The following is a 276,544-nucleotide window of genomic DNA, read 5'->3' as shown; positions in this document are numbered from 1 at the left end:
CTGTCTTGTATACCTGATCTAAGCCCCAATTCACCACTTTATTTCTTAGCCAGTATCAGATAATATTGATGATGATGGCTTGGTAATAGAGTTTGAGATCTGGGCTAGGTCGCCTTCCTTTGTACTTATTTTCATGAATTCCCTTGGTATTCTTGACCTTTTCTTCTTACAGGTGAATTCTGTTATATATTATTCTTTCTAGCTCCAGAAAATAAATTTTCAGTCATTTGGTTTGGCACTGAATTAGGACATTAATTTAAGTAGAATTGCCATTTTTACTATATTGGCTTGGCTTACTGGGAGCTATGAATGTTTTTCTAATTGTTTAGATCTGACTTGATTCTTCATTGTGGTCTTATATACCCATATATACCCATATACCCCTATATCTAATGTATAGACTGTATACATTGTACATTGTCCCTTTATTTTCAAATACATTCTTCCCCAGCTTTTGTGACAAAGATTTTCAGAGTTCTGCCAAACCAATGATGCTAGCTGCCTTATTAGACATGTTCTCTAGTATTCCACATCCTGGAACTTGTCAGGGATGAAGCCTCCATAGCCAGCTTTATCTTCCAGGGATGGGGAATGGTGATAAGGTTGGAGAGCCCCACCCCCCCTCCCCCGAAGGGGCAGGTCCTTAGGTAATCCAGAGAATGATAGTGAACTGGGCTGGGGCCAGGGTCAGAAAGGAAAATTAATCTTGTTCACCCCACAGATCCTTTCTCTGCTGGGGCTTAACTAGGGCTGTTAGAAACCTGTTACAGACAGAAGGGGATATTCATAAGACCCCCTCACAGTCCCTCAAGGGAATGCTGGGTAAATCCATGGAATGGGATTTGTTGAAGCAACAAAGATAGGCCTATGTGAAGGGATGCTGGGGACTCAGGCAGGATCAGAAAGTAGAGTCAGTTGTCACTAGGCCAGGAGCCTGAAAGACCAAGAGTGAAGATGGGGATAGGAAGGGGCTGAAAAGGAAGGACACTGGGTGAGTTGAGATTTATTTCTTTGATTTTTTTTTTTTTTTTAGGTTTTTGCAAGGCAAACGGGGTTAAGTGGCTTGCCCAAGGCCACACAGCTAGGTAATTATTGAGTGTCTGAGACCGGATTTGAACCCAGGTACTCCTGACTCCAGGGCCGGTGCTCTATCCACTACGCCACCTAGCAGCCCCGAGATTTATTTCTTTGACTGTAACTCTTGGAGGGAAGGTGTCAGTCCATACAAAGGCATCTTATTAGTTTTTGAGATTCTGTTTGAGACACTGAGCCTCTGAGTGAGGGGGAGAGGCCCACTGGATTGTTCCCAATTGGTCTCAGAAGAGTCCTATGACAGGGGTCATTCAGGCATCCTGAGGACTGGAGTTCCAGGGGATGCTCTGTGCTCTGGGAAAAGGGGTTGGCATCTCCACTGGCAGGACATTGGACATGTTTTGAACACTAAGGAAGGGAAGGCTTGATGATTTAAAGTAAACACAAAATCTAAACTTGTGAATACTTTGAAGTAACTTCAAAGATTTATTGAATCTTTCAGCAAGAAAGGAAAATTGGAACTCATGAATCAGTAGCATCAAAAAGTGAACAAATGCAGCCTGGCCTGGGCAGTGACAGAGTCTTGGGGGATGCAACATCCCTGGTGACTCCCACATTCTCTCCTCCCCACAGTATTGTCACAAAGATTGACCATGAGAATGTGGACTCTGCCTCTGATGGAGGTAGATATGTTCTTTGGAACCCACTTGTCTCCCCTGCCAATGCTTCCTCAACCCCTCTTGGAGACTCTTGCCTTTGTCTACAATAGTAGACATCAGAGAACCCACATCCTTGGAGGCCCAACGCACTGAGTAATGGTGTCTCTCAAAAGGCTTTGCTCCCCCCCTTCTTTCATATAAGGGGGTGAGGGTTGAAGCTCATGCTGCTGATAACACAAATATTAGTAAAGCTTTAAAGATAAGGACCCCAGAGGTGTCTGGTCTGAAAGCTGGGGGAGAAGACTTTTGTTCAGCTGGGGGCTCCAATGGAGGTGGGTGGTGGCATCCACCACTCATTACTGGCACAAGTCTCAGGGACTTCCCTGGGCAGGAAGAGGGGGGCATTTCCAAAGCAGCTGTCCAGTTGGATGGTGTCCTCTGGAAGGCAAAGGAGGCAGAGAAGAGAAGGCACCTCCCAGATCAATGTTTGGCTTCAACAGCTTAAGGGCCACGGTGAAGTCAAGACTGGGAAGGGGTGAGGGCATATCCCCAGGAGGGATCCACAGCCCCTAACCCTAACCCTAACCCTTACCCTAACTCTCCAGACCATCTCCTCTGACTGTTCCTGTGGGGAGTGAGGAGCAGCAGGAGGGGCACAACACTAGATCAATCCAACAAGTCAGATCTTTGGATCCCAGACACATCAGCAAGGTAGAGGCAGAATCTTGAGTTCCATGGGTCAGCCACAGCTCGGCTGCCAGGCTTCCTGTTACCCTCTGGAGGAGTCATTGGCCACAGGGATGGGGCTGGACCCCTGAGAATCTCCTTTGACCTCCCCACGTTCTGTTTATCAGTTGGTCACCCGATTGAATCTGAGAAATGTGGCAATTTCTTCGTTTAAGGCAAAACCTATAGCCATGTCCAGGCAGAATCTGTTAAGAAGGGGAAAGGTTTCCTTGTAAAACCTGTGAATTGGGAAATGAGTGAAAAAATGTCTTCCAGAAAACAGAGTCTCTCTCTCCTGCAGCCAGGTAGCATCACCTGACTGGAGTCAGAGATTTGGATTCAAATCTAGTACCAGACACTTCAGGACTTTAGGACTGAACTGAGCCCTCTGCTTGCCTCAGTTCCCTTATCTGTAAATGAGGAAATAAACACCCCACCCTCCCAGGAGGGAATCACTGGATAAAAATGATTAGCCCAAGGCTTATTAAGCAGAGGCTTAATAAATCCTCTTTTCCCTTCTCCATTCCCTTTCTTCTCCCTCTCCTCCTCTCTTCCCTCCCTCCTTTCTCCCTCCCTCCTTCCCCTCTTTTTTACTCCCTTTCTTCCTTTCCCTCCCTCTCTCCCTTCTCCTTTTCTTCTTTCTTCCCTCCCTCCTTCTCCCTCCTTCCTTCCTTCCTTATTCCCTTCCTCCCTCCCTCCCTTCCCTCCCTCCCTCCCTCCCTCCCTCCCTCCCTCCCTCCTTCCTTCCTTCCTTCCTTCCTTCCTTCCTTCCTTCCTTCCTTCCTTCCTTCCTTCCTTCCTTCCTTCCTTCCTCCCTCCCTCTCTTCTTCCCTTCCTCTTCTTCCCTCCCTCTCCTTTCTCCTTCCTCACACAGGACTGATCCAGGGCAGCTTTCTGCCTCCTATGGAGGCTGGCCCTCAATTTTTGGGGAGCTCCAGTTACTTCTAAGAAACAGCTATGGATCAGGTTCAGTCCTTTTTTGGCTATTACCACTGATGCAAGTTAGTCATAGCTAACATTTGCATAGCATTTCCTATGTGTTGACGCTTCCATTTGATTATCTTGAGGTCTCTGGATGTGGTTCAGAGGATAGGACCTGGGAATCAGAGGCAGGAAGCCCTGGCTCTGTGATCCTGGGAGAGGTTTTTCACCTCCTCATCTCTAGTCCTAGGATTGTCCTAAAGACCCTGACCTTAAGGAAGCACCATTGAACTCATTGGATGCTCACCTCTTATGGCCCTCATTTCATGGAAGAGGTGGGGGAAAGTTTGTGGGGACATTCAAACCCCAAATCTCAAGTTGGCCTACAGTACAGCCCCTTTGTCATCACCAAAGCATCTGCCCCTGGGCTATTGGGCTTAGTCAGCCCACAGAAGTTCCCTCCCTCCTTCATGGCTCATCTCTTCCTCTGTGGCACAGCCCTTCAGGTGTGTGAACTCAGCTCCCACAACCCCACACCCTCTTGAGCTGCTCTCCTCCCCCTTTGAACATGTTATGCAGAAGCTGGAGGAATAAAGTGAAGCTAAGAAAGGAAACTAAAAATTGATGAGGTGAGCCAAGGAGAAATCAAAGTGAGCAATGGGCTCCCCTCCTCATCTCAGAGGGACCTGAGGGACCTCTCCTTTCTCCTTCTTCACTCAGGACTGACCCAGGGAAGCTTTCTGCCTCCCATGTCTGCCACAGAAGACCCAGCTTCAGACGATCTCTGATAAGGATATCTATTCTGGGTAAATCTCCCAGTAGGGAGAAATAAAGATTTGTACTCATCTATTTAGGAAAGCCACAGGTCCTGAGGCCCTCATTTTTATAGATCTGGGTTACACAATCAATTGTGCTTTTAAGTTTGGAAGCTTCCAGGCTCTGAAACAAAAGATGTAGCTCAATGAAGACCATGTGGAAGACAAAGCAAAGGCAGCTTTTATGTGAACTAGCTAGTTCAGTCAACCAGCCAATACTCCTGGGGTGTGTGCTGTTTGTCTTTCCGTCTATTTGACTGGTTATCTGGCTTTCCGTTTCTCTCTCTCTCTCTCTCTCTCTCTCTCTCTCTCTCTCTCACTCACTCACACACACACACACACACAGATACACACTCTGCCTCTCTACCTGTTCCTCTTTCTGTCTGTTATCTATCCATCTACCAATCTATCTATTTATCCATCATCCCTCCATCCCTCCATCCATCTATCTCCTTTGCTAGTCTGGTGTATCTCCTGCTCTAGAGGCCAGGCTGCATTGCAGACAACTTTTTCCCTCTCATAGCTTTGAAACCCTGAGTTCAAGAGCTGAATGAGCCTCAATCTCTCCAGGGTGTCTTAGCATACTCCCTCCCCCAGAGAGCCAGAGAAGTCTGCCGTTATAAGAATGGCATTTGCCTTTGGCAGGCACACCTCTCATCCCTCATCCTTTTTAGGGACGTGAGGAATGAAAGGGACAGAGACCCTTTAGTTGTTCCACCCATCTGACTCTCCTTTCTTTGTAGACAGGGAAAAGTCTGGGGTTTCCCATGGACCTGCATCCTCATTTTTACCCCATTGGGTAACACCATTGGGATGTTGCCCAAGACTCTAACTGCTCCTTTGGCTATTATAATGGTGGCTGGGATCAAAGGGCTTATTTTTTTCTGTGGATTGTCACCTGATGGAGGAATTCAGGCAAAAATGCTGGAGACATGCCAGTCAGCCACTAAGTTCACTATCTCACCCTGGACCAAAGTCCTCTCTGGCCTGAGATGTGTCCTTTCCCCCAGCAGAAGGGTAGCTCCTCCAGGAGAGGCAGGGTCTGTCTTTGGACTCACTACTTTTCCAGTCACTGAATCTGCCCAGTGTGAGCCCCTGGCTTTCTGCCCTTGGAAAAAGCCCAACTTTCTCTTTGGGGAGCCTGACTAACTTTCTCATCTCAGCCAAGACTGAGACTAGTGGCAGAGAGAGCAATTGCATCCTGAGGCATCTCAGTCTCATTTCAGGGACTAGGGCTCCTGGACAGAGAGAAAAATGTCCTGAGCCCTCTGGCATCCAAGGCCAGGATCTGGATCCTAGAGGGGCTTCCTCAAGACTGGGGTAGGTCTGGGTCTTGGATTGTTCCCTCTTATGTGGCAGACTAGAAAACTGTCAGATGCCTCTCTTTAAAATCAGGTTATTTAGAGGAAATGAAATCCATGGTTACCAAGAAAAGCAGTTAGGTGGAAATCCCTTTCACCAAATGTTTGTCCCATCCAAGTTCTCAGACCCCCAGAAATGCCTCCCTGACCCCTTTTGGGGGGTATCTACAGAGCTGGGAGCACTCTCTGACCTCTGAGAACATCCTCTGAGGGAATGTGAGACCTGAACGTGGCAAGGCAGGTCCAGGTCTAGGATTCTGTCAGGGGATGACCCCCCTCCCCCCCAGGGAGGCTAGGCCTCTGAGAAACAGAAACAAATCTGGGCCTGAACACCTGCAGTGTACTGGGAGCCAGGCATTGTCCTAAGAGTTGGGGTTACTAAGAAAGGGAAAAGCAGTCCCTGCCCTTAAGGTACTTACACTCTAATGAGGGAAAACCATGTAGAGAGCTATGTGAACAAAGTCATGGAGGGGAGTGTAACAGCAGGGGGTGGGGAAAGGCCTCCTGGCCTGGGTAAGATCTTGGTAAGCCAACAGAGACCCCAGGGAGCCATTGGGAAGAGGAGATTAAGTTGATAATGGCCCCTGCTTAGGCATGGTCAGGAGAGAGTGGGAGGGGTTCCTGACCTTCAGGAGGTCAGTCCCTGAGCAAGGGCTCCTAGAAAGTGGGGCTCTGGGTCACCTCAGGTCTAGTGTCCAATCAAGAGTGGTCATGAGAGGGTCTGGCCAATGGGAGTGGGAGGGGTCAAAGATAGACAGAGGATTCAGAAGAGAGGTGGGCAGAGGACCTGAAGCCAGAGAATGCTGCTCTTCAAAGCAGGGAGAGGAGGCAGAGGGCACTGGGCCCTGTTGACATCACCAGTCAGGATGCAGCAAGGGCCTCCCCACACTTGGAGCCTGGCAGAGATGTCTGGGTCATCTAGGTAATTTACCACAGCACTGGTGTCCTTGGCCATCCCTGTCTTTCACCACAAGACCATTAGAACTGCAAGATCTGGGTCACCACCAGCCAATGGACCTTGGGCCTCTCTTGTGGAGCAGGCTCTTTCCCAAGGTTCCTCTGGTCATGCTGAGGAAGGGGGTCCCCAAATTCTGCAGCACACACTAGGACCAACCCATGACCATGGAGGGCCCACAACAAACCGTTACCTGGTTGATAGCAAAACGCATCTGGAAGCCCTTGGTTTTGTGGGAACAAAGAAATGGAAATAGCAGATGCCCACTGAGTGGGAGCCCCCACCACGAAGAAAGAGGGTGGCACCATGGAGAGCACTTCATATACTCACATAGGCACATGGAGTCCCACAGATGGGAGAATGGATAGACACTCACGCTCACAGAGGTCCCACACTCATTCACACCCAACCAGAGTCCCAGACAAACCCAGAAGCCCCCCAGAACATCCTCAGTCACAATCACAGGCGCACGCTCAGAAACACACCGTGTGTTTTCAGACTTTTCCCAAGAGACCGCACCGATTCCCCCTCCTCCCCAATTTAGAACTGTTCTCTGGTAAGGGGGGGGGGACGAGTGTGTCCCGGGGCGCGGGCCAGGCTGAAGCAGCCCCTGGACCCTCAGGCCCTCCGCGTGCTCCCCCCCACACACCGCACCCGCATCTGACCTGCCAATCAGTTTGCCCCCCACCATCTACGCTTTGATCCCGCCCTTGGACCCGCGTCTCAGCCTCGGACCCACCCTCTCCTGCTCAGCTCCGCCCTGCTGCCAATCCCCACAGATGACAGGGAGGGAGACTGAGGCTCTAGAGCGTGACAAACGTCTGAGGGCCATTCTCCCGGCCCGGGGCGCCTTCCGGGGACGGGGAGCTCACCACCGACCTCTCGGCTTGATTAGTACCCTCTCTCGCCCAGTGCAGAGGCCCGCCACTTGCCCTTTTCCGGATCGGCAAACTGAGGCTCCGAGAGTCTGGGGACGTGCCTAAATCAGGGCTTGCCCTCCCTTCTCCCTGCGCTGCCTCAGTTTCCCCCTCCACTCCACGGCGGCGCGGGAGGCTGCCGCTGAGACGTGGGCAGCTCGTTCGGACTGGGTCCGGGCTGGGCACCGACGTCTGCTGGCGCCCGGGTTGGAACCCAGCCAGGTCTCCCGGGAGACGCGTTCCTGGCTGCCAAGGGAACCCAAGTGTTTGCAGCTCGCAGTCTTGGTGTGGCCGAGGTCCGGGAGCAGCTCTCGACGGGGCGCTCTCCAGTGCGCGGGGCTGAGGCTTCGGGGGGCTCTGCTGAGGCAACCAGATAAGGCTGCGGGGGTACGCCTGAGTGGGGAGGGCCGTTGGGGCGCCCGAGTAAGGCTGCGGGGGCAGCTTTGCTGGGGAAAGAGGATAAGGCTATTGGGGTAAGCGGGTAAGTCTGGGGGGAGGGCCATTGGGGCGCCGGGGCCAGGCTGCGCCGAGGGGGGCGACTCTACTCAGGTAGAGGCATAAGGGTGCGGTGAGGGAGGAGGCTCTCTGCTGGGGTAACAGGATAAGGCTGCGGGGGCTTCAATGGGCCACCCGGGTAAGGCTGCAGGAGGGCTCTGCTCCCCACTTCCTAGGCTCCTGGAAACAGGGCTGCTGCTAGTGGCTCTGGGACCCAGAGGGCTTGGCTCCAACCCTCCCTGAGCTGAGCGCTGAGCCCCAGTCTCTCTCTCTCTCTCTCTCTCTCTCTCTCTCTCTCTCTCTCTCTCTCTCCCCCCCCCTTCCTCTCCCCCTCTTTCTCCTTGGCCTTCCCTCCTCCTTCCCCCCTTTCCTCCTCATCCCTTCACCTATCCGTTTCCTCCTTCCCTATTCCTTCCTTCCCTTTGCCCCGTTATGGATTAGGAAGATGCCTACTAAAGCCATCCGAATCCAGCCTTGCCACATCTCCCGAAAGGCAGAGCTAAGTTAGAGGAACGCTGGGTGGGGGGTGCAGTAGGCAACTAGCCAGATAGGGTGGGCCTAGCCTCTGGACTGCAGCCTAGCCTCTGGACTCCAGCCTAGCCTCTGGACTGCAGCCCACCTGTTTCTCTTCAGGATTCTGGGCAGGCTCATTGTCATAGTCAGTGTCCTGAACAAATATGGCCCCCCAGCATGAACATGTTTCCTTTAACATGTCTTCTGTGGTTGCGACATCCATCAGCCACTCAACAAACATTAAGAAGCCCCATGGAGCTTGTAGCACCCTCTGACCCTCATCTTCTGCTCAAATGAACACTTGTGTCCTGGTCACGTGTCCTCACGGGATTGGCACTGCCCCACCTGGTCTGCTGAGCTCCTCTGCATGCTCCTGCGGCCACTTCTTTATTCTGTACTTACCAGCTGATTTCAGACCAATGCAGAAACATTTTAGCATCCCTCATCCAGCTGTGATGGGGAACTCGCTACCTATCTTTAGGACATTATAGCAGTTCAAGTCAAAGCTAATCACTGAAATTCCCCCTTTATTCTCTATTCATATTTACCCCCCTTAGGCCTGACCCATTCCCCACTTCTTCTGGCCATGAGGAAACCTTTTGGGGTTCAAAATGTGCCCCCCATTCACAATAGCTCTCCCTCCTTGATCCCACTGAAGAGGAGATGAGTTTGCCCCATCCATGGGTCCTGATTCTTGCTGGATTGTAAAATAGAGCAAGGCTAGAGCCCCAGGGCCCTTGACTGGAGACCTTTCTTCAGGCTTTCATTAACCTAGGAGTTGCCAGACCATGGGACCCAGCCACCTTTTTCCATTTTGACCCCAAGCCTGATGTAAGTTTAGGGGAGGTGTGTGCAGTCAGGGTCTGGCCCATCCTCTGGAAAGCAACACTTCTTCTGGGGGCAGAGCACTGATCTGGGGGGGGAGAGGGTCCAAAAGTGAGAAAGGAACTCATGAGGGCTCCAGGGCACAGGAATAAAGCCATGCCTCTCCTATATATAGTGTATTAAATGTGTCCACGAGGGAGGGGCCTGCAAAGCCACTCTCAGGACTCAGAGGAGGAATGCTCTTTTCTGACGGAGGGAATCTGGGAGGGCTTCACAGAGGAGGCCTGCACAGAGGAGGCCATGCTGGGAGTTCATTTGTGCTGAGTCTCCCAGGGAGCCTAGGATTTCAGTCTCAGAGATGGGGGCAGGGCAGGATCCCAAGCAGAGGCAGCAAAGTCCCGACATTCCCGCGTGGTGGTGGTGAGTAGTGGAGTGTGTTCGGCGGCTAGGGAACCAGCCAGGCTGTGGTTGGAAGGACCAGGGCAGAGGAAAGGCGCTCAGGGCAGGCTCGTGGAAGCCCTGGGCAGGGGCCTGGGCAATGAACCGCCGGCTAGCCCTGGGGGGCTAGGCGGGGAGATGGGCTGACTGGCTGCCTCCGGGCTGCTCTTCCCCAGGACCTAGGAGAGTGACCATGGCCAAACTGATCCAAGTCCCTCCCAAATTCCTGCTGCCGGAATGGCACACTGCCAACAAGAACCAGTACAACAGTGCCGAATCGCAGCTCTCCAAGTCTGAGCGCCTGGTAGCGGAGAGCCAGAGGCTGGTGGACGAGATCAACAAGACTACGCAGAGGACGCAGAGCGCTGGCAACCAGAAGATCGGTGAGGGGTCAGCCGGTGGGGAGAGGGGCCCTGCCCATGCCCTTTGTAGATTGGGGGGCATCCCTAACGTCCCACCCTGCTGAGACTGTCTGAGGTGATGGGGTGGGGGGAGGGGCAGGGATCCATAGGGTTGGAGCACTCCTGAAAGCCAAGGATGTTGGGAGTCCAGAGATTGTGGAGATGGATGGTTGGGGAAGAGACGTTTGTGGAGAGCCAAAGGAGTAGAGAATGGGAGCCTGGGGAAGGTTGCAAGATGTGAACCGTGTCTCTCAGCAATGGATCTGCCCCAAGGTGAGAGGAAGGCTTGGCAGCACATTGAGGTTCATTTGGCAAACTTGGAGGGCCTGCTTGTACACTGTCATGAGTGGCTGTGGGGATCCAAGATGGCTCTTGAGCAGAACCTTCAGGCAGATTAGATACAGTCAATGTGGAAGGGAGAGAGTGTCAGCCAGATGCACAGTCACTGGGGATGATGTCAGTTTCTGCAGTTGTAAAATGACAAGATTTTGTAGAAGAGACTTTGGGGCTTTATTCTCCCCCCCCCATTTTTACCATTAATCTGCTGAGCTTTTCATCTCCCAACTCTGACAATCTATTGCATGTGCTACTCTAGGGAGGCACCAGAAGTCATTTGCTCTCTTTGGTCCTTTCATCAGTCAATCACCAAAATTGGTTAGTTATTCCTTTGGTTCCTGGCTGCACCACAATCAGATCTAGGGACCCAAAGCTTCAAGAGAAGCCAGGCTTGCCCTCAGAGAGCTGACATTCTATCACGATAAGCGCCAAATTCCACTGGGGAGTGAGCCTTGGCAGGGGTTCAAGTTGACCTTGAAAGGGCCATGAGGTCCCCACAAAGGCTTGAGGTTGAGGAGAGAGGATCACAGAAGAAAGGCAACCTGCAGAAGGAGGAGATGGTCTGTGATTAGCCCTTGACAGGATTCATTTCAGCTGGGTCCATTTAGGGGGAGGGAGGGCATGCCAGGAGTGGGGAATGCTCTGGAGATGGGGAAGCATGGAGAATAGTGGTTCAGTGGGAGCATGAGTATGAGAAGGAGTCTGAAAAAAGTCTGAGCCAGGTTGGGGCTGGGAGGGGCTTGAAAGTCAGATTGGTTTCTCTCCTGTTGGCAGCGGGGAATGCTATTACAGAACTTCTGTAGAGATACTGTAGTGAATTGGGACCTGGAGACAGGCCCTTTACAGTCTGCTCCTTGCTGCTGTCCAAGTTTAGACATATCATCTGAGAAAGTGCAGGCCAGAACCTGAGAATCAACTTCAAAGGGCGAAGTCGTCTTAGAGGTTTCCCTGTTTCAGAAGTCAAAGAGATGTGTTTTTGCTCCCACACTTTTTAGCATGATGCTTTCAGCCATTTTATAAAATTTCTTCACTGAGGATGAACAGGCCATTAAGGTCAGCCACTGCACTGATGGTAAAGTCTTCAACTTGAAAAGGCTACAAGCCAAGACCAAAGTGGAGGGAGGGCTGGTGCATGATCTTCCTTTTGCAGATGATGGTGCCCTCAGTGCAGCCTCTGAAACTGAGATGCAATAAAGTATGGATCAACTCTTTGCTGCTTGTGCTCATTTTGGCCTAACAATGAACACCAAGAAAACCCAGGGGCTCCAACAGCCAGCACCACCCCATCCATCTGTGGAACCATCAATGACAGCAATAGGGAAGTTTTGAGCACTGTGGACAAGTTCACTTCCCCTGGCAGTGTCCTTTCCAGGGTGGTACACATTGATAGTGAGGTTGACCCACACATTGCCAGAGCTAATTCAAGTGTTTGGAGCCTGTGAAAGAACATGTGGGAGAAGCGTGGTATTAGATTGACTACTGAATTGAAGATCGACAGAGCCATTGTGTTGATCTCATCGCTTTGTGCCTGTGAGACCTGGACAGGCTACCAGCGCCAGGCCAGGAAATGGAATCATCTCTATCTAAATTGTCTTAAGAAGACTCTGAAGGTCACCTGGCAAGAGAAGATCCCAGACCCTGAGGGCCTTTCTCAGCTAAACTGCCGAGCATTCCAACATGACTACAGAGCGCATAACTACGATGGGCTGGACATGTTAGAATGGCAGACATACGCTTGCCAAAAAACTATTTTAGGGAGAACTCCCACAGGCAAGCACTCAGAAGGTGGTCAGGAGAAGTGATACTGGGACCCCCCAGAGGCCTCATTGAAGAACTTTAGAATTAAATGTACAGCATGGGAGACCCTGGCACAGGATTGCCCAGCATGGCGTGCCCTCATCAGTGAGGGGGCTGCACTTTAGTAAGAAGATTTGAAGCACCACAAAGGAAACATGAGATATGCAAGCTTAAAGTCACCATGGACCATGTGTGCCCAACCTGTGGCAGAGCATTCCAAGCTCATATCGTTCTGATCAGCCACAGTCAAACACATTGTCACTTGTCTCTAACATAGTGATGTCATTTTGGTCGTCTTTGATAATGAAGGACAAGAACCAGCCAGTCCAGGCAGAAGGTGGAGGAGGCCTATTTTGTCCTCAGAAGAGCAGGAAATGTTCCTTGAAAAAACAGCTTCCCACTGGGTCCTGGTATTGGCAGTATGAAGGAAGGAGGGGGATCCATGTCACTCTCATGGGCAAGCCTGCCTTGGGAGCCCTGAGTAAGGCCGCAGTGGAGGGTAAACAGTGCTCAGCCCAGGCTTTGGTCTGGAGGAGAGATCACTCAATAATGGAGGCCCTCTCTTAGAAGAGGGCTGAGGCTTTTCAATGGACATCTGTCCAACCTCTTAGAAGAGGGCTGAGGCTTTTCAACCTGACCCAAAGGACAGAACCTGGGCCTGGGGGTGGGGAGACTGGGGGTCAGGACACAGCACGGAAGGGGCTGCATCTTATTCAGTTGAAAGCCAGATCAGGCAGGGTCTCATGTGCCTCCTGTTTACAGACACTTAAGATGCTGCCCTTGTCAGGGTGCTTCTCAGGAGATGCAGAGATACAGGCCATCAGTCATGACCATGGACCCATGGCTCAGAGAAGAGGACTCATAACAACAGCATCCCAGGTTCAAGAAAGATGGATGGGTCCTGGGCAACTGATGTGACAGAAGTGGAGGCAGCTAGAGCGCCAAGGCACGGTGTCAAGGACTGTCTTTGACCTTCATGTCCAAAGGACTGGGACACCCAACGATTGAGAGGGGAGCTAGCTTTCCTAAGATGGCCTAGTGGGGTTTGAATGGCAGTTGCTGATTTCCTGACCCTCTGTGTGTTCCCTACAGAGCAGAGAATGGATGAAGTAAAGTTCTGGAAGCAGGAATTGAGTGAGAAACTCGATCAACTTGTGAAGGAGAATGAAGTGCTGTTCACTTTCAAGACAAGATTGGAGAAGGCACTGCAGAGCTGCCAAGAGCCTCTGTACATTGCTCAGAAATGTCTGGTGTATAGGTGGGTTGGGGGTGAGAAGGGAGAAAGAGGGATGCAGGGATGGAGGGAGGGAGAGAAGAGAAGAGAGGAGAGTCAGAGAGAGAGGGAGAGAAGGATCAAGAAAGAGAGATTGAAACAGAGACAGACAGACAGAGAGAAGGATAGAGGGAGGGAATTAGAGACAGATTTAGATACAGACAGAGAGACAGAGAGAGGGAGGAGGGAGATAGAGCAGAAGAGAAGGATGGAGGGAAAGACACAGGACACAGACAGGGAGAGAGAGAGAGAGAGAGAGAGAGAGAGAGAGAGAGAGAGAGAGAGAGAGAGAGAGAGAGAGAAGGAGAAAGAGGGAGAGAAGGATCAATGGAGGGAGAAAGATAAAAGTATGGATGGAGACAGACAGGCAGAGAGGCAGAGACAGACACAGACACAGAACCTGAGGGAGATAGAGAGGTAGCAGAGTCAGATGCCCTGTGGAACCCTCCTAAGCTCTTCCAGGGTTGGGAGACCCTTGATAGGGAACTTTGGCTTAGCTTGACTGACCCCAGGGCCTCATTCATATGCCTGGGTCCTGCTTAATTTCCCTTGGCAGTCAACCTTGAGTATGCTTGGATTCTAAGCATGATACTGGATACTGGGAAGTAGTCCCTGCCTCCCCCCCCCCATGCTCATGGGGAAGACATCATATCCTCAAGAAAGTAGAGAAAATATGAGCAGACTGAACACAAGGCTGGGGTGGCTGTTCTCTTGACTCTTTGCCAGCTCTATGGCACCTACCCAGGGGTTCCTGAAGTTGGGGTAGGATGAGGGGTGAGAGGGGCAGAAGGGGTGAGAGCTGAGTCACCAAAGGCAACCAAGAGATCCAGAAATGGGGAGGGTCAGGAGTGAGGACAGAACGCTTCAGGGGAGTGGCAGAGAGGTTAGTGTTGTCAAAGAGTGCCCTGCCAGGACCTGGGCTCTTCAGTCCTGGACTGCCAGTTGCTTCCCCAGTTGAGCCTCTACCTTTCTCTTGGCCAGGGAGCAGCGAGTGGGGATTGACCTTGTACATGATGATGCAGATCGAGAATTGACCAAGGAGATGAAGGTCTTGCAGGGGGTCATCTCCCTGCTTCAGCGTACCTTGGAAGAGACCTTGGAGCAGCTCAGGTATGGGTGGGGCTCCTTGGGTCCCTCCTTGAGTCAGAGGCAGTTTTGATGTTCTGCGGGCTCATCCCAGGAGGGAAGGGGGCCACCCCCCAGATCCAAGTTTGAAGCTGAGGTTGGAGATGGGCCCTTGCCTCAGGAAGTAAATGTGTGAGGGGGAGGGAGAGGAAAGGAACCCTGCCTGTGCCATGCATGTGCCATATATATGTTGTGTGTGTGTGTGAACATGCATGTGGTTGGTTCTGGGCTTTTCTAGGTTGAACCGAGCCACTAAATACAACCTTGAGAAGGATCTGAAGGACAAATTTGTTGCTCTGTCCATCGACGACTTCTGCTCCTCACTAACCAACAACCACCCAGATATCTGCTATGTCAATAATGCTGTCAGAATCGAGCCCAAGTATGTCTGTGTGTGGGTGCTCCAAGGAGGAGGTATGGTGCTGGAGGGAGGGAGCTTAAATTTCCTTCTGGACTCATTCCTAATGCTGGCTTAGTTGAATCTGGCAGGGATGGCCGGCCACTTAGTAAGACCCAGGTAAGACCCTGGATTAATCTTCTTAGGATGCCAGTGTAGGGGGTGAACATTAGAGAGAAACTTTGGGAATGGCAGTGATGCCCTATAAGAAGCCCCTGGCTGGTAAGCTCTAGGGGTACTGCTGCCTCCTGGACCTACCTAGTACCTTCTTTCAAACAGTGGGTGCAGTCCCAGCATCTTCCTGGCATCCTACTTGAGCCCACAGGATTTTGGTGACTGTTTTGAGGGCCAGGTCTCACTGAAAGATGACCTTCTTGCCTCCCAAGGCCTCAAACTTGTCACGCTCTTCTCAGCCCCATCTGTGCCAGACAGAATGTCTGTGGCAGTCCATGATGTCCTTCATGGACATCAAGTTCAAAGGCCTGCTGTGATTCCCTCCCCTATGGGGTCTAAGTGAAAGAAATGTGATTTGTCAAAAGACCACCCTCAGCCCAAGGTCCTCAGCAGATGAGCCACCCCCCCTTTGTGGCCAGGCAGGTGAGCTAGGAGGGGAGAAGCTCTTCTGCTCCAGGACCTGGGGACATTGCCTTCAAAAACCAGATCAAAGAAAAACCTTGATCCACCAGCAAAGGGGCTTGCAAGAAAGGAGGGAGGGATACAGGCAGTGGAGTGAGATGCAGAAAGGCCTGGGGAACTAGCCCATTTGGACTTCTGGTCCAAGCTAAGGGCTTGGGAGGGACAGTCTGGGATGGCAGGGGAGGTTGACTCCTCTGAAGCCAGGCCTGAGCTCGGGTCCAGCAGGGAGGTGGATGGTGTCAAAGGTAGGCACAGGTAGGGTGAGAAGGCAGTTGCTCTGGGGCGTGCAAACAAGCTAAGCAATGTATGTATGCGTTGGGGCTCAGTTCAGCCTGGTTCGAACATGCTGCTTGTTGACTTCCCTTCCGGAAGGCCTTTCTTCTCCCCTGGGCTGCCAAAAGCCACAGAAAAAGCCAGGTCAATATTACTTGACCAGTAAGGCTCTTGTTGGACCACTGCAATTGAAATTCTGATGATGTCCAAGAAAGGAGCTGCTGAAGTGGGCCAGGGCTCATTGCCATTGCCTCTCATTGACTCAGCCCTGTTCTGGGCCTAGAGCCTCATGGAACCCTGGCACATCAGTTTGGTGAGTGAGCGAGGTCCTGCCCTCAGGGAGCTGGCAGATGATGAGGAGGAAGAGGCCAGGCCCATCCTCAGCCCTTCCATCTCCATGGGATGCACAGGGGGCTTATCCATTCCCAGTTGGAGGGCCAGATCTCCTCTGGGACCAGGTCTGGGCCTTGCCAAAAGATCCTCTATGTTCTGGCAGTGGTCTGGGCACCATGGATCAGACCATTGGACTCTGGCCTCCCCAGCAGTGACCCCATTCTACTTTCTCTTCCAGCTCTGTGAGTATTAATGACTGGGTGGATTTCTCCAACCTTAATGTGGAGAAGGCAGATAAACAGAGGAACAATACGCTGACATTGGAGGCCTTGATCGACAGAATTCTATCCCAGACAGCCAATGACCTGCGCAAACAGTTTGAGGCAGTGAACATTGCTTTTGAAAACCGGATCAAAGAAACGAAAGATGCTAAGGACAAATTGACCATGCATCTTGCCAGGGTGATACTTGGGTGGCAATGTCAGGGGAGGTGGCAGTGGGAGCTGGGGTGGGGTGGGGCTGCAGCCTGCCAAAGACCCAGTTGCTATCTGGGGAAGGGGGCTTGCCAGCCACTTTCTCCTTGGCTTTTGTTGGAAGCTGGGATGGGATCCCATCTAAGTCTGGCCAAGGTCCACTTTCCTAACTTTGAGCTGGAAGGGCCCTTGGACATTTTTTCCTTCCATCCTCATGGGCTCTTAGTGGAGGAGCAGGTCCAGAAAAGCCTGGGCATTTGTCCAAAGCCAAGTCGGCCCCTGCAATCCCTGCCCCCCCCCCCACTTCATGGCCTTAAACCTCTAAACCCATCTTGGTTTAACATGAATTTAACTCAAGAATTCCTCCTGTGCTAGAATTGAGCAACCTGGCCAGTGGTCAGCTGCACAGCCTCCTTGGCCTTTGTCCTCAGAGGTTGCCTGGCCAATGGTCAACCTTCTGCCTTCTTCCTCTAGCACCCATTCCATGGCTCAGCTGAAAACCCCTCTGAGCTCTCCAGCCCATGTGAGCCCCTGGTCCCTGAGGTTGATGCTCCCAAGTCACACCAAGAGCATACAACCAAAGCCAAGGGTATACCCCTCTCCTCTCATTTCATTTTATTGGTCCTACAATGTTGGGACCATCGCAGGGGGGAGGCCCTGGAGAAAGAGAGAAATGGGATTATGATGGTTCTGCCAGGTCCCATGGGCAGGGACTCTACTGGAGGCTTTGGAGAAAGAGCAAGTAGGCCTAGAGGGGAGACTTGGCTGAGGCTGAAAGATTGAGGAAAGTGCTGCTTACCTAAAACATGGGGTTGGGACTCTGGGGAAATGCAGCATCGTTAGAACCAAGGATCTCTTTGGTGGGTGGGAGTAGTGGAAGACAAGGTCAGAGATGGGTGGGTCAGGAGATAGGCTGTAGAGTGCTCCAAGTTGACCTATTCCTCTTGTGAGACTCATGATACCTTCTGATCCTGTCCATTTGTAGACAAGCCTGCAGAAGTGAGCATTCCAGCTAAGAGGATGAGAGGATGTGGCTTGGGAGAGGGGTTCAGAGGTCTGCTTGGACCCTGAGCCTTGGAGCTCCCCTGTCAGGAGGATGAAAGGGTGTGATGTGGGGAGAGGGGTTGATGGTCTGCTTGGACCTTGGGCCAAGGGACCATCAGGAAGATGAGGGTGGAAGGAGGAGGAGGAGCCAGAGATCTGTTTGGACCTGGCCTTTGTGGGTCCAAAGGGGAGGACCCTTTGGTCCTAGACCTACTGGTGCAGACCTTGGACAGGGCCTCATGCACTCCCTTGTCTTGGCTCAGGTCATGGATGAGATCTCCTCCCAGGAAAAAAACATTGACACTTTAAACAAAGCCCTCATTGACAAAGAAGGCCCCACAAAAATGGCCCAGACACGCCTGGAGTCGCGGAACCATCGGCCCAATGTGGAGCTGTGCCGGGATGCGGTACAGTTTCAACTGATAAAGGAGGTTAAGGAGCTTTCCAGCAACACTGGAAGGTTAGTAGCGCCCCAAGAGAGGCTATTCCTGGATTCCTGGGCATTCCTCTGTCCCCCTAGGTAAAGATCCTTGTGGAGATTTCCCCCAACTCCTATTCCTTCATCCCCTACACCTCCACTCCAAGCTCCTGGAACTTCTGGGCTCCAGAGAGCCCAGACTCTTCTTATGGTGGCCCATGCCAGACAAGAGTCTGTTTGGATGACTTCTCAATGTGCAAAGACAAAGGGATTTTGGTGGTGGTGGGAGATCTAGGTGGCACAGTGGATACAGCACTGACCTTGGAGTCAGAACAACCCAAGTTAAAGTCCAGCCTCAATACTTAATACTTACTTTGCTGTGTGACCTTGGGCAAGTCACTTAAACCTATTGCCTTGTGAAAAACAAAAAGACAAAGGGAAAGGTTCCATGGCAGCAGATTCTGAAGGATCACTGGTTTAGATCTGCCTTAGATCTGAGAATCGGGGTCTGCATTAACTTTGGCACTGCTGTGGGGTTAGAGATTCTGGGTCAGTTGTCTGGAGGGCACTCGGTGTGAGCCCCAGCACCATTTCTGATGGCTCTCCCTCTCTCAGACTCAAGGACGCATTGACTCAAGCAGACATTGAGTTGAAAGGATTGAGTCGCTTGCAGCTGGCTCTGCAGGAGGAGATCCAGGTGAAGGAGAACACTCTCTACATCGACGATGTCCTCTGCATGCAGATGAGGAAAAGCATCCTCCATAGCAACTTCTGAGCCCTGCAGCCTGGGATCTGGGCCTGGGGCCCCTACCCCAACTAATTTTCATGATAGATTTCAGATTTTCATTAAACTCAGTAGCCATAGGCCCAGGCCTTGCAGCATATGTGCTTTGGGAGTAAGACAAGTCCTGGGGTTCATCAGTGTCCCCCAGGGTCCAGCATGAAACTCTGGGTGCACATGGACACTGGTCAGACTTGGGGGCTCCTCAGTCAGAGATAGACAAGAGTCAACTCTGATCCAGAAACCATTAGCTTTGGTGCTGGGCCCCAGGGGGAGGGTTGGGCTTTCTTGGGGATGATTCTGACATAGGCTGCAGGTGCGACCTCTCTCCCAGGGCCCCACAGGGTGTATGCGATGACATTGAACTGGAGCTCTTTCCAGGGCTTTTGGATTTAATTAGGCAGAAGATTGGGTGGGGCCACCAAGAGTGGCCAAGCTTGGCCCTTGTATGCACAACCTTGGGAATGCTTGGCCATTGTGTCCAGAAGAGGGACTGCTGGCCTTGGTCACCCGATCATATCATGTAAGCCTGTTGTTCTGGAAAGAACCTTGGGACCCACAAGGTGGCTTAGGCAGGACCTGCCCCTGAAGGATTCTCTTGGAGGGGACTGCCAAAGCCAGGGCAGGTGCGCCACTTGGGAAGGGAGCCGGACCCAGCATCTAAATGGGTCCTTCTGGAAAGAAATTAGTCCCTCAAATGGTTCAGTATTGAGACTTCTCCCCAGTCACAGGCTATTTACCAGAGATTTTCTCTGAGAATCTCTGGATTTGACCTGTGACTAGGTGGTCCCAACAAAAAAAAGGACCCTCAGTTCCAGCAAACAAAATGGAGACCTCTGATCTAGGGCTGAACTGAGTGGTTACTAGGAACCCCACTGTCTTGTGCAAATTCATTTGGGGAGGGTTCTCTGCTCCAAGGGAGGGATCCCAGGTTTCCAATGGGAGGATAGGTACCACCCAAGTCCTGGGCAGGTGGTCTATCACAGGTCCCTGGGATAATCTACCACCATCATGTGCAGTTGGACTGTGGGGAGAGGGTGACTTGATTCTCATTATGGTGAGTCCGATGACCCATATTTCATGCCCAGAAGAGGAGGTGGGCAGGAAGAGGTAAGTCTCAGCCAGGAGAGAAGTGGCATGGTGGGTGAGAGCCAGTCAGTATACAGATGGCAGCTCAGGGCTGGGCCCTGTAGAGCCAAATTAGTGGTTTGGAAGAGGAGCACATCTTTCTAGATATGGGCACCCTGCCAGTCAAAGCCTTGCTCAGCCCACCCTAGTGAAGAGTTCTGCTATTCCATCCTCAGAATTTAGGTAGTCAAAAAAGGAAAGAACTGGTGGCCCAGGTGGCATCCAGAGATAACTTCCCTCAGGTGAAGCAAGTCCTCCAGTCTTATACTTGGGGGGTCATCAAGACTAGATCTTTCCTGACCCCACAGAGGTCCCACAATCCACAGTACCAGTTAAGGGCCAAGTTTGGCTTTGCTCCCATGCCCACTTGGCAAAGATGTCCTGGAACTTCTGCCAGTCACGGCTCTTTCCTGGCTGCTGGCTTGTGTCTCAGCAGTTCTCAACTCAGCCTAGGAATTCAATCATGGCTTGGCCATCACCTCCCATTATTGTAGTCCCTGAGGTTGCTTGTCTAATTAGACCAGTATACATAAGGCTCCCCAGGTGTGTGGGTGGGGTTCACCCTGAGGGAACAGAGTTCACCTGTGTTCCTGACCCTCCTGTCTTTTGTATTCTCATAAAGACCCAGTCCAATCCTCCAAAGCTATTAAACTCGCATGCCTTTTTTAAAAAAGAATTTATTTTGAGTTTTATAATTTTTCCCCTATTCTTGCTTCCCTCCCCCCACCCCCACAGAAAGCAATTTGTCAGTCTTTACATCATTTCCATGGTATACATTGATCCAAATTAAGTGTGATGAGAGAGAAATCATATCCTTAAGGAAGAAACAAAGTATAAGAGATAAGATCAGACAATAAGATATCAGATTTTTCTCCCTAAATTTAAGGTAATAGTCCTTGGTCTTTGTTCAAACTCCTCAGTTCTTTCTCTGGATACAGATGGCATTCTCCATCACAGATACCCCCAAGTTGTGCCTGATTGTTGCACTGATGGAGTAAGTCCATCAAGGTTGATCATCACCCCTATGTTGCTGTTAGGGTGTACAATGTTCTGCTGGTTCTGTTCATCTCAGTCAGCATCAGTTCATGCAAATCCCTCCAGGCTTCCCTGAATTCCCATCCCTCCTGGTTTCTAATAGAACAATAGTGTTCCATAATGTATATATACCACAATTTGCCCCAATTGATGGACATTCACTCAATTTCCAATTCTTTGCCACCACAAACAGGGCTGCTATGAATATATTAGTGATGTTTTTACCCTTTTTCATCATCTCTTCAGGGTATAGACCCAGTAGTGGTATTGCTGGATCAAAGGGCACACACATTTTTGTTGCTCTTTGGGTGTAGTTCCAGACTGCTCTCCAGAAAGGTTGGATGAGTTCACATCTGCATGCCTTTTGTCTCAGTGATTTAAGTCTGTATCCCAAAGGGCACTGTAAACTTTCAGGCTTTGGTCAAGAATTCATATGGCCCTAATTGTAGTATGTGGTGGAAGTTGCAGGTCAAAGTCCATTTTCCACCATGCTGCTTTCCAGATTTTCCAGTATTTCTGGTCATCTGTTCTTCAAACTGGGTTTATTTTTTAAAAAATCGTTTTTGTTAAAGGCTCATTGACCTCCATTCCTTTAGTTAATAGTCCAATCTAGAATGACACTGGGGATTTCTGGAAATGAAGTTACCTGATCTAGAGCTTGGAAAGACTTTTGCCATTTTTCTTGAAGACAACACCACTCCACCAGAAACAGAGATTCAGTGTCTAAAGTGCCTGGCATTCTGCCAGCTAGGTGCCAGGGATGAAAAGACAAACCAAAAATCTGTCCCTGCCCCCAGGGAGCTTACATGCTAACAAGGGAAAGAGCACATCCATAGGAAATGAAATCTAAAATCATGCCTGGAGGGAGGGCCCTAGTCACTGGGGAGGGAAGAAGAAGGCAGGCTTTCTAGAAGAGGTAGGACCCAAGCAAGTGTTAGACATAGACAATGGCAGTAAAGGTGGGGGTATTTCAGTATGAAGAAGAACCTGTGACAAAGTGTGGTGATGGGAATTAGCATAGTGTGTACCAATGAGGAAGCCGGACCACAGAGCATGAGAAAGTGATGGACAATTGACCTGGAAGGTTAGGTGTGTAGTTGAAAGGCCTTTAATGGCAACAGAGAACCTGGGAGCCAAGAAGCAGGAAATCTGAGGACAGGAAGGGACCTTGGAAGCTTCTGGGCTAACCGACCATGTTCTTGGGGAATTTCTAAACTACTATATCCAATGGTGATCAGCCAGGCTCTGCTCCTGTCCTCTTTAAACAACCCTCCAGGCTGAGGAGGGCAGAGAACAATGGTGCACTGATCCCTGTCAGCTTTTTGGACCGTCCCATCACTCACTGATTCTTCCTCACACAGACTGCTGCTGGCTTTTCATGAGAACTTGATTTCAGCCAATGCTAAGTTGAAATCGAGGTAAACTCTCCCCAGCACAGGAGAGGAGGAGTCTGCCAGGTAAAGCAAGAGAAGGAGGTGAGTCTGTTCAGAATGGACCCAGGCTGGCTCCCTGGTGATCTAGTGTTGCTTTCCTTTCTAGCCAAACATGTTGACCAAACATCTCTTTAAGGACACATTTTACAGGTGAGGAAACCAAGGCGATCAGGCGATTTGCCCAGGTCCTCCAAACTCGATTTGGTTACCATGTTTGCGTTCAACCTTGAGCTCGATCTCTGTGTGCTGCCTCTCTCAGTCTTTCAGGATGTAGTTCATCTGGACTCGAAGGCATCTAAATTCAGCAAGGGCTCAAGCTGTCTTACCAGACCCTTACTTAACTTGGGTATCTACTGTGCATTGTGATTTTTCTTCCATCAGAAAGGTCATTATCCTCATCAGAGAAAACACAGCAATAATCGGTCAGCTCTGCCTTCTTTCTGTCTCGTCAGTTATTTTTGTCTCATTTAGCCCAAGCAAGAGTCTTATCCCTCCTTTGAGCCTCCTTTGCTTACTCCAGTGGTGTAATTATTAGTTTCTCTTGTCCTATCTCATTCGTTCATTGACTCAGCAATCACAACTCTGAGTGTTTCTTTAAAAAAATTTGAGATATGTTTTTATTTCTTTACATCACTGAATTTATCCAATGATCCATGATTCTCTACCTCCAGAGAACCAGCCCTACAACAAAAAGCATTGTTTAAAATAAAAAGTGAATATCATTGATCAATAATTTAAAAAGTCTGAACTGTGTGCAGTAGACTATTTGTGGTCCTCCCACCTCTGCAAAGGAATGAGGTGGAGTGTCTCCTCACATCTCTCCCTTCATTCTCCATTGTCTTTTTTTTTTTGGCAAGGCAATGGAGTTAAGTGACTTGTCCAAGGTCACACAGCTAGGTAGCTATTAAGTGTTTGAGGCCAACTTTGAACTCAGGTCCTCCTGATTCCTGGGCCACTGCTCTATCGACTGTGCCATCTAGCTGCCCCATATCTCTCCCTTCAAGCCTCACTTGTCCTATGTAATTCTGAAACTGACTTTTATGATGGTTGTTCTTTCCATGAACAGCATTAGAGTCACTGGGTTTTCTTGGTCCTGTTGATTATCTAGAATGATTGGACCAATTATGCACCAATTTTTATAACCCCTCCAATATTTATCAATGTCCTTTTTAAATACCAAAGAAGTATTCAGAGAGATTTGGCACAAAGATCTTTTCCCTATTTGACTGCTTTTCTTCATATCATATGTTCATTAATTTTGTTTGAGAAGACGCTTTTCAGTTGTATGCAGTCAAAATGATCTATTTTATCTTTCGTAATGATTTCTATCCCTTGAAGGGTTGAGTATATTTCTTACCTATAGCTGTGAGGGGTATCTAGTCTTGCTTCTCTTCCAAAATTTTTTTATAATATGGTTTTTTAAAAATTTATTTATTTATTATTATTTTTGTACAAATGATTTTTATACATTATTAAAATATTCTTGTTTAAGAGTAAACATAATACCCCTACCCCCATGATATGGTTTTGATATTAAAGTAACATATCCATTTACAATGTATAGTAAAATATGTTCCTCTAAAAGGGAAGCAAGGCGGCACATGGATAGAATGCTGGGCTTAGAGTCAGGAAGACTCATCTTCATGAGTTCAAATCTGCCCTCAGGCACTTACTAGCTGTGTGACCCTGGGTGAGTCACTTCACCCTATTTGCCTCTGTTTCCTCACCTGTAAAATGAGCTGGAGAAGGAAATGTCAAACTACTCTATTATCTTTGCCAATGACAAACCACTCTAATTTCAAATGGGGTAAGAAAGGCTCGGATACAACTAAAATAATTCAATGTGTACCAAGCCTGATTTTTGCCAGGCTAGTTGCTAGTTTTCCAACAGATGGTTGTGATAATTGCTGCCTTTATCCTGCCATATCTGACGCCTGGGAGGATTATTCTCCATTTATCCGGATTTCCTTTCTTCACTTCCCTTGATTTTTTTTTTTCAAATGAATGTTGATATTTCAACTCTGAAGTCTTATATGTAGGACGTCAGTTTTCTGTAATTTGCTGTGCTGACAACTTGGACTCATCAAGGGTATCTAAATGCTTTTTTAGTCACTGTTTTACTTATTTTACCTTTCTATTAGCACATCTTGTTTAGTCCCTTTCCAGACCAAATATTTTTCCTGTTGTCAATGAAGCAGAAGTAAAATGAAACTGCCCCACATCTGCTTTCTTTCTGCTATCACACACAAGTCCAATCTATTGTGACATTTCTCAGAAGGGCTAGGACCAAGTTTGACCACTCTTCAGGATTCCTGTGAGCCAATATGTTTGGTGTGCATGTCAAGGAGATGAAGAAGAAGCAGCAGCTGCTCCTGGTAAGCTGACCTTCAGGAGAGAAAGATCCATCAGTGGGACCTGACTGTGTGGCCAAGAGCACTCCACTGGAGTAGACTTAGTAGAGGGCCCATTCCAAATCTTCTGCCTGCCCCCATTCAAAGTTGTGAGTCTTCAAGAGAGCCATTTCCCATGCAACTCTTTGAGGAGAGAACAGGAACATACTTTGAATACACTTTCCTGGTGGATAGGGATATGTGAGGGATCGGATTTCAGTCCCATTTAAGAGGATGACTGATTCTATGTCTGCTGCCTGACTTTCTATTAGTGAAGGGGGCTATAATTGAATGATTTTGGAAGTTTAACATTGGATGGGGATACCAAGCCTCATTGACCCCTCCGCCTCCTCAACACTACAATTTGGTTCTTAAATTTATTGGATTCAGAGAGGAGAGGACTACAGAGACCTCTGATACTTTCCAGTTGGTGCACCCCCAAGCCAGACTCTCCCAATGAAATGGAACCTTCCTTGAAAACCACCTGTTGCTGAAAACCTCTCATATTTCCTTTTTCCCTTTTAGGCACCCACTTTTCTATAGCACAAGGCATTTCAGACTCACTGCCAATACTTCTATGAGAGGTCGGGTAGGCATTCTCAACACCTGCACCCCGTCTTTATAGATGATACTCAGAAATTTGCCAAGGTACTATACCTGGTAAGTAGCAGAGACCTCTTGCTTATGAGTTCAGGCCTCAATAGCTCTGGAGGTCTATATGTGTGTGTGTGTGTGTCCATATAAGAAGCATATAAGTCTTAGTAATATGTTAAAAATTGTAACCATTGAAAGATCAAAATGAATATTACCTCTGATTTCTACTGTGTTCATTTCACAGTGTAATGGCTTTTGTACTGTATTGGTTTTTAGTTTGTATCAATCCTCTTTTCTGTGCCCTTGAGGATCCTCAGCAATATACTGTTCCCTCGGAGTTAGTTTAAAGGTATAATGAAAAGTTGTTATATAGTTATAGTGGGGTCCAACAATGTCCAATATGCAATAAAAGACACTGAGTCAGAGCTCTGAGCCAATAACCATCGATTAAAGAGACTAGGCCCCCTTTAATGAAAGGGATCTCAGACATTCCTCACAATCTGAGATGTCCCCTTTCTCCTGGGCCTTGGTTTTATAATGTTTGAAGGTACAGATGATGCACACTGAAACAGACAATCTCAGAGCTGGGCTCTCTCCACAGTAATGGTGGCTGCCATCAGTGATTCTTGGACTCTCCTGGCACCTAGCAAGCTACAGGGCTGTGCTTGGCCCCATAGAAGAGAAAATCTCTCTCTCTCTCTCTCTCTCTCTCTCTCTCTCTCTCTCTCACTCACACACACACACACACACACACACACACACACACAAACACACAGCAGATGTTCACACCATGGGAAGTCTCTAAGCAGAAACCGAATAAACATTTGGAAGGGACAATGGTGGTATGGGGTAGGCTCCAATGGAACTTAAAGCCCTTGAATACCCCTCCAAACTCAGAGATTCTGTAAAGCTGATTTTTAGCTACAGAAATGAAGATACAACTTCTTGGCTTCTGCTGACACCAGCCCCAAGACAACTTGTCCAGAAGATATTTTAAGCCTGGATCTAAGAGGCTCAAAGCCTCTCCTGCAACTCCCATCCCAGGAGGAACAATCTATCCACCAACCAACAGGAACTGAGTCAAACCCAATCCAGAGCCAAGACTGTAGGCTTCAAGTCAGAGAGATGGAAAGCAGAGGAGGAAGACCAGGAAAAAGGAGAAAAGGAGGAGTAGGAAAAATGAGGGGAGGAGGAGAAGGAAGAAGAGGAAAAGCAGGGTTTTTTAATGGGTAATGCTGACCCACCTGATGAAGATAGGACAGAGATAATTTAAAGGCATCCAGGAATTCTCTTCTTCAGGAGTTGGGAGCTCCTAGCAGAGACCTCCTGAGACGGCAGATCCCTAAGAGGAAATTCAGCTCAAGCCATACCTGGACTAGAAATCCCTCCATAACACCTAGCCCCTGTACAAAGTCTTCCAATGAGAGACACCTCAATTTCCACCCCAAATATCAGGCAGCCTATTTCACTTTAGATAATTGCTATGATAATTAGGAAGGTCTTCTTGGCATCAAGGCCAGACTTTTTTCTGCCTGTTTTTTGCCCCTCTTGCTTCTTCTAGAACAGAACCTTTTCCATTACAAGATGTCCTCCATCTAGTAGCTCCTCTTGGGAGAGGGGAAGGTGATTGACTTGAAAGAAAGGAGACTAGGGGCCGCTAGGTGGCGCAGTGGATAGAGCACCGGCCACGGAGTCAGGAGTACCTGAGTTCAAATCCGACCTCAGACACTTAATAATTACCTAGCTGTGTGGCCTTGGGCAAGTCACTTAACCCCATTGCCCTACAAAACTTTAGAAAGAAAGAAAGAAAAAGAAAGAAAGAAAGAAAGAAAGAAAGAAAGAAAGAAAGAAAGAAAGAAAGAAAAGAGACTGTGAACTTGAACTTAAAGAAATTCTCTGCTAGGATGTTGAGACCCAATCAGAAGTCAGTCCAAGGTGGACCAGGTCCAGGCCAACCTGGGTTAACTGAATTAAAGGGTGAGGGGATTAAAAAAACCAGACAACCTGACAAGCAGAGGAGTCAGCAGCCCAGGGTGGTTGTAAAGACAGCATTTAAAAGGACTTGGGAGGCTGGGAGAGGATTCTCTCTGGCCCCGAGGAAGGGTCCAGGGGCATCTCTGCTCAGGAGCTGAAAGGCAGCGAGGCCACTCTCCTCCTGGGTGTGTGCCTCACATCATGGGGTAGGCGATGACAAAATAGTTAAACTCTGTATCGATCAGGTCTCTGTACTTTCGGTAAATGTCCCGCAACATTCTGTCCTCTTCATTAGTCTCATATCTGTTTGTATAAATTCTCACCTGGACCAATACACAAAGTCCCCCCCGCCCCACATCCACAGGTAATCAGTGAGATAAAGTCCAGTTCGTAAGAGTAACAACTCTCCCCCCGGACTAAGTGGAAAGCTCAGTAACAGACTCAAAGTTTCAGGGCCTGAAAGGACAGAGTAAGGAAGGAATTGAAAAAAAGCATTGGGGGGGGGCGGCTAGGTGGTGTAGTGGATAAAGCACCGGCCTTGGAGTCAGGAGTACCTGGGTTCAAATCCGGTCTTGGACACTTAATAATTACCTAGCCGTGTGGCCTTGGGCGAGCCACTTAACCCCATTTGCCCTGCAAAAAAAAAAAAAAGCATAAAGGAACAGGAGCTGGGGCAAAGACAGCCAGTTAGTTAGAGGCAACATTGCAACTGGGACTCAGGGTCTTTCCTTCACTCATTCATCCATCCATCCATTCATCTATCCATCCATCCATCTCAGTAGCCACTGGCACAAGGGGAAGGAGCACTGCCACTCAGATGACAGCTGAACTGAGAAATGGAGTAAGTTATTGTGGGATATGGAGTCCTGGGAGGATAACCAAAGTCTGTGGGACTATCTACCTTGAGTGTGCGAAGCATGCACTTGCCCTCTTCCTGACTCTGCAGGATTCTCTCCACAAACTTGACATCCAGGAAGGCCCAGATTTTGAAATAAAATAACTTCTCACAGGACAAGATGAGGTGGAGAAGCTCATCATCCAAAGACTCATGGTTGTTGTTGAATTCAAAAGTTAATTTCTGGGAAAGAATCAGAGAGAAAAGGAGCCAAGGCTTATATGGAAGAAGAAGAGATTCTGGGAGTCTTCTGCTACCTCCCTCAGGACTACCTGAGATTGTGGAGGAGAAATGACCCAGACACCAAGACCAGCTTATTCTTGGGTAAGGTTCCCTGGAGGCAACTGGCAGGGAGACTGCCTCCCATTTGTCCAAAAGCAACATGCCTGGAAACAATAAGGAACCAGAGATAAATGGGATGAGATGGTAGAGGGAGTTGCTGCTGGGCCTGAGCCACAGGCCGCAAAGACCCTGGGGCAGAACTAAACAGAACTTGGTGTGGAGAGGAAGGCACTAAGCTTGGGGAATCTTAGTCACCAAGATTAAGTCAGAGCTCAAAGCAGCAAGGGAGCTGGAACATCTGGAAGAAGGCAGTCTGACTATCCAGCTCCTGGTTGCCATTAACAGGACTCACAGCCTCTCTCTCTCTCTCTTTCAATTGCTGCTCTCCACTAGGAAACTGGAACATACATATTGATGCTCCTATTAGTTCTCTGATTTTCCAGTTCCTCAGTCTCCTTAGCTTGAATGACCTCCTGGACTTCCACTTAGAAATGGCCATACATTCCCCACAAGGGTTCCATGTCCTTGTTCTTGAACTCTGAAATCCCTAGATGGACCTTTTATCTCTCTGTCTTTTATTATGCCTAATAACCTTTAACTCCACCTTTTTTTTTTTTTTTGTTCTCCTCATGACCTCCATTCTCTACATTTTCTCTCAGACCACCACTGGATATGTACTGACTATACTCTCCTGCCCACTCTCCCCTGACCCCTGGTGAACCAACTCAACCCTACACTCTCCTCTATTCTTGGATCTCTGATGCTCCTTTCCTGTCTTCAGTCATGACTGAATTCTTGCCACTATCCACCCCCTTTCTCCCTGATTCATAAGCTGCCTAATAGAATTAGGGAAAATTGGGGAACCTTATTAAGTTACCTATACAATCTAATCCCAAAGCTGAGCCTTCATGGCAGCAAGTTCAAGTCTCTTGTATCTCCCTAATCAGTTCCCTATCCCACACAACACAGTATCTGTTGCAAATCTCTTCTGTCCTCAAACCTCCCAAGGTATTTCCTTTCCCCACCCTCTCAGCTGAAAACTTAATTTCATAGATCACAGAAAACTTGGCAGCTAGTCTCTGAAATCTTCCTTTTCTTTCCTCCTCATTTCACATAAACTCAAAAGTCTTCGACCACCCTTGAATTTGTAGTGATGAGAGATGATTTCTAGCGAAAGCCTGAATCCTTAATCTTATTCCATCTTGTCTTCCAGCAGATCGGCCTTTCCCTCTTCTTCCTCCCTACTTTCCCCCCTCTGGGTCTGTCTCCCCCTCTCCCCCCCCCACTCTGTCTCCTCTGTCTATGTCCCTTCCCCCATTCTCTCTCAGTCTCTCCCTCCCTTCCCTCCTTAACCTCCCCTTTTATTTACTGAGTCCTTCCCTATCCTTTCCAAACAAGCCAATGTATCCCACCCCATTATTGAAAATCGTTCATAGTAAGTCTTCCCTTGCTGCAGCCATTCTACTAGCGCTCTCTCTCTCTCTCTCTCTCTCTCTCTCTCTCTCCTTCTTCTTCTTCTTCTTCTTCTTCTTCTTCTTCTTCTTCTTCTTCTTCTTCTTCTTCTTCTTCTTCTTCTTCTTTCCCTGCCCACTGCCTTGCCTTCCCCCTCCCACCAGATCAGAGTCTCTTCACCTACCTGTAGTGTGTGGCGGTAAGTGGGCAGCAGGTCAGTGAGGGTCCGCCGCATAGACCAGTCCGGATCGCTGAAGTAGCAGCTTCTCAGGCTGACGCTTCGGACTGGAATCTCCTGCAGCAGGATGCGGGTCAGACGCTCATGCTTCATGACCCGTTCAAAGAAGAAGTTGACCTTGAGGTTGGCAGCGTGCTTGGCCAGCTTGGCCCACGACATGCCCCAGATGACCTGGCCGTGGGGGTCGTGGATGTGGCATTTGATGTTGATGGTCCAGAGGGAGCTGGCGTTGTTCTCGCCCAGGGTCTCCAGCAGCTCGTCGGAGATGCAGTTGTAGTTGAGGGTCAGGACCACCAGGCTCCGGAACATGGACATGGTCTGGTTGAACTGGGGGCTGCTGTAGACAGCCAGGTGGTGGCTGAAGTAGTCTTCCAGGTTGAGCTCGGAGGCGAAGCTCTCGCTGCGCAGGTGGCTGAGGGAGCTGAGCACGTGGCAGCCCTGCTCCACGGCCAGGCGCGCCCCCTTCAGGTTCAGGTAGTCCAGGTGCTTACTCACCTTCTTCAGGAAGAAGCTCAGGCTCTTGATGAAGGACGTGCGGATGCTGCTCCTCCACACCAGGCGGTCCAGCTCCAGGTGCTGGATGGACAGGGACTTGAGGCGGTTGTTGCTCTTGCCCAGGCACGACAGCAGGCCCCGCATGGTCACCTGGAACTTCTTGGTCAGGACGGCGTTGTACGGGTTCAGGAACTTGATTTCCAGGTGCTCCAAGTAGCGGCCAAATTTCTTCACGTACCAGAGCGCCGACTCGAACTCGGACGCGTGGGACCGGGAGGGTCTCCCGCTGAAGGTGATGGTTCGGCAGCGCCACAGGTCGGCTGAGTACATGGTCTGGTTCCATTTTCGGCAGACCAGCACGGCCCGGGACCTGTCCCTGTCTCCTAGCCACCAGAATACCCGGCGCAGGCACACGTCGGGCAGGCTGGCCCAGCAGCTCTGCTCCAGACACTGGGCCAGCTCGCTCTCTTCATCCATGGGGAAATCCGGAGGGGTGTTCCAGGGAGGCGGTGCTAGAGGCAGCTCACCGAGTGGGGACGAGGAGTCGCTTGGTTCCTGGAAGAGGAGAAACAAGGGGAAAGGGAGCTTCCGTTTGTCTGCCTGCCCGACTTGTTCGGCCGTCTGTCCTCTTAGCTGTTGGTCGGCCTGGCCACCTGCTTCCCTGGTCCTGGCCGTCTACCCACTGTCACCTGCCTGTCCGTCTGCGGCCTGTCTGGTTTCCTCTCTACCTGGCCCTACTTTGTCTAGTTTTATGTGTCTGGCCATTTCGGCACGTCTTCCCCATCATCTGTCGGCTACCGGTGTATCCCCTGTCCATCCCTGTCCATCCGTCCTTCTGTCTGCCGGTCTACCTACCTGACTCTCTTGACCTGCTTTTACTATCTGCCTGCCTGTCTTCCTGTCCATCTCCTGACCAGTCTGTCTCCATGTCTTGTCTGTTTTTCTACTAGTCTGCTTGTCTCTCCCTACTTCTGCCTATCTCTATGTTTACCCACCTTACTTTTCTTTGAATGTCTGCTTGAATGTCTCCGTCTGCTTGCCTTTTTTTTTTTTTAATTTTGCAAGGCAACGGGTTAAGAAGGTCACACAGTTAAATATTAAGTGTCTGAGGTAGGATTTGAATTCAGGTCCTCCTGACTCCAGAGACTGTGCTCTATCCACTGTGCTACCTAGCTCCCCAGCTTGCCTTCTAAAAATAATTTCTAAGAGTATTTCCTTGAGTTCAATTTGCTTGTTCTCATCAGAAGAGCCTGCCTGCCCCCCCTTCTATGCTTGTACATTTGATTTGTCTCCTTGCCACTCTATCTGCCAGGCTCCCTGCCTGGTGGCCCATTTGCTTGCTTAATTCTCCACATCCATTCATTTATCCATCCAGCCATCTATCTAATCTGCCTGCCTTCCTGTTGGTCTGTCTCCTCTTTTTCTGTGTATCTATCTATCTGCCTGCTTTCAAGGAGTTCATGGGAGACAACCAGCAAACAAATATGGACAAACTAAAGACAAGAGCAAGAGGAAGAAAGAGGAGGAAGGTGTGAGCACTGAGGGACATGAGGAAAGGCCTCTTTGCTGAAGAAGATGGGATTTTAACTGGGACCTGAAACAAGCCAGGGAAGATAGGAGGTGGAGATGCGGGAGGAGAGCTTTCCGGTGGGGGCATGGCCTAAGAAAATGGCTGGAGTTTGGAGATGGAGACTCTTGTTCAAGAATGAGCGAGACGTCCAGGGTCACTGTGAACATGGAGCCGAGCCTTACACCTGCCCTTCACCTGCTCCCCTGAACCTCCCTCGACCTCCTACCTCAAGTCCCAGTGACACCCTTCCTCCCTGGACACCTCCCATACCCCAGCCTGCAAGGGTAAGTTCCAAGTTCTACTTCCTTTAAAAACCATCCATTCCACCCCCACCCCACCCGCCAGCCTGTGGAGGAGTCTGAGCCTGAGAACAAGCAGGGAACCACTGCAGCCATAGACTGTCCTCCAACAGAGGGGAATCCAGTTAAAATAGATGGCCATTCCAATCCCTGCCACCCCTCAGTCTGGGATTCTGTGACTGAGCCTCTCTGAGGGCAGGCACCCTATGGTGGAGTCTCCTTTACATCCTGTGTGTGATAGCAAGCAAGGGAGGCAGGGGGAGAGGGGAGCTGAGGGACAGAGACAGAGCTGGTCCAGAGGCAGAGTTAAATTTGCCTGCAGCCTTGTGTGGGGGAGGACAACTTGGGAAATTTAGATGTTGTTTTCAGTTTTTTGGGTTTTTTTTTGCAAGGTAATGGGGTTAAGTGGCCTGCCCAAGGCCACAGAGCTAGGTCATGATTAAGTGTCTGAGGCTGGATTTGAACTCAGGGCCTCCTGACTCCAGGGCGGGTGCTCTATCCACTGCGCCACCTAGCCGCCCCTAGATTTTGTTTCCTAAAGTTCCAAAAGAGCCACAGTATGCTGAGCCGCTCACTGTTTCCTCTCCACATCAAAGAAGCAAGTAGCCAGTGTCTGAGAAGGAAGAAAGGGAGAGAGGGAGGAAGAGAGGAGACAAGGAAGGAAGAGGAGGAGAAGGGGAAGCGGTGCAGATGGAGCCGTTACTCCTGGTTTGCTTTCAACCCCCAAGGGAAAGGTTCTTCCTCATTTCTTTCTTCTGGTCTGAGAACTGACCACTGGTGGTCCCCTCGCCTGGGCCGGGGAGAGCCGGATTAGGCCACGAGATGCCAGGGCCAGTGGCACGTTCTTGGCTCGGTTCCAGAAGGCGAGACGGTGCTGAGCCTCTCGTGGGACACTGCGGTTGGGAGCCGTGACATGTGGGTTGGGGTGGGTTGGTTTAAGGTCTAAGGACTGGGCAGGGGCGGGGGTCTTGCAGTCCTGAGTGGAGCAGCGCCAGTGGGACAGAGTTCCCCGGGCCCGGGCTGGGCTCCTGCATCGCCCGACCCCCTCCCCGTTCTCTCCCCCCACCCCAACCCCGGGGCGGCCACCACCCACCCGCTGCGCTCTGGGTCCGGCTGCTGCCACCGCTGCAGACTGGAGCGCGCCCGCCCCCTCCCGTGCGAGGCCCTAGTCCGTCGGGGGCCGCCGCCGCCGTCTGCCGCTTGGTCAAGTGCGCCGGGGCCGCGTGGGCACGCAGGCAGCAGCTGGCTGGCAGGGAAGTGCCCCGCGGCTAACTCGGGGGGAGAGGGGCCTTTATGACGCTGCCAGGCCCGGCCGAGGTGGGGATACTGGCCTCCCGCCCGAGTCCTGGGGCTGCAGCCCAAGGAAGGGATGGCTGGCCGCCCCCAGCCCTGCTGCAAGCCCCTTCCTGCCCCTTCACTGTCCTTGCTTCTCCGGCACAGACGTTGGAGGAGGCAGACCTTCCTGCCTGGGTGCTTCCAGGGGGCTTAGGACCACTGTTTTCATGGGAGTATGGCGTCTTTGACATAGCTCAAGGTTCCTGGAAAGTGGCTGGCTGTCAGATGGTAAAGGGACTGCCTGCCTCTCTTGTCAAGGGTCTAGTTCAGCGTTTTTTGTTTTAGGTTTTTGCAAGGCAATGGGGTTAAGTGGCTTGCCCAAGGCCACACAGCTAGGTCATTATGAAGTGCATGAGGGCGGATTGGAACTCAGGTCCTCCTGACTCCAGGACCGGTGCTCTATCCACTGCGCTACCTAGCTGCTCTTTTTTTAAAAAAAAATTTTTTTTTTTTAGTTCAAGGTTTTTAAAAGAGGTTAAGAGGACAAGGAAATCATTCCTGTTTTACTGATGGGGAAACTGAGGCACAAAGATGCCTTGCTTAAAGTTAGCCAGTTAACCAGGTCTATAATTCAATGCCCCTGCCTCCAGAACACTGGCCTGGCCAGTAGGCTCAAGTCTGCCCCGTCCTCACCCCCCCCCCCCCCCCCCCGACCTGGGTGGACTCATCCTTTCCAGCAGAAGGGTGAAATGTCACACACCTGTTCCCCAACCATTTGTATCTGGCTAGGCTGTCATGCTTAATTGCTGGGGGTGACTAGGGAACAGAAGAAGGAAAGATAGATTCTTCCTGGAAAAGCTAAAACCAGTCAAAACTGTCTTCCTTCCCCCCCTCCTTTCCTCCTACCCCCCCCCCCCATTCATATATCAAGCAGCTCTGGAGAAGCCCAGAGGGGACGAAGAGAGAGGGGCAAGGACACCTTGACTTCTCCAAGTCAGGGAACAGTCCAAGCAGGTTCATGGAGGCTGGGTGGATAACCCCAAATTGTCCCAGGAGCCACACATTCCAGCCTTGTTCAACAGCTGAGAAGCTGGTGGCATACTTCATTCTTTGGGAATAAATAGATCTATTTTTTACAGGAGGCACTCACAGACAAAAGTTCAAGAACTCTTTTTTTTAAATACAAAGTTTATTAAAAATAGAATGCAAGTGAATTACAGTTGAAATGGGAAACTACAGCAGTTTTGATGCTTTTTCCATCATAATGAATAAACAATTATGAAAAGCGCTTTTACATATATATATATATTCACATTTTTATTTGAATGCTCAGGGATGGTCAAATCAACTTATGATCAACCACTGATGCTTTCTCGATTCATACATACTTACATATTATCTTAAATATTCTAGTATATATAAATACTGATATGATGGCTGTGTTGCTGTTTTCATTAATCTTTTTAAGGTATTGGATGCCAATTCATTCATAGCATTTAATCTTTCCTTAAAGAAAGTTCTGAATTTTTAGTCACTGCCTGTGTTCTCAAGATATTTGGGAGGGTTTTACTTTTCTATTTTTCAGACAGGATAAGTATGAAAATCCTTTCTAAACACTTTCAAACCAGTTTACTTTCTTACTTCATTATTGAACAGTAGAAATGGCAAAAGCAATTGTTACAGTAAGAAACTGAAAGATGTAAAACACATTTACACCTGCATTTTTCATTAAAAGTGTTCTATGTTCTAAGGCAGTAAAAATCTCTACCCTTTAAATATGGATCAAGAGCTTTTTTTGAACCTCAGACTTCCATGAGTGGGGAGGGGAAGGAATAAGGATTCCCTAAGCCTCCCCTAGAGCCATTTTAGGGTCCAAGTCTTCTAGCCAGAACAAATGAGTGAAAATTCAAATTCTTTTCCGCAGGTTTTTTTTTTTCTCTCTCTCTTTCTCTCATAGTACTTAATTTTTCCAATTAGAAATTTTCAACATTCATTTTTATAAGATTTTGCATTTCAATTTTTTTCTCCTCTCTCCCTCCCCTCCCTAAAACAGCAAACATAATATAGGTTATACATTTGCAGTCTTGGGAGCATATTTCCACATTAGTCATGTTGTGAAATAAAAACAAAAGGGGGAAGCCACAAAAAATCAAATTAAAACAGTGTGCTTTATCTGTATTTGTACTCCACAGTTCTTTCTCTGAATTTTGATGACATTTTCCATCACAAATCTGGAATTGTCCACTGTCTTGCTGAAGCTGTCTATCACAATTGCTCATCACAGTGTTGCTGTTAAAATATTCAATGTTCTCCTGGTTCTGCTCACTTCACTTGGCAAACAGTTCATGTAAATCTTTGCAGGTGTTTCTGAAATCCATTCACCCATCATTTCTCATAGCACAATGCATTCACATACCACAACTCGTTCAGGCATTCTTCAGTTAATGGACATTCTTTCAAAGAACTTCCGATTCTTCACTACCACAAAAAGAGCTGTTATAAGTATTTTTGTACATTTTCGATCCCCCCGTTTTATGATCTCTTTGGAATGTTGACCTCGAAGTAGTTTTGCCTGGATCAGAGGATATTTACTTCTATCTCATGTAGCTAACTATTCCACTCAGCCATTCCTCTATTTCTTAGCCAGAACCAGAGTAATTTTGATGATTGCCTATTTATAATAGCTTTTAAATGTGGTACAGCTAGGCCAACTTTTTGCATTTGTTTTTCATTAATTTCCTTTACATTCTCGATCTTTTATTCTTCCAGATTAATTTTGTTCTTACTTTTTCTAGCTTTATAAAATAATTTTTGGTAGGTTGATTGATATGGCACTGAATAAGTAAAGTAATTTAGGTAGAATTGTCATTTTTTATTAGGTTAGCTTGGCCTATTGTCTAGCCTGAAAACCCCCCCGTAGGATATTCATCATCCCAAACAAGCAGTTCAGTATGATACCTAAGAAAGCGGTGGGGAAGCTCTGGATTGATTATGTACGTATTTTAATAACTAAAGTGGGATGCTTAGATGGGACAATCTAGGGTATTTGTCCCAGAGCTATTGAAAACAATAACATGTTGATTCCCATCAAGATCTTCCCCAAATCCCCATGAGAATTGGTTTTTTTTTTTTAATTTAAGGCAATGGGATTAAATGACTTCCTCAGGGTCACACAGCTAGAGAATTATGAAGTGTCTGAGGCTGGATTTGAACTCAGGTCCTCCTGACTCCAGGACCAGTGCTATATCCACTGTCACCAAGCTGCTTATCCTCATGATGAATATAGAAATTAGACAAAGGGAGGAGTTATAAAATATGTTAGTGCAAACATTTTGGGATTCGCTGTTCTCAGCGTTGATTTTGGATTCCAAATACCTGAGTACTTTATCATTACTATTTGGGTTGGAGTCCTGGGCCTGAAATACCATGGAATGAACAAATAAGGGTTATATCCTGGTTGGGTCCTGGCTCATGTGCTTTCTTTTGTAATCTTGGTTTACATTATTCTTGGATTTCATGATAAGGACTCTGTATTATTCTTGTTATGGCTTTCATTGATAGAACTTGCTCGGAAATCTGCATTATTCATGGCTTTTTCTCCTTCAGGGGTCCACATTGAGGCTTTCCCCAATAGGGACCCCCATATCTACCCATGATCAATTGATATTTTTTCAGTCGTTTACATTTGACTTTACTTGGGTGAAGTGTTTTGTAATTGTTTTTCTGTGTTATAGTTCCTGGCCTTTTCTCTTAAAGACAAAAGCCCAATGGAAAATACATAGCAAAGCCCAGAAAGATATCTCCTTTGGTCCTCATAACAAAATGACAGAGGTACTCCCCATTTCATAGACAGCTAAAAGGACTGAGGATCTTCAGAGTACCTCCGCTCTCCCAGTCTGAGATTTTCCAGCTCCATCAGGAATCCTCTGCTTCAGAATCTTCCATGGCTCCATTGTCAAGCGCTGACATTTCTCCTAAGGGAAGAGATGCTTAAGACAGATAGCAGATGACCCAGACAGAGGTTTGGGGTTTGGTGGTTACACCAAGGTTGACCTGTCCATGATGGGGGTACTGATGGGCTGAGTGCTCTCTCTCTCTCTCTCTCTCTCTCTCTCTCTCTCTCTCTCTTTCCTCTGACCTACTCCCCCTTTGATCCATCTTCTTCACTGTGAAAGAGGCAGAAGCAAAAGAAGGGAAAAGGTTCAATTCCTGCCTCTATGACCTGTGTCCTCTTGGACAGTTTCCTCTTTTTGGCTGCCTCAGTTCCCTCTTTTGTAAAATGAGGGACTCTCTCCTGGCTCCAAAGCTGAAATCCTATGTCATTCTTCTAGTCCAAACTGCCCAGTCCCCTCCAAGACCTCCAAGCTCCACAGCAAGGAGCCTGTTCTCTGTCTCCTGCCCTTGTCCTACATCCTCACACTAGGCTCTGCCCCTTCACCTGTCTCTGGGCAATCCTGCCTGGATGTCCCCAGGCTCTCATTGGTTCTTAGAATTGGTGGCAGGTATGTGAGTGTGGGAGGGGGCTGCTTCTGTACTCAGTCCTTCTCTTGTTTGTACATGACTTGGAAACACCTCCCTTTATGGGGGGGGGGGCTTGGACAGGGCTTTGCTCTCCTCTGCTGGGGAAGAAGCTGCTTTCCAGGGCGGAGGAGGTGATCTGCTTTCTGCTGCTTCTGAGCCTACCTTATGCTGCCTCAGTACAGGCAGGGGAAGCAGGATGTGACAATGGGAGCAGCCCTCTAGGACATCATACTCTTCCTCCTTCTGGCCCCTGAGAGGCTGAGATCTGGTGACCTGGGAGTTTTGAAACATTTTAAGGACATGATTTTCTTGCTTCTTTTTTGGACGGACAACCCTCTGTCCCATGGATGCCTGAGCTGGATCCCTTCGGGCTGGCGTAGCCTGGTCTAGCCTCTTTAGCAGGCAGGCACCAAAGGATCTGGTCAGACCTGTGAACCGGCGGCATTCCTCCTGCAGATGGGCATGAAAAAGCAACTGCCTATGAACACCTTTGAGGGACTCTGTGGACCAGAGACTTCATTTCCCAATCCTCCTTCCATCCCCACCCCCATAAGGCCCTCCCCAAACTTCTAGTTCATTTTCCCATATTTTCTCCTCTATTTGAGGGCATGAGCTGTTTGCTTTTCTTTGACCCTGACAGGCTCTTCAGGAATTATGATTAGAAATGAACTGAGCTTGGCTTAAGTCAAGAGTCCTGCTAGACCTGGACCCAAGAATCCTTCTGCCTCTAGGCCCAGCCCCAGTCTCAAGGGAGGAAGAAGAAGGAAGAAGAAGGGGAGGAAGGTCTAATGTGTCTCCCATCCCCTCATCCTAAGTGGAAGGTCCCCTGAGACCACTTGTCAGAAGCACCTGAGCCCCCAGGGCTGACAGCTTGGCTAGAAAGGAAGCTGGGAGCCCCTGGAAGGAGTCCCAAGATGGAAGGTGGCCCCAACAGCTCTTAGAGATCCTGAGGACTTTCCACCATCATATCAGAAATCAGGTTTCATGGACCTGATGCCAGCACCAGAATAACTCTGGGCCCCTCCACTGCTTTGATACCAGCCCCAGCCATGACATTGGCCCTGAGCAGCATCCTGTATTTCTATAACACTTTATCGATATCTCCTTTGGTCCTCATAACAAAATGACAGAGGCACTCCCCATTTCATAGATAAGGACTCAGAGGCAGACAGAGGTCAAGTGACTTGTCTAGGGTCATACAGCTAGTAAGTGAAAGGTGAGATTTGAATCCAGATCTTCCCAATAGGCTTCACACTAGTACCAGTCACCGAACCCCACAGTGTTCTAGAGCATCCCCAATAGCTTCCCACTAGTGTGAATCACTGATACCCTTAAATGCTCTGAGGGTTCCTACTGCTTCCACCTCTACCCTGTGGCAGTTACTCACCTGATGCTGAGGAAACTTTGCTTCTGAAATGTCTTTCCAGCACTCTGGGCAGCTAACTTTCTTTCTGGGAGCTTTGAAAAACACACAATTCCAACAATAAGATAACTATGTCTCTTTTCCAGTTCTATTTGGCTGCTACTATAACAACAGAGATCTGCACCCCCACCTCCCTGCAGCAGGGACATCAATCTTAGTGACTGAGCCCCTCCACACCTCCTTAGACAGCAGTGAGCTGAGCCTGCCTCAATGGGTCCAGAGGGCAGCTCCAGACATCCTCCTGCAGCCACATCTGGGTCCAAGGGACAGGGAGTACCCTGCCTGGGGGCAGTCCTCAGGGACCAGTCCAACTAAGATGGGAATCCATCTGACTCTCCCACTGGTCTTTCAAATCCAGGTTTGATGGAACAAAGGGAAAGAGAAGGCCAGGTTTCCACCTTGGTTTCATCACGTACTCTGCCTGGGCTGTTTGGGATGGCAGTGAGGCTGCTTAGGGACACAGCAATGCCAAGACCACCAGACAGGGCGGTGCTCGGAGCCTGGCCCTGATCCAGGGACTGAGTGAAGGAGCGAAGCTGGAAGCTCTCCTATGGGCAGTGAGCTACCAATGGAGTGCTTCCCCAAGCAAGCTCTTGGTGTTCACCCATTGGGGAGGGACAGGGCCAAGGACTTCAGAGCACAGGGTGAGGATGGATAAGGTCATAGAGAGTACATCTATGTACATTTCAAAAATTGGGAAACTGAGAGCTGGTGCTAGGGTTCAGTAAATGAAAGGAGCTGCAAGTGGGCGAGTTGGGCAGCTGCTTGCCTGATATCTCACTCTTCTCCAAAGCCCTTGCCCTGGATTTTTCAGGCCTGGACCTGATGATGTTTTCTGGGTTGGCCTGCTGGGCCTGCTGGACAGGCTGTTTGCAGGTGATGCGGGTCTTGGTCTGTCCACTACAACTGCTCTCATGCTCTTCCAGGTGGCTGAGTGGCACTGCTAGGTCACAGAATTCACATCTGATGGGACGCTCAGGACACCCAGCCTGAGGGGAAGGAAGAAATGTCTGGTCCTTTCTCCTCTCCATCCCTCCCAGGAGGCTTCAGTAAACCCTTTTGGGGCAGCAATCAGACTCAACAGTGTACCCCAGGCTGTCAGCTAGAGCCGGAGGGTCCCAGCTACTGGCCCAGTCACTCAGCAGGCATAGCAGAGAAGGAGTGGGTGGGACTCAGGGATTCTTCCCACCTCCTGACCCAGGCCTCCTAATATAAAGAGTTCGAACCTCATGAGCTTCCAGCAGATACTTCTTCATGGTTTGTTGGCAGAGTTTGCACTGGACCTAAGTGAGGGAGGAAAGCTTGAGGGTTAGTGAGTGGAGGAACCTCTGGGGGAGAGACCCCAGGCAGCCAACCATTTGGGTCAAGCTGAGAGGAATTCATTGGAGAGGGTTGGGGGGACTTCCTGAAGGAAGGGCTGTCCACAGAGCCGAGCTCTGAAGAAAGGGAAGGGACAGGAAGCAGCAGTTGGTTCCATTTGGCAAATGGGGCAAGTGAGGCATCACATGCCTAGCTCCTGGTTCCAGGGGAATTAATCTATCTAGAAGTGAATCTCCTACTCTGGGATCATAGTAGCTGGATTGGTGATTGAATGTAAACTTGGCTCCTGCACTCCAGGTCAGACAAGGTTAATTATCCTATCCAGCTCCTCCCTGCCAGGGTCATCTTGCTATTGGATTTGCAACTTGGTCATCTGCTCTCCCAAGCCCCACCTCTTGTTCTAGCTTGTTCTAGCTTGGTATTGCTATCTAATTCTGGAGAGGGATGTCACCTGTCTTCTCATTACTCCCAACCCAGCAGCCCTGGGACCCCTTACTAGCCTATATGTGTGGTCCCTATCCAGGGCTCCTGGAGGGATCTATAGGACTGTCTTTAGTAGAGTATTTGTGGTCCCACAGCTGTCACAGTCCCTGGCTCCTAGCTCTTCCTACATGTTTTCATTCATTCATTCATGCATTATTGAATGATGTGGGATAGAGCTCATGTTAGGTTCTGGGTCACCCAGGCAGCAGGCCAGGGTGCCTGGACTGATTTCCTCACCTGTTTGTGCCCATTCTCTTGATGGTCCTTCAACTCCTTCTTCAGAATGACCTCCTTGCATTCTGGACAGATCGTCCGAAACTTCAGACAGTGGGCCTCGTGGAGGTGGAAATAGGTAGAGGGTACTTTTTTTTCACTAAATAGGAGAAATTCAGGGTGGCTTCATGTCCTCCAACATGAGCCAGCAACAGGCAGGGACTCAGATACAAGTTTGTGATGGGAGTCCAATGGGGGGATGGAGAATGATACAGTCTGGCATTTCCTTCCATGTATATCACCAAGGATACCCTTGGGAACTGAATCCCCCCCTCCTTCCTCAGACCTGCAGTCTCTCTGGGAAGTTTCAGTCCATCTACCCTATTTGGACATCACTTCCCCTCTGACATAGCTCTAACCTTTTGGGGTAGCCATTTCTATGATGCCCCCTTTGGTCCCTGATTCCCAGCCCCCTACAACTTTCATTGTGCCTGTCACCCCTCCAGCCTCGCCCACCTAGACCACCTGGACCACCCACCTTTTTTGTCTCCTCTCCCAGGCTTTTGTGTTGAAGGCCCCCATGACCCCCCTCCTTCCACCAGTGAATTCAATAAGGGAATGATCAGCAGGAAATAAGAATTAAGAGTAGGGGAGATGTTAGAACCCCCCTCAACAAACTGCCTCTTAAATTAACTAAGATCCACTCAGAGTCCCTATTAGATTGGGAGAAGGCAACCAGGTACCAGGAGAGGAATGCTGTATTGTTGAGGCATCCCTAAAGTGGAATAGATAAAACCCTATAGCAACAGGACCTCAAAACCCTGCCCCCAAGCCCTCCTTCAGCTGCTATGGGTCCATGCCAACACTGATCCACAATTCTGTGAGTTCTTGGGTCCTCTCCCTCCCCTGTCTCTTTCCTGTGCTGCTTCCCTGTCCCACCACAGTCCTTAAGCTACTATTGCCATGCCAAGTGCCTCTGTACTCTTTAAGCCCTATTAAAATATGATTGTCCATTATTCCTTACTTGCTTGCCAGTATGGTCTTCCTATAAAGCTGTTCAACCTGACCCAACTGGAAGAGACCCTAGGGAGGATAGGGAACCATTGGTGAGTGATCTGATGCCTGGAACCCTCTGGTGAAAGCAAGAACTGACAAAGTAATCTCGCTTCACTTGGGCCAGGGACCTCTGAGCACTGGACTTAAAAGAAAACACTGCCAGGAGTAGCCAGAGGAAGCCACCTTGCACATGGAGAAGTTCCTCAGTGACTTTCCCATCCCATCCCTTGCCCCACAAGAGAGAGTCCACATCTTCTCTTCCTTCAATCTTCATGCTCTTCTGGGCTCCCTCACTTCCTTTCCCCCAGATTCCAGAATCTCTGTCTTTCCTCATCTTCCCCCTCCCCTTCCAAGACTCCTTTCCCAGAATCCCCCATTTTCCATCCCTCAGTCTTCATGCCAAATATACTCAGGGTGTCCCCAGGGTGTTCTTCTGATCTGTGAGGAGTGGTCGAATCCAAGATCTCAGGGGAAGTCTAAGGTGGGCACAGCAGTCCCTCACCCTACTGTATTCTGCCACCCTGAGTCCTGATGTCTCTTGTCCACTCCCTCTCTGCCAGACTTCCATCGTGCTTCCTTCCCTCCCTCCTCTAATCCCCAGGCCTTTGCAAAATAAAACCAAATGTACTGCTGCTCCCCTGAGGTTCTCCTCACTTTCTTGTCACCTTCCCCTGTGTTAGTTCTCTTCCCTTTGGAGATGTTGAAGACAAGGCAATGTCTTTCCCTGACAAAATTTTCCCAAAAGTTTATCCCTCTCTCTATCCAACTGCCTCTACATACTGCACATTCTTCAGCCTCAGTTTGCCTTCACCCATCCCTTACACACCATTCATCATCTGTAGGCAGAGTATTACATGGCTGTCCACACGTTTTAGGACATCTTGAAGATTTAAGAAAGTAAGACTACACTAAGCAGTCCGACACTCCCTGTCCATCCCAACCCAGTCTTTCTCCTTTCTCCTGTCAATCTTCTCCCAGCCACTGCAGATGTCATCCTGCCAAGTTCCTGTCATGTTCTTCCCTTCAGGTAACCGATCAGATGCCAAATCTCTCCTGCATGCATACCCGGCTCTACAGAGCAACCCCTCAGTTCCAGTTCTTGTGACTGGGACCCCTGCCACCTCCAACTTCCCTTGGCATCAGCCCATCTCCCACACTGCTGCCACCAAAATGATCTTCTGCAAGTGTCCATCTGACTAGGTCACTCCCTACACCATCTGCTCCTGGGATCTCTGGAGCCTTCAAAATCAAATACAACTTTGGCTGTGGCTGTGCCTCCTGCTGAGCACACTCTTCCCTCATTTCCTCTGCATAAAGTAGATATCTTGGGTCCCTGGCCACCCCAGCACCTGCTCAGCTGCTCCCGAGATGATCTCACCTGGTATTTCATCACTACTTAGTAAAGATTTACATTCCTGTTGCCCATACAGGCCACATTTATGCCCTTGTTATCTTCCTCCTTCAAATGGAAACCCCTTGAGACTCAGGGTCTCGGGTTCCCAGCACTCAGGCCAGTTATTTCCTGCTTATCCATACAACTTGGAAAGACTTGGGAACTCTGACCAGCACCATGATCCTCCACAGCACCCGAGGACTTGGGACAAAGCTGGCTGTCCTCTGTAAGGATGAGGGAGTCAGAGAGCAGAGGTAGCAGATTTCTTTGGACTTGACCAAGCAAATAATTTGTTTTGCTTGGTTAAACATGTCTATAATGGGGGGGGGGTTGTTTTCATTGCTTTCAGGAGGAGGGGAGGTGGGAGGAAAGAGACTACGGATCAGAAAATAAACTCAAATTTAAATAAATAAATGTGTTGACTGATTGATTCCAGTTCCTATCAGAGCCTATCAGATAGGCCTAACTTGGCTCTGCTCCCGTCTGGTCTCCAATCAGCCAGGCCTGCATCTGGCACCTTGGAAGTTCCCCATTTTGATTTCTCCATTGGGACATCTCCTTAAACATCTCTACCTCTCTTCTCTCCTGTTGGCCTTATATCTACCAGAACTTACAAGGAATCAAATGTTAGCATTGTTCTAGCAAAGCCTGGACTTGCTGCCTGGTGAGATAGATAGCCTCGCTCACTTAGGAACCTGAAAATTGAGGATTCTGGGATCCTACATATGCACATATATATGTGGGGGGGGCTGTGTCTATATAGTCTTACAGAAGAGCATGTGGAGAGAATAGTGGAGGAAGAGACAGAGGAGACAGAGGGAGAAGAATGAGAGAGAAGGAGTCAGGCAGAGTAAAAGAGCAGAGAAGAAGGGGAGAAGAAGAAGAAGAGAAGAAGAAAAGAAGAAGAAGAAGAAGAAGAAGAAGAAGAAGAAGAAGAAAAGAAGGAAAGAAGGAAAGGGGGCAGCTAGGTGGCCCAGTGGATAGAGCACCAGCCCTAGAGGACCTAAGTTCATACCAATCTCAGACTTTCTGTATTTTCCAGAAAATAAGCCCTAGAATGGTTTTTTTCAGATGCTCCTAATATAAACCCTAATCCAAAAATAAGCCCCAGTTAAGAGGCTGCATTTAGTATATCTATTGTATTAAAGTCTAAAACAATAATATTACTATATAATTAAATATCAATAAATAATATTTTGGACATTAATATTTGAAATAGATCTTACATGAATAATTAAATAAATGTAGAGAGTTGTACATGAAAAAATAAGACATTCCCTAAAATAAGCCCTAATATGTCTTTTGGAGCAAAAATTAACATCAGACCCAGTCTTCTTTTGGGGAAAATATGGTACTAGCTGTGTGATCTTAGGCAAGTCACTTAACCCCCTTGCCCATACCCCCCCAAAAGAGGAGGAGGAGGAGAAAGAGGAGGAGGAGAAAGAAAAGAAAAAGAAGAAAGAAAAGAAGAGAGGAGAGAGAGACAAAGACAGCAGAAATTGAGAGTAAAGGGGAGAGAAAGGCAGAATAAAGGAAAAAAGAAGAGTCAGAAAAAGAAAGAAGACAGGTAAAGGGGAGAGAGGCAGACAGAGGCCAAAGACAAAGGGAGAGAATAATGGTTGGGAATGGTCCCCAGGAGCTGGACAGTGTCCACTCTAGGAGACTGACCTTCAGCCTTATAGTCCCTGGGGGTTTTGATCCTCTTTTGACTAAAAGAGGTCATCAAGAAGTGGTTGGATTTCATCTTCTCCTAGATGAATTTAACCTCCTGTTTCTCTCTTCTGTTTTATTGCCAAATGCAATAGGCAGGATGGTTCCTGGCTTAGTAAATTCTCTAATATTCTGAATTTTTGATCAAAGGCTATTTGCATTTAAGAAAACAATCATTTACTAGGCAAAGTAAATTTCTCTTGCTCTGAGTTTTGCTAGAGAGGGTGCTAAGGGAGGAGAGTTCCTCCAAAACTGAACCCACTCCTTTCTCAGCTGAAAAACAGCTAGCAGGCTTTACAAAGAAAGAGAAGCTTGCAGAGCACTTTGCTCCTTACAAATATGACCTCATGTTATGCTCACAATCCCTAGGAAAGAGGTGCACTCCCTTCTTTGAGTTGTGTGACCCCTCTTTTTTCCCTCTACCTCCCTTCCACCCCCCCCCCCCCCCCGACTTCTCTCCATTTCCCTCTCCCTGGGCCAGGGAGGCTACCAAGAAAGGACTTCTAAAAGCTAGACAAATTGAAAAGAAGTGGAATTCTATAATCGACCTCAGTGGGGCTCTAAATCATTGCAGTTCCTCCTCCTCTTCCTCTCCTAGGGGGTGGCCTATCTTACCTGTTGGGTTCACTGGGCCAGTGGCCAGGCTCCCTCCCAGCCCATCCTTCAGCAGCCCCCGATGGCACACTTTTGGTCAATGGTTAGAGGCACAGAGTCGCCCTCTTACCAGTTTGTGCAGAGTTGAAGGTCCTCCTCCATGGTTCTTCAAGGACTCAGAGCCTTTCTGTTCTCTTTAACAGCCAAACCAGGAAACGAAACTGAAAGAAGCCAGGCTGCAGTTACTGAACTGCAAGGGGGCGGGAGGAGGCAGCACAGTTCTGCCTCGCTGGAATCCAAAAAATCCAGGATCTGGGGTGACTAGGAAAGGGCCTCAGTATTTGTGAGGGAGTGGGGGCAGTTGGAGGATGAGAAGAAAAGAAAAGAGGGGAGGACATCCCGGGGGGACAGTCTGGCAGGCTCCACACTGGACCTGGAGATGTTGAGGGGACATCTGGAGCGATTGAGGAGGCTGTGCTGTTCTGGAGTCCCCTTCAAGGGGCCTGGGACACCCGCCTTGAGTCCAAGAAGATTCAAAAAGTACACTTGTAATGGCAGGGGAGGGCTCCCCATTAGAACCTGACTTTGAGAGCCCCATGGCCGCTTCCATAAGCTGTATCCTCTGTCTAGAGGAGAGAGAGACAGAATGCTAGAGCCTGAGAGGACAGAGAGCTGGAACTTGGGGAAGGGAAGGAAAGAGGGTTACAGGGAGCAGCTTTTTAAAAATATTTATTTATTTATTTTGAATTTTACAATTTTCCCCCTAATCTTGCTTCCCTCCCCCCACCCCCCACAGAAGATAGTCTGTTAATCTTCACATTGTTTCCATGGTCTACATTGATCTAAGTTGGATGTGAGGAGAGAGAAATCAGATCCTTAAGGAAGAAAACATAAAGTATAAGAGATAGCAGAATTACATAAAAAGATAACAGTTTTGTTTTTCTAAGTTAAAGGTAATAGTCCTTGGTCTTTGTTCAGACTCCCCAGCTCTTTCTCTGGATACAGATGGCATTCTCCATCGCAGACAGCCCCAAATTGTCCCTGATGGTTGCCCTGATGGAATGAGCGAGTCCATCAGGGTTGATCATCGCCCCCATGTTGCTGCTAGGGTGGACAATATTCTTCTGGTTCTGCTCATCTCACTCAGCATCCGTTCATGGAAATCAAGGGAGCACATTTAAGCCCCTTCTCCATTATCCCCAGCCCCTTTTCTAACCTAATACATGTCCTACACTTAAGGAGTTTTACCTCATCATGCCTCTCCCTCACTCCCCTCCCTTCTCATTACCTGGATTTCAGTATTTCTGGACAGTCTGAAGCAAGGGACTGTCTTGGGACTTTCTTTGCACCCTTCTTCCCCACTTAACTCAGTATCTGGCATATTGTAGGCATTTAACAGATTCTGACACTTCCCTCTTTGTGCTCTCCCTGACTCTTTCTGAGTCCCAATTTCCTCCTCAGCAAGATGAGGATCCTTGAAGATCTCTGAAGACCCCTATGTACTGTGAGCTTTCTAACACCAAGCCTCAGCCCCCCTCTTGGTCTCTGCCCTCCCCCCCCTTCCCATGCCCCTCCCCTCCCATGCCCCTCCTCTAGTGCTGGACTAGATAGATCCAGTTTAACTCTCCTGCCCTGGGTTCCCTTGACCAGTTTGTGCCAGAGAAGACAGAGGAGGGTCCAGGATGTCCAACTTTTTGTGGTAGAAGAGAGGAGGGTGTTGACTCCCTGCAGGCAGGGGATGTCAGGGGTACCTCTGTGTCCCGGACTTTAAACCCAGTGGCCAACACAGCAGGTGCTTCACAAATATTGATTGGACTGAATTATGTTCTTGGGAGGATGTCTCTAGATTAGGCCCAGAAGAAATGGACAGTTAAAGAGCCAAGATTTTCTGGCCATTGCCTCTTTTCACCTCACCAAAGAACAGCAGTTAAGAAGAAACCTAGGACCTGGGAAGGGGGAGCCACCCATATCTGCCTCTAGGCAGAGGGGAAGAAGAGGGTGGGGGGGTGAGGGCGAGTGGGAGGTGGGGGGGGAAATAGGGGGGATGGGGTAAGTGAACGGAAGTGGGTAAATGATGCTTTCACTTATGTGGTCTAAGGGGAGAGTCCCTAGGTTCCACTTGATCTGAGGAAAAAGCCTCAACAAGGAAAGAGGCAGAGACAGAGTAAAAGACAGGCATAGAGAGACAGTTGACAGAGACAAAGACACAGAGAAACAGAGACATAGATTGAAGGACAGAAACAGAGGCATGAGACAGACAGAGAGATGCAGAGGAGACAGAGAAGGAGAATTGTCTGGGGGGTGGGGTAGGATAGGTAACATGCTTGGATTTGCTTCTCGAGCTTGGAATCTGAGGATTCCAAGTAGCTTGTCTCTTGAGTAGAAGGGGGGAATCTTAGGCAGTGCCAAGATCTTGGAAAGAAGAGACACTATCACCAAGGGATTGGTGGTGGTGGCAAAAGACTGGGATTTTTGTCATTCAAATGATTTTGTTCTGATAGAGGAGTCTTAGATCTACTTCTATTAGGCCTAAGTTTATTTTTTCAGGAGACCCAGGACTTAGAGTGTAGGGAATAAGTGATACCACTGTGTGCCAGGCATTGTGGGATAAGCACTTTTTACAAAGAAGAGCTCAACAATCCTGAGAGGTGGGTGCTATTATCACTCCCATTTTACAGTAGAGGAAACTGAGACCACCTGAGGTGAAGTGACTCACCCAGAGTCACACAGCTAGAAAGTGACTGAGGCTGGATTGGAACAGAAATTTCCTGGCTCTGGGCCCAGGACTCCAGGCATTTGCCTCACCTCGTCTCATGGAATTTCCAGAATTTAGGGATCAAACCAAAAGACTGGAGCTCTGAAATGAAAGGGTGACTGCCTGGAATGTTTCTCTATTGAGTCCAAGTTTTTTCTTTTCTGAGGTTAGGAAGGGCTGCATAAAAGGAAGAGAACTGTATTCTTAATGGGTTATTACATATTCTTTATGTACTCTCTGGATGCTGCACTCTGTGGGGTGACAGCTAACCTATCCATAAAGACCATTGTTCCCATGAATGCTTATCATGGGGACCCTTTTGTGCACATCAATGCAGATCTAAACACAATCTGTATTTGAGTGATATTGGGTGGGGCAAACTAAGCCAAAGACATATGATGAGGGAAGTGGGGGAGGGACTCAGATCAAATCTTTCCTGAGTATAGAGGAGAGGTCCTGGGCCGTCAGTTACACCCGAACAAGACTTTTATGTTTTCAGGCTAAACATCCCCCATTTCCTAAAATGAAATCACATGAAATCCATAAGCATTTATTAAACCTTGAACTCTAAATACTGGGGATCCCAATATATTCAACAAAGAAGCCAATCCCTGCCCTTAAGGGACTTTCTAAATGGGGAATTTCTAAATTTCTAAATGGGGGAAGACAACATCTTGGAGGAGGAGAGGGAAGGAGAGTCTATAGTGGAGTCTGGAAAGAAAGGAAGACACAACTGGCCTGGCCATGCTGGTCTTTACAGGCTCCAAATCCTTCAGCACCCTGGTCAGCTCCTACGGACACAGACGTTTATCAATACTCTTCCCAGAAGTGGGGGTGTGTGTGTGTGTGTGTGTGTATCAAAATATGGTCTAAGAAAGAGGCCAGACCACTGGGACCTACCTGAAAGATAATCAGTTTCCTTGGCTCTGAGGTCACCCAGCCCCAAACTTACAGCTCTTTCCTCAACTTCTCTCAACTAAGTCTCCCCCCCCTCTCCTTGAACACATGACTCCAAATAGAAAGATTAGATTGACACTATATTACCATCAGTCCTGTATTTGACCTTTTAGGCCCCTAATTCTATCTGCAAGCTTGTGAGCTATTTCAATAACTTTTATCAAATAAGATAATATTTGCACCACTTGAGAGAGGCTGCTGAGATAGCTGACAAACCTGCTAGGAGGCAGCTTGGTGGCCCAATGGATAGAGTACTGAGCCTGGAATCAGGAAGACACTTCCTAGATGTGCGACCCTGGGTAAGTTCCTGTGTGCCTCAGTTTTCTCATCTATCAAATGTACTGGAGAGATAAATGGCAAACTACTCCAGAGTCTTTGCCAAGAAAACCCCAGATGGAATTACAAAGAGTTGAACATTCCTGAACTAGACAATGAACATTTATTAAGATCCAAGGAGTCCCTTATTAGATTGGATAAAGAGAAGGTTCAATGAGTTTGCTTTTGTAATCATAAAGTGATAAGGAAAGGAGTGTACTGAGGGAGACATTCAATACATTGGTGTCATACAGAAGAAGAAAGAAATAGAATAATAGCACACAATCATGCCAGTTCTATACCCCTCAAATCCATTTAAAAATATTTACTTATTTTTCAAACCACATATAACAGTAGTTTTTTTTTTTTGTAAAGCAGTGGGGTTGAGTGAATTGCCAAAGGTCACACAGCTAGATGATTATTAAGTGTCTGAGATCAAATTTGAACTCAGGTCCTCCTGACTCCAGGACCAGTGCTCTGTTCACTGCACCACCTAGCTGCCCTTACAACCATAGTTTTTGATGAACATTTTTTACAGTTTTGAGTTCCCTATTTTTCTTCCTCCCTCCCTTCCTTCTCCCCTTCCCTTCCAACATAGGCTATGCATTTATAACCAGGTTAAACAGAAATCCATATGAATCATGTTGTAAAATAAGAATCAAATTGAAATAGGGAAAAACATTGGTGAGGAAAAAACACAATACATAAGACAACTTTTATAAATTGAAGATAATAAGTTTTGGTCTGCATTTAAACTCCATTGTTAGTCCTCTGGATATGGATGGTATTTTCCATCACAAACCTGCAAGGCAATGGGGTTAAGTGGCTTGCTCAAGACTACACAGCTAGGTAATTATTAAGTGTCTGAGGTCAGATTTGAACTCAAGTACTCTTGACACCAGGGCCGGTGCTCTATCCACTGTGCCACCTAGCCGCCCTTGGAATTGCCTTTGATTATTGTACTGCTGAAATGAACAAGTCTATCATGGTTGACCTTCACCTCGTATTGCTGTTAATGTGTACAGTGTTCTTCTGGTTCTGCTTACTTCACTCAGCATCAGTTCATGAAAGTCTTTTGAAGCTATTCTGAAGTCGAGTCCCTCATGACTTCTTATAGAACAATAGTTTCCATCACCTTCATATACCACAATTTGTTCAGTTAGATCTCAATTGGAGGGCATCTCATCTATTTCCAATTCCTTGATACTTTGAAAAGAACTGCTATAAATATTTTTTTGTACATATGGGTTTTTTATCCTTTTTGTGATCTCTTCAGGATACAGAACCAGTAGTGGTATGGTTGAATAAAAGGGTATGTACAATTTTATTGCTCTTTGGGGGGTAATTCCAAATTGTTCTTCAGAAAGGTTGGACAAGTTCACAACTCCACCAAAGATGTGATAGGTCCAAGTTTTTCCACATCCCCTCCAATATTGATCATTTTCCATTTCAGTCATATTGACCCATCTGATAGGCAAGAGATGCTACCTCAGAGTTGCTTTAATTTGTATTTCTTTAATCAATAATGACTTAGAACATTTTTTCATATGGCTATAGATTTAATTTTTTCATCTGACAACTGCTTTTTCATATTCTTTAATCATTTATCAATTGGAGAATGACTTGCATTCTTATAAATTTGACTCTGTTTTCTATATATTTTAGAAATGAATCCTTTGTCATGAGTACCGGCTGTAAAAATTGTTTTCTAACTTCCTTCCTTCCTTTTTATCTTGATTTCATTGGTTTTATTTGTGCAAATTTTTTTCAATTTAATGTAATCAAAATTATCCATTTGTATAACGTACTCTATCTCTTCTTTGGTCATAAATGGCTCCATTCTCCATATATCTGACAGAGCAACTATTCCTTGTTCTCCAAATTAGCTTATGATATCCTTTATGTCTAAATCCTGCACCCATTTCAACCTTACCTTGGTGGAGGGTGTGAGATGTTGGTCTAGTCTTAGTTTCTGTCTTCTAGTTTTCCCACCAGTATTTACCAGAGGTGAAGCTGGAATCATTGGGTTTATCAAAGAGCAGATCATGATAATCATTTACTACTATTCCTTTTGCCCCTATTCTATTCTACTGATGCACTACTCTGTTTCTTAGCCAGTACCAAATGATTTTGACATCTGCTGCTTTATAACATAGTTTTAGAGCTGGTATGGCTAGGTCACCTTCGTTTGCATTTTCCCCCATTAATTTCCTTGATATTCTTGACCTTTTGTTCCTCTATCTGAATTTACTTTTCTTAGTTCAATAAAGTAATTTTGGTTGTTTGATTGAAATAGTGTGAATAAATCATTTAATTTAGGCAGATTTGTCATTTTTATTCTATGTGCAATGGACATTTGCCCAGTTGGTTAGATTTGATTTTATGTGAAAGTGTTTTATAGTTGTTTTCGTAAGGTTTCTGAGTTTGCCTTAACAGATAGACTCCCAAGTCTTTTGTGTTGTCTACAGTTATTTTAAATGAAATTTCTCTGTCTCTGTCTCTATTCTCTTGTTAGTAATATATACGAAATGCTGATGATTCATGGGGTTTATTTTACATAGGCCAATCCATCTATAAAGAGTGGGTATTTTGTTTTTGTTCCCTATTCTAATTCCTTCAATTTCTTTTTCTTCTCTTATTATTAAAGCTAATCTTTCTAATATCATATTGAATAATAATGGTGATAATGGGCATCCTTGTTTCACCCCTGATCTTACTGGGAAGGCTTCTAGCTTTTCCTCATTACATATAGTGTTTGTAGGTGGCTTTAGATCTGCTAATCATTTTAAGGAACACTTCATTTATTCCTACGCTCTGTAGTGTTTTTTAATAGAAATAACTTATTCGGCATCTGTTTAAATAATAATATTTCTGTTACTGATATTCAAACCTGCTTTTGACAAATCTGTGGCATTGGCCAGGGATCTGCCTACACCCCTGCCTGACCCCCAAGAGCTTAGTTTTCCTTAGAAACAATTGGTGGCTCCTCTGGATACGGAGAAAGCATTGGCAGCTAGGGGCAGCAAAGGTTTGCTGTAGGAGATGTTGCAACCCAGAGGAACCTCCAGAGGTCTGGCCCCAGCTGTCCAGTCTCTGGGCAATATTTCTGGGTCCTTTGAGGCTTGTGCCATCCCTCTAGAAGGGGTAACTCCTTTTCCCTCACTGAGCTCGGTTTCTGAGGGGAGCCTGGGGAATAGTTAGGACCACAAAGTTCGTATTGAAACCCACCACAGACTATTCTGAATACCTAACATTCTCCTTCCTGGCCAGAGAAACTCAAAGAATGGTCTGCTTTTGGCTCAGGACAACTGGGGGCTCCCTGGACAGGGTGCCCTTGATCCATCTCTCCTGGACCTGGGCCTAGGATTGTCTTTTGTCATGACACAACAGCCTTCTTCATTTAAGAAGGAATTGGCATGTTCGAAGGGGAAAATCTTCAGAATTGATGGAAATAAGGGGCAGCAGTCTCTCCATGTGTTGAGCAAAAGGAGGAAGAGGAAAAAAGGAAAAGAGGAGAGGAGGGGAAAAGAGGGAGAGGAGGAAGGAAAGGAAGTGAGGAGGAGGAAGGAGGAGAAAGAAAGAAAGAATCGAGAAGATTTGAGATGAATGAGAAGAAGGGGGGCTAAAGAGGAAGAGGGAAAAGAAAGGAAGAGGGAGAGAGAAGAGTTATTTCCCCCTAGGAAAGTGATAGCAGAGATGTCTCTGAGATGGCATTGCCCGGATCTTCCAGGCAAGCTTATAATCACCCTTGTTTCATCCTCCTATTGGAGCAGCTAGGTGGTGCAGCTGATACAGCACCAGTCCTGAAATCAGGAGGACCCGAGTTCAGATCTGACCTCAGATACTTGCCAACTTACCAGCTGTGTGATACTGGAAAAGTCACTTAATCCTGATTACCTTACATCCAGGGCCATCACCAGCCATCCTGATCCATATCTGGCCACTGAACTCAAATAACTCCAGAGGATAAAGTGAGGCTGGTGACTTAGCACAGCTCCACCTCACTCAAATCCAAGCATGTTATGGTATCACCTTTTATTTTTTTTTTGCAAGGCAAATGGGGTTAAGTGGCTTGCCCAAGGCCACATAGCTAGGTAATTATTAAGTGTCTGAGACCGGATTTGAACCCAGGTACTCCTGACTCCAAAGCTGGTGCTTTACCCCCTGCGCCACCTAGCCACCCCAGTATCACCTTTCTGATGTCATAATCTTGGAGAATGAGTGACAATCCTCTTCCTCTCCCATCTATCTGACCTGCCTACCAAAAGGAGTCTTCCTAAAGTTGGAGCTGGATGTAACTGGGGAGTGTATATGGACCTGTGCATGTGTGTATACTTCTGCATTTAGGTTCACGTATAGGCATATGCATGGTTTTGTCTGTCAGCCAGTCAATGACCATTTATTAAGTACCTACTATGTTCTGGGGCTGAAGGACATATAAAAGGGCAAAAGTTGGACCCTGTCCTCAAGAAGATGTTGGTCTAGTGTTCAGCTAGGGGAGAGAGTACACACAAGCCATGGGGGCCAGTCCCAGAGAGTAGAGCCCCAGCATTGTCAGGGAGGCAGCTGTTTTTAGGGAGCTGAGATGCATTTGGCCCAGATGAGTGCCAGGACTCTGAATCAGACTCTTCCCATACTGACTGTCTCAGCAGTACTATCGTGCTGCCAAGGAAACCTCGGGGCCTCTTGGGACTGGAGCTGTAGCCGGATGTGCCTATGCCCACTCCCACTTGGTTGGCAGGCAGAGGACAAGGAGCTTTTCATTCAAGCTATGGGAAAGCTAGGCATTCTGAGCCAGGGGGAAGAAGGAGTAGGAAGGGCAGGGGCCCAGAAGCCCTTGGCTGTCTCAAGCCCTTGGCCCTTTTCCCTGTAGTGGGCGAGGGGCTTTCATCCTCCCAGGATAATTTTCACAATCATGAGCTGCTGCTCCCTCATCAGGTCAGGGGCCCCATGCCACATCTTCAGATGAGTCCAATCTTCCCATCCTTTCACCTTGGCCTTGGCAGAGTGTCAACCCCCCCACCCCCACCCCCCAGTTGTTGAGGAAGTGAAAGGATGTGGGGGATTTGCTGTTTAAAAGGCTCATAGCTCATGGGACAAATGCCCATTTGTTTGCAGCCTGTTACTTAATGATGTGAAGCAAAAAAACATCGCAAGCTGAGATTTCTTTTTGTTCTTTGCTCTTGAAAGTAATGATGATCTCCCTAAATTTCAAAGAGTTTATGTGAAGGACTCAGAGAATCCCTGAACCCTTGCCAGAATCTCAGCTTTAGAAGAGACTTCAGAAACACCTTGAACACTATCAAGTGATGTGGAACTCACTGCCTCTCAAAGCAACTCATTCTGAGTTGGGACACTTGTGATTCTTAGAAAGGACTTGGTGACTTTCATAGGGCAATCCTCAGAGCATTCTCAAAATCTAAGTAGATATATTTCTGCCCAGTATTCTTTGTCAGTGGATTCACACAGAGGGACTCTATTCATTCTCTGAGATCTCCTGCAGATCACTGTCAACAGTGGTTCACACATGTTGAGTTCAGCAAATATCATGTCTGTGTGCATTTTGTTTTGACTTTGAAGCCTTGAATTCAATGGAAGGTAACCTGATAGTGATGCTGCCCTCCAATGCCCTGCCAAGGGTGGGGTCATGGGGAAGAGCCTCCTATCTGAGCAGGAAGGAGTGTCATCACCGTCTAATTTAGACAATGCTGGCAGTATTAATAAAGGAGGGATAGCACTAAACAGGCAGTTATGAGTAGAGAGTGAGCAGGGTGGAGGCCAGAGGCAGGAAAAATAACCAAGGTCCCCATTCCACTAGTCCATCCTTACACTTCTTAGGCAAAAATTCCCTGAAGAAAATGCCTTCTTAAAAATTGGAATTCGTCAAATGGAAAAGGAAGTTTAAAAAAAAGCTAACTTAAGAAGCTCCATCCAATTGAGAATTGAGCATGTGGAAGTCAATGACTTCATGAGATATCAAGAATCAAAGAAAACAATAAAAAATAGAATAAAATGTGAAATATCTCATTGAAAAAATAAGTGACTGCTAAAATAGATCCAAGAGATAATTGTTTTGCTTTGAAAAAATTATTCCAACTATATGCTAAGATACTTTTCAACATTGATTTTTTTGGGAGTAAGATTCTAAGTTCTACATTTTTCTTCCTCCTTCTCTCCCCTCTCCTGATGTTTTTGGTTCTTCTTGATTTAGGAATTAGCACCCTATTTGTGACATACAAGGAATTTGGTGAATTCACTCTTCATTTTTGAACTGGTAATTTGTTTTTCTTCTTGCTTTTAATCAAGTTAAGCAATGGTTTATCTATCTCATTTTTCTCAAGAGAAACCCAAGTTCATAGTTTAATTCAGCGATTTCCTTTCAATTTTATTAATTCTCCTTTGATATTCAGGATTTCCATTTTGGTATTAAATTGGAGAATTTTAATTTGGTCTTTTTTTTAGTTTTTTTAGTTGCAAGTTCAATTAGCAGATTTGCTTTTTCTCTATTTTATTGAAGTGTCTAGTGATATAATTTCCCCCTAAGTACTATTTTGACTGCGTTTCATAAATTTCAGTTTGTCTCTTTGTTGACATTCTTTTTAATGAAATTGTTTCTGTGATTTGTTCTTTGATCCTTTCATTCTTTAGGATTAGATTGCTTAGTTAAACTAAATTTAATTTATCTTTCCATGGTCCTTTATTCAATGTAATTTTTATTGCAATATGATCTGAAAAAAGATGTACATAGTATTCTGACCTTTCTACATTCAATTTTGAGTTTTTATACTCTAGGACAAGGCCAATTTCTGTGTAGTTGTCATGTATCATCACTGAGAAAAAGGAATATTCCTCTTTATCCCAATTCATTTTTCTCCAGAAGCATATCATATCTAATTTTTCTAAAATTCTATTCACCTCCTTAATTTTATTTTGTAATCAGATTTATCTAGCTCTAAGAGGGGGGATGTTGGAAGTCTCCCATTAGTAATATTTTACTTTCTATTTCCTCCTGAAACCCACTTAACTTCTCCTTTATATATGTAGATACTATACTGTTTGGTGCATATATTTAGTTTTGATATCACTTCATTGTTGAGGGAAGCTTTTTAGCAAAATGTAATTTCCTTTCTTATCTCTTTTAATTAGATTGATTTTTGCTTTTGTTTTGAGATCATGATTATACCCCTTGCTTTCTTTACCTCAACTGAAGCATGATATATTCTCCAGCCTTTTGATTTTATTGTGTGTGTGTGTGTGTGTATGTATGAGTTTCAAATGTGTTTCTTTTAAAAGACATGTCATATGATTCTGGTTTGTAATCTACTCTGCCTATCCACTTTTATTTTACTGATGAGTTCCTTCCATTCACAAGTCACTGTATATTTCTCTCCATCCTATTTATGCTTCCTTTTTTCCTTTCACCTTATCCTTTCTCATCAGTGTTTTGTTTCTGACCATCATTCCCTTGATTTGCCCCTACCTTCTATTAGATTCCCCACTTTTGTCACCCCCTCCTCTCCTCTTTCCCTATATTGTAAGACAAATTTCTATATCCACCTGAGTTTGTATGTTATTTCCTCTTTGAGCCAAATCCAATAAGAGTAAGGTTTAAGGAAAGCTCATCACCCTCCCTTCTTTCCCCTTCACTGTAATAGGTGAGCCTCTTCATGTGAGCTAATTTCTACAACTCCCTTCTCTCTTCTCCCAGTGCAATCCTCTTTCTTACCCCTTAATTTTTTATCATCCCATCAAAGTCAATTTATATTTTCACTGTGTGTAATCCTTCAAACTGCCCTAATAGCTATACAGTTCTTAAGAATTACAAGTACTTCTACCTTATTGAATAACTTCTGTCTTCTTTCTTTTGTCATCTTTCATGCTTGAATCTTGAATTTGAAAATCAAAGTTTCTGTTTAGCTCTGGTCTTTTCATTAGGAGTGTTCAAAAAAGCTCTTTTCATTGAATATTCATTTTCTTCTGAAGCATTATGATCAAATATTGCTGGATAGGTGATCCTTGGTTAGCTCCTTTGTCTTCCGGAATATTGTATTTAAAATCCTCTGATCCTTTAATGTAGAAGCTGATAGATCCTCTTTTTGACTGCTTGCATCCTGGGATTTGGCTGCAATATTCCCTGGCTTTTTATTTGGAATCTCTTTCAGGAGGTGATTAGTGGATTCTTCAGAACAGTTTCCCCTTGATAATTTCTTGAAATATATTGTCCAGGCTCTTTTTTGATCACATTTAGATAGTCCAATAATTCTTAAATTATCTCTCCTGAACACTGTACAAATTGATAGCAACTTTGTGTGATGATCAACAATGGACTTAGCTCGCCTCAGCCAGTACAAAATTCTAAAGGACTTGTGATGGAAAATACCATCCACATTCAGAGAAAGAATTATGACATCTGAACAAAGACCAAAGCATACTATTTTCCATTTTAAGATTTTGTTTAATACTTCAATGGCTTTTTTATCCTCTCATGGTTTTTCATTGCTTTTTGTTTTGATTCTTCTTTTACAACATGACTAATATGGAAATATTAATATAGTTACAGTATAACCTATATCAGATTATTCACTGCTAAGGAGAGGGGAGAAGGAAAGGAGAGAGAAAAATGTAGAAGCCAAAATATTACCAAAAATGAATGTTGAAAACTATCTTTGCAAAGAGTTATATTTTTTTTAAAGCAAAAAAAAATTCTCTCCTGGATTTATTTTTCAGGCCAGCTATTTTTCCAATGAGATATTTTACATTTTATTCTGTTTTTCATTCTTTTGATTTTGATTTTTTTTTTTAGGTTTTTGCAAGGCAATGGGGTTAAGTGGCTTGCCCAAGGCCACACAGCTAGGTAATTATTAAGTGTCTGAGACTGGATTTGAAACCAGGTACTCCTGACTCCAGGGCCGGTGCCTTATCCACTGCGCCACCTAGCTGCCCCTTGATTTTGATTCTTGATGTCTCATAAAATCATTAGCTTCCACTTGCTCAATTCTAATTTATTTTTAGGTTTTTGTAAGGCAAATGGGGTTAAGTGGCTTGCTCAAGGCCACACAGCTAGGTAATTATTAAGTGTCTGAGACCGGATTTGAACCCAGGTACTCCTGACTCCAGGGCTGGTGCTTTATCCACTGGGCCACTTGGCAGCCACTTCAATTCTAATTTTTAAGAAATTATTTTCTTCAGTTAACTTTTTTTTAAACCTCCTTTTCCTTTGGCTAATTCTAATTTTTAAGGAGTTGTTTTCTTCAGGGAATTTTGTACATTTTCCCTTGATTCTCTTGCATAAGTCATTTCTTTTCCCAATTTTCTTCTACCTTTCTTATTTTATTTTTAAAATCTTTCCTTGATCTCTCCCAAGAAGAACATGAAGATGGGAACTGATTAAGGCACACCAATTTTCAGATAAGACATATGGATTCCTTGAGATGTATAACTGTGAGAAAAGACCTTGCATTAATCTTTGTATATGACCAGATTTCTGATCAGCATAATGGAGGAGCTTGATTAAGGGTCTTGAAAGGGTCTAGCTTCCTATTTAGGCAGGGCTAGAGTTCAAACAAGCAATGAAGTCCCATCTCAATTCTCACAATTGAGTAATTTTTGTTATAGGATGGAAGCTATACTACATTCAAAATCGAGGGAACTGAGCCAGCTCCAAAACTGAGTCACAAGATGGAGTCAATGGGGTTCACTCAATTTCCATAGCTAACTTCGTACTGTCCTAATTCACTTAGTTTCCTCAGTTTTCCTCCTTTTGATTTTTTGGGTCAGATCACTTAATCTATAAGTCAAATATATGTTTTATATATTCATAATTAAAATTACATAAATCAAGTTACATATCAAATTAGAGGCCTCACAATGGACTAATTTTGAGAAGGGAGATTTACATGTTACCAAGGTATCAAATACACCTTAAACATAAACACCATTAAACAAAAGGGCAAAGCACTATAATAATCATCATCATCATCAATATTAACATGAAGGCTCCTTGTATCCAAGTAACCCATTCCCGAGGTCCATTGAATCAGCATGTTTTGAGTCCCCTGGCTTTGCTGAAGACTAAAATGACTAAAATTGGATTTCAGATACAACTATCACTGCTCAAATAGAAGCTCAGAAGACTCTACCACAGCTCAGGTACAAATAATCTGTATGAACTTTGGGGTAGAGATGGCTCTGAATCTGTGCAGCTCACATGTCTTTTGAATTACTGCTCATAAGAGCATATTACTTTGATGTGAGCATACCATGCTGGGAGGTCCTTTGCCATGTCTCACAATCTCACAATCAGTCTTTGATTGGAGAGTTTTTGTTTTTCTTTGATCTGCTCTTTATTTTATTGCTGTAAACATTTAGAGATATAAAGTTCCCCTAAATCAGGCTTTTGCTGTATGACATGAATTTTGCTATATTGTCTCATAGTTTTCATTCTCTTTAATGAGGTTATTGTTTGTATGATTTGTTCTTTGACCCATCCTGAAGGATTAATTTCCAATTAACTTTTAATCTAGGTTTCTATGGTCCTTTACTAAATATAAATTTTATTGCATTATAGTCTAAAATGATTTTACATTTTTACTTGGTTATGAGGTTTTCTGTCCTAATACATGGTCAGTTTTTGTGAAGGTGCCATGTACAGCTGAGGAAAAAAGTTGCACTCCTGTTACCATTCAATTTTCTTCAGAGGTCTAGCACATTTAACTTTTCTATGCAGATCCTTATCTTCTCATTTTATGATTAGCTCTATCTTGTTCTGAGAGGGGAAAGTTGAGATTCCTCAGAATTTGACTTTTTTCCTCCTCTAATTCATTTTTTTCTTTAAGAATTTGGATGCTATGCCATTTGGTGCATACTATCTTTAGTAGTGATATTACTTCATTGTCCACGATATCATTTAGCAAAATGTAGTTTCCATCTTTATCCCTTTTAATTGGGTGATTGGTGCTTTTACTTTGTTAGTGGTCATGATTGCTACCCCTGTTTTCTTTTTAACCTAAACTGAAGCATAATAGATTCTGTTCCAGCTCTGTATTTTTACTCTGAAAAATCACTGTTTCAAAGGGGCAGCTAGGTGGCACAGTGGATAGAGCACCAGCCTCGGAGTCTGAAGGATCAGAGTTCAAATCTGACACTTACCTATCTATGCGACCTTGGGCAAGTCATTTAACCCTACTGCCTTGGCAAAAATAAAACTATAATAAAACAGTTTCAAGTGTTTTTCTTACAAAAATAAAACAACCATATTGTTAAGATTCTGATTTTTAATCCCATCTGCTATCTCCTTTCCTTTCATGAGTTTATTCCATTCACAACCCCTTCCCCTTTGTTAACCTGTCCTCCCTCAAGTCTGTTTTAATTCTGATCACTACTTCCCTTAATTTACCCTTCTATCAGTTCCCTTCCCCTTCTCTTCCTCTCCTGTTTCTCTGAAGGGTAAGAACCTAATTCTTTTTTTTTTTGCAAGGCAAATGGGGTTAAGTGGCTTGCCCAAGGTCACACAGCTAGATCATTATTAAGTGTCTGAGACTGGATTTGAACCCAGGTACTCCTGACTCCAGGGCCGGTGCTTTATTCACTGCGCCACCTACCCACCCCTAATTCTTTTTTTTAATCAAAGATTTTATTTATTTTGAATTTTACAATTTTTCTCCTAATCTTGCTTCCCCCCTCCCACCCCCAGAGAAAGTAGTCTGTTGGTCTTTGTTTCCATGGTATATATTGATCTAAGTTGAATGTGATGAGAGAGAAATCAGATCCTTAAGAAAAATAGAGATAGCAAAATTACATAATAAGATAATGTTTGCTTTTTTTTTCAAATTAAGGGTAATAGTCCTTGGTCTTTGTTCAAACTCCACAATTGTTTCTCTGGATGCAGATAGTATTCTCCATTGCAGACAGCCCCAAATTGTCCCTGATTGTTGCACTGATGGAATGAGCAAGTCCATCAAGGTTGATCATCACTCCCATGTTGCTGTTGGGGTGTATAATGTTCTTCTGGTTCTGTTCATCTCACTCAACATCAGTTCATGCAGATTCCTCCAGGCTTCCCTGAATTCCCATCCCTCCTGGTTTCTAACAGAACAGTGGTGTTCCATAATGTACATATACCACAATTTGCCCCAATTGATGGACATTCACTCAATTTCCAATTCTTTGCCACCTGTACAAGTGATGTTTTTACCCTTTTCCATCATCTCTTCAGGGTATAGTCCCAGTAGTGGTATTGTGGATCAAAGGGTATGCACATTTTTGTTGCCTTTTGGGCATAATTCCCAGTTGCTCTCCAGAAAGGTTGGAGAAGTTCACAGCTCCACCAACAATGTATTAGTATCCCAGATTTCCCACATCCCTTCCAGCACTGATCATTGTCCTTTCTGGTCACATACCTAATTCTTTTTGAGAGAATAACAATTCTAATGAGAGGAAGGTTCAAGTGTTGCCCATCACCCTCTCCCCTCCTCCCATTTTCTCCATTATAAAATGTCTTCCTGGCATGACTCTTTTGTTTCCCCACTTTTTCCTCCCTCCTCCTCCCAGTGTATCCCTCTTTATTGCTCCTTAATTTTAATTTTTTGAAATCATAGTAACACTGTTACTTCACATCTGTGCTAAGTGTATACTGTTTTAGAACTCCCCGTAAAAATGATTAAATTCCTAGGCTGTACAACTTCCCCTATAGAAGAGAAAATATTTTATCCTCATTGTTATTCTTTCATATTTACCTTTGTAGACTTCTTGAGTCTTGTATTTGAAAGTCAAATTTTCTATTTAGCTCTTGACTTTTTATCAGGAATACTTGAAAGCTTCCCCCTCCCCCTCGAAAGATTAGGTGATAAGGTTGGCTGGATTATGATCCTAGCTCCTATGCATTCAGGAATATCATATTCTAACCCTTCCATTCCTTTAATGTAGAAGCTTCTAAATCCTATGTAATTCTGACTGTGACTCCTCAGTATTTGAACTGTTTTGTTCTGCCTGCTTACATCCTGGAATTTGGCTTATAATATTCCTGGTCTCTTTCAGGAGGTGATTGGTGGATCCATTCAACTTCCTTTTACCCTGTGGTTCTGGGAGATCAGGGTAGTTTTCCTTAATACCTTCTTAAAAGATACTTTCCAGGATTTTTTTTTTAAATTATGGTTTTCAAGTAGTTCTGTTATTCATAAATTATTTCTCTTGGATTTATTTTCCAGGTTGGTTGTTTTTCCAGGGAGATGTTTTCTTCTATTTTTCATTCTTTTGATTTTGATTGATATTGATTTCTCATAAAGTCATTAGTTTGCACTCAATTCCAGTTTTTAAGGAATTATTTGTACTGATTTTTCCATTTATACAATTTTTTAAAGGCATTATCTTGTTTTTGTGCCTCTTTTACTAAGGTGATGACTCACATCATTTTCTTGCACCACTCATTTCTTCCCACAATTTTTCCTTTACTTCTAGTCTTCAAATTTTAAAATCCCTTTGAACTCTTCCAGGAATTCTTTTTCAGGGTCTGTGACCAAGTCACAGTTTTCTTTCAGGTTTTGCTTGTAGCCTTCTTCTGGGTTTGTACCTTGATTTTCCCTGTCACCATAGTACATTTTTATAGTCAGGTTATTTTTGTTTCTCTCATTTTCCTAGACTATTTCTTGACTTTTAACTATGTCAAAGCTGGTCTCTGGTCCTGGGGTGAACAGGACACTGTCCCAAGCTTCAGACTTTTCTTGCTTTTGCACAGCTAGCTTTTGAGGTCTGTAGGTTTGGAAGGAAATTTGGGAGAGCTCTTTTTAGGGCTTTTCTACTGGACCATTTTGGCTTGGCCCCTTATATTCATGTTTCTTGAGTAGGTTATTCTTGGTTGTAATCCTAGCTTCTTTGTCTTCTGGAATATCATATCCCAAGCCCTATACTTGTTTCTTGTGGCTGCTAAATGTTGTGTGATCCTGACTGTGGCTCCAAGGTATTTTAAGTATTTCTTTCTGACTGCATTTTCTCCTTGACCTGAGAACTCTGGAATTTAGACAAATCCCTGGGATTTTTCATTTTGGCATTTCTTTCAGGAGGCAATCAGAAAATTCTCTCAATTTCTCTAGTTCTAAGATAACTGGACAGTTTTCCTTCATCATTTCTTGAAATATTTCAAAGTTTCTTTTTTCCTTGGCTTTTAGTTGGACCTCCTCAAACCATTGTCCAGGTCAGTTGTTTTCCTATGAGATAGTTCACATTTTCTTCTATTTAAAATTTTTTTTTTCATCTTGTTACTTGATGTCTCATAGAATTATTTTCCACTCAACCAATCATGATTTTAAGAAGTTTTCTTGAGTATTTTTTCTTGTCCCAGGATGCAAAATTTCCAATTCTTTCTTTCATGTTTCTCATTTATTTTCCAGTTGTTGCTCAATCATTCTAATTTTATTAAAAAAACCATTTTAATCTCTTTTAAAAACTCTTCCTTTATCTAAGTTTGTGTCCAAATTAGGTTTTTCTTTAAGGCTTTGCTTTTAGATGCTTTGGAATCATTATATTCCTCTGTGTTTGTGTTTCTGCCGCCATAATACGCCATCCCTTAGGAAGGGATTACTTTTTTGTTTGCTAATTCTTCCAGGCTTCTTCCTGGAATGTTAGGGTTTTGTCCTATTATACTTCTCAAGGGTTGGTATACATCAATGGTGTTGCTTTCTTGGGGTATCATCTTATTCAGGATCTCAATGGGTCAGAACTATAGGCTCCTCTAGGATCTGAGATGTCTTCTCTGTTTATTCCTCTACAGGCTGGATTAATGGTAGAAGTGAGATCCTTTTGTTGCTGTCTTCTTCCTTTTGCCAGATGCTGCCTAGCTGGAATATCACCCCTGTGGGCAAGGTTCCTCTTTAGTCTGCCCTGGGTCTCTGAACTCGAATTGGATGCTGGGCAATGAAAGGCATTTGGACACATATGTCTAGAAGGCAGCAAAGATGATGCGATAGTCATCAACACTGAAATGGCCATTGAATCCATGAGTGTGCATGGGAAATATTATAGAGGGAGAAGAACTCTGAGAAACATTCATAATTGGAAAGGGTGGGAATGATCTCTGGCCAGCGGCTCCCTGAGGGTCTTCCATTTAAGGAGAGGCTCAGGCCATTTGCCTCATGCACTCCCCACCTCATTCCTCTCTGCCCACTGTCTATTGGATACCTCTGCAGATCATTTCCCACACAGCCGAAAGACTCTCAGATGTTGCCTTCAGGGAGTCTCTCCCATTTCAGCTTCTTTTTATGTGTTTTTCTATTCCTTTATCCTGCAAGCCTCTGGTGGGCAGAAACCATCTTTGTGCCTTTGTATCCCCAGCTCTTAAAACAATCTCTGATCTATGACAGGCATTTAATGCTAACTGACTCTGATTCTCATGGTGAGTGGATGTGACAGGAAAGACAAGGAGTGGTCACGGAAAGAATTAGGAGAGAAGTAGCCTGAAAAGCTAGAGAGGAGATGATGGAGAAGAGTACTGACGGTGTCAGAGGCTGCCAAGAAAAAAGACCATTAGATTGGGCACAAGGGGAGACTGTATCACCCTCTCTGGCCCACTTTCCCAACTTGCATTTCTTGGTTGGGTTCCTAGAGGGTTACTGTTATCTGAAGGTTGGAGGGTGCTGGGAGTCTATAGTCCCAGAACCATAGCTACTCACCTTAGCAATTAGCCTGTGGACAAAGTAAGATGAAGTAGTAAAAACATTCACCACAAACATTTCCCAGGACAAACCTGTCTCCCACCAACACAAAGAATCAAAGAGAACACTAAATTTGTTGTTGCTGTTTCAGTCAGGTCTGACCCTTCCTCACCCCATGAAGGATTTTCTTGGCAAAGATCCTGGAGTGGTTTGCCATTCTCTTCTCCGACCCATTTTACAGATGAGGAAACTGAGGCAAACAGGCTGAGGTGACTTGTCCAGGATCACACAGCTAATAGTCTGAGATCAGATTTGAACTCAGTCTGACTTGCAGGGGAGGGAGGCATTCTGTGCACTATGTCGCCCCCTGCTGCAGGAGTGGCGAATGGCCAGCCAGTCCAAGTCCAGATCCTCTAAGGAGGAAGACCCAGGCCACCAGGCTGAAGCCGCCTCTCAGCAATTCTAGTCGCCCCCCCCCCCCCCACGACCCGACTGGAGGAGAGAGAGAGAGACAGAGACAGAGACAGAGAGAGAGAGACAGAGAGAAAGAGAGAGACAGAGAGAGACAGAGAGACAGAGACAGACAGAGACAGAGAGACAGAGAGAGACAGAGAGACAGAGAGAGACAGAGAGACAGAGAGAGACAGAGAGAGAGAGAGAGAGAGACAGAGAGAGAGAGAGAGACAGAGAGACAGAGGTGAGAGAGAGACAGAGAGAAAGAGAGAGACAGAGAGAGAGACACAGAGAGAGACAGAGAGACAGGGAGAGACAGAAAGAGAGACAGAAAGAGAGACAGAAAGAGAGACAGAGACAGAGAGACAGAGACAGAGAGATGGAGAGAGACAGAGACAGAGAGACAGAGGTGAGAGAGAGACAGAGAGAAAGAGAGAGACAGAGAGAGAGACACAGAGAGACAGAGAGACAGAGAAGAGAGAGAGACAGAGACAGAGAGACAGAGACAGAGAGACAGAGACAGAGAGAGACAGAGAGAGAGACAGAGAGACAGAGAGATACAGAGACAGAGAGATGGAGAGAGAGACAGAGACAGAGAGACAGAGACAGAGAGAGACAGAGACAGAGAGAGAGACAGAGAGACAGACAGAGAGATGGAGAGAGACAGAGACAGAGAGAGACAGAGAACGACAGAGAGGTGTGTGTGTGTGTGTGTGTGTGTGTCTGTGTCTCTGTGTGTGTCTGTGTGTCTGTGTCTCTGTGTGTGTGTGTGTGTGTGTGTGTGTGTGTGTGTGTGTGTGTGTGTGTGTCTGGACGTCCCGTCCAGCGGAGGGCGTCTGGGAGAAGGGCTGACGGAGCCCTCCGGCCTTGGGGCCGGGCTGGCCAGCGGGAGGCTCCAGCCAGGGCAGAAAGGAGCGAGCGCCAGGGACCTGGGGATAGTCCTCTGGGCCGAGGGCAGCGGGTGCCAGAGAAAGGCCGGAGGACAGGAGAGGGACAGGAGGGAGCCCGCGGGGCCCCGTTAGAGCAGTCTGGCCAGAGGACCAGGGCGCAGACTTCAGCGGGGGCCGCTCAGGGGTCTCCCAGGCTGTGGCAGAGGGGGTGGGCGGCTAGGAATTCCCCTGGGGGGGGGGCTGACAGCTTGGGGAGGAGAGGCAGGGGCGCGCCTCGGGGAGGGGGCAGCTTTGTGGGGCGGCCCCGGCACCTGCGCACCCGAGGATGGGGAGGAAGAATGGCCCTCGTGGGGAGGGGGTGGACGTTGGTGTCCGTTACTGCTGCGGGACAGCGCGGGAAACCCGGGACAGAAAGCTTCCCTGGGCTGCGTGGCACCTCCCGCACCCCGGCCCCCGGGGTGGGCGATGAGCTCAGGGGCGGGGCCCTAGGGGGGTAGGGGAGAGAGAGCGGGGCTGGGCGAGGGGCCGGGCAGAGGGGGAGCCCCCCCCCCCCACTCCGATGCCCGACCCGCGGCCCGGGGGGCGGGGCCGAAACAGGCCGGAGCCGCGAGGGAGGGAATTGCGCCCCCTCCCCCCGCCAGCCCCGGGGGCCCCCCTCCCGGCCGCAGCCTCTACTTAAGGCGGCGGCGCCCGCTGCCGGTCCTCCCGGCCCGGCTCCTGCTCCCCGAGGAAAGATGGCCTCGGTCCTGAGCTGCCTGAGGAAGTTCAAGACTTTCCTCTTCCTCTTCTTGACGCCTTTTCTGCTGCTGCCCATCATGGTGCTCACCCAGTCCAAGGTGAGGGGGCAGGGCCCGGGACCATTCGGAGTGTCGGCCCCGGGGAGGCTGGCACTGCCCTCGGAGGACAGTCACGGGGAGGCTGGCATTGCCCTCGGAGGACAGGTCCCGGGAGGCTGGCACTGCCCTCGGAGGACAGGTCCCGGGAGACTGGCACTGCCCTCGGAGGACAGTCACGGGGAGGCTGGCACTGCCCTCGGAGGACAGGTCCTGGGAGGCTGGCACTGCCCTCGGAGGAAGCCTCCGTGCTGGGCTCGGGAGCGGGAGAAGGACCCAAGGCCAAGGGACTTGGAGCAGGGGTTGCTGGGGGGGCCACCTGCACCCAGAGGCTGCTTGGGGTGCCCTTCCTGAGTATTCAGTATTAATTGAGAGATAATGTCTTCCTGTCTGTCTCTGCCCCTTTCTGTCTCCGCTCTCCTCGTCTTCCCTTCTCCACTTTCTCTCCTTCTCCCCTTTTTCTCTTTCTCCTCTCCCCTGTGCCTCAGTTTCTCGGTTCCCCCCCCCCTCACCCTGGCTCACTCTTACCCTGGGTCAGCCGGGGGCTGCTTTGAGCCGCTGCGCCGGGTCCAGAGCCGCCGAACTTCTCCCCGGGAATGGACTCGGGAACAGGGGTGCCTCAGCTTTCCTGCGCCCCCTGGCCGGGGTCCCTGGGAAGGAGGGGAGAGGTCATGGCTCAGTGAAATAGAGCTGGAGGCTATGTTCTGCCCGATCTCCCTCCTGCTCCTGCCTCAGTGTCCCGGAGATGCCCTCCCTGACCCCCCCCCAACAGTGCACAGTGTAGCTTCCCATCCCTATTCCCTCAGCCATTCTTTGGCTTGGCACCAGTGGGGTCCAGGTGCTGCCCTGAATGGCTGGCATCCTGGGGAGCCCAGGGAGAGGCAAACAGGTGGAATTCTATGCTCCCCCCCCTCAGTGCCCCAGCTTGGCCCCAGAAGTGTCTCTGGTGACCATGGTCAGCTGGGACCAGCAGTCCAGCTTCTGGTCACTAGCTCACTGTTTCGAACTTAAGGAGGAGTGCCGTGAGTGCCTAGCCCCGCCAATGGCAGGCTTCCCACATGCGGAAAGAGACCTCCAGACAATTCTTATGACCAGGACCAGGTCCCCTGTTGGGGTGATTTGTGTGGTTAATGACAAGGGCCTGGCAGCCCAGGCTGCTCAACATTCAAGTCCACTCTGGTCTGTGCAGCCTTCCTAGAATGGCAGCACTGCCAGGGACCTTCAGGGAGAAGGGAGCAAGCTGGCACCATCAGAGGCAGAAAAAAGGGACAGACTCAGGTGAGCTGAACCCAGGAGAATGGGTTCTTGGCAGCCTTGATTTCTGTGTATCTATAGCAATGCTGTGTGAATTGTAATGAGTGAGGGGGTCCCTTGCCCCTTCTGGCCTCCTCAGCTAGATGCTCCCCCACTGCCCAGTGTTGGAGACTCCCCCCTCATACAACACCCTCCAGGGCCGATGCAGCCTCCCGGATGGGAGGCTTGCCCATCTGGGTCTCCTTGGCCTTCAGAATCTCCAGCCCCTACTTGAACTGCCCACTGAGTTTTCTTCAGAGCTTGGGCTTGTCCCTGTGTTCCCTTGCATTGTTTCTGTGTTGGGATGACTGTATTTCCATCTTCCTCCCCACTGGTGTCCCTGCTGCTGTCTGTGACTGCTGTGCCACTCCCATCTGTCTGGCTCAGAGTCTTGAAGCTTCCAGCTCAACATTCAGCCACAAGAATTCTGCTATAGCAAAGGCAGTTTGGGGTACAGCTGGAGTTTGTGGAGAGAGCCCCTGCCAGCAGCCCAGTTGGCTTTCTAGCCACATCCATAAGCTTTACAAAGCACCAATGTGCCAGCTGTTGGGACAGAAGTAAGATACCAACCAGCCTCTGCCCTCAGGGGACGTGGGGGAGAACATGACCTCACTGGGGAGAGGGCTCAGCTTGGTCTTTTGTTCCTGCAGGGAACTTCTTGAGGAGCAAAGTGCATCTGCCAGGGCAGGTTGGCATGTGCTTTCCCATTTTGTTGCCTTAGATGGCGACTGGGATTTGCCCCGAGTGACAGACCGAGTCTGCCAGATGCAAGCTTCCTGGATCTCTTCACCAGAGAGGTTAATCCAAGACCACTTGAAGAGGGGAGAGAGAATTAGCAACTAGGGTTCAGGAAAGGCTTGAATTCGATTGAGAGGGAGAGAGCCGGGGCCGGGCTTCCAGAATAGTCTTCCAGGAGGGAGAAGCTGAGGCGACATGGTCCCGACTGCGAGCAGAATGTTACTGAGCTAGAGGCAGGTTCCAAGGACAGAGAACAGGCAAGGGGAGCTCTGGAGCCGAGCGTTCTAGGGTCTAGGATGGCTGCCTTTGAGAGATATGGAGACTGGCGGATTCCAGACACCCAGAGGTGTGGGCAGCCGTGTGAACCCCCTCCCACATGTGTCTGTCATAGACAGCCCCAACTGCTGACCAGACTTGGCCTGGGCTCTGCACAGGCCTACTTCTCTTAAGGTACAGCAGTCCACTGCAGGAGGGGCTGCCCCAGCAGAGAGCGAGCTCCTCATCTTTCAAAAAATGAATGATTTCAAGATGATTCAAAAGTGAATGAGCACTTCCCAAGGATCTCAGAATAGGGAATGATTTTTAAACTCCTGTCCTCTTCTGGGACCCTAGTCCTCTGTGAATCTTGGAGGGTCTGGTCTGTCATGCCAACTGGGAGTGGCGTTTGTAGCCTTCTCTCTAGGAGCCACTGCATCAATCTTTCTGACTTCAGGGACCCGAGCAAGCAATCTAGGCTCAATAGTCTGCCTTTGCTCCCTCTTAGAGGAGAAGGTAGTGGTCACTCTGAAGCAGGAAAGATGTCTCAGCTGAGAGTCCCTGGGCAAGTCCCTTTTCAGCCTTGGGTCACCACCTCCCTCTTCCCTTGTGCAGGAGATCAGGGCTCGTGGCTGGAATGAAGAGGGCCACCAGAGTAGGGTTACTGAGCTCAGTGACCCATGCTTTTCCCCATTAGTCCTGGGAAGGGAATGGATGGCCCTAAATCTTGGCTTTCCCTCCTCTTTTTGGTTCCCACCCTCTTCATTATCTCTCAATTAATACTGAATACAGGTCTGGTTAAGGCCTGTCTGCCTAGTCTCTGTTTGTCCTCTTTAGTTCCTATCCATTGCTCTCTATTAGTAACATTTAGGGAATAGTAATTCTGTCATTGCTTCTCCTCCTTTTGAAGGGTCAAATGAGCATAGAATCCAGCCCCAAACACTGTTCGGATTCCAGGTGATTGAAATTTGTCATTAGAACAAGTTCATTTCAGAGTCCTGCGTGGCTGCCCAAGCTACGCATCCATTTTCTTCTGCCTGAGTGGTCTGTTGTTTACTCCATGAAAGTATGACGATCTTGTTCCTTGCACACCTCTTCTCCATGCATCCCTGTTCTGACTTGTGGATTTCCCCAAATGATGTCCTTTTAAAACCCAATGCTGCTCCCCTTCTCCTCTTTCCCTCCCCTCCCCAGCTCATATTTTGATCCCCTTCTCAAAGTCATTTCTGGTCACCAATCTTCATCCCATCAAATTTCCCCAGTCCTTTGGTGAGGGAGGAAGATGTGGTGACACCAGACTTGGATTTTATTGCTGGCTTCTTTCTTGGGTATAGGATTCTAGGTCAAAAAGGGGAACCTGAGAGGTCATGGAGTTCAATCTCCCCATTTTACTTAAGAGGAAACTGAGGTCTAGAGAGGTTTACTTATCCCAAATCACACAGGGAGTGAGAGTTCTAGGTTGTGTTTGGTCCCTGTGACTCCAGCCAGAGTCACTTGTGGGCCACTGTGTTGCCTCAGGACAGAAAGCACTGAAATTGGAAGCAGGGAGACCTGTGTTTGAGTCTTACCTCAGATATTGTGTGATCCTGGGCAAGTCATGCCTCTGTTTGCCTCAGTTTCCTCATTTATAAGATGTATTTACACCACCTTTCCAGGTTCTTGTGAGGCCCAAATGAGATATTTCTAAGAAATTCTGCAAACTGTAATTTGCTAGTGCTAAAAATCACAGCTATTATTGCTGTTATTGTCAGCTGTTTTTTCCTGTGATTTGCTGGCTCTCCCTTTGACCTTTTTCACCTTCTTGCCCCCTGAGCATCAAACTTGGGAGGGGTCTTTGCTTTCTCCCTTTCCCTCCCTCTCCATGGCTTAACTCTACAGAGGATGAGAGGAGAGAAAGGAAATCCAGGACCTTGAGGACTTGTCTGACTGAAGCACTCCCTATTGCCAATCTTGAGTCCTTCAGTAGCTGGAGAACCTGCTCATGTGGACCTGCAGCAGCTTCTCCCAGCTGAGGCTTTTCTTTGGGAGAGGCGGCTTGGCTGCCAGCCCAGCAGACTGCCTTGGGGGCAGCTGTGGGGGGGGGGCTGCCACTGACCCCCATGGTGCCTTGTATTGCAGAGTGCTGATTGTGCCTATGTTATCCTCCTCATGGCTGTATACTGGTGTACTGAGGTCATCCCCCTGGCCGTGACATCCCTTCTCCCTGCCTTGCTCTTCCCTTTGCTCAAAATCATGGACTCCAAGCAGGTAAGTCAATCAGAGGGCCCCCACCCAGTCCATGTATCCTGCTCCAATCTGTCTGCCACTCCACCTGGGGAGCTATTTTCCCCACTAGCCCCCAGGGGACCTCTGGAGGCTTCTTGCCAGGGTTTGGTTTTTGGAACTTGGGCATTTCTTGTCTTGGATACTCAGAAATGGGGACTCCCCATCCTCTAGATGAGCAAAATGAGGCTCTGAGTAGTAGAAATACTTGTCCAGGGTCAGGCTCTTAACACGTGGTGAATTCTAGGGCCCTTGTGGAGCCTTGCTGCTCTCCTGACTCCCAGATTTCCCCAAATGATGTCTTTTTAAAACCCACTGTTGCTCCCCTTTTCCTCTTTCCCTCCCTAGGTCAGATTTTGATCCCCTTCTCAAAGTCATTTCTGGTCACCAGTCTTCATCCCATCCCATCTCCCCTGTCTGTTGGTGAGGGGGGAAGACATGGCAACATCAGGACCTGGACTTTATTGTTGGCTTCTTTCTTGGGTGTAGGGTTCTAGGTCCAAAGGGGGAGCTGAGAGGTCATGGCCAGCGAGCTGGCAGACACAGACAGAAAGTCAGACCCACAGACAGATTCACAGAAAGACTAACAGATAGGAAGATAGATTCATAGGAAGACAGAAAGACTCAGATAGACACAGACTGACAGGTACATAGACATTCAGACAGATAAGCTCAGACAGGAAGATAGACTCAGACAGAGATAGACAGACAGACTGATAGACTCACAGAAGATTGTTTTTGCTCATCTTGTAGGTTTGTATCCAATACATGAAGGACACCACAATGCTCTTCCTGGGGGGTCTGATCGTGGCTGTGGCTGTAGAGCATTGGAATGTTCACAAGAGGATCGCCCTGCGCACCCTCCTCATGGTTGGCATCTCCCCTGGCTTGTATGTGTCCTGCTCTTCTCTTCCCTCTTGCTTGTAACTTAGCATAGACAGACTCAAGAGAGTCTGAGAAGAGACTTGATGTGGAGACAGTCCCACAGAGGGGTAGGGATGGTCCAGGGTCTCTCAAGGAGCAAAACTGGGGGCAATGAACCAGGTCTCTTCGACTAAGCCTGGTAACCAGGAGCCAGCGTCTGCCAAGTTGGCGGGGGGGTTAACACACTAGGCAAACCAGCAGGAGAGGTCAGTGGGAATAGGAGGAAGGTCAGACAGGAAGGGAGGGACCTTTCTTTGGGTTGCCCACCTGGCCCCATCTCTCCAGTGCCACCCTAAGAGGTCAAGTCCACCCTCACATGCCCCTGGTAGACAGGAAATTGACTTCTGCCCTGAATCCTCCCTGTAGCCTAATGCTGGGCTTCATGTGTATCACGGCCTTCCTGTCCATGTGGATCAGCAACACGGCCACCACAGCCATGATGGTGCCCATTGTCCAGGCTGTGCTAGAGCAGCTGAAGGTGATTGACAAGGACAACAAATGTTACCCATCCAGTGTAGAGCTCTTGGATAAGGACGAGCCCCTCCAAGGTGAGCCCTGGTGTGGAGAACAAGGATCACTCTGGCCTGTTTCCCGAATGGAACCCGAATGAAGCCACAGGAGGGCCGGGGAGGGTTGGGACACTCACTCTACCTTCTCTGACCTAATCCTTCCCTTTCTCTCTGAGAGGCAGAGGAGGACAGGCTTCCCCACAGGCTCTCTTCCTTTTTGGCCTGCTTCATCAAGGGGCAAATTCTGGGCAGAGTCAATCATTCCTTTGAATAAGCCATGTAGCTTCCATGGTGGGTCCCATTTTCCTGTAGACTTCCATCCACCAGCCAAAAGGGGCCTACACACCTCTTCTTTCCAAACCAACCTTCTCTCTTTGGATGACCTGTTTTCTGCCTTCCTGACCTCCCCCCCCCCAGATGCAGGTCTTTGCTCCCTGGGTGACTTGGATCAGAGATGTTTTGGCAGTGACTCCATTAAAGATGAATGTATGAATGCTTCTTTCCCATGTCTTTCCCATGTCTGAACCCCCATCAAGAGAAACCAACACATTTTGTGGGCCTTTCTGGGCACTCCTGCAGCCTTGGAGCCTTGGGAGGGTTTGGCAAGGCTGGTGCCCAAGGCAATTAATCTTATTTCCTTTACAGGGAAAAGTGTGGTCAAGACCAGGGAGATGTTAACCAAAGACAGAGATATCTGCAAGGCCATGACACTTTGTATAAGCTATGCAGCCAGCATTGGTGGCACAGGGACTCTGACTGGGACTGGACCCAATATTGTGCTATCAGGGCAGATGAACACGTAAGTCACATGTTTCCTGGGTTCTTTGGAACTCTCTACAAGTTCCAAGGCAAGGGGGAACCTGGGCACAAGGGGAAGGGTTGAGGAGGCACTGGCATAGGTAGATACCTTCCCTTCTCCTTTATTGAGGTTGGTGAAGCACTAGCAGTCCTGGAAAGGGCACATTGATTCAGACACATTTTCCTGATGTTTCCTGTCCAGATCATGCCAGATTGGTACCAGGATTTCTGACCTTTCAATGCCAAATCATTACTTTGCATCAAAATGGTGCTGGGCTGTTGATTGACTAATGGATTAGGGAAAACAGCTTGAGATAACTCTGAGGTGGCCAGTCTTTCATTTTTAAAAAAGTATTCAAAAATTTTTTATTCCCCCCACATTAACTGTTAAGATTTTTTGAAGTTTTGCAAAGTTCCTAATTCTAGCTTTTCCTCCCTCCCTTCCCCACAGGTGGTAAACAATCTGATATATGTTATACATGTGCAATTATATAAAACATTTCCATATTAGTTATTTTATACAAGAAGAAAGGAAGAAGAAAGGAAGGGAGAGAGGGAGCATGGGAAGGGAGGGAGGGAAGGAAACAAGGAGGGAAGGTGGGGAGAGAGACAGACAGAGAGAGAGAGACAGAGAGAGAGAAAGAGAGAGAGAGAGACACAGAGAGACAGAGAGAGAAAGAGAGAGAGAGAGAGAGAGAGAGAGAGAGAGAGAGAGAGAGAGAGAGAGAAGTGTGCTTCAGCAGATAGCAAAAATGTTTCATCATGAGTCATTTGAGATTGTTTTGGACCAATTGCCATAAATAACTAAGCCATTCACAGTTCTTCAGGGTACAATATTGCTGTTACTGTGTACAGTGTTTTCCTGTTCTGCTCAGTTCCCTCTGCATCCATTCATGGAAGTTCATGTGTTTTTTTTTTTAAATCATCAGACTCCCCATTTCATATAACACAATGATATTCCATCACAATCATACACCACAATTTGTTCAGCCATTCCCCAGGTGATGGACATCTCCTTGATTTTCAGGTCTTAGGCATCAGAAAAAGAGCTGCAATAAATATTTTTTGTGCATGTGAATCCTTTTTTACTTCTTCTAAAAAATCTCTTTGAGATACAGACCAACTGGATTTGCACAGTTTTATAACCCTTTAGGCATAGTTCCAAATTGTTCTCCAGAATTGTAGGACCAATTCACAACTCGATAAACAGGACATAAAGTGTCCCAATTTTCTCATATCCCCTCTAACATTTATTATTTTCTTTTTTGTTGTATTGTCTGATAGGTGTGAGCTGGTACCTCATTATTGTCTTAATTTGTATTTCTCTAATCAAAAGTAATTTAGAGAATTTTCTCATGACTACAGATAACTTTTATTTCTTCATCTGAAAACTGCCTGTTCATATGTTTTGACCATGTATCAATTGGGGAATGCCACATATTCTTATAAATTTGACTCAGTTGTCTATAAATTTGAGAAATAAGGCCTTTATCGGAGATAATTTACTGTAAAATTTCTCTCCAGTTTTCTGCTTTCCTTCTAATTTTGGTTAAATGCCTAAAAAGACAATATTTTATGAAGAACTAACACAGGCCAAGTGGTCTTGGGGGTGGGGAGGTCAGAAAATTCAATGTTGGGGTTTTTTTTTGTTGTTGTTGTTGTTTTAGTTTTTGCAAGGCAAGGGGGTTAAGTGACTTGCCCAAGGCCACACAGCTAGGTCATTATTAAGTGTCTGAGGCCAGATTTGAACTCAGGTACTCCTGACTCCAAGGCCAGTGCTTTATCCACTGTGCCACCTAGCCACCCCTAGAAAATGCAATGTAAGGACACTTGCAAGGTATCTCTTAAGAACTTTGGAATTGATTGTGCAACAAAGGAGACAGTGGTGCAGGACTGCTAAGCATGGCATGCCCTCATCAGAGAGGAGGCTCTGTCATCAAAGTAGTATTGAAAAAAGTTCACAGGAAATGTGAGATGTATAAGTTTAGGGAACTTGCTCCAGGTATTCACATGGACTATTTGTGCCTGATCTGTGGTAGAGCATTCCGAGTTCATATTGGTCTACTAAGTCACAGTGGGACACACTGTGTTTTATCTCTAACATAATTATGTAATTTTTTTTTAGGTTTTTGCAAGGCAAATGGGGGTAAGTAGCTTGCCTAAGGCCGCACAGCTAGGTAATTATTAAGTGTCTGAGACTGGATTTGAACCCAGGTACTCCTGACTTCAGGGCCAGTGCTCTATTCACTGTGCTACCTAGCCACCTCTATAATGATGTTATCTTGATGATCTTCAATAATGGACAAGAACCAGTTTGGGGTGCATTGGTTTTGTTTATGCCTATATTCTTCCCTTTTCTATAGAATGTGATCTTTTAAAACTATGGTGGGGGACTGGGAGTTGTCCTCCTCTTTAGCATGCAGGATAGGCAGGTGGGAAGATGATCCTGGAAGCAGAGGAGATGCACAGGACCCCAAGCTTTACTTGGCTTCTTGTTTCCCTGCTGAGGAGAGTAAACACTGAGCTGGACAGTACAGGACAAAAGTAATGACAAAGGTTGTTCTTGATGAGCCCAGATGACCTGCCCCCTAACCAATGGGCCAGAATGATCTCCCTGATGGACTTGATTAGACCATTTTTGGTGATCTTTGAAAGACAGGCAGAACAGGAACCAACCAATGATTTTCACAAAGGGGAAGTGAATGGAGTGGCCTATGACCACTAAGTTTGACCTGGATATCAAATGTAAGTCACAGTTAATGAATATGTCCCAATGGAAGCTGGGCTTTTATCAAGGCAGTCATCAATCAGAGGTCACATGCAAGTCTTGCCCTCATTTCTTTGGGTTTTAGTTTTTGATTAATGCTGGGGAAGGCTGAAATGCAAGCTTAATCTTGATTCCAGGAGAATTTGAGCAAGTCTTAGATTGGTTTTTGGATAAGATGGAGAGAGGTGGGATGCTGAAAGTATTGGATGACCAGATTCAAAGAGAAGTCTTGAACTCAGTTAGAAGCTGTAAGCATAACACTCAAGGGCTGCTGAATATGTGTATCAAAGATGCACAGAGTGGCAGAGATGGAATTCTCATTCAGATTTTCAGATAATAAAAAGCTCGAGGTGGATGGCAGCAGAAGCCAGACTTTGACAGACCACTTAGTAAAATCAACTCAAGATGATTATTTCTGATCCTGTGAGTTCATCAATGTGGGGAATTTCCAGTTTCCCCCTGATGTAACAAGTGGCCTGTAACATTTCATCTCGAAAAATTATTTAAAAGATAGACTCGTTCAATGTATTGATTGAGTGTTGGGATTTTTTCCTCTTAATTCTTCTTTTAAAAAGTACCTTTTACTAAATGGAATGACTCTTGGGGAGGGGGAAATAAAAGGGTCCTGGGGAAAACCTATGATGATGCAAAAAAAGGATAAAAACTTGTTTAGAATAATTTCCTAGAGCATCATGATGATGGGTAGCTAGGTGACTCCTTGGTGGATAAGAGTGCCGGTCCTAGAGTCAGGAAGATTGATTTTCCTGAGGACAGCCTCTGCCAAGTATCTCTCCCAAGAAAACCTTAAATGGGGAAAGACATGACTGAAATGATTCACTCAGTACAGAGCATTATGAAAAGGGTGACCTAGCCAAGGTGTGTCAAAGATGGGATAAATTCCAGGTGAATTAAGAAAGTTACTTTTGTTGTCAGCCTTTATTTTTTCCATTACCTGTCTGCCCCTCCCAGAGAGCCATCTTTTATAAGAAATTATTTTTCATAAAAAAAAAAATTCCAGCAAAATTAATACACTAAAAGAAAAATCTGATGACCTGAGTGGGAACCCTCCACGTTTGAATGCCGCACCACTAAAAATGAACAGTGGGGAGAGGTGCCTTCTCCTCTCTCCTCTTGGCAGCTGTACTTATTCTTAGGATCTATCTGCAGTTCTCTGTGGAACTTCTTTTGTTTTCATTGTATAGGTTGTTTTCTAGGCTTTGCTGACTTCATTCAATATCTGTTCATAGAGTTCTTTGCATGCTTCTTGTAGTCCTCACATTAGCCATTTCTTAAAAATATTTTGGTGTATCTGCAGACTTTCTTCTCCTCAGTGGCTTCTTTGAGCAGCAGAACTTCTAGGTCAAAGAGTATGGCTATTTTAATCACTTTGCATGAATACTACCTACATGTCCCTCTCTAAGTCATTTAACTTTGGTGGGCTTCAGTTTCCTCATCTGTAAAACAGAGATAATAGCACCTACTTGACAGAGCTGTTGGGGCAAACAACTGAATTAATATTTGCAAAAGGCCATTTGCATCTTTGCAAAGAAGAAGACAAGAAGAATTGGAATCTAAGGGGGAGTGACAACCCATCTTTGGGGGATGGTTGAACAAATATTAACATACCTTAGGAGAATAAGAGAGGGGTGGCTGGATGGTGCAGTGGATAGAGCACCGGCCCTGGAGTCAGGAGGACCTGAGTTCAAATATAATCTCAGACATTTAATAATTACCTAGCTGTGTGGCCTTGGGCAAGTCACTTAACCCCATTGCCTTGCAAAAACCTAGGGGAGAGAGAATAAGAGAGAGACCATTTCAGAAAAATCTAAGCACAATAATGCCATGACAACATTGTAAAGAAAAGCAACTGTGAAGGACAGAAGACCCAACCATGATTCTCAGGGACTGAAGGAAAAATGCCTATCACCTTCCTGGAAGAGAGGTAGTCCAGCAGGAGGCATGAATGTTGGGGACATTTCCACTGAATGGATTCATTCTGCTTGACTATTTTTTTTCACTCTCCTGGCTCTAATTGGGGAGAGAGAGAGAGAAGGCTTTAGCCATAGTTGTAGGAACAAATAGGGTCACTGATGCCTTTCAAAACAACCAGAGATGGGGTCAGAGGGAAGCCCAGACAAACAGGACAACTTGGAAAAATAATATATGGAACTTATGGTATACTTTCTGTCTTGAGTAAGTTCTATAGAAGGGAGATTCTCTGTCTTCCAGAGAATGCTCTTTTGGGCTCAGCTGTATGAATGGAAACTGTCTTTTTGAGATGGGAGATATTAAATTCAGAATTACAAACCAATCCCTACCTCCACCAAGAAAATCGCATGGGAGGGAGCTGGGGAAGGGCCGTCCACCCAACCCCCAGCCTCTCTGCTCTAAGCCTGAGCTGCCTCCTCCCCACTTCTTCTTCCTCCTCCTCCTCTTTTCCTCCTCCTTCTCCAGCTTGTTCCCTGAAAGCAAAGAAATTGTCAATTTTGCTTCCTGGTTCGGTTTTGCCTTCCCCTGCTCCATTCTGATGCTCTTCATTTCTTGGATCTGGCTCCAGTGGCTGTTCCTGGGTGCCAAGTAAGTAGGAGAGTTGCCCCATGGGGAGGGGAAGGCGAGGACACTGCCCAGAAACACCTGGGGTGAAGACGGGGGGGGGGGGCACATGGGGGAGGGCAGAGGGAGGAGGGCAGCAGCAGCTGCTGCCCTCCCTCCGGAGGCCTACAATAATCTGACATTTGGGATCTCAAGGCCATCTTGGGGCACTTCAGCTTCAGGACCTAGGACACTTTTCATGGGACAGAGTTCTCCTTTTTCCCAGGAGAAGGCGGTACTGACCTCTGTGAAGGAAGGGACTCTGAGGTCATCAGGAATAAGTCTTCCTCCATCCCTATGGGCATGTCCCCAGTCTGACCGATGACATCATGGTTTCCAAGTTTATATGGCAGCCAGGCAGCCCTTGAGAAAGGGGAAGCAACTCTGCTCCCTCCAGTCTGTCCTCAAGCAGCTTACTGTTGACCTAGGGTGAGGGAGGAGAGAGACCCGAGGGGGAAATGTGCCAAATGGCCCCTGTCTCGGTGGGGTGATGGGGCAGGCAAGATGCCTCCAGAAGACAGCCATGCTAGCCTGATTCCCTGCTCCCCAGTCTTGCTAGGGGGGAGGGTGACTGGCTCTGGAACTGAGCCTTGACTCAAGTTTTGGTTCCAAAGTTTTAAGAGAAACATGGGCATCGGTATGGAGAAGACGGAGAAGGAGAAGGCGGCCTACATGCTGATTAAAGAGGAGTATCAGAAGCTGGGCCCCCTCTCCTATGCCGAGCTCAGTGTGCTCATCAACTTCATCCTTCTGGTCCTTCTGTGGTTTCTTCGAGATCCTGGCTTTGTTCCTGGCTGGCAGTCGATTTACTGGATAGAGAATAAGAAAAAGTAAGGGGTTGGCTCTCTTTCCCAGGGTGTCCCCTAGTCCAGGGTCTCCTTTCCCCTTCAGTTGTTTCTATGAGGGAGTTCATCTTGTTTTGAGCAATCATCCTGCAAGGCTCAAAGCAGGGGAGAGAGAGGGAGGCAGGCATCTCTGGGTGTCTGGTTTCCCAGAAACCTCTGGGACTCAGAGATGACTCGGGGGGACCTGGGCAGCATACACCCAGCTCTCATGAGGAGGGAGAGTGAACGAGGTTGTTTCCCAAATCTCTCCTTCAGAAAGAGAACTCCTAATTTCCTAAGGAATGGGATTATGGGAGAAGACTCCTGAAGGCCATACCAAAATGTAGAGGAAGGGAGTGACTGGCACAGGGAAAGTCTGACCATTGGTCCAGAGGTGGTGTAATTCCATATGACTTCTCAAGGCAAAATAGTGGTCCCAGAAAAAGAGAAAATACTCAAAAAGTCTGGAAAAGATGGGCAGAACAAGATGTCAGAAAGTCTTGGATGCCTTGGTCAAAGGAGACTGATCTTGATTGTAGGCTGTAGGGAGTCACTGGGATTGGAGTGACATGACCAGCCCTATGCATAAGGAAGGAAGATTGTTTTAGCAATGGTGTGAATGGCAGCTTGGATCCAAGAAGACTGAAAGTCTAAGAAGTGGGTGAGTGGTAGAAAGGGCTGATGTGATGGGGACTGGGCCTAAAAGGAAAGAGAAGGTGAAGGAATGGGGTAAGGAAGATGTGAATGTGATCTCCACAGGAAGTGAGCAAAGAGAGGACTCACAGACAGCTTCAAGACCTCCCCCAGGTCTCCCACCTCCTGTCAGAGAACAATATCAATAGAGCTTACTTAGTGCCAGGCAACATGTTTCCCCCAAGGACCTGGACAGGTGAGCAGTGGGGCTACAGCAGACACCACAGAGTTAGTAGGAGAAGGAAATTAGAAGTAATGAGGTGCTGGGAGAGACCATCTGTGGACAGAGTACAGAAGAGCTATCAGGGATGCAACTATGGGAGTCCTCTACTAGAAACCAATGAGTTGATCAAGGGAGAAAGTGTGGAGAGGTGGAAAGATGGTTAAGGACAGAGCCATTGAAACCACCCAATGACAGGATTCAGAGAGAAGACAAGGAGCCAGGGAGGCAGAGAGAGAAGGAATTTTCTCTATCTCTGGTCCAAAGTCCCTAACTGATAGCATAAGCCTTGATTCCCATTTTTGGACACCATCTTTTGTTCACTTTCCAAATCTTTTTGTCTCTTCTGAAGCCCTCCCTGCTACAATGGCAAGAGTGATGAACTCACTCCTGAGTGTCTCACATCTTCAGGACCCTCTCATCCTCAGAAGTCCTTTCCACATTCATATTTCTTCTGGTTGGATGAATTTTGGGAAGATCATGTCTTGGGTGGATGTCCTGGAAAGACAAACAGGCAGCCTGTCTCTGCTGTTGGACAGCATGGAGAAATCACTAGGCTCTCTTTCTCTGGCCCCTTGTGGATGCTCAATCTGTTTGCAGCACCTGTGGGACTGCCAGCTCCCTCTCATTTAGAAGGAACTTTCCATTAAAAAGGTTAGCTCCAAGGGTTTCCATCTGCCAACTCCCTGACATATATATCAGGATCCTCCTTACCCTCTTCAGAGTCCTTCTGAGTTCTTATATTAAAGTTCTTCCATCACTGAAGAGACTTGAGTCCCTTTAGCTTAGAGATAGACCACCCTGTATTTTCCTTGTGGAGGCAAGAGCTTCAGTATTTTGGGGTTCTTACTAGTAATCCTTGTCCCAAGTCCTCTGTCAGAACAAGGAGATGGCATCATTCTGAGGTGTAAGCAAGTGTAAGTGGGATGAGATAAATCTGTTGGCAAAGGGTCAGCAAATGACCCCAAAACAAGGACGAGTCACAGAGGTAAGACTTGTGAACTTGAGACAGAAGAGGAAGTTGGGACTTCAACCTGAAGGGTGATTGATGATGGCAGTAAGTTTGGGGAGATGATGTTAACATCACACAGCATACATCTCAAGAGCAAGATCTCTGGTGGGGGGGAGAAAGACTGGGGAGGGTGCCTCTTTAACAAGGCATGGGCTTATTTCTTCTGGCCTGAAAATTTGGTGGGAATTTGGGGAGAATAGAATGCAATTTCCAGGGGAGATGTGAGCAAAGAGCACGGTATCTTGGGTAGCAGGAGGCTTCCATTCCAATGAAGGGAGCCCAGGGGAATTGTTGAGGACTGTGGGGAAGCAAGGTTCTACTGAGAACAATGTAAATGAGTGAACTGGGTATGAATGTCTAGGATCAGAAGTGTGATGTTGAGAAAAGGGTATAATCCTTTAGCTGGAGGGTTTGTAGGGTTGTACTCCAGGCCAGGGATGGCACCTAGGACTGGGCATCCAGACCAGTGAGAGGAAAAGGGATCCAGGTCTGCCAGGAAGGAGAGCCCCCAGTGGGCTGGTGTGGGTAGAGAAACTACTATTTCTGGGCCTTGCCAGAAGGGAAGGATTTGGCAAGTCAAGGAGGATGCCTATGACCTCAAGTCTTGCACTTGCCTGCTCCCTTCAGTGCCAGCCTCCATCGGGCAGTTTCTAGGTCCTCTTGGTCCACAGTCACCAACCCTCAGCTTGTATGTTCTTTAGGTATGTGTCAGATGGCACTGTGGCAGTCTTTGTTTCCCTCCTGATGTTCATCCTTCCTTCCCAGAAGTTGAAGTTCAATTTCCGAAGCCAGACTGAAGAAGGTGAAGTCCACAGATGGGGGGAGGAAAAACTGGCCTAAGATGAGGGGGCCTGGGTCATGGCCACTTGGGGGGATGTGGCAGAGGGGGCACCTCTTCCTACTCCATGTCTAACACAGTTATTGGGGCCATGGCTTCCACTGCCTTTTATTTCAGAGTGGAAAGCCCCATTCTACCCACCACCCCTGCTGACCTGGAAGGTGGCCCAGGAAAAAGTTCCCTGGGGCATCGTACTGCTCCTGGGGGGTGGCTTTGCCATAGCTAAAGGATGTGAGGTAACAGTGGGTCCTTCCTCTGGTTGCATGGGGAGGGCTCTGTTTGGGGCCTGGCACTAATAAGGGGGAACTTCACCGGGCAGTCTCACCCTCCTCCCCTGCCCTTCAAGTTGTCAATCAGCCACAGCTCATGTGAAGTGGGATGGGGAAAGGGTGGAAGATTCCTCTCTGCTTGGCTCCAGACCTTTTGACTTTAGCCTGGCAAGACCTGGGAGGAAGGATGTCAGAAAATTAGATCCACTGAGGCCACATACTTCATTTCCCGAATGAGCAGACTGGGGACAGAGAGAGATATGAATACCCCTCCACATGGGCTCCCTCTTGGCCTCTGTGCACCTTCTCACATGGAGAAAGGGACCTCTATGCCGAGGAGACCCAGAGGGTCAGATGGAGGAGAAGGCAAGGGGGGAAAATGACAGGGTTTTTAAGTCTACTCAGTGAGACTTCATTCTGGGCCTGCTGGCTCCCGGGGAATCTTTGAGGAGAAGGGCAGTTCTCCTGGCCCCTGGGGATTGGCTCCCTTGCACAAGAGTCCAGAGGCTTTAGTTCCAAGGGGCATCTAGCCCACCAAGGGGCTGGGATATTAGCTGATGGGGAGACAGAGGAAGGGACCTGAAGACAGACTTCAAGCCCAACTATGCTACTGTCCAGAGGGTGATCTTAGGAAAGGCATATCTCTAAGTATCAGTTTCCTCATCTAAAAAATGGACACCAAACATGTGTCAATCTAAACACCTGATGGAGAGGGAGCTGCCTCCATGGAAGGTGAGGGGCTGGACAGTGGAGGCCCTTTGTCTGGGCTGATATCCAGGGATGCCAAAGGACTCCTCTTCCAGATTTTCCAAGGCCTGTCCTCATGCATGCAGGTCTCAGGGCTGTCAGAGTGGATGGGGGAGCAGATGGAGCCCCTGAAGGCTTTACCCCCAACGATTCTGGTCATACTTCTCACATCTTTAATTGCTTCCTTCACTGAGTACACAAGCAACATTGCCACCGCGACCCTCTTCCTACCCATCTTTGCTTCCATGGTGAGTGTTAACAATGCCCTTTCTGTGGGGCTTAAGCACTCCCCTTTCCCCCAGTTTGCCCCTATCCCATGCCTTGCTCCCTCCTGCCACCCCCACCACATTCCTCTGTGCCTTTCAAGGCACTTCCAATGGGCTCAACATCTCATTCTCCAGCCTCCTAACTATGCTTCTCTACCCAGCAAGGGCCGCTGTAGTAGGAGCATACCTGGGACCCAACCTGTCCTTTAGGAGCTCAAGGTCTTGGGGAGTTAGATCAAGATAAGGAAAGGAGGCTGCATCCCAGTCCCAATGTCTCTTTGGAGACATTAGGATTTCTTGAAACAGTCTCCTTCCCCATTCTAAATTCTGACTAGAGTGCACCCATCATGTTCCTTGCATTCCACCCTAGCTTTAGAGCAGAAAGGAATCTGCTCTAAAGGGGACCCTTAAGTGTGGCCAGGACCTCTTCTGAGGGAGCCCAGTTCAGCCCTCAGCCCCCCAAGGACACACCATTCAATAGAGATCTAATCTTGAAGCCAAGATTACTGAGGCAGCTGCTTAAAGTCATAATCTGGGCCCCGTCACCCTTCCATGGAATCCAGTCTTTAACCATTCTTCACTCCCCTCTTCCCTCCTCCACCCCCTCATTCTTCTCTTATATGATTTTGTACTATTCATCAAGGTGACCCCAAAGGCACTGGTCCTGGGATTGTGAGGGGTCTTCTAGAGACAGAATCATAGGAGATGCTCTCCAAACAATGTGCTAAGAGGTGGTTACAATATGAGGTTTCTCCCTTTTGCCTTAAAGAGGAAGATGAAAATCCTCCAAAGAACAAAGTGGACTGCTCAGCTGAATGTTAGGAAAGCAACCTCATGGATGGTTGGGATGGGTTCTGACAACTGGCCCTGAATGCTTCTCTTGTGGTCACCAATGGCACCATGTCTCCCACAACAGAGGCCCTCTCTAGGGCACCCTGTTATCTGGCCCTGTTGTGGTTCCAGGCACTCTTGCAGTATGCTGGATGTCTTTAACCCACACTCTGGACTTTGGTCTTCTTAGGCTGAGTTCCAGTTTTCTGGGACAAAGTCTATCCCATCATAATCTGGGGAATCCAAGATCAGAGAAGAGGGTGGGTCAGGGTCCCTGGGCCCTGGACCTCTGATCTTTGTGGTATCATTCAGAAATCCAACCTTGACCATTCCCCATGAGAAAACAGCTCCTGAGAATGCCAGAGTAGGGTTTAGAGAGCTTCTTGGGGAATGGGCAGTAAATGCCAACTAGTTTTCAAAGGATAAAAGCACAGATTAAGTGCTAAAGGATGACTAGACCACCCCCAGTCTGTTTCCTCTGTCTCTGAAGAAGGGGTTTTCATTACTGACTCTCCCATTCCTTAGAGGAGAAGGAAGATCTTCTATCCCAAACAGCAAACTCACCACTGAGCCACACTTCTTCACTTGAAACACTTTGGGTTTTTTTTTTAAAGTTGTATACATACAATTATGTTTAATATATTTCCATATTAGTCATGTTGTGAAAGAAAAATTAGAGTTAAGAGGAGAAAATAGTACTTTGTGCCCATCTGGGAAAGTGACTGACATGATATCTTGGTGTTCTGTCCCCAACTGGTCTATTGATCCCCTCCCTACCCATCAATTGTTGGGTTATTGGACTGAATTTCAGAAATCAAACCCATGCTCTAGGTTGGGTAGACTTAGCCAAACCAAACCCGAATGATTCTCTAGGGCCATGAACATCTGTTTGTTTGTTTTTCCTAATTATTTATAATATCAATTTTTATTCCTCCAGTGCCAGAAGATTAGCATCAATCCCTTGTATGTCATGCTTCCCTGTACTTTGAGCACATCCTATGCCTTCATGCTACCTGTGGCCACACCACCCAATGCCATTGTGTTCTCCTATGGCCACCTCAAGGTTTCTGACATGGTAATCCAATTGTTCTGGTGAGATAAACTAAGGCATGGCTTTTGTGCATGGTGGTTATGAGTATGTCCACCCTCCTGGGATGTGTGAATAGCTCTGGATCTCTAATGTTCCTCTCCAAGGGAGACTAGGATTCTAGCCTGAAGAGGAGTTGGGAGAAGGGACCACAAAGTCAGTTAGACTGGAAATATAGCTTATCTGTTTCCTTAGAGATTACTGGTGTAGGAGAAATTATTCTTAAATCCAGACTTCTTCCCTGGTTCCTGTCCCTTAAAGAAGTATAGCTTAAGTTCAAATCTGGTCTCAGACACTTAATAATGACCTAGCTGTGTGGTTTTGGGCAAGCCACTTTAGCCCCAATGCCTGGCAAAAACCTAAAAACAAAACAAAAAAAAATAAAAAAAGAACTATAGCTTAAATCCAAAGGTTTGATTCTCTTTTCACTAAATGATGATGATGATTACCATCATGAAGAGTGAACACTGGATAAACTCATTTGTCTAAGCAGATTGAAGATAGAAATCAGAGAAATGAGACAGATGGCATTTATCAAATAATACACAAAGAGAGGATGAGCTTTACCTACTGGGAGGGAGATATATCGGTAAGAGTGAAAATGATAGGAGAAGAAAGAGAGGAAGGAGAATAAGGGGGGACAGAGAGAGAGAAGCAAAAGAGAGGAAAGGCAGAGAGGGAAGGGAGAAAAAAGGATAGAGAAAGAAAAGAGGAGAAAGAGGAGAGAGAAAGAGAGACCAATTTCACCGAAGGTAATGGAGATTCCTTAAGGACTCTAAAGAGAGAAACTAGAGAGCAGTGAGGGACATGTTGGGAGTGGGAGGGGCTGCTTTACCAGACTTGTTCTTTTTCTTCCTGGATTCCTCTCCAAAGGAAGTCTAGAACCATGTCTTCTCTAAAGCAAGAAGGAAGGTTTTTCAGCTTCCAACTCTGCCCCATATATAAGCATCTAACATCAAGTCCTCATCCTCTACCAATAAGGAAAATCTTGTGCAAATGTTTCAGGTTTGCTGTCCCGGTCAGGAAGAAGTTGCCTGACAGATTCATAAAACTGAGGAGTAAATGTCATTGTCATTTTCTGAATTTTTAGAACGTACTTTCTCTAGATGGACTCAAGGTTCATCCTTTAGACTGATGCGTTACAGCCAAAAGTTGGCTTGCAGAATTTCGACTCTGTAAAGAAATGAAAGGGAAAACATTTAAGAGGTGAGAGGGTGACCCCACAGGAAGCTCCTCCATGAGCTGGAGGAGAGATGGAAATGGGAGGAACAGCCTAAATAAACAGCAGTGTCAGAAAATCTAAGACTTTCAGACTAAGACTTTGAAATGTACTCATCAAATCAAGGAGTAAATATTGTCATACTGTGTACAGTCAGACTATCAATATGTTAGAATAACAATAAAAAAGGGAACAACAGCAAGAAATAGGGTGAGAAATGAAAATGAAAGCAATTCCAACCTGACATGCTTAACTAGGTCATTGATGCTAAAAAATGGGAAGAACAATGACAGAGATTATTACAATTCCTTAAGGACATTTATGGCCATTATGGGTAGTGCAGTAGACAGTATCTGCCTGGAATCAGGAAGACTTATCTAACTTTAGTTCAAATCCAGTCACAGAGAGTTAATAGCTGCCTGACTCTGGGCAAGTCACCCTTTTGCCTCGGTTTCTTCATCTGTAAGATGAGCTGGAGAAGGAAATGGCTACAATATCTTTGCCAAGAAAACCCCAAATGGGGTCCCAGAGGGTCAGACAGGACTGAACAAGAAGAAGGAATTTAAGCAAGGCAAATCAACCCCCAATGACCCAAAGAGCTTAAATTCTGCCTCCTCTTTGCCAAGTGGAAAGAGTTGGCAGCTGAGGCTCTCAACTGAGATCAGCAGAGAAGCATGATGGTGGAGGTCATCCTCAGGACATCCACAGAGGCAAAACTGGATGAGGAAAATATGAAAAATGGGAAATGGCTTTTCTACCAGACTTTTTGCCATCCAGAGTAGTGATACAATCACAATGGGACTCTCCACCTCATAAGAGCAAAAACAAAAGGTAAAGGCCATGAAGACAAAAAACAGGACTAGACCCAAGTTGCCACAGATTGATGATCTAGACAGCTGAAAGGAGGGAAGAGAACAAATGCCTGCAAAAAAGCCCCAAACCCCATGATTTCCTGACTCTCTCTCCTCATCCAAAGAACTGACATGAGTACTTGCTGAAGGCAAGAGAAGGAAAAGGGCAGTTCTGGAATCTTGTCAGTCACAGAATGAAATGGAAGCTCTAGACGATGCAGGGTCCACTGTGCTGTTTGTGGACTGACCATAAAAAGTATTTAACTTGGTAGAGTAAAAGGGAGCCTTCAAGGTTCCCCTCCAACAAAGTATGTATCTCCCAGACATGTTCAAACTTCACCTCTCAAGATTCCTTGAAAGACATGATCCCAGGGACAACCTTATTTCACAGCCCCTCTTGATAGCAAGGAAGTCATAAAACAAAGTGATAGACAATTGCCAAAGGGAATGGCCCATTCATGGAGAATGTTCAGCCCAAAACTAAAATAACAAGGGGGGGGGTGATTCCTGCTTCTCAGAACAGAAGTTTCATAACAGACAGCGGGAGCTGATAATGCCTGTTGATTTAGTGTGTATGATCCTCCAACTATTTCCATTTGCATCGTCTCAGAGCATCACTTGGCTTCTGAAATTAGATCTATGATCACCCAGGAGATTTAGACCAAACAAGCCACACAAAACATGACAAGTAAATCAAAAAAGTGGACAGATAGGCCTTACAGGGCCACAATCAACAGATGTACTTGGGTTAGCCAATGGCAGACACCAGGGTCTAGAATGGTATCACTAAACTTCTTTTGAGGTTCCTTTATCTTTGTGATTCTATATGGATGAAGGAAAAAGGATTTATGAAACACACTCACTATGCACCAAACACTGTTCTGAGTGTTGGGTATAAGTGTATATTAAAAACAACAGTCCCTGTTTACGTTCTAATGCAAGAATAGTGCCTGAGGGTAATGATGGTTCCTGGTTCCTGAAAATTATTTTTGTTTGTCCTTTGTTCTCAAAGAGGACCATGACATCAGGAAGGTGATGCCATGACTCATAAATGAATTGGATTTAAATGAGGGAAACTGTGCAAGGTCACTAGTCTCATTCTTTCCTCCAGAGTCATCTGGATCCAGCAGCCAGATATGGATCAGGATAACTGGAGATGACCCTGTATACAGTGGGACCTTGGTCTTTTTAAGCTAAAGTCTTTCTCAGACCTCACTTTGGGGCAATACCCATTTAATGAGTAAGGCTAAGTAAGAAATGAGGCCAAAAATGATCTCTTTTACCTGGTCAAAATCAGCAACAAAATCATTCTGAAAGACAGAGACCCTTAGGATTTTTGACCAAATCAGAAATAACTACTATTTACACTCACTCTGAGTCATCAGGGCTCAAAATTCCTTTGCACTTAAGCTGCCACCCATTGTTGGCCAGGAGTCACAGTGATTAGGTCTAAGGCATACTCCTTAAAGAAATCTAACCCCCGAACCTCAAGATATCTGGTGGGGTTTCAGTAATCCAAATTACAAGAATGGTGAAGGAGGAGGTAGCATGTGGAAGAAGGTTGACTCACCTCATCCAAGCACAATATCATGCCATGGCTTGTCGAGGTTTTTTGATTCTACCCACAAGGGGTCAAATGACCAAAGAACTGAGTGGAGTAGGGCTTCCAGGAAGCAATTCTGCAGTAGGTTTGAATAACAATGTGCTAGCCACTGATTTTTTTTCTGTGATTTGGTCAGCTCCCAGGTTCTTGCTCTAAAATGACAGATTTTCTCTGCTGCCTCATGGTGTGGGACCTACCTGGGGGCAGTTCAAAGAGAAGCAGGAGCTGAGGTGGGGTCTGGCTTTGCTTTTGTTGCCTCTCCCCATCCCCAGCCACTGTCCAGGTTCTGACTCGGTTCTCTTTGTTCCAGGTGAAAGCAGGCCTCATAATGAACGTGATCGGCTTGATCTGTGTCTCTTTAGCCATCAACACCTGGGGACGTCTCTTGTTTGACCTGGACCAATTTCCAAGCTGGGCAAACATCACCCAAACTGACACCAGTGACTAAGGGTTCAGCTGGCCAGCTACGGGGTGTGGGAGGGGTAAGGAGGCAGGGGGGAGGGGATGGGAAGAAGGGGAGAATGGCAGAAGTTCCAGTGGTCAGTGTCCCCAGCTTGCAGATGTGCTTCCCTCACAACAGCCTGTGTCTGCATCCAGAACTAAGAAAGTACTTGCTCCAACAGGGTGAAGATGAATAGAGATTATGTGTCTGAGCAAGCTCCCCAGGGCTTGAACAGAAATTATCCCCATGAGACAGGAGCCCAGCTACTCTTCCCAGGATCCTATCTTGAATGGCCTCTCTTCCTTTCTTGGTGGTTGGTGGAACATCCCTTGGGCCCAAATGACCAGCTTCCCCTGCTGCAGAGCCCACTGACCAGGGCAACTTCTGCACTCTAGTACCTGTGTTTGTGCAGACCCAGACTGTCTTGAGGCCTGGACCCCTTCCCTTTTGAGCCCTGATCCTCCCTGTGCATGTATCCCTTAGGTTACTGAGGGAGCAGGGAGCAGGGACTCCTACCATATGGGAGCCACCAAGAGTCTCCTTTCATTGACTCTGATGGCTCCACTAGAAGGAAGGTCCAGGAAATCTTCCCCATTTTCTGATGTGAGAGAATAGACTCTTTCCAAACTACATAAACCATTTCCCTTCCCAGGCTCTGTCTGTCTGGAGGGAGCCCAGGAGCTGCAGCCTCAAACAGCAGACCTGGAGCCCTCTTTGGTCAAGGACAGAGCAGAGGAGGTCTCCTTCCTTCCTCCACTCCTGTCCTAAAGCTCCAGTTAGATGTCAGCCCTCCGAAATGATGCAGATAGAAGAACCTCTTCAACCTGGCTAGGCTCCTCTGGCAAGTATGGAGGTCTCCTCTGACCTGAGACAAGCAGGACTCCTCAGGGATTGCCTCCTCAGCCCTTGGTTCTGGCCCAGGGCCTTCTTAGCCCCTGGATCTGATTCTGGCTGGGGATTGCAGGCAGAGGAAATGATCAAGGCTGATTTCTGGGGATGGACTAAAAAGATCCCTTGGGTGGAGTGAAGGTCCCTGGTCATCTCTTCAGCCTCCAGCAGATGACTGGTCTGGAGCCTGACTCCAGAGTGCACCTGGCCCAAGAGGATCAAGGCTTGCTCCCATGAGAAACCAATTTCCTGTTTCCTACCCAGTGTCCATGGCTGGCAAGCCTCTCTAGATGTGCTGGAGAACAAACCAAAATGCCTCCCCCTGTCCGGGCTTGTTGTAGAAGGCCAGAGAATAAAGTCAGCAAGCTGAAGAGATGGTGCTGCCTGTTCTGTGTATCATGGCTGCCCAACACGGGCTCACTTGCTTATCCTGGCTCCCCTGGGAGGGAACTGCCCCAGAACCTAGGCAGAGTAGTTTCAAGGAGAAGATCTAGACGGGGTTCAGGAAAGCTGGTCTGCCTCTCCTCCTCCTCACTGAGGTTCCTCGCCGCCTGTCCAGTACATGGTCCAAGGGCAGTTGTCCTGGATGCCTCTCCCAGTCTTCTAGCAACCTTTCCCCTTATCTTCATGCTTGGGAGCAGTCAGTGTGGAAGAGAGGAAAGGATTTTCACTGTCCCCCAAAGATCCTGGGCCTAGAGAAAATGGGAAGCCATTGGAGTTTACTGCCTAAGGGTGTAGGTTGGACTGTTGACTGGATGGAGGCTGGATTGGAGTGAGTGGGAAGAGGCAAACTTCTTATGCCTATACCCAGTGTCTATTATGCCAAGCTCTCTGCTAGACCTTGGCGGTATAAAGGCAGAAGTCCCCTCTGCCCTAAGACAGGTCACAGTATGATTGGAGAGCCATGAAAACACTTGGGGATGAACAGGATAAGACAGGATAATTGGAGACAAGCTCAGATGATGCCTAGGGAAGGCTTATTGCAGAAATTGAATTTTACTGAGATTTGAGGGCAACCAGGAGGAGAGGCTGGGGATGGCCAGGGAGAATGGTCAAAGCAGAGATCGGAAAGCTTGAGATCCCTGAAGTTTTGGAGGGAACGTAGAAGGCTTCCATCATTGAAGACTGGAAAAATAATCCAGGGCGTCCCAGGGTTTTCTATTCTGCAGGCAATGTGTGTTGAATGTGGAGGAATTGTGGTGGGGGCTGTCCTTTGGCAGCTGAGAGGACCAAGGATGGCAGGGAGGCAAAGATGAAGCAGGGGGTCCAATGAAGCAGTTTAGGGGACACAGTGGATGGGAGAGGGAGGAAGCTGAAAGGACTTAACTGGTAGGAAGAGCTAAAAACCATCTCCTGCTTGGCAGCTGGGCTTCCTGGGAGCCTGAGAATGATGCCCTGAGCCTTGGAAGAAGGAAGAAAGAGAACTGAGCTCCAAATAGGGTGGAGCAATAGACCTGCATTAGCTACAAGAGGACAGAGGCTCACAGCCCCTCAGTGGGGCCAGCCCCGTCTCCTGCCCTGGAGATCTTCCCTGTCCTCTTCTGCAGAGATCACCCCTAATGGATATGGAGAGTGACTGGCCCCCAAAGGCAGAGGCTCAGATGGCATTGAGGTCCCACCCAAGGGGTGGGAAAGGACAGTGTCCCAACCTTGTCAGCCACCCCTTTGGTCAATCTCACATCTGACTGCTTAGTCTCCTCTCCCCACCCCCACCCCCACTTCTAGCAAACTGTCACTGGTTCTACCAATCCATAGTGATCTCTTTGATTAGGGGAAGCTGTCATTGTCTCTTTCCCATTCAGAGCTGGAAACATTGGATCTTGGATCTCCAGACTTCAGACCCCTGGAGGCAAGGTGCAAGGCACTCTGGGGTTTCAAGTTTCCCAGCCCCCACCGGTGTGCTTCTCTGTCACAGGCAACTAGTTTACACAAATAGCTCACAGAAAAGATATTTACTGAAGTGGTGTAACCTGAAGAGTAGTTACCAAACATTCCCACTTTGCCACAAATACACACCTCAGTAGGGAGAGGGGACACACACCCTGTGGTGAAGAATATATTCAGGGACGAGGTAGTCAGCAAACAAGGCACTGGGCTAAGCCACAAGTTCCCTACCTTCAAAAAGCCTATTTTGGTGGGGATGAAATGTCAATCACACACTCTCAAGACATCTACAAAATGGGGGAAGGCTACCTTAGGGGGAAGACTGGGGGATAAGGATGTCCCCCACCCCCAGAAGGCAGTGTGGGTGCTGATTCTTGAAGAACCCAGGAGGAGAGGTGAGAGAGCAGCCCATTTCAGATGGAGTGGACAGCATGAAAATGAACCATCTAGAGAGGAGTAAGACTTAAAAATCCTGGAAAGGTAGGAGGAGGCCAAGTCACAAAGAGCTTTCAAATCCAAACAGGATTTTCCAGGAAGCTTTGATAGCCACCACTGGCATATTCTGAGAAGGGGGATGGGGTTTCACTACTGGACCCACACGTCAGAAGTACTGTCTTGGCAGGCATGGATGGAGAAAGACCCCTAGGAGAGGGGGATGAGACCACAGCTGGGGTGAAGGGAGAAATCACAACCTCTGAAGCCAAGATTTCAAACCAGGGTGACTTTCCCTCTAGGGAAAGGCAGGTCCAAAACAAGCTTCCCCCTTCTTACAGCATCATCCCATTGCTTCCCCTGGATCCAGAGGCCCCCCTGGACCAGTGACTCAGTAGGAGTCTGGGAAGCTCAACTCCTGATCAGAGCTAGCTCTCTCCTTGGGGCTGATGAAGCGGTTTCCTGCCTCCTGCTTTGACTCAGTTGAACATTGTCTCCTGCCCTCTTCCTCTGAACAAGAGCTGCCGAGGCAATGGGTGAAATTCCACCTCCTTTCCCTGCTTCCCTACATAGGTGTAGGAACCATTTCAAAGGATTGTTCTTTTTGGACTCAGCAGAGCTTGTGGTCCTCAGAGAAAGCACCTAGCTAAACTTCCCTAGAGAGCTGGCTGTACTCTTGGGACCCTCCAGAGTCATGGATGACTCTTTGTCTCCAATGTAGATTTCATTTGGTGCCTCTATGAACCTTGAGAGTGTGGGGTCCCAGAAGAAAACTTCTGGAAATATTGCAATGATCTTTCCATGACCCTGACCATTATATTCCCTTCCTAGAGCCTGGTCACCACAGGAGCCCCACCTGACATCACTCCAGCTCTAGTCCCTTGCCCTTAGAGCTGCTGTCATTACATAGTCAGAGATCTAAGTAGGGTCTTAAAGGCTCATCCGGCAGGTGAGGAGGTCTGCCTCATTCTGCCACTTTCCCTAAGGTGATGAGCACTGAGTATTCTGAACCATAGAAGTTCAGCCCAGGACTCTCTGCATTCAGAAAGTTGATCCAGGTTTGCCCTAATCCTACTGTGGTCTCTTGGAGCTACAGGCCCCATGCTGTGCCCTATGCCATCCTGTACCACCCATACCACACCTCTCCTCAGACAGGGGCTTTTGGAGGAGCTCAGAAAACACCCATTTCAGGAAAGTTGTGGGAGACGGTTCTTCCTAACAGGTTATCTTCACTGATGTCCTGTTAGTCTGATTGCCTCCTGAGGGAGGGAGCAGGAGAGTTCAGGTGCCCGGGGCCATGAGAATCTCCACATTCACTCAGAGATCAGGGGGCAGGACCAGGTGTGGCCAGCCAGCTCCTAGCCTGCTCTGGTGCTCTGCCTCCACTTAGTCTCTCTAATTGTTGCTCTCTTTCTCCCAGCAGCCACTTTATTGGGGGGAGGGAGAGGCAAGGGGAGCAGCTTTTGAAATCTCCCTTGGGACAAAACTTGGCTCTCTGTCAAAGACCACCTTTCATCTCTGATGTGTTGTCCCCAATACTAAGACCCAGAACCTTCCCCAGGGATGCCTCCTGACTCCCTCCAATGCCTCCTTCTAGGCCCATATCCTTTCCCAAGGATTCTGGCCCTCAGACAGGGCCTGAGGAAATGAGATGAAAAGGAGACAATTCCATATTAGAGGAGAGGAGATGCCACCTCTTTCCAATTGGAAAAAGCATTGCTTGTGGTCAAGATTTCTGGCAAACCAAAGGGCAATAAAAATGTGCATCCCCTTTGATCCAGCAATACCTCTACTGGGTCTGTACCCTAAAAGAGATGATGAAAAAGGGTAAAAACATCACTTGTACAAAAATATTCATAGCAGCCTGTTGGTGGTGGCAAAGAATTGGAAATTGAGTGAATGTCCATCAATTGGGGTATGGCTGAACAAACTGTATATGTATATGTATGTCATGTATATGTATATGTATGTTCTTTTAGAAACCAGGAGGGATGGGAATTCAGAGAAGTCTAGAGGGATTTGCATGAACTGATGCTGAGTGAGATGAACAGAACTAGAAGAACATTGTATACCCTAACAGCAACATGGGGGTGATGGTCAACCCTGATGGACTCACTCATTCCATCAGTGCAACAATTAGGGACAATTTTAGGAGATCTTTGATGAAGAATCCCATCTGTCGCCAGAGAAGGAACTATGGAGTTTAAACAAAGACCAAAGATTTTTACCTTCAATTTTAAAAAAAGTCATCTTATGTACTAAATAATTTTGCTATCTCTAATATTTTATTTCTTCTTCATGGATATGATTTCTCTCTCAACACATTCAATTTTGATCAACACATAGCATGGAAACAATGCAAAGATGATCAGACTGCCTTCTGTGGGGGATGGGAGAGGGAAGGGAGGAGGAAGAAAAATTGTAAAATTCAAAACCTTACCAAAAATGATGGGTAGGAACTACTATTGTAGATAATTGGAAAACAAAATATTTTTATAATGATTTATATAAAGATTTCTGTCAAAGCAAGGCCTAGTGGGAGCTGCTGTTTGCTGGGATACTGGGATCGGGGAGTTCTGTTGGCTAGTGCCCATCCCTTCCCAGGACCTTCCTTTCCCTCCATGTCCTTCCTCATCTCCACATTTGCCCCAGTCCCCCAGGCCTCAGTTTCATTCCTCTGAACCCCTCTGAGACCTCTTCCCTCCAATGCTCACTGACCTTTCCAGAGACATCAGTTCTCTCAGAACCTCCTACTCTCCCTATGACAGCTCAGAGTCTATGAATGCCTTAACTCTTTGGGCAATTTGCTTGCATTGAAACTTGAGGTCCACTAAGACCCCCTAGATCTTTTAGGAAGGATGCATGCTTGAGATGTGGAGTTTTTCAGATTTTTTTTTACTTCACATTCATTCCATGAAAATTTCATCTTATTAGATTCAGCTGGATGTTCTGGCCTGTTGAGGACATTCCATCTCCTGGTCAGGCTTCTGACCCTGGGCAGGTCTCAACTAGAGTTCTGTGTTCAGGGCAGCTGGGTCCGAGAAGGACCTAGAATATCTAGACAAGAGGCCAAGGACTGGGCAGGATTAGCCCTGAGTAAATAGAGAAGATCAGGACTGGGGTAGAGGGGAGGAAAGATAGTATCTATCCCAGCTGCATGTGGGGAGATTGATTGGACCTGCCTTCCTTGGTCCCAGAGCGCCCTTGGTCCCCCAGAGTGGGGGGAGGGACAGGGCTGGAGAGTCAGCAAGGAGGAAGAACATCTCCAGGTGCTACACCACAGTCCCATGTGAAGCTCCCGAGAGTCTTTGGTCTTGGGGAGCTCCCGTTCTAAGCAGGGACAGTTCTTTCCAAGTCTGTCTGGTTAGAAGAGTCAAGACAGGTGGCCCAGGAATAAAAGTTTAATAACCATCTCTCCAGAGGAAAGGCATTGGAAGCTCTCAAGCTGAATTGTCTCATGAACATTCTTTCCACTTCGGTCCATTGTCTAGACTCCAGACGATAACAAAACAGCCTGGATATGAGGGGCTGGGGGAGACAAGACCCTCTCAGACCAGCTCAGGACCTGTTCACTTGGCCCTCACTCATATGAGACCAGGTGGAGGGACCTCTGTCCCTCCCTTGCTCTCTGTCTGGTGGAGCTAGTGGGTGACCTGGCCCAACCCTGCCCTCCCGCAGTGAGGACAGGGCTTGCAGTCATGGCCCAGTTGGTTTTGTAGTGCGGCAGGCTGCCCAACAAGGAGGGGCTGGTTGGGGTAATGACAGGCCGGAGGGGTACTTGTGGCTTACCACTCAGCATTTTTAGCTTCAGAACAGTCCAATTTATCATCGTACTAGAGTGCCTTGGGGAAGCCTCCAGCTGCTGGCTCTCCCTAGTGACATCCCCAGGCTCAGTGGGTCCTGAGGGGCCCCTGGGGAGTACCTCCAGGCCTCCCCGCTGTTCCTTGAATAAGCCCCTCTATCTCTCAGTTCAGGCATTCTGTTTGTCCCCTGGGATCCTTTCTATCCTCTGCTCTGATCACAGACCAGTTCCAGGTAGAACCCTTCCCCCATTCTCCAGGAAACCTTGCCCACCCTCTCTTCCTTCTGGGGTCTTCTCTCCCCTCATTATTCTCTGTCCTGTAAAGAGTTTGCTTTGTCTATTTGTTTGCCTTAGATTGTAAGCTTGAAGGCAGGGCCTGTCTCAGACTCTGTGTCCCTAGCACATAGGCTGCCACATGGGAGATGCTTAATCAGTGCTGACTGCTTGATGCCCCTTGGGGAGCAGGCAGCAAGCCCCATTTGGCAAGGCTGAGCCAGACTGCCCAAGGCCTAGAGGGGGCTGAACCCTTGCCTGTTACAGATCCTTGGGCATTTTGGCCTTGGGGCCAAGAAGCCTGTATTCAAATCCTGACTCTGTGTGACTAGAAGCAAGGGTCTTCCCCTCCTTGTTAAAGGAGGGGCTTGGCCTCAATGGCCTGGAAAGTCCCTGCTAGTCCTAACTCTAGCGTTCCTTTTAGGGTAAGAGGGGATGACCTAGGAGTTACAGACCTCCCTTTGTCTGAGGTGTGCCTGAGGCCCAATCACTGAAGAGCTTCCCAAGGCCAGGAGCTCCACGGGGTCTGGGGAGCCAAGGCAGCAGTCTTTTGCCCCCCCCCCCCGCCCCACTCGTGGGCCTGCCAATTTGTTTAAACAAATCAGAAAGATAAAATGTTTTTGATGTAACTGTTTTTAGCTTCACCCATCCTCTGACCTGGGGCTTTAAGGGGACCTTGGTAGAACTGACACTATTTTCAGGGTACACAGTTGATACTTAATAAATGCTTGTTGATGGATTGATCTTGAGTCAGCATGGTTTAGTCCATAGAATGCTCATTTCACATAGACTCAGTGAAGGTTGGCTTCAGGAAACCCTGGTCCAAGTCCCCCTCTCTGACCAAAGCTGGCAAGTCATTCGCCTCTGAGTTGGCCCAGACATTGACTCAAGGGGCATAAGTGATAGAGCAGGTGGGAGTCCCCCATCTCCCATCTTGGGATTAGCCACGGACCTGTGTGATGCTCACCTTCCGGCAGGCCTGCCTGCTCTGAGAGGCCGGCTCCAAGAGGCAGTGGCGGCTTCTCCATCTCCATCTCCATAAGTTGTAGTGGCTTCATTCCAATGGTAGCTCCTGGAAGGCAGACCACCCCATTTCTGTCGCTATCTCTTGGACATGCAGCCTGTTCTGGCACACTGTAGGAGTTTACTACATGCTCATTGTGGTTTGCTGATCACACCATCTTATCGATGGGGAAATCAGAAGTACGAGGGAAGCTGCTGATCACAGCATTATAAGGAGCCCAGGGCTGATATTATCAAGGTAAACCTTCATTCCCTGGAGGTCACCCAGGTCACACAGACAGGAAGGAACCCAGCTGGGAATAACCAAGGAACCATTGGACACAAGAGGTCTCAGAGACAAAAGAACCCTTCAGATCAAATAAGAAAGGTTTGGGGGTGAAGGAGGCTTCTCTCTACCCCTCCTCCCTGAGTTGGGGGTGGGGCAGGCTCTGGGTCTCCCTTCCAAAGCAATTATAGTCAACCTTGTCTCACCCACAAGGCTCCCAAGGGTCTAATCTGATGTTTGTCCTTCATTCTCAAAAAAGACCATGACCTCAGGGAGGTGATACCATGACAACCATGTGAATTGGATTTGATGGGGGGGGGGGGGCTGTGCTAAGTCCCCAGCTTCACTTTCTCCTCCAGAGTGGTCAGATATGAATCAGGATGACTGAAGATAACCTTGGGTGGATTAAGTGACTTGTCCAGGGTCACACAGTTAGTGTCAAGTGAATGAGGCTGGATTTGAACTCTGATTCTTCTGACTCCAAAGCCAGTGTATCATATAGCTACCCTAAAGGAAGGAGAAGTGTATTCTGTCTCTGTAATGTTTGTCCTTCATTTTCTTTCTTTTTTTTTAGTTTTTTTCAAGGCAAATGGGGTTAAGTGGCTTGCCCAAGGCCATACAGCTAGGTAATTATTAAGTGTCTGAAGCTGGATTTGAACTCAGGTACTCCTGACTCCGTGGCCAGTGCTCTATCCACTGTGCCACCTAGCTGCACCTGTCCTTCATTTTCAAAGAAGACTATGACATCTGGGAGGCAATGCCATGACAAGCATGTGAATTGGATTTGAGTGAGGGCAGCTAGGTGGCGCAGTGGATAGAGCTCTGGCCTTGGATTCAGGAGTTTGAATCCAGCCTCAGACACTTGCCACTTACTAGCTGTGTGACCTTGGGCAAGTCTGATTGCCTTGCATCCAGGACCATCTCCAGTCACCCTGATTCCCGTCTGGCCCCTGGATCCACATGGTTCTGGAGGAGCAAGTGAGGCTGGTGACTTACCACAGCATCCCAAGGGTCTATGCAACATCAAACCCATGGGAGGTAACTTTTTTCCCTCCTTAGCCTTCCTGGAAGGTGGGGCTCTTCTGAGCAACCTGGGAGGGCTGGACACAAGCCACAGGACAAGCAGTCGATGTCCCTGAGGAAGACCTGGGTGGTCCTGGAGGTGGCACTCCAACCCCTGGCCCCGATTCTGCCTAATTTCCTCCAGCTTTCTTCCTTTGAGAGAACTGCAGCTGACAGTCGGTCACACTGTAATTTGCCTCAAACATTGATCTTCATTATTGAAGGACAAGAACCTACAAACCAACCAAGGGTGAAATGGAATCAGTGTTTCTTGGGGGAGGAGGGAGAAGGTACAAAGATGCAAGATCCTAAAACCAGGGCCTAAAATTTTCAAGGTATTGGTCGAGCTCCAAGGTCAGTTCCAAGTCCCTGGTCCATGACTGTGAGCTCTCTCAGGATGCCCATCCTGTGTCTCTGAGGGTCCCTTGGCCATCTCCTTTTCCCTGTCCCTTTCACACACCCGGCTGGACTTGGCAGATGACTAAATGTGGCCATTCCTGGCCCTAGCAAGTAGAAGTACCTTCAGCTTTCTTCTTTGTATATCACAAAGTACAAGGATAACTAGCATGTTTGGGGAACTCAGCCCCTCCCATAAGCTAGGAGAAGGGAGGGGAGCAATGTCCAGAAACCAACAAAGCCAACCGTCCCCTGGTCAGTCTTCAGGTCTTGCCCTAGCCAGGGTTTTCTGGGATGAAAGGGGTAGTGTCTGAGGAGGAGGGCACACCCCACCTTGAGTATTGTTGGCTTTTGTGAGAGAAGTTTACTTCAGGTGCATTTATGGTAGTTCTTTTGACCCCAAGAGTACCCTCCCAGCATCTTTGACAGTCAAGGCTCCTGTGCAGTGAATCACAGTAATGACTGGGACAGAGATCATTCTGGGAAGAATTCCATGATGTGACTGCTGGAAAGGAGGAGGGGAAGTGTGGCAACAGTCACCATCTCCACCTGGCATGATGGGGGCTGAAGGCAGCTCATCCCTTACCCACACACCTTTGCAATTTGGTTAAGTAGAGTCTTTGAGAATATTTGAAAGAACTCAGGGTTTGATAAGAATTAAAAACAAAATTTTGGATCATTTCTCAAATAAGAGTTTGGAGGAGATGAGGGAGCAGAAAAGGTCTCCTGTGGAATGTGGAATTTTAGGTGAGTTTTAAAGGAAGCCAGAAGAGTAGATGGGAGAACATTCCAAATTTCCCTGAAGACTCCTGGAGAAAATGTAGAGACACAGTGGAACTTGTGGGGATGACAGCCTGGAGACCGGAGTCATTGGGTTGTAGACTCTACAAATGGAGTCCAGTACATGAACACCAGGAGGAAACAGGTGTGGAGGGTTTTGAATGCTAAGTTTATATTTGCTCCTGGAGGTTACTATCCTTGGACTTCCTTCCCCTTTATAAAGCCAGGGACCTTCGTTCATTGAGGCTGAATGCTCAACTTCCAGTTTCTGGTTCCTTGGATTCCAGATCCCTTTAGGACAAAGACCTTAAAATTACCAAGACTTGGCTAGCCTTTTCTGCTGGCTATCATTGGTGTTTTCCCATTCACTGTTAGTTTCTCAGGCTGTTGACCTGGTTAAATGGAATTGGGTCATTGGTAACTTCCAGCTAACAGTGGGAGAATTGTATGGAAATGGGGGCTCAATCCTTTAAACCATTGGCAAAAATCAGGTCAGAATTCAACATAAAGGCCTGGGATCCTCCTCCATGGGAGGCCTCCTTTCAATTTGGTGTCAGACCATAAGTGCAGTCAATTAAATCCAAATCTGCCTAATTGTATCATGGACCAGTCTACTTCTTTCCAGCTTTTCTCCAGCATGAGACATGCAAGAAAATTTCTATCTATAGTTCACTAATTTTACTTCAGGTTTAAAACTTTATTTTAATAAAAAATATGCTTCATCTTCTCTGACTTCTCTTATTAATCACTACCTTCTTACCTAGATGATCACTGCCAGAAATCAAAGCCTAGCTCCCTGACTATAATCTGTTGATTCCTTTCACATTCCTTTTTGAAAAATCAAGACAACCAGTTCTGATACCATATGACTTCATTCTCATCTAATCTGTATTTCTTTATCTTCTCCATGAAAACCGTATCAGATACTTTTCTAAAATCCAACTAAATGATGAACACAGAATTCTTCTCATCTGCCAATTTAGTAATCCTATCAAAAAATAACCTCCCAGTCCCCTAATTGTGCTGGCAAACTGGGTCCTCAGAGAGAAGCCGCCTACTATTTTCCTCGGGGTTCTAGGGGGTAACCTTGAGGGGTTATGACTTCTAAACAATTTTGCTTATAAGAGCTCAGTCAATAAATTTTTGTCCTTCATCACTGAACTGCTGAGAGGAGCTAAGTCCATCATCACATAATGTTACTGTTAATGTGTCCAATGGATCTGTTCACTTCATAGAGTTGACAAGTGGGTTCTTCCTTGTTCTTCAGATAGCATTTTTTTTTTTATATATATCTAAATCATGTACCCTTGGTGTTTGTCTTGGAAGTCAATGTGATATTTTGGTCTTTGCCTAGTTTCTGCTAGGCTAATTTCCAGCTTTCCCTACAGTTTTTGTCAAATGGTGAATTCTTGTCCAATAGATTGGATATTTGAGCTTATTAAGCACAAGACTATGATATTCATTTGCTTCAGTTTATGTCGCATCTAACCTGTTCTACTGATCAACCTTTGATTATAGCTTTGTAATACAGTTTGAAGTCTTACAACTATAACCTCTGAATTCACATTTTTTCATTAATTTTTACCTTGATATTTTTGTCCTTTTTTTACTCAAGATTAATTTTTTATTTTTATAGATCTCTAAAGGAATTCCTTGGTAGCTTGGTATGGCATAATTTAAGGAGTATTGTCATTTTCACCATATTGACTTGGTCTACTCATGAACCATTCATATTTTTTCTATTATTTACATATGTATTGATATCTGTAAACAGTTTTTATAATCATGTTCACATAATCATGTCTATCTTGGCAGACAGACATCCAAATATTTTATATTATTTCTAGTTATTTTAACTGGAATTTTCCCCCTATATCTTCCTGCTTGGTTTTGTTGGCCATATGCAGAAATGCTGACAATTTCTGTGAGTTTGTTTTTATCTTGCAACTCTGCTGAAGTTAATTGTTTCACACATTTTTTAGTTGACACTCCAGAATTCTCTAAGTAAAGCATCATATTACTTGCAAAAAGCAATGATGTTGTTTCTTCTTTGCTTATGCATACTGCTTCAATTTCTTTTCCTTTTCTTATTGCTAGAACTAGCACTACACAGAATGGAAGTGGTGATAATGGAGATCCTGGCTTTATTCTCAATCTTACTGGGAAAGTCTCTAGTTTCTCTCCATTACTGATAATGGTTGCTCTTGATTTTGGATAGACACTACTTATCATTTAAAGGAATACTCCAATTATTCCTGTACTTTCTAGTTGGTTTTATTAAATTGGAATGGATTATGTTTCATCAAAAAGTTTGTTCTTTATCAGTTGATGTAATTATATGATTTTTGTTATGATAAATTATATTCATAGTTTTTCTAATATTGAATCAGTTCTGCATTCCTAACATAAATATGGCATGATCTTGTTATAGAATCTTTGTGGTATTTGGCTCTCGTCTTTTTACTTAGATTTCATTGAAATGAAGGATGCTGATCTATAGTTTTCTTTATTTTTACTCTACTTGATTTAGGTATCAATATTATATTTGTGTCATAGAAAGCTTTTGCTAGAATCTCTTCTCTTCAAGCAGTTTATATAATATTGGAATTGTTCTTTAAAAATTTGAAAGAATTATCTTACAAATAGATTTAGTGCTTTTTTTCCCCTCAGTGAAGTCATTTGTGACTTGTTTAATTTCTTTTTCTAAGATAGGATAATTTGTTCATTCTGTTCATCTGAGCAATTTATATTTTTTCAAATATTTTTCCACTTCATTTAGATGGCCAGTTTTACTGGCATATTTTTGGACAAAATAACTCCAAATATTTTGTTTCATTTTTATTGGTTGTCAATCCATCTTTTAAATTTTTAATACTGGTAATTTATTTTTACTCTTTCTTATCAAAAATATCAGATTAGCCAATAGTTAAACTAATTTGTTGCTGTAGTTTTAAAAGCATCTCTTACTTTTATCTATTAATTCAATTTAAAAAAATTCAATATTGTTAACCTCTCCTTTGATTTGACAAGATTTGTTTTGGTGTTAAATTAGGGATTTTTAATTTTTTGATTTCCTAATTTTTGTATTTACAAGGCCAATTCATTGATCTGTGCTTTCTTTTTGTTTAGACATGTAAAATTTCCCTTAAGTACTGGATTAGCTGTATTCTACAAATTTTGATATGTTTTTTCATTGTTGTCATCTTTAATGAAGCTCTAGGTTGTTTCAATAATTTGTTCTTAAACTCACCCATTCCTAATGATTATTTTTGTTTCTAGTTAATTACTAATCTTTGCTTCAAATGTTCTTTTTGGAATATAATTTTTATAGTGTTATGTTTGGTAACAGATGCATCTAATAGATCTGCTTTTCAGTACTTAATTGTGAGGGTTTCATGCTCTAATTCATGGTCAATTTTTTTTAAGTTATGCAAAACACATTTGAAAACTAGACATACTCCTTTCAATTCCTGTTTAGTATTCTCCAGAGATCTATCCCATCTAACTATTGTAAAATTCTAATCACATACCCACTAGTAGACTGCTGGGTGGTCCTGTAGATTCAGGGGGCCTAAATCCTTCTTTAATCTAGAACCCCTGCCCTGCTTACCCCACTGCAGACTTAGGTGCTAGGTTGAAGGACTGACTGAGTCACTGCTGCTCTGATCTGGGACTCAGAGCCCCAGAAGGATGTTTGCTTCTTCTAGACAGGTTCCTTGCTCCATATATAGCTAGGGTCTATTCTGGATCTGTGACTTGGATGTGGGTAACCCAAGTGCCCATAGATTTCTCTGTCTCTCCCCCTAATCCACCATGACCTGGAAAAAATGATTCACTGTGACTTTCTTGGTTTTCCTGATCAGAATTCGCTCTGAAATCTTTTCTAGATCTTTATTGAGATGGTGTACTGAGCAAGATAGGCCTGAAGTGCTTCCTCTCTCTCTCCTGATGCCCTTGACTCTGCCTCTGTCCCAGGCTCACTGAAGAATGAACCCAGAGAGGTGAGAGGGATGGGAATGTCCTGGCACCTTCAGGATAAGCTGGCTTTACCCAGTGGGCATCATCCAGTCTTTCCCAGAGTTAGTAGGCAAATCTTATCTCTTCCCTGGGATGGCCAGGGTCCTAAAGGTGCTGTCACTGCACTTCCCACTGCGGATCCATCCCCCCCCACATGAAGCCTCCAGGGTGTTCTGAACGGTGACTTCCCAGAGTTTGGTAAGTGACTGCTCAGTGAGGGATCTGTGCCAGCACCTAGAAACCACAGAAGCCCCCTTAGTGTTATCTGTCTAGACTACTGTCCAGAGATCTCGGGATGAGAGTAAGATCTACAAATGAATGTGTAACAGAAAGCTTTAGAATTCCAAGATTGGGGGGCAAGGGGGAAGAGAAAGGGAATGGACTGTCCTGGTACCCCACCCCATCCTGCGACAGCTGGTGTCATCCAGAGCAGAGCAAAGCTGTTCTCTGAGTCCATCTGGCCAGGGTCCTGCACACTTGGACTTGGGTGAGAGGCTCCCACGCGGCAGACCTGGCAGCACATCGGGGTTCCTTGGCTCACGTTGCACAGAGCCGACATTCCAGGCCCCTCCCGTGAAGCCACAAGTGGAGCTTCAGAGCCAGAAAGCTGAGGGTCTCGCCCTCACAAAAGCCGCAGGAGCTGCCTCCTCACCTGTGGCTGTGGCTGCCCTGGGCCGAGTCAGCAGCCACTCCCTCTCACGTCGAGGCTGTGGGGCAAGCCACTGGAACAAGTTGGATTTGGAAAGGCAGCTTACCTGCTCAGCACACCCCTTCCAAAATAGAATCCCAACGAATAGCTCAGCCTTTAATTTCCTCTGGCCTAACCATCAGTGATGACTGTGATCGGCCCAGCCTCGAGTTATAATTATAGAGCTAGAAGGCAAAACTGCCGACTTTGTCCTGGCTCGTTATAAATATCACGTAACCCGTCTTCTCTTCTCTATGATTTACTGTATTGCAAGCAGACTGTCAGAGAGCCAGTCCCCATCTGGCCCAGTGCTCTGCAGCAAGAGACTTGAAGCCCCAGCATGGAAGCCCCAGGTCTGCAGCTCTGAGCAGAACTGACCTGGGGATGGAGAGGTATGGTCAGAAGGTCTGGCCTGGAGTGCTGTTGTGTAGCCCACAATGACTTGGTCTTGGATGCTTCACTTGCCCCTTGGCTGAGATGGGTATACAGTGGAAAGTCCCAAGTAGCTAGCTTCCAAAGCCATCTCCAGGGCCACCACCGTGAGCCACAGGTCACTGTGTGCTCCGAGCTTGGTCACTGTTGTTTCCCAAATATTCTTGGGTCTTCCTGTAGGACACTTGTGGTTTACTATCAGAACATAGGAGTAGAACATTCAAGTCCTGTGGTTTGTCTGCTGTAAGTAGCCAGTACAGTCTTTAGGACTCAGTTGGGGATCATTAAGGAAAGGACAGTTAAAAGGTCACATTGGGTAGGTGTGTCTGTGCCTGAGTATGTGGGGGGGGGGCATGGAAGGCATGGGTGTCGGGGGAAGTGTTGGAATGGTTTCCTTAAATTATTGGAAAAACTTTTCATCCAGTTTCTTAATTCAGGTTCCCCACCCTGTAGGGTCTCTGGCCCTGTGGGTTCTGTGGCCTTGGAAGCTGAGCCAGGGAAGCTGTCTATAAGATTCTTCCACATGATCTTTGAGGGCCTGCTCCAAACTCTTTATTTTGGAACTTCCCAATAGGCTGACTTCCTTTGGCCTTGGGCTAAGACCTAGGACAGGTACCTAGCCCTTGAACGGTGACTGGTCCTCCAGGGAAGGCCAGGTGACAGACAGCACACTCTGTATTCAGACTGGGCTCACACCCAGACCTCACGGATGCTACTACCTTAGGCATTCCCTGGGCAGCAATCACCTCTGCCAGAGGAGGAAGCTGAGATCTAGATGAGAAAGCAACCTGACCAAAACTGGTGACAAAGCCAGAATTCAAATGCAGGCCTCCAAAATTTCAAGAAGCGAATCAGGCCATACCTGTACTCAGATCCACCTTCTGATAACTCTGTCTCAGGCTCAACGGGGCAATCTGAAACTAGACACGAGGGCCCCTGGCCCTTGTAAGTGTAAGCTCCTGGGAGTCCCTCCTTGGCCAAGCATCCAGGTCCACACAGAACAGATTCAGTTAGATGCCTAGAGCACTAGAAATGGGGATGGAAGACCTGAATTCAAATCTCTCCTCAGACACTAGCTATCTGGTCTTACTAGCAGGATGCTGGGCAAATCCCTTAGCCTGCCCAAACCTCAGTTTCCTTCGGTAAAAGAAGACGTTAACAGTATGCACCTCCCAGGGTTGCCATAAAGATCAAATGAGATTATGTGGGTGAAGCTTCCTCCTAGGAGACAGAAGGCAGGAAGGAGCAACTGGGGACTGGGATTCCCTCATGCTTCATGGGAATTTTTTGAAAGATACCATTACCCTTTCCTTGCCCAAGGCTGAGCATTGTGTGTCCTCCACTCATCTGACAACAATTTCATCTTTCCTAAAGAGTGGCTCAAGTTCCAAAGAATGGCTCTGTTCTAACCAGACCTCTCTGGCACCCACATTTCTGTTGCCTGGTGGTTCAAGGTTCTTCTTTCTGCTTTTGAGGCCCAGTTTCAAACACCGGCTGGGGCCTCCCTTTGCCCCCCCCCCCCCAACAGAGCCTCAACCTAGGACCTTATTCCTGAAGGGGAAAAGAGGCAGTGTAAGGTCTCCGATGCAGCCTGGGGCGGCTGATTTCTATTCTCCATCACAGAACAAAGAGAAGAAATGAAATCTATCCCCAAATACTAAACAGTGACACAGTCCGAAGAGAGGGCAGAGACCACACCAAGAGAGAAACATGATACTTGAGCTCTGGAACCCCTCATAGCTAAGAAAGGTGGCCAGAAGAATACGGAAATGGAGGCCTTGGGGCTGAAGTCTACCACTCCCATCAAAGTGACCTAGGGCAAGTCATTTCCTCCATGCAGACCTCAGTTTCCCTGTCCCTAAGAAGGGGAGTTGGACTGAAAGATCATGAAGGTTCTTCCTAAGTCTACACTGACAATCCAAGCTGAAGCCTGAGATTGCTAAAGTCCCAGACTGTCTGGCTCTTGTCCTTGCTTGGGCAACTGCTGCCACCTGTTGTCCATTTTTAGTCATGACCCTTTAATAAAAGGCACTCCTGGCTACTGAGAGCAGGGACAAGGGCTCTCAGCAGGCCAGGATTAATGCCAGTGAGGTGAAGGTGGAGGCAGATTTAGACTTCATTCCTTGCCATGGGAACTGTCCAGTGTAGAGAGTGCTCCCCCCTCCCCTATTCCGAAGGATACTGAGCATTTTGGAAGGGGCTGTTGTGGGGCATCTGTGCAGAGCGGGTAGGGTGGCAGTGGTGCACAGGCCAGTCTGCCTGGCTTGGAAAGCATGTAAAGGGAGCTAAATGAGACTGGAAAGGCAGGCTGGAGTCAGACAATGGATGCCTCTGCCCACCAAAGGGAGGCATTTGCATTAGATCTGTAAGCCAGTAGGGGGCCATGAAGAGTTTTTGAGTGAGGAAATGAGACTGTCAAAGCTGTGCTTTGGAAAGAAGATTTGAGTCCTACCTGCTCACCTCCTTCCTTGGCACATGAGAGTCTGCTATGCCCAGGGATGATCCAGCCCTCCCCTGTTAAAGTTTAATAGGTCTCTCAAAACTATAATCCTGATTAAAAAAAAAAAGACTGATTTCTTTAGAGAGTCCTCAGCCTTCACATACCATTCACTTTGCCCTTAGGTAAGTGTTCATTGCAAACTCAGGAAGACAGGGATCAGGATGCTGGAAGATCTGTCATGCCAGGAAGAGACAATTCATCAGTCTTTGAGGAGCCCTTTGTGTAACCTTCATTGTCAGACCACAAAGGAGGTTAATAATTTTCCCTAGTCTCTGTTTTTGTATAAATATTTCCCCTCTTTCCCAGTTCAAGTATGGTCATTTCCTTAAGGGTGTCTACCTATAAGATGGTAGAGAATAAAACTTAAAATGTCTAATCTATGTTTTCTGCCAATTTTGTTTTAACCCTCTATTCTGAAGGTTTTTACAGCTTTAAAGTTCACCCTCCACACTGACCAATGCACCTTGGTCCGAAGAGGTATGCTTCTCCTCTTTCCTTTCCTGTGCTGTTACATCCTTCAACCCCGAAACTCCAGAAATTGATTCAGATTCTCCTAGCCACAATGCATCTTGATGATCCGGTGCATAAGAAGGTCAGCCCTTGTCTTTTTTCTCTGGGATGGTAATGACCTTGACAAAACTGCCAGAAGAACTTGAAGTGTGGGGCACTGAGCAGGCAGAAGGAAAGAGAGACTGCCCTTCCTGCTGGTCTGATTCTGGTCTCCTTAGTGGTCTTCTTTCCTAAGGAGCACAGGGAGTTCCTTGCATCCAGCCCCCAGCTTGTGTATTCTGGTGCCTGGTCTCTTAGGGATGTGTCCAGCCTACTGCGGTTGCACTAACTGTAGTCATGTTGGCATGCTAGGCAGTTTAGCTCAAAAAAGGGCCTCACTGTCTGGTATCTTCACCTGGCAGGTGAAGAATTTTCCTAAGACGATTTAAATGGAAGGGATTCCGTTTCCTGGCATGATGCTGGTAGACTGTCCAGGTTTTCCAGGTACACAACAATGAGGTCAGCACAATAACTTTGTAGACCTTCAGTTTAGTAGTCAGTCTAATGCTCTTCTCTCCCAAACTTTTTTCCCAAGCTTCACAAATACTGAGCAACCACTAGCTATTCATGCATTAACCTTATCATTTATGTGAACCTCCCTGGAAAGGACACTGCCAAGGTAAGTGAACTTATCCACAGAATTCAAAACTTCTCCATTAGCTGTCATCAATGTTTCCACATGTGAATGTGGTGGTGCTGGCTGATGGAGCCCCTGGGTTTTCTTGGTGTTGTTAGGCCAATATTAGTACAAACAATAGAGAATCGATCTATATTTTGTTGTATCTCAACTTTGGAGGCTATGTTGAATGGATGCACGATCATTTGCGAACAGAACATTATGCCCAGTACTCCTTTTAGTCTTGGTTCGTAGCTTTTTCAAGTTGAAGAATATACTGGCGGTGCAGTAGCTGACCTTGGGGCTCTGTTCATTCTCAGTGGGGCTGTTTGATAATATGACTAAAAACAACATATTAATCTGGGACTCTTCCCCAAAGGGCAATAAGACTGTTCATTCTGTTTGATCCAACAATACTGATACTTGATCTGTATCCCACAGAAATAATAAAAATAGGAAAAGTTTCTCATGTTCCAAAATATTAATAGCAGATCTTTTTTCAGTGCAAAGAATTGGAAATTGAGATGCACAATTGGGGAATGACTGAACAAGAGATGGCATATGAATGCTATGGAGTATTGTTTCTGTAAGAAACCATGAGTGTCTGGACTCTAGAGAAGCACAGAAAGTCTTTAAGGAACTGACACTGAATGAAATGAGCAGAACCAGAAGGACATTGTGAGCTGACCAACTCTGAAGGATACACTCCTCTTAACAGTTCACAGATCAAGAGAACTGCTATGGACAATGCCATCTACATCCAGAGAAAAACCTAGGGACTCTGAATGCACAGCAAAGCATAAGATGTTCACTTTTTAAAAAATTTATTTTATGTTTTTTCCTACCTTTACCATGACTTTTTCATTCCCCTTAGTTCTAATTTCTCTTTTACAACATGACTAATATGGAAATTAAGTGCAGCTAGGTGGAGCAGTGGAGTATTGGCTTTGGAGACAGGAGGACAGAGTTTGAATCCAGCTTCAGACACTTGACATTTAACTGTGTGACTTTGGACAAGTCACTTAACTCTGATTGCCTCACATCCAGAGTCATCTCCAGTCATCCTGATTCATCTCTGGCCACTGGACCCAGATGGCTCTGGAGGAGAAAGTGAGAGTGATGACTGAGCACAGCACCCCTCACTCAAATCTAGTTCAAGAGCTTGTCATGGCACCACCTCCCTCATGTCATGGACTTCTTCAAGAACAAAGGATAAACATCAAAATGGAAATATGTTAAATACAATTGCCATGTACATTTTTTACCAGATTGTTCACTGCCATGGGGAGGGGGGAGGGAAGGGAGAGTGGTAGAAAAATGTGAAATTCATAAATTGGCAAATGGATGAAAGTTGAAACCTACCTTGCATGTAATTGGAAAAAGAAAATAAAATTTCAATTAAAAAAACAAAATAGCATGCTAAAAAGCATGGGAGCAAGGACACAGTCTGTTTCACTCTGTTGGCAACTGTGAAATTGTGAAAGCTTTGTTCACTATCCAGAACCCAGGCATGTATGCCATCATGAGTTTGACATACAACACTGATGAACTTCTCCAGACAACCAAATTTTGACATAATTTTCCATAAGCCCTCATGATTAACACAGTCAAAGGCTTTGGCCAGATCTACAAGTGTTGCATAGAGACCTCTGTTCTGTTCCTGGCATTTTTTCTGGAGTTGTCAGGCAACAAACACCATATCATCTGTTCCTTGACCCTTTCTGAAGCCATACTTGCTCTCAGGGAAGTGACCATCTTCCAGATGAAGAATCAATCTAGTGAGAAGGACTCTGGCAAAAATCTGGTGGTTTTTTTGTTTTGTTTTTTTGTGTAGCAAGGTAATGAGGTTAAGTGATTTGCCCAAGTTAGCTAGGTAATTATTGTCTGAGGTCAAATTTGAACTCAGGTCCTCCTGAATCCAAGACCATCCACTGCACCACCAATCTGCCCCAAGAATCTTAGCAGCAAGAATCTTAACAGCAATGACTAAAAGAGAAACAGTCCTGTGATTATCACAGGACAATCTATTCCATTTACCTTTATAGAGGTAGTCAATGGAGGCATCCTTGAATTCTTGGGGGATAACCTCTTCATGCCTTGTGACCTGGAAAATTTCAATCAGCTCTTATATGAGTTATTGCCCACCCCCTTATAAATATCAGCTAAACTAGAATCAGCACCAGGTGCTCTGCCACTTGAAAGGAGCCTAATGATATTCAGTTGAAACTCCAGCTAGGGACTGATTGACTTCAACTTGAAGTCAGTGGTGAATGGGTTCTGCATTGATTGATGGTCAACCCATTTCTTTAGGATCATGTCCCTTTTACTGATCACTGTGGTTCCATCAGCACTGAGATGCAACTTATGTACTTGGCCCATAAATACCCTTCAGAGGATCATAAAAACACTTTGGATTGTTATTATGTGCATAAAATTGAATTTCCTCTGTATTCTTTCTGAGCCAAGAGTCTTGAATCTCTCTAAGCTTCACTTGTACTTTACTTTGATGGAATTAAATGCTGCCTTCTTAGAAATAGATGAATTATCCACCTGGTAAACCCTGTGGAGTTCCCATTTTTCATTTAGCAGCTTCTGTATTTCCTATCATTTTCATCAACCCTGTCTTGATATTTGCAAGTATTCTGACCCAGATGAGCAAATGCAGTGCTGTGCACCAGATCTCTGAGAGCTGCCCACTTCTTTTCTGCTCTACTGTTGCCAACAGTGTGTGGGTTCAACTTTCCCCACAAATTAGCAACAAACTGTTCTGTTCATAGAAGCACTCTAATCTCTTGACATTATTTCTTCCGGAAGTCACTTTGCCTTTGGGTTGCCCCTTCAGTTGAATATTTAGCTTGGAGAGTAGGAATCTATGATCAGTTCAGCACTCTGCACCAATACATCCTTCATTTGTCTTTGTCACCCTCACATCCTGTCTGTTCTTATAATCACATAGTCTATTAGATGCCAATGTTTGCCTCAAGGGTGCATCCAAGAAGTTTTATTGCATTTAGGCAAATGGAAGACAGTGTTTGTGATGTGGCCATGAGATGCACAAGTCTTCGGTATAAGGTGACCATTGCTGTTGTTTGCAATTCCATTCCTCCCAAGGATTCCCTGTCATGTCTGATGGTCTGAGTCTGCTCTAGCATTAGAGTCACCCAGAATTATGAGCTTATCCTCTTTCAGAATGTGGATGATGAGGGTCTCCAGGTCTTCCATCATGGTACTGTTGATGGTGATGTATTTTCCCGGAAGTCATAATCTCATTGTCACGAGCCTTTTGTTCACTTGGTTTGGTAGGCAGACAAGCTTGTTGGCTAGATCAGTCTTGATTACAAAACCTGTCCCTGCTTCATGGCTCCCCTTCACTGTGGCCACTGGAACGGTCCCACTGGGGATCATTCTCTCCTCCTGGATCTTTCAGGATACTTACAGCGCCTGGTTCTCCCCCTACCTCTCTGACTTCTCCTTTGCTGGATCCTCTTTCAGATTATGCCCTCTAATCACAGGTGTCCCTCAGATTCTGTCCTGGATCCTCTTCTCACTCTATGGTACTTCACTTAATGATCTCATCATGGATTTAATTTAATCACCTCACACTTGGATCATTGCAATAGCTGCTGGGGAGCGGGGGAGGGAGAGATCCCCAAGTTATTTCCCTCTTCAACCCATTTTCCATTCAGCCTCTAACATAATTTTCCTAATGCTCAAGTCTGACCTGTCACGCCCCTACTCAAAAAACTCCTGTGGCTCTCTGACACCTCTGAGATCCAATACAAAGTGCTCTGCTTGACATTCAAAGCCCTTTATCACCTGCCCCATGCCCACTTTTCCAAGGTTTTTGCATCTTACTTCCCACAATGTACTCTTTGATCCACTGACACAAGGTCACTAGGACTCCTGCCTGTCTAGGAACAAGACTCTTCCTCTCTCAGCTCTAGGTATCCCAGACTATTCCTCATGCCTGGAATTCTTTCTTTAATCTGGCTGCTCATCTCCCTGACTTTCTTTAAGCCCGACTAAAACTCTACCTTCCACCAGAAACGTTACACACACACACACACACACACACACACACACACACACACACACACACACACAGTTTGATTTGTATCTGTATTGTTGTCTCCCCCCATAAGATGGTAAACCCTTTGAGATCAGGGACTTCGGCTTGGGGATTAGCACACACAGGAGCTGATGTTTCATGTTTTCATTGAATGAATAACTTTTAGTTACTGGCTTTGATTAGCCTGTGAGGTTTCACAAGGGAGACAGTGAGAAAAGTCTTGAGGTGTTTGTAGGTACAGTCCAAAATCCAGAATTAGCCCTGCAGTTCCCCCTTCACAGCTCCACGATGGCCTAGGACTCATACATAGCTCAAGGAAATGTCTCTTCTGGTTATCCAGCAATCTTTCCTCCAAGACCAGGTACCTTTTGGTTACTAGCATAGTTTCCCAGTGGAAAGCTATGTGAAAATGTGGGAACAAGTCACCAAAGGTCTAGTCAATGGCTATTCTGGTTTGCCTCTCATTGATTTCAGCAGTAGGTATCTTCCTTGCTTGGCTAGTTCGAGTTTCAGAACCTGAGGCCCAGAGGCCCCTGGGCTTAATTTCATCTTGTTGGAGCACTAGATATTGGAACCTGGACTGGTAAACAGATTCTTCTTCTTCCCCCCATTCTTTTTTTTTTTTTTTGCTAGGTTTTTGCAAGGCAATGGGGTTAAGTGGCTTGCCCAAGGCCACACAGCTGGGTAATTATTAAGTTGAACTCAGGTCCTCCTGACTCCAGGGCTGATGCTCTATTCACTGTGCCATCTTTTTTCCCCCCGATCTTGACCAACATTGAGAAGTTACTTTGTGAGGGGTAAGTCATTTTACTTGTGCCTGACTCTTTGTGTCCTCATTTGATGTTCTTTAGGCAAAGATACTGTGGGGGTTGGAGGGGTTGCCATGTCCTTCTCCAGATCATTTTATAGATGAGGAAACTGAGGCAAAGAGGGTGAAATGATTTGCCCCAGGGGCACATTGCTGGTAAGTGTCTGAGCTTATATTTGAACTCAGGTCTTCCTGACTCTAGGCCCAGGGTGTCTTCACTGAGTGCCACCTAGCTGCTGATTATGAGGGAAGCTGCCTTATTTCACCACCACAGAATAGGGAGAGACTTGTCTGTGTCTGTGTTGAACCCCCAGCAGACCACTTCGAGAATTCATGTGTGAGGTGATAAGGAGCCAGTGTGGTGACAGTATTAGAGGATAGAAGGGGGAGATTATTTGAGAGAGGCAGCAAAGGTGAAAAGGACAGGTAGTGGCAACTAATTAGATTTGGGGGTGAGAGGAGGGAGTTGAGGAGGACCCCTAGATCCTGTCAAAAGTTATGATTTCATATTGATTAATATGCTTTGGATAATAAAGTTGATACAAATAACTTCGTTTCTAGAGATTCTTCTGGGTCTGGGAAAACAGTGAAAACAGGCATCAATCCTGATCTGTACTTGCCTAGGCTGTGTATCAGTATAACCTGTTCTCTACCCTAAGCCCCAAATTATACCATCAACCCCCTTTTTCACAGGACTCCTATTTGGATGGTCACAGTGATGGAATTGCATTGTCCCGAATAGTGAGGGCTTGTCCTGGGAAGCTCACACTGCTCCATGGTCCACCTCCTCTACCGAGGAGTACGTATAGACTAGTGGGCTCCCCAAACCGAGATGGGGCTCTAAGGAGTGGAGTAAGCTCGTGATTTGCAAATGGTTCCTGACAAGGAAAGTAATAAACTGCTGCGTGGCCCCCTCGTCTCAGTCTGTCGAGCCCCGCTTAGAGCTGCCTCAGCAAAACGGACTCGGGTAAACTTTGCGAGTCTGGGTGACTGGGAAGCTGGTGGTGTCTGCCCCAGGTAAAGTCAGGAGGGCAGGCCTTGGACGGAGCTCAACTGTGGGGCACGTGGAGTAAGGAGTCCGCGAGACATTCCTTGGAAGGCGGCCAAGGGACAGTGGGAGGCCTCAAAACCCCCCCAACAATGCCAAGCGAGGCAGAGGGCCCGAGGGGGCGTCCCTGGGCAGCAGAGAGCAGACTCAAGGGTCACCTCGTGGCTGGGGGGCTTCTCTAATAAGGCCCCGATGGCAAGGTGACAGTGAGCCCTGTCGCCCCTCCCAGCGATACTAGACGTTACTTTGTATCCGTTCAGGGTCGCTTCCCGCCCCTCCCCCGCCGTCGATACTTTGTATCGCTTTCCAGACCTCGTTTCCGGCCTGTTACTTTGTATCCCAGCTCGTTTCCCAGTGTCAGCGTGGCCCCGCCCCGCCGCGCCCCTACGAACTAAGCCTCCCCGCCGCCCGCGCTAGGCCCAAGGCCCCACCCCACCGGGGGTCCCGCGCCCCGGGCCCGCCTCGGCCACGCCTCCCGCGCCCCTCTCCTTGAAGACCCGCCCTCTCCCACAAGGCGCCGGGGCACGCAGGCGCGCTGGGGCGGCGGCGGCGGCACCTGGGGGCTCGCGAGGCGGCCGGCGCTGCGGCGGCAGCGGGGCGGGGGCTCGCTCATGGCCGCCACCGGCGTCGTCATGGAGACCTCGGGTGAGTGCTCGCCTGCGGGCGGCCGGCGGGGCGGGGCGGGAGCGGGCCCGGGCCCGCGCGTCTCTGAGCTCCGGTCTGTCCCGTAGACGACGCCGGGAACCGGCTGCGCTTCCAACTGGAACTGGAGTTCGTGCAATGCCTGGCCAACCCCAACTACCTGAACTGTGAGTCCCGAGGCACGCGGTACCTGGGAAGGGGGGGCTGAGGCAGCGGTCGGGGGGGGGGACCAAAGTGTTGGGTCCTCCTCAGCCCAAGAGGCCAGCTGCCCCCAAGTTCGCTGTGCCAACCCTCCCCCCAGACCGCGACTTCCACTGGAGCCAGGGAGTTCTGTCCGGCCCGCTTTTTGGCCACCTCACCCATCTCCCCCTTCCTGTTCGGTTCTCTTCCCTGGCCGGGAATGGCAGTCCGGCCTAGCGCGTGCCCGGCCGGCCCCCGGAGGGCTTCTCTGGTCCAGGGGCCGACCGCCTTTCCTTGCCTTCCAGTCCTCGCCCAGAGAGGCTACTTCAAGGACAAGGCCTTTGTCAACTATTTGAAATACCTACTTTACTGGAAAGAGCCAGATTATGCAAAGTACCTGAAGTAAGTCTAAGCGCCTGGGTGGATTCTTTGTGCCCACATTTTGCCTTAGGAGGATGACAGGCCACTGAGGTCCTGGGGCTGCGGGAGGTTGTCATTGGAAAGAACCTGCCCTACAGTTGGTGCTTAATTAAGGCCTCTTCCTTTCCCTTCCCTCATCATCATGCCCCAAGGGATAACCTTTGGTTTGGTGTGCCCAGGGGCCTTCCCATCCCCCATGCAAATTCCTCAGGTTAGGGTTGCGCTGGGAAGGAAACAGAGGAATAGGGTCCCTTCCAGCAGCCAGGGGCTACCCTTCAACTGGTGCCCCAAGGACGAGGGCCTGAGCGCTGGGTCCCTCCCAGGTACCCCCAGTGCCTGCACATGTTGGAGCTGCTGCAGTACGAGCATTTCCGAAAGGAGCTGGTCAATGCCCAGTGTGCCAAGTTCATCGACGAACAACAGATCTTGCATTGGCAACACTACTCCAGGAAGCGGATGAGGCTGCAGCAGGCCCTGGCAGAGCAGCAGCAGCAGCAGCCTCAGCAGAACAGCGGGGGCAGCAGCGCCTCCTCTGCAGGAAAGTGAGGGGAGCCCCCCCCCTTCTCTGAGCCATTCATCCACATCTATTTCTGATTTCCAAACTGAAGCAAAGTAAAGCTCTTTGTCAGAAGAGGCCAGTGGCTGAGCTTGAGTCTGTCCCATTGATTGAGCCTCTAGACCCTTGCCAGGGACCATCTGAGGGCCCCAGAGCCCCTGAAGCCCTTTCAGCACAAGGAGAATGACTTGCCCAAACTCTCTGGGGTCTGGGGAGGCCCAGGGGCTAAAGGGCCTAGGGAAATCAGAGGGGGAAGGGTCTCAGCTCAGACTTGGGTCTCAGTTTACCATCACAGCAGTAATAAAGAAAAACATCTATTACAAGAAAGCCCTCCCACTGTTTACAAAGGGTGCTCTAGGGGCTGAGCGTTCAGTAGAGGTTTTCTAGACATTATTTTTGCTAATGATACTATTACACATCGATCACGAGATTCCTTTAAAATCAAGGCAGCGGGCGGCTGGCACGGGTTTCTTATTCGTCATCCTCACAAAAGAGCATCTCCACCAGATTGGCATTCTGGCACTCCGACTCCACCAGCTTCTGGGGCTGGAAGAGAAGTCGGGGTGAGCCAGAGTCACCTTGGGCCTCCCCGGGATCTGGCGGGAAGCAGCCAGCAATCCCAGCCTCCAAGGCCTCCCGAGGGAGGCCCCGCCCTCCACCCGCACCCTGGCCGGGGCAGAGGGCGAGCTGGGGGGGGTGCTGCCGGGCACTCACCGTCCCGTACTTGAGAAGGGTCGGCACGGCGGTCACGTTTAGCTGCTTCTTGAAGTCATTGTTGGGATCTTTCCAGCTGGCGGGCAGAGAGGGCGCAGCCCCTGAGCGAGGGGGCCCGGGGGCCCAGGAGCCCCGCCCCCCCCGCCCCGCAGCCCCCCCCCAGCACTTACTAGGGCCGGTCCCCGACCTGGCAGTAGATGAACACGGCCTTCTCGGGGATGTGCTTGAGGGCCTCCAGGACCACAGGCTCGGCTGCGGGGGGGAGAGGGGGTCACCGGCCTGCCCCAGGGCTCGCTGCAGCCGCCCCCCGCCCCCGCCCCAGGCCCCCGCTCACCCTGCACGCAGTCCGGGCACCAGCTGCGGCCCTCGGCGTCCTTGTCCCCCGTGAAGTAGACGAAGATGGTCTTGCCGCGGTGCTGCTCCAGCGCCCCGCAGAAGTCTCCGAAGCCCGACACGCGCACCTCCTCGGCAGGGGCCATACCGGGCTCCCAGCGCGCACACTCTGGCCCGGGCGGGCCGGCCGCCCGGGGGCGGGGCAACAGCCGCTTCCGGCGCTCCTCGCCCCGCCCCGCGAGGCCGGAAGGCCGGACCGGGGCCCGCCCCCCCCCGCGCCCCCCCCCGCGCCGCGTCTGCGCAGCCGCGCCGCCGGCCCGCTCCGGCTTCCGTCTGCGCCTCCCCGCCCGCTTCCCGGCAGCCCCCGCGCCGTCGTCCCGGTAACGAGCCGCCGGGCCGGCCGCGCGGGCTGAGCCGGGAGCGGGGGGGGGCAACTCGCGGCGACCCCCCCGGCAGCGAGGCGCCATGGGCCCCAGCGCCCCGCCCACCCAGGTACCCCGGGAGCTGGCGGGGGGAGGGGAGGGACGCGCCCCCACGGGCGGGCAGCGCACACGCGTGTGCAAGGGGGACTGCGCGGCCCCAAACTGGGCCCACGAGCGTGGCGGGCGCCCAGAGCGGAGCCACGGTCACGCGTGTGCGCCCCGAGCCGGCAGGGGTGCCCGGCGTGCCCGTGGGGCAGCCACGCGTGACCCCGCCCCGTCCCCGCCAGCTGCGCTTCAGCAGGAAGGTGCCCGCGTCGCCGGACCAGCTGGCCGTCAGGTACTCGGGGCCCCGGCCCATCGTCATCGAGAAGCTGCGGCCCCCGGGCAGGGCCAGCCCCCCGCGGCCCGCGGAGCCCCCCGGCCCCCCACGGGCCCCCGGGCGCCCCGGCCCCTTCGCGGTCCTGTCGGAAGAGAAGCTCCTCCTGGCGGTGCAGCTGGCCAAGAGGGACGTCAAGAGGGGGCAGCCGGGCGGGCCGGCGGGGGCCGCCCCCCGGGCCCAGGTGCGCCTCCTCCCCGGGCCTGGGCCCGGCTCCCCCCCCACGAGGGACCCCGGGCCGCGGCCTCTGCCCGCGCGCTCTCAGAGCCTGCCCGAGCTGCGGCGGCTGCGGAGGGAGCTGAGCACCTGCCTCCAGAGAATGGAAGGGCTGGCCCCCCAAGGTAGGGGCGCCCCGAAGCTGGCCCAGGGCGGGAGGGGGCCCCGAAGCTGGCCCAGGGAGGGAGGGGGCCCCCAAGCTGGCCCATGGGTGGGGAGGGGTGCCCCCAAACTGGTCTATGGGCAGGAGGTGTGCCCCCAAGCTGGCCCAGGGCGGGAGGGGGCCCCCAAGCTGGCCCATGGGTGGGGAGGGGTGCCCCCAAACTGGTCTATGGGCAGGAGGTGTGCCCCCAAGCTGGCCCAGGGCGGGAGGGGTCCCCAAGCTGGCCCAGGGCGGGAGGGGTCCCCCAAGCTGGCCCAGGGCGGGAGGGGGCCCCCAAGCTGGCCCAGGGCGGGAGGGGGCCCCCAAGATGGCCCATGGGTGGGGAGGGGTGCCCCCAAACTGGTCTATGGGCAGGAGGTGTGCCCCCAAGCTGGCCCAGGGCGGGAGGGGTCCCCAAGCTGGCCCAGGGCGGGAGGGGGCCCCCAAGCTGGCCCATGGGTGGGGAGGGGTGCCCCCAAACTGGCCTACGGGCGGGAGGGGTCCCCCAAGCTGGCCCGGCTTTTCCTTGCTCTTCAGAAGTCTTTTCATATTCTTGAAAAGGGAGTCAAAGGGAGAAATTCCAAAGTGCGTTGAGGTGCTCCTCCAGGGCCGCCCGAGGCCCAGGGTGCCTCCAGGGGTGCCCCTTTGGACCTCATGATGGACGGGCCTAGGGACCCCTTCTCCTCGCACTACAGCAGGAGCCTCTTCCTCTTGGGATGCCCTTCCCAGGGTTTGAGCACCGCCATTTCCAAGAGCAGCCAAGAAAGGGACCTCAGAGGGGAAAGGGAGCGCCTGGCTGGGGCAGGGCCCTAGCCCCCTCCTCCTAATACTTGGTTGGAACTTGGCCATGACAGCCTCGCAATCTGGGGCCTTGCCAGAGGTTCCGGAGTCCTCACACCCTCCTCTCATCCAACTGTGGAAAATCTTTTAGATCGACCAGAAGGAGGCCTGGACCCAAAAGAGGCTGAGCGTAGCAGAGTGCGTCAGCAGGAGCAGGCTGTCCGCACAGCCCGTGTGCTCTATGCGCTCCAGCAGCAGGTAGGGCCTGTTGGAGGCCTTCCCTGGGACTGGGGGGTACCCTTCCCTTGGTTCAAGGGCCCTTTTCTTTCTTCCTCTCTTCTCCCTTCTGTCCTGTGGCCTGCCCCTCCCCACTCAGGTCCACCTCCTCTGTCCCACAGGGGACAGGACAGGAAGGAGAATCCAGGGTGGGATTTGAACTTGGTCTTCCTCTGTCTCAATGTCTCCTCTGCCCTGAACTTTCTTAAGTTTTCATTTCTTTTTCATTACAAACTTCCTGCCACAGACGCAAACATCTCAATCTAGGAAGACCCAAGGCAGTTGGTGAGGCATGAACCCCTCTTTCCCTCAAGTCTTGACTCTGTGCTTTTGTTGTCTTCCTCATTAGATGAGAGAGGAGATTCAGGAAATGGCTTTGGAGTTTAGCAAGGCACCTCCAATATTAGATTGATGGGTAGCAGTGCAGTGAGAACCATGGAGAGGTGTTTTAGGGCAAGAGAATGCCCTGAGCAAAGGCATGGAGGTGGGAGAATGCCTGGTGTTCCAAGAGGACAGCCCCCATGGACTGAGGTCATGGGAAACTTGGAGCAGGAGAAACGCCTGCATAGGAGAAAGAAGCCTCCTCAGTTGGGGAGTGGGCAGGGCCAGGCTGAGTCCATCCTTTCTTTGGGACCTAACAATCCAGGGGAGTTGACTGGGGGTCCTGGTTTTGCACTCCTTAAAAAGGATTCTCTAGTCCTATTCTAAAGGAATGGCCTCCCCAGGTAAGGGACTTGATTGCTTTCTTCCTGGGCCAAATGCTCCTGGAATCACTTGGACCCTTGACTTCGGGAGGGACTCAGTGTTTGCTTGGGAGCCCCTCATTAGAGGCTCCATTTAGGGGTTGAGAATTTGAGGGTTGAAATGTCTCAGTGATCATGGCCAGGGGAGCTCATTCCTAGATCCCTGAGCTGTCCTTTTGGAGTGGAGAAACCAAGTCACCTCAGTGAGGTCACAAGACCAAGCATGCCCATTGGAATTACTGGGGAAGAGGTTTATTTCCTGGCCAGGTGACTTGGGGGGCCACTGATTTCCCAAGAGGACAAGTCACAGGCTCCAACCCTCCTTGAGCAGGTTCTCCTGCCCCAGAGCAGCATCTGAGGGTGTAGTCCTCACCGAATCCAGCATTTTTTACCACAAGAATGTTAGGAAGAAACCAACTCCGGGAAGGAAAGCAAAACAGTAGTTAGCTTGAGAGTTTGTTGTGCAGTCCCACCTGGGGGGTTTCTTGCCTCTTCTCTGCCTTGTTTTGCTATCCTGGTTCCAGATGGGAATACCTGGCTCCCTGGCTCTCTCCACCAGCGTGTTTGTATGGCCCACCTCTTTAGGTGATTCTGCCACTTGGGGTTGTTCATGGCTCTGCCACACTGGGCACAGGATCTGACCAAGGCAGGGGTCCTGATGCTCTGTGTCTGCATTCTGGTGGCTTGGTAGCAACAACAAAGTTCATGTGGGTAGAGGTTGCCTTCCCCAAGAAACTGAAACCTCTTGGGGATTGGTTGGCATCTGACCTGGAAACCTGGAAGATCAAGGATGGCCACGACCTTCCCAAGGAAACGGTGGTGACCGAGCTGAGGCCAGTAGGGAGCAGCCTGGGCAAAGGCACATGGATGGGAGGTGGACCCACATGGAGGCTGGTGTGACTGGAACATAGAGAGAATGGTTTCCAGAAAGATGGTGAGAAGCCTTTTGGAGGGACTTTAAATACCACGCAAAGGAGCAGACCCCTTTGGCCCCTGTTGAGCACAGACTGCATGCAGGAAGGCCATTACTGTTGTGTGGTCAGAGGGCAGTGGTTCTGTGCTCAGCCTCGCCAGAGGAGGCCATGGCAGGATCTCTCTGGACACAGAATAGGAAGAGGGGGCCTGGCCCTCCTGGTGGGTATTAAACAGGCTGTCCCCCCCAGCCTTCGTTAGGCCCCTGGGGGCTGCCCCCTAACACTGGCCCACCAGGGCCTGAAGGTTCCTGGACCAGCCCTGCTGTTCAGATGAATCTAAAATTGGCACAAGGCAAACAAACGAGGGAGCAAAGGTGGAATTTGAGAAGAACCTGGATAAACACTTGGGCTCTGACCTCCCAGGAAGCCTGTGATGGCCCAGTGGAACCCAGGAAATCCCAGCAACATGCCTTGCAGTGACCATCTTCTAAAGGAGACCTCGGGAGGCATTCCCAGCACCCATTCTGAGGCTTTTGTCCCAGAGATGTGGGGAGAGAAGTTGAGCCTGTGCAGGAGCTCTGTCTGAGCATGGTGGCTGCCAGAGAGGCCACCGGGGGTGTGTCTCAGGGCCAGTGAGGAGCAGATCCTGGCCTTGTAGCACCTTTTCTCCTGGAAACCTGCAGAGGTTCACAAGTCCCTAGAACAGGCACTTGAGTTTAGGATGGGCAACCTTGCTGGTCTCTGAGCCCTGGCTCCCCGATGTGTAAGAGAAGCTGGGGCTAAACCCCTGCCCCCTATTCTCACTTCCCCCACTTGTCCCTCACAGCCGACCCAGTGATTAGTGGCAGCCCCGCTCACCTGGACTTGTCCTGGGACCCCCATCCTTGACACTCTTGGGGCCCAATCTACTCCCTCATTTTTGTTCTTTTCTAATGAATAGGTAAAAGAAATCCAGGAGGAGCTGGATAAATTCAGTCCCTGTAGAATCAAGCACACTAAGAAGGTAAGCCGAGGGGCTCAGCCTAGGGCCTGGGGTCAGGAGCCCTGGTGGGGGGATGGGGCAGGCCTCCCTGCCGTGTCTGTAGCCCGCCTCTCCCGTTCTCACCAGTCCAGGGCCATGTCTCGGTTGGCTGCTGCTCACCGAGGAGCCATCCGTGCCTTGCAGATGTTTGTCAATCAATTCCCAGACTCGGGGGAGCCAGCAGTCTCTGAGCGATACCGAGAGCTGGGCAGTCTTATTCGGCAGCTTTCCCTTTGCTCCGCCAGACTGGACACTGATCCTTCTGTCCCTGATGTGGTCCTTGATCTCCTGCAGCAGATCGAGGTATGGCTGTGGGGGGGAGGGGATGGGCACACATCCTCGAATGTGCCAGCCAACCTCAGATGGCTTTGCCAAAATTGAAGCTCCTCTTTAGGCCTTGCTGATGGAATAGAAGCTTCTCGAGGGCAGCCTAGCACCTGAAATACACTGCTGAGGGCTGTCTTGTGTCCTCTGTGTGTCCACATGATGGTGGCAATGGGGACACAGGCCAGATTCCCCCTTCAGAGGCCCAACTGACTTTCATCTCTCAGAACTGGGTGCCTGTCTGATAGACTTTAGATCCCCACGGGCGGTCCTTGTCTGGCTGTACCCCCTCACCCCCTTCCATATTTTTCTATAAATCACCCCCAGGCAGCTCACTAGCAAACTGGAGGCCCCCCTGACTCCGCCCATACTTCTTGCATTCCAGGCATTTCTTGGGCCCTATCTGTAGCCTTTCCTTCTAGATTTTGTTGGACCTACCTCCCTTTCCTTAAATCTCTCCCTAATGAGGCTACCTTTTCCTCTAGGCCTTGTTGGTAATCTGCCCCAACACCTGTAGCCACCCTGTATCTCTGCATGGCCCTTGGGCTCTTGGCTGATCAGGGAAGCCAGGGCCTGGTAGACACTGTGCCAACCCAGACTGGGCTGTGCTGGGGGGTGGGGGTGGCAGGGTATGCTTGGAAAGCACTATTCAGAGGAAACCAAAATTAATTTGAGAATTTTTTGGTCATGGAGCTGGAGAAGATTTGGGAGAAGACTGTGGCCTGTCCCCCCAAATCCCTCAGGAGTGAGTTGTTGTCAGCCACCAATGGGCCATATTCAGGGTAGTTTGCTTGTCATAGTAATCCCCTTTGTGAAACCTGATGGTGGGAGACCAGGCACAACCCCCAAGGCAGGTAGGTGAGCAAGGGTGCCCAGGCCTGTTGGTGGCACCATGAACCCCTTGGTGGTCACCTGGTGTAGATGCACCATTTGGGATGCTGCTTCTGTTGGCTACAAAAAATTCCTATAAAATGCTAATAAGGGGTGGTTGAAATTTTGCTATGTTGTTGTCTATAAAAATTATCATATTCTGTTGCTTAAGAGCATTGCTGTGTAGGAAGCAGATGGTTAAGAGGCTGTTTAATAACTGGAGAAGAGCCCTGACTTTTCACTGTTTTTACAGACTTTTTGGATGAATTGAAGAATCCCCTTTGCCAGGGGCTTCTCTAGGGTCTTTTCCTGGACCTTTAAGTGTGTCCTGAACCTTAAGCCTCATGTTTCCTGGCAGGAACTAGATTCCCTCCTGGAAAGGAAGCAGTCACTTGGAAAGCTAAAGAAAGCCTTCCCTGGAGTTGGCCGCCAGTCCCCGCCGAATTTCCCAGTGGCCATGGAGAGGTCATTTAGCATGTCCCCAGTGAGAGAAAGGAAGCCCCCCGTGGCAAAGGAGAAACTTCCCCAGGAAGGGAGGCGGCCTAATGGGAGGAAGCCCCTGGAGGGTAAGTGTTTTGCTCAGCCTCCTGGGGGCCAACCTTCCCTGGCTTGGTCATTTGGCCAGCTTGAGTTTTACAGAGGTTTTCTCCAGAGGAGAAAGGGCCTCCCTTGCCCAGAGTTAGAGGGACTTTCCCTTAGCAGTGCCCCGAACCCGTGTTGGGCAGTGGGAAATCAGGGTCTTCCTCGGGCCCTCATCCGGGGACCGTGCCAAAGCCCCTTCTCCTGATGGCAAAGGTACAGAAAGCCTAGGTTACACGTTCATCTCTGCCCAGTGAACCTCCCTGACTTGGGCAGCATTCCATTGTCCAGGAGAGGCAGAGGTAGCAAGGTCACCATGTCCCTCCCTGTGCTTGGCTCCTCTGGGCCTCATGATGGAGGTCCACAGTTTAGGGACTTCCCATGGTTGTGGGGGGCTCTAGTGGGACTTCAGGGCTCAGGGGATGGATCTTTTGAGAGAGCAGGCTCCCCAAGACATATGTCCCTTCAGTGACAACAGAACAAAGACTCCTGCTCCCAGGTTGGCTTCAAGACAAGAAGGGATAGTTGCTCCAACATGCTAGCGCTAAACAGTGATAGGAAAGAATTCCCCGTGGGATATCTCAAATAGGTTGTCTATTCCAGCCCCCCACTTTACAGTTGAAGAAACTGAAGTGTGCCATGGGAGGAGCCAGCTTGAACCCTGGTTCCTGGCCTGTACCTCTGCTTAGACTGAGGAGACGTTAGTCCCTGTCAGCTCTGGCCTCTCCACCTTCAGATCTAAAAGGGGGTGGAGAGTGGGGCTAGACTTTAAGGCCCCCTTTTCTCCATCCTTGCTTATTTTATATCTCCATCTGTGGGCCCTGGACCTGACATAGAGGCTCATGAGGAAGCAGGCCCAATTCTAGCAGGTGCCAAACCCTTGGGGGCTCTGGGTGGGCAACCTCTCTCACCAGGGGTGGTATCTGCCCTCAGCCCCAGGGCAGGAAGGTCAGCCTGAGTTAAGAGATGGGGCTGGTCTGGGATTGTAGCCTGTAGCAGGTGAAGCTTGGAGAGAGGAGCCGCGTCCCCATCTCTAGGGCACAGCCCTTGGGCCTTCTTTCCTGAGCCTCCGGGTGAGGTTTAGAGGAGGTAGCACCCCCAGCTGTGAGTGAGAGAAGCCCCATGAAGAGGAGGGCAGTGCTATGGGCTTGCCCCCCCTGGACCACGAGGATGAGCATATTGGCCCTGGTTCCCTTGTGGGGTGCTCATGAGGGGTGGAGTGCTCATGATGGGGGGCCTCCTCCAGATGGATTGATTCTTCCTGTTTCTTTCTGCACCCTTGGACTAGATGAGCACCCATCTTTTGCAGTGAGTCCCCTGCGACAGCTATTGGGAGAGGGGCTGGAAGACCAACCTGCCACAGACCTTGCCTCCTCCGACCAAAACACTGCTATCAAAGGAGGGCCAAAAGCTGTGAAAAAGAGGCCACTGAGCGCTCCCAGGACCCTCCAAAGGCGCGGCATTGAGACGGCTGCCCAGTCCCAGCAAGTATGTACTGGCCTGAGGGTCTAGATGGGTGTTCAAAGGATCAGGGCAGTTCCAAAGGATCCAGTTGGGTTCCTTGAATGCTCCCCCTGCCAAAACGCTCCCCACGACCCAGGGTGCCAAAGACCCCAAGCCTCCTCAGTGCTTGGGGGAGTGTTCTGCACCCCTCGATTGGCAGGACCTCGGGAGTCTGTCCCAAGTCAGAATTCCCCAAGGAAGCGAGGCAGAATAATTGCCAGAGGCTTTGAGTTTGCTCAGCCGGGACTTGTTTGTCAAGATGGTGTTTCCTTAGTGTACTGTTATTTTTCATATAACAAGTCTCTCTTTTCTCTTTTTCACTCTTACCCCCCCCCCAATAGAAAAAGGAATCCCTTGTGATCCCTCTGCCCAGTCAGGATGTTGGGGGGCTACCCGCTTCATCCTGGCGCCTCTGAGGCTGCTTCTTCCCTAGGATTGTCACAAGACAGGGTGAGCAATGCGCCTCCTCCAGGTTGGCGTCCACAGCCTCCAAAGGTGGCACCTGGTGCCCCTGAGAGCAGAGGGGGCCTCCAAGGACCTTTGCCATCCTCCTCCCGCCTGAGATCCCAGGTGGCACCCAAAAGCCCTTGCCCTCAATGGGATTTGAGCAGTGGTAGATGTTGCCTCAAGCCATCTCATGGATTGGGCAGCAGGATACCCTGTGATGGCAGCCACCCAGGAAGGGGCCCATCTGGACTTTGAGCTTCATCCCTCCCTCAGAGCCTCATCCTCAGCCTCTCTCCTTCCTCGCCTCCCCTCCTAACCCACAGCTCCCCAGGAAGCTGCTTTCAGCTTCCACACCTTCCACTCAACAAGCATTAAGTGCCTACTGCATACCAGGCAAGAACCAAGATGTTGGGAGTACAAGAGAACAGGGAGAAAACTCCCTTTCTTTCCCCCTCCTCCCCTGGCAACTAGTCCCTGTTTGGATCGTGGTGATGATGTGAACCAGGGAGGACTTTAAGGGGAAGGTGGCAGCGGGGCAAGAGGGAGTCCCTGGGTGATGGGCAGCTGCTGCTGAAAGCAAATAAAAGATGACCTTTGTGGAGTGGCACCCCCAGGACCCCAGCCAGGCTGGGCTGTAGGAGGAGCCCCGCCTAAAGGGGTGGGGTTACGTCCTTGAAATGTCCTAGAAATTGTGCTTTTGATGATTGACCATGAGTTACAGTCATACCTGCCTTCACTGCCACCTTCCCCTGGAGTGTTGCTCTGATCCAACCAGGGCTGTGTTGTCTTGGGAACCCACTGCCTTCCTGTGCTGAGTCGTCCACATCCTGCCTGATCACCCACCGTCCCACGTCTGTCTCTTTCTCTCCCTCTTCCTGTCCTTGGCTGTCTGTCCCTCTCATCTGTCTGTCTCCACCTCCCTCTTTCTCTGACTCTGTCTTTGATCTCGCCTACTTTCTAGGCATCCATCTCTTGCTGCATTGTATGGTAGAAATCTCGACGCTCTCCCTTCCTCCTGTGGGGATTCCTTGCACAGGCTCCCCTCTCCCAGCTCCCACCTCCAGGCCTTTGCACAGGCTGTGCCCCTCTCTACCACATCTGGGGCCCAGGAGGCCTTAGAGGCTAAGGTTCTTCTGTTGGGGGCCCTGCAGGCCCCAGTGCAGGGGGGTGGAGAGGTGGGAGGGATTGGGATGGTGGAGACTCTGAAATCACCAGCCAGAGTTCCCTACAGGGATTCCATAAAGCGGACAGGCTGAGACCCTGCCCAGCGCGGGGCAAGGACTGCGGCAGGTTCCAAAGGACAACCGTGTCATTCAGATTAAAGAAGAGCCACCCTCCCATGAGGGACCAACGCATACCATGGATCCCACCAAACCCCACCTCCCCGCCAGCCTCCCCGAAATGGTGCGTGTAAAGGGCTGAGCCCTGCCCTGGTAGAGCCCCGCCAGGTGGTCACCACCCCCATGCTGGCACCTGCCTGCCCCACTTGTCCTGGTGGTCCCTCTGCAAGACCTGTCCCAACCCTTCTGGGGAGGGGTCTTCTCCTCTCTGCCTGTGAGGGTTCACTGGTGGACTTTAGCTGTGAGGCCCGACCGAGTCATGGGATATGGGAGGGATGGGGACGAAGACTCGACCTTCTGCCCTTACAGCGTCACTTGGGGCAAGGTGATAGCCGGCCCCAAAGATGCCAGAAGAGAAGCGTCTCTCCAACAGGAGGAGGCTCAGGAGGAAAGGCCCTGCAGAGCCCCCATTGAGCACGAGGCTCTCAGGTAGGGCCCGACTCACCCCTCCCCACACTTGGGCCCCTGGGCTGCCCACCCCCTCTACTCCCCCTCCCCCAGTTCGGGCTTCTCAAAGTGTTCTTCTGTGTAGGCAGCTGACCTGGCGTGGGTCAAAGAACAGCATAGGGGGGGCCCAGCCCCAAAGGAGGGGGAAGCGAAGGAGCTGCCTTCCGATGCCCCTGGCACCTTCGCTGCAGATGAGGTGAATGGAGAGCTAGCCAAGTGCCCCGGGGACCTCCAGGGCTTTGGGGGAAGCCCCCCCGCCCCAAGTTGGGCGATTGCTAGGCCTTGGTCCCCCCCCCCCCCCGGAAATGTTGACTCAAGCCCCAAGGGCCCAAGTGTGTCTGTAGGACCTCAGAGAGGGGCATCCACCCCCTCTGGGCTCTGGATGGTGGGGCAGCCCCATCCCTCATCTGGCTCCTGCCCACTGCCCAGCAGACTGACAGATGCCCTCATCTCCTAGGCTGGCCTGGCTGGATGCAGAGAGTGCCCGGAGGATGAAGGAGCTGGATGAGCTGAAGGCCCAGGAGCTGACCAACATCCAGAGGCTGAGGTGAGGGGGTGGGCATAGCCATGGGCACATGTGTGCTCACTCAGCGCACCCATACGTGCTCACAGACTCATAGACTCAGACACACACTCTTGATGTGTCCATCATGTTCACAGGCTTCCACACGCATCTGTGTCTGTATGTGGTATTTCTATAACAATAGACAGTGGGTCTTGCAGCAGGTACCAAGGACTGGAGGGATGGTGGGGGGGGGGGGGCTGACCTGTGCCGAGCTGGAGGCAGCCCTCGTTTCCCCTCCTATGGTCTGTGAGCTAGTAGCTGCTCCGGGGGCTGGGAATCCAAAGAGGGGTGAACCCCAGTTCTTTTGTTTCCAACCAGCGCGTCCACGACCCAGCTGGTAGACAAGGTGGAGAAGGAGGTCCTGGAACGCCTGAAGCCCCTTTTAGACCAAGTGAAGGTAATGTTGCCTGCCCATATCCGTTGCCGAGTCCTGCGTCCATTGTCTGTGAAGGAGGCCGGCCTTTCTAGAACTTGGGGTGCCTCTGGCCGACTTGACTGGGGCCTGACATTAAGAACCCCTGTGAGGACCCCACCCAAGGAAGCCCCTTCCCCTTGGGGCTGTTGAGCAGGCGAGATACTCTGGGTTCCTCCAGCTGGCCCTTCCCTCTCTACGTGCCCCCTGACTGGCATTTGGACCTGATGCTCCCTGGAAATGGGCCTCTTGAGGGTCCCAGGTTTTCTCTAGCCTGGTCCCTGCATAGCTGGGGTTGCGGAAGGAGGCATTAGCTTTCCTATCAGCCCTCATAATTTACAGACAAGGAAACTGAGGCATAGAAGTATTAAGACACTCAGGATCGTGATGCAGTGGTGCCTAGAGCTTCAGCCTGCTCTCAGGAGCTCCTCCTACATACTGGGCACCGTGCTCAAAGCTGCCCCTCACCCTCCAGGAGCTTCCAGTCTAAACTGGGGGAGACGAGGCACCAGCTTCATGCAGGACAAGGGGGGACATTTGGGACAAAGGAGCAGCAGGAGGGAGATCTCTGGGCAGGGGACGACCTGCTCAGAGTTGAGAGGAGCAGGCCGGAGGATGTGCCAGCTCTAGCTTGAGAAGGGCTTGGCATGCCAAACAGAGAAGTGATACAGGGTTGACCCTGTGCTTTAGGAACCTCCCTTTGGTGGTTGAGCAGAGGGGGAAAGAGAACTGGGGCAGTCAGACCACCCCCCACCCGTCTGTCTCACAAATCATCAGCTGCCTGGCCACTGAGTGGCCCTGGACAAGTCACTTCACTTCTCTTGGTGTGCCTGGCAGGCTTGTTGAGAGGATCGATTGAGTTATTTATAAAGCACTGGCACTTCGTCTCCTGTCGCCAGCCAGCTCATGCTCCTTCCCGCCATGCTGGACAAGCACGCTGTCCAGTGGGGTTCGAGATTCACTAAGACCTGTCTTCTCTTGTAGGAAGTCAGTTCTTTGGAAAATGATGCTCATTTGGGGGATGATCCATCTGAACAGAAAGCCGTGGCACAGGCTCCAGAGAAAGTAAGTCTTCTGGGCAGGAGAGGGCAGAACCTTTCTTGGTGAATGGGAGGGCGGGTGGGGAAAGTGGTTCTGCTCCAGCACCAGCGAAGATCTCCTGGCTCTCCTCACTTGTCATTGGTCCCCGGAGGAAAGGAGTCTGCCCGAGGACCAGTCTGAGCCGGCCTGCTGGCTTCATGCCCAAGGCCTCTTCCCCAAGTGTCAACCTTAGGGCAGACAATGGGAAGGCCAGGGAGAGAACTGCACGCATCATCTTGTGCCCCCCAAACTCTGGGATCGTCCAGGATAACCTAGTCTTTTCTTCCTAACTGCTGGCCAGGAAGCAGCTCAGAGAGCCAGGCCAGAGGCTCTGAGCACTCTGTTTGCCGGGGGACTTCCTCTGACTGGGACGGTGACCTGGATGCTGCTGGGGAAGGCCCTCTCCCCTGGTGGGGCCTTTGAGGCCTGACCTGTCTGTCCCACAAGGTGGGAAGGAAGCTGGGACTTGGCCACAGACTGCAGATGTTTCACTGGGTCTGCATGGAGGGCCCTCCACTTCAGTGGCCTCTCTTTTGTATTCTGGTTTTGATCAGGTGGACTTTGCCACAGCCAGCTGTGGCCATTTATTTTGGGGGTCCATGGTGTCCAGTGCTTGTGCCTCCACCCAAAGGAGGTATTCCTTCTGGAGCCGGGCCAGAGCTGGGCTGTCTCATCCGAGCCCTGTCTTACTGAGGAGGAGGAGGGAAAGCTATTTAGCTCCCAAGAAGTACAGGGTAGAGGCAAGATTTGAACCTGGCACCTTGGGCTCCCAGTCCAGGCTCTCTGAGCTGCCAGATTCGTGCCTTTGGTAGTTCCATAATCTGTAGGATCTGTAGAGTCACAAGTAGAACTCCTGGGAGGCCCAACCTCTGCCTCTCAGCCACATACACATCTCTCCCCACCCCTAGGCTGGAGGCCATTCACCCTGGCTTCTTGGGCTGGAGCTGAGGAGGAGGAGTCTGGGGCAGAGGAGCAGCCCTCCCGCTGCTGTCTCAGAGTCCCTGGATGTCAGGGTTGCCTTTGTATGCTGTCCATCCACTCCTCTGTCTGGCACCCCTCCACCCTACCCTCTCTCATCTGCTCACGTCTGGCTCTCCCTCTGTCCCTCTGCCTGTCTCTCCATCTCCATGCTCTGACCCCCCCCCCCCCATTTCCCTCCTTCTTCCTCCCTCTCCTTCCCCCCAGTCCATTCACAGCCCTTCTTGGTGTCCCGCCCTACTTCATTCTCTGGGGAACCTGTTACTCCTGCAGGAGAACACAAGCTCCTCGGAGGTAAGGGCAATTTTATTTTTACCTTCTGGTCCCCTTGGTGGCCCAGCCCAGGGCTCTGAGCCTGAGATGTCCTTGCCATGATCCCTCCTGGATCTGCTGGAGCACCTGGGGCTGGGGGTTCTTAGAGAGGGAAGGACCCTGACCCAGGTGGGGAGGATTCTCCTCAGCAGAAACTGGAGTGGGAGGCCAATGGTGCTCCTCTCCAGGGGGCTTGGATGAGGGGATACAGAGATGGTATTGTGGGGAGATCATTGGTCTGGTCTCAGGAAGACTGAACCTCCTGGATAAGAGGTATCTGTGTTGGAAGAAGCAGCCCTGGTGTCCAGCTCAGCCAGCCCCTGTGTCCCCCCTCTTTTTTTTTAGATTTTTTTGCAAGGCAAATGGGGTTCATTGTTTGGCTCATGGTCATACAGCTAGGTAATTGTTAAATGTCTGAGACCAGATTTGAACTCAGGTTGTCCTGACTCCAGAACTGGTGCTCTATCCACTGTACCACCCAGCCACCCCCCGTGTCCCTCCTCTTACAGGCACCACACAGGGAGGAGCTCCCTGACCATTTTCCTGAGGATGGGACTTGCACTCAGGTCTCACAGTCCAAGGCTGTGGCCTTCCAGGAGGAGGGTGACCCCATTCTTTGGAGCATGATGCAGAGAATGGAGGAAATAGAGGTATGTGGTCTGGGGGTGGGGCAGGTTGGGGTTCTATTATGGCACCCACCCCAGAGAGTTCTGTGGAGGAACCTTGGGGGTTCCAGAGGAGCCCTGGCTTTGCTTTCTGACTCTATAAAGACAGGGCTGGTCCCTTTCTGGGACCCTCTTCAATTGAGGGGCTAAGCTGTTGTGCCCTTTGGGACCAAGGACCTGGGTTCAAATTGTGGTGCTCTCCCTTGTCCCCTGTAACATGGTGGGAGGGGAGGAGTCAACTCTTGATGTGACCTTAGGTGCCTTGAACTGAAATAGAAAAAAAGCCTGAGGCTCCCACCTCACAGAGTCATTGTGAGCAGGTCAAGTGAGGTCATGCCTGGGAAACACTTCTTCCCCAGAAACACACTGGTCTGGCCTAGAGGGGAACAGGGGATGTTCTGGTCAGAGCTAGGAGCTTTTGGGGGGCTATTTAAACTTCTTGGATCAGTGTCTGGGTGACTGCCTGGCCTGGTGTCTGTCTGTCTGACTGACTGCCTGACTGGTCAGGTGTCTATATCTATGACTGCCTGGCCCAGTGCCTGTCTGTCTGTCTGTCTATCTGTCCTGTTTGTCTATCTAACTGGCCAGCCTTCTGGCCAGGTTGGGTTTGTTTGGTTGTTTGGGTTTTTCTCTGTTCCTTGTGGTCATTCCTTGGTAGTTTTTCCCCTTGCCAGGTCCTGATTCCAACCAGGACCCTGGCTGGTGCCCTCGCCCTCCCCCTTGCCTATCTCTCTCTGGCCCTTCCTGTTCCCTCACTAACCTTCGCTGTCTGCTCGTTCTTAGCAATACCAGGAGGCCGTCCGACAGAGATTCAGTCAGATGGTCTATGCTGATTTCGATTTCGGCACAGTGAGGGGGAGAAGCAGTGAGTAGCCCCTCCTCTCCCCTTTCTGGGTGCCCTTGGGCTTGGGGCTGCCTCTGATGGAGGATGGGCTCATGCCTATCCAGGCCCATGTTTGGGGATGGGAGTGGAAAGAAAGGCCAGTGAGGAGGAGAGGTCTGTAGGCCAGGGCCCACCTCCAGGGTCACACCCTTGGAGGCCTGGGAAGGAGCCTGGTGTTCACCCAAATCCTCAGAGAAGTGATTGAGGGACGGTCATTTGACTTTGCCCTCCTTAATGAGTGTGTATAAGGAGAAGATACAGAGGCTGCCCCCAGGCTTCCTGCCCACTTGAGGCCTGGGGATCCTGGGAGGAATTGCTGCCACTGCCTCCCCCCTTGGTGAATGCCATGAATAGGCCCTGCCTCCAGGCCGTCAGACCGACCAGGAGGCAGCCACAAACTGTCATCATCCCTTTGGGTCCCAGGGAGTCATGGTTCTCCAGCATATATTGCTTGCGTTATCCTGGCCAATGAGGATTGAAAATGAAAGTTAGCAAGCAAGCAAGCATGCACTTAGTAGGCACTTACTGTGTCTCTGGGAGACAAAGACAGAAATGACCCATCTCTGCCCTGATGCTGGCATTGTGTCTGGAGGGAAGGCAGACGGGGAGCCCAGGCTGTGCCATCTGAGGTGGCCAAGAAGACCCAGGCCCCAGGCGAGGCTGGTGCTGGTGGGATGGGGGGATGTAAGTGGGGGGTCAGGCTCCCCCACCCCACACACAGTGAAGCCAAGGATGTCGGCACCCCATGGGTCCCTTTCCTCGGCTGCAGTCCATCTTGCTCAGCTTGTTCTCCTGGGGCCATCAGAGGAGGCCGACAGGTTAGACACATCCAGTCAGGGTTCAAGTGTGACCCTGAGCAAATCACGTCCCCTCTGGGGACTTAGGTTTCCTCTTCTGAAAAGTGAGGGAATGGTGGCACCTCCCCGGGGGGGGTTGTATGGATCAAATGAGATCGTACTTAGAGCGTGCTTATTAGCACAGTGCCCACCACACAGTAGGTGCTTAATAGATGCTCATTCCCCTCCCATCTCCCCTTCCTATTCCTCTCAGTTAAAAGAATTCTCTGATGTTGGGAAGAGGGGAGGATTTGGGGGAAAAGATAGTGAATTGAGTTATCTCTGGGATATCCAGTTTGAGATGTAAAACTGAGGAAAGGAGGGGGGTGGTTCAGACAGGGGGAAGAGCAGAGGGCCTAGGACAGACGCAGACCCCACCAGGCCGCAGAGGAGGACCAACAGGGTCAGAGGCTGCAGACAGCTTGAGGAGGATGAAGAGGGAGGGGGCCACCCACGGGAGAGAGGATGCAAGCCCATCCACAGAGGATCTGGGGGGCGGGTGAGGTGAGGGAGACAGCTCCCGGAGACAACTTTTTCTAGGAGTGAGATTGTACCAGAAGGAGGGGGCAGATGGGAGTCTTCCCCCAACCTGACTTGGGCATGTGTGTGATTGGGGAGGCCTGAAGGCACAGAAGGGATGGGCTGGAGGGCAGGTCTGTAGATGGGTTGACCTTGAAGGAAGGTCACCTCAATATCATTGGGTGGAGGAAAGGAAGTGTTTGTCCATGGGAGGAAGGAGGGGATCCTCTCCCAGGTCATTCCCACGATTTCTCAGCAATCTCCCATTGCTTGTCCCCCCGCAGACACAAAAGGTCCAGCAGTAGATGAAAGGCCACGGCCACCTCGGCCCATCCAACTCACCAGGAGAGCAGCCAGCAGAGAGCCCCAAGTCAACATTTTGCTTGAAAAACCTCTGGATGAGAAGTGAGTGGGGGCCAAAGTTGGGGAGAATCCTCGCTTGCGGGGTGGCCAGAAGCCTTTTCCTGCACCTCCGGTCAAGGGGCCAGCTGCTTTCTTTTCTGGGGGGTTTCCAGGGATTTTGATGAAAGCATGGACATGGAAGAAAGAGGGGAGAAAAAGGTGCCCCTTGGGCCTATGTCTACCGCAGACCCTCAGCAGCCAGAGGGCAGCATCTTCCTGTCCGTGTTGCCAGAGATGCTCCAGAACCTCAGCGATTACCAAGACAGCTACCAGCAGTACCTCCGAACAATCTCTCATGAGTCCATCGGCGCTTTCAACCCATGGATCATAGTGGAGAGGTCAGTGCTGCCCCTGCCTCGGCTGCCCCTTCCCTCCCTAGCCTGCTCTCTGTCCACGGAGGGCCTCCTGCTCCATGCTCTGGGCCGGGGGGGGGGGGGAGGGGGACTCCATGGAATCCCATGGGGAGGGGGGGAGGCTGCCAAGAATGTGTCAGTGGCCTCTCTGGCGTGTGGGGGGCTAAGAGCGCATGAGCGTGCGTGGGGGGGCCCTGGGGAGCACCATTGTTTCAAAGGCTCCCTCGGATGAGTCATTTGTTGATGCAAATCTCCTTTCTGAGATTTCAGACTCCTCCGGGTGGCCCATGACTGTCCCCAGCCCCCACTTTGTGAGGCAGCTGAGGATGCTGGGTGGGATCTGGGGGAAGGGGGCCCCTCCTGACCCGGCCCCTGCCTTGCGGTATCTCCTGCAGCCTGGCAGAACAGTTGGTCGAGGAAGCACTGGAGGACGTGACAGCCGAGCTCCAGGACATGTGTGAGGATTATGCCGAGGCTGTGTTCACATCGGAGTTCTTAGAGCCCTCAAAGTGAAGGGAGGGGCTGGGCCCTGCAGGGACAGTCCTCACAAACCTTTCCTTGTGTCTGTTGTCCCTTGAAATGAAGCCTGGCAGCGCCTGCCATTCTCTGCACATGCAGCTTCTTGCTTGCCATGTCTGGTCTTCTGGGGGAGGGAGAGGCTGGCTGTCTGGTGTTGACCTTGAGAGGCGGGCCCAGGGGAAGCAGGTCTCAGCCCCCAGGCGGCCTCGGCACCGCTGGCAGACTTGGTAGAAATTCCTCTGAGGGGAGTCTGGAATACACCGAGTCTCCCAGAGGAGTGAGTCCAGTGGGGAACAGGCCCGAGGGGCCCTGTTGGATGGGGTTGGGAGTGGAGCGGGGCCATGAGGCATCTTGAGGGGGTGGAGGGGAAGTCAGCTTGGGGTGGGGGCCAGAGTGGAGTAGTTTCTGGCTCCTTGGAATGGATTTGGTGGTGGTTTTATAGCCTCTTGGGGCATCACAGACTCCCCCTGGGGGCCGAGGAGTTGGTGTGACCATTTTTTAAGGACTGAGAATGTTTTTTAAAAATAAAGTCATTGTTTTTGGACATCTATTTGTTGTCTAGATCTCTGAGACAATGTCTTAGGCACGGGGACTGCTTCCAACTCTCTGGTCAGGGATTTCATGGGTCCTGATTCCCCTGTTCCTTGACTCCTGACCCCCCAGGCCATGGCCCCTCTGCACCGAGGGCTGAGCTCACTTGCTATTTCTGGACCATGCCAGGGGCTGGGCAGAGTGTTGGCAGTCACCATTCACAGTAGCCCAACTTGCCCCAGGCATCTGTCTGATCCCCACAGACCTTGGGGGGGAGGGGGTCCTTCACCAGCTTCTACCTTCATGCCATCAGAGGCCAGAAAGGCTTTGGACCAGAACTACATCCAGGCAAGGCCTGACAGTCACAGAACCACTGCTGCCCTGCCCTCTGGGAGCTGGTATTCTCCTGACCATAGAGTGGTGCCAAAGAAGTGCCAAGTGGCTAGTGGGGGAGGGGCAGTGCAAACCACTATGGTGTCTGGAAAGGCTTTGATTGAACCCTGCAGGAAAGGAGGGTCTGGGGCAGAGAGGAAGTTGGCCCCTGGTCCAGCCTGCCTCAGGTTACCCATCGACCTGATCACCTGTTGTCTGCTTCTTGTACCAGGGTAGGCTTGGGCCCTTTGGGGAAAACATGCTCATTGTGCCAGGCTGGAAACAAGGGTGGAATGAGTGTGGCCTTCAGCTGATGTTTCAGGTGACTGCCCTGGGACCCCATCGAGTTCCAGACCTCGGCCTTGGGGTCTGTCATCTTCTCGGGCATGGAGATGCCGCTGGGGTCAGAGATCTGTGCTCATCTCTGGGGCAGAACAGGGGGTGCATTCTTGTCTTGCAAGAGCTGATCCACCAGTCAGCCACTACCTGGGATTTCACCAATGCCAAGAACTTCCAATGTAGAAACACCCTGCACCAACAGATGCCATGGTCAGCCCGGCATCACCTCAGGTGAGCCGCTGCAGCAGCCCCCAGCTGGTCTCCACTGCCTGGATTCGGTCTGACCCCATCACTCCTTCCACTGGCTCCCAGCCCAAGCCCTGCCTCTGGCCTGCGCCCTTCCCCCTGCCTCCATGGACCGGTGCCCCACTCCGGCCGGGCTGGGCTCTCTGTCCCTCCCCCATGACCTCCTCCCATCGCTGGGTCTTTGTATCTTTACAGTGAATTGATCACAGGATCCATGGCTTATGACTATAATTAGTTGAGTCCCCTCATTTTGGAGTTGTAGGGAGACTTAAGTGATGGGCCAGTCAGGGTCACACCCGCTTGGCTGTGAACCCAGGGGTGTGGCTTGGGTCCAACCAACTCTTCCAGGTTGTGTTTCTCAAATAGCACGATTGCTGCTACAATCTTGGTAGAGTGTTCCTGTAGCCATCAGTATTCTTGGTGACGAGTCCAGTAACCCTCTCCCGAAAGTGTGGGCTCTGACCTAGTCCTTGATGGTCACCATTCTCTCTTGTAGTTGTCCTTTACTTTGCCAGGAATTGAAATCGGTTACTGGGACTCATACAGGGTTGCACAATCCTCTGGCATTTTCTCTTCTGCTCCCTCTTTGGGAAAATGTTTTTCAAAAACGTCATTTGTTTGGGGAGCTTCCTGTGCAGCCACATTATTCTCTTTAGTCTCCTCCTCGGCTTCATTCACATTGTTCCATCCTGCTAGGTGAACTTCCTTAGTTCCTCAGATCTCAGACACTTTTCTTAGGGATCCCCTGGACTTTCCTTTATCACTAACTTAAAATCTCCAGAACAGAACTTCCCTTATTGATTCCCCCTCTTGAAGGATGGAATTCCCTTAAGAGAAATAAAGGACTAACTGCTCTATTTGGGGCAGAGATAGATGTAGCAGATGTCCAAGAGAACTGAGACTCTCACTAGCCTCTCACGCCATTGGGCTGGGCTGGGGATCTAGTTCCCAAGCTTCCCGGGTGACTTTCTCTTGTTGTCCTGGGTGATCTGGAATCCAAGGGACACGGTCCACCTCCACTGCCAACCTAGTGAGGGGCAAGAAGGAGAGAGCTGTGGTTGGGTGAAGTCTCCGTGTCTTTGAGGACAATGGTGTTCCCATCACAATCACACACCACATCTAGTTCAGCCATGTCTAATTCTTGCCACCACAAAAAGGACTGCTTTCAATATTTGCCTACAAATGGGTGTTCCCCCTTTTTTTTTTATCTCTTTGGGGGCACAGTTTTAGCCGTGGTCTTGCTGGATCAAAGGGTAAGTTTGGACGTTCCCGGCAGCTCTAGTTCTGTCGCCTCGCTCCAGTGTTTCAGACTGCTGTCCAGATACATCATCTCAGCACCTTTGCTCCTCTCTCCTGAATCCCTTGCCGCTGTTGTTCAGTCTCTCCTCAAGTGCATCCAAGCTCAAGCACATTGTTCCTCTACAGGATTAAGTTGATTTGTCCATGGTCACACAGTGTCTGAGGCTGTATTTGAATTTAGGCCTTCCTCACACCGGGTCAGTGCTCTATCCACTGCACCATTTAGTGGTTTTTGCTTTCAATAGAAGCCGTCAAGGCGTTGTGTTCATCCCTGAGGCTTCTGGGACAAGAATATTGGAACTGGCAGCTCATTCTAGGTTCTGGTTATCCCCATGTGAATCACCAGAAGTGGGTGAGACAGTTCCTATGTTGATCCCCGGGTCGCCATTTTTCTCTCCTAACTCCTGCCCTCATACAAGAGGACTTTAATTTATCAGCTCCCTGAAAAGATCCTCAGCCCCCTCACAACCACGAGTTCCTCCCTCACATCTCAGCCCCAGAAAAAGACTACATAATCTATTGCTGTTTCTCTTCTGCCTTCCCTTACGAACCCTGCTCTTCACCCACACTGTGATCTCCCCTCCCTTGACTCTCAATTCTCTCCCAGGTCGGGACCCTTGCAGCAGCCGCTCCATCCTCTTCACATCTCAACTCCTTGGTGCACCCATTCCATTCAACACTGTCCTGCTCTTGAATCCCTCTTCCTTGAATGCCACCTTGAACGCTGCCTCATTTCTCCCAATATAGCCCAGTCAAGCCTCAGTCCATTCCCACCATGCACCTTGGCTGCTGCCGAAGAAAATCAGGCAACTGTTGTTCCTGAGTCCACTCCACATTTATGTTATCTAGCCTCAACTGGACTTTTACTGCAAGAAGATAACCTTTAATCCCTCCCCAATTAGCCCACTCTCCTAAGATACTGACAATCCATCCTTCCTCGAACCTCCTCTGGTTCCCTCACTTTATCAACTGAGAACCCCCTCTTCAGCTTTTACCAAAAAGAAAACTGAGGCCATTCCCCTTGAGTTTCCCCTTCTCCCCCTTCCTCATCTACTCCCACTTATGAGCATTCTGCTCCTCTTGTCATCCTCATCCTCCCTCCACCCTGCCCCCACTTCCTGTCTCATATGATGAAGTGGCCTCCCCACCAAGGCCTGCACAAGTGACCCACTCTGTTCTCTATTTTAATCACTTCTTGCCTCCTTGTTTCCCGGCTGTCTACAAACACACCCATCTCCTCCATCCTGAAAAAAAGCAAACCAACTTCTCTGGAGCCTTCCATTCCTGCTAGCTGTAGCCCTATGTTTCTTCTGCCCTTTGTAGCTCAGCTCCTGGAAAAGCACCTACACTAGGTGTTTTCTAGTGCCTCCACTATTTCTCCTCCCTCCCTCTCCTCTTCTTAATCCCTTACATTGCCTTCTGGCAAAACTTCCCTCTCAAAGTGACTAGAGATTTCTAGATTACCAAATCCCCCAACTTTTTCTCAATCCTTATTCACCCTGACAGCACCCTTGGACACTTAAGTCATTCTCTCTTCCTTAAAACTCTTCTCCCTACATTTCAGCAATCTTCCTCTCCCCTGGTTCTCCTTCCCCCTCTCTGACAGCTCCTCCTCTGTCTCCTTTGCTGGATCCTCTTTCAGTCCAGGTCCTCTAACCACAAATGTCTCTCAAGACTTTTCCTGGGTCTCCTGCTCTCCCCCTCCCCATGCTACTTTCATCAACTCCCAGGGATTTAATGACTTTTTCTCTTGTCCCAATCTTCTTGCTCACCCCCCATTTTGGGGGGGGGCGTTTCAAGGCAATGGGGTTAAGTGACTTGCTCAAGGTCACACAGCTAAGTATTAAGTGTTTGAGGCTGGATTTGAACTCAGGTCCTCCTGACTCCAGGAGGTGCTCTATCCACTGTGCCACCTAACTGCCCCAATCTCCATTTGTATATCTAATGCTTATTAGACATCTTGAACTGGATACCCCATAGATAACTTAAATAAGTACAAAACTGAAGCCCTTATTTTCCCCTCTATTTTCCCATCTGACCCAGCTTCTCCCTAGTCACCCTCCAGTGCCTCAGGCTTGCAAACTAGGAGCAATGGGGGGAAGGAACAAAAAAAGCAAATTTAACCTGGATGCCAGGAAAGCCTTATTCTCAAGAGCTATCCCACATAGTTTGGGCTAGGTAGAGGGCTGGTGGGTCCCCTTCCCTGTTTTGAAATAGCCAACCTGTCAGGGATCATGTAGAGAGGACTCTTGGACTAGAGCAGTGCTTCCCATTTAGTGATTCAAGAAACCTTGGGGGGATTTGAGAGATGTTGGTCCCAAGGGGGCTCACCCTAAAATTTCTTCAATGGCACACTAAACAGACTTTTTCTCTGTGACAAGCATGCTGTATTGGAGTCATTATAGATTTGCTTCTGCAGCCATTCCAAAACCACTATGATCATACAATAATTCTGGTGTATCACATTAAATGTTGACTACTTCTAACCAAGTACAATATGTTTCTGCAGTTTCTCAACCTGTAAATTCACCATTCAAGTACAAGCTGATGTCCAAGGGATGGTCAGACACATGTGCACGCCCTCATCTGTGTTCTGCACAATGCACTACATCACTCCCTGGCTCCCCTCTGTCACCTCGTAGTCCTGTCTCACGGTCTCCTTGGGCACCCACAAATGTTTGAAAGCCATGATCGCTGGGGCCATCGTAAAGGTTCCATAGAAATAAAACTTGGCTTATTGTGGCATTGTTTTCCTATTTCAGCTTCTCTGCTTCAGCTACTCATTTTCTTTGGTGTATTTTCAAGTTAATGGCTGGCAACACTGAGTAGTGCTGGAGTGTATTTGGTAAGCCAGTGAGTGGCAGAAGAGATGAGAAGTCACCTCCTTTTACCCTCCCCCATCTCTCCTCAACCTCTGGCAGTCTCTCCGGATTCTGCCCAAGTCCCTCTTCTCCCTGAGGTCTCTCCCCTCCAGACCAGCCCCACCTTGTGTTTTCCCTGCCAAGGTGACCCAGGGGCAGCACCACTAGGTATTCATGACTATTTTGGTGTCGTGTCTCTGCCTCCTCTTCTACCATTCCTAGCGTGGCCCCCCCTAGGCATGACCATTTGGGCAAGACAGTAGAATGTTTGTTTAGTGTTGGGATGGCCTTTACCTTGGCTCTGAGACCTAGAGCTGGGAAGGAAGAGCCTCTGAGACCAAGGAGTCTGACTCCTTGCTGACAAATGGGGAAACTGAGGGTCTCCCCGCACTGCTTCAGTTGGTCCCCCTCCCCATCCGTCTTGACCCTTCCTTCAGAAGGAAAGTTGAAGGCATGAGTGACAATTGACTGCTCTGGGGGTCCATTCTGGGAGTTTCCCTGATTCAGAAGTGGGCTCACCAGGCTCCTCTCCAGGACCCCTCACCCCTCCTACGTTCTGGTGGCACCTCCATCCCTGTCGGCCCCATCCTCCCTCTGGAATGGGGCCGTCTGGAGCCACCGTTCTGTGGTTCACAAGCTTGCCCTCTGATTAGGCCCCAGAAAAGGGGGGTGGCTGGTGGGTGGACTTTGTCCTTTTGCTTTTCCTTCACCCGAATTCTGGTGGTTTCTGGAAAAGGGCAAACGGAAGGTGCTTCAGAAATGCTGGGGAGGCTCCTTTCTCTAGTTTGACAGATGGGGAAACTGGGGCTCAGAAACGAAATGACCCTCAGGAAGTGTCTGCAGGAGGACTGGAACTCGCATCTTCTGGTCTCCAGCCCAGGCTCCGGAGCCACCAGTCATCTGTCCTGGGGGGGGGGGTGACCCCGAGGGTGCATGCCCTTGGGATCCCGGGCTCCGAACTGGTGGGGGGAAGGGGCAGAGCCTGGGAGCCAGGCCGGGCCTGAAGTCGGATCCGCTTCCTCCGGGGCCCCCTGGCCCGGGGTGAGCTGGGATCCGGGGCCGCCTCGGGGCCGGCGCCCCGGGGGAGGGGGCCCGGGGCTCCCCGCTCCTCCCCCTCCCCCGCCCCCGCCCCCACGTCGGAGGCCGCCGCGGCTCGGCTCCTTTAAGGCAGCGGAGGACCGGGCGGGCGAGGAGGCGGCGGCGGAGCCGGGAGGGAGCCCGCGCCGGAGGCAGCCCGCAGAGAGCCGCCGCCCGCCGGCCCATGGCCACGGCCCCGGCCCCGGCCCCGGCCCCGGCCCCGGCCCCGGCCCCGGCCCCGGCCCCGGCCCCGGGGGCCCGCCCCGACCGCAGCCGCAGCCGCGCAGGTGAGGGAGGGGCCCCGGGGGCGCATTCCTGCACTGGGGCCGCCAGGTGAGGGGCGGGGTGTGTCGGGGACACCCGGGCCCCCCGCCCACCTGTCTCGGAGACCTGGCCCCGCCCCCAGGCTGAGCCCCCTCCCCCCACCCCCGGGACCGACCCCCGCCTCCCCCCGGGCTGGCCAGGAAAAGGGGAGGGGACGGGAGGGGGTGCCGAAGGGGGCCGTGGGGTGGGTCCCCCGCGCCTGGGTTGGCCCCTTGATGCGCATTTGGACTGAAGCCCGGACCGGTCATGCCCCCATTGTCTTCTCCCTTCCCCCGTTACGGGCCAGGGACGGGCCCTGGGGGGGGGGGGGGAATGTGACCGGCCACAGGCTCTGCCCCCCTCCTGCGGTGGGCTGGGGGCCACTTGCTGGTTTCCCGGGGGGAGCCCGACCCTGCGGTGGCTGACACCGGGCCTGGCTGGGCACCCCTCTCCACTTTGGGGGAGACTCCGTGCCAAAGCTCGGGTGAGTGGCAGAAGTTGGCAGGGACTGGAAGGCTCCTGAGGGCCTTCATCACGTATGGACCTGGGGGAGAGGCAGCCTGCCCTTCTCTGGCCTCCCTCGGCTCTTCCCCAGGGCCGCCCCAGGAAGCCTCCCCCCTCCTCCAGCTCCATTCCCCAACTTCCCCTCTCTCCCCACAGCTGAGCATTCACTGCCTCACCCCCTCCCACAACTGGGAGCCCTGGGTACTGGGAGTTCCAGCCAGAGAAGCTCCCTTCCCCCCCCCCCCCCATACAGAAAGACACACCCACAGTCACACTCACACAAAGACACACAAGGACACACTCACATATAGACACACACACACACACCCACAGTCACACCTACAGACACACAGACACACACGGACACACACAGACACACTCCATGGTGCCGGCTCCATCTGTGGGCCCTCAGCCCCGGTCCTTTGTGGGGCCAGCAAGCTGAGTCCTGTCAGTACCTCACCCAGCCTCTCCTTCCACCTTAGGCCAAAGGGACCCTCCTGGCTCATCTAGTTCAGGCAAAGCTGGTCCTGTTCAGCACTGGCAGCCCACATTCCAGCTAGTGAGCCCCCACCCACTGGTTCTCAGCTCATGACAGGCAAGAGGTACCCGGCCTGGTGGGGAAAGAGGCAAACTGCCGAGGAAGGAAGGAATCTCATCAAGATCTGGAATCAAGTCCCTGGTCAACCAGTCAGACCTCTGAGTCTTACTAGTGCTTAAGACCCTCCATGGCAGAGGAGGTGCCAACCTGCACCCGAAGGGGACTTTGCTCACCAAAGTTTCCTACAACCAGAGGGAATCCCAGGCCCAGCCCCAACTGCTCACTTTTCTTTTCAATCCCATTTCTGATCCAGGTCCCTTTCCATCTTTCTCTGGGCCCCTGCAGCCAAGGGATTCTGGGTGGGGGTGGGGGTGAGGATGGCTGAACTTGTCTTTGCCCAGTCTGGCTCCTCCTGATCAGCCCTCCTGTGGCTCCCTGGGTCATTCAACTGTCTTGTCTGCCACTCCCTTACCCCCCCAGCACTCAGGCCTGGGCCCTTCCTCCTCTCTTTCTCCATTCCTGGGACTCTGCCCTCAACTCTCTCCCAGGTTCTTCTCTCCAGCAGCCCTGGCAATCTCTCTCTTCCGAGTTCTAATGTAGCAATGTGTGCACCATCCCATCCTGAACCTCCCTCTTCTTCTTGCCCTCCCTTCTTGTCCCCTGGTCTCTCCCTAACCCCAGGACCCGGCAATGGCTGCCAAACCTTGGCCAAACCCCTTCTTTCCTCCCACGCCACAAACACCCTGGCATCACCTCTCACCTCAGCTATCATCCAAATGTCCTAACTGGGCTTGCTGCATCTGGTCTCTTCCTCTCCACCCCACCCCCCGTGCCAAAACGGTAAAGAGAGAGGGGCCCAGGGAAGGGTCACACCCTCTTGAATCAGGGCTGGGTGGGGCTGGGTGAGGCTGGGCAGCCATCTCCTTGTGTTTTCCCTGGGCGTTGCTTCTCCCTCCTTGCCGGTTAGGTTAGCCAACCTGAAACACCTCCTCCTGCTCTAGGCCGTAGTCTGGCTGATGAGAGACCAAAGCCTATTCCTTGGCCTAAAAGCCCACAAATCCTAAACCTAGGACTGAAAATGGCCCCAGGGGATGGGAAGAAGACTGGAGCTAGGCTCCTCTATGAAAGGCTAACCACCTTCTCCTACCCAGTGTGAGCCCTCAGGCTGGGGATTACCCCCAGGATGGCTGTGGAAAGAAGACCCCGCTGACCCTTCCATCTCAGCCGTCTTCTCTCCTTTCAGCAAAGGAGCGTGGAAGACTTTCTGCCAGAGCACTGAGACTGAGAACAGGGGCTGAGCACTGTATGCACCCTTGCCTGGGCTTAGGCTCTGCTCAGGAGGGCCGGCCTTCTTCCTCCTCAGTTGGACTCTAGGCTGGGGACCAGGTGGAGCCTCTCTGTAGTTTGAGAACTCACAGCTCTAGTCTTTCTTGGTTCTGGATCTTTCCCTTCTTTTCCCTTCTTCCCCAAGCCTGTCCTCTTTCAGACCAAGCTTTTCTCTATGGATGGGTGCTGTGCCATGCCTCACTCAGCACCAGCCCTGCTTGACCAACAGTTGTCGGTTTTTTGGTCAGAGAATGTCCTGGAGGTATTTCCGATTCAACAATCCAAGGTAGAGCTCATTCATGATCTTTCTCCTCAGACCTCTCCCCTCTTCAAAAGAATCTATACCCTTCCAGTAACCCAGATAACCCAGACCTTGGAATCATCCTCAGTTTTGCCCACCCTCAGAATTCAATTTCATGCCAAAGCTTGTCAATCATCTCACCTATGCAGCATCTCTGATTATTTTCACCTCTGCAGCATCTTTTGTCCAATCTCACCTGTGCAACATCTCTAGTCATTCTCACCTGTGCAACATCCCTTGTCAATCTCACTTGTGCAGCATCTCTGGTCAATCTCACCTGTGCAGCACCTCTAGTCAATCTCACCTGTGCAGCACCTCTTGTCAATCTCACCTGTGCAGACAGACCTCTTGTCAGTCTCAACTGAGCAGCATCTCTAGTCATTCTCACCTGTGCAGCATCTCTAGTCAATCTCACCTGTGCAGCATCCCTTGTCAATCTTACCTGTGCAACACCTCTAGTCAATCTCACCTGAGCAGCATCTCTAGTCATTCTCACCTGTGCAGCATCTCTAGTCAATCTCACCTGTGCAGTATCCCTTGTCAATCTCACCTGTGCAGCATCTCTTGTCAGTCTCAACTGAGCAGCATCTCTAGTCAATCTCACCTGAGCAGCATCTCTTGTCAATCCAATCTCACCTGTGCAGCATCTCTAGTCAATCTCACCTGTGCATCATCTCTTGTCAATCTCACCTGTGCATCATCTCTTGTCAATCTCACCTGTGCAGCATCTCTAGTCAATCTCACCTATGCAGAATCTCTTGTCAATCTCACCTGTGCAGCATCTCTAGTCAATCTCACCTGAGCAGCATCTCTAGTCATTCTCACCTGTGCAACATCCCTTATCAATCTCACCTGTGCAGCACCACTAGTCAATCTCATCTGTGCAACATTTCTGGTCAATCTCACCTGTGCAGCTTCTCTAGTTAATCTCACCTGTGCAGCACCTCTAGTCAATCTCACCTGAGCAGCATCCTTTGTCAATCTCACCTGTGCAGCACCTCTTGTCAATCTCACCTGTGCAGACAGACCTCTTGTCAATCTCACCTGAGCAGCATCTCTAGTCAATCTCACCTATGCAGAATCTCTTGTCAATCTCACCTGTGCAGCATCTCTAGTCAATCTCACCTGAGCAGCATCTCTAGTCAATCTCACCTGTGCAGCATCTCTGGTCAATCTCACCTGTGCAGTGTCTCTGGTCAATCTCACCTGTGCAGCACCACTAGTCAATCTCATCTGTGCAGCATCTCTGGTCAATCTCACCTGTGCAGTATCTCAATCTCACCCGTGCAGCTTCTCTAGTCAATCTCACCCATGCAGCACCTCTAGTCAATCTCACCTGTGCAGCATCCCTTGTCAATCTCACCTGTGCAGCACCTCTTGTCAATCTCACCTGTGCAGACAGACCTCTTGTCAGTCTCAACTGAGCAGCATCTCTAGTCATTCTCACCTGTGCAGCACCTCTAGTCAATCTCACCTGTGCAGTATCCCTTGTCAATCTCACCTGTGCAGCATCTCTGGTCAATCTCACCTGTGCAGCATCTCTGGTCAATCTCACCTGTGCAGCACCTCTTGTCAATCTCACCTGTGCAGCATCCCTTGTCAATCATACCTGTGCAACACCTCTAGTCAATCTCACCTGTGCAGTATCCCTTGTCAATCTCACCTGTGCAGCATCTCTTGTCAATCTCACCTGTGCAGCATCTCTTGGCAATCTCACCTGTGCAGCATCTCTTGTCAGTCTCAACTGAGCAGCATCTCTAGTCAATCTCACCTGAGCAGCATCTCTAGTCAATCTCACCTGTGCAGCATCTCTTGTCAATCTCACCTGTGCAGCATCTCTTGTCAATCTCACCTGTGCAGCATCTCTGGTCAATCTCACCTGTGCAGCTTCTCTAGTCAATCTCACCTGTGCAGCATCTCTGGTCAATCTCACCTGTGCAGCTTCTCTACTCAATCTCACCTGTGCAGCATCTCTTGTTAATCTCACCTGTGCAGACCCCTTCTCGATATCACCTGTGCAGCATCTCTTATCAATCTCAGCATTCCATCAGCCCTATTTCACCTCAATAGCATGTCTTGTCGATCTTAAATGTGCAGTGTTTCTCAAATTTGCCACCTTCTCTCCTCTGACACTGCCACCTCCCAGGGCAGACACCCCATCTCCTCACATGTGGATTATTGCAGAAGCTGCTAGAGTCTTCCTGCTTCATGGCTCTCCTCACTCCAGTCCATTCTCCATTCAGCCACTAAAAAAGTCTAAAAAAGCACAAGTCTAATATGTCATATCTCTAAGTTGCCTTGGAGGATAAATTGCCTAGAGGATGAAAACAAACTTACCCAGTTGTCTTCTAGGTCTGTCAACAGCCTGGAGTCTCTTTTTTGGAAGAGGAATGAATAGTAAGGTTTATTAGATAGTGACCCTCCTGAACCACTTTTATCCTGTCAGTTTAAAACAGCATCCAGTAGAAGGTGCTCCTTTACCCCTCTCTCTTACTAGATAGACTCCCTCTCTTGGCAAGTTAATTTCTTTCAAGGATGAGAGATAAAAATCAGAAAGTGTAAACATGAGAGAAAACCTAAGTGGATAGATGAGTAAATTTTGGCCCGACATTAATGATGGCATCAGCTACCTGATGGGATGATGGGGTCAGGGATACTGGGAACTTGAAGGGGGGTCAGCAGTGAAATAAGCATGGAAAAAACCCTTTGATTTATGACCTTGCTTTAGGAAATATCCAGGCAAGTGGCCACCTTGTAGTCCAGGTTCCCATTGCCTTTCCCCTAGGTTTTTGAGTAGAACATCTAATTGGTCTCTGCCCCGAATGTCGAATCCAACCTTTCTAACAACTGCCCAAAATTTTTTCAAAGGCATAGTCTTTAACACGTCACCCCTGCTCACAAAACCTCAATGGCTTCCCTTTACCTATAAGGACAAAGACAAATTCCTTGGCCTGACCCTTAAGGTCCTCTACCATCTGGAAGTCTATTTCCAACTCTGCCTTTCTAGGCTCTTTGCTCTTCTGTTCTTGATCTCCATGTCCCAGTCAAACGTTCTGTCTACAATCGAGCATCTTCATGCCTTTAATACTTTCCTTCCTCTCTTTTGCCTGGCATGTGTCTATTCCAGTGTCTTTTCCTATGGGAGGCCTTTCCCAATCTGTCCTGTTTCTCATGTGAGGAAATAATCTTCCTAGAGATTTCTTCGAATTTACCGAGTGTTCATGTGTGTGTGCATGCACACCCTGCACTACCCTTAGACAAGCCAAGCATTTTCTTGACTGAATATATGTGGTATTTGAGGAGTGGAATGAGGGCAGGTGCTGATCTTTGTTTTTCTCTTTGTGAGATTGGCAGGGAGTAGGATTGGAAGGGAGAAGACACTTGACAAATGAAGGCTCTGTCTCCAGACTTTCTCCTCTAGCTGCTGTTCTAAGCCTGGGTCCCTATCCAGCCCCTGTCAGACCAGGTCTCTAGACTGAGGGCTCAGCAGGAGATATGTGTGGAGGGCATAGAATTGGGAGAGTTGAGGAAATGCAGACCTGCAGAGGAGTGAGCACTTTGAATGGTGAGGGATGCTTTGTACTGTGAGGCAGTTGGCGCTAAAGAATCCCCTCCTCATCTTGTTGGGGGAGAGTGGCAGGGAATGCTCAAGGTGAGCCACAGGATGTGAGAATCTTAGAGAGGTCAAGTCTAACCCTTTGGTTTGATAGACCAAACTGAGAACTAATGGGGTTAAGGGCTGAACCCAGGCCTGCAGTCAGAATTGGGCAGTGACCATGGATTGAGGTCTAGACATTGTGTCTGTAAGGCAGACCACAGAAAGGGAAGCCCACACCTCTGCCTGGAGGGAGCTCCTGGAGATGACACAAATGCACTGAAAGATTGTTGAGGAAACTTGAACCTTAGCCTGGTATCCCCAGAAAAATAGACATATTATTAGGACTGTGGGCCTGGAGGAGAGAGGCTCTGGGGGAATCCTTCCTGGAGGGGCTGAGTTTTAGAAGAGGGCCCTTGAGGGGGAAACAAAGGACCCTTAATTTAGAGACCTACCACAGATCTGAGAAGAGATTTCACATTTCATATTTGGGGATGAATACCTCTCTCTGACTTTGTGGATGGTGAGTTGAACCCTGATCAGGAGCTATCAGAATATTGCAGTGAGCCTCAGTTTCTCTACCTTTAAAGTAAGTGGCTTAGAGCCATGTGATCTCCCAGATGCCTTCTGGTTTGGCCTTCTCGGGTCCCAGGGAAGGAGGGGGTTCGGGGGAATGCTTGGTGCAGTCTGACCCCTCTTCTGCTCAGAGGTGCCAAGAGTGCATGGGGGAGTGTGGAGAAGGAGTCTCCCTTTTCTAAATATTTTCCCCAATTTATCTTTCAGAGTTGTTAGATAGCCAGGGGTGCTCTCAATCAGCAGGTGGATACTCCTCCTCCCTCCCCCTTGCCTCCACTTCCCTACCTGGGCACTGCTCCCTGCCCATACCCCTGAGGCAGTGAAATTAGTGAGATACCTGCTTTTGGAATGCACTCCTCCCTGGGCAGAGCAGAGCTGGTCTGGGCAGGGGCATAGCCTTGGATATGTCTGGCCTTTCCCCCAGGCCTCCTCAGGACCTATCTCTGCCTGGCTACAGCTAGCAGCTGGGTCTCCTTAGTGCATTATTATGCTAGGTCCTGGGCTGTATTCTGGGGAGGGACTGGGGGGGGTGAACCCTGTATACCAAAAGGTGAATATAGAGGGGGAGGGAGAGGACTCATAACACCTGAGTGGGGGAGGACATGTCTAGAATTGACAGGTAGTCGGGGGGGCTTTGAAGAAGGCCCTGAAGCAGCAGAGCAGGAGGGGATGTTCCAGGTCTGGGCGACAGCCACCCAAATGGATGGAAATGGCAGATGATGGGATATGGGGCATGTTGGGGCTAATCTGACTGAAGCAGGAGGCTGAACACAGACAGGCATGACTGAACAAACATAATTTGGGTCCTGGTGACAGTAGGTAGCTAGGAGCCCCTCTGGGCCAGGTCAAGGAGCTTGACCTTTCCCAGGATCCCACTGGTTGGGAGTAGAGAAGCCCTGGGGACAGAGCCCAGGGATGAGGCTATCCAGGGGAAACACTTTGGGGGCAGGGTCCAGGTAGGTCCTGGGAGCCTGTCCAGGGTGACTGAGGGGACGTTAAGGAGAGTGGAAGGCAGGGCTGTGGATCTCTAAGTCCAGAACTCCATGTGCTCTTCCAGGATGCCTCTGCATAGGAAATGCCTAAGGGCAGTGGATCCTGTGGGACTGGTCCTCAGGAGAGTGTTTGGAGGAGAAAAGGGAAGAGGGCTTAGGATGGAGCTCCAGGGCACCCTCAGGGAAGGAGGAGAATGGGGGTAAATATTAGACCAAGGAGAGTGAGCAAGAATGGTCCAGAGGAGTGGGCAGGGAGAGAGATGAAGGGAGTCAAAAGGTCATCTTGACTGGTTTTATACAGGCCTGGGGATGGCAGCCAGTTTGCCAGGGGTTGAAGCCAGTGTAGACAAGTTCCTCTGTTTAGAGTTTGACTCTGGAGTAGGGCTCCAGGCTAAGCAGGGCTGGGGTGAGGACCTGCTCCCCCAAACTGGGCCGTCCTGCCAAGCATTCTAGGCTGCATCTGAACCCAGTGGGGAGTCACCTTGGCTATGAAGTAGCAATTATCTACCAAGGAAACCAGCTAGGGTGTTCTAAGTGGGCAGGTTGATGGGACCTCAGTGGGGCTGGAAAGGGCTTGGTGAATCTTTGGAGAAGTTTGGTGCCTCCCCACCAGAATCCACATGTACTGACCAAGAGCTGCCCATTGCCACCAGCAATGGGATCTGGAGCAAAGCATCCAACTGCCCTGGGACTCAGGGCAGGGGATGGGGCAGAAAGGCTTTCTCTGTGGGAAGGGGTGGGAGCTGGCCCCACTAGGCCCCTGGAGCTTGGAGCCAGCTGCTGCCTCTGTTGATAAGTACTGTTCTGGGTAGGTGGTGGCTGGATGGGCTGGGGTCCGGGGCAGGACCTGACTGAAGTCTTCTTAGCTACTGTTCTGGGCTCCAAAAGTGGGCAGTTTTGTGGCTCCGTCTGAGAGAGGCCCCGGGCAGGGAAAGGTGATCCCTCTCCCCTTTCTCAAGGACTGACTGCCTCTGGGGAGAAGACGGTGGTCTCAGCCTCAATCTGAGGAGTCAAAGCTGAGGGGTGGGATAGGTGGGGGCTAGTCTATGGCCGGTAACTCCAGAGACCTTGTGTGGGGCATGTGAGATGGACAGGGGCCCCAGAATGGAACTCCTGGGCATGGCTAGCCTCCTCCTGATCCTTCTAGGCTGGCTCACAGATGTCTGGAGGCTTGGGAACTAATGGAGGTGCCGTCAACACCCTTGGTACTCTTTCAGTAGACTGGAGCAGTGGCAAGAGCCTGGTTCTGGAGACAGAAACCCTGGGTTCAAATCCTTCCTGGGATGTGTTCTCCCAGTGTGGTCCCCTTAGCTGGTCTGAGAAGCCCCTTCATTCCAGGACCCTGTGAATCAATCCCTGCCATCTCAAGGTGTAGCCTCCATAGAGGGGCAGGCATTTAGGTGGGAATTTCTCACCCTCCACCTGGTTTTGTCTTTGGGTCTCCAGTGAGGAGGGAAGAGCTCCCCAGCAGACCTGACCTGCCTCTCAGGGACCCGTCTCAGCCTCAACAGCCAGCCAAGCACCCCTCAGACTCCAGTGGGCACCCCACTGAGGTCAGACGGCAGAGCTGGGCCCCAAGATTCAGGTCCAGCATCCCAAGCCCTTGCCCCTGGACCCCTTTGGCAGGTGATTGTTGGCACCGACCACAAGCTGACCATTCTTTCTGAGGACTGTGCCCCCACTCCCTCATTCGTTCAGTGCATGGTCCCTCACCTCCCCACCCAAGCAAGCATGGGGGCAGGGAGGGAGGGAGAGAAGCCTCTGGATCTGGAAGTGGGAGGGCGGACTGCCTTCCAGTTGTGGGGATAGGGATCAGCATATAAAAGACCAGTCTCATGGGAACAGGGAACAGGGAACTGGGAACCATCCAGTTGCCTTGGAATGGAGATTTGGACAGAGTTCTAAAATGAAGTGAAACTGAAGAACGAGGAGAGACCAGTGTGGGGCAGCCTCAGAGGCTGGGCAGAGGGAGGAAGGAGCTCCCAGGTCTCACCCAGGCAATAGGGAGCTAGGGAGGGAGAGAGGAGAAGCCAGACCTGCCGTCAGGGGATGCTGGGGCGAGGGCTCAGTGGAGAGAGAGGCTGACAACACTTCCCGGTCTGGGGCTCCCTTGGGAGATTTAGAATCTTTCTATTCACACCTGCCTGGGATGGCTGTGCTTCAGCAGTGAGCACCCGAGTCCTCGCTGTCTCAGGGATCCTGCCAGACCTGATGCTGCTGAGCACTTGGGAGAAAGACTTGGTCCGAGGCTTGGGGTCCAGGGCCCGGGTGCTGGACTTGTGTTCAGTGCCTAGGGCAGGCCTCCCCCAGGGCAAGGAGGCCCTGCCCCTACAATGGTCTGCTTGGAGACCTCCCCCTTCTCCACTCTCCTCCAGAACACCAGCTTTCAGAAGTACCAGCCACCTCTGGAAGAAGACATTCTGCTATGGCCCCCAGTGTCCCACCTGGATCCTGAGCCTGCTGGCTCAGGGCCTCTCCTTCCCCTCCTCCTCCTCCCTCTCCTCTACCCCCCTTACTCCTCCCTCTCCAAGGCTCAGCCCCCCTTCTCCTCAGATGCCTGTTCTGACCCAACATCATAGCAAGGGGAAGATGGAAGCTGGGATGAGGTGGGGCTGAGGGAAGGAGCTGGATGTTTTGTGTCAGTTGTAACTCCCTGTCCCCTCCCCATCAGGGGCTCCAAACAGCCAGAGTTGATTTGTCCTTCCTCCTTTTTCTTCCTCCTGATCAAATCCTAAGCACCTGCCCTGGCCACTCTCGCCTGCAATCCTGGCCCAGAGACAGCCCCGATTTTGACTTTGGGTTGCCCAAGGTGCCGGTGGTCTGACCAGGGAAGGGGTGATTTGAATGTCTGGGACTTAAGGAAGGATTCATGAAGGACCTTGCCTTAAGGGTCCCCTAGGTTCCCAGACTTCTTCACCCTTGACTCTAGGAATGATGAGTGTGTGGTCACTTCAGTCTTGGGGGTTTGGGGGTCATGGGGCAATGATCAGGTGGCAACTAGGCAGGTATATTTTGGTGACCCTCCAAGAGCCTGCAGATACCAAGACTGCCCCCCCTGCCCCCCATCTGACATGGGAGCTGGGGTATATGGGGGAGGAGGGAGAGAGAAAGGGAAAAGAGAGATGGGGGAAGGAGAGAGGGAGAAAAGAGGAGAGGAGGAGACAGAGAGATAGACAGAAATGGAGACACAAAGAGAAAATAGGGAGGGGAAGGAGAGAGGGGAGAGAGATGGAAAATTACTGAAGATAAGAAATCAGGCCTTCCCCAACTCATGAGCCCCAGTGCTGTCACCCCTGCTCTGACACTGTGATTATCAATCTTAGTCCTCTAGTTGCCAGTCCAACAATGTAGGTCTTTTCTGGGGGAGAAACTCCTGTTCTCTAGTCTTGTCCACATTCATCCCTGACCAGATCCCAGGATCTGGATTGCTCCCCCCATCCATCTCTAACAGGTCTCCCCCGAAGCCCCTGAGTGATTCTGGAACGTTCTGGACCCAGAGTCCTTCCCTTCTTCTGCACATATTGCAAATGGGGACCTAAAGCCCTGGAGAACCTGTCCCGGAATCCTCCTCACCAGGTCCACCTCTAATCTCAGCTGGGCCTTCATCATAACAGGGCAGCCCTTTGAGTCTTCATCAACTGTCCTGTCCTGGTTCTACAAACCTTTCCCATGCGCCTCTTCCCTGCTCTCCCAGCTGAAGGTCTGACCTGCTCTACTAAGAAAATGGAGGCTGTTGGTTGGGTTTCCCTGCTTTATTTCATCCCTCCAATCTTTTCTTCTCTGTACGGGACACAAGTGCCCTTGATCTCATCCTCTCTGGCACCTTCTGTATTATTTCCCCTTCTACCATGCTTCCCTCCCCCAATTTCTTTTTTTTTTAGATTTTTCAAGGCTAACTGGCTTGCCCAAGGCCACACAGCTAGGTAATTATTAAGTGTCTGAGGTCGGATTTGAACCCAGGTCCTCCTGACTCCAAGGCCTGTGCTGTATTCACTGCGCTACCTAGCTGCCCCCCTCCCCCAATTTCTACCTTATTCTTCTCCTGCCTATAAACATGCTCCTGTCAGCCCCATCTTCAAGAACTCTTGAACTAACTCCATCTTCCCTTTCACCAACCCTATTTCTCTTCCCTGTCTCCATTGGATGCCTCTACTCTCTTCTTGATCCATTATAATCTATCTTCTGATGTCATCTTTTCATAAGGTTTTTTGATATTTTCCATTTCTTAATCATCAGAATACCCCACGGATCTGACCCCCCACCCTGAGCCATCCCATGTGACAGATAGTTTTCAGAGAGGAAAAAAATCAGCCCAACTGATCAAAACATTGGAGCAGCCTGAAAATATGAAGCGTGTGGACACCTGTAAAGGCATGTCTTCTCCTGAGCTTTATGGTTCTGTTACGTTATTGTTTTCCATTTGATTTTTTGAGACTTCACCACACACTTGTTTTAGGGTATGCCCAGATTAATAGATTTTGAGCATAACCACGAATTTCTTTCCATAGCTCTAACAGTGTATTAATGTACATATTTTCCCATAATTCCTTCAACATTTTTCATTTTCTCTTTTTAATCAATTTTTAAAAATATAAATTTATTTCTCTTGCAACCACAGGCAATTTTAGTTTTCAATATTCATCCCTTTGTAAGATTTCAAGTTCCATGCATCCCCCCTCCCTACCCTCCTGACCCTTGACAACGCATAATCCAATACAGATTATACTTGTATAGCTATGATAAGCATTTCCATATTAATCGTGTTGCAAAAGAAGAAACAGACCATAAGGGTAAAAAAAACCTATGAGAAGAAAAAGCCATAAAGCACAAAATAAATTATAATTATGGAAATTAATATGCTTTGCTCTGGATTCAGACTTCATAGCTCTCTCTTTGGAAAGAATGTGCCATCTATAATTTCTTAAAGCACAGAAGTATTCCATAACCTTCACAATGGGCATTTACTTTCCATTTCTTGGGTATCACAAAAAGTGCTGCTGTAAGTTATTTTAGATTATGGGGACTTTTTCTTATTTAATATTTCTCTTGGAGTAGAAGCCCAGCAATGGAATTTCTGGTTGCAAGGGTAAGGCCTTTTTAGGCCCCTTATTTGTATAATTCCAAATGATTTTTCAAAATAGTTGTTGTGCTTCACAGCTCCACCAATAATGTATTAGTGTAGCTATCTTTCTACAACCCCTCCAGCATTGACTGTTGTCAGTGATGTCATTTTTGTCCACTTGCAGACTATGAGGTAAAATTTCAACAATTTTGATATATTCCTTTATCATTAGGTATTTGGAGCATTTTTTCATGTTATTGTGAATCCTTTATCATCTGTTGGTGAATGGCTGTTGGTCTTATGTAGACTTATTAAATGGTTTACATATGAGAGAGACCACACCCTTATCAGACAAATATGATACAAATATTTTAGACCTCTCAATGATTTTCCTCCTTATCCTAGATACTTCTTCTACATTGCCTATGCAGAAACTTCAGTTATATGTAATCAAAGACCAATTTTATCTTTTATAATTACTGCTATCTCTTGTTTGGTGCAAACAAAATCCCTTCCCCATAACTGCGAGAGGTAAAGGATCTGTTTCTCTTCTAATTTTTCAATAGTATGATCTTTAACATCGAGGTCATGTGACCTCTTAGACTGTATTGTGAAGCCTGGTAGGTTGTGATTGGTTTCAGTTTTTTTTTAAATCAAGTTTTTCCCCGAGTTCTATCCTTTTTGAGTTACTTTTGTCTGTTCTGTTCAGTTGACAGCTGCTACTCTATAATATAGCTTGAGATCTGGAAGTGTTACTTCCCTGTTTCATCATTTTTCTTGCTATTTTAGATCTTTTGACTTTCCAGATTCATTTTATTATATTCTGTCAAGTTTTCGCAAGTGTCCTCTTGGTGATTTGATTAGTTATGGTGTTGAAAGTGTAACTTAACCATGAGCACTGAGTGTTCCTCCAGCAATTTAAGTTGTCCTTTATTTCTTTGTGGATTTGTCATGGAATCTATATAAGTCTTTTGTGTGCTTGGGGAGGTTTTATTTTTATTTTTTAGGCATTGTGGGGCAATGGAGTTAAATGACTTGTCCAGGGTCACACAGCTAGTACATATCAAGTCTCTGAGATCAGATTTGAACTTGGGTCTTCCTGTCTCCAGAGCTAGTGCTCTATCCACTGTGTCACTTGACTGGTCCCTCCCCTGACCCCACTGCACCACCCGACTGCCCCATCAGTGATCTTAACTTGATCTGATCATCCTTGACCTGGCTGCAGCATCTGACAGTGAGCTGCCCTTTCTCTCCTCTCCGGCCTTTGGTGGCACCACTCTCTCTTGGCTTCTCCTCCTCCCCCTCCAGTCACCCCTAGGTGTGGTCATAGCCCAGGGCCATTTGTCTTGGGTCATCTTGTTGATCATTGCTCTCTCACTTGGTGGTCTCATTGGCCCCCATGATTTCAGTCATAATCTCTATGCCCATAACTCCCAGGTCCACTTTGTTGACCTCATCTCCAATTCTGCATCTCCTGCTGCCCATGGGATATCTCCTCCCAGGCTCCCAACCACATCATCGTTCTTTACTCCTTACTCTAGCCTCCCATGGCTCCCGATTTGTTGCCAAATTCTTGATGTTTCTAGATTTTTTTTCTCTAGTAACACAGCAATCATCAAAGGTTAAAGCTATGGACCTAGGGTCAGGATGACCTGAGTGCAAATCCAGCCTCAGCCAAACACTAGTTGTGTGACCCTGTCTGCCTCAGTTTCTTCATCTGTAAATTAGCAGCTGCCTTCTAGGGTTGTTGTGAGGATCCAGCGAGATGACATTTATAAAAGGTGCTTGGCGCAGTCCCCTGCCATCCTTCCTTACACAGGCCTCGATAGCTCAACTCCACACTTAGTATACCTTCCCCTCTTTTATACAAGGCCTTTGACATGGACTTGGGGCCCTTTCCCAGCCTGGTCATCTCCCTCTGAGTCCTCTCTGACTCCTTGGCATTCCTCCTAAAAAGTGGTGCCAGAACAAAGCCCAGTCCTCCATCCAAGGGGGTCTGATGGAGCAGAGGGCCCCTCCTTCTCCCCCTCTTGACAGCTGCCCAGTGTAGCCAAGATGATCTTGGCTTCTGTGGCCTTCTCTGGGGTGGCAGTGACCCCACCCCCACCCCCACCCCACTTTATGCTGGATTGATCCAACAACCTTTACTCTGACCTAGTCCTCAGACCTGTCTGTCAAGTTCCCTACGACTCCTGGAAGCTTGCTGAGCAGGCCATCCATGCCCACCGCTTTTGCATCAGCTCCCTAAGCTGCCCTCCTCTGGTTTCTCCTTCTGCCCTGCTGGTGTGAAGTCCATTCTGATCACCAGGTCATTTCTATTTTTCCCTCCCCAACCGTTACCCAAATGTTACTGATGGTTGCCTGGGTCAGTTGTGTCTGACACTCCATGAGAGGAGTTTTTTTAATTGATAGTTTATTCTTCCAAATAAATACATGTTATGAAAACTTTTCAACATTCATCCATACGCCTATATGCATTTTTAAGTTACAAAACTTCCCTCCACTCTCCATTCCCAACCCCCTCCCTCAGGGTCGAATAGTCAGGTGAATATTGTACATACACATTTGTGTGAAACATGTTGACAGATTAGTCATTTTTGGTATGAGGAATTAGGATTAAGGGAAAGAGATACCTAAGAGAGATATTTTTGAAAAGTGAATGTAGTGTTCATCAGATTCTGAAGGTTTTTTTGTTTTGTTTTTCTTCCTCTGGATGAGGACAGCATTATACAAAGCTGGGCTAATGCAGTTGTCATAGTTCTAAACTGCTGGGAGGAGCTGCTTCCATCAAGGCTGATCATCTCACAATGTTGTTGTTAATGTGGATAATGTTCTCTTGGTTCTGCTCCTTCACTCAACATCAGATCTTGCAATTCATTCCATGCTTCTCTAGAGTCTGACCATTCATGGTTTCTTATAGAACAATAGCACTGCATAACATTCATCTACCATAACTTTTTTAGCCATTCCCCAATGGGTAGGCATCCCCTCAATGTCTAATTCTTTGCCACTACAAAAAGAGCTGTTAAGAATATTTTGGAACGGGGTGGCTAGGTGGTGCAGTGGATAAAGCACCAGACCTGGAGTCAGGAGTACCTGGGTTCAAATCTGTTCTCAGACATTTAATAATTACCTAGCCGTGTGGCCTTGGGCAAGCCACTTAACCCCATTGCCTTACAAAAATAAAAAAAAAAAAAAGAATATTTTGGAACATGTGGGACTTGACCATTTTTTATGATTTCTTCTGGATATAGTTCTAGAATTGGGATTGCTGAGTCAAAGAGTATGAACAGTTTTATGGCTCTTTGGACATAGTTCCATATTGCTCTCCAGAAAGACTGCATCCATTCACAACTCCATCAGCAATGCAGCAATGTCCCAATCTTCCCACAACCTCTCCAACATCGATCATTTTCCCTTTTTCTCATCTTAACCAATCTGGTAGGTGTGAGATGGAACTTTCAAAGTTGTTTTAATTTACATTTCTCTAATCAATAATGATTTGGAGAACTTTTTCATATGCTTATATATAAATTTACTTTCTTCTTTTGAAAACTGTCTATTCATATCCTTTGACCATTTATCAATTGGGGAAAGACTTGTGACTTTATAAATTTGATGCAATTCTCTCTACATTTTAGAAATGAGACTTTTATCAGAACTTCTAGTTGTGAAGATTGTTTCCCAGCTTTCTGCTATCTTTCTAATTTTGGCAGCATTGATTGTATTAGAGCAAAAATATTTAATAAAGTCAAAATCATTTATTTTGCAATGAGAAGTTTTCTTAGGATATTGGAGTTGTTTGGCATGACAAATGAGCAAACTGAGGCAAACAGGGTGAGGTGATTTGTCCAGGTCACATAGCCAGCTAGTAAGTGTCTGAGGTTGAATTCAAACTCAGACCTTCCTGACACTAGAGCTAGGGCTCTATGCTGTACAAATAAGCTTCTGTTTCCTTCCTTCTTCCCTCTCTTGGGTTCCTGGTCATGTCTTCCCCATCCCACCCTGCCTGCTTTAACCAATCTTACTTTGTCCATCCAGCACTACCAGTGTTGGAAAGGTGGACATCCTTGTGTGCAGACAGCTTGGCTTGATTGAGGTCTCCTCTGGAGACACCTTCACTCAAACCTCAGATGGGACCTTGGGGTCAGGGATCTCAGGATGGGCATGGCAGAGCCTGTTGTCTAGAAACTACAGTCCCTGCATTTCAGTGGACTCTAATCAAATGAATGGCTTTCAATCAGGATGGATGAGGTCACAGGTTCTTAGTGCTATAAAGGGGGTCCCTGCCCTATCATTCTGGTAGACAGGAGTGTCTCCCCGAAAGGAGATTGAGTCCAGGATGGGATGGAGAGAACAGAGAGATCATTGGTGAATAGCCTCCATCAGAAGTGGGAAAGGAAGTGGGCAGTGCTTGACCACACCCTGGATGAGTGGACATCCCCAGGAGACACTACCAGATTGGGGGAAGGCTGGGACTGGAGCCTCCCCAATGAACAAAAAGGAGAGACAGTCTAGAATCTTCTAGATCAGATGTGTCCAACTTGTGGCCACATGCAGCCCTCTAAGCCCATTCATGTGTCTTGCATTGGCTAATCAGAAAATGAAGGAAAAGGTGAGCATGTGCAGCTCAACTCAACCCTTAACTAACATGGCTAAACTTTTTCACGTAACTAACATTGTGCCATCTCACAGACGGCTGAGTTTTTTTTTTACACAAAAGATAATCTTTATTTGAAAACATATAACTTATTGTAATTGCAATAGGCAACTTTATTGTTTGCAGCACTAATTGCTGCTTTGTCATAGGATTTTGAAAATAGATTTCAAGATTTAGAAAAATCCACCTGGATTTCAGTGTATTTGCTACTCCACTCTCAGCTGACATCAACACACTGACTTCAAACGTACCAATAGAAGGTATAGCGTTGCAATTTATTCAAGAGTTTTATTGGACTTTAGTATCCATCTTAAGAAAACCATCTGGCATTTCCCAAACATGCTCTGTTCAGGACATCTCTTTTAGGGAGGACATAGATTTGCAAGCAACTTCCTGTATGAAGGATACAAAAAGTAAAAATAGATAAAAAAATTCAGACAAGCTTCTTGAAAATAGTCTTCACACTGTTAGAATTTTTATCTAACCAGATATAGATGCACTAGTATCAAAAAAAGCAGGCTCAGTGTTCACATTCCAAATGGTATCTTGTATTTTTGTTTATAAAATGTTGTATTATTATACTGATGATTTTATTATAATTTATTATATTTGTATACTCAGTGGTAATATGGTTTACATTGTAATCATAAGCAAGAATTAATTCTGTGTGCAATCCTGACAAGTTCAATGGTTGGACATGGACATCCATGCTCTGGATGATCTGTCTCGGACTAGACAGATAGGCTGATTTGAAGCCATCTGAATCCCAGACAAGGGAATTGAGTTGAATGGATTGTCTGCTGTGGGGAGGTCTGGAGTGAAGGGTCCCAGAGATCTGTCCTGGGCTCTGGAGAGTACCACTGTTATCAGGGACTTAGACAAAAGCTTATCTAGAAAGATGGACTGGAATACAGTTTATGGGATGCAGGCACAGCCCTGTGACAGGGCAGATGAGAGATTTGCATGACTCTAAATTGGAGGTGGTGGTTGAGGAATCCCAGGATTGCCCTTGAGACTAACTCATGAGGTTGCAAGGATAAGTCAATCAACAATGAATTGTAGCATAGAATATTATTTGGGAAACTGAGGCAAAGATGAGGCAGGCCTGCCTTAGAGAGAATCTAGCTCTTTGTGTCATCTCTTATGACCAGTTCAGTCCTTGGCATACTTCACCAGAGGTGCTTGGCAGATGCTTTGGTACTGTGGAGACCGGGTGGAAGGCTGGCAGCCCTTTCTGGGTTAGGAGCTCTACATTGACTCAGAGGAAACTTGTGGGGTGGGGAAGGGAGGGGAAGGAGAGATGGGTATTTTCACATATAGTTGCCCTTTTCTTGTTGAATGCAAGTGATGGACGGGTGGATGGATGAACAGAGTCCCTTTGTGCCTGTTTATACCAGTTGCCTAGAAATCTCTTCATCCTCATTTCGTCACAACTTTAAAAATATCTCCATAATTATAGGGATTACTCACCCAGGCCTAGTTAGGGGCTGCCCAGACGCCCTAGGGAGTGGGCCTGCCCACCTGCCAGGTGCTCAGTCCTGATGAGATCCTGTGCCCCAGAGTGCCACAGAGAGGAAAGGGCCTGGGGGTGAGGGGTGGTGGCTGGTGCCAGGTACTTGGCTCTTATGATGGTTTTAATACCTCCTTCCCCAAATAAAGGCTAGTGGGGCACCTATGCTGAGGGAGCAGTGGAAATGTCCCAACCACAGGGATAAGGTAAGAGAGGCCTGGGCTGTCCAGCTGGGTCCTGACTGTGCTGGTGCAGGGACCACAGGGATCACAGGCAGAGACTGGGTATTGGGAACTTGGGGGCAGTGGCTGTGTTCCCCTCTAACCTCCCGTGGCTAGTACAGAGACTAGTCCTAGGGCTAGAGAACTAAACCTGGGCTGGAACCCTCCTGGAAGGCCAATGGTTGTTTGTCCTTTGGGCTCAGATTGATGAGATAGCAATGACCCTTTCCCTTCTCACCTCCCTCACCACTTCCTACCTGAGGCTCTCCTTCAAGGCAGGCCTAGTGAGGGGCCTGCAGTGTATCCTCGGCATCACTGGCTCTCTCACCACTGGCCACACTGCTGCTTCCTAGGGATGAGAAGAGTTTAGCCGTAGCCTTTGAGGTTGACTGCTTATGTGGCACTGTCATCTCTCAACCCTGGGAGGCTATGGTTGCAATGATTTCATTTCACCGAGAAGGAAACTGAGGTGTTGGAGGCAGATTTGAAATCAGCTCTTGACTCCAAGTCCTGATGACTGTAGATGTCCTTCTGCTAGGTCGTCTGGGCCCTGGGAGGTAGTGTGGTACAATGGAAAGTGCCCTGGACTTGAAATCCAAGGACCTGGGTTTGAATCCTAGTTCTTCCCTTTACCAGCTTGTGATCCACTTTGAGCTTTAAGGGGTCCTCCAAGACTCCTTCCAACTCCAGCTGCACAAAGGGAGAAAGGTTCTGGCTTCTAGTCCTACTTCTGGCCCTTGTGGACTGCAACTTGCCCTCACTCCCCCAGAGAGATATGGGTAGGGGCACTGCCTGGGAGGGGGCCTTTTGAAGTTTAGCAGTCCTTGGTTTGAGTGAATGTGAAGGAGGGAAGGGAGAAGTAATTGAGGAAGGGAAGGGAGAGGGGGAAAGGGAGGAAAGAGAAGGGAAAGGGAGGAAGGAAAAAGGGAGTGGGGAAGGGCAGGGATGGAGGAGGGAATGGGAAGGGGAGGAGAAGGGCGTCATGACCTCCTGACTCAGTCATGGGATGAGAAATTGGACTTGGAAGGTGATCCTGCAACTTAACCCCAGGCCCTCAGGTAGATATGAGTGAAGGCACTGTCCAGGAGGGATCCGGCCTAACATGCCTCTCTCTCCTTTTTAGCTGGTTCCCTTCCCTGTGGTGGGGCCCAGTGGCATGTCCGTGACATCATGAGCACTGCCGTGGAGAGTTCAGATGATGAATTCTTTGATGCCCGAGGTGAGTAATGGGGGGTGTATCTGGGGGGGGGCATTTGGGAGCCTTGCCTCCGTGTTGGGGGCCTGAGTTTGAATCTTGCCTCAGATACAAACTGTGTGACTCTGCAGACTCTGTCAACCTCAGTTTCTTCTTTTGTAAAGAGATGACAATAATATGGGAGATCCCACAAGACAAAGTTGGAATGCTTTACCAATCTTAAATGACACCATCACTGCAGACTCTTATTGTTGTTAATAATACCTGAAGAGAGGGGCAGTGAAGCCAGACCTTGCATCCTAGGAGGTCCATGTGTGTGACAGTCTGTTCCAGACAGAATGCAATCACCATCCCTCCCCTCTCTGTACTATGAACTCCCAGGCCAGATGGCAAGAGCAAGGGAACAATAGTTGGAAGGAGATATATCTGGAGGGAAAGATGGATGGGCAGAAGGAGGGAAAGGCAGAAGGATGGAGAAACAGAAGGAGGGGAGGGGGTTGGTTGAATGAGCAGAAGAAGGGACAATCAGAGGGATGAAGGAACAGAAGAAGGCATGGATAGAGGGATGGATGAATGGACAGAAGAAGGGAAAGAAGGAGGAATGGACAGAAGGAGAAACAGTTGGAGGGATGAATGGAAGGAAATACAGTCCAAGGGATGGATGAATGGAAGGCAGAAGGAGGGATGATTGGAAGGATGGGAGTAGGGACAAATGGGATAATGGAAGGGTAGATAGAGGGATGGAGGGGCAGAAGGAGTGACAGATGGTGTGATGGTTGGAGGAATGGAAGGAAGGACATATGGAGGGATGGATGGAAGGACAGAAGAAAGCGTAGATGGAGGAATGGCTGGAGGGACAGAAGAAGGGGACGGCTGAATGGCTAGTCTTACCCCTATAAGAAGCCAGTGCCTCAGAGTTGGAGCCACGCCTCCTCTGAGAATTGGGTTTGAGCTTGGGAGCAGCATTTCTCCATAGCAACGAGCACACATTGTGACTATATGAGCTTCAATATTTTGATGCTTAAGAAACTTTTTATTTAAAATATTGGTGCAGCTCATCAAAGTTTCTGGCTGCTGGTGTTGCACCAATGGCCACTGCTTCATTAACTCGGCAGAGGCACTGAGGCGGGAAGGTGTGGGCTGTGCAGGCGGCTCTCCAGCCTGAGTTTGGGCCAGCTGCCGGGCTCTTTGAGGATCACTGAGGCCTTCAAGGAGCTTTAAAATCCTTGTTAAAAATCCTCTGGCCATAGATTGGAACAGACTGCATCCATGTGCAAGATGCATAGATGAGTTCTTGCTAAGTAGAGAGGGAGCAATAACTGTGGACTGGGCGTCTCTGGTTTCAAAAAGGGCCAAAAGTGGCCCAGGGGATCAGGAAGCAGGCTAGTGGCTTCCCCCACAAACACCTGGGAGCACCCTGGGGTGTCCAGCATGAAGAGTGGAGGGATGCCACACCATAAAGGCCTAGAAGCCAAGATGCTTATAAAGCAGACCAAGGCTCCCATGAGATTTGCAAATGGTGCCTGCCCATGGCCTCAAGGCCGGACTGTCCGGTAGGGTGGTAGACACGTCAATGGCCTCATATTTCCTGAAACAAAGATCTTGATGCTACGGGGGAAAGAACTTTAGTTTTCAAATATCCTTTCTTCTCAACTTAGAAAACAAAAGTAGAGGCTCATATAAAAATTCATCCATGAGCCTCTAAGCACCAACCATTTACAGTCTGCCCAGAGAAAGGCCAGTCCTGACCGGCTCCATTTCCTCTGGGTGCTGTCCCAGGTGCTACTTACCTTGCTTGCTCCAAGTGGAAAGGGACTTTTGCTGATCTGGTTTTCTTCCTTCCACATCCTTCTTACCCCTTTCATTCTTATCATTTCTTGTGGAGAAAGGAATAAAGAGGCCTTGATTAACCCCTGATTTTGTGCCAGGAATTTTTGAAGCTCTTTGGTTGCAAAGAAGAGGTGAGCCAGCCCTGTCCTTAGGAAGTTTATATTTTTGTTGGGTGGGGAAGATCACTTGCCTAGGGGAAGGATGAGGCTCCTGGATGCTGTTGTGTAGATAGAGGCTGGGAAGCTGAAAGATATGCCAAAGTTACATCAACCACAGTTCCCTTATTGGACAAAACTGCATTATTTTTTAATTCTTTTTTTTTCTATTATGGGTAAAGATGCTGCTGTGCTACTGTTGTTTAATCACGTCCAATTCTTCATGAATCTATATGAGGTTTTTGTGGCTAAGATGCTGGAGTGATTTTGCATTTTCTTTTCCAGTTCATTTTACAGATGAGGCTAGGAGGCAAGCAGAGCTAAATGACTTGTCCAGGGTCACACAGATAGTAAATGTGTGAATTGGGATTTGAACTCAGGTCTTCCTGACTCCAGGCCCAGAGCTCTATGCACTCTGGTGCTACCTTCTGTCTCTAAAGATACTTTACATATTTCTACCTCCATATTTCTCTAGGATACCTTTAGCTATGGGGGGGGGGAGTTGGGGGTAAGAGAAGAGAGAGAGAGAGCCCTCTGTGGCTCCTATTGTAGGATAATTGGTCACAGTCTTATGAAGACTGGATTGGTCCATGGCTCCAGGAGGACATCATGGCAGTTTGTTTTTCCATCAAAACTGATTTGGATCATTTTATCAGTCCAACAGATACCAGCCTGTATGCCAGATTTTTGATTATGCTTCTCTGATTAATAGAAGGTTTAGGCACAGTTTCCAAGTAGTCATTGATGGTGGTTTTTCTTGGGAATGCCTGTTCATGATTTTCACCTGATTTATGGGATTGTTCTGTGTCCAGGAAAGAGAGGGTTGGGTTTGTTTGTGCTGGAAAATGAGTTACCTTTTCCAGGGATTGATCCCATGGGGTTGGCTCCATTGGGTCTGAGCTCAAACCATGAAGTTTACCCACTTGAGATCACAAACATTAGAACAGAAAAGGGTTTGTCCAGGGCTGGAGTTAAAATGATAAAGAACACATCTCATGGAAAAGATCTTGTTTTCTAGGCTTAGGGGGAGAGCCTATCCATGGTTCCCAGAAACCCAGGAAAGGGATGAGAGCACATCCATTCCTTCTTTCAACTAGAGTGATGATCAAATTGAGAGGGCAGACAAAGGAAGGGCTTCCCTCATTTGGGAAGGTGAGGCCCAGAGGAGTTTATAGAATCCTTGCCTCCTCAGAAATTTAGAACTAGAAGGGACTTTGGAGGACATATGATCCTACCCCCTCCCAACATCTGTCTAGAATTTGAATCTCCTGACTTCTAGTCTCTGACATTTTCCAGACCACCTGGTTAATCCAGGAACAAAATTAGTTCAAAGGATTGCCTTTTGCTTTGTAGAGCCAGGACCATGTGTCAGGGAAGACTAAATGACAAAATGTTCAGACCTACATTTATTAGACACCTGTGATATGCAATGAGCATTGCAGCATCCCTACTAGAGCTCAGGCAGAGTTACAAATAATGGTACATGATAACTGGGCCTCAGCAATAGCAATGACTTCCAAAAAATGATTCTGATATTGCACATTTACATTTACATTTTGATATGGCCATAAAGGTCTGTTTTCACCAAGGCTCTATAAGCCCCATCTGTTGGATTGGGTCAGTGTGGGCCAAGCTTTCCCCCAGATCTTCAGAGAGTAACTAGTAGGGGTCATCCAAGTTTCATCCCAGGGCACAAACGGGTGATTCTTCCTGAGGAGCTGTTTGATATCCACAAAAATACTTCTCAGGATGCATGATTTTGCATCCTCTGAAAATCCATTCTTTCAATCCTAGCCAGTTTCTTATTGCTAAGGACCTTTCCTTCCACCCACAACAAAGTGGAGCATCTACTGTTGCATTTCAGAGTATGGCTGAACCTAGGTCTGCTTCCTCCTCACTACCCTGATGGATATTCTTCTGACAGGGTGCCATTTGTCCTTTTCTGAAAAGCTCCTGTTTTCTTTCTGCACTAAGGCCCTCTCTTGATAGATACCTCATCATGGAATTTCAGTTAGCAATAAGAATGAATAAATGAAAAGATGAACAGACCCCTGAGTCAAGAGTTCCTATGTGTGAATCAAGGTGGAACTCCCAAAGCCTAGACGGCTCTTGTCTTCAACATTCTAGTAAAAATAGCAACACTAATAAGCCAACATTCCAATGGGGGGATGCAGCACATTGAAGGGAACTTACTGGGAGAGTGAGTAGGATCCTAGGGTCAGAGATGGGTGCCTTGATTCTGGGACCAATGGAAGAGTGAATCTTATCGTGTGCAGGAATGAGGAAAAAAGAGACAAAACACCTTCCTCACAGATGATACCCAGTTCTTCCAAATTTAATTCTTTTTCAGTGTGACAGCCCTTCTAATCCTGAAGTCACTTCATCTTCACGTGACTCAGTTTCCTTAGCTGTAAAATGAGGTTAAACCAAGATTGTTTTTAATTAAAAAAAAACCCTTATCTGTAAAGCTCTAATATAGAGTCATCACAGTGGCTGGCACAGAATAGGTCCTTAATAACTGCTTCCTCCCTTTCCTTCCTGCTTTGGTTTGGCCACTTTTAAGCTATATAACTCTGAGACAGACACTTTACTTTTTTGTCTTGGTTTCTCGATCTTGAGAGAAGAACACTGCCTTTTGAGCCAAGGGGACTTGAGTTGGAGGCTCAACCCTGTCTCCTTTTCCATTAGTTGCCTGCTATCTTGGACACATAGCTTTTGAGCTTCTTTCAAGATGGCTTCAGATCAGATGGACACACAGTGACATCTCCCTGCCCTCTGTGTGACTGAATCAAGATCAGTGGGTTGGGATTAGAGGGAGTTAGATCAATCAGGCAAGAGTGCAACCAAAAACCAGGATGAACAGCTTCATGAAACTGAGGCATTTCACATTCATGGAAAGAAAGGGAGGCACCTGAGGCTTGTTGAGGAAAAAGAAGAGAAGAGGTCAGAGGACATGTGCAACAATTGGGACTGACAGTCCTGTTTCTGACAATTACTGAGAGAGCCTAGTTCACACCAGAGCTTCAGTAGAAACTTGCAAGTGACCAACAATGCAAAGAAATGCTTCTCGGGAGCCTGGTCCTAGTCAGAGCCATGGCCTTTGCCTCCAAGGATGATGGAGACCTGGGAATTGTGCTTGTAGGAAGTTCAGAGAGGGAGGGGGATTGTGGAGGGATCTGGAAAGAAAGGGCTAGAAAGAGCAGGTTGGTCTCCACCATAGAGGAGAGGACTGCAGGAAGGTCAGCAGTAAGAAGAATGGATGCCTCTTGAAGGACGGAAAAACCATTTCAAAGAGAAAAAGGAAAAATAACAAAATCTGGGAAAGCAGTGGGATCATGGCTGGGAGAATGTGGCCACATAGGGAAAGGAGAGGAGGAGAGCTCCACTCCCTGCATCTCTGGAGTGTGCTTCCTATCTCCCAAAGCAGCCAGTGCTGGTTTAGGGTCAGTTCCAACTGCTGGATAATTCTTTTGAGATTTTGAGCCAGATTGTGTCTTCCTGTAGTTCCTCCCACTGGACCAAACAGATGAAGATGCAGCTTTTTTTTCATGACAGCCCTCTAACTACTGGAAGATAGCCAATCAGCCTGTCCTTCACAGGTTCAGTGTCCCAGATTTCTTCCATGAACCCTTGCAGAGTATCCCTCCAGTCATCCCTTTTCTCATTAGCATGAGCCCCAAATGGGGCACCCAGACTGGGATGGTCACCTCCTTCATTCTGGACACCATGCTTATACCAATGCAGTCAACAATCTCCTTGCTTTTTTGTTTCCAAATCACACAACTGACTTGTGTTAGACTTCCAGTTTGACAGTATCCTTTTTTCTCAGATTATTATTGATTGACACCACCCCCATCTTCATTACATTAATTAAGTATTCATGACATTCACTTTTTGGAAGCAGAATCACAGATTTGAGGGCTGAGGGGATCTCATTGGTCACCTGGTCCATTCTGTACATGATAAATAACCCCCTCAGTAACTTATCTCACAATTCACAGTCATCCTGGTCTTTTAGTCTTTCCTTGAGCACCCTCCAATATATTGAATTCCTCTGTAGTACCACCCATCCCATTGTGGGACAGCTCTCATCAAGAAGCAGCTTTTCCCCATATGAAACTGAAGTTAGCCTCTTTGTAGCCCTTGCCCCCTCCTCTATCATTGCTGAAGGCTCTACCTGATTGACCAAGCAGGCCCCTTCTCCACAGGGCAGCCCTTCACAAACCTTCACAAGTTATTGTGGCCCCTGGGTCTTCTCTTGCTTTGGCTCCTGTAAGACTTGGCATTTATTTTCAATAAAGTTCAACTCATTAGATTCAGGCCTGCCTTTTAGTCTGTCAGGATATTTCTGGATCCTGACTCAGCCCACCTGCTCGCTATGCCTGCCTCCCAGATCTCTGTTGTCTACACAGATGACAGTCAGACCATCTGGAGCATTATCCAAGTCATTGATAAAAACTTCGAGCAGCACAGGACCAAAGGTGGAGAGAGGGGACCAGGGCATCTGCCTGTTCTTTTCCAGGTCTGAGGTAGGCCCCTGAAGTACCCAGGTATACCCAGAACTCTGTGGGTTCAAGAAAAACCGACCTTCATAGCTGCCCAGCTGAACAGGCAAAAATACTCCCTTGAGAGGCAATGTGGGTGCCCTGGGCTGCTGGGGTCCTGGAGCAAGGCTTCCATTTGGATCTCTAAGGTGCTCTGTGGTTTATAATGCCCATAATGGATAGAACTTTCCAGTCTCCAATAGACATTAATAGACATATTCTCTCTGACTATATCAGTAATGTGAGATAGACAGTTCAGGCAGGGCTATGCATCTCTGGAGGCCCATGGATGCTGGGAGACATTGATCATTTTCACAACCCCCCAGCTAGGAGAAGATGAAGCCAGAATCCAACTCAAAATTGGTTCTCTGCTTCCCAGCCCATGGTGGTTCCTACCTTCCCACGCTGTTGGTTGGAAGGAAACTTCCTTAGGAAACTGCTGTGTATGACTCAGGGCTGGATGTGATGGAGCCGGCTTACAGGAATTGTGTTGTTACTGCTGTATGTGGCAGCTGCACCCAGTTGTTCCTCACATTGGAGGTGGAAGGAACCTCCAGTGAGTTCCAGTGGTACCCAAATACTGCCAAAAACTACCTTGGGGAAAGGAGAAAAAATAAAGGAGAAGATAGTTCCCGGGGTGGGGGGACCATGTTGGTGGTCTGTGTGCTATTTACCAAGGGATATTGTTTTTGGACTGGAGAGTACTGAGTGAGGATGACCAGTGGGGGTGGTTTCAACTGAAACTAAGATAAGGGGATGGGAGGAGAGCACTCAGCCACCCTGAAGGGACTGATAACCTTGATGGCCGAACTCACATCAGTGATCACCTTTGAAAGTCAGAGCATGTGTGTGGCAGTGGACAGATGCTCTTGCAAATTTTCAAACAAGGGAGAAAATGGAACTATTCAGCCAGTCGGCTTGATTTTGAAAGTGAGAAAGTTCTGGAGTGCATTAGTGAAAGGATGGCTCATGAACATCTGGAAAAATAAGTTACCAAGAGTAACTATGGACAGATTGTCCAAACCAACATACATCTTCTCACTCCTGGATTTCTAAACTACTACCTCAGGAAGTTACTACAGCTCAATGGGATTTCCATAGATTTTTAGCAAAGTACTCAGCTTCTGACAGGTCAATGTAAAGGAAATGATAGAGAAATGTGCCAAGGTGGGGATAAAATGGATAGTTAGAAACTGGTTGAGTGACCCCGTCTCCCTCCAAAATCAATCAATTCCTTCCCAGAAATTTCAGCATCTTCAGTTTGCTTTGTTCATTTATCCATCTATTCATTCATCTATTCATCCATCCCTCTCTCCATCCATCCATTCATAAAAAGAGGCTTCTCACTCCAAGTGTGGCTCAGTGGGGAAGACCAGAGAGGGAGCAGTCCCTGCCTCTCTCCTTATCATCTGGACAGGGAAGTGCATATGGACTCTTTGGATAATTTTAGTCACCTGTGGCTTTTTAGAGTCAGTCCAATGAGACCAGGATATGGAATTGAGGGTCACCAGAGTTCAGGTGTTTTTAACCTTCCATTGTAACCTACCATTGGAATACCACAAGGACATACTACATTGATGTTTGTTGGTTGGGTGCAGGGAGAAACTGAGTGCCTTCTTGATGAGTCCAGATCTGGTGCACTCATGGACAGCCCTAAGCTCACTAACTAACCCTTATGTGAACCAGAAGCCTTGGATTCCTGGGCATGGGGCAGATGCCCCATCTCCATCTCTTAGTGGACAGGAAACTATGTGTCTCCACAGTAGGAATGGATGAGACCCTCAATCAGTAAGATCAAGGTCACTTTGAGGTGACCTTGGCCTGGGCACTAAGCCCATGACCAGGATGTAGGGTCAGTTTGTGAGTCGGCTTGGAGGAAGGTAAACACTAAAGTCATGTCTACAGTTTTCTAGCCCCGGGAATTATCTGCCAGCACACATTTCCTTTGATAATAACCCACTGCCTCCAGGTGTTGGCTTCTCATCTACAGATGAGATAGTAGAAGGAACTATGGGGAGAATGGATGAAAAGCAGAATTTCCTAGAATGGAAGGCCCTCAGAGCTCTCCACAAGTGTCTGGGCCCCCTGTGCCAGACCAAGAATCCCTTCTGAGCATGCTCAGAAAGTGACTGTCCAGTCATTGCATGAAATCTTGGATTTCAATCTTGGGAGCTCCCAGGTAGACCATCCCCCTACCCCCAAGTCTTCTGCTGTTTTGGTTTAAAATATATGATCTTAATAGTCATCAAGTAATATGAACATTTGCATATACAAAGGATGGAAAGAGAGGGTTGTTTTTTAATCTTAATTTCCAGCATGGACATCTGAGGTTTTTCCTTAAGTATAAATGGGGATGAGAGGGCACCTACCTCCCAGAGTTGTGAGGAGTGAGCCAAGTGATTTAACATCTATATAAGCCTGCTACGTCTTAAAATGGTTTCATGTAAAAGTGGACAAGATGCTGCTGTCCTCTCAGGTGACTGTCCCATGGTTCTCTCATGGCTCTCCTCATCCATTCACTCCTTCTCAGTATCTGTTTCTGGTTTATCATCTATGGCAGTGACCCAGGGGAGTCCTGAGTCCTCTGAACCTTACCTTCTGTAGACCTCATCAGTTCCTATGGCTTTAGCTTCTCTAGACAGATGATGTCCTCTTCCCAAACTCTGGACTCTGCATCATTGCCAGGTGCCCATTAGAATTTTATCCTGAATATTCCAGAGATGATGTCTCAAATTCACATCATTCCCTTTCCCTCCAAACCTTTTCTTCCTCATCTCTGGCAGGGGCATCATCACACATTCCTCCAGTATTCCAGGTTTATAACCTTGGTGTTATCCCCGGCCCCTCATTCCCCTTGGTCACCAGATCCAATCCTTGTGGTTTCTGCTTTCCTGATATCTCTAATCTCCAGGCCCTTCTGTCCACTTATATGGTGGTCACCACCTCAGTTCAGGCCTTCATCACCTCACTAGATGTTGGCAAGAGCTTTCCACTGGGCCCCTCTGCCTCATCTCTCCCCCTTGGGTGCATCTCCTGTGCTGCTCCCCAAACACAGGTATGATGGACTTTTTTTCTACTTCCCCTTTGCCTCTGAGATAAGACAAAAAAAATTCCTGAGTCCTTCACAGCCTGTGCAGCCTCAATGGCCATTATATGCCCCTCCTGCTCTCTATGACTAGTCAAAATGCTCTCTCTGTTTCTCCCACAGAAACTCTGTTCCATCTCCCGTCTTCATGACTTACAGGCACTCCTGACTCGACCCCATCTCACATGGCACCCCTTCTTTAGGACGCATCTTGGGCATAGCCTTCCCTGGTTTGTCCTCTGCTCACCTCCTTCCTCCCTATCTATCTGGTGCATTTTCAGTTATTCCTTTTACATATAGACCATAGCATATATACATGAACTTGCAGTCTGTACTGGGTAGGAGGTAACCTTTTGTGGAGAACGGATCATTGCATCCCTTGTTCTGGGGTTTGGTAGAGTGCTCCCAATCCATCACATTCCAGCTCTTTCCACAGAGTTATTACCCAGCCAGGCTCCTGTTATTGTGTTCTTGGGAAATTGGTCTTTTGAATCCAAGTAGCAAAACTATATTTTCTCCCTTCTATGACATCTTCTAAGTTTGGACCCCTTTACTCACCTGCTCAGATTTTGTAGCTGACAAAATGTGGACTTTCCAGGGCTGGGCCATCCCTGAGCCCTGGGACCCTCCACAAGAGACCTCCTGCTCTCTGAACAGATCAGTGTGAATGTCTGCATTGGTTGTTCACCAATTGACATGTCATTCAGGGCTTCAGTGGTTCCCTGGGGGCTGCCCCCTTCTCTCTGCTTCAGTTCATCTGAGGCTTCCCAGGATTCTCTGCACCCATCCCCTGGGCATTCTTGGACAATCCTCTTCCTCATTCCACTTTGGGACAAGTCTCCTGGCTAGGCTGTTTTCCTTGGATGGCCAATCCGAACTCTTCTTCAAAGCTTCCACTCATTGTGCTCATTCTGTCTTCAGGGCCAAGGAGAACAAACAAGCCTCATCTATCTTCTCCATGACAACTGTTCAAATCCTTGGCCATGCTGATTGTTTCTCCCCTGAGCCTTCCTTTTCCCAGGCTTCACATCCTCTATTGCTTCAATCAATCCTCAGTTCCTAAGACCCCCAGGCCCCTGACTGTCCTCTGCATTTTCTCTAGTTAAGGATTTCTTCTTGGAGTGCTGACATGGGCAGAGAACAGACAGTCCTCTGAGGAGGTGGCCTCATTTCCCCCCTTCCTCACAGGCTTACATTTTCACAATTTCCACTGTCTAGGTGTAGCTTCTTGGGGGATTCATTCCTCAGATGCCAGAATGTAGACTTCAGGTTCCTCAGTCAGAGGTACAATGTCTACAATGGACAGAAGGAGGAAGGTGGGCAAGACAGAGGGAAGTGGATTCAGAGCTGACTGCATAACTCTGCTCAGGCAGAAGGTCTCCTGTGGAGGGCCCCAGGGTTTGGAACTGGCCCAGCCCTGGAGAGTCCACATTTTATCCATAACTCTACAAGGTTATCAAAATGTCCACACGAGGCAAAGCCTCAGGATAATTCACCCAGCGAGTGACAGTTACAGAAATCTGGGCAGGCGAGTAAATGGACTCAAATTTAGAAGATGTCATAGAAGGGAGAAAATGTCCTTTTGCTACTTGGATTCAAAAGACCAATTTCCCAAGAGTATGATAACAGGAGCCTGGCTGGGTAACAACTCTTTGGAAAGAGCTGGGATGTGATGGGTTGGGAGCACTCTGGGAGCCAACAATGTAATGCAGCCGCTGAGGAAGCTGGACAGAGCTTGGATGTCTGTTGAGGGGCAGAGCTTCTGAGAGGCGAGGGCCCCTCTGTCACCTGCCATCTTCAACTCGAACCTGTTCAGCAGCTTGTGGGTAGTGTGTGGGCAGTGTGGGTGCCCCGGCCTCACGAGCACGCAACTCAGAGGAGACCAGAGCCTTCTTCCTGCCAGAGGAAGATCAGTCAGTCAATGAACTCACCCATCAGGCAGCATTTATTAAGCTCCTATTGTATTTCAGATACTGTGCTAGGTGATGGAGATACTGAGGCGGATCTGAAACAGAGCTTCCAATCACGTCAGTGTGTTTGTGAGAGTGTATGTGTTTGCAGGCCTGTATGTGTGTATATGTGTGTGTGTGTGTGTGTGTGTGTGTGTGTGTGTGTGTGACTGTGAGTGTAAACAAGAAGCAGATGCCAGACCCTTTTGTGGGGGGGGAGGAATCAGGAGAGGCCTCTTCCAGAGGGGAGCTTGAGCCCAGTGTCAGAGGAAGAGCTGGGGAGAAGGTGAAGGGCCCTCCACAGCCCCAGAGGCCTAGGTGTGGGGGGGTGTCACAAAATGACAGCTCCCCAAGGCCGGGCAGGGGCTACCTCACTTTGGCCTTGATAAAAGCTTCGAGCTCAGGAAGATTTCAACTTTTCCTTAGGCCACAAGGCAGCCTAATTGGACAGGCACAAAGCCAAGCCTTGGAATTCAGCTTCTCCCAGGTTTTAGGGACTGGTGGCGGTGCTGCCCTCCTTGGGGCTGCTGGTAGCAGCCCCTGGTGTTGAGCTGCCCAGGCTCTCTGACTGTGGTAACCATGGCAACTGTTCATTGAATCTGACACCATTGCTTAGGGTTCTGAGAAGAACCCTAAGATCTGCTCCTGAGCAGGAAGCAGGCTGCCTTCCCAGTGGAACCTCAGAGTGCAACTTGTCAGGAAACACTCAAGTCTGGGGTACAGACAGATGCTCCTCAGTTTCCCCTGTCATTGGCACCATCTGGATCTGAGTGGGATAGAGTGGGGTCTGGGGAGTGTGTGTGTGTGTGTGGGGGGTCCACCTCTGAGAATTCCAGGCCCTTGGGCTAAGGGATACCCACCCCTAGCAGTGCAGTGAACTCAGAAGGGCTGGTCCTAGGTTTGTTGACAGGATGAAGCGCGAGCAACCCTTGTTTTCCCATACTCCCTCTTCCCAGTTTCCATGCCCTCTTCCAAGAAGCTCATGGTTCAGGGGAAATATTTCAATCTACTAGAACTGCATTGGTCTGAGTGATGATGTCTGCAACTGGATTTGAACCCAGAACTACTTACTCATGTTAGGTAGTTAGCTTCCAATCATCCCCGTTGCTCTGGCGAGAAGGGGAAGGGGCAGGTGCTGTCCCAGTCTTCCTGTTACCATTCTTTCCAGGATGTGAGACTGGAGGAGGAAGGGGAAAGTCATACATGTTTATGTACCCCCAAGGTCCAATGGAGGTTTTGGGGAGGCTTCCTGGGGGAGACTATCAGGGCTAAAAGGACAGCTCATCTGTGGAAGAGGGAGCAGGGCATGAGGAGTGGCCACCTTGGCTGACAGGATCCCGGATTTTACTGTGACTTCTGGGGAATTGCTTTGCTTATCTGGAACTCAAGTTCACCTTTGTAAAGCTTAGGGAGGGACTTGCCGCAAAGAAAGAAGGGGACCTAACCCATTGTGGATTGTGGAAGTGGAAGATGGGGGGGGGATGTCCCTGGGAGTCTGGGACAGCTTGAGCTGCCTGGGGAGCGCTCCGCTGCCTTCTTGCCCACTAGAGAGAGAGGTTGAGGCCGGCTACTAAAAAGAGGAAGGTTAGCCCAATCCCATTTCCTTTAGGCCAGTTGGGCTGGCCATGAAAGGGAATCAGATCCAGATCCCCTTTACCAGTTGGGTTAGACCCATCAACGACTGGGTTGCTGACTCTAGGCTGCCATCTTGGGGACTTGGGATATGGTCTGTGGTTCCACAGATCTATTAGGCAGGCATCTGGTTCTAAGACGAGATGTGTGTCTTTGTGTGTGTGTGTGTGTGTGTGTGTGTGTGTGTGTGTGTGTGTGTGCATGCTTGTTGTGTCTGATCCTTCTCTCATCACTTCTTGCTTCCTTTTCTGTCTTATACACAGGACTCTTGGTGTTGTACCCATAGTGTAGATGGGAAAACTGAGGTACAGATGTTTTTCTCCAGTTATTGCTTGAATTAGTGCTCAGTGGAGCCCAAAAGGGACCCAGTCCTTCTATCTACTCTCAAGAGGGACCTTTCCTGCTAACTTCTTCCACTCTCAATCCTTCTCTCTCTCTCTCTCTCTCTCTCTCTCTCTCTCTCTCTCTCTCTCTCCTCACAGTAGGTGGCATCCCTGGTGCCAAGCCTGCATAGAATACCTCTTTAGAGAAATGAATATAGGAAACTTAGAACAAGTGGCGCTCTCATCCTGCCAGGACATCTAGTCTACTGTCCTTGGTAAAATTGGGAGGTGTGTTTCTGGAGTCTTCTATCTTCTCCTTCCTCTCCAGTCCTTTGTCCTGATTCACTGCCCAGAGCTTGACTAGAGAGGTTGAGCTGTGGGTCTGATGGGGGAAGCTGACTGGCAGTCAGAATTGGGAGTATCATCTGAGAGCTCTGAGAATGGAGAGAGAATTTAGCAGCCTCCTAATCCCCAATTCAGACCCCCAAAGGTGTCCTTTATTCATCATGCCTGTCCCAGCCTCTACTTGAAGGTCTCTGGGGAAGGGGAGCCTATCACAGCCTGTCCTGAGGGAATGCAGCCTCCCTTGGCCCCTCTGGAGCTTCCCACCATTATTCCTGGGTCTCCCTACCTGGCAATGCTCTGAGCATGACTGATCTTTCCTTCTCCGGGGGGCACATCCGCACCCTGGAAGAATATGACTGGCATGTGCCCCTCCCTTCTCTAGATAAACCATGTCTCCTTGCTTCACACTGACTTGGGGAATAGCTTGGAGGTGAGTTTAAACTAAAACCTACCAGAGATGGAGGGGGGAGCCATGCTTGCAAGGTGGTAGAGGAGGAACTGGCAAAGGGCAGATGAGGGCACATCTCTGTGCTCACTAAGGCAGGAGCAGCTCCCCTGGAAGACCAAGAGATGGGTGGCATAGCCACTCTGGCAGCCCCAAAGCCTGGTCTGATGGTCTCATTTGCCACTACCTCCCCCAGTCCTAGTTCTGACCAGATCATCAGGCCAGCTTGAGCCCAGGGCCCCAGAACCAGGATGCTAGACAAGGCCTAAGGCAGGAAAACCTTCCAAAAGTGAGGGTTGGCTATGTGTGGAAAGGTGGGGCCTCCCTCTCCAGAGGTCTTCAAGTCCAGTTGGATGGTCTGAATGTGTGTGTGTGTGTACACGGAGGGCATTCCTATTCAAGTACAGATCAGGCCAGGAGGCTTCTGTGGGTCCTGATTTCTCTGAGTCCCTGAGATCCCCTTTGCATGTAGATTGTATTTCCACATCTGAATTATGATATTGAAAATGTGGAATTTTAAGGCTATAAATGTGCATCTGGAAAGAACATGCATCATGAGGTCCAGAACTCTCATTTTACAGATTAAAAAACTGAGGATATAAGTGAGTCCCCAAGGTCACCCAGGAAGGGATAGAGGCAGCATTTCAGTCCAGACTCCCTATCTTCAGATCTTGTCCAGTCTATGACAAAACTTTTAACTGTCCTCTCTCACCTTTTTCTCCCACCTCTTCATACCTCACAGGTATGCTGATGAACCTGGGGCTCCAGGATCAGAAGAAATCAAACTGAAAGAGGGGGTGGTGTGGATATTCCAAGAGGGAAAAGAGACATTATCTGAATTTATGGAGGAACATTGTGGCATCAGGAAGTAGGTGAGGGCAGGAAGCTGACCTTAACTCTGGGCAAATACTAGATGGCAGGTGGTGTAGGTGAGGCAGAACAGGGAGGCTGCAGAAGGTGGAGGCTATAAGGGGAGCCAGAAGATCAGCAGTGAATGGCCAGCCAAGCAGCAAGTATCCCCTCAGGAGCCGGAGGTCAGAGGCAGTAGGAATAGGCAAGCAACCAGTGGAGCCTGAGCCAGCCAGGGTCTAGGTGAGGACTGTGACATCATGTAGAATTCACTTCAGATAAGTGACATCCTTTACTTTTCCTGCTGTGGCAGGAGTGGAATTGGGGAGGGCCAGGGCCTAGCTTCCTCTAGTGTATACACCTGCTGATGGGTCCACAAAGAATGAGCACATCGATCCTGAGAGGCTTCTTCAGTTCCTCCCAGACCATCCCCAGCCACTCGACAGGTACATCAGATACAGGAGTCACAGGAGTTCAGAGATGGAAAATCAGGAATTCTAGAACAGCTCTCATTTTGTAGATGGAGTCAGAGAGATGAAGGGCCAAATAAGCATGGTCCACAGGCACCAGGACAGTAAAGACTAGTGTGGAGCTGTAAGTACAGGACCTTAGAATTTAAGGGTTCTTAACATTGTACAGCATAGCTTCTTCAGTCTCCTCAAAATTACAGAGAAATATGAAGGCAGAGACAGGATAATATGTTGTTCAAGGTCACCCAGGGAATCCATAATCCATGCCTGAGGAGACAAAAGTTGAGGTCTGTACATGGAGAATGGACTCATACTAAGGTGTTAATAGTGACTGATTGTTCTCAAGAACTCCTTGTCCCAGGGGTATTTTAATTTTTCACTTGGCATAGGGCCGTAACCACTACAGTGATCTAATGGAAAGAGATTGGAGCCTGTGTAGCAGTCACTGGGGAGATGGTTTGGCGGGGTGCTTTCCCAAACCCTTTCACATTCTTCCTATTTCCAGACTTGCAGCACCACATCAGGAAGGTGGGAGAGATGGTTGGGTGTCTGTCAGTCTTGGTGCCAGTCCCAGCATCCCTGATGTGGGAGGGTTGTGTGTGTGTGTGTGTGTGTGTGTGTGTGTGTGTAGACAGCTTGCCTTCACTAGATTTTAAACAGCTCAGAGTCCAAGCGGATGGCCTTGTTTTTTTGAGCCTCCAGAGCTATAAATATTTCACGGCTCCCTTCAAAGGTTAGCTCTGCCCGCCTGGTGCTGACAATTATTTTGGGACTGGATGCTGTCCAAAGGGCTTTGTGTTCATGCCATCTGGGGCAGGCAGCCAGGCATTCCAAACTGTGTTGGAGGAGGGAGTTGCCTCCCTGTGAGTTCCTTGTGTCAATGAAATCCCAGACTTAGTTCAAACGAAAGACTGGGACCATGGACCACATCTGCTGAGACATGCCAGGGACTCAGTGACCCATGCTCCTGACCTCCATGCTGCCTTTGACTCTTGCTTCTTTTCCCATGTCTCATAATGAGTCTACAGAAACAGTATTGCTCACACACATCCAGTCTAACCCACAAGGATGCTCTGTCCATGGTACCTGCTGAGTGGCCACAGAGTCTCGACTTGATGTCTTTCATCTTCCAGGTCTTCTCTGTTCTGTGCCTATCTGGGTCCCCTTTATCCCCCTGACCATCCCTTTGAGAGTAGCCCTGGGTCCTCTCTACTCTGTTGATGCTTTGTGACCAGAGATGCTGTGAAGAAAGGCCCTCCTGCCTCTGGCCTTCTGCCTATTATCATCCATTTTCTTTGAGAAAAGGGCAGGGACCGGGGCCACTAACAACTGGTGCCCAACTGAGAAACTTCTGTGTCTAGAACCTGTTGATCTGAGGGTCCTGAGTTGGAACTGTATCTCTAGGTCATAGGAGAGAGGAAGAGGAAAAAAAGGGGAGAGGGGGAAAGGACAGAGAGAGGAAGACAGAGTGAAAGGGGAAGAGAGGTAAAGAGGCAAGGAAAGGGGGAAGAGGAGGAGAGGAGCAAGGGAGACAAGAAGGGGAGAGGGAGAAAGGAGGAGAGAAGCAGAGAGAGGGAGAGGGGGTAGAAGAGAAAGGGAGACAAGAGAGGGGAAGAAGGGTAGGTAGAGAAAGGGAAATAAAAGTAGGAGAGGAGAGACAGACAGGGAAAAGAGGGAAGAAATGGAGAGGGGGAGAGAAGCAACCCTACAGGGCCACAAAAATGTCAGCTCCTAGCTATTTCTGGGCTGGGGCCCTGGGATACCTCTCCCAATCCTTGGAGAAATTGAGTGTTAGGAACTGGCTGCTGTCCAGGCCTAGAGTCCTCCCCCCATTCCTCCTTCCTCCCTTCCTCCCCTCTGACTTACTTTGAGGCTCTACTCAATCAGTCCCTTCTTCAGCCCTATCTCTCAATTCCCCTCCTCAGTTTACCTGCTTCTTCACTCATTTGCTGGCTCCCCCTGTAGAACATAGGTCTTCATGCATGCATTCATGTGTTTCTCTGTAGTTACTTAAAAGCTAAGGGAATAGGGAATAACTTGGGAATTGATAGATATTAATCAATCCTTGAACCCTGGACTTGATCATGGTGATGATAATTCTGGGATGACCCACATCTCCTGTCTAAGGAATGTGTCCATTGAGATTTGGTTCTAAACTGACCTTCTTTATGGATTGCTTGTTGCTCAATTGCTCTGGTTGGTATCTACCTCTTGGCTTGGCTGCTAGAGAGAGAGGTTGAAGCCAGCCTTGCCTGTCAGGGTTCCTGAACTCAGGGCCCCTAGACTAGCCCTTCCCACATTGTTATCACTCAGCTGAGCTTGAGCCCAAGGAGGGAGGCTGGTGCCCACCTGTACCTCGGCTGCCACTTAATGACCATGGAAAGCCCAGAGAATCAGATGACTCGTTGAAAATGTTTCCCCTTTAGGTTGGGATAAACATCTGGAGGAATTTTCCCTCTCCTTCAGTTCTCAGATCCACATTTTTTTGCATGTGTTTCCTTCTCCTTGCTCTTGCAACCCTAGTTCACATCCATATCCATTCTCCCCTGGATCATTGTTGTAAACTCCTAGAGGGGTCTCTCTCTAATCCACCCCCCCCATGCAGCCTCAAAACTTGTCTTCCAAAATATGCTGCTGCAACTGTGTCACTCTTCTGCTCAAGAAGTTTCCCTGACTCCCTACTGGCTCTTGGATTTGACATTTAAAGCTTTTCCCATATGGATTCAGTCTGCCTTAACTTCCTTTATACATTAATTCCAAATTCCAGCCAAACTGACATGTTCCTTGTTCCTCAATGTAACATTCCATCTCCCATCTCCATTCCCTTGCACAGACTGATGCCCCTGACACCCTCAAGCCTAGAATGTATTCCCTTCCTGCTCCTGCCACTTAACACCTCAAGCTCTTCTCCATGGAGGTCTGCTCCCATTTCCCCTCCTCCAAGCAGCTTCCCAAACATGACTTTGGTTTACCATTCCCCGTATATGTTGTCTCTACCCATTAGACACAAACTCCTTGGGGACAAGGACTATTTGGATTTTTGTTTCTCTTTCCAGTCCCTTATTAACTGGAAGGGCCTAATATTTGGTGAAGGAATTAATGAATTACTTTCTACGTGATTTTCATAATTTGTGATTGAGAAAATTAATGAATATGTGCCATGCCCTGGCATATGATATATACTACATCACTGAGGTGACTCAAATGAAAAGGCAAGTCAGTTCCTGGTCTCAAGGATATCACATTCTCACTGGAGCAAACACCCCGTATATTCTATACTTTCCTCAGCAGAATGGGTGGATGAGAACAATTTATTCCAATGGCCATGAAGTCAGCTGAGCATTTAGAGTATGATCACACAGAGAAGATGCCAAGGTCATCCACTTTATCCTGGGCCATCGCCAGGTGTCCTGATTTTTGTCCTGCTGCTTTGATGACTTTGGAAAAGAGAGTGAGGCTGATGACTTTGCACAAGTCTGCCTCACTTCAATCCAGTTCATGAACAAGTCAGGACATTACCCCATGATGTCATTGGTCTTCTTTGAAATGAAGGACAAATGACAACAGCAGCAATGCCTGGGTTATCATGTTGTGAACCTAGGTCTCTTTGGGAAATAGGAAGGTACCAGGGACTGACCTGAGCTAGCCACTACCAATAAGTATTGGTGCTAGACAAGGTAAGTATCCCTTTGTCAGGAGAGGGTTGCACTGATCTCTGGTTCCATTTGTGAACCTGAGGAAGGGGGAATGATGTGTCTGTCTCCTAACCAACTATGGATTTTCCAAATCATACTCAGACTATCCTATGGGCCTAGGAAATACTTTCCTTTGCTCTACCTCATAGTCTTCCTTATAAAATCCACTAATCTCTGCCCTCTTCCTCTCTCTGTAGCCTTTCTTTATTCCTTGGGGGTTAGGGTTCTCTCCTTCCTTGTAGTTGTGTGTGTGTGTGTGTGTGTGTGTGTGTGTGTGTGTGTGTATGTTTTAGATTCTTAATTCTCTTTCTCTTGACCCAGTAAAATGTGAGAGGTTTCTTGATAAGAACCATTTTATTTTCACCTTTGTCTCCCCAGTATGGATTCTGGAGTCTAACACATGGTGTGCACTTAATGAATGAATTCAAATGTGGACTGTTGGAAACTGTTCTGGGCACGGTGGGTAAGGGTGGCCTAAGGGACATGTGATGCTGTGTGGTTTTTTTAGGAGGGGGTCCTGGGGCTCTGCTCAGCTTCTCTCAGGCTCAGCCTGGGCAGGCAGCAGAGAAGGATGCTTAGAGAGGCTGGCCCAGACTCTGGAAGGGTAACCATCAGCACCACAGAGAGCAACCTAGCTAGGGGAGTCTTCTGACAAGAATCACCAGTGATCTGGACATAGTCTACCCACATCTGGACTGCTATGCAGACTTCTGACCCCACATCTTAGAAGGGAGCTGGGGAGCTAGCGGGGAGGCAGAAGACAGCAAGGACCCTGATGAGAGACTTGAAACCCTGCCATGCAGGCATGAGAAGAGAAGACTTGGGGGAACTGGCCTTCAGAAGGGAGATGGGACAGACCTTTTCTGCTTTGGCCCCAGGGAGAACTCAGAACAGTGCAGACAACAGGAAAATTACCCCCTCTAAGAACTTACTAAATGGAAGGAACTGCCTGGGGAGAGACCAGGGAAGCACTGGGCCCTGGGGGTGGCTCTCCCACCCAGAGGAGACCAACCTTCCCATCTGACAGGGAGTTCTAGATGCCTAGAGAAGGAGTCTTAGCGGTACAACTTTGCAGGGGCCTGAAAGGCCATGTTTTGGGGAAAAGTTGAACAGTTGATGGTGCCTTAGGACCAGGGAGCACTGGGATCAGGTTGGCTTTTCCCTGACTTTGAATGCTGGCTGTTTCCCTAGCCATCCTCGTGTTTGTGTGTGTGTGTGTGTGTGTGTGTGTGTGTGTGTGTGTGTGTGCACGCGCGTGTGCACTTGCCTTTGTCTCTTTGTCTCTCTCTATTCTCATGCCTTCATCTTCTCTCCCTGCAGAGGATGTGGCAGAAGGAAAGAGTGCTCTCCTCATTGGCATGAGTCAGTGGAACTCCAATGACCTTGTGGAGCAGATTGAGACAATGGGGAAGCTGGATGAGACTCCAGGTGAGCTTGTGTCCACCCTCCCCCCACCCTGACTTGGTACCAGGGTTTGACTCCAAGCATGGAGACCTGGACCCCAAATGCCGAAAGAGGCTGTAGGGCATAGGGGAAGGGAGATATTGATATCTGTGGTGCCAGGTCAGACGAGCACTGTTGCAGCCTAGAATTGCCCAGAGGGAAAACCCCGTTAGGGGTTATAGAATCAATCCAGCATCAAGGATTTATTAAGCACCTACTATTTGCCAAGTAATGTACTAGTCACTGGGAGATACAGAGATGAGAATGAAATTCTCCCTGCTTTTAAGGACCTGACATTCTACCAAGGCTAACATGTGTCCACAGAGAACGAAATACAAATGATAAAGACAAATGCAGGGATGGGGTCAGGTCTTTGCGGCTGGTGCTCTCCTGTCCATTCCTGTGGTCAATATCTTGTCTGAGGCCCCATCCCCATAGCCTCCTGGCTGGTCTTACTCTCTCTCTTGGCTGACTATCTTCCCTCCAGTCAATCCGCCATATGCCCAAATCTGGTTGTGCTTCTTGCCATTGGTACTTCATTGTCAAGGTAAGGACTTAAAACATGGATCTACATTCAAAGCCCTTGGCTTCTGTTCCTGTTATCTCTTCCTGAGGCCCGGAGTTCTAGCCAACTTATTTCTTGGTCTTTCTGGGATGTGCTGAGCTCCCTATTGCTTCTCTGCCTCAATCTTCTGGATCAGGTCCCCAGTTCACCCATAATCCTTCAGTGATTGGCATCCTACTTAGCTAGCAACATGTCCTGGGACCACCAAAGCTTTATTCAGATTAGACTGGGGTAACTAGCCCCACATGCCCTTCCCTTATCAGGGCTCATTGGCTCTACCCAGGCCTTTCTTACTCTGTTCAGGGATTATTCCCTGCCTTGGCCATTTGTCTGTGGGCCTGTAGATGCTCTTAGAACAGAGATAGAAGTTGCCTCATTCTCTCTCCCCATCTCCTACTCCAGGGGAAGGAGATGCTTTTCTAATTCCAGAGAACAGGTCCAGGGTCACTGAGAACTGAGCTACTGAGCAAATAGGTTGTAGAGCTAGCCTTCTCCTTGTGGTACAGTCATAGGCTGACCACTCTGAAGTGTTGGCTGACTGCAGCCTTCTGTCCATTCTTGGCCCCATATCATGACCTTGCAGAAGGGGTGTCACTCAGTCCAGATGGATTTGGGGACATTGGAATCTAGGGCTAAAGGATTACTGGATGATTCACAGCCAATGAGCTGGTTTGGCCTAAATTTGGATTTACAAGATATAGTCAATCTTCCATTAAGATCTGCCCCAGGTAACCCAGGCCTAATAGACTTCCTCTCTCCTCATTAATGTCCAAAGTGCAGTTAATTCATTACTGAGAGAACGTAGCTAGAAGCACTGTCCCAGTAAAGCTCCCCTGTGCTGGCCCATTGTTAGTACCTCAGAGGGGTTCAGAGACGCCCTCCCTTGCAACTTTGCTTTCCTGTTGGAGCAAGAATGAGATGGAAATGAGAAGCAGGTCATGGGAAGGCACGGGTGCTCTGGTTTACTCATTAGTGTTTATACAAATGTGTGAACAAGCACACACATGGCTGTACACTCACACATGCATACATACTCACATGCCTACACACACACATACTTGTACACACATGGACCCTAGAGAAGGAGGCAGCGAGGAAGGGGCCTATACCTTTCTCCTTTCCCTTTGATGCCTATTCCCTTCCTTTTCTCTTCTCACCCCCCTCCCATTTCTCCTTCTTTTCCTCTTCCTTTCTCAGAATCTCAGAGCTGGCAGAGACTTAGAGACCTCTGGTCAAATCCACATCTGAACAAAACCCCTTTCTTATAACAGCCCTGCTGACCCTCCAGCTTTTCTTGAAGGCCTCCAGTGTCAGAATCCTCACAACCTCCTGGCAGCCAGCTTATCTCCCCCTGGGGTCCCTCCACCCCCATTTCTTCACCTTTTCTTCTTCCTTTCCCCTTCTTCCTTCCTTTTCTCCTTTCTTCTTCATACTCTCTTATCCTCTTATTTCTCTCCTTTCTTAAGCAAGTCACTCGGCTTCCTTTGGCCTAAAGTTTCTTATCTGTCCAAGGGATTTGGTGATGCTTGAGCATAGTGGGTGCTGAGGGCTGTAGTGAGGAAGGTGCTTTGAGTGCCTGCTAATTAAATATGAGTTATCATCATCCTGAAGAAGAACCTCAGGAGGGCTGGGAGAAGACTGAAGTTCCAGGAAGCTGGCTTTCCCCAGAGTTCTCCAGTAATTTGCTTGCAGAGCCCAGGATGGATCTGAGGTCTCCTAGTTCCCATTTCTAAAATCTGTCCATTATTCCAACTATTCATGGCCAAGACACTTGGATGATGTCTAAGATCATAAAAGGAGGGAGAAACTGGACATGGTGGCTGCTCTGTTCATTTCCTCATTCTGGTTCCCTTAAGGCTCTTACTTGGTAAAGTGGACCACTCCAGTCATCCCTTTACCATCCACCATGCTGCTGTGCCTTTCAGGCCACCAGATCTCCAGAGACAATGCCCTGGTAGACCTAACCCACTCACCTCTGGAGCTCAAGCTGTACTGAATTCATGAGCTGAAACTCTACCTAATGGATCCCCTTTCCTAGGCAGTCAGCCAATCAGTCAGCATTTGTTAGCCATCTTCTGGGTGCTAGGTGGACAGCTAGGTGGTGTGCTAGAGAGCATCAGCTCTATCTTTCAATAAGATTTGAGTTTAGCTCTAACCTCAGACATTTGACACTTACTGGCTATGTGACCTTGGGCAAATCACTTCACCCTGATGGCCTCCCATCCAGAGCCATTCATATCTGGCCACTGGACCCAGATGGCTCTGGAGGAGAAAGTGAGGCTGGTGACTTAGCACAGGCCTTATTCAAATCCAGTTCATTTGCTTGTCATGATATCACTTCCCTGATGTCATGATCTTCTTTGAGAATGAAGGACAAACATCATCTTCAGGTGCCTCCTATGGGGCAGGCACCAGGGATGGAAAGAAAGGCAAAAGCAGGGTCTTTGAGTCTAATGACTTGAGTCCTTATGGTGCCCGAAGTCTATTGGGGAAGACAACCTGTGAGCAGCTCTGTACAAAAATGTCTAGACAGGTCAAATTGGAGATCATCAAGGGAGGGAAGAGACTAGCTCTGATGGTAGCCTTCTATTCTAAACTGACCATCGGTGGGAAGACAGGTGTGCATGCCGCCAGGGGCTCCTTGGGCTAAACCAAGAGCTTTGACCTGAGGACACTAGGGAGCCATGGTGGTTTCCTAATAAGGGAGAGAGAAGGGGGAGAGGAGTCGATGCTTTGCCTCTCCAGACTTCTTGGCAGGAGCCACTGTCCAGCACTAGGTGATATCTTACTGAGCCGGTGCTGTGATCTGATCTGTAGTGGCTCAATCATTTCACAGCCCAATAAATTTCCATCAGAATAAGCTGGGGAAAACAGTTGTGGGGCCTCCAGCAGATTTTCTGCTATGACCTCCAGCCTCTCAGGTCTCAACCTTGGAGACTTAGAAGTCTCTGATTTCACATGTAAAGGTGGTCTCCTGGACCCTTCTTCACCTCCCCTTCCACCCACTCTATGGGGACTCTAGTCAGGGGCCCAGGGGCCCAATCCACCAAACCAGATCTAGCAGGCATCTATTGTTTATTCTGGTGAGCAGTGTCACAGGACCACTCCAGGAAGGACTTCACTGCTTAAGGAGCTTCCTTAAAGCCCAGAGACTGAACCAGGGAGCAGATCCCCACTAGTCACTGGGGAAGATGCCTCCCCACCCCACCCACACTGGTTCTTCTAGGGGCTGGGATGGTGCTAAGAGGGAGGGGCAGGAACCCGGGTGTGCAGAATAAACAGCCCACAGCTCCTGTCAGGAAAGTGGTGATGGATGACTAATACTCACGCATTTCTCCCATTACTGTGGCCTGGACGCCTCCTCTTTCCTGTCTGTCTGAGGTGCTCACTCTCCCTTTCCTTAGACTTCCTGTCATATCAGGGGGACCAGCTAATAGATGTCAGATTGCTGACTAATGGGTCTTAATGAAAAATCAATCAGGAAAGACTGAGTTAATAAATGAGAGAGCCCCATCCTTCCCTCTTGACTTTCTCAGAGAGCTCAGGTTTTCTTTCAGGTTTGATCCAGTTGGTCCTTGCAGTCAGACCAGTCTCTCTTTGGTCCCTGGTCTGCACCCAGCCTCGGGTTCAACTCGGCTTTGGGAAGAGATGGGACACAGGGTTCTCTGCCCTTGGGGTGAGGAAGCACAGGTTCAGATGGGCAGGTGAGCATCAGGGAACAGCATAATGCTAACTACAAGCTCATGGGAGCTGAGAAGTTGAAAGGAGACCTTTTGGATTTGGCTCCTCTGATCCCAGACAGCATAATACAGAAGGAGCTGGAAGCAGACCCTGACTAGGATCTTGGATGATCTGGGTGCAGGACTGAATTCTTCCCCTCTTCTGGGAGGCCTTAGGGTCTTGGGAGAGATCTCTTTACCTTCTACCTTGCAGGATGCCAGACGCTCAGACTCTAGACTGAGGGAACCATCTAGCAGCTCTTCTTCACATGGGGATCATATAATCTCACTCCCAAGAAGTCCTCAGGTTGATTTTGTTTCTGGCTCCCCAGTTCCCACATCTTTCTGGCTGCTACTACTCTGCATATGGACTCTGTCAGATCTGTCTGCCAGGGACAGGATCCAACCTCCTGCTCCTTACCTTGCCCCCAATCACCTCTCTTGCCTCACTCCCTTCCTTCTGCTAAGGGCCCTATCCAAGCCCCATACTGGGTGTCCCCTTCAGTATCAGGTTTGGCTTCATCCAGGTCCTTCTGGTACCTCTTGTTTCCATCGTTTCTTATTTCCATAACCCTCAGAAGTCAGGTCATCCTAAACTTCCAGCCTTGGATAATGACTATTATAGACTGTTCCCTGGACCCTGTCCCCCCAACACACACACAAGGTGTTCTGTTGGGAAAGCCCTCCCCCATCTAGTGATCAAGGAGCATGTACCACATCTTCAGCAATCCCCGGCTATCAGTCTGGCATGGAGAGACAGGTGATTTCACCTCAAACCTCACTCAAAGCCTCCTCTGTAGTGCTCAGCCACTACAGAAAGAACTGCTCTAAATATTTTTGAACATGTGAGACTTTTCCCATTTTTTATTTCTTTTCTCCCTGAATTTCTCTGGATGGTCCTCTTTAGCCATTCTCTGTACCTTTGCTTCACACCTTGGCCTGTCCAAATCCTCTAAGGTCCCAATGTCATGGCCACAAGAGAGGAAGGAAGGAATCAAACCATGCTGTGATGTCAGGGTGATTTCCAGGTCATTGGATCCATGACCCTAGCAGCCTGCTACATTTACTGTCTCATAGACTGAGGTGTCTGATGATGGGGCAGCTACCTGACTACCCCAGGAGAAGAGTGATGTTCATGAGCATTATCCTCATGTATGCCATGCTCCTGAAAGAGAGCCAACCAAGGTACCAGCCTTGGGTTCCAGGAGGCCATATACCTGGGGCCATTCTTTTCCTCTTCATTTAAAACAGTTACAGAATGGCACAACAGGAAGGAACCTCAGTAGTCAGCTAGATCAGCCTGAGTCTGGATAGGAATCCCCTCTGAACTGAGTGTTTTTCCAGCCTCTCCTTGAAGACCGCCAAGGACGGGAAACTCACTGCCTCCTGGGGTAGCCTGCTCCATGATGGGACAGCTTGTATCTTCCTGCTGGCAGAGCTGAATTCACTTCCAAATTCAGAGGTCCTGTCATTGTCCCTCATTCTACACTCCCTGGCCAGGCAGAAGAGGCTGATTCCTCCTTCCCAGGACAGAACTCATGTTATCAGGTTAATCATGCTCCATTCCTCTGGAAGACATGCCTGGGTCCTGGACCCTGTCCAGTTTAGCCACATTCTTCTTGGACAGTGGCCCATAGAAGTGAGCATGGAGATCCAGGACTGAGGATGGGGACTGACACCTGCCCAGGCCTGGGTAACCTCCTTCCTTGATCTGACCCTGTGCCATGAAAAATAACCCCAGGTGCTGGGGGCTTCTGTGGAGACCTCTGCCATCATTGGGTGACTACTCCTTGACCCTGCCAAGATCTTATTTGGAGGAATTGTCTTTCTGCCCACCTTGTGCCCACCCTGGAGTAGGAAGTTCATGTTTGGAACATTTTGCTTAGATGTGCATCCTGACCAAGTAGGCTACTCTAGACTTCTTTCATGCTTGCCTGTCACAAGGATCCTGACTCCAACACTCAAGATGTTGGCGGCCTAACCTGGTTCTGGACTGTTTTCAATTTCAGTGTTTGTCACTTAAGCCTTTAACCAAGTTATTGAGAAAAATGGAAAACAGCCGCCACCTATATCATCATGTAGCAAAGAACAAATACCTGAGGCACTTTCCTGGAGACCTCCTTCCCAGCCTTCATTAATGCTTTGTGATTACTGTTTGAACCCACCTAATTGTGTTACCATCCAATCCATAACTCTTTTTTTGGTTGCTTTTGCAAATCAATGGGATTAAGCGACTTGCCCAATGTCATACAAATAATCAAATGTTAAGCACCTGAGGTCATATTTGAACTCAGGTACTTCTGACTCCAGGGCCAGTGCTCTATCCACTATGCCGCCTAGCTGCCCCCAACCCATAACTCTATCTTGTTCACCAGAGGTTGGCACGAGTCTCCCTGTAAGATGCTTTGCCAAAATCTAGGTGAACTATTTTTGAAGTCTTGCCCTGGATCTCCTAGCCTAGTAACCCTGCCCAAAAAGGAAACAGGGTTAGTCTGACATGGCTGTTCTTTCTTTTCTAACTTTCCTCTTTTGAAGTACTCAGAATCAAAGCCCAGTTCACCAGCCTAGGGAGTAAATCCACTCCATTCTCCTGGGGGCAAGTGGGGACATTGGCCTTCTCCATTTGGCTTTCCAATTGTAGTTTTTCCAGATAGCATCAACATATCTCCCAGTTCTTCCTTTGACCAGGTCTGGGTTCTGGTGAATGTTCTGACCTGGACCCTCAGATCTGGTTAACTTCCCAGGAATTGCTAGGCTAGTTTCAAGCCCATCAGGGACTGCTTGGAGGTCACCCTTATTAGATTTATAGTTCAACTCTGAGGCTGACCGAAAGTTAATACTACACATCCATACAGTCTTGGCAATTGGTAAGACACTTCAGACTGGTAGAAGGCAAGGCAGGGGGACTACTGGTCTCATAGCAGAGGTTCTGGGATGGACTGAATGCAGGATGGAGCTGAAAGTCACCCAGTCATGAATGAGAGCCTCACTGGAAAGAGGGCCTAAAAATAACCCACCTTCCAGACCCTCAGCTTCCCTGTGTTCTTTCCCCACCTCAGGGGGCATCTAGGAAGCAGTTGGATATTCCCTCATCAACATCCACAGGTTCAACTACTTTAGTTCCCTGTCATTGACTCTCAAACTGACATCTCCATTCCCTCCTCTCTCCCTCTCTCTCTTCCAATGCCCTTCTCCCTCTCCCTTTTCCTCTCCTTCCTCCCCCTCCCCTTTTCCCTCTTCTTCTCTCTCTCTCCTTCCTCTTCCCTTCCCCCCCCCCCCCCCGCTGGACAGCTCCACCTGGATCAGAGATTCACATTTCAAATCTAACCTGATTCTTTGAGGGGAAAAAGAACAGATTGCTTGTTCATTACCAGCCGTAATTTAATTGATAATATTGGTAGGGAACTCCAGGTAAAGAAACACCACCAGTCTTTTCTCATCCACTTCTCATTTCCCTCATGCAGGACATTTCCAAAGCCTTATTAAATGTGATTCTATTGCACCTTGTAACCACTTTTCCCCTTTCCCAATCCCACTCCCCTCTCTTCTCCTCTGATGAAAGTCAGTGACTTTACTGGATTCCGTACATGCAAACAGACACTTTATAGCATTGCCTCTGTTCTGTGAAGGAGAGAAGCCAAGGATGGGAAAAAGCAAGCCCCAGAGCCTGCAACCCACCAGGGGCTGCTGTGGTTTTCAGTAATTACAGAATTCCCCAGGGCTTAAGCTGGCTGGTTGTGGGCCTGAGATCTCACGCAAAGCCAGTAAGATGAGGCGGCCAGACGGGATCTCAAGGGCGCTGCCAGAAATAGAGTGGGCTTGAACCCCAGTGAGCCTGCCCATTCCCAGCTAGTCATCTTCAGGGCAAGGACACGGGGTGTGCATGGGGCCATGAGGACTAATGAGGGGGAATGTGGGCCCAGTGGGATGCTCCACAGGGGTGCACCCTGGGGAAGAGGCTCATGATGAAGGGTGGGGAAGCCCAGTGTGTTGGTGATATCCCAGGCCTCTCCTGAGGCAGACTCATCCTTCAGCTCTGCCACCCTTGGGGACCCCTCCCTCTGTGCTCACTGCCTTCATCCAAGGATTCTGAACCTGGGTTGTTTTTTAAACAACAAAAATACAGGCCAGGGAATTTCACTCTGTTTGGTTCCTTTGTCATCCTAGGTATTCTGTTGTCAATATTTAAGACTGGCAGCCCAGCTGTCAGACCTTGCTCCTCAGGGCATTTCTTCTCCAGGCTCAGTTGCTTCCCACAATTATCTAAGGCCCTTGACCACTCTGTCATCCTCTGGACACTCTGTAGCTTAGCCATGCTCTTCCAGGGTGGGGAGCCCAGAGTTGACCATGATAACCCAGACTGAGCAGCCCACATTCCTGATGCCTGATTCCCATACTTCCCTCTGGGGTGGGTGGGGGGAGGATTCTCAACTAGCAGGGAGCCCAGGGCTGGGGAAATGGACTGAGGGTTCCTGGGTCTGCTGGGTCCCAGAGGGAGGCTGCCTGCAGCTTGACTCAGCTGTCATCTTGCAGGTCCTCGACCCAGCCAGCTCACTGGCCATACAGCCCTTTCCAAATTTAGGAGTCCATCTCTTGGACCTGGGAAAACCAGGGGGTCCCGGCCATGACTCACCAAAGTGAAGAATGACAGGTGCATCCCCCACCCTCTCAGCTTAAATGCCTGGCTACTGTCCTTGCTCCCATCCCATCACCTGAGGCCATAATTTTCAGCCTCATGCACAGATTCTTTTGCAAAAATCTCTAGGACTCCAAGGAGGTGAGGCTCACTGACACCAATTTTCACATGTTCTTGGCTCCTCCCAACCTCCCTCTGCAAAAATCAGGGTCCAGTTTCTCTCCTAACACTTCTTTTGAACACCAGTTTCGAAAGACCTATCTTGGTTGCTGTTAGATGGGTTGAAGCCATAGCCCCACAGATTCTCTAGGACCTAGCCTCTGGGACTTGGCAGCAGCAGGAACTCGGCAGCTTCTGGGACTCTTTCCTCCCTTCTCAAACACCCATGGATCTTTGCCTGGCCCCATTCACACCTCCTGCACTGCCATCTCCCTGGCCATTTTCTCTCTGAGATAAGTGCTGACAGGTTCCCCACAGGCCTTAGACTAATTTGCTTTTCCTGCTTGTCTCTGGATAAATCTTATCACTGTATCTCAGCACCTAATTCCTTTCCATAGATAAGTTCAGAAAGTGTCAAAAACAGGCTGGTGACAATAGCAAGACTTTCTCTTGTGAGTAGCAGATATGGGGAGGAGCCCTATTAGACCTGGTTTATTCACCTCCCAGAATCTCCGATGGATTAGAAAGGTGACCTGGATAAGGATGATGACAGGGTCTGGGCAAGGGGACATCTGAGGCTCATGCTCTCCTCTTGGGCTATGGCCTTAATGGTAAGCCTGCTCCCCAGTCTCCGTGCTGGTGCATTATCCCAGAATGGGTGTTGTTCCCCTGCTCTCCCTCAGCCTCTCCTGGCTCCATGGCAACGGCTTACCTCATCTCTACTGTTCTGGCTGCATTAAAGAATCACAGAGTCACAGAATCCTTGGGGCACCTTGTCCAATCCCCATCTGACCAAGGACCGTGTCATCCAGCCTTTGCTCAACATTAAAAATTCCTTGCCAATTGTGTAGTAAAAATAGACTAATAACCTGGCATCCTTCCATGAGATGCCACCCTTGACTTCATTGTCCCTCTCCCTCCTTCCCCCCTCCCTAAGTGAGATGTGATCTCTAAGCTGCATCTCCAGCAGTGAAACATTCTTAGAATTAGTCTTTTCAAAACGTAATTTTTCCACAGGCAAAGGAGGGCTTGGCTGGGTGCTCACCCTCTGCTTGTCCCACTAAGTAGCCCCCTCTGCTTTGTTCTCAGGCACATGGACTGGGGCTGAGCTCCAGAGGGGGAGGGGCAGGCCCTTTTTCTTATTCTTTGACTCCAGACACCCTAGCTCACCTTTATGGGAGATCTTCCAACATTAGAATGGAAAATCCTGGAGGGATTTATTTATTTATCTTCCCAACTGCTGCGTTGGCATTTCACCTTCACCTTGGCTGTGCACTGTCTGACCCAAATGTCCCTATCTTCTGACAAGTCAATGACTCCTTGGGGTTCTTTTCCAAGGATGGTACTGTCACCACCTCCTCCTGCCTCGGGAGCATATGACCTTTCCAATGCAGGCGGCTACCTCTCAGGCTGAGCAGGTTCATCTCAGCTGTTGCTTCAGTCCCTTGTGTTCAGGATAGGAAAACCAAAGCAGCAGCTAGCAGCTCCTGAGAGTTACCTTAATGGCCACGGCTGGTGGGGGGAATCAGGGGAATCTGAGCATTTGTTTCCCCAGGAATGGCAAGAACAGACTGGGGGAAGGTGAGAGTGGCCTTGCTGTTTGCCTCTTTGATCCAGAGTCCCTCAGGACAGACCCTAGCTGGGATGCTCAGGGAGGAGAAGCTCTTGCCTCTGCTAGACTACACTCTGCTCACCTCTGGGCAGCTTGTGCTTAGGACATTTTTCCTGACAGTTGGGCTGCCCTTTTGTAGCCTTCTCTGAATTGTTCATGATTACTCCCTCCAGGGTGAGCAGAACCAAGACTAACCCCCAAAACCTTCAGATGCTCCTAAAGAGCTCCCCGTAGCCTTCTCTTCTCCAGGATCCATATCCCCAGGACAACTGACCCCCCCCTCCCACCCCATGAAGTCGATGTCCTTCACCCTCCAAGTGCTATAGACTTATCAATAATTTGATCCTTGGCTTCCAAAATCCCAGCAGTATCTGGGCCACCTAGGGAGATGCAAGGAAACATTTCCTGGGGAAAAGACCAGGGTCATTGGTCCTCTGAATCATCCCTGGGGTATGGGACTCTAAGGGGCTGTGCTTCCTGAAGCTACAGGGAGACAGGCCAGCTGTTCTTGCTCCTCAGCCCAGCCTCCTTCCACTTGTGGCTGAAATTCCACCTTCCCCACCCCCTAATTCTTGTTCTCTCTCTCTCTCCCCTTGATTGTAGTTGGTTTGGACTTAGCTATTTGTATGGTTTCTCAGATTAGACTGGAGGCTCCTGGAGGGCAGCCACTAGCTTTCTTTGTATCTTCAGCCCTCAGCACAGCACGTTGCACTCAGTAAGGGCTTGAGAAGAGTGATCTGAGAGGTTTGGGGGGCACAAGGGACCCTGACTTCACTTCCCTCTCCACCCTGACCCTGTCTGGAGAGTGTGTGAGCAGGACTGATGGGCATCATGGTGTACTCTTGTCCCTAGACAGGTCTTCTTTGCCACCACCCTGACAAATGGCCTTGAGTGGCCCTTGGCAGACTCTACAATGCAGTCGGTGGCTCTCCACCCCGAGGATGGGTCATAATCAGATCTTGTGGAGGGCCTGCCTCCCAAAGAACTTCCAGTACATTTTGTACCATCCAACTGAGTGATTATCCCTCAGAACAGAGGAAGAAATGGGGCAGGCAGGAAAAGTGGTCTAAAGGAGATCAGTGGCACAGCCTGTCAGGACATCCATCTGTATTGTGCCACCCCGAATGCAGATGCAAAGCCCAGCTGAGTGGGGAGGTCTGCCACCCTGGCCTTTGAGATAACCCAGAATAAAGGGATTTTGGGAGTTCTGAAGGTAGATTACACTCTATGTCTGCCCAGATCTGAGTTGGGAGAGTCTCTGGTTGTCCTTGGGAAGCCTTGGATCACTGGGCTCATGATGTGGGGCAGCCCCTGGGCAGAGAGAGCAGTATGCAGGAGCAGCAGGTAGTGACAGCTCAGCTGTGGAGTCCAGAGGGATGACCTTTGGCCTCTGGCCCTGTTCTTGGGGGCCTCTGAGCAGAAAGGGGGACTGGGTCTTTGATGGGCAGTGTAGGGAGGAGCTGAATTCACATGGGAAATGGGTGTGGGCATCTGAAGCAAGCCTCTTTCCTGGATCCCTGGCTTCCCATTTGGCCCCTGGCCCCACCACCACCCTTACCCCCAGCCCCACTCCCGCCCAGCTCTTCTGAGAACTCCAGCTTTCTCAGGGAAAATGCAGCCAGAGCTGAGGGGGAGCCAAGATGGCCACAGTTTCCACCAGAGGTCAGCAAATGGGCCAAGGCAGAGGAAGCTATTTCTAGATTCCTCGTGGACCCAGTCAGGACTGACATTTTTGTTCCTGTTCCCCTGGGAGGTTTATTTGAGGGGGGAATGGAATGCACTTGTTCTCTTAGGCTTGACCTTTGCTCCCTAGCAGGCCAGTCTGTCCTTCCCAGCCAGGCCTCCCACATCTCCTGCTAGGACTTAGTCTTTGTCTTTAGGCCCTTGGCAGAGACTCCTGCCTAATACAGCTGAGGCTGGCTTGGGGAACCTCAACTGGACAGATTTCTCTGAATTTCTCACTTGAGGCTCATTTCCCTAACAAGGATGGAGCTTCAGAAGAGCAGGTCTAGAACATTATCCCCAGACCATGGGACCAGGGACATGGGCCTTCCTGGGAGGACTTGGTGCTTGGAGCCAGAATGCCTGAGGTCTCTTGGCTGAAGACCTCCTTCCAAACCCTGCTTGGGGGCCTCTAGAAGAGCCAGGTCTCCAAAAAAACGTCCAGGGTCTGGCCTTTGCCCAGGCTTCCTCCTTCCAGGCCTCTCTGACCCCACTCCTGGACATACTTAGGTCCTTGACCTTGGTGATGCATTTTCTTTCTGCTTCTCCATCTCTTTGGTCCTTCCCAAGGACTAACCAAACTGTGGCTGTCCCCCCAAGACTTCCTCCTCCTCCTCCTCTTCCTCTACTTTGTCTCTCTGCTTCTCTCTGTCTGTCTCTGTCTCTCCAGGGTGTCCTTTGCCTCTGTCCTTCTGTCCTCACCCGGTTCAGGCCCTCAGCATCTCCCTCCTGACATCCCCCTCCTGGCTTCTGCTCTTCCACCACCTGTCATTCACCCTCCAATCCATTCCCAGGAGTTTGCATTCTCTACCTCTGAGCCTATGCTCATGCCGGCCAGCCCCCTGTCTTACCGGTCCAGTCATTTCCTCTCTGTCTGAGCACAGCCCAAGCCTTCTTCCTCTCTGAGGCTTTCCCTCACCCACCTCCAGCAGTGCTTGCTGGCCCTTCAAAGGACTTGGTGTCTATTGTCTGAGCACATCCTCTTCAGGTGCCTGGAAGCTCCCAGGGGGCAGGAGCTGCCCTATTTTTGCCTCTATATCCCCATGGGCTAGCCCAGAGTCCAACCCAGAGTAGGCACTTTTCAGTGACCACTGACCTGAGTGCAATCCTCAGACAGAGCTAGCCCAGCTGACCAGGTGCCCAGTGGCTCTGAGGCTGCCTGGGTGCCAGCAGCCTAGACTGGGGGGGGGGGGCCTCTGAGACTCCTGCCTTGTCCTTAGTGAGTTGGTTTTTTTGAAAATCAGACCTGCCCTGATCCGGAGAGGAGCCCAAGTGGGGGAGAACAGGGGAAGAAGGGAGGGGATGCCAGGGAGGAGAAAAGAGGGGAGACCAAGGTGGGAATGGAATGGGGAGAAGGGAGGTAGGGAGAAGGGTGAAGACACCAGGGAAGAAGGGATAGGAGGGGAGACCAAGGGAGGAGAAAGGGTCCTATAGGGTCTCTCCATCAGGGTCTGCTCTCTTTGGGAATGGAATACCAGAGGCTAGAGCCCAAGTCCTAATGTGATTCCCTTGACCTCTCCCAGGAGATCCACCGTCTGGGCTCTGCACATCCACTGTCCTGCAGGAAAAGCAACGTGAGTACCCCTAGTTTCTCCCTGAACGGCCTGCTTAACTTCCTCCCTCCAGGGCCAGACGGCAGGATCGCAGTGCTGGTAGGGCTCTGCCCCCCACCCCTGCTTCATTTCAGGTTGTCTAGGGGCTCAGGGGCTCAGCCCTTCTGGGCCCCAGGGTCCTCTCAGACCAGATGGTGTTGAAGAAAGGAGATCCGGGCTGCAGTGTCTGCCAGGATCCCAACTTTTTCTCTGGGTGGGTCCATGGGGGAATGGCAGATGACGTCTCTCTGGGCCCAGAGGGTCTGGATGGACCTCAGCTCTGAGGTCCCTGCCATCAGGCAGGGTAGGGCCAGCTCCAGACTGTGCCATGCTGGCTCCTGGGTCCCCACCACTAATCCACAACCCCCCTCCTCACCCTCACACACACAATACATACATATCTAGATGTACATACATATAGACATAGAGACCTACATGTATACACACAAACCCCTCCCCCCAAGTGCTTGGCACTTGATGATCAGGAGGCAGATGGACCTAATCAGTGCCCCAGTGATGCCCACAGCCCCTCTGCTCTGCCCTCAGCACCCCCCAGCCTGGAGTTTCTGCCCCTCCCTGCCCTCCTCCCCAGCTGGCTGCCTGTCTCCCTCTCTATCACTTGAGGGGTCCTGCCTCTATCTCTTCATTTCTGTCTCATTCTGTCTTCATCTCTGACCCCCAGGGTGGAGTGGGGGGCCCTGAGCTCATGGCTCCCAGGGAGTCCCTTAACCTCTGTTCCCTTCCCTCTGCCCCCCACTGGAGCTTTTTCTGTAGATGAGCCTGGGAGAGCCCCCCGAGTCTATTAGGGCGGATTTTCCTTCCCTAATTGACAACAGATGCAGGCAGAGCTGTGGGAACGGATTTGTCCTGCCAATTAAGTCATTCTGAGCAGCAGCAGTGGGGGGTGGGGGGAGCAGATGGTTGAGGAGCCGTAATTTCTCTGGGGACTGGCAGACGTCAGAGCTGCCGGCCAGCCCCTCCCAGCCCCTCAGCCAGGTGGGGGATTAGCAGCCTCCATTTAGGGGGGCCCTGCCCCAGCCCCCCTCCCCCCCCGTCCTTGCCCCCCATGTGATGCAGTCCCTGCAACTGAGATGGTCTTTGGACCCCTCTCTTCCCCATTCTCTCTGTGGCCTTGTCTCTGTCTCTGCCTCCCGCCTGCCTCCCTCCCTCACCCCTCCCCTTTTCTCTCCTTTGGGTCCCCAGGGCTACTACCCAGGGTCTTTCTTTCACAATCCCTTGATCCCACAGTCATTATTAAGCACCTACTAGTTAACATGTCAAGCTCTGGGCGATGCTGGGGACAGTGAGGGAAGGCAGGCCCTGCTCTGTGGGGGATGGGGGACCAGGAGGGGGAGGGAAGGAGTGCAACCGTAAATAGATGAGTATTAACAAGGTGATTTGAGGAGATCCCCACAGGGACTAGGGACCAGGACAAGCTGGCCCAGAGCTGGAAGCAGCACAGGGCTGGAGGGGAGGGGCTCAGTTTACCCTAAGGCACCATGGGGAGGGAGAGGCCTCAGAAAGATGGCATTGACCCATGGGGAGAGGAGTTGGATGAGACCTGGCTGCACCTGAACTGGGGGGGGGGGCATGTGAGGGTCTGAAGGGAATGGGGGAGGGGAGTTCTCTGGAGGGAGAAATAATAAAATTTGTTAACTGAGTGAGTTTGGGGGGCAAAGAAGAGGGAAGAGTCAAAGATTTAGGAAGGAAAAATCACTGGGCAAAGCGCTTCACAACAACCCTGGGAGGAAGCGGCTGTTATTTCCATTTTACAGGTAAGGAAACTAAGGCAGACTGGGTGACTTGCTCAGGGTCACTATTTTCCAGGCTGTCTACTTCACTACCCTGGAGGAGACTGTGAGCCTGAATGACCAGTTTGGTATGGGGGGAGCAGTCTAGGTGGGAGAGGACAACAGGAGGAGAGCAGGGGGGCCAGAGTGGGGCACCTGGAGATGCAGAGGTATCTGCTGGGGGCAGGGCAGAAGGAAGAGGCTCTGCCAAAGGAGTCTGACCCCATGTTGCCCTGGTAATTAAGTGCTTTCTAAGGCTGAGATTCCGATGGGCAAAAATAGCCCTTCTTTCAGCTGGAGGGGCAGGGTCTCAGCCTGGGGAGGACAAAGCTGCCCTCCTGCATCACCTGGAGAGCAGGCAGAAAGAAGCCCCTGCTCCAGATGGCACAGGGCAGATTCCCCTACAGGCCTTGCTTGACTGGGTGACTGTCCATGGTTTGGGATGATGCCTCCTGTTAGGGTGGTCCCAGCTGAGGCCACGGCCTCTTCACCTCTACTTGCCTGGGCCATTGACCCTCCTGGAGCAGATGGTCCTTTGGCAAGTGAGCAGGTCTGAGAAATCAAGCTCTGGGTGCCCCTACAGCCTGTCTTCCTCAGCTAGGACCTGGGGCTGGGCCCTCCCCTTGTTGGCAGAGGATGGCTCTCTGCTGGGTAAGGGAGGAGGTGGGAGTGCCTCGGGGGGGGAGAACAGACCTGTCCTGAGCCAGGACCCTGAGCCTGGAAGGGCCAGGAAGAATGATGATGATGATGATGATGATGATAACTGGCATTTATATAGCACCACAGACTGAGCCTGAAGTCAGGAAGACTCATCTTACTAGCTGGGTGTGATCTGGGCAAGTCACTTAACTTTTTTGCCTCAGTTTCCTCATCTGTAAATGAAAAGGCATGATTCTTCCCTCAAGAGTTTCACAAAATGCCCAGACATCTGAATATGAGTCCCCAGTCAAGTTAGGGTGGCAGAGCTCAGTTTGGGGTCTTAAGACTTTTATTCTTTTTTTTAATACTTAAAGATTGTATTTTGAGTTTCACAATTTTCCCCTAATCTCCCCGCCCCCCGCAGTCTGTTAGTCTTGACATTGTTTCCCTGCTATACATCGATCTCAGCTGAATGTGAGGAGAGAGAAATCAGATCCTTAAGGAAGAGACAGAAAGTATAAGAGAGAGCAGAATTACACAATAAGATACTGTTGTCTTTGTTCACACTCCGCAATTCTTCCTCTGGATACAGATGGCATTCTCCATCGCAGATGCCCTAAAATATTGTCCCTAGTTGTTGCACTGATGGAGCAAGCGAGTTCATCAAGAAGACCCTTTTATTCTCAATTATTGAAGACCCTAAGGAGCTTTTGTTTGTCAATTATAGAAATAGCATCTTTGAGCTCTTAGGAAAATAGACTTAACCTTTTGGACTCCAGGGCTCCTTAGACCACACTTTCAGAACCACCGAGTTAGGGGATGGAGCTAACCAGCTCTCTGAGAACCACAGAGAGCCTGACTCTTCCTAGGAGTGAGCACGCTCTGGTGTTGGTTGGGGCAGAAGGCAGAGGTGCTCCCCACCAAGGTAGGATGTTTGAGCTGTAATGATCCCTCTTCTTTTCTCCCCTGCTTGTTCTTCCCCCTCCGCACAGGAGAATTGTACCGAGTTTCTTTGAGAAGACAGAAATTTCCAGCCCAGGGGAGTATTGAGATCCATGAAGATGCTGAGGTGGGTGGTCCTGCAGGTCCCTGCACAGTTTGAACTCTGTTCTCTGGGGTGGGGTGGGGGCAGGGTCCAATTCTTTTCCCCCCAAGAGTGTTTTAGCAGAAGGTGACTGAACTGTCTGCCCTCAGCAGCTTTCCCTGGCTCTAGCCATGTTGCAGAGAGGGATTCTGGGGAGGCTACAGCAACGGGGCACTTGAATGCCAAACTGGAGGCACTGGGGAGCCACAGCATGCTTAAGGGCACAAAGCTTCCAAAGAGCTTCTCCTCACATGCCTGAGGTGGGGTGTGCCTATGATCCCCATTTTACAAATGTACAAACTTGGGAAAAGCACATAACTTTAATAGAGATGGGCAGGGGGAAGAGGAGACTGGACAGAGACAGAGAGGCAGAGGACAAAGGGGCTGGACAGAGAGAGAGAGACAGAAGAGGAAAGAAGGGTTTGTATAGAAACAGGGATGGGCAAAGGGGAGAGAGAGAGAGAGAGGGAGAGAGAGAGAGAGGGGGAGAGAGGGGGGGGGAGAGAGAGAGAGAGAGAGAGAGAGAGAGAGAGGAGAAGAAGGAGGAGGAGGGAAGAGGAGACTAGACAGAAATAGAGGCAACTAGAGAGAAGGGGGACGGAATAGAGACAGAGATAGGCAGAGGGGGCAGCTGAGGAGTTGGGGGTGACCCCAGTCAGAAGGAAAGTTGTCCCTTGGCCCAAGTGGTCACTCCCTTCTGCCCCCCTCCCCTTTTTCCCTTGGCATTTCTTTCACCAGAATCCTCTTTCTCTCCCAGCCCTGAGCCTCCATGTCCCTCCCACCACTCCTGAACCCATCCCTTCCCAGGCTCCCAGCAGAGAGCCCCTCATTCCCTTTCACCCAGACTCCTGGGTGGTATTCTAACAGGCCCTCCATCCATTCTCTGCCATCTCTAATCCATCTGCTGGGCATCTTCCTGAAGTTCAGGGTGGGTGAAGAATCATTGCGATGGAGTGGAATCAGAGGACCTGGGTTCATATCCATCCCTGGTGTGACTTGCCAGGCCTCAGTTTCCTCTCCTATAAAGTGAAGGACTTGGGTTGGATAGCCTCTGAGGCCCCTCTTGACACTGACTCTATGATTTTATAATCCACTCCCTTCCTCCAGAACTTTCCATAGCTTCCCATTTCTTCTAGGATCTAACAGATCTTCTCCCCTGGTGGACAGCCCCCTCCACTGTCTGATTCTTCCACTTCATGGATCCCCCTGGCCAGCCAAAGCCCCCAACCTTGTGCCACTGTCTCCTGACTGTGCCCTTATCCTGTTCACCTCCCTTCATGTCAAGATCCAGCCCCCTCCTCTGCCTGGATAGGAGCGACCTCCCCCTCTTGAAATGCCATTCTCCTTGTTTCCATCCACATGTGGACCCGGTGTCCCCCTCCAAAGAGGACAGGGCAGCAGAGCTAGGGGCATGGCTACTCCTGGCTGTCTTCCTCACCCCTCAGGTCTCTCCTTCAGGGTGGCTCTCAAGAGCGGGCTTGTAGAACTCATGTCCTCCTCCTCGTGCTACATGGAGGCAACATCTTGGACACAGGCAGCGGGGACCCAGGCTGTAAGGCGGCCGACATTCATACCTTCAGCTCTGTGTTGGAAAAGGTGACCCGTGCGCACTTCCCTGCAGCTCTGGGCCGTGTCCTCACCCAGTTCGTCCCCTGCCCGGCCATCTGCTCCCAGGCCTTCTCTCTCATTTCCAAGTAAGTTGGTTTAGCATTGGGATGCTGCTGCCCCATCCCCCCCCATACCTGGGTGTGGGTGTGGGCACGGACCTGGGCATGGGCAGGCATGCTGCTTCAACTGTCTGTCTGGTCTCATTCCTGTGCAAATATGTAGCTGTCTCCTGGCCTCAGCACTTGTCTGATCCGGCTGCCACTGCCAATCTGAGCGAGGGGTGCTCTCACTGTGGACTGGGGGCTCTTAGCCCCTTCCTTATATAGGGACAGACCCTTTGTGGTCCCCAGTGGGGGATAAGGCCTTTAGTGGTCAGCTGTCTGTTGGTGGCATCACTGTGAAGCCAATATTCATGTCTGTTATCCAAGAGAAATCATTCTTCAGGCTGGGCTGGGTAATGATGGGTCCACCTTCCAAAGCTGGGAAAACTTTCTAGAGGAAAGAGGGGGTGTCATCCTTCTGACCCCACTGGGGCTCTGTCTAGTTCCTACCCACCTCTCTCTCAGTCTCCCTCTGTTTGACATAAGTGTGTGAGTGCATGGGGGTGAGTGAAAGAGGGGTGCTCAAGAGGACTCAAAGCCAGGCCCTGCCCCCCAAAGGAGGAGGTGCCTGCTGGGATGAAGGCTGGTGTTCTCAATGACTTGGTATCCAGGAGAGAACAGAATGGAGAGAAAGGAGTCCGGTGTGCAGATGACTTTTCTGGGAAGGAGGAACCCTTGCTCCTGGGCTTGGTATACTGGGTAGGTTGAGGTGTCCCAGTTGAGATGCAGGAGCATGACTCTGGACCACCAGGAGGTCCTCTGGAGGCTGCCTGGCCAGGGCCACACTAGAATACACTGACCCCTTTGGAACATTGCCCTGGAAGTCTCCTGCCATAAGGGACCAGTAGGCCTCGTAGGCCACAGTGAGCACCCTCCTGGGAAAGTCTACACACTGGGGTAGAGTGACAGGCCTGGCCTGGAGCACCCCCTTCTGGTTGTTTTACAGACCCCCCCCCCCAACCCCCCAGTGACTGGGCTGACCAGCGGTCCAGACCATTCACTGCTTCTGACTTTTGCAATGGAAGCTGTCTCCCAGGGACTGAATTTGGGTCCTCTAGTTGCCTGGGGGCCCCTGGGATCCTGATGCTGGGACTTCTCCTTAAGGGTCTGAACCTGTAAGCTGGGAGACAAAAGGCCCAAGTTCTCATAGGCTGTAATTCAGACTGAATGGAAACCATGCCCTCCCTCCCTCCTGCCCTCCCTCCTGCCCATCCTCCCTGGCACTTCTGGAACTGCCTTCTAGACCTATGGAAGATTGCACTGTTACCCCTTTTCTGCTGCCACCACTGACTGGGACTAGGCCCCCAAACCTGGACTCCTAGGGATCTGAAATTAAGGAATGAATTTAGCCCAAGAGAAACAAAGAAATGCCTGACATCTGCCCTGAGGCCCAGCCAATGAGCCTAGCCTGAGAAAAGTGTGTGAATCAATCAGATTTTGTGATGAGAGGGGGAAGGGTGGCCACTCTTTTGGAGCAGGGCCTGACTTCAAGTCCTCTTGAGCACCTTCTTTTACTCACCCCCATGCACATGCACTCACACTCTTACAGCAAACAGAGGGAGACCAAGAGAAAGGTGGGTAGGACTAGAGAGAGCCCAGTGGGGTCAGGAGGATGACCTGGAGCCTGGGGGAGAGCACTGCCTCCCATCCCTCACCAACTTCCTCTAGCCCCATACTTCTCCCACTCTGGGTTGGCACCTAGGACTGGGGACCTTGGCACTTCAATCTCTATTCTTGGAATCAAAGACCCAATGAATGAAGGGTTCTAGACCTCAAGCCAGCTCTAAGCTCTGTATAGCAATTCCCATTTTCCCCTCCACATCCCCAGGCTTGGGGAAGACCCCCCCCCCCATCTCATGTTGGCTCTCCAGAAGGCAGGACTCTGCCTGCCCAGACACTGGGACCCTGAGAAATCTTCATTAAGACTCATCCTGCCAGTCTCCCCAAGAGCCTTAGAGTGGGTGGCCAGGGGCCCAGAAAACCAGGCAGATAGGCAACTGTGGCCTCAGACTTGGAACCCCAGGGATGGATATGGATGCTTAACCTCACTGAACACCATACATATTTAACTAATAGTTAACTAATTAACCAATTAACAATTGATTAACTGTACATTAAACCTTGAAAGAAGTTACCAAGGGCAAGAGTCCTTCTGTTGTGAATCCAAAGCTTGGGCAGTAATTGAAGTGGTTTCTTCTTGAGTGGACTCTGGGGGACAAAACAGAGACCAAAAGCCAGCTCTGACAGATGGAGGGAGGGGGGAGCGGGGAGGTTTCATACATCGGACTCACTTCTGGCCTTCCTGTCTGGGATCCGAGCCTCCCCACCCCCATCCTCACCAGGGAGGGCTGGAGCAGCACAGGGTCCAACCACTGCCCAGCCAGTCTAGGCTCAGTCTCCAAGGGTAGGATCTGAGCGGTCTTCCTGAGTTCATGCTCATCAGATGCAGGCTTGATGTGATGGTCAACAGGGATCTGACACAGGTGACTGTCTGGATGCCAAGAGAAGTCTTGGGTCATCTTGGGAGTGGGTCTCCAGGAGAGTGCCCCAGCGATCTAACCCTGCGCTTCCAATAGGCAGATGACCCAACACTAAGAGAGCCAGCCCACCAGATGGCAAAGACAGAGTTCACAAAGATCTGGCCAGGTGAACGTAGGGGGCAGAATCAAAGTCAAGTTTGAGAATTGATCGCCAAGTTTTTGACACCATTGATCTTTCCTAAGTCCAGATTCCCCTTTACAGAGCTGTACTGACATTGCTCATTGGACATGACCAAGACTGGGCAGCAAGCTGGGTTGGCTTTATTTAAATAATTAAAAATCTGTGTCCTAGTCACTGTACCATTGCTCCTGGCTTGGACCTCTGGAGTTCAGGCTAAGGGCCAATACCCTTCTTCACCTGACAGCGCTGGAGAACCAAGGAGAAAGGTGACCAAGCCCTGCATTCAAGGAGCTTATCTTCCATTGGGGAGACAGCATGGCCTTCTCGGGAAGGCCACTAACTCTTGCCGGCTAAGGATAAGCTTTTCTACTGATCGGTGGTCTCCAATGGTCACTGGTGACTGCGCCTCTGCTGGGACTTTATTCCTATCTCTCCTGGTTATGAACATGGTTAAGGAGCTTCTGGCTTGAGTTGGAGGCCTTAGCTGAGGTGCTGCTGCCACCAACCCAGGAGAGGGAAAGTGGGTTCTGCTCTTTTAGTCAAGTTTTGAGATCCAACTCCTTTGAGAAAGATTTAGCAAATGTGGGCTTTCTGTTTCTCTCTCTGCTTCTCTCTGTCACTGTCTCTGTCTCTGCCTCCCTCTGTCTCTGTCTATGTCTGTCTCCGTCTCTGTTTCTCTCTCTCTCTCTCTCTCTCTCTCTCTCTCTCTCTCTCTCTCACACACACACACACACACACACACACACACACACACACACACACACACACACACCTCCTTTGGGGGGGGGTGACCCTTTCAGGTAGAATACCTGTAATGTAGGAAAAGAGGAGGGACAGGCAGGCATTGTAGCCATTTTCTCTAAGTATTTAAAAAGCTGGGGCAGCTAGGTGGCTCAGTAGATAGAGCACTGGCCCTGGAGTCAGGAGGATTTGAGTTCAAATGCGGTCTCAAACACATTATAATTATCTAGCCGTGTGGTCTTGGGCAAGTCACTTAACTCTACTGCCTTGCAAAAACCAAAAAAAAAAAAAACCAAACAAACCCATCTTGGAACAGAGATGAGCTGAGCTTTGACTGGCCCCAGGGGGAGAGGAGGAGGCAGATTTGGGGGCAACTTTCTGACGACCAAAAGCAGCCTGAGCTGCCAACTGGGAGGGGTTCCCGGTCACTCATTGAGCATGAGGTGTGGTTCCCTTCTAACCTTGAAACAAGCAATTCTGGGAGTTGGGGTTCCCCAGGGAAGTTTGTTAGCCCTAGACCAAATTCTCAAGGATCCAAGAAATCCTGCTTCCTTGGGTCTGCCCAAGGTCAGTAGCCTCTCTAGGTTCAGGGACCTCCTCTCACCCCAGTTTCCAATTCCCCAAGTTTTGAGAATGAGAGGCCCAAGAGATACATGTCATGCCCAGGAGATGCCATTTCTGCTGTGAATAATTCCCAGAGAGAGGATCAGCCCCGCTCAGTCTTACCTGCTCCTCTCTTCAGTCTCAACCTTCTGACATCCAGAGCCCTCTGTGATCTGAGCCCGGTCTCTGACTCTCCCTTGTCTTCTAGTACCTGGTCTCTTCCACAGGCCATGGGCTGGCCAGCTCTCTTCCCAGAGCCCACGGGGAGCTGTCCTGACTCTTCCTTGGCTCAGTTCCCAATCCCTGCCACGGCCTCTTTCCCCCCTTTGCCTAATTTTGTACCATCCTTTAGAACCCAAGTCAGATTACATCATTTCCCGGGACCCCACCCTGATGTCCCAGGACATCCCTGGGACTCCCTCAGATACTCTAGATCATCTCCTGGGCACTGTCCTTCTCTGGGCTGGGGTCTTGCACAAGTCTCTTTAGTCTGAGGGCTCTCTGACCTTGCTTTTCCTAAACTTGGCTTCTCTTCTCACTCAGCCCCCAGCAGTTCCCCATCCCATTTTTTGAGGGAATTCTTCTCTGGGAGTCCAGTCCTAGGGGCAGGAGGAAGGGAGGGAGACTGGGCACCCTGGCCTTGGGGAACCACTGAGGGTTCATGGAGCAGAAGTCTCTGATGGGGACATTTTTTCTGTCCTTCTAGTGTTGCAGAGCTCAGGGACATTGTGGAGTGAGTTGGTGGGGTAGAGTTGAACCAGAGTCTTTGGCCCCCACCTTCCTCTTCCATCTTTTCCAAATGGCCTCTCTGGCACCGGGGGCTCTTGCTTTGTTCTCAGTGGGGAGCACTCTGGAGTGGCGATGGGGGCACCAGGTACCCTCACTTTGGGCCTCTTCCAGGACACTGGGCTGGCTTAATTTCACCATATTCAGATATTCTTGTATTCCATAAACAAGGTAACATTTACTCAGTTGCTTTCAGCTGCGTCTGACTCCAATCTATTTGGGGTTTTCTTGATAGAGATACTGTAATGATTTGACATTTCCTTCTCCAGCTTACTTTACAGATGAGGAAACTGAGGCAAACAGAATTAAGTGACTTGCCCAAGGTCAAATAGCTAGTAAACTATCTGAGGCTACATTTGAAATTGGGTCTTCCCACTCCAGGTCCAGTGCTCTATCCACTATGCTGTCCAGCTGCCCTTGGTTGTGTAGGTCATTTGTAATTATATTTTATTCTGCAGGCTTCATTTTTATCTGAATAATTTTCTTCTGCCTGTGCTGACTAGGGTCCTTCAGAAGGGGAGGAGGCCTGAGGTGATGGAGCTGAGGACAGGGGGTGCAGACCCTTACCTGTGGGTGCTCCATCCATAGGAATATGATTTTTTGCTTGCTTATAAGATTTGTTTGCTTGTAAGTTTGGGGGGTTTAGGAGCTAGATTTTTTATATTTTAATTTGCACTGACTTATTTTTATTGTTCTTTTCAAGAAGCTGGGATAGTTGGTTTGCATTCCTGGTTCCTTGAAATCTAGCTCTGGAAAGTCAGACTTTTCCAAAAGTCCACAGAGTTTCAAATGGAGCTGCTGGACTTCACCTTTAAATCCAAATCACTTTGACTTGCATTGATGATCAGTAATAGCCACCCACCATTCCCAAGGTCTGTGGCTCACTGTTTTTCATTTTAATGGCTTAGAATGGTAATACATACATACATATATATATATATATATATATATATATATATATATATATATATGGCATAAATAATTGTTATCTCCTCTGGTCTGAAACATTTGTGATGGTCCATTGGACCATCTTTTGTCGCAATTCCTACCAAGCCTTGGTTATGGAATGGGCATGACCTCTGACAAACTGAGACCTGGGAAAGACCTTAATTTAGAAAGGCTAAATCCCCACTGCATCCTGGGCCATTGCCAGTCATCTTGACTCTCATCTGACTGTTGGACTTGTATGACTCTGAAGGAGAGAGGGAGACCAATGATTTGCCACAGCTCTGCCTCACTTCAATCCAATTCACGCCCAAGTCAAGATGTCACCCCATGATGTCATCGGTCCTCTTCCAGAAGGACAAACAGTACCAGTACTACACGTCTCCTGGCATCTGTGCTTGACTCTGGACAGCTTCACTTCTTTATCTGTGACTTGAATAAAGTCAGAGGCTTGTCAAATTTGTGGTGACCCCCATATGAGAGGGCTAGAGACCCCGTTGCAGGCAGCCAGTGAGGGGTTAACCCATTAGGCATGTTCACCAAGATGAAATGTACTGAGGAAAAAGGCAAAGACTGACCACTGGCTTCCCTAAACTAGTGTCCCAAGAACAAGATGGGGAATGGTGTGACTAGAGAATAAAAGTTGAAGGGAGAGAAGCCCAGTATAAGTTAGCCTGGGGTGGATGTGGTCACTGGAAGCTGGATAGTGTTAGGCTGAATGGAGCAGTGCAATGTCCAGTGCTGGCCCAGGTGGGTGGTCAGACTTGAGTAGGAAGGATGCAGGGGAGATGGGGTGGACAGACCAAGGGGTCAGATCATGAGTGGGGTGAAAACAGTGGTTCTCTGGAACAAAATCCAAGGAAGGTGCCTGGAAGAAACCTGGTGGTCTCAGGGCCCTGGGGAAGGGGTGCAATATGAACTCACCCTGACAGAGGGAATCACCTTCTGGGCTCCAAGCCCCCAGACTTCCCACAGGGGCCAAGAGGGGATCACAGCATTTTCATTCATTGAGTTTATCTCTCCAGCCCCAGGCCCCTGGCTCTGCCTAGAGTAGGAATTTCAGAGTTGATTGTGGACTTGGTGTTTCTGTTCCTGGCCTGGCCCCACTTGGCTCAGGGAGCTGAGGGCTCTGTGACTTGGTGGAACCATGGGGGTCTGGGGACATGCAGTGTACCTGAGTTTCTGTGGGTTTCCATGTACATTGTGTGTTCATGGTGTAGGTACATGTGAGTCTGTGTAGGCATGGAAGCATGTGAGCCTTTGCTTCAAAGACCGTGTCTGTGTGTGTGTGTGTGTGTGTGTGTGTGTGTGTGTGTGTGTCTGCTGCCACTGCTGCAACTCCCTGTGTGGTTTTGTGTGACCTCCCAGAAGCGACTCTGTGGGTGCACCTGGCGAGGGCCAGTAGCAGTGGGAGGCCTGGTCCGCAGACCCACAGAGGGTCACCCAGATGGCAAGGAGAAGGGCCTGGGTTCTGGGTCCGGGTGGAAACACACCCTTCACAGCCAAACCAGCCAAACAGGGCAGGAGGAGTGGGTACCTCTGGGCTGTAGCTGTGACCATGTGTCTCTGTGTACATACATGTACTTACATGTGCCGCTCATATCTCACGTGTGTGTATGTGCAGGCGAACATTTGCTCAAGTTTGTAAATGTGTCTTTCTTTCAATATCCCTTGATTCCTCTTCTGGGGACTGGGGCCCCTAGCTCTTGGACCAGGCAAGACCAATTCTCCTCCCAGAATTCCTTGATCTGCACCCAACCCAGCTCAGGGTTCGAGCCAGTTCCAGCCTGGAGCCCTAATGGATGGACTACAGCCAAAGCCTGTCATAGCTAAATGTCTGGGCCTTCTGACTCCCCAGGTTCACCACATGCCCCCCCCACTCCCCTCTTTCTGTCCTACCAGGCAGGCCAGGCCAGGTCCTCTCCATTTCCAGGCTTCTGCTCAGCCCCTCAACCCCACTGCTTGGGCTGTCCTCCCTTCCTCCTGCCTGGCTCTTTTTTGGGCTGCTATTGCTGCTGCCTCTTTCCTTACCCCTCCTTCACCTGTCCCAGGGCTCACCATCTAAGTCACATGTTGGCCTCCATAAGCGGGGGCCAAGCACCTCCTCTCTCCTGCCAGAGCTGAGCATGGGGCTCAGAATAGGCTTACTCCTCTTTGTTCACCCCTCAAAACTTCTCAGGGTCCAAGAGCCCAGCTCTTCCCAGCCCCATTCTCCTGGCCCTGCTGAGCCTGGGCTGTTGACTGCCTGCCACGGTGTTTTTTCTTCAGCCTGAACCCCTACAGCTACGATGAGAATTGGCTGAGCAGCAGTGAGGACCACATCCCACTGGCTGCCTTGCCTCTGCTGGCCATCTCCTCCCCCCAGTATCAGGACGCAGTCGCCATGGTGATTACCCGTGCCAACCAAGTCTACAGCGAGTTCCTCAAGTCTCCGGATGGGATCGGCTTCAGTGGGCAGGTAGGGCTGTCCCACCATGTGTGCCAGCCATAGGATGGGATCAGCTTCAGTGGGCACATAAAATTCTACTACCATGGGCACTAGCCACAGGACAGGACCAGCTTCAATGGGCACATAAGCCACAAGACAGGGTCAGTATCAGTGGGCACATAAAACTACTACCATGGTTGTCATCCACAGGATAGGGGTCAGTTTCAGCAAACACTTAAAACTCTTTACCATCCTAGGTTCAACCTCAGGATGAGGTCAGCTTCAGTGGGCACATGCCAGCCACAGAATGGGGTCAGCTTCGGGGGACACATAAGATTACACTCTGGGTGCCAACCTTAGGATGGGATCAGCTTCAGTGGGCACATGCCAGCCACAGAATGGGGTCAGCTTCAGTGGGCATATAAGACTAGCACCCTGGGTGCCAGCCACAGGACAGGGTCAGCTTCACTGGTCACTGGACACCAAGGAAGGTCAGCTAGGGTCTTCTGTGGTTGGGAGAGGAGTTTACAGTAAGAGAAGGGAGGGTAAACAGAGAGTGAAAACTTTGGAGACAGAGAAAGCTAGAGGTCTTGCCAGCCTCCTTAGATGTTCTTGTTGAGGATCCAAACTGGAGGAGGTTGGGACAAAATCCAGCTCACCTGGGGCCGATGCCCTGACCCTCCATGGCCCCACCCTGGGCTGTGTCCTCAGCAGCTGGGCTAGGCTTGTCAGCCTCTCTGAGCTAGCCTCTTAGGGGGAATGCCAGCAGCCTGTGGTTCCTACTTAGCCATGGCAGGGTCAGCCTGGGGCAGCAAGCACAGCACAGGAGTCTCTTCCTGGGAGGCAAGCACTGTTCCCTGGGGACTCGATCTCCTTGACAAACCTGGACAACCCCCATCGATCATGGGAGAGTCAGCTGACTGGGGGCCATAGCCTGCCCTCACCGAGCTGATAACCTCACCTCCTTCCTCTCCTGCCCTGATAGAAAGTTCTGTAACTGGCTGGCTGAGGCCCTGTGGGGCAGGGGTAGATTACTTCTCTCTGGACCTCAGCTGGCTCCCACCACCTGTATTTCTGGGGTTTGGAGACCAGGTGGACCTAGCTGGAAAGCTGCTCAAACTCAAGACTCTCTCTCGTCTGTCTCCTTCCTACCTTACCTGTCCCAGCCATGGTCAAGACATCATCCCCACAGGCCCAGACTTCTGCCCTAGCCTTCCCTCCCTGTCCCCACCCTCCCTTTGGCCTTGTGTCTACCCTTATTCTATGTCCCTGCTTCTTTCCTCTCCCTGTCCCTATAACTCCAGGAGAAATCCCATGGAGATAGATCCTTCAGCATCTTGCTCAACCCTCCTAGCATTTCCCGCCTCCTCCTATGCTTTTGCCCAAGTCATGCTACCCATCAGACAGACCTCCCCTCTATTACCTCCCTAGCTCCAATTTCCCCTTTCCCGGCCAGCCTATCTCCTGAGCTCTCAGGCACCTCTCTCCATCCAGCCATCATGTCACAGAGATTTGGAACCTTCATGGCTCTAATGAATAGCTGACCCTCAATATGCCTGTGCCTGAGGAGAATTATTCATTATATCTGACTCTTTGAGATTCCATTTGGGGTTTTCCTGGTAGAGATACTTCTCCAGGATCCTCGCTTGACAGATGAGGAAACTGAGGCCAACAGGATGAAGTGACTTGTTCAGGGTCACAGAAGCCAGATTTGAACCCTGAGGGTCACCTAGATGTCCCATATAACAGTATACTTAATGAATACTGTCACCCTGTGCTCAGCCCCTTGGGGTACAGGGTGAGGCTGATGGATAATGAAGAAGGACCCAGACATACAGACTGAAGTTTGAGGCAGGATAGAATCCCAGTCCAATTAGACTGGAATGAGAGGCTAGATGGAAAGTGAGCATTGGGTGGGGGTGGGGGTGGGAGGCTCAGAGGAAGCTTGCAGGGAGATCTGGACCCTGAAGAACAAGGTTTAAATTGACCAAGGGACTGAAAACGGGGTCATAGTTGAGAATCCCAGAATGAAGGGAGATACTGCCCCTGGGCCACCTGGGTGAGGAACCAGCCCTGGGTGTTTATGATGCAGTTGGGTGAGTGATGTAGAAAGGGTATGCCAGAGACTGGGAGAGTCTGAGAGCTGAATCGGTGGACCCAGGGAAGGAGGGAGCCCTGAAGTCTGAGTGAATGGGAGTGAGGGATGTGGAAGGAGGAGTGTTGGAACTCAAGAACTAATGCAACTGCACAGTTTGGAGACACCATTAGTAGTAGGAGGGAGAGAGAGAGAGAGAGAGAGAGAGAGACAGACAGACAGACAGACAGACAGACAGATACAGACAGACAGACACAGAGAGAGACAGACAGACAGACAGACAGAAAGACACAGAGCAAGTGCATTCTGAGAAAAGGTTTGTTGGGAGTCAAAAGATGAGTAGGTTCTGTTGCCCCAGAAAACAGTGCCCATCCCCAGAGGCTGTGGCCATCCACACCCCCCTCCACACACACACACACACACACTGGCCTCTCAGCAGTAATGGGGATGCTGATGTGAGCCTGTGAGGTTGCTCTCTTGGACAGGTACAGTATGGGTAGATGAGAGGACACCTCCACGTATGACTTTCTCTACAAGGGTGCAGTCCTCAACCCCACTCCCTTGGGTGATGCCCTACCATAAGCCCTTGAGAGAAGACCCTCCCCATGTCTGAAAATCATCCTCTGGTTCTCCTCATGTTTGGGGGCACTGATGTACTCCGGGGCTGTCTGCCCTCACTCACCCTCCATGGCCTCTGACCTCTTTTCTAGTAGTTCATCTCTCTGAAGGTGCTTCCTCTTATGCAGAGAATATTCTTGAACTCTCTTCTCCAGCCCACCATGCAGCCCACCCTCTGGGCACTTGCCATTCTCATTCCTTGGAGACTGGAGAGTTCTGGGAGTGGAGTTCAACCAGAAAGCCTCCCTGACTCTGTGGGTATTTAATATGTGGGTGTGAGGATGGCTGTGAGGGTGGTATGGCTGGTGATGTGGGTGTGTGCATCTATGTGGCAAAATGTGTGAACAGTGTGTGTGAATGGGAGTGTCTCCACAAGTTCGTGTGTGTGTGTGTGTGTGTGTGTGTGTGTGTGTGTGTGAATTTTGAGGACTGACCTCTGGGACAGGAGAAGGGAAGGGGCCTGGACCTCCCTCCCTGCCTCTAGCCTGGGTGAGAGTGGGTACCTTCAGAGCTGGCTTTTTTTGGGTACAGAAAGTTCATCTCCCTGACCCCTCTCCATTTTCTACATCACTCAATGAACTGGAAAAGAATGGGAGGGGAAGACCCTTGCTGGGGGAGGGGAGCACCAACAGACTGTGACATAGAAGGAAAAGCCCAGGTGGGTTTGTTGGGGGGGGGGACCTGGGGTCTCTCTCCCATCCATCAGCTAGTCACTGTGGTCAGAGAAAGGCCCAAGCTGGCTCTGTCTTGAGGAGCTTATGGTCTGGGGGCAGCCATCACCAAAAAGGAAGCTGGGGGGCATGACAGAAGAGCCCAAGCAGATGGGAAATGAAGAAATGGTCACCTCCAGTCACTCCTTATTAAAGGGCAGATCTACCCTCCACCCTCTGTGACGTGGGCTCCCTGGCCAGGCTGGCCTCCAGGGGAGTAGGCAGCAGGGTAGTTGGTCAGTCAGTCAACTGACTGATGGCACGGTGGGGCCGGCACATCAAATAAGTCACAGTGGACAAATGGAAGCAAAACCCAGTCCCTGCCCTTTGGCGTTCACCAGGTAGCAAGATGCATGTGAGCGACAGTGAGCTGGTGTTCTCTCTGAGGGGAGACCCTGGTGGGAGTGAGGACGACGGGAACCCACAAAGGCTCCTTGAGAAGTGGGACTGAGCTGAGCCTCCGAGGAAGCCAGGGAAAGCCAGGAGGTGGAGAAGAGGAGGGAGTCCATTGCTGGCGGGGGAAACTGGGGCAAAGGTCTGGTGGCAGGAGCTGGCAGAGGTGGTCTCATGTCTGAGAAGCGGCAAGCTTGCGTATCCTCCCATGCCAGGATGTGCTCAGTGGTGGTCATAGGTTGTGGTCTAAAGATCCTTCTCCCACATGTACCCCAGGGGTGGGGGGCAGGAACGGGTCCAGCCTTCTTCAGCCCTCGGCCTGGCTATCCAGGAAGCAAGTGTGAACCTGTGGAGGCCAAGGGAAGGCCAGGAGTCTCTGGGTCCGGCTTCTCACCTCCCGGCCTATGCCACCCTGGGCTGGGCCCTCCTGGTTGATGCCTCTGGGTCGTGCTGTGCTTCCAGGTGTGTCTCATCGGTGACTGTGTGGGGGGCATCCTGGGCTTCGATGCCATCTGCTACAGTGCCAGCCCTGCAGGAGACAGTCTGAGCGGCGGCAGCAGGAAAGGGAGCGTCAGCAGCACCCAGGCAGGTCCCCGTGGGCGGGGGGTGACCCCGACTCGCGGCTCCTGGGAGGAACTTGGGATGCCTCGGCCTGGGATGGACGGGCCTGGAAGCAGGTGGCCCCAGGGTCCCCCAGTCCTCCGGAGCCCTAGAGGACTCCCCCGGGACAGCTCCGGCCTCCGGATCCCACCCCCCTCCCCCGCCACGGGGCGACCCCCCTTCTGTGGGGGCAGCGGAGGGAGGGATCCCGGCTCAGCTCCTGGGGGTGCCCTCTTGACCCTCCCCCTTTGTGTTCGCGCCCCCTTGTGACCCGCGGCCTCGGCCCCCGCGGTCCTGTCCTGCTCCTTCCCGCCTCACGGCCTCTGGACAGTCACATGTCCGAGGGTCGAGCCCGCAGGGTCCCCCCCATTCTGGACACGGCTCCTCCAGAAGCCTGCTCCCCGGCCCCCGGAACCAGCGCCCCCCGAAATGGGCTCCACCCCCAGGGGCCGCGATGTAGGAGGGAGAGCCCCCACTTAATGCCCCCCTCCTGACACCAAGCCCAGAGAGGGGCGCCCTCCCTGTGGGTGTTGTGGGAGACCCTGCCCGGGCTAATACTCCGGACACTGATATACCCCGACCCACTGAGGCCAGCAAGGGCCAAGCAACAGATGCCCTGTTTCTCTCCGGGTCAGCACCACCTTCTCTGTCCTTTGTGGCCCAGGGTGCTGAATAGAGCTGACCTCTCATGTCCTGTCTTAGCCCTGCTCTCCCTCCCTCTCTCTGTCTCTCTCTCTGCCTCTGTCTCTCTGTGTCTGTCTGTCTGTCTGTCTGTCTGTCTGTCTGTCTGTCTGTCTCTCTCTCTCTCTCTCTCTCTCTCTCTCTCTCTCTCTCTCTCTCTCTCTCTCTCTCTCACATCCCTCTCTCTCCCTGCCTCTCAGGTCAGCACCTGCTCTGAATCTCTGGGTCCAGAAGGATTCATGGGCAGCCCCCCAGCCATCATGCCTCAGTGGCTAGACTTGAACATGGGTCTTCCTGGCTCTAAGCTGGGTTCTTTCCCCACTGGTGACCAATGGGACCTTGCACCACGCCGGTTTCCTTTCCCGACCCCCCCCCCCAACAGAGCTTTTCAGAAAGTCTTTGGGCCTTGCCCCTTGCCCCTTCAGCTGCCTCCTGGCTGTGCCCTCCCTTTTCTGCCTCTCCTTCCACTCTCTGGACACTAAGGGGCCAGTTGGTGCCCACAAACTAGACAGCCCTCCACCTGAGGAGGGAAAGGAGAGAAAGGAGAGAAGGTTGAAGACACTCAGGGTTGTGGGGGAGCAGCCACACCCTCTTCTGGGGGAAATGGGGGCAGCTCTATTTTCTACTGCTCTGTTTAAAGGACAACCCACTCTTGTCCGAGGAGGACTGCAGCCTCGGTGATGCCACCCGCCTCAGTAAAAGCAACATTGACATCTTGGCCACCTTGGAGGACGAAGAGCCCAAGCTGTCTCTGCCCCGGAAACAGAGTGACTCATCCTATGACTGCGATGCCATAAGCCAGCATCACACCTTCCTGTCCAGGTGAGGCCTCTGCTCTGTCCCTTCCTCCCCGGGAAGCCCCAGGGGTCACACAGGGTCAGGAGGGCCCTCGGAAGTGCTGGGCCAGCCCCTACTTTCCCAGCGTGACAGGTCAATGGGCATCCAGCTGAGGCCCAGAGTCCTCCAGTGAGGATGAGCCCTCACCAGGGGGAGCCGACTCTGTTCTGTGACACCTCCTGAATTTTGGCATTTGCCAGCTCTCATTGATACTACTCAGTAGTAGATCCAGTAGGTTTGAGGCAGCTGTCTCAACTCCTACAAAAGAGCCTTCTTACGGAAGGTCCTCCCTGACCCCGAGCTTCTTTCCTTTGGCTCAGCATTCATTCCGGTGTTCTGAAGGATGGTGCCGAGCCCTCCACAGCTGGGGCCCCCCAACCCTCTGAAGCCAACCTGAGCCGATTTGATTTTGACGTATCGGACTTTTTCCTCTTTGGCTCCCCATTGGGCTTGGTGCTGGCCATGAGGAGAACGGTCTTGCCTGGGCTGGATGGTGAGTAGGGCTTGTGCCCACTGTGCCCTTGCTTTCTTGTTAGGAAGGAGGAACTCACTGCCTTCTGGGGCCACTCCTACTTGGGGACAGCTCTCATTGTCTGAAAACTTTTCCTAAATAGGCCTCCCAACAGCTTTCCAGGGTTCTTGGGGCCAAGCAGAACCAAGCTAAGCCCTCAACTATCTTAGAATCAGACGAACTTGAAGGCAAGCATCATGCTCTCCCTCTCATTCAACATGGGCTTAAGATCCTGCACCTAGAGCGGCCTCCATCCCTCTCTTCCTCCCTCCCTCCCTTAAAGGGCCCTGCTGGGTCTTCCTGAGCAGAGGAAGAAGGGTATGCAAAGAAAGGGGCACCCTCTAGCCTTCAGTTTCTCCCCTCCCCCCAGGTTTCCAGGTACGGCCGGCCTGCAACCAAGTCTACAGCTTCTTCCATGCCGCTGACCCCTCAGCCTCCCGACTGGAACCCCTCCTGGAGAAGAATTTCCACTTGTTGCCCCCCGTCAGTGTGCCACGCTACCAGAGGTTCCCACTGGGCGATGGGCAGTCTCTGCTTCTAGGTACCAGCCTCCTTAATCAATACGTATTGAACTGAACTTGTGGAGATTAATGGACCCCTCTGGTCCTTGGGCAGGATGGAGAAGCGGGGAGCAGCAAGGGCCCAGTGGGTCTGGAGGTCAGACCCTCATTGGGCTCTCCTTTCCTGTCTAGAGGACACTCTGCAGGCCCATAGCAACCTGTTCCTGGAGGGTGGCCCGGCCACCAGCCCGTCATCCCCAGATGCCCCGGGGCTGGCCCTCCTGCCTCCTCCAGGCCAGAGGATGGGAAGAAGGCTCAGTGAGGGCAGCTCCACCAGCGAGAGCTCGGGGTCCAGTGAGAGCCTGCCTTCAGCCAGCATGGCTCACAGTGAGTAATGGGGGGCTTGACCCCAGGGAGGTCCTCAGGGAGTCTCCCCTCTCTGGTCCTGCATTCACCCTCTGGCTGCTGAAGGTGGAGAAGAGGGAGCTGAGATTCTGCCCTCGGGCCCACTCTGGGCTGCAGGGCAGCAGCCATTGCCCAGGCAGTCAGTTCTGGCCAGTGGCGGCAGGCAGAACCCAGACTGGAGGCTGGCCTTGAGGGGAGCTCCTTTCTGGTTCGGCTGTGAGCCCCAAGGGAATGGAGCAGAGGGAGGATCGGTGGGGCCGGCTGACCTCTTGGTCTCTGCCTGGTGCAGGCCTCAGTTCTTCTGGGCCCTAGAACTCTGAGGCTCCCCCTCCTTCTTGACAGTTCAGCAAGGCCTTCCCACATCTGCCACGGACCATTCCTAGCATGTGCTAGAGCTTGGGCTCCGAGGGTCTAGGCTGTGCCTCCCCCCTCCCCCCCAACCTCAGATGACACTCAGACTTCGTCATCCCTGCTCCTGGTTTTGATCCCAGCTGGCCATAGGCTTCAGTTTGATGGGTGCTTGGCCTGGCACCCAGGGGGCAGGGAGGCTTTGATGGGGTTCCCTGTCAGTGTCTACACTGTGCCCTCCGCTGTTTCTGCAGTTATCACCAAGTGGTGGGGGAGCAAGAGACTGGACTATGAACTCTACTGTCCCGATGTGCTAACCGCCTTCCCCACCGTGGCCCTTCCTCATCTCTTCCATGCCAGCTATTGGGAGTCCACAGATGTGGTAGCTTTCATCTTGAGACAGGTACTGGCTGAGGGTCCCAGTCCACTCTTTGGAGCATCAGGAGGGGTACGCCACATGTCCATCCATCTGTCCTGTCTGTCCTCTTCTGTCTCAGTAGTTGGCTCTTTGGAGCCCTCTGAGCACAGACTCAGGGTTGGCAAGACTGGGCAAGGGCCTCTCACCCCAGCTCAGGGCCCCCAGTGCTTATCTTGGGCTCTAGTCTAAGCTGTTTGGGTGCTGCCTGGGCAAGACTGGGGCTTCCCAGCTTCCTTCTCTGGGGCTCTTTCCACATAGAGGGCCCGGCCCATCCCCAGAGTTCCCTGTGGGCCCTCAGCTCTGAGCAGGGAGTCTCAGCTTCAGGACAGAGGCACTCTGGTTTGAGGAGGGGTCCTCTGTTAGGAGGAGGCCCTGCTCCCTCAGGGAGTGTAGACTAGCCAAGAGTAGTCAGAGTTGCAGACCTCCTCCTTACCAGGGAGGAAACTGAGGAAGGCACAGGGAGGGAGGGTCTTGCCACAGGGAAGTCAGAGCAGCTTCTTCCTTATGTCACTGATAATTCTGAGGGCCTTCAAGTGCCTACAGCCCCTCCTGGGGGTCAGCCACTCTGCTTAAAGCACGTTGGGTATGAGCCTCACCACCTTCCCCTGGGAGGCAGGCATCATCCTTATCCCATTTTACAGATGAGGAAAGTGAGGCAGGAATGTCTGAGGGCGCACGCAAACTCAGACCCTCCTGATTTAGAAAACTTCAACAGCATTGTGATGGGGCCTCCTAGGGTCTGGGAACCACACAGGGCAGGGTGGGGGGGAGGGTTGACCAGGGCACAAAGTCAAAGCCAGGGCAGGGGCTGGCAACCTCATGCTCGGCCTGAGCCACCACAGGGAGGGTCTGGAGTCTGGAGAGCAGCAGGATCTGGTCTGCAGCGGCCCCACCTGGATGGCGGTGTCCACGCTACCCGCTGCCTGGGGAGAGTTGAACGGGCCTTCAGAAAGGGCCTCCCACAGGGGAGGCCTGGTCTGGCCTCAGCCTCCCCCTGTGAAACTAACTGAGAAGGGGCATCAGCCCAGGCCCAGGAAGGAACAGGCCTGCGTCCCTCCTGGGGATGGAAACATGGCCTAAGTCTCACCCTTGGGACTGTGTGTGTGTGTGTGTGTGTGTGTGTGTCCATTGTACACTTTGTGGGAGACTCTCGCCACCCCCGGGTAATGTGGGTGAGAGATGCTGCCCCCTGTGTGAGAGGAGACCCTGACCCACTGGGTACCCCGCAGTCCTGTCTCCCAGCTCAGGTCCCTCCGACCCGGGATGCCTTTCTCATTGCATCCACCATCTCTTTCCATGTCTGTGGTCAGTTTCTAGCTCCCCTTAGAATGGGCAGGACCCAGGAAGACCTGGAGACCCTCCCCACTGCTCCAGAATCTTCTCCCCCTTTCTCTGGGGGGCAGGTTCAACTTGCCAGACACATTCTCAGAGCTTGCCAGACCCTGGGCACTAGTCTGGGAGGGGGTTGACAGATGGGGAAATTGAGACACCCAGAGAGACAAGGATTTGCTCCTGAGACCCCAAGGGCCCCCGGGCACCTTTGGGATCCCCAGAGGCCTTTGGAGCCGGGGCCTATTTCTGTTCTGCAGGCTGGGGAAGAGGGAGGGAGAGGGAGGCCAGCTTGGCAGGGTCCAGAGGGCCCAGCAGAGAGAGGATAGGACTTGAACCAGGAAGACCTGGGGTCATATTCCACCCCTGCGGGAGCTCAGGTAGATACCTCCCCTCCCTCTCTGTCCAGTGGAGCTGGAGAAGCTGATGAATCAACACAGAAATTGCCTCTGTGCTCTTGTGGGGGTCCGTCCGTATTCTGGCTCCCACGGGAGCCTGCCCCATGAGCTTCTGGTGCCGGCCATCCTCTCCGCCAGCACCTCCGCCTGCTCAGAGGACAGAGTGAAAGGGGAGGAGGTGCCCCCTCACAGTCTGGTAGGAGGGGGCACTGAGGGAAATGTCCAAGCAGGATGCAGATGGGAAACACCAGCTGATGGGGGGCCATGGGCTAGGTGGGGGGCTGGGGCTAGGAATGGCTTCTTGGAGAAACTGGACTTTTAGCTGGAGTCTTTGAGGTAGCCACGAGTCAGGTGAGAATTCCAGGTATGGGGACAGGTCGTGAGAAGGTGCAGGTCAGTGTGGTTGGGTCACCAAGGGATTGGGGGGAGGGGAGCCAATGTGGCTGGGTCATTGTGGGTGGGCTGGGGGACCAATGTCTCTGGGTCACTGAGGGGGAGGCTGGGGAGGGGGGGCAGTGTCTCTGGGTCACTGAGAGCAAGATGGGGGAGGGGGCAGTGTCTGGATCACCGGGGGGGGGGGTGTCAGGTTCTGTGGCTAGGTGGGGTATTGGACCCTGGAGGCATTAGGGAGCCATGACAGGCGACTGAGCAGGGAGAACAGTCAGACCTGGGCTAGGAAGATCCTGATCTCAGGGGGCCTGTGAGGGAAGCGAGGTACAAGGAAGAGCCCTGGGTTCAAATCCTGATTCTGCTTCTTACTCCTGTGTGACCTGATGCAGGTCCCCCAACTCTTGTGTTGCCCTCCCTGCCTCCTTGTAGCTCTGGTTTCTGCCCCTGTGGCCTCTCTCCGGCCTACACCAGCAGGGATTGCCCCCTTTTCTCTCCTCCCGTGCTGGGGATATGTTAGGGACTGTTGTGTGGGGGAGTGCTGTGAATCCTCATCACCTGGTGCCCTAAGCACCAGAACGTTGTTTTACTAAGTGCCACGAGAGTGGGAGTGGATCAGGGATTGTGGAAGATATTTAAGCCCTGGTGTCTTGGCAAAGTAAATGGAGACCTTGGTGTACAAAGAGAGAACTTGTCTCCCTTCTCTCCCAACCCTCCAATGCTCACCTGGGGGAAGATAAGGGAGCCTGGAAAGGGACTCAATAGGTATACGGTAGGTGATTACCAGATGCTTGGAGTTGGATTGGTTCATTCAGTCTCTGACCCTAAGGTCTCAGTGGGTTTCTCTGGTTGACCTCAAGGTAACCACCTCATGCCTCCATTTCCTCCCTTTGCTTCTAAGACAGTGCCTTGTTGTAGCTGGGGAGATGCCTCCCAGGGGTTCACATGTCCTTTCTTGGCTCTGAGGCTTGGGGGGGGAGGGAAGTCAGAGAGAGGAGGCACCCATGGGTGCACGTGTGTGTGTGTCTCTGTAGGTGATGGGCTATGACAGCAGGACCGTAAAGGAGAGTGAGGGGCTCGACCCCTCCACCTTGAGCCCATCCAACCCTAGAGAAAAATGGCTACGCAAGAGGACCCAGGTCAAGCTGAGGGTAGGTGAGGCTTGGAGCCCCTGGGAAGGAGTGGGCCAGTGGCTGCACTCTGCCTTCCCTGCCCTGACCCAGCCCCAGGATGGGGTTTCCCTTAGGGTCTTTCCACACCAGGGGGCCTCTCCTGAGTCCCTCCACTTTATCCTCCACAGACATTCACACTTCTCTGGGAGCTGACCCGTCACTTCTGAGAGAATGGGGATGGGGTGGGGTCCTGCTTCCCTCTCCCTGGGGCTTCTGCTTCCAGTGCAGCAATCTTCTGTGCTTTCTCAGACTCGAGAGCTCACATGGGGGCTGTGGATTCCAGGGAATGGGTGCTCCTGAGACCTGCCACATGGCCTGCAAATCCCGCTCGTCCCAGCCCCTTCCTTGAGTGGGCCAATGGGGCTGTCAGACTTTGCCCCCTTAACCCTAACCCAAAATGCACACATGCCCCTTCCCTGAGCTGCCCCCCCCATACCAGCTACCTCCAAGATGAGTCCAGAAGAGAGCTTGTGGGCAGAATGTTGACTGAAGGAAAGGGGACCCATGGCCTTTGGTGTCTGAGCAGACCCTGTGGGTTTTGGGACCAAGGCTGCATGATACCCAGGAAGACTGGGATGCTGAAGGATTTGTTGCTGTTGTTATTAGCCTGTGGAAACATACCTTAGAGCCCCGATGGGAAAGGTGAACAAATGAACCAACTTTGATTAAGGGACTGGGCTAAATGAGCAGAGGTATTCCCTGTCCTCACGGAGTAATCTAATGTGGGGGGGGGGGGATGAATCAGACACATAGGTAGAGATGGGGGCTTGGTTTGGGAAGTCGGAGAGATGGAAAGTGGAATCCTAAGGCAGTTATCCTCACCCCCTTCAGTAGCAATGATGTGAATATGATTATTCTGGAACCAGAAATTATGGGGGGGGGGGTTAGATGCCTATAAGGAAGAAGACATCCAGAGAGCAAAGTGAAGCAGGCCTTGGCCCTCTCATGGAAACTTCAAGATAGAAATGTTGGTTCTGTACCCTCCTTAGTAATACCCCTTGGGAGCAAAACTAGCCACATTGTACTTGAATAGGCCGAGCCTATGTCCCTCTCCCTCCAGAATGTGACCGCCAATCATCGTGCCAATGATGTGATTGCAGCTGAAGATGGTCCACAGGTCCTGGTGGGACGGTTCATGTATGGACCTCTTGACATGGTGGCCCTCACAGGAGAAAAGGTACGGAGTTCTGGGCCATGACCCTTTCTGACCCACTGGATCTAGCTTGTAGCTAGTTTGGAACTTCTATGGAGGTGCTTCTTCTCTTTTTCCTCATTATCTGTCATGGCCCCAGTGGCACAGGCAGAGATGGGAGCCTTACTTGGAGCTCCTGCCTATACTCCACATTTGTACAGGGCTGGTAATATTTTCCAGGCCCGATTTGTGTCCCTGTCTGGGCTCACTCCTTTGAGTCAGGACCTTCCCTACCAGGGCTTTGGCCAGAGAATGGGGACCATGTCCCACAGGCAGTGGGCTGCCAGTCCCTGTTCCCAGGAGCCTCAAGGCTGTTTGAAGTCTTGACAGATGGCACAGATCCTCTGCCCAGGAGGCCTTCCCAGGTCAAAAAGGGAGCATGGTTCCTCTTGATGGTTCCCCATTAGTGTCAGGAGTTTCCCTTGGCAAATCTCCCCAGACCTGGACTTTGAGATCTCCCTCCCTCTTCTCCCAATTCTCACCCTTCTTTGGTCATTCCTAAGTCCCCACTCTCCATTCTTATCCATCCCGATGGGGCTGGACCTTCCTAGCTTTGTTAGTCTGGCTTTGTCCCTGGGTATCCATACTGTCCAAAGAAAAAGAAAGGACAACCTTTGATTTTTATATCACCCACTATCCTTCCCTCTGCCCCTCCCAGAGAGGCATCCCATATAACCAGAAATTCAAAGAAAGTAAAAAGAAAGAAAAATTCAGAAAAATCAATCAAAGCTTTGAAAAGAAGATGACATCATATGCAGTATTTTAACCTTATGGACCCTCACTTTTTTTTAGAAAGATTTTATTTATTTTGAATTTTGTAATTTCCCCCTAATCTTGCTTCCCTTCCCCCCACCCTACCAACCTTCCCTTTTTTAAAAATGTTATTTAAGGCTGTGGAGTTAAGTGACTTACCCAAGGTCATACAGCCAAGCAATTATTAAATGTCTGAATTCAGATTTGAACTCAGGTCCTCCTGACTCCTGGGTTGGTGCTCTATCCACTGAGCTACCTAGCTGCCCCAACCCTCACTTCTGCAAAGGAGTAGGTGTCCTCTATTCTTTGCAAAATTATACAGTGATCCTGCTCCACCAGGTGAGACCATAGGATCCTATTCATTCCAACTTCCTTACCTTACACAAGAGGAAACTGGCCTAGGGGTTCAAAATGACTGCCCAAAGTCCCATGAGTAATGAGTAGGAGGCATGGGATTTGAATTCAGGACTGGAGACTTCACTTCCTATGTTATCTCTGCTGTCCTCATGACCCGGTATATCAGTAGAGCTGCAAACCAAAGGCCAGGCCCTTAGCACTGGCTGGCAGGTGCCAAAGGTTGCAGGCTCCCAATCTCTGGCTACATCCTCAGGCCCAGGCCCAGCTGACTCCCCAGGCCCTCTTCCTTCCATAGGCCCTATCCTTAGCCAAACCACAGAAGGCCTGCCTCAGGCCTGGGGCCCATGGTGACAGGGCTTGGTTCCCACCCCATTTGGAGGCTCATCTCACCTCCCCTGCAGGTAGACATCTTCATCATGGCAGAGCCATCCTCAGGGCGCTGGGTCTTCTTGGACACTGAGATCACCAACAGTAGTGGACGCATCACTTACAGTGTGCCCAGGCCCAAGCGACTTGGGGTTGGGGTCTATCCTATTAAGATGGTGGTCAGGTAAGAGATCTGTCTTCCTTCCCCCTCTTTCTCCTTCCTGTCCCATTCCCCATTCAGCATCCTCATCCCAACCCCCAAGCTGCAGAGAGAAGCTGACCTCATCCCCACTTCCCCGGGGGTCCTGGGTAAGGGAACCCTGCCAGGGACCAGCCATCCCAATGCTTGAAGTAGACAGCAGCCATAAAGGAAAGGAGGGTCCTCTCAGTTTGCCCCAAACCAAGCCCCTGGGCTGGGGAGAGGGTCCTGGAGCCATTTGAGGCAAGGGTCCTTTGTGTCTTTCAGGGGTGACCAGACCACGGCCATGAGCTACTTAACAGTACTCCCCAGGGGCATGGAATGTGTCGTGTTCAGCATTGATGGCTCCTTTGCAGCCAGCGTCTCCATCATGGGCAGCGACCCCAAGGTCAGGGCGGGAGCCGTGGACGTTGTCCGGTGAGGAACTGGGCCCTGGGGAGAGTGTTTGAGCAGAAGCCCATGCCGGGGACCTTGCACAGCCCCCCCCCCACGTTAAATCCCATCACTTGAATGTCATGGCATCAGTTCCCTGATGCCAAGTTCTTTGAGAAAGGACAAACAAAAACAAATAGGGAGTCTTACCCCTGCCCCCTGGGATGCTGTGTGGACAATAGATGAGGACCAAGGACATGTCCATGGTCAGGCAACAAGATTAGCAGTGTGTCATGTTCTGGCGATACAAGAAAAGGCAAAAGACAGTGTCTCCTTCCAGGAACCTCCAGTCTAATAGGGTCACCACTTACCCACTAGAGGTCTATAGAATTCTTATAGAAGGTGAGACTGTGGTTGGGATTTGAAGGAAGTTGGGGAGGGAATAAGCAGAGTAGAGGAGGGAGATGCTCCAGGTCCAGAGGGTGCCAGAGAGGACAGCCCCTCCCGCTCCAGGCTGGAGGCCTGGGTGAGAGAGAATGGAGCTGTGAGGTGGACAGAAGCTGGATGGGTGATGTGGTGGCTCATCTCAATTTTCCCTTCCAAATCCTCTCCCTCCCTTTCATGCCTACACCATCCATTAAGAAGGCAAGAAATTCAATGCTCCTTTTAAGTATTTCCACATTAGCTATGTTGTAAAAACAAACAAAAAAAAAAACAAACGAGAAAAAGTGGAAAAAATACCTCCACCTGCCTTCTGAGTCCATTGGAAATTTCTCAGGGGGGGAGAATGCTTTTCATCCTGGGTCCTTTGGGATTGCCTGGCATCATTGTATTAATCAGGCAGCTGAGTCATTAGAGGTGATCCCCACACCTTGGTGGTTAGGCTCACTTCACTTGGCATCAGTTCACGAAATTCTGTCCAGGTTTTCTGAAAGCATCCTGCTCATCCTTTCTTACCTAGGACTCCATCCCTGTCATGCACCAGAGCTCGTTCTGCTCGTCTGCTCGAAGTGGCTTTGCACGTCTGGATCCCTTTGATCTCTTGGGGTACAAACCTAGTAGTCCTGGATCAAAGAGCAGAGTTTCACAGCCCTTTGGGCAGTTCCTAATTGGTCTCCAGAATGATTAGAACAGCTCCCAACTCCACCATACATTAGTCTCCCAATTTTTCCACCTCCCCTCCAGCGTTTGGCATTTTCCTTTTCTGTCAGTTTAGCTGATCTGATGGATGAGATGTACCTCAGAGCTGTTAACACTTGCATTTCTCTAATTATAGCGATTTAGAACTTTTCCCCTATGATTGTAGGAAGCTTTGATTTCTTCTTCTGACAACTATCTGTTTATCCTTTGACCTCTGACCATCTATCGACTAGGAAATGACTCATTTTGATAAATTTGCCTCAGTTCTCTATATGTTTGAAAAACGAGAATTTTTCTCAGAGAAACCTGCTGTGAATTTTCTCTAGTTTCCTATTTTCCCTCTAATGTTGACTGCATCGGTTTTGTTTGTGCAAAAAAATTTTCACTTCAATGCCATTAAAATTATTCATCTTACCTCCATTGAACTGATCTCTTGCTTGTGACGTCTTTCCTTCTCCATATTTCTGACAGGTGAGCTATTTCCTGCCCCCTAATTTGCTTATGGAATCACCTTTTGCATCTTAAGTCAGATCCCTATTTTGACTCTATTTTGACAGTTCAAGATTTTGGTCTTTATCTAGTTTCTGCCCAATTGCTCTTCATTTTCCCAGCAGCTGTTCAACAGGGAGTTCTCATTCCCAAAGCTTGGATCCTTGTAACCCCAGGTTATTACTACTGTGTATCTGCTGTCCCATCCCTGCTTCTTAAGCAGTACCAGATTGTTTCGATGACTACCACTTTGCATTGACTAGGCCATCATCCTTCACATTTCCCCCCTCCTTGAAATCTTTGACTTTTCTTTTTGCCCAGATGATTTTGTTTCTATTTTTCCTGGCTCTATATGGAATGGGAATGGCACCAAATAACTGATTTACTTAGTATTGTCATTTTTATTATATTAGCTCGCCCTAGAGTTTTGTAGTTGATTTCATATGGTTCCTCTACTTGTCTTGGTTATTCTAAATGGAATTTCTCTTTCTATCCCTGGCTGCTGGGTTTTGTTGATCCCACCTAGACATGCTAATGATTTGTGTGTTATTTTTTTATCCGGCCCCTGCAGGCACTGGCAGGACCTGGGCTATCTGATTCTCTACATCACTGGGCGGCCAGACCTCCAGAAACAGCGGGTGGTGTCCTGGCTCTCCCAACACAACTTTCCCCAAGGCATGATTTTCTTCTCTGATGGGCTGGTGCATGACCCCCTGAGGCAGAAGGCCATCTTCCTGCGGAACCTTGTACAGGAGGTGGGTGCGGGGTGGGCAGGGTAGAGCAGGGATGGGCAGGATCCTGGGCTTACCTTAGGAGGGGGTCATGGAACTGATCTTTGAAGGCAGCTGTGGACTCCAGGGGCTGCTGAGGAAGGGGAGGAAACCAGCATGGGAGAGGGACTTTGTGGTGGAAGATTTGGGGGACAGCAAATAGTCATTCACCCAATATGGATGGGCACCCTAAAGGTTGCTGAGGCCATGTTGAGATATAGCTGGCTGAGCAGTCTGCTTGGGGCCTGGGACCAGGGCTCAGCTTCTGAGGACAAGAGCTGCCTCAGACTCATCCCTCAAGGTCATGGAAGTCCCCCCCCCCACCAAGTTCTGCATTCCAAGTGAGGTTCTTCTTAGCTTCCCTGTCCTGGGTCTTATCCCAATATGATCAATGAGGGATTTCAAGGGAGAGCCTTATGGAACTGAGGGAGCAGGTGGACCAGGCTGTATGGGGGTAGGCTAAGCCAGATCTCTTCAGCCAGTGGGGAAACATTTCCTAAGTTCTGGGGGGGGGGTCAGAGCCCATATCATGGGACAAGATGGCATTAACTTGAACCTTTGGGCACAGCATGGCCAGGGACATTTCTAATGTGGTATCAACAAATTTGTCCATGTTGTTGTAGGGGAGAGGGGATACCTGGAGGGCTCCCTAGTGAGGGAAGCTTGGGGAACTCCCTGGTCTGTTGCCAGCTTGGGGGGCTCCTTGGCCTATGTGGGCAACTTAGGGGGCTCCCTGGTGAGGGCAGTTTGGGGTCCTCCCTGGCCTGTGTGGGCAACTTGGGAGGGCTCCCTGGTGAGGGGAGCTTGGGGAGATCCCTGGTCTGTTGCCAGCTTGGGGGACTCCTTGGCCTATGTGGGCAACTTAGGGGGCTCCCTGGTGAGGGCAGTTTGGGGTCCTCCTTGGCCTGTGTGGGCAACTTGGGAGGGCTCCCTGGCGAGGGGAGCTTGGGGGGGTGTTGACCTGTGCTAGCCGCCTGCTGGGCTCCACTGGTCTCAGCCTCCCTCCTGTGGGTCCTGCCTGCTTTTCAGTGTTACATCAAGGTCAGCGCTGCATATGGCTCTATGAAAGACATCTCAGTCTACAGCGCTCTGGGTCTGCCCCCCTCCCAGATCTTCATTGTGGGCCGCCCTGCCAAGAAGTACCAGCATCAGTGTCAGGTACCGGGAGAGTACAAGGAGGTGGCAGCAGCTTGGCCAGGGAGCTTGGGGGGGGGGGCTGCCCCTTCCCTTCTAAACCTCCCCTTGTCTCCCCAGTTCCTCAGCGAGGGCTACGCGGCTCATCTGGCCTTGCTTGAGTCTAGCCACCGGGCACGGCCCAAGAAAAACAACTCGCGGGTGATCTTACGCAAAGGCAGCTTTGGCCTCCACTCTCAGCCGGAGTTCTTGAGGAAGAGGAACCATCTACGCAGGACGATGTCCGTCCAGCAGCCCGACCCGCCAGTGGCCACCCCGAAGCCAGAGCGAGCCCAGAGCCAGCCAGAGTCAGACAAGGACCACGAGCGGCACTTGCCTCCGGTGGGCTGGGCCCGGGGTGGCCCCCACAAGTTTGAGTCAGTGCCCTAAAGTCAGGGAGCATTAGTCTGGGGCTGCCTTCCTGAGTGGGAGGCCTGCCTGGAGGAGGGGGGGAGGGTCAGGGGTCAGTCTGCCTTCTCCCAAACACAAGGAGTTCTTCTCTGTTCCCCTCCCTGTGTCTGTCCAGAAATGCCCCCCCAGAGAAGCTGTGACCCCAATCTTGCAAGTGTGTCCTCTGACACTTGGGGTGTTTGTGAAGCCACTGTGGCCACTGCTTAGGGCCCAGGCACAGGATGAGGGGTGCAGCAGGTGGCTGATACTCCCTTCTTAGTCCCCAGGGACCAGCTAGCTCCTAGGGGAGGTGGAGCTGGGCAGGCCTGGTAACAGCAGCATTAATTTTGGGGGGTGGTTCTTATTGTCTATGTAGTTTTGGGGGATTTTCCCTGGCAGCTGTGCAGGAGTAGGAAAGGCCTATGGCTGGGGCCCATGGCAGGGGCCTGGGTCCCCTAATGGGGTGCTGAGGTGATGGGAAGGACCCCATGTTTTCTGATGGCCAGAAGAGACTGCTTTTCTGGGGCTCCAGTCCCCCCTATCCCCAGGCCAAGGAGGCCCTTCTCCTGGTGAGGTCTCAGGCTGTAGACCCTCCAAACACTTTGCATAGTGGCCGCTGCTTGGTGCCAACAGGGCCTGGGCGGTTGTCTTTGTCAACATCTCCCACTAGGGACTGGTGCTGATGGTGCTGTCCCCCCCCCCATCTGCTGCCCCCTCGGGGCTTGGGGTCACTTGAGATTCCCTGAAGAGTTCTTAGGAGCTTGTGTGCTCTGAGTCCCATCTAGTGTCCTCCTGTGGGCTCCCTCCTCCTATCCCAGGGTGACCACTCCCATGAGAGGCCTCAGTTCCCTCATCTGTAAAATGAGGGCAATTGGCTTGAGCATCTCTGGGATCCCACCCAGGCTCTGACCTTCCCTCTGGTCACAGCCTTTGTGGATGGCCCTTTGGTTCCGAGTCCTGCCCCTTCCTGCCCCTTCTCCGCTGACCCACCGAGGCTCGGCATGAATGCTTGCTCATGGTTGAGGGTCAGTGAGGGAGCTGACTTAGGCAGGGGAAGGGTTGAAAAAGGCCAGTGGGGGGGGGGGGAGGGGGCCCTGGGCTTCCTGGTCATCTCCAGAGGCCTGGCCTGTCTTCCTCTAGAAGGGGAGCTCAGACTTGCCCGCCCATGACCACTTTGTGTTCACCGTGGCCACTGGTGTCCAGCCCCTCTGGGGATGTCCCTGCTGCCCCTTGAAGGGGCCAGACCACCCCGGGATGGACAAAGGGGTTCCACTTTGGCAGGCTCATACTTTTCTTTTTTCATTCATTTACTTCTCCACTGCTTTGTGGCTGGAGGGGCTCAGGAGCCAGACTCTGGCCCTGAGCAGTGTGCCCCACCCCAGGTCACTCCCACTGCCCTTGACCGCCAGCCTTCCCTGTGGACCCAGCTGGCACCTGACTCCCAATCCGTTGGCCGCCACCACCTGCGCAGCCCAAGTCCCAAGTGTTCCCTCTCCCTACGGGGGGAGGCTGCTGCAGACGGTTGGGTGGCCCGGCTCACTTTGGCCCCGTCTGGGGGCTCTGTGTTGCTTCTGTCTCGTCTACCTCTGTTAGCTGGGGAGCAGACGCTCCACCAAGTTCTTCTCATCCTGGACCAGAGCTGTTGATGAGCAGCTGTCAGTCTGTCAGTCAGCAAACCTTGCTGGACCTTTGGTCCATTGGGTTGGCCACCAGGTGGGCCTTTCTTCGGTGGAGCCTCAGCTCCCTGCTGGGGTGGGGGCACCCTGATCTTGTCCAGCCTTTATGGGGCTCCACACCCTTGCCCCCCTCACTCCCCAGGCCAGCTTCCTGCTTGTGGGGCTGCCCTGCCATGGTTCCTTCAGGGAGCAGGATCCTTCTCAAGACCCTAGGGCAGGGTCCCTACTGTAGCAGGTTTGCCCAAATGCATGGGGCGTCGGGTCCCAGACAGAGGGCACGTAGGCTCTGACTTTGACTTGGGGCATCAGCCGAGTTCAGTGCCAAGGGCCTTCTGGTGGGGGCGTATTCCCTGGAGTTCAGCAACTCAGACTTTGAGGGGCTGCCATCTCATCTTCCTGAACAAGGCTGGGCTTGGGGTCCAGGCTGAGGGCCCTAGGTCAAACTACCTGCAGTCGGCAAGGATGCTGGGGTGCTCTTCAGGCTTGACTGGGCCCTCCTTGCCCCCGGACTGGGGAAGGCTGCACTGGTTTTCCAGGTCTGTGGCAGCTGCCCCACTAGCCCTGTCCCCTACAGCAGGGGGCCCTTCTTAGATACTCATTCTAGCTGGTGTGTGTCTGTATGCAGGCACCTTGTCTGATGTCTTCCCAGGGAAAATATACTTTGAGGGTGAGGGCTCAGCCTGGGTGACCCCCAGCCCAGCCCCCCAAGAGGCAGGTTCTGCTGCTGCTCCCATGCACCTCTTCCCCCCCCCCCATTGCCAACAAGGCTCCAGCTCGGTCCCCACCCCAGCTTCCCACCTAGGGATGGCTTGTGCTTGGGTGGCACCTCTTGCTGCCCCAGATCTGTGCCTCTTTATTGGCGAGCTTATCTTGGACAATCCTGGACTGTGGAGAAGAAAGGTCAACAAGCCGCTCTGAGAAGGCACTAGAGACGTGGAGGGGCCGGGCCAAGGGAGATGGTCAAAGAGCAGTTATCACTAGAAGGTCATGTCCCAAGGTGCCACCTGACCTTTGAGATGGCATGAGCAGCAGTCATCTTCATCTGCCTCTTGCATCGAGTACTTGCTTTGCCTGCACACCCCTCCTTCCTTCATAGATGAGAGGGGAGGCCCTGCAGCCCCAGCTTAACCATTGTGCAGCTCTGCCCTGCCCCCCCCCCCGGTTCCTCGGGGCTAACCTCTATCCCTTTTCCTGAGACCTAGACTTGGGTGGATCCTGTTGGGCAGAGTGAAACCCTCACACAGCTTTGGGGGACAGTGGGGAGGGATCCAGTGATCAGCCTGAGCACCCCACTTGACCAGGGTGTCCGGAACAGTGTCATTTTTTTCAGCTCTTGTGATGTCTCTACTATTCTATGTTTCCAATATCATTCGTGAGGGAGGTTCTGTGGTGCCTGGGGTTCGTTCTTCTGCCTCTCTTGTATAAAGTGGGTCTGTTTCTTAGAACCAAGGCACCCCAATTTTTACAAAGGGTCTCCATTTTGATGGGAGCTGGTCTTTGCCTCTCCAGTGGTGTCACAAATAAAAACCTGCCTTGCCTTGAAGGATCTGCCTGGTACACCCAGAACTGCCCACCCAGGTGTGCCCAGCCATGCCCAGCGACCCCAACCCAGTGGTGAGCCAGAGTCAGGTGTTCAGGTCTGGCCCCAGTGGGGGTGGGTTGGGTCCCATCCCAGACAAGATGGACCTTTCCCCAGCACCCCACCATAGATCAAAGATCCTGCAGCAGAAGAGAAGATCCAAGATTTATTTTCGGTAGGGGATAGAAAGCCAAGGCAGTGCCTTGCTTCAAAGGAGGGTCACTGTACCCAAAGTCTAAGCAAGGGGGGTGGGGACCAAGCACAGAATGGAAAGGAAGATGTCCTGAGGGCAGACAAGGGGGGGACCAAGGTCTGGGGGCCTAAGCACTCTTGGGGCACACCCCTTTCAACCTGGCAGTATTGCCATCTGAGGGTCATGCAAGCCCCCTTCCGGAAGAAGATCCCTTTCTGCCATGTTGGGGGGGGTGTGTCCAAGCAGGGGAAGCCCTCTGGAGGTGGGGAAGAAGCTTCAGTCCAAATGTGGTTTGTGAATGATGAAGCTGGTGAAATGCCCCGTGGGCAAGGAAGCCAGGCAGCCACTCTCCTCTGGAGGGGGTCCCACCTTAACTCTGGTGGCTGCCATCTGCTAGTCCCCGGGCGTGCCGCCGTCCAGAAGCCCAGGGGTGCCTCGTGGCCTGGCGCATGGCCCTCAGGTTGTGAGTCATGAGCAGGCGGTAATGAGCTATGGCTTGCTTCCTGTAGAGGACCCAAGGAGCCCTTAGAACACTGGACCCAGGGAGGAGGGGGACAGAGGGGAAGAGCCAGGCCCCTCACCCCTTCTGAAGGGACTCATCAAGCCAGATGGGTCAGGGGAGTGCGTGCATCCTGGGCAGGGGCTGGATGCAGCCAAGGGTGCCCTCTGAAGACCATCCCCCGCTGGAATTATCCAAGCACCCCACCCCCAGCCTTTACCTGCCATGCCTATGCCCCCTCTTCAGTTTTGAATGAGAGAAACAGTCAAGTCACTAAGGCAAGAAATAGAGGGAGGAAGCCTTGTTACCACCCCCACCCAGGGGAGCCTGAGGATGGTGCAAGACCCTGGCACAGGAGCCCCTAGACATGGGATCAAAAGTGGATGTGTGTGTGGGGGGGCATTGATGGTACCTGGGGACCAGGCTATGTGAGGGGGCTTTGTGCCCAGTCTCTGCCCACCACCGAGGGGGCATCCCTGCCCTCGCCAAGGTGACCAAAAGCATGTGGGATGAGGGAAGGGCTGCACCCCGCCCCACGGGGGGGGGGCCTCCCCTCTCCCCTGGGGGCCGTACCCACCTCTCATCTGTGGTGATGGCCTCATCGAAGGCTTGAGAAAGGCGCTTCAGCTGCTGGATACCTGTGGTCACAGACTCCATCTCGTCCTCTTCCTCCTCCGAGCATCCGTCTCTGGACAGAGCAAGTACAGATCAGCCGGGAGGAAGGGCCCCCCGAGTCCTGGGGCCCAGGCCATGGGCCCTAGGCTCCCTGGGGCCAGACTGGGACCAGGTGGAATCCCCACCTGGGCATTCTGGACCTGGAGACCCAGGCTGGCCTTCCTGCGCTCTCACCCCCCAAGGGAGCACTAGGCTTACCTTGGGGGGCAGAGAGGAGCCGGGGACCCGTAGGGGCTGCGGAGGGCCGCTCCCCGCTGCGAGCGCCTCCGCAGAGCAAGGAGGGGGTCCTTGGCGATCCACCCGGAGATCCTCCTCAGCCGCGGGCCCCGGGACGAAGGGGCCCCCCGCAGCCCGGCGCTGCTGCCCCCGGGGGCACAGCCCACGCCTCGGCTCCGGCCGCTTCCCTGGCACGATTCCTGGACTTTCTGCGGTGGGCAGAGCGGGCAGATCAGCCTGCGCCCCCGCCTGGGCACCGCTGCCCGCCAGCCCGGCACGCAGCCCCCTCCCCCGTGGGCCCTACCTGAGCCACCGTGCCCGGGGCCCCCCCCGAGCTCTCCAGGGGCGCCCAGGGGGGCCCCTCCCGAAAGTTGGCATGGAGCACGCGCAGGGGCAGGCGGGCGCGCAGGGCGCGCAGAGGGCCGGGGGGCCGCTGCCGCCCGCCCGGGGGGCTCTCCTCCTCCGGCCCCCCCGGGCCCGGGCCACCCGAAGCCATGCCCGCCGCGGCCGGGGCTCCTGCGGGCGGAGGGGGCTCAGCTGGGCCGGGGCGGGGGATGGGAAGAGACAATGGGGGTGGGGGGCCCCTCCTGCCGGGGGCGGAGAAGAGGCGAGGCTAGAGGGGAGCCCCCGCCCCCAATCCGGGTAGGCCTGGGGGGGTCCCCAGCTCCCTAGCCCAGCACCCCGAGGGGACCCCCGACCTATCGGTGCCGCGTTCCGCCCCGCGTCCGGCTCCTCGGACCGGACCCCCAGTTTCAAACTGGCCGCGGGCCCCGGGCCCGGCTCCCATTGGTCCGATGTTCCGCCCCCGGGCCGCAGGCTGCCTTCCCATTGGTCCATTGGAACTCTGCGGGAGGAATTCTCTCCTGCCATTGGCCCGGTGTTCCGCCCCAGGGCGAGGCCCATTGTTCTCAGGTGCCCCGCCCCAAACCCGAAGAGCGCCTCTCCATTGGTCCGCTGGATCTGGGGGCGGTATCCATTATTTCCATTGGTCCCTTTCTTCACCCGAGTCCGTTGGAACCCCGCCCTCTCTGCTTGCCGGGCGCCCCCAGGGCCGCTCCCCTCCCCTCCCCCCTCCCCTCCCCCCTCCCCCTCCCCTCCCTGTGCCCATCCCCGTCTCTCCCCCTCCCTTTCTCCCCTCCCCCTCTCCTCCCTTCCCTCCCCCTCCCCTCCCTCTCCCCCTCCCCCTCCCTTTCTCCCCTCCCCCTCCCCTCCCTCTCTCCCCCCTCTTCCCCTGCTTCTCCTTCTCCATCTCCTTTGCCCCTCCAACCCCAGGTGTCCCCCAGGGGGGCCTGGGCCCCTCGGGCTCTTCCCGCATGCACCCAGGGCTATCTCGATGCTGGGCCCCTTAGATCCCCATTTCCTGCCCCAGTCCCTCTGCTGACCTCCAGTCTCGAATCTCCACCTGCCTTTCAGGCATCTTACACTCCCCGGGTCCCAACTGAATTTATTATCTTCCCCCTAAGCTGCGTCCTTCTGTCTGCCCGGTGTCTGAGGAGAGCCGCCCCCCCCCCCCCCCCAGTCTCCCAGCCCGCTCATGCTGGATCCCTTGCTCTCCATCCACCACATCACCTGGGCAACACCTCATCCCTTCAGCATCTCTCCCAACCCCTTCCCTCCGGCACTGTCCTGCCTCCTGCGCCCTCATCTGACGGGGTGTGGGCCCGTGTCTGCGCGCCCCAAGTCTTCCCTTCTTTCAGTTGATCCTCCATTCAACCACCAGTGACTTCCCTAAAACTCAGGTCTGATCATATAACCCCCACTGGATAAACTCCTATGACCACGTAGTCCAAGAGTTAATGCAAAATGCCCTATTCGGCATTCAAAGCCCTTCACTACCTGACCCCGGCTCTCATCCCAGACTTCTCACACCTTTCCTCCACATACTCTTTAGATCAGTGATCCCAGATTCTTGACTGTTCTCTAACTAGATGATCCATCTCCTGGTTCTAGACATTTTCTCTGGCTGTTGTAGCAGATAGAGAACCAGTGCTGGAACCAGGAGGACCTGAATTCAAATCCAGACTGAGACACTTGACATTTACTAACTCTGTGACCTTGGGCAAGTCACTTGACCCTGATTGTCTCTCCCGATCCATATGGGACCACTGGACCCAGATGGTTCCAGAGGAGAAAATGAGGCTGGTGATTTAGCACAGTTCCCTCTCATTCAAATCCAATTCACTTGCTTGTCATGGCATCACCTCCCTGATGTCATGGTCTTCAAGAACAAAAGACAAACATCATGTGTATCTGCACTTCCAGCACTTGGCACAATGGCTGGCATGCCGTAGTGCTTAATAAAGGTCGATTGACTACTCACACCCGAGATAGTAAGGGTTTGGGGGGGGGGGTTGTTGTTTTGAATGATATTTTATTTTTCCAATGACATGCAAAGATAGTTTTCACCATTCGACTCCTTGTAAGATTTTGAGTTTCCCATTTTTCTGCCTCCATCCCTTCCCTCCCCTTGGCAGTGAGTAATCTGATATAGTTTGTACATGGACAAGGTTTCCAGATTAGTCATGTTGTAAAAGAATGATCAGAATCCAAGAGGAAAAACCATGAGAAAAAGAAAGACAAACATAAGACAAGTTGTAAAAAGTGACCAAAGTCTGCTTTGGTCTACATTTAGACTCCATGGTTCTTTCTCTGGACATGGATGGCATTTTCTATCTCAAGTCTTTTAGAGTTATCCTTGACCCCTAAACTAGTGAGAAAAACTGCTTTTATCATAGATCAGCACACTCAATGTTGCTGTTACTGTGTACAATGTTCTCTTGCGTCTCTCAACTTCACTCTGCATCAGTTCATGAAAATTTCTCCAGGTTTTTCTGAAGTCTGCCTAATCAAGATTTCTTTTTTTAATTAAAGATTTTATTTATTTTGAGTTTCGCAATTTTCCCCCTAATTTTACTTCCCTCCTCCCACCCCCCACAGAAAGCAATTTGCCAGTCTTTACATTGTTTCCATGTTGTACATTGATCCAAATTGAGGTGATGACAGAGAAATCAGATCCTTAAAGAAGAAAAATAAAGAATAAGGGATAACAAGATCATGCAATAAGATATCAGGTTTTTTCCTAAATTAAAGGGGAATAATCCTTGAACTTTCTTCAAACTCCCCAGCTCTTTCTCTGCATACAGATGGTATTCTCCATTGCAGACAGTCCCAAATTGTCCCTGATTGTTGCACTGATGGAATGAGTGAGTCCATCAAGGTTCATCCTCACCCCTATGTTGCTGTTAGGGTGTACAGTGTCTTTCTGGTTCTGCTCATCTCACTCAGCATCAGTTCATGCAGATCCCTCCAGGCTTCCCTGAATTCCCATCCCTCCTGGTTTCTAATAGAACAATAGTATTCCATGACATCCACAGTTTGCTAAGCCATTCCCCAATGGAAGGACATTTACTTGATTTCCAATTCTTTGCCACCACAAACAGGGCTGCTATGAATATTTTTGTACAAGTGATGTTTTTACCCTTTTTCATATTCTCTTCAGGGTATAGACCCAGTAGTGGTATTGCTGGATCAAAGGGGCTGCACATTTTTGTTGCCCTTTGGGCATAGTTCCAAATTGCTCTCCAGAAAGGTTGAATGAATTCACAGCTCCACCAACAATGTAATAGTGTCCCAGATTTCCCACAACCCTTCCAACAATGATTGTTATCCTTTCTGGTCATAAAGCCAGAGAAGCTTTAATTTGCATTTCTCTAATAAGTAATGATTTGGAGCAATTTTTCATATGACTATGAATTGCTTTGATCTCCTCATCTGTAAATTGCCTTTGCATATCCTTTGACCATTTGTCAACTGGGGAATGACTTTTTTTTTTAAAATATGACATAGTTCTCTGTATATTTTAGAAATGAGTCCTTTGTCAGAATCATTAGTTGTAAAGATTGCTTCCCAGTTTACTACTTTTCATTTGATTTTGGTTACAGTGGTTTTATCTGTGCAAAAACTTTTTAATTTAATGTAATAGAAATCATCTAGTCTCTTTTTAGTGATGTTCTCCATCTCTTCCTTAGTCTGCTTCCCTTTCCAGACATCTGACAGGTAAACTAGCCCTTGATCTTCTAATTTGCTTATACCACTCATGATTTCTTACCGAACAATAGTACTCCATCATATTCATATACCATAATTTGTTCAGTCAATTCCCCAATTGATGGGCATCCCCTCAATGTTCAATTCTTTGCCACTACAAAATGAGCTGCTATAAATATTTTTGTATGTGTGGGTCCCCTCCCCCATTTTAATGATCTCTTTGGGATATAGACATAGTAGTAGTAGTATCACAGTTTTATTGCCCATTGGACATAATATCAAATTGCTCCCCAGAATGGTTGGATCAATTCACAACTCCACCAGTGGTACATTGGTGTCCCAGTTTCCCACATCCTTCCAACACTGATCCTTTTTTTTGTCATTTAAACAATCTGAATGATATGAGGAGATAGAGTATTTGGGGTTTTAAAGGTGGAATAACAGCAGATTGTGATCAGACAAGGGAATTTCAGAATTAATAACCATGGAATTTGTACCTTTGTGTGTGATGGTGAGACCAAGTATATGACTTCCTCTACATATCACTCAGGTGGATTGGAGGAGTAGATCATGGGAAATGAGTAAATTGAGGAACTGAGAGATTGGGTGTTTGAGGATCTTAGTGTGGGTGTTGAAATTTCCTTACAGGAGGGCAGGAGTTGCAAAGGAAAGAATGGTTGAGCCAGGCAATAAGACATTTATTGAGTATATACTTTGTTGTTGTCACTAAGGGCTGGGAATACTAGGAAAGGGAATACTGAGAAGGAACTCACAGTCAGATGATGAAGACAACAGGCAAGTAACTATGGACAAACTGAATATATGAAAAATGAGTAGAGGGAAAATGAAGGAGAGAGAGAGTGTGTATTCTGGGAGGGGAGGGGGAGATGGTCAGGGAAAGTACTTGGAATCAGGAGATGGAGGGATTGGTTGCAGGAATGATTAGCCAGGTCATGTGGATTTACAATACAGTGGATTTCCATGGGTATATAGTATAGGGTAGACTGGGAAGGTGGGGGGGGGGGGGGTGCAGGTTATGAAAGGCTTCGAATGGCAGGGCGTTTTCTATTTGGTCTGGAGGTGATAGTGAATTTTACTGGGTAGAAGGTGATGTGGTCAGGCTTATGCTTTAGAAAAATCTCTTGGCACCTGAGGGAGAATGGACTGGGAGTGGGAAGAGACTTGGGGCAGGTAGATCAAACAACAGACTATTGCCATAGTCCAGGAGGGAGATGAGGAACGTCCTCACCGTGGGGCAGGCAAGGTCAGAGGAGAGAAGCCATATTAGAACTTTGGGGCAGGCACTGAACTCTCTGGGGAAAGGAGAGTATTGCGGAGGTCAGTAGGTAACAACCACTGGAATTCAATTGATTGATAGGTATGGGTTGAATGAACCTCAAAGGAGAAACAATTATTGATGGTGGTAGAAAGAGAGCTTGAGGAGGAAGGAATATATCCCTTCCCATGGGTAGAGACCAGTGAAAGGGCAACCAGGCCTGTAAAGTGAACCAGGGAAGCTCCTTCAGAAGGGAGCCTGGTCTCAGAGTCAGAATATGGAAGGACCAGTGGAAGAAGGGATTTAAAATGAAAGCTGGGGCGCAGGTATCCCAGCAAGCACAGGGGAAGAGTTGGGTAGTTTTGACAGAGAGGTTAGTGGGGTTGGGTTTAGAGGAAAGGGAGCAAGGAAACTGTTGGGGGGGGGGACCCAGAATAGACTCTAAGCAATGATAGTTGGGGGCTGGGGAGTGAGGGATGGGTGTGACATCTGAAAGCCAGGAATAAAATGCAAAGTTCAGAGAAACTGAGGTCTTCCAAGGCTTATGAGTTTATGTCCAACCCTATAGGCAAGAGGAAACCCAGGAAGTTCATGAGCAGGAGAATAGCAGCACTATCACATCTGTGACTAAGCTGATTTCAGCAACTCTGTCAAGAGAGAGGAAAACCAAATGGGCCTCTGGAAGCTAGTGACTTTTGAAGTCCAGAACTGTTTCACTCTGTAGAGGCTTCTGAAGGCTGTGCTCAGCATGACCTGGAAAGCATGAGTGGGAACTCCACAGAACAGTCAGGGCTAGAAGTTTCCAGTTGGATATCATGAGTAAAAAAGAAAAATCCATTTTCTTGCCTCCTATTGAAGCTTGAATCTCGTGCCTCTTACTGCCCACCCCAACTTTACTTGATTCCAAAAAGAACAATAGTTAGCATTTATATATCATTTTGTGCCACTGTGCTAAATGTTTTACAATTATATCATTTCGTTTTTGGAATTTTCCTAGGGAGAGAGATCTCTCCTAATTCCCATTTTGCAGACGAGGAAACAGAAGCAGTGAGCAGTTCAGTGACTTGCCTAGAGTTACATAGCCAGTAAATATCTGAGGCTGAATTTGAATTCAGGTCTTCCTGCCTTCCTCCCTATCTAACATCAATTTAGTCCAACTCCCTCATTTTATGAAGGAGCTGACAGAAGTTAAGTCACTTTCACATGGTCACAGAGGTGGAAAGGAGAGTCAGGATGCTCCCAATTCCCAGGTTTTCTAACTCTCAACCCAAGGAAGGAGGAGTATACAACTCCCTTCCCATGCCCCTGGTGACACATCTTCCATGAAATTTGCCTTCTCCCTAAGTCCATCAAGGACCTCTCCCTCTGCTGACTTCCTCCACCACTTCCTGACTGGGTTTTGCCTGGCCCATCTATCTTGGCTTTATGAGGCCATTTGCACCTCATCTCCTAGCTGCCCACCCAGTAGTAGGAGGTACATGTTCTCCTGTTTCCCTTTGCTGAACATCTTTAGGAAAGTAGGTAATATTCCCCTCATTTTGAGATGTTCATGGGCATGTGGCAGGAGCTGGGAGGCAAAGGTCCAGCCAATTCCTCATTTTTGACCCAGGACAGATCCAGGATCCAGGGTCTTGTGAGCTTCCTTTTTGTTGAGAAGTCTTCCTTTCTGGGGACTGTTCCTCACCAGAAAAAAAGAAAGGCAAGAGAGAGAATGGGAGGAGGGAGGGAGGGAGAGAGAGAGAGAGAGAGAGAGAGAGAGAGAGAGAGAGAGAGAGAGAGGAGGGGGGGAAGGGAGAAGTAATAAAAGAGATGGAAGGTGTAGAGAGGGAGGGAGGGAAGGAGGGAGAAAGAATTGGAAGATGGGGGAAGGAAGAAGGGAGGGGAAAAAGAGAGATGTAAAATACAGAGAGGGAGGGAGGTGGGGAAGGAGTTCTTAGGTAAAAGCAAACATTTCTTCCTTCTCCAGTTTCCATGGAGACATTTGCTCCTTGGTCAGGACAACGCCAATCAGTTACTCACACAGAAATGCAGTGGAAGGGACTTGGAAGGGAATGAGTGGGTGAGACTGGGAACAGGGGTGAGGAAGGCCTGAAGGATGTGGGGTTGCCTTTCGATCTGGGGGCCTCATTCTCCCCAGAGAACCTCAAATTTGTGCTCTCTGGCAACCCTGACAAAGACCTGGGGCCTCATGAGTACGTCCTCTATTTTGTCCTGCCCAGCAGATTAGGCTGAGGCGGAGATCCACTCCCTGTGCCATTAGGAATTGAGACTTGAATGTCTTGCCTGGGGGAGGGTGCTCCAAAACTGTGGTTCTTTCAGGTGGCAGTGCTGACGCTTCTTCTCTAGCACTCTGGGCTCCTAGGGAGCAGGAGCCCTCCTCTCTGAGGGCAGAGATTTTCCTCCAGCTTCCCTTACTCCTGAGGGCTCAGAAAAACCTACGATTTTTTGGCAGGTACCTCATCTAAGGAGCTGTGAGGGTCAGGGCAGACCAGCAGGTGGTGCCAGAACCTCACTTATGCTTCCAGGTTGTTGCGACGGAGAGCTCTCCATGGTTCTCAGAATAGCTTCACTCTTGGAAGACTTGCAGTCGCTGACCCTTCCAGGTCCTGGGCTAAATGTTGGGGTTGTGGGGAAGCTCAGGGATGTGGATTGCTGCTCCACAACCCATCAGAGGGAGGATGACGGTCAAACTGTTGACAAAGAGGAAAGCACAGATGTCCTCGGACCCTCATGCCAGAGAGCACTTTTACTGGAGAAAGGGAGGGAGTGGCTGGGAAGGAGAATATGGAAGGGAGTAGCGGCTCATTATTGGCCTCCCATCATTGCCCTCTGATCCCTGTACTCATCAGACCTCATGGAGGAGTGTTTAGTTCATATGCAGCACCACAATGATGGAAGGACACCTGAGAAGAGAACATTCAGGTTTGCAAAGCACTTTCCATATGCCAACTCACATGATCCTTATAGCAACCCTGGGAGGCAGATGATGCTATTATCCCCATTTTTTCAGAGTGAGAAAACTGAAGGTGAAAGATTGACTTGCCCAGGGTCCCCCCAAGAAAGGATCTGAGCTGGCCTCTCCCTGATTCTAAGCTCCAGTATTCTGTCCATGGTGGTGCCCCCAGATGCTTCTTGATAAACTGGAGAGTGCCTGAGGAGGGCCTTCAGTCTACCAGGGAGGATTAGCCTGGTAGAGAAGACACAGGAGGGACATGAGAACTGTATTCAGGTGGAATGGGTGACCCCAGATGGTGCCAGGTCTTTGGAGATGCTTGTGCTGAGGCTGTTGGGCCACTTTTTGGAAGCTCCTCTTCAGGTATGGGTCAGGCCAGATGAAGAAAAGTCTGTAACCCCCAGTCCATGAACCTGTTTGGTTTTCCAAAGTTTGCCAATTATGTTTCAGTATGATCAGTTTTCTTTGCAATCTTGTGTATTTTATGCATTACAAATATGATTCTGAGCAGGGGCACATAGGCCTGCAGGACTTCTGCCAGGCTCCAGGACATACAAGGTGATTCTTCCTAACTGGGAGGCATGAACCCCTAGAAGGTCTTTCCAGGGTTATCAAACCTTATTCCTACCCTCCCATTCTATATTCCAGACAAAATGCCATGATACTTCATTTCCAGTTGCCTGGCCCCTGCCCCTGGGCCTCCCCTTCCTCCTTCTCTTGAACTCTAAGAGAATCTTTATGTCCTTTAAGGCTCAGCTCAAGGGAATCCCTGGATGGATCCTGAGGACCTTTCCTTGAAACTACTTCATAGTCTAAAAGGTAGTACAGTGGATGGAATACTGGTCAAGGAACCAGGAAAAATGGGCTTAAATTCTGATTCAGATATCTCTTCCTCTTTCCTCTTGAGGAAAGTCAATTCACCTCTGTTCTGTTTCCTTAACTATAAAATTGGATTAATAATCTCATCTGCCTGCCAGAGTTGCTGAGATGCTCAACTGTCGGACTGAAAATCTTAAACAAAATAGCAGTCAAGATTATCATCCCTACTTTGATGGGTGACCTTAGATGAGCACCATCCCTTTCAGCTTTGACTTTCTCACCCAGAGAGTCCCTAAGGTCTTTTAAAACTCTTAAATTATGGGGTGTACACCATCATGTCTAGATATTTGTATTCGTAACATTTCATCTCCACTGTGGGTTCTTCTGACCTATCCAATCAGACTGTGAGGGAGGGTGCTAGCCCCTGTGTGGCAAAATACAGTCCTTGCCCTCAGAGAGCTCTCCGTCTGATGGAGAGATGATGGGCAAACAATTATGTTCAATCAAGCTCTCCATGAGCTGGTGTCTACCGTGGTGACATTTGAGCATTCCTGGAACCAGGAGAAAGTGAAAGAAGATCAAAAAGAGTCAAGAATCACATTCTCCACCTGAGCTTTGACTAGAGCTGTCCAGGGTCATGGAGGAGTATGGAGGACATATTTTATGTCCTTCTCTCAGATCCACTCTGCAGGGCACTGCGGGATCATTTATTTTGTGACACTTCAAACTGGAATTAGAGAGAAGGCTTCAGTGAACAGGAATGCATAAGGGTAGAATAATTTTGAAAACCTGAGGTCAGGCCTTCATGACTGGTGAGTGAGTGAAGAGATTTAAGCTCACTAGCCCATTCTGGCTAGCTTCATCAGATCATCCACTTCCCATACCATCCACTGTCCAACTGGAGGCCATGTTCTATCTCCCTTCCTAGCTCCATTCCTTCTCAGTCATGCAGGGGCCTGATCAATGAGGGCCTATCTCTGAATGTATGGCCTGTGTTGGGATTTAGCCTCTTCCTCTAGAAAGCTGCCCTTCTTGGAGTATTGAGACTCCTAAGGGCTGGAAAAGACACCTCCCTTTCTCCACCCCCTCCAATACATCCATGCTAAGCTTCCTGTAATCAGAACTAGATTAGCACAGCCATCCAGCTGGCAGACACAAAGCAGTCAAAGCCCCTGCCACTGTTCTCCAACCTAATTAGCTGATAGGCTTCACCAAGTATGGAGAAAATGATGCTACTGAATGTAGAAGGGGTTAAGAAGACCATTCTTCATGGGGGGACTGGAGAACTCCCTCACTTCATCAATGGCTCCAGGGTAAGTCAGAGACCTGGGCTGGGGCAAGAGACAGTGGGAATGGGGAGTTCTGCCTAGGACATGGACCAGCATAGCTGTGTTCAAAAGATACTGATGTGACTGATGACTTCATGGGGAGTGGGAGGCATCCATCCCATCAGGGCTGTGGAGTGAGAGAGAAGGTTGAATGCATTTTTGATTCTCTCTCTCTATTCTGCTGCTCTGAAGGGAGAGAGCAGAGGGCTAGCTCCAGCCCCAGCCACAGACCTGCCACAGAGACAAAGAAGGGACTCCCTGTCTCCCCCTTTCCCTGACCTGCCTGCTAAAGCTTGCTTCAGTCAGTCGTGAAGACTGCAGATTTGAGTGACTGGAAGTTAAATGAGCCAGTGAAACCTAATGAATGAGAGAAAGGGGTGGGAGATGAAAGTGAAAGTGTTCAGGCCTTTTGTTTTTGTGAAAAAGGTGACGTTTCATTTCCGAACCATGAAATGTGATGAGGAGCGGACGGTCATAGATGACAGCAAGCAGGTTGGCCAGCCCATGCACATCATCATCGGAAACATGTTCAAACTGGAAGTCTGGGAAATCCTGTTGACCTCAATGAGGATAGGAGAAGTGGCTGAATTCTGGTGTGACACCATCGTAAGTGACCTGCATCACTCCCTTCTTATCACCCTATTTCCTACTAGGGATGTCTCCAAAAGCCTCTCCCTTGTGGAACAGAGACAACACAGAAAAGCACATTTAAGCCCACTTTCTTATTTTCATTCATTATAAAAGCATTGCACTTTCTGCAGGGAATCTTCCAGGGTTCTCTCCCCTTCCCCCCCCCCACCCTCCCATACCCCATGGCCACAGCTGAAAACCTTCTGGAAGTACTCCAGGGGGTGCTCAGCCTGGGACAGCTGTCCCTCCACCTCAGAAGCATCAGCTCTGAGTCATCAATTACCTCCTGAGCCTTGAGAGCCTAAGCCATGTGGGGAGGGAGCTCCTGGATCCCTCACTTCCCAGGGGTCAATAAAGCCAGGCTTCAACACATATCCTTTATCATGAGTTGTTGCCAACTGAAGCAGTCTAAGAGTTAGTTACTCAATTCCTTTAAAAGCCTCATTCCCCAGCCACCCCACCCCAATATCAGAAATGCTGGTTGAGCTGGATATTGACTTTTAAAAACATTATTTGTTTTTTGCAAGGTAATTGGGTTAAATGACTTGTCCAAGGTCACACAGCTAGGTAATTATTAAGTGTATGAGGTCAAATTTGAACTCGGGTCCTCCTGACTCCAGGCCTGGTGCTCTGTCCATTGCACCAACTGCCCCAGACATTGACTTTCAAAGGATTGGTGTAAGGAAAGGCCTTGGCAAACCCCAGAGTTATCTATAAATGGATGCTGGAGAAAGGGCCACACTTGACTGAGAGCAGTCATGTGGAGGAGGGGGCAGGAGTGGGAGAGGACAGGGCCTGGAAGGAAGAGGAAACTGAAGATCAAGGAGCTAAAATAGCCTGGGTAGATTCTGGGAGATTTCTGATACCTGCAGATTTCTAGAATTTAAGTCTTGGAGAAACTGTCCGTCAGTCAAACATATGGAGCATCGACTGCTGGCCAGGCATTGTGCTAAGCACCTGGGGTCCCAAAGAAGTCCCCGCCCTCAAAAAGCTTACAATCCAAAGGGGGAGGAACAAAAAGCAAACACATATGTGCAAACAAGCAATAGACAGGAAATACAGGTAACCATTAGCAGAGGCAAGGCACTAGAGTTAAGAAAGGTTGGGGGAAGGCTTCCTGGGGAGGAGGAGATGTTTAGTGGGGACCTGAAGGAAGCAGGGAAGCTAGAAGATAGAGAGAGATCATCCCAGATGTGAGGACCACCAGAGAAAACAGCCAGAGCCAGAGGAGAAGGGGCCTATCGGAGGGAGAGGATGCAAAGTAGGGGGAGAGGGGCTGTAAAGTGTAAGAAGATTAGAAAGGGAGGGAGGGAGGGGCTATCTGGGCTAAGAAGGGTTTTGAAGGCTAAATCTGAAAGTACGGCTATTGAGTTTGCTTCAGATGAAGGGCACATATCCAGGGTGCTTCTTGAAGGTCTTGGAGCCATATTAACCCTTCGGGGAGGATGCTGCCACCTCTTTCTGAGGCAAGTCTGTGTACTGAGGTTCTGGTTCCAAAATGACCTGGATGGCTCACTTACTTTGTTTTCACTCCTCTTCCTCCTCCTCCTCCTCCTCCTCCTCCTCCTCCTCCTCCTCCTCCTCCTCCTCCTCCTCCTCCTCCTCCTCCCCCCTCAGTCTCTTGATTCTTTGCTGCTATTTCTGTATCTATTTCCTTAGCAGCCTAAAGTAATCCTAATTGGCTCTCTGGGAGGGGCAGACAGTGATTAGGCTTGGTCCAGGGGCTGACCTAATTTCTTCCCAAACCTGGTCAGAGAGGGAGGGACAGTAACCCCACTACTATCTCTACAGCCTTTTTATGGAGCAATTTGTTTCTTAGAGCTTTGGTTTTTTCATCCACAGAATGGGATCATGACTGTGTATTTACTTTGGTTTTTCTATCTATTTATCTGTGAGTTTTTTCCTCATCCCCATTCCCCCAGTCCTAGAACTGATTGAGCTGCACATTGACTTCCCAGGGTTGATGTGAGAAAAGGCCTTGGCAAACTCCAAAGTTATCTAAGAATGGTGCTAGAAAAAGGGACAAACTTGACTGTGAGCAGCCACTTGAGGAGGGGGGCAGGGTTGGGAGAGGATAAGGTCTGGAAGCTTGGCTTTTCAGAGGCAGCAGCTCAGCAGTCCTTTCATGGTGACATAAAGTCAAGTTAGCAAGGAGAGCAAAGGGGTCAGAGTTCTGGCAGGGCTGAAGATGGGAGCAGGGCAGAGCTCTGGTGAGAGTGGTCAGAGGGATTCAGGGGGAGGCAGGGCTCAGGTTTGGTAGAGGGGCTCGGGGGAAGATCAGAGCCCTGGCAGGAATCAGTATGGGCAGAAGGGCTGGGTCGCCTTAGGGAGTCTCCTCACAAGCTTCTCACCAGGTTCACTTACTTCAGGGACAGCAAGGGGTGATGCTGTATAGCCAGTTCCTTCTACAGATGCTGCCTCATCCCTTCCAACTATGTCATGGGCCAGAACTGGTCCCCATTATTGTTAGTGGGCCTACAAGTAATAGCGCTAAGCACAACCTAACCCATTGAGCAGCCTCTGACCTCCAGATGTTCTTTTTTTCTCTCATAGAGAGGTGGGAGAACTTTGTTTCAAACTCAGCAAATGACTGGTGGAGGGTCCTCACAGGTCCCAGAAACTTCCTCTTTCTTCCTCCATCCAACATTTGAGTAATGATTTTGTTTTGTTTTGTTTTTGCAAGGCAATGGGGTTAAGTGGTTTGCCCAAGGCCACATAACTAGACAATTGTTAAGTCTGAGGTAGGATTTGAACTCAGGTCCTTCTGACTCCAGGGCTGGTGCTCTATCCATTACACCACCTAGCCGCCTCTGGAGTAATGATTTTGACAGCAAAGTAACTGCATAGTATCCTCAACTGCCATTGACTACTGTCCTTGATACTGCCCAAGTTAGCTTTCATGCCCAGTCCTTTCCAGACTTTTGACCGCTTGAACTTCACAGTGTCTTCCTGACTCCAGAGATTGCTTTACTGTACCTCGTCACCTCCAATATATTTTCTTTTTTTCTCCTCTTTGAACATATATTTAAATTTTTTTTACTGATATTTGCTTTTCCACTACCTTCATTTCCAAATATAACTTTCCCCTTCCCCTCTTCAGTGAGCAAAAGATTTTTTAAAAAGAAAAAAAGTTCACAAAATCACATTAACCAATTGTGACAATATATATATAACTTTTATTTTAGGTAATTGGGGTTAAGTGACTTTCCCAGGGTCTGTCTATCCACTTCACCATCTACCAGGCCATAGAGATACACTTTCGGGTTTTTTTTTTGTTTTTTTTTTTTTTTTTAGTTTTTGCAAGGCAATGGGGTTAAGTGGCTTGCCCAAGGCCACACAGCTAGGTCATTATTAAGTGTCTGAGTCCGGATTTGAACTCAGGTACTCCTAACTTCACCGGTGCTCTATCCACTTCGCCACCTACCTGCCCGGAGATACACTTTCTTATCATTTCTTAGATTCTAAGCTTAATTAGCTCCAATAGCTTTTTAAAAATTTTGTTTTTAAAATGAATTTTCTTTTTTTAGGGGAGGAAGTCATGAACTTAACACAAACATTTTGACATAGAAAGAATTGGAAAAAAGAGCTTTGTCTACAACACTGTGAAGCTCTGCTATCACAGTCTGATTTTCTCATTTAACCTAACAGCACTAATTGTTCCTACCTGTATTCTCTGAACTTCTGCTCTCTGTGGAGTCTTTGTCAAATCTTTTATTGCTTTTCTTTTCTTTTCTTCTTTTTTATTATCATCACTGTCTTTATCCCTTCACTTATCTAGAAAAAAGCTCTTCCTTGTAGCACATAGATAGGATTAAGCAAAACAAATTCCTAGGATGCCATCTTTCTCTCTACATAGAGATGGGAGACAGGCTTTACCATCCACTATGATGTTAACAGAAGGCAGAAATCTTTCAATAGTTGGCTTTCTTTACAGTGTTGTGATCAGGGACTAGATGATCAGTGAATAAAGTACTGAGGCCTGGAAATAGGAAGACATGAGTTCAAATCTGACCTCAGACACTTACTAGCTGTGTGACCCTGGGCATGCTTGCCTCAGTTTTCTTATCTGTAAAATGCACTGGAGAAAGGAATGGGAAACCGCTTCAGTATCTTTGTCAAGAAAATTCCAACTGGGGTTATGAAGAGTCAACAACAAAAATTAGTGTTGAAATTGTCCTAGTTCTGCTAATTTCACTCTGAATCAGTTCATAAAAACTTTCCAGGTTTCTCTTTATTCATAAATTCATCCTATTTTCATAATTCTCCTGAGTTTCTCTTTATTAATAATTTTATCCTCTTTTTATTTACTCTCTCTAACTAGCTCCCTATTATGTTATTATACCATAACGTTTCCATTCAGTTCTCAATTGATAGACACCTCCTGTGTTTTGTACAAATATGTTCTTTCCAATTTTCTGGGATCTGTTTGAAGTTATAGGCCTGGAAGTGGTATTACTGGCTTAAAGAGTAAAACAGACTTTTGGGTCATAGTTCCAAAGAACTTTCTGGAATGGCTAGACCAATATGATACACTAGTATGCCCATTTAGCCAGTCCCTCCAGCACTTTCTCTTTACTTTGTTGCTGTCTTGTCAATTAGAAGGCTGTAAGTGAATGGTATCTCAGAGCTAGTTTAATGGGCATTTCTCTGATTATTTTTTAATTTTATTTTATTAAAAAAATTTTTATTTAGAGCAATAGGGTTAAGTGACTTGCCCAAGGTCACACAGCTAGGTCTTTATTAAGTGTCTGAGATCCTCCCAACTCCAGGGCTAGTGCTCTATCCACTGTACCACCTAGCTTCCCCCTGTTTCTCTGATTATTAGTGATTTGGAGCATTTTAAAATGATTGTTGATAATTTGCTTTTCTTCTTTTGAGAACTGCTTTTTCATATCCTTTTACTATTTTCCTACTGGGCAAGAACTTTTGTCCTTATACATTTGGATGAACTTCCTATATATCTCAGATAGCAAACTTTATCACATAAAGTTTCTCCAAAGATTTTTTCCCAGTTAACCAATTCCCTTTTAATTTTGATTTTGTTTGTGCAAAAGCTTTGAAATTGCTTTGTATATTAAAGTATTTTATTTTATTTTAATTTAATTTAAATTATTAAATTATTGTCCATCTTCTCTCCTAGCCTTTGGTTGACTAGAAGTTTTTTTGCCTTGTCTTGAAAGGTCTCCTTCCTCACCCCTCCGATTTGTTCATTGTATGATCTTTTTGTATGTAAGTCAGGGAACCATTCGGAGCCTACCGTGTTATCTGGTGGAAAATGTTCGTCTAAATTTAATTTCTGCCCAACTACTTTTCCTTTGTCCCAAGAGTGTGGCTATTGTTGAATAGCAGCACATCAGGAGGTAGAAAGGAGTAGGGTTAACCTACACTCCTGAGCTCTTTGGCTTCTGAAGGTTGGGCATGAAATCTGTTCCAAAAACTGAATTTTTCTCTTTTTTAACTCTAATTCCCAAATAGGTTGGATGATTCCTGCCAACGCAGTCTAGGAGAAGCACTAGTGCTGTTAGCAATGCCCTTCCTGGCCACTTCCTTTTGTCCATTCTTCCCATGAAGATCTCCAACAGGCTTTCAGAGCCAAGTATTCTATTTGGGTTGATGCCTACTTTATTGTGGGAAGAAAATAAGACCTCTGGGTTTGGAATCAGTACCTGGGCTCAAATCCTACCTGGGTGATCTTGCATAAATAGCTTTACATCTCTGAACCTCAGTTTCCTTATTTGTAAAATGAAAACATTGGACTCCCTGACCTCTAGGTATCCTTTCAGCATAAATCTATGCTGCTCTGATCTATTATGGATGCTAGTCTGCCTGTAGAAAGTTGGGAGGGCTCTGAGTTGGGTCACAAAGGAATGGAGGAAGGATTAGGGACTTGGACTGGTTCTGGGACTGCTGTATTAGGCATCCATCTTGTCCACAGTCTCTTTGTGTGTATGGGTGTCTCTGTGTCTCCCTGACTTTCTGTTTCTGTCTCTTTGTTCTCCCCTTCTCCCTTCTGTTTCTCTTTGTCTCTGTCTGGATGAACATCTTTCTCTTTCTGCTCCAAGCACACTGGTGTCTACCCCATCCTCTCAAGAAGCCTGAGGCAGATAGCAGAGGGCAAGGACCCCACAGAGTGGCATGTTCATACATGTGGGCTGGCCAACATGTTTGCCTACCACACTCTGGGTTATGAGGACCTGGATGAGCTGCAGAAGGAGCCCCAACCCCTAATCTTCATCACAGAACTCCTCAAGGTGAGGATGAAGGCAGATGTAAGTCTTGGTTCCCAGGCAGCAGTTGGTATGGGAAGAGAGCTCTATCCACTCCACCACCCCCCCCCCCCCCCCCCGGGAAGAGCAGTCAAGAACTCTGAGGAGGATAGAGTTTGCTGGGGAGGCCAGAATAGGGAGAGAAGCAACTTGAGAAGCTTCCCCTCAGGTTGGGAGGAGGAGAGTTTGAGGAAAGGCTTGGATTCCTTCCACATTTCCTCATCATTTGCATTTCTCCTTGGGGTTTATGGCTTATTGCCCATTGAAACACCTAATTGACTCTCATATTTTTAATTCATTCGGTTTGGCTTCCTCTGTCGGTTCCTCAATCTTTTCAATAAGCCTCTCATTTCTGTGCCCCTTGCCCAACATTTGGCATCTTGCCCTGTGTCTGCTATAGAATTGAGAGGGTCTACACAGATGCATCTGCCCTCTTCATCTAGCCCCTTGCTGGAGTTTCTTAGGAGGGGTTAGGGGGTCAGGTTGAGGCTGGGTGGTTGAATGATGATCCCTCTAAGCAGTTCTGAGGCCATGATGCTCACTGACCCCATGAGGACTTTTCTGTAATCACTGAGCTCCCCATTTAGGTCAGTCAGCTCAGAGCTTTTTCTTGAATCTGGCCTTGTGGACAGAGGAGGAGAAGACCACACACTGCTGGCCTCATCCTTCTGGTTCCTTGATACTCTGGGCAAGGGGAGATGAACTAGGGTTGGACTTGGGAGGTCTATGTGGTGAGGGACAAGTAAGGTAGAGAAGGGTGATGGCCTCAAGGGGCTGTGCCTCCTTTCTCATCTATGCCAACAAAATTGTGAAGGGGTCCACAAGCTTCAGCAAGCCACAAGAGGGCTACCCCCCATTGTGCTGACACCCAAATCTAAGAATTTGGGAGCCTGTTTTTGAGAGAACTGGGGGTAGGAAGGCTTTCCAGGAGCTGAGCACTGAGGCTTGGCTCATCCTGGACAGGTGGAAGCCCCCAGTGAGTACAAAAGAGAAACCTGGAGCCTCGACAATGCTGAGAAGATGCATGTCGTGCCCATCCTCCATGGCGATGGCAATCGTCTCTTTAAACTGGGACGTTATGAGGAAGCTGCTGCCAAGTACCAGGAAGCCATCATCTGCCTGAAGAATCTGCAGACTAAGGTGAGGGCAGGAGGATAGAACAGACTCAGGCCCTTGGCCTTCAGACCATTGTAGGTCACTGGGGGCTTAGCCTGGGGGGATGGCTGACCATCTGAAGCTAGGCAGACATTCTGGTCCCCATCAGGCCAGGGCATTCTGGGCTCTTGGGTTGCCCCCTAGCCTCCTATATCCCCCAAGACTAGTTCTCTTCCCTCACTGTCCCTGGAAAGATGGCCACCTTCCTGGTCATCAAGAATTGGCTCCTAGAGACCAGCTGGGTGCAGCAGGGAGCAAGGAACCTAACCCCATAGCTTTTCTTCTGATTTATGGGGTCAGGGAGCATCTATTAAATACTGTGTGCCTGGCACCATGCCAAATGGGGATAGGGAGCAAACATGTATTAAGCACCAACTGCATGCCTGGCATTGTACCAAACAGGGAGCATCTATTGAACACTGACTGTATGTCTGACACCATGCCAAATGGGGGCACGGATCATTTATTAAACACTGTGTGACTGGCACTGTGTCAAACACTTTTCAAATATAATTTTGCTTGATTCTTACAACCAAAAGAATAGAGGCTGTTGTCCCATTTGGCAGATGAAGAAACTGAGACTGAGGTGAAGTGGCTTGTCCAAGACCACCCAGCTCATAAGTATCTGAGACCAAATTTGAATTCAGATCTTCCTGACGCTAGGCCCAGGGCTAGTAGTGCTCCCTTAATGGGCTCAGAGATGGAGGTCCAGGGGGTCTAGGGGGGAGGTCATCCAGGTGGCCTTGTAGGGGGAGATCCAGATGATGCACATAGGCAGGAATCCCAGGGACAAGATCTACTCAAAGAGTCATAAAGTGGACACAACAACGAGCTTTGAGTGAAACGGTGACCAGCATGGGGCTCAGCTCTCTTTGGGGTGTGTTTTCTTACTCTGTAGAGTTTTTGGACCAGTGTGTGAATGTGTATGTGTGTTTGTGTTCATGTATGTACACATGTGCGAGCACATTTGTGTGTGTTGGCAGGCAGGGCTCTGGCCCATACTTGATGGCTCTGGGAGAACCTCTCCCATTTGTCAGGGGAAATTCCCAAAGCTGAGAATCTACCTATGGGGGACTGAGGGAGGCCTTCCAGGCCCACTCTGCATAATAACCCCAATCCTGCTGCTGGGTGGGTCCATGGCAAAAGAAGGGCCAAATGAAGCCTAGGGAGTTCTCCCCCCCTTCTCTGCCCATCCCATCTTTTGGGCTCTGCCTATGTCTCTTCCTTCTCCCTATCATTCTCTTTTCTGTCTTTCTCTCCTTCTCATGTTCCCCGCATTGCTCCCTCCTACCCCATCTCTATCTCTGCTTGTTTCTCTCTGTCTCCACCTCTCCCCTTTCCCTCTCTCAATTTTCTCTTCTCTCTCCTCCACCTGTCTCTCTCCCACCTCCCCATCTCTTGGTCTTTGCTCCAGGAGAAGGCTTGGGAAGTCCAGTGGTTGAAGTTGGAGAAGATGATCCACACCCTGGTGCTCAACTACTGCCAATGCCTACTGAAGCAGGAAGAATTCTATGAGGTGCTGCAACACACCAGTGACATCATTCAGCACCACCCAGGTCTGAGTTGGCCTAAGGGAGGGGGGAGGTGGGGGGAGCCAGCACCCTCCTTAGTGCATCACTGAGTCAGAGACACTACCTGGGATGGTGTGAGGGATCAGAGATGTTAAGGTAGGGACAACAGGGTCCTGAATTGGGCACTCCCGGCCTCTCTCCTGCAGGTATTGCAAAGGCCTACTATGTGAGGGCCAGAGCACATGCCGAGGTGTGGAATGAAGCAGAGGCCAAAGCAGACCTGCAGAAGGTTCTGGAACTGGACCCTGCCATGCAGAAGGCAGTGAGGAAGGAGCTGAGGGTACTAGAGATCCGGATGGAGGAGCAGCGGGAGGAGGAGAGGCGCCGCTGCAGGAACATGCTGGGCTAAGCCTAGAGAAGGGCCAGAGGCAGGGAGCAGCCTACTGGGGCTGTGCTCACAACACCAAGTTAGGAGGGACTGAGGGATGGGTCCACTGACCTAGAGTTTGGCTTGTTGTATGTAGTATTTGAAAGCACTGAATTCATTCTCTGAGGGTCCCATGGTGGAACACCCCTGCTCTGGACCTCCTCCACTGGAGAAGGTCCTTCAGTCATAGGACAGCACCCCTCTGTCCACTCTCTGGGCTGGGCAGGGTTCAGTCACTTTGCCAGCAGGATCAGCTCTCAATGCTCTGTTTATTTAGAAATAAAAATGAAACCAGGCTAGGTGGTGCAGTGGATAGAGCACCAGCCCTGGAGTCAGGAGTACCTGAGTTCAAATCCAGCCCCAGACACTTAATAACAGCCTAGCTGTGTGGCCTTGGCAAGCCACTTAACCCCATTGCCTTGCAAAAACCTAAAAAAAAAATAAAAAAATGAAACCAGTTCTCAGGGTCCGAATCAGATCTAATACCCCTCAGCAATCTATTCTAGGGGGGCCTCTTCCCTCTCCACCCCCACTCCCTTCTCTGCCCATGTGTTCTCTGGGCTTGTGCAGGTAAGTGAAAGACAATGTGTCCTGTCCTACTCAAGGTGTCTGGGGGCCATGGTGAGATGATGGCAAGCCAGAGCACTCCTCTGGAGATTCCTGGCCTGGCTATGCACATGGGAAGCTCAGACAGGAACCAGTCAAATGAGGCCCAGGGCAGGGCAGGACAGTGCAGGAACAAAGGCTACCTAGGACAAAAAGGCTGGCACTGCATCAATGAAGTATTTGATTTGTGCCAAACCCTGGGGATACAGATAGAAAAGTCAGGTGATTCCTGCTCTCAGGGTGCTCCCATTCTGGTAGGGGAAACAACATGGAGAGGACCAGACAACTTGAAGTGGCCTCTAGGGGGTGCTGAAGATAAAATGAGAATCAGGTGGACCAGGTACCTGGGAGTTAGTGATGCTGGAGCAACTGCTAGGTGGCACAGTGGATAGAGCACTGACCTTGGATTCAGGTGGATGGGAATTCAAATCCAACTTCAGATTCTTGACACTTACTAGTTGGGAGATCTTGGGCAAGTCACTTCACCCTGATTGCCCCTTATCCAGGGCTATCTCCAGTCATCCTAATTCCTATCTGGCTCTATTGCCAAATGTCTCTGCAGAAGAAAGTGAAACTAGTGACTTACCCCCTCACTCCAATCCAATTCACTCAATTGTCATGACATCACCTCCCTAATGTCATGGTCTTCTTTGAGAAGAAAGGACAAACATGTCAGTGATCCTGGCAAGTGACTTGACTGTTCTCATTCTCAGTTTCTTCATCTATAAAAGGGACAGCTAGGTGGTATAGTGGCTAGAGTGCAGAATCTGGAGTCAGAAAGACCTGAGTTCAAATCTGATCTCAGATATTTACTAATTGTGGGACTGTAGGTACTTAACTGTACTTGCCTCAGTTTCTTCATCTGTAAAATGAACTGGAGAAGAAAATGGCAAACTACTCTAGTATCTTTACCAAGAAAAAATCTCATATGGGTCACAAAGTGCCAGTCATGTCTGAACAACAGCAACAAAAGGGTGATAATAACATCACCTTCCTCCCAGACTGACTGTGAGGATTAAATGAGTTAACAAATCTTAAAGCTACCAGGTTCTGTGATCTTTTGGATGCAGGGGGCTGTGGATGGGAATCTATCCCATTTAGTATTCATCACTGCCATGGATATGACCACACACTGCACCGCTGGATAGCCTGGCATGTCTGAAGGAGGGTTTTCTTTTCAGGGTCCTTAGGAGATGTGACCACAGAGGGTGGGGTGAGGGTGGGACCTGCAGCACTGGCAGAGGCAGCCACCAGGTCCCATCTTCACAAGTGGATGCAAGGGAGTATTGGAAACAGAGCTTCCAGGGGCCACAACTAGTCCTGGCTCTTGACCTTGGGGTTCAAGGCTGTCTCCATCAAGACTTGAGGTGGGGGTGATTGGTGTTTGTCTCACCTAGAATGGGTCCCCTCCTGGCTCTTCAATGGGATACTCACCTGTCTTGTAGGGTTTCCTTGGGGCTAGAAGAGGGGAGAGATTTGACCCTTTTGAGGCATGGATTCCAAATAATGGATCCAGTTGAGCCTACCTTGGGGCAGTGTGATCAGAACCCCTCTAAGGTCAGCTGCCAAGGTATCACATATGTGGGCCCTAGTTGACTGGGCCTGTGATCCTAAAGAGAGAGTGACTTCAAATTACACTGTCTCACAGAAGATCCCTGGAACACTAGTCAGAAGTTCCAGCTTCACCATACAGTAGCTGGGGGACCATGGGGAAAATTATAACGTCCCTGAACCTCAGTGTCCCCATATGCAAAAGGATATGGATAATAACTGTGGCACATACTCCAAAGGTTTTTATGAAGGCCCCAGAACTTCACTTATATCTGGACTATGTAGAATCCAGCCCCTAGCTCAGGTACCTAATGCATGTGGCTCAGCATCTATTCAAAATTAGAACTATCATGAGCCCCCACCAATGTGTTTCCTTTGACTGAATCAATGAGAAAGAGCATGCTTGGCCAAAGCAAAGGATATTTAAATGAATTATATTGAAAGATTAGTGACATAAAGAATGGACTCATCCAAAGGTCACCACAGCCACCAGGGTAGGTGTCACACCTGAGCAGAGAGCATGTATGGCACACAGCTATGATCAGGGAAGGCCTCCCTCTTACTCATGCGTTTAGTGTGGCACAACCCTCTGATTCTTCAGAGTCACTGGTGTACTCTGTAGACATTCACATTCTACTCTCAGCCATTGACCCTGCTTTATTCTAGCCTAGAAAATCCACATGGCCTCTCAAGGGGCCACATGATCCACCTGCTGAGCACTCCCCTACTGAAGCCTCACTCAGATTTTTACCCATTATCAGGAGCAGACAGACTGCCTCCTGGAAGCCCAGGCGAGCTTGCTGTGTGGTCTTGTCTGAGTTAGACTTTGTCCTTGGTCCTCTCTCTCCTTGACTGAACATGATTTCCTCTCACTCTAGGATTGCAATTCTCACAACTCTGATGAACTGGATGAATTTTCAGGGTGGTCAACTCTTGTTTGGGACTTTGATTTCATTGATTGAGGATAAGTTGATTGACTGAGATTCCTTGGGGTCAGGGTTACCCCTGTGTTCTGCATTTGTAAAAGGTGGGTCAGATGTACTTTTGCAAGGTGGAGAGTTATGGAAGGAGGAGTGGCCTGGGTCTCTAGGGGTGGAAAAAATCATCTTCATATATCAATGACCATCTTGCATGGCCTATCCACATCATTTAAGAGAAGGGTTTTGGCCTCCAAATTGAAGATTCCAGTGCTCTAGAAAGAAAATGAGCAACCCCTTGGGAGATTCATCCTTCTGGGGAGAAGAGGTTTATACCATGAGACTGGAGGATCAACAAGGGGTGAAGACCCCAATAAAGTGGTGAGTGGGACTTGGTCCTTCTCCCATGTGCTCTTTGGGTAGTGTGAGTATTATGGGAAAGAGGTGGTCACTCTAAATAGGGGAGGAGAGTAATGAATTAAATGAGATCTGATTTTGGTGGATTGGGGAGACAAGATATTCAAGACTAGACTTAGTCTATTTAAGCCCAGAATCTAGAATATTTTGCCATGGCTTAATTAGTTCTAAAATTTTATCTGAACCAAAGCCTTGCATCTCTAGGTGCTTATAGGACTTGTCCTTTTGGAGTGTTGACTATCAGCTCAAACTCAATATATCCTCAGAGAATCCATGACCCTTATCCTTCTTCTCCTCTTCTTCTTCTTCCTTCTCTTCTTGTGCTCCTCTCCTTCTTCATCCTCCAAGGGAGGGGGTAGAAATCCCAGCACTAGCAGGAGCTAAATCTGTATCACTGGATGATCTGGCTACCCTTTTGTCAAACCTTAGATCATTTTAGATCAGGACATGGTGGGGGGTCCTCTGGAAGAGTTTGGGAGACCAGGAGTCTAATCTTGGTCCGACACTAACTCCACTTGTATCCTCAGGCCTTTTGGGTTACTGTACCTGAGTTTCCCCTGCTGTAAAACAAAGAAGGCACCTAACCATCCTAGTATCTTGGGATTCTTTTTTGATATGGGCTTCTGGAGGGTAATGACGTCTGGACTTTATCTTTCACTGCCACAAATGGTACTCTTAGCTTTCTCCAAAATCATCAGTTCCTGAGGCTGAGAAGTGACAGGTAATTTTTATTATGGAGATGACTCCCTTCAAAAAACTCCTTAAAATAACCTCTAAGGATTTGCAAGGAGTCTTCCATTTGAGGATTAATTATGCAGCCTTTCTTTCAGGCTGTCTGGAGGCAATCAGAACAGGGGAAGATAGTTGTCTTTGTTAATTATCAGAAATAATTATTGGCACCTCCATCCCAGTGCTCACCAAGGCTCCGCTGTCATCCACACCTAGCTGTGTGTTCTTTCTCATCTCCTCTCTTCAGCAGGACCAGAAAATGTGACTTCTTTGTGGAGAAGATGCTTATCCTTTTCCCCACTGACAGCAGAAGAATGCCTCCCTTGAGCTGGATCCCCATAATGTGCTCGGACTGAGCAAGCCTGGTTTGTCAATCTAAGGTCTGGACAGGACCCCATCTGTGGCTGAAGTTGGAGTCAGTCTGTGCTCTGGAGAAGGGGGTCACAGGGGCCTGGAGGAAATAAACAGCTGCCTTAGCTGCCATTGTGGTATCATATTTGCAGCCCTCTCTTCCTCTGTATCTCTCCAACCCTTATATTATTAGTGCCTGGCATTCAGCAATTACAAATGCATTTGGTTGAAGAAGAGCGTTTAGCCTTAAGGAGAAAAAGTGTAGGAGAAATATGCCAACTTACATGTTTGATGCTGTAGGTATAAATTCACTGTAAGGTGTGGGAGAATCCAAACCTCATTAGACTGTGCAGACTCAATGTGTGATGTGCACAGACTGGACTCTTGACTGACATTGGAGGAGGTAGTATTTCCCGAGGCTTTCTTTTTTGATTCTTTATTCTCTAAAGTGTCTCTCTCTCTCTCTCTCTCTCTCTCTCTCTCTCTCTCTCTCTCTCTCTCTCTGTGTGTGTGTGTGTGTGTGTGTGTGTGTGTGTGTTAGTGTTAGTACTGGAGAGTTTTGAGGTCATCTAACAGCCCCAAAATGGGACAATAGACATAAGAGAAATGAGAACCAAGAGTTGGATCCTACCACAGTAGTGTAAAACAAAGGTTACCAGCTCCACTCTACCCTTTTACTGTGGCTAAAATAAAACTTCAATATAATCTATATGGCCAGTACTGTCTGCCAGAGGTATGATGGGAAGACAAAGGAAAAGTTTCTCCTAATAGACAGCTCTAGGGTAGTAACTACTGAGGTGGAAACAAAAGACAGCCTTGATCTAAACAGTTTTGCTGGATGACTGAGTGGGATTGTAGATCTGACTCATAAAAGAGTTGAAATAGCCTTGGGGGTGTGAGTTATCTCAGAAATGAGCCTTTTGGGAAGGGACTGCAGTGTTGCTATTTAATGGGAGCCAGAGGTCGACAGCACAGCAAAAAAAGACATTTCAGCAAAGAAGCCAATCACAATTCAGCCACAACCCAATGGAAAAGCAACCTGACAGATAACATCATCGGACCAGCCCATGGCATCGGCATATGCAGAGAAGGAGCAAATGATAGCTTCAGAGGCAGATGAGGCTTGCATCTGGAATCTAGTCTTTGCCAGTATTGTGGGTTCTCCAGGCTGTCCCTATTCCCTAATGAGGTGAATTCCCTTATAAATACCTCCTTTCCCATACATGTTCCCTTACTTGCCCCTGTGTGAATGTAAGACTTTTCCTTGTCACTTTTTTTTAGGTTTTTGCGAGGCAAATGGGGTTAAGTGACTTGCCCAAGGCCACACAGCTAGGTAATTATTAAGTGTCTGAGACCGGATTTGAACCCAGGTACTCCTGCCTCCAAGGCCGGTACTTTATCCACTATGCCACCTAGCTGCCCCTCCTTGTCACTTCTTTTGCTGTTTTTGTTCTTATTAAATTCCTTTTGCTTTGATGCTCACCCTGATTTGGTGTAGTAAAAGAGACTAATGGTGAGAACTTGTGAACTGGGGGTTTGGATACTGACCCAAGCAAAGAATTCTTTGAAAGAAGATGCAGTTACCATTGGTCTCCATTTGAGAGGAGGTGGGGTTTATGGGGGAAATGATGAATGAGCTTTGGAGGCTTGCAAATCTCTGTGCCTGAAAACCTTTAGGAACAGTATGGAAGATTTTGCTTCCTAGACTGTAGAATGTTGGAAGGGAAATAAATCATCTAATCTACTGTCCTCCTTCCTATTAGCTTATGGAGGATGAGCTTGAGGTTCAGAAAGAAATGACTGGCCTGTGGCCACATAGCTAGTCAATGGTGGTGCTGGACTATGGATCCTCTTTCCCCCATCCAATATTCTTGACACTGTCCTCAAATATCCTCCCATAGCTGTCACCATCCTATCAGATCTTGACTATCACTCTGATGAGGAGAGTCTGGGCTCACTTGGCCCCCAAGTTATGTGTGACATGTCTTCTGCATCCTCTGTGGAAGCTGCCTCCCCCCAAGTATCTGTGAATTCCTGGAAGGCCAACAATTGTTCAGCTCAGGGGCCTGCACAGCAAAGGGAACCTTAAACTCTCCTTTCTTAACCTCCTCTACAGTGGGAGTCTACAACAGACTCTACAATCCATTGAATTATGTTCCCTTGATCTCTCTCACCCTCTGACCATGGACAAGACCCCCAAGCCCTCAGCCAAGACAGCCCTTCTCTTCTGTTTAATTACTAATTAGTCTCTACTTATTCCAGGGACAAATATTCATTTCATTTGAGAGAGAACTTCCTCTAGAAATCAGCACCCTTAGGGCTGGTCCACCTCCACAGGGTGCCCCCATTGCTCAGCCCTGGGGACTGAGTAAAAACTGGCTCCTAGTCTGAGAAAGGCCTTGGAAACCTGGTATGAATGACAGCCCCTTCCTCAACTCCCATCAGCCCCTGGTAAAGCTGGCCTGAATGGGGTGACCTTTCACAGAATTCTCTTCTTGCTCATAAATATTCCAAAGGCCTTTTCTGCAACCTAGTTCCAGCTGCCAGTTTCCTGGGTGGAGGGAGGGGTAGGGGAGAGGGAAGGGAAAGGGGAGTGGAGGAAGAGAGGGGGAAAGGGGAAATGAGGAAGGGAAAGGAAGGGAGAAAGGGGAAGGGGTTCTAAGTGGGAGTTCCTCTACTATCTACAGACATTTTAAAGTCACCTCTTCAACTATCTGATACCTCAGGATGAAGACCTTTAACCCAGGGCAGAGCTGGCATTTTTTCCTAGTGCAGAAAGTTTCATGGGACTGATTAGGCTCATCAACTGCTTTTCCAAAGGTAGCTTCACTTCCAGGGCTGAGCTGGGTTAGTTTCCAAAGTGCTGCACCAGGAGGAGTCCATCTTTGACAGAGGGTGGCAGTAGCTTCCTGGCAAAGGGTCTCATTGTCCTACCAATGTGGAGCTGCTGATTGACCCCGAAGCTTGGAAGAAACTGTTCTTCTGCTCTTTCCTTCCACCGGGCAATAACATCCCTTGGACCTTCTGAACCCCATTACTATGTATCCATGACAATGACAGTGGCAAACCTGTGCTACTATGTATCCATGACCATGGCCAAGGTTCAGATCCAGGCTGCTTCTGTGAACTTCAATCTGCCACCTGCCCCTCCGGAGATTCTCCCGGGCTAGGCTCAAAAAGGCAATACCCCAGACCCTTAGTTTCTTCTTGTTTCTTCTTAGTTTCTTCTTGTTTTTGTTGTTTTCTCATTCTCAGAGAAGACCATGGCATCAGGGAGGTGATGCCATGACAAGCACATGAACTGGATTAGGGTGAGGGAGTGCTGTGCCAAGTCCCCAGCCTCACTGGCTCCTCTAGAGTCATCTGAGTCCAGTGGCCAGATATGATTCAGAATGACTAGAGATGACCCTGGATGCAAGACAATCAGGGTTAAGTGATTTGCCCAAGGACATACAGCTAGTAAGGGGCAGGTGTCTGAGAATGGATTTCAAGCTCCTGTCCTCCTGACTCCAAAGTCAATGGGTACATCTATTTTGCACATAACTAGGTAATACCGTGATGATCCCCTTTCAGGACTGAGATGAGGAGATTAGGAAGTTATTTATAAATGTCCACATGTTCTTCCATCTCAGCTGTTATTTAGAAGAAGGTGGAAGCATCATGAACTGAAGCTCAAAGTCGGGCTTCAAGGAGGAAGAAAACTTGGGTAGGCACAGATGAAGAGGGTACAACTTGGCAAGGGTATGGCAGCAGGAATAGCACAAGGAGAAGAGCTTGCAGAGAGTAAATGGGTAGTGAAAAGAACCCTCAACTGATAAACAAGGGGCCTAAGTCAGGACTTGAGCAAGTCAATCATCTTTGGGTGACTTAGTTTCCCAATATTTAACCAAGAAAAGGTGTCCTGGATCCCCCACAATGTCTCTATAGAAGAAGTTATTGTTGATGGATTAATTGACCTCATCTAATTCATATTTCCTGTAAGGGAGTGATCAAGGGCAGATAGAAGTGTTGACCTTGTTGTGGAGAAAAGGCCCCTTTGCATCCGATATAAGGGCAATGAAGAAGAGAGTGGGAGGAGGCTTCTGAGAAGTCCTGGGGCCAGGCTGGGAGTTCATGCCTCTTTTGATCCTCCTACTCACTAACTTCTGAGAAAATCACAGCACCTTCTTTGCTTGGGTCTGTTCCACTCCCTAACTGGGTCCTCACTGTATAGCGAAGCAAGCGTTCTTTTTCTTCCTCATCAGTTCCCTATACCACTTTCCAAAGAAACTCCTCTCACTCCTCCTCCAACGTCCCACAACTCCCCTTTCCTCTCAGCTATAAGACCTCAATTCTTGTCATCCCCTCACATTGAGACCTTTTGCCAAGAACAACCCATTGGACACCACTCAGACCTATTCTCCCATTTTCTATTCTTTCTATTCACGTCTCACAAGACAAGATGCCTTTCTCCCTCCTGAGGCAAATCCCAAAAGTATGTGTTCACACCTTCACTCCTATGCACTCCTAAATCTTCTAGAACATCCTAACTTCACTCTTATCCTAATCTAACTCTCACTACATATTGGCTCCTTCCCAGCGATCTACAAACCTATACTTCAGGTCACCTCCATCTTTCTTTCTTTCTTTCTTTTTCTTTCTTTCTTTCTTTCTTTCTTTGTTTCTTTGTTTCTTTGTTTCTTTGTTTCTTTGTTTCTTTCTTTCTTTCTTTCTTCCTTCCTTCCTTCCTTCCTTCCTCCCTCCCTCCCTTTCTTTCTTTCATCTTTTCTTTCTTTGTTTCTTTCTTCCCTTTTCTCTTTCTTTGTATCTTTTCTTTCTTTGTTTCTTCTTTGTTTCTTTCTTTGTTTCTTTTCTTTGTTTCTTCCTCCCTCCCTCCCTCTCTTTCTTTCTTTCTTTCTTTCTTTCTTTCTTTCTTTCTCTTTCTTATTTTCATCTCCATCTTTAAAAGAATCTTCACCTGACCTGTGCATTCCCACTAGCTATTGTCCCATGAATTCTTCTCTTTTCTGATCAAACTCTGATGAAAGGCATCCATACTCCTACTCTCTTATTCTCTTCTAAACCCTCTGCAATCTGACTCCTTCCTCTATCATTCAACTGAAATTGCCTTCTCCAAAGTTGCCCATGACCTTTTAGTTGGCAAACCATTCTTATGATTCTTGACCTCTTGGCAGCCTCTGACCCCGCTGAACACACATTTCCTGCAGACTCTCTTCTTAGGCTTTTGTGATGTTGCTCCACCTGGTTCTCTTCCCATCTGGTGGACCACTCACCTTTCAGTATCTTTTTTCTTCACTGTGTTCAGCTTACTAGAAGTGGGTGCTCCCCAGCCTCTGACCTAATCTCTTTTGTCCTGAAGGATCAAAGGAAGTAAATTGGCAAAAGTGGCACCTACCATAGGGCAGGCACATAGTTGGTTCTTAATACATCTTTACTTCCTTCCTCCCTTTGTTCCCGTCCTTACTCTCTCCATTCTACATGAGCTTACTTGACAAGTTCAGCAGCTCCCATAGTTCAGTGATCACCTCTGTGGAGACAGTTCTCAGATACAGACAGCCACCTCTAGTCTGACCAAGCTTACAGGCTCACATCACCCTATTGCTTGTTGGACATTTCCAGGGGGAGGTTCCAGGACATCTCAGCATCTTTTGCCCCAAACCTTCCCCTCTTCATTACTGGATCTTTCCAGGTACCAAGGATCATGATCCTAGAGTCATTTTCTCTGCTTCAGTCATCCCACCTATGCAGTCTATTGCTGATTCTTTCAACTGGCTCCTTCTATCCAGGAAGCTACAAGCCCAGTTCAGGTTCATCACCTACATGTTGAACAATCACAGTGACCTCCTCATTGGCCTCTCTGCCTCTACAGTCTCTTCCCCTCCAGCTGATCTTCTACTCATCTGCCAGGGCCTGAGTGTATCCTCCCATTCCTCATTTCTTTGTATCCTGAGAATTTCTCTTAGACACTGTCACAAGCCAAATGCTCCATATTGTTTATTTGACTGATCAGGGAGGTGGGGGATGTTGGAAGAACTCATTTATATCAATCAGCACTTGAGCCCCCCCCCCCCATGTCTAAGTTCTGATGAAGGATCCAAGGCACTTATACATTTAGCATCATCTAATTGACATAAAAATGAGTGGCCAGGGGTCCCTGAGTGCACAAAGCACAGGGCCTGAAGGCAGAAAATTCATCTTCCTGAGTTCAAATCTGGTTTCTGACATTTACTGTCAGTATGACCCTGGTCAAGTCACTTAATCCTGTGGACCTCTGGTTCTCCATTTGTAAAATGAGCTGGAGGAGTAAATGGCAAACCCACCCAGTATCTTTGTCAAGGAAAATCCAAGTGGGGTCATGAAGAGTTAGACACAAATGAAAAACAACATAACAAAACAACAAATTAACATAAGAAAAACATGTGAGTGGAGTCTCTGAAGTGCTAATTATCTCCTAGCTGAACCATGGTAAGTCACCTGACCACTCTGGGCCTCAGTTTCCTCCTCTAGTAAAAGAGGGGTTTGACCTAAATATGTCATTTGAAGTCACTTCAATCTCTAAGTGTTGGATCCCTCCTAGGTAATGTCATGAAATCTTCCTTAAGGAGGTAAAGTACTCCCCTTCCCTTAAGGGAGTTTGCCTGAGCACTCTGCCCCATTACCCCATTAGCACAGCCCTGATCACCGACTATAGCTCTGGGTACCTCATTTTGGCAGAACCCTGACAGTCTTGGGCATGTGCAGAATAGGAGGCCCAAAGGGCTGCCAGAGCCTAAAGACCAGGTCTCAAAAAGACTGCTCTGAGGAGCCAGGAGCTGGCTTTCTCCAGGCTCTGAAGAGTTCTCACATAGAAGATAAGAAGATCCCAACTGGGTGGTGACTACTCTGGTCCTGGACTGAACTCCCTCCTCAGTTCCTCAGAGGGCTGCCAGAGGTGAGCAGTAGCCTTTAGGGTTTACTACAGACTGACCTGGGGAGGTAGGGTAGTCTTTTGTAATTTTCTTTCATGATTTTTTTCTTTGTCTCCTGTGTGATTTTTCCTCATTGGTGTTTGGGATATTGCTTGGAGCCCAGACCCTGTGGGATGAAGAGAACTGGGCAATGGTGTCTAAGACTTGGGGGGGGGTGCTCCCCCCACCACCTGCAGAGAGATATTCCTGGAGAGGAAGGGAGCTGACAGGTGACAATCTGAGTAGGCATCAGGCCTGGTCATTGGCCAGCTGGGAGCCACTGACTGTTCTCAGCCCTCTTGGTTGACACCGTGATGACTAGGTCTCTGCCTCTGTGCTTCTTGTCATATCTGTGTGTAGTTGCCTTGTACTGTAGGATGGTGAATAGGAAGAGATTGGGAGCTTCCCAGCTCACCCTTTTAATCTTGTCCGTTGCTATGGCAACTGCTGGATTGCAGTAATCACTCACGGTGTGTGGTGAGCTTCCCACTCCCTGATGTCAGTGCAGATTCGGAAAATAAGAAATAAAAGTCTTGTCTTGGTCAGGACAACAAATCCGTCCAAACCCAAGCTGACTCTACTGCCCCCGACTCCAACTCTCTCCTGTGGTTCACAACTCTCTCTCGGGGACTCCCAGGATGCCCCCCTCTCCATCTCTTCCCTCCTCACCCTCAGGCACCACTCCAGATGTCCTTATCCCCTGGGCTCAGAGGATGTTCAGTGGGTTCTGAATACTGTTAAGCGTGCCTGGCAAGTTAATGAGCTGGCAGCCACCCACCCTGGCAAAGCATCTGCCACCTTTTGGCATAATCGGCAATGGGACATTCCAGGTTATTTGCTGGTTATTATTATTGCAATGGATGGTGATCACAATAATTATCATTTCCTGAAATGGCAGGTGTTGTTTGAGCCTCAAGGACCTTTGAAAAGAAAGGTGCTATCATTATTTGGGGAGCTGATAGTAATGGAGATGTTAGGATTCCCTGGCTGGAGCTGCCTCACCTCTTAGTAAGAAGTCATTTCACCAACGTCTCACTTAATTAGCTCTCCCTCTCTGTGGCTGCCAAGGCTTGAGACAGGAAGCTCTGGTCAGGGATCTGTGGGGGGCTACCTTCAGTGTAAGTGAAGGTTCTCACAGTGGTAGGGGTGTGCCAGGCTCCTTCTACACAACCAATACGAGCAGGGAGCTGACTGGGAGCTCCAGGAATCAGTGACAGAAGGCTAGGGCAGCTCGGAGGACACAGAATCCCCAATTGCACAGAATTCAGTAGAAAAGTCAAACATTTTGGCAGGTGGTAATTATCCTCAGATGAAGTATGGGGCTTTGCATTTGCCAGGGCTGTTCCATTTGTTACCTAGAATATCAATCAGTAGACTCTTCCTTGGGTCTTGGGTAGACTCAGTCTCTGACTAGACAGGCCCCTGCCTAGCAGGGGAGACCAGACCAGCACAGATTGAGCTGGCCCTTGGCTATGACTGCTTCCCTCCCAAGAGCCTGGTTCAACCCCTCCGGTCCATCCCTAGTCGACTGCTCCCAAGGACTAGCCTAGTCCCACTTCCTTCCCTTCTTTACAGAAGAAATATCCATATGCTCTCCCTTCTCGTGAAGTGCCCTGGCTTTCTTCAAGTTTCAGCTCCAGTCACCCTTTGAAAGCAAGCTTTTTGCCTACCTCTGTGGTTGTTTCCAACTTCTCTATGTGGACTAGATGCTTGTCATCTCTCCATTAAACTGGGAGCTTTCTGTTGTCTTTCTTGATATGCCCAGCTCCTAGCACAAGGTCTGGTATATAGTAGTCACTTAAATTTTTTTTATTTATTTAAAGCAATGAGTTTAAGTGATTTGTCCAAGGTCACACAGCTAGGCAATTATTAAGTGTCTGAGATTGGATTTGAACTCATATACTCCTGACTCCAGGGCCGGTTGCTCTATCCCCTGCAACACCTAGCTGCCCCCATACCCATAGTAGTCACTTAATGTTTATTGACTGTCTAACTTTGGACTCTGCCCTTGAGACCCTGGGCTCTGATAGGCCTCACCTTACCCAGAATCAGCCACCAACACTTCCTGGTTATTTCTGTACCAGGCCTTTATGGACTGTTCTTCCTTATTGTAATGGAAGTTTCTTGAGTAAAGACTAGCTTACATATTTGTATTTTTACTATACCTAACTATAATACATGTAAGCTTGTCTTAGTTCTCTCTCTCTCTCTCTCTCTCTCTCTCTCTCTCTCTCTCTCTCTCTCTCTCTCTCTCTCTCTCTCTCTCTCTCTCTCTCTCTCTCTCTCTCTCTCTCTCTTTCTCTGGTGGGAAGAGAGAAGCTTGATTAGCTCAATGAAACTAGACTGTTCAGGGTTCCCCAAGATGGACAGGTCATAGTGGAGACTTGACAAAAGATGATTCACTGGAGAAAGAAATGATAAACCACTCTGGTATTTTTCTTAAGAAAACCCCAAATTAGGCCACAAAGAAACTAAACTCATAAAACCCCAATAATATGCCTTATGAATATGAGGTGGAGATGATGGATAGATTTGGGGATTAGGTTTGGTAGACTGACTTTCTGAAGAACTATGGGCAGAGGTTTGTCATATTGTATAGGAGGTGGCAACAAAAAGCATCCCCTCCCCCCAAAAAAGAAGAGCATGAAAGCAAAGTGTTTAGCTGAAGACAAAAGGAAAGCAAAAGGGAAAGGAGAAAGGGAAATATACAGCCAACTGAAAGTAGAGTTCCAGAGAAGAGCAAGGAGAGAGGTTTACTTAAATGAGCAATATAAAGAAATAGAAGGAAATTAGAGATATCGAGAGAATTTTCATGCAGAAAAAGGACTTGATAAAAGAGTAAGATGTAGGGACTTAACAGAAGTAGAAGAGATTCAGACAGAAGACTTAGCAAGAACACACAGAAAAACTATACAAGAAAGATTTGGGGTTGGGTACTGATCTAGAACTTACTATCCCAGAGAATGAAGTCATTTGGCCTTAGGAAAAATTGCTAACAATCAAACTAGAGGAGGTGAAACAATTCCAATTGAGTTATTTATTTTTTAGCATAGCATTTTATTCTCTCCCTCCCAATTTTTAAGATGTGAGGTTTTTTATAAGTTTTGAGTTTCAGATTCCATTTCTCCCTCCCCCTCCCTGAGATGGTAAGCAATTCAATGTAGGTTATACATGTGGAATTAGATAAAACATCTCCATATTAGTCATTTTGTATAAGAAAACTTAGAAAGAAAGGAAGAAGGAAGGAAGGAAGGAAGGAAGGAAGGAAGGAAGGAAGGAAGGAAGGAAGGAAGGAAGGAAGGAAGGAAGGAAGGAAGGAAGGAAGGAAGGAAGGAAGGAAGGAGGAAGGAAGGAGGAAGGAAGGAAGTTTCTATCATACTATTTTCCAGTTTTCCCAGAAGTTTTTGTCAAATAATGAGTTTTTCTTCCAAAAGCTTGGCTCTTTGGGTTTATCATATTCTTCGTTTATTATAATGTAATATGTACTTAATCTGTTCCACTGATCCACTACTCTATTTCTTAACCAGTACCAGAGTCTTTTGATAATGACCATTGTATTATTCGGTCTAAGATCTGGTATGGTTAGACCATTTTCGTTCACATTTGTTTTCATTGATTTCTTAATATCCTTGACCTGTTCTTCTTCCAGATGAATTTTGTTGTTATTTTTCCTAGCTCTATAAAATAATTTTTGGTAGTCTGATTGATCTGGCACTGACTGGATCAATTTAGGTAGAATTGCTATTTTTACTTTATTGGCTCAGCCTTAGTCATGAGCAATTAATATTTTTCCAATTGTTTAGATCTCCCTTTGTGTGAAATGTGTTTTGCAATTGTGTTCACATAGTTCTTGGGGTTATCTGGGCAGATAGACTCCAAAACATTTGATATTATCTACAGTTATTTGAAATGGAATTTCTCTTCCTAGATCTTGCTGTTGGATTTTGTTGATAAAACATAGAAATGCTAATGATTTATGAAAGCTTATTTTGTAGCCTTCAACTTTGCTACAGTTGTTAGTTCTACTAGTTTTCTTAGCTGATTCTCTAGGGTTCTCTAAGTTTAACATCATGATGTTTATTCTTCACTTCCGAAGAAGACCATGATATCATGGAGGTAATAACTATGATAAGCACGTGAACTGAATTTGAATGAGGGAGTGCTGTGCCAAGTCCCCTGCTTCACTTTCTTTTTTAGAGACATCTTCATTCAGTGACCAGATATGAATGAGGATATGACTGGAGATGGTTCTGGATGCAAAACAATCAGGATGAATTGACTTGCCCAAGGCCACACAGCTAGAAAGGGGCTGAAGTCAGTGCTAAACTCCCTCCTGACTCCAAGGCCAATGTTCTATCCACTGTGCCCTATATTACATCATATTATTTGCAACTAGTGATAGTTTTGTTTCCTCATTGACAATTTTAATTCCTTCAATTTCTTTTTCTTCTCTTACTGTTCTCTTTTCTCTCTCTTTTCTAATTTTTTTGGTGGGACAATGGGGATAGGTGACTTGCCCAAGGTCACACAGCTAATATATATCAAATGTCTGAGGTTGGATTTGAGCTCAGGTCTTCCTAACTCCAGAGCCTATCCATAGCACCACCTATATAGCTATTATTTCTTTTTTATTTTAAATATTTTATTTATTTGTTTTTCCAACTACGTGCAATGATAATTTTTTAATTTTTTTTATTTTTTGCAAGGCAATGGGGTTAAGTGGCTTGCCCAAGGCCACACAGCTAGGTAATTATTAAGTGTCTGAGATCGGATTTGAACTCAGGTCCTCCTGACTCCAGGGCCAGTGCTCTATCCACTGTGCTACCTAGCCGCCACACGCAATGATAGTTTTTACCAATCTTTTTTTTTAGTTGTTTTTTTTTTTTGCAAGGCAATGGGGTTAAGTGACTTGCCCAAGGCCACACAGTTAGGTAATTATGAAGTGTCTGAGGCCGGATTTGAACTCAGGTACTCCTGACTCCAAGGCTAGTGCTCTATCCACTGCACCACCTAGCCACCCCTTTACCAATCATTTTTAACAAGATTTTGAATGTTACCATTTTTGTCCCTCCCTCCCTCCCTTCTCTTCCTCCCTCCCTGACAGAAAGCAATCTGATATAAGCTCTATATTTATGACAAGATTAAGTATAGATCAATATCGAACTTGTTGTGAGAGAAGAATCAGATCCAAATGGAAGAAAGAAAACATTAGAAAGAAAAAAATAGATAATACATAAGACAACTTTTAAAAATTGAAGATAATAAGCCTGTGTCTTCATTCAAACTCCACAGTTCCTTCTCTGGATATGGATGGTATTTTCTATCAAAAGTCTTAAATTTTTCTTTGATTATTGTGCTGTTGAAATGAACAAGTCCATAATGGTTGATCATGACCCCATGTTGTTAATCTTTAGAATGTGTGTCTGCTTCTGTTCATTTCACTCAGCATCGATTCATGCAAATCTTTGCAAGTCTTTCTGAATTCTCGTACCTCCTGGTTTCTAATAGAATAATAGTGTTCCACCACAGACATATGATACAATTTTTTCAGCCATTCCCCAGTTAATGAATATCCCCTCAATTTCCAATTCTTTGCCACTACAAAAAGAACTACTATGAATATTTTTGTACATGTGAGATTTTTATCCTTTTTCATGCTCTCTTCAGGATACTGGATCAAAGCATATGCACATTTTTTTTTGCCATGTGGGTATAATTCCAGATTACTCTCCAGAAAGGTTGAATCAGTTCACAAGTCTGCCAACAATGCATATAGTGTCCCAGTTTTCTCATGTCCCTTACAACATTGATCATTTTCCTTTCCAGTCATATTGACCAATCTAAGAGGCATCAGGTGGTAGCTCAGAGATGCTTTAATTTGTATTTCCCTATTCAATAATGATTTAGAGCCATTTTCATATGACTATAGGTAGTTTTGATTTCTTCATCTGAGTATTTCCTTTCCATTTCTTTTAATCATTTATCAATTGAGGAATGACTTGGTTTTTTTTTTATAAATTTGACTCAATACTCTCTATATATTAGAAATGAGTCCTTAAAAAGAAACATTAGTTGTAAAAATTGTTTCCCAACTTGCTACATTCCTTTTAATCTTGGTTGCAGTGATTTTATTTGTGCAAAACTTTTTAAATTTAATGCAATCAAAATGATCCAGTTTGGTTTTTTTCATAATGTTCTCTATCTCTTCTTTAGTCATAAACTGCTCCTCTTTCCATGGATTTGACCGGTATCCTATTCCTTATCATATTACATTTTTAGGTCCAAATCCTGCCTCCATTTTGACCTTATCTTGGTATAGAGTGTAAGATGTTCTATGCCTAGTTTCTGCCATACTATCTTCCAGTTTTCCCGGCAGTTTTTATTAAAGAGTGAATTTTATTCCAGAAGCTGAAATCTTTGGATTTATCAAACAGTAGATTACCATAATCATTTACTGAATTTGGTTATTATTTCTAATATAATATTGAATAATAGAGATGATAAGGGCATCCTTGCTTCACCCCTGATTGTATTGGAAAGGCTTCAACTGGGCTATTTAAAACTATAAAAGATACCACTGCTAAAGTACTGGACTCAATATACCAGCAAATTTGGATAACCTAACATTCACTGAATTGAAAAGGATCATTTTTGTTCCAGTACTAAAAAAAAAGGCAATGCCCCAAAATGATCACATCTTGAACAATTGTGTTCATTTCACACACCAGCGAAGTTTTGCTTAAGATTCTGAAAGCCAAGCTTACCAGTATGTGAACCTTAAAGAGACAAAGCAACCAGAGGCCAAATTGCCAACATTCTCTGCATTATGGAGAAAGCAGGAAAGTTCTGAGGAGAAAAGAATCTATTTCTGCTTCATAGAGTAGACTAAAATCTTTGACTGTGTGGATCACAACAAAATGAAACAAGTCCTCAAAAAGATGAGAGCAGCAGATCATCTTACTTGTCTCCTGACATGTATTTGCAAGTCAAGGGGCAACAGTTAGAACCAAACATGGAACAGCTGGTTTAAGATTGGGAAAGGAGTACAATTAACACTTTATTTATTTACCTTATATGCAAAGTACATCATGTGAAATGCCAGGGTGGATGAACCAAGAGCTAGGATTAAGGTTGCCAGAAGAATATCAAGAATCTCAGATATGTAGACAAGACCACTTTGATGGCAGAAAGTGAAGAAAAATTAAGAAGCCTCTTGATGAGGATAAAAGAGGAGAGTTCAAAAGTTGGTTTGAAGCTTCATGTTAAAAAATTCTATGATCTTGACATCTGGTTCCATCACTTCCTGGCAAATAGAGGGAGAAGAAATGGAACAGTGTCAGCTTTTATGTTTTTGAGATACAAGGTCATTGTAGATGGTGACTACAGTCATGAAATGAAAAACATACTTACTCCTTGAAAAGAAAAGCTATGGCAAATATGGACGGCCCACAAAAGTCAGAGTTATAGTTTTTCCAGGTGCAAAAGTAAGCCTGTGAGAGTTGGATTATAAAGAAGGCAGAGCACCACAGAATCAGCCCTTTCGAACTCTGGTGAAATGATTGTTGAAAGTACCTTGGAGAGCAAGTAGATCAACTCAGTCAATG

At 49.1% G+C, this 276,544-nt stretch overlaps 10 protein-coding genes and 1 long non-coding RNA gene across 19 annotated transcripts; 6 read left to right on the top strand and 5 right to left on the bottom strand.

Annotated features, from left to right (window-relative positions):
* Positions 1-7,684: 7,684 nt before the first annotated feature.
* On the top strand, positions 7,685-19,034 carry TEKT1 (tektin 1). 2 transcript variants are annotated; one of them, XM_074190514.1, is made up of 8 exons: positions 7,685-7,773; positions 9,834-10,040; positions 13,284-13,449; positions 14,446-14,574; positions 14,828-14,971; positions 16,467-16,689; positions 18,009-18,205; positions 18,779-19,034. In XM_074190514.1, exons 2-8 carry the CDS (start codon positions 9,851-9,853, stop codon positions 18,936-18,938), a joined length of 1,209 nt encoding a protein of 402 aa, XP_074046615.1. In that variant the 5' UTR covers positions 7,685-7,773; positions 9,834-9,850; the 3' UTR covers positions 18,939-19,034. The 2 variants fall into 2 exon arrangements, with proteins under 2 accessions (XP_074046615.1, XP_074046616.1); XM_074190515.1 differs by lacking the exon at positions 7,685-7,773 and adding an exon at positions 7,993-8,001.
* Positions 19,035-27,558: 8,524 nt separating this feature from the next.
* On the bottom strand, positions 27,559-33,957 carry FBXO39 (F-box protein 39). The gene is made up of 4 exons (XM_074192495.1): positions 33,823-33,957; positions 30,312-31,415; positions 28,400-28,576; positions 27,559-27,821 (listed from the first exon to the last, which is right to left on the bottom strand). The coding sequence occupies exons 2-4, from the start codon at positions 31,335-31,337 to the stop codon at positions 27,693-27,695; spliced, it is 1,332 nt and encodes a 443-aa protein (XP_074048596.1). The 5' UTR covers positions 31,338-31,415; positions 33,823-33,957; the 3' UTR covers positions 27,559-27,692.
* A 1,236-nt stretch (positions 33,958-35,193) lies between these two features.
* Positions 35,194-46,945, bottom strand: XAF1 (XIAP associated factor 1). 3 transcript variants are annotated; one of them, XM_074190512.1, is made up of 8 exons: positions 46,848-46,945; positions 41,989-42,124; positions 41,175-41,231; positions 40,718-40,937; positions 39,913-39,983; positions 38,688-38,975; positions 37,886-37,978; positions 35,194-36,482 (listed from the first exon to the last, which is right to left on the bottom strand). In XM_074190512.1, exons 1-8 carry the CDS (start codon positions 46,877-46,879, stop codon positions 36,480-36,482), a joined length of 900 nt encoding a protein of 299 aa, XP_074046613.1. In that variant the 5' UTR covers positions 46,880-46,945; the 3' UTR covers positions 35,194-36,479. The 3 variants fall into 3 exon arrangements, with proteins under 3 accessions (XP_074046613.1, XP_074046612.1, XP_074046614.1); XM_074190511.1 differs by having other exon boundaries at positions 35,194-37,978; XM_074190513.1 differs by having other exon boundaries at positions 35,194-37,978; positions 38,688-38,798.
* Positions 46,946-68,220: 21,275 nt separating this feature from the next.
* Positions 68,221-92,863, top strand: SLC13A5 (solute carrier family 13 member 5). 2 transcript variants are annotated; one of them, XM_074190509.1, is made up of 13 exons: positions 68,221-68,567; positions 72,969-73,097; positions 73,866-74,002; positions 74,454-74,584; positions 75,191-75,344; positions 80,565-80,687; positions 81,317-81,532; positions 84,153-84,253; positions 84,407-84,525; positions 85,392-85,553; positions 87,340-87,477; positions 91,473-91,644; positions 92,257-92,863. In XM_074190509.1, exons 1-12 carry the CDS (start codon positions 68,466-68,468, stop codon positions 91,608-91,610), a joined length of 1,650 nt encoding a protein of 549 aa, XP_074046610.1. In that variant the 5' UTR covers positions 68,221-68,465; the 3' UTR covers positions 91,611-91,644; positions 92,257-92,863. The 2 variants fall into 2 exon arrangements, with proteins under 2 accessions (XP_074046610.1, XP_074046609.1); XM_074190508.1 differs by having other exon boundaries at positions 74,403-74,584.
* A 24,683-nt stretch (positions 92,864-117,546) lies between these two features.
* Positions 117,547-119,012, top strand: MED31 (mediator complex subunit 31). The gene is made up of 4 exons (XM_074190506.1): positions 117,547-117,781; positions 117,868-117,945; positions 118,264-118,360; positions 118,702-119,012. Exons 1-4 carry the CDS (start codon positions 117,748-117,750, stop codon positions 118,922-118,924), a joined length of 432 nt encoding a protein of 143 aa, XP_074046607.1. The 5' UTR covers positions 117,547-117,747; the 3' UTR covers positions 118,925-119,012.
* Positions 119,013-119,232: 220 nt separating this feature from the next.
* On the bottom strand, positions 119,233-120,220 carry TXNDC17 (thioredoxin domain containing 17). The gene is made up of 4 exons (XM_074190507.1): positions 119,983-120,220; positions 119,819-119,900; positions 119,649-119,724; positions 119,233-119,480 (listed from the first exon to the last, which is right to left on the bottom strand). The coding sequence occupies exons 1-4, from the start codon at positions 120,125-120,127 to the stop codon at positions 119,406-119,408; spliced, it is 378 nt and encodes a 125-aa protein (XP_074046608.1). The 5' UTR covers positions 120,128-120,220; the 3' UTR covers positions 119,233-119,405.
* A 113-nt stretch (positions 120,221-120,333) lies between these two features.
* On the top strand, positions 120,334-138,003 carry KIAA0753 (KIAA0753 ortholog). 4 transcript variants are annotated; one of them, XM_074190505.1, is made up of 18 exons: positions 120,334-120,473; positions 120,691-121,120; positions 122,069-122,175; positions 124,791-124,853; positions 124,959-125,174; positions 126,424-126,631; positions 127,933-128,132; positions 129,826-129,998; positions 130,244-130,363; positions 130,839-130,928; positions 131,265-131,343; positions 132,343-132,423; positions 133,624-133,710; positions 134,238-134,378; positions 135,177-135,258; positions 136,916-137,036; positions 137,221-137,371; positions 137,782-137,942. In XM_074190505.1, exons 1-17 carry the CDS (start codon positions 120,447-120,449, stop codon positions 137,330-137,332), a joined length of 2,337 nt encoding a protein of 778 aa, XP_074046606.1. In that variant the 5' UTR covers positions 120,334-120,446; the 3' UTR covers positions 137,333-137,371; positions 137,782-137,942. The 4 variants fall into 4 exon arrangements, with proteins under 4 accessions (XP_074046606.1, XP_074046604.1, XP_074046603.1 ...); XM_074190503.1 differs by having other exon boundaries at positions 120,339-120,473; positions 127,954-128,132; positions 137,147-137,371; positions 137,782-138,003; XM_074190502.1 differs by having other exon boundaries at positions 120,339-120,473; positions 137,147-137,371; positions 137,782-138,003.
* Positions 138,004-144,883: 6,880 nt separating this feature from the next.
* On the top strand, positions 144,884-233,243 carry PITPNM3 (PITPNM family member 3). Its single transcript, XM_074190501.1, has 20 exons — positions 144,884-144,917; positions 165,342-165,437; positions 186,056-186,163; positions 200,115-200,165; positions 203,605-203,681; positions 205,155-205,390; positions 213,410-213,599; positions 217,848-217,970; positions 219,307-219,488; positions 219,824-219,996; positions 220,385-220,555; positions 220,707-220,901; positions 221,522-221,670; positions 224,834-224,950; positions 226,032-226,148; positions 227,675-227,823; positions 228,106-228,255; positions 230,411-230,594; positions 231,639-231,767; positions 231,864-233,243. Exons 2-20 carry the CDS (start codon positions 165,389-165,391, stop codon positions 232,170-232,172), a joined length of 2,859 nt encoding a protein of 952 aa, XP_074046602.1. The 5' UTR covers positions 144,884-144,917; positions 165,342-165,388; the 3' UTR covers positions 232,173-233,243.
* Positions 162,765-166,003, bottom strand: LOC141490517 (uncharacterized). The gene is made up of 3 exons (XR_012469260.1): positions 165,678-166,003; positions 164,476-164,567; positions 162,765-162,880 (listed from the first exon to the last, which is right to left on the bottom strand). It is a non-coding gene; the product is annotated as an uncharacterized LOC141490517 (long non-coding RNA).
* Positions 233,244-235,897: 2,654 nt separating the features above from the next.
* On the bottom strand, positions 235,898-237,947 carry PIMREG (PICALM interacting mitotic regulator). 2 transcript variants are annotated; one of them, XM_074190500.1, is made up of 5 exons: positions 237,315-237,947; positions 236,993-237,219; positions 236,697-236,807; positions 236,340-236,392; positions 236,037-236,123 (listed from the first exon to the last, which is right to left on the bottom strand). In XM_074190500.1, the coding sequence occupies exons 1-4, from the start codon at positions 237,504-237,506 to the stop codon at positions 236,362-236,364; spliced, it is 561 nt and encodes a 186-aa protein (XP_074046601.1). In that variant the 5' UTR covers positions 237,507-237,947; the 3' UTR covers positions 236,037-236,123; positions 236,340-236,361. The 2 variants fall into 2 exon arrangements, with proteins under 2 accessions (XP_074046600.1, XP_074046601.1); XM_074190499.1 differs by lacking the exon at positions 236,340-236,392 and having other exon boundaries at positions 235,898-236,123; positions 237,315-237,944.
* A 9,375-nt stretch (positions 237,948-247,322) lies between these two features.
* On the top strand, positions 247,323-257,404 carry AIPL1 (AIP like 1 HSP90 co-chaperone). Its single transcript, XM_074192494.1, has 6 exons — positions 247,323-247,418; positions 247,860-248,039; positions 254,126-254,314; positions 255,293-255,469; positions 256,899-257,040; positions 257,202-257,404. The coding sequence occupies exons 1-6, from the start codon at positions 247,323-247,325 to the stop codon at positions 257,402-257,404; spliced, it is 987 nt and encodes a 328-aa protein (XP_074048595.1).
* The last annotated feature ends 19,140 nt before the right edge of the window (positions 257,405-276,544 follow it).

Source organism: Macrotis lagotis, chromosome 6 (assembly GCF_037893015.1).
Source record: "Macrotis lagotis isolate mMagLag1 chromosome 6, bilby.v1.9.chrom.fasta, whole genome shotgun sequence".
In the NCBI taxonomy this organism is placed as follows: domain Eukaryota; kingdom Metazoa; phylum Chordata; class Mammalia; order Peramelemorphia; family Peramelidae; genus Macrotis; species Macrotis lagotis.
Note: the sequence above shows the minus strand (reverse complement) of the source record. Positions and strands in the feature narration are given on the sequence as shown.

What these genes read in the sequence shown, in the direction of transcription:
- TEKT1 (XM_074190514.1), top strand. Translation starts at nt 9,851, where the DNA reads ATGGCCAAACTGATCCAAGTCCCTCCCAAATTCCTGCTGCCGGAATGG. An exon ending in CAGAAATGTCTGGTGTATAG is followed by an intron (nt 13,450 to 14,445) that starts GTGGGTTGGGGG and finishes TCTCTTGGCCAG; the next exon opens with GGAGCAGCGAGTGGGGATTG. An exon ending in TGACCATGCATCTTGCCAGG is followed by an intron (nt 16,690 to 18,008) that starts GTGATACTTGGG and finishes GTCTTGGCTCAG; the next exon opens with GTCATGGATGAGATCTCCTC.
- FBXO39 (XM_074192495.1), bottom strand. Translation starts at nt 31,337, where the DNA reads ATGGATGAAGAGAGCGAGCTGGCCCAGTGTCTGGAGCAGAGCTGCTGG. An exon ending in CTTACCGCCACACACTACAG is followed by an intron (nt 28,577 to 30,311) that starts GTAGGTGAAGAG and finishes ATTCTTTCCCAG; the next exon opens with AAATTAACTTTTGAATTCAA. An exon ending in GCATGCTTCGCACACTCAAG is followed by an intron (nt 27,822 to 28,399) that starts GTAGATAGTCCC and finishes GTATTGGTCCAG; the next exon opens with GTGAGAATTTATACAAACAG.
- XAF1 (XM_074190511.1), bottom strand. Translation starts at nt 46,879, where the DNA reads ATGGAGGAGGACCTTCAACTCTGCACAAACTG. An exon ending in AAGAGAATGGGCACAAACAG is followed by an intron (nt 41,232 to 41,988) that starts GTGAGGAAATCA and finishes TCCCTCACTTAG; the next exon opens with GTCCAGTGCAAACTCTGCCA. An exon ending in GGAGAAGAGTGAGATATCAG is followed by an intron (nt 39,984 to 40,717) that starts GCAAGCAGCTGC and finishes TGTTTTTCAAAG; the next exon opens with CTCCCAGAAAGAAAGTTAGC.
- SLC13A5 (XM_074190508.1), top strand. Translation starts at nt 68,466, where the DNA reads ATGGCCTCGGTCCTGAGCTGCCTGAGGAAGTTCAAGACTTTCCTCTTC. An exon ending in GTTGGCATCTCCCCTGGCTT is followed by an intron (nt 74,003 to 74,402) that starts GTATGTGTCCTG and finishes TCCTCCCTGTAG; the next exon opens with CCTAATGCTGGGCTTCATGT. An exon ending in CTATCAGGGCAGATGAACAC is followed by an intron (nt 75,345 to 80,564) that starts GTAAGTCACATG and finishes CTCCTTCTCCAG; the next exon opens with CTTGTTCCCTGAAAGCAAAG.
- MED31 (XM_074190506.1), top strand. Translation starts at nt 117,748, where the DNA reads ATGGCCGCCACCGGCGTCGTCATGGAGACCTCGG. An exon ending in CAACCCCAACTACCTGAACT is followed by an intron (nt 117,946 to 118,263) that starts GTGAGTCCCGAG and finishes CTTGCCTTCCAG; the next exon opens with TCCTCGCCCAGAGAGGCTAC. An exon ending in GATTATGCAAAGTACCTGAA is followed by an intron (nt 118,361 to 118,701) that starts GTAAGTCTAAGC and finishes GGTCCCTCCCAG; the next exon opens with GTACCCCCAGTGCCTGCACA.
- TXNDC17 (XM_074190507.1), bottom strand. Translation starts at nt 120,127, where the DNA reads ATGGCCCCTGCCGAGGAGGTGCGCGTGTCGGGCTTCGGAGACTTCTGC. An exon ending in GTGCCCGGACTGCGTGCAGG is followed by an intron (nt 119,901 to 119,982) that starts GTGAGCGGGGGC and finishes TCCCCCCCGCAG; the next exon opens with CCGAGCCTGTGGTCCTGGAG. An exon ending in CCCTTCTCAAGTACGGGACG is followed by an intron (nt 119,481 to 119,648) that starts GTGAGTGCCCGG and finishes CTTCTCTTCCAG; the next exon opens with CCCCAGAAGCTGGTGGAGTC.
- KIAA0753 (XM_074190502.1), top strand. Translation starts at nt 120,447, where the DNA reads ATGGGCCCCAGCGCCCCGCCCACCCAG. An exon ending in GGAAGGGCTGGCCCCCCAAG is followed by an intron (nt 121,121 to 122,068) that starts GTAGGGGCGCCC and finishes AAAATCTTTTAG; the next exon opens with ATCGACCAGAAGGAGGCCTG. An exon ending in CCATGGATCATAGTGGAGAG is followed by an intron (nt 137,372 to 137,781) that starts GTCAGTGCTGCC and finishes TATCTCCTGCAG; the next exon opens with CCTGGCAGAACAGTTGGTCG.
- PITPNM3 (XM_074190501.1), top strand. Translation starts at nt 165,389, where the DNA reads ATGAGCACTGCCGTGGAGAGTTCAGATGATGAATTCTTTGATGCCCGA. An exon ending in GGACCCAGGTCAAGCTGAGG is followed by an intron (nt 224,951 to 226,031) that starts GTAGGTGAGGCT and finishes CTCTCCCTCCAG; the next exon opens with AATGTGACCGCCAATCATCG. An exon ending in TGCGGAACCTTGTACAGGAG is followed by an intron (nt 230,595 to 231,638) that starts GTGGGTGCGGGG and finishes CCTGCTTTTCAG; the next exon opens with TGTTACATCAAGGTCAGCGC.
- PIMREG (XM_074190499.1), bottom strand. Translation starts at nt 237,506, where the DNA reads ATGGCTTCGGGTGGCCCGGGCCCGGGGGGGCCGGAGGAGGAGAGCCCC. An exon ending in CCCCGGGCACGGTGGCTCAG is followed by an intron (nt 237,220 to 237,314) that starts GTAGGGCCCACG and finishes TGCCCACCGCAG; the next exon opens with AAAGTCCAGGAATCGTGCCA. An exon ending in GCCATCACCACAGATGAGAG is followed by an intron (nt 236,124 to 236,696) that starts GTGGGTACGGCC and finishes GGTCCTCTACAG; the next exon opens with GAAGCAAGCCATAGCTCATT.
- AIPL1 (XM_074192494.1), top strand. Translation starts at nt 247,323, where the DNA reads ATGGAGAAAATGATGCTACTGAATGTAGAAGGGGTTAAGAAGACCATT. An exon ending in TCATCACAGAACTCCTCAAG is followed by an intron (nt 254,315 to 255,292) that starts GTGAGGATGAAG and finishes CATCCTGGACAG; the next exon opens with GTGGAAGCCCCCAGTGAGTA. An exon ending in CATCATTCAGCACCACCCAG is followed by an intron (nt 257,041 to 257,201) that starts GTCTGAGTTGGC and finishes TCTCTCCTGCAG; the next exon opens with GTATTGCAAAGGCCTACTAT.